Source organism: Elephas maximus, chromosome 8 (assembly GCF_024166365.1).
Source record: "Elephas maximus indicus isolate mEleMax1 chromosome 8, mEleMax1 primary haplotype, whole genome shotgun sequence".
In the NCBI taxonomy this organism is placed as follows: Eukaryota; Metazoa; Chordata; class Mammalia; order Proboscidea; family Elephantidae; genus Elephas; species Elephas maximus.
The window spans coordinates 32879986-33150333 of NC_064826.1; the positions used below are offsets into that span (position 1 = coordinate 32879986).

The window sequence follows — 270348 nt, forward strand, 5'->3', positions numbered from 1 at the left end:
CAACCAAGTATATTTTCTTTTCTAGTGCACATGGAACATTCTCTAGAATAGACCAGATATTACGTCATAAAGCGAGCATTAGCAGAATCCAAAACATTGAAATATTACAAAGCATCTTCTCTGACAATAAGGCCATAAAAGTGGAAATCAATAATAGGAAAAGCAAGGAAAAGAAATCAAACACTTGGGAACTGAGCAATACCCTGCTCAAAAAAGACTGGATTATAGAAGACATTAAGGATGGAATAAAGAAATTCAGAGATCCAATGAGCATGAAAACACTTCCTATCAGAACCTTTGGGACATAGCAAAAGCGGTGCTCAAAGGTCAATTTATATCAATAAATGCACACATCCAAAAAGAAGAAAGGGTCAAAATCAAAGAATTATCCCTACAACTTGAGCAAATAGAAAGAGAGCAACAAAAGACACCCACAGGCACCAGAAAAAAACAAATAATAAAAATTAGAGCAGAACTAAATGAAAGAGAAAACAGAAAAAGAATTGAAAGAATTAACAAGACCAAAAGGTGTTTTTTTTTTAAAACTCAACAAAATTGATAAACCACTGGCCAAACTGACAAAAGAAAAACAGGAGAGGAAGCAAATAACCCGAATAAGAAATGAGATGGGCGATATTACAACAGACCCAACTGAAATTAAAAGAATCATGTTACATTACTATGAAAAATTGTACTCTAACAAATTTGAAAACCTAGAAGAAATGGATGAATTCATAGAAACACACTACCTACCTAAACTAACACAAACAGAGGTAGAAAAACTGAATAGACCCATAACAAAAGAAGAGATTGAAAAGGTAATCAAAAAACTCCCAACAAAGAAAAGCCCTGGTCCTGAGGGCTTCACTGCAGGGTTCTACTAAACTGTCAGAGAAGAGTTAACACCACTACTACTAAAGGTATTTCAGAGCATAGAAAAGGACAGAATACTACCAAACTCATTTTATGAAGCCACCATATCCCTGATACCAAAACCAGGTAAAGACACCACAAGAAAAGAAAATTATAGACCTATATCCCTCATGAATGTAGGTGTAAAAATCCTCAACAAAGTTCTAGCCAATAGAATTCAACAGCATATCAAAAAAATAATTCACCATGACCAAGTGGGATTTATACCAGGTATGCAGGGATGGTTCAACATTAGAAAAACAATTAATGTAATCCACCACATAAATACAGACACACACACCACATAAATAAAACAAAAGACAAGAATCACATGATTTTATCAATTGATGCAGAAAAGGCATTTGACAAAGTTCAACACTCATTCATGATAAAAACTCACAGGAAAATAGGAATAGAAAGAAAATTCCTCAACATAATAAAGGGCATTTATATAAAGGCAACAGCCAACATCACCCTAAATGGAGAGAGCCTGAAAACATTCCCCTTGAGATCAGGAACCAGACAAGGATGCCCTTTATCACCACTCTTATTCAATATTGTGCTGGAGGTCCTAGCCAGAGCAGTTATGCTAGATAAAGAAATAAAGGGCATCCAGATTGGCAAGGAAGAAGTAAAAGTATCTCTATTTGCAGATGACATGATCTTATACACAGAAAACCCTAAGGAATCCTCTAGAAAACTACTGAAACTAAAAGAAGAGTTCAGCAGAGTATCGGGATACAAGATAAACATAAAAAATCAGTTGGATTCCTCTACACTAACAAAAAGAACATCGAGGAGGAAATCACCAAATCAATGCCATTTACAGTAGCGCCCAAGAAGATAAATCTTACCAGAGATGTAAAAGACTTATACAAAGAAAACTACAGTACACTTCTGCAAGAAACCAAAAGAGACTTACATAAGTGGAAGAACATACCTTGCTTTTGGATAGGAAGACTTATCATTACAAAAATATCTATTCTACCAAAAGCGATCTATACATTTAATGCAATTCCAATCCAAATCCCAACAACACTCTTTAATGAGATGGGGACACAAATCACCAACTTCATATGGAAGGGAAAGAGGCCCCAGATAAATAAGGCATTACCGAAAAAGAAGAACAAAGTGGGAGGCCTTACTTTACCTGATTTTAGAACCTATTATATCGCCACCGTAGTCAAAACAGCCTGGTACTGGTACAACAACAGATACATGGACCGATGAAACAGAATTGAGAATCTAGACATAAATCCATCCACATCTGAGCAGTTGATGTTTGACAAAGGCCCCAAAACCGTTAAATGGGGAAAAGACAGTCTTTTTAACAAATGGTGCTGGCATAACTGGATATCCATCTGCAAAAAAATGAAACAAGACCCATACCTCACTCCATGCACAAAAACTAACTCAAAATGGATCAAAGACCTAAATATAAAATCTAAAACGATAAAGATCATGGAAGAAAGAATAGAGACAACGTTCGGAGCCCTAAGACATGGCATAAACAGTATACAAAACACAAAGAATCTAGAAGAAAAACTAGATAACTGGGAACTCCTAAAAATCAAACACCTACGCTCATCCAAAGCCTTCACCAAAAGAGTAAAAAGACTACCTACAGACTGGGAAAAAGTTTTTAGCTATGACATTTCTCATCAGCGCCTGATCTCTAAAATCTACATGATACTGCAAAAAGTCAACTGCAAAAAGACAAATAACCCAATTAAAAAATGGGCAAAAGATATGAATAGACACTTCACTAAAGAAGACATTCAGATAGCTAACAGATATATCAGGAAATGTTCATGATCATTAGCCATTAGAGAAATGCAGATCAAAACTATAATGAGATTTCACCTCACTCCAGCAAGGCTGGCATTAATCCAAAAAACACAAAATAATAAATGTTGGAGAGGCTGTGGAGAGACTGGAACACTTACATAGTGCTGATGGAAATGTAAAATGGTACAACCACTTTGGAAATCGATTTGGCGCTTCCTTAAAAAGCTAGAAATAGAACTACCATACGATCCAGCAATCCCACTCCTCGGAATATATCCTAGAGAAATAAGAGCCTTTACACAACAGATATATGCACAGCCATGTTTATTGCAGCTCTGTTTACAATAGCAAAAAGATGGAAGCAACCAAGGTGCCCATCGACGGATGAATGGATAAATAAATTATGGTATATTCACACATTGGAATACTACGCATCGATAAAGAACAGTGAGGAATCTGTGAAACATTTCATAACATGGAGGAACCTGGAAGGCATTATGCTGAGTAAAATTAGTCAGTTGCAAAAGGACAAATATTGTATAAGACCACTATTATAAGAACTTGAGAAATAGTTTAAACTGAGAAGAAAACATTCTTTTGTGGTTACGAGAGCGGGAGGGGAGGGAGGGTGGGAGAGGGTATTTACTAATTAGATAGTAGATAAGAACTACTTTAGGTGAAGGGGAAGACAGCACACAATACAGTGGAGGTCAGGACAATTGGACTAAACCAAAAGCAAAGAAGTTTCCTGAATAAACTGAATGCTTCAAAGGCCAGGGTAGCAGGGGCAGGGGTCTGGGGACCATGGTTTCAGGGGACATCTAAGTCAATTGGCATAATAAAATCTATTAACAAAACATTCTGCATCCCACTTTGAAGAGTGGCGTCTGGGGTCCTAAACGCTAGCAAGCAGCCATCTAGGATGCATCAATGAGTCTCAACCCACCTAGATCAAAGGAGAATGAAGAACACCAAGGACACAAGGCGTCAGAAAGGGCCACATGAACTAGAGACTACATCATCCTGAGACCAGAAAAACTGGATGTTGCCCGGCTACAACCGATGATTGCCCTGACAGGGAACACAACAGAGAACCCCTGAGGAAGCAGGAGAGCAGTGGGATGCAGACCCTAAATTCTCATAAGACCAGACTTAATTGTCTGACTGAGACTGGAAGGACCCCAGTAGTCATGGCCCCTAGACATTCTGTTGGCCCAGGACAGGAACAATTCCCGAAGCCAACTCTTCAGACATGGATTGGCCTGGACAGTGGGTTGGAGAGGGATGCTGGTGAGGAGTGAGCTTCTTGGATCAGGTGGACACTTGAGCCTATGTTGGCATCTCCTGCCTGGAGGGGAGATGAGAGGGTGGAGGGGGTTAGAAGCTGGCGAAATGGAAACAAAAAGAGAGAGTGGAGGGAGATTGTAATTGGGAGTGTGTAGCAAGGTGTATATGGGTTTTTGTGTGAGAGATTGACTTGATTTGTAAACTTTCACTTAAAGCACAATAAAAATTATTTAAAAAAAATGTGAAGAATGGGGAAGTATGCACTCATATATTGTTAGCGGAGCCCTGGTTGCACAGTGGGTAAGAACTCAGCTGCTAACGAAAAGGTCGGCAGTTCGAATCCACCAGCCACTCCTTGGAAACCCTATGAGTTAGTTCTACTCTGTCCTCTAGTGTTGCTATGAATTAGAATCAACACAACAGCAACGGGTGTGGGTTTAGTTTCATTTTTTTATATATTGTTAGGAGTGGGAAAAGTTGCACTCAGTAGAAAACAATTTGCCTATAACGTAAAATGCACAGTTATGTTTGATTTAGTAATCCCACTCTTGTGAGTCCATCCTAGAGAAATAGAAGCACCAGATTATAAAATTATATTTAGAAGCTATTTATTGCAGCATTGTTTTTAAATGGTAAACAAAACAAAGGAAAAAAAACAAAACAAAACTGGAAGCAACCTACATGTTCATGAATAGGGGATTAAATTTTGAAATGCCCATTCTGTAAAATATTAGGCAACAATCAAAAAGATTGATTTAGAAACTGGAGGAAAACCCATGACATACTGCTAAGTGAAAAAAATCCTGTTGCAGATTATGTATACAGCATGATCCTATTTTTATTTAAAAAAAAAAAAAAACCTGAAATCAGCCGCTTACCTTCCTATAAGGCATGTAAATATGGAGGTGGGAGATCTGCTGGAACAGCGGTGGTTCTGGAGGGACTTGTTAGTGTCTGCAAGAATGCTGGTTTTTAAAAATGAAACGTTGATGATTACAGATTTTACATATAGAAAGCAGGTATTGCTTATGTAATAAAAGCCTAATAAGAAAAATTAAACTTTTTTTTTTGTTCTTTTAGAAGTGGCCAGTGTACACATTCACTCCCCTGAAGTGCCTTGGTCTTGAGGAAATCTTGGTAAGATGGCTTGAGGCACCCAAGAGTGAAGTGGTCTATCCCGTTTAGGAATCAAACCTCTGACCTTGGTCTCATTAGCTCAAAACTCCAACTGAACGCATATCCCTTCCTTGCATATAGTCATAGTGGGCTCAGACTTGGCTTGCAAATTATATTTCTTTGTCTAGATCATGGATACAGAATCATGTATCTCCTTAATTAACTATGATTAAATTATATTAGCCTATTCATAAAATTATGATACTCGAATTTCAACATACTGTAAAGCTAAAAATATAAAACCTCAGCTTTAGATAATAAACGTCATTGCTCCTTCCCACTGATTTGCCAGTGCTCTTTAAAATGCGCATTTGATGCCGTTTAAGCTGTATCTGCTATTGTCACAATTGCCTATAGGTTTCAGATTAGTAAAGTCTTTGAAATAGGACTCTCCCTTAGCAGAAAGGAATCCGCAGCACTTGGCATAAAGATTCTAATCTTTGGCCTTCCTGTGGCAAGATTTACAGCTGTGACCTTAGGCTCGATTTCTTTTGGAGCAGAGTCACTTTAAGTTACCAGTGATGAGTGCTTTGAGTTACTAGGTCAGCATGAATTGGCTCATATAATGTCAGATCCGTGCTTCCCAAGGGCTGGGCAGTATTAGGGACAAGAAACAAAGTGAATTTTAATGTCTGCCGAAGGCAGGGCTCTGATATATGAGCCACCCCAGTAACAATGAATTTCCACGGTGGGAGATTTTAACACTAGCTCCTAACCTTTTCCATGCTATCCATCCTTTAATTCATGAAATAGTTGAGCTCATTTTTAATTAGGTGAAATAGTCTGGAACTACCTGGAAAAAGAGATGAAAAGAAAGGGTTGCCAGCTAGTTTGACTTTAGGGCAAACTTTTCCTAGAATTGATAAGAAGAAGGAATCGTATGAAGGGTGATGCAAAGCCCTTTAAAGTGACGCCTTCCAATTCTGTTAACTCACTGCTACCGAACAGTTGAGCGGAAGTCTTCCTTCCGCTGCAGCTCAAGAATAAATATCTTGCTTGTTTAAAATTCATAACTATACCCAATGGCAAGAAATAAAGGCAGTTTTAGACCTTGGTTTTTGCTATTTAGACATCGCCTAATTTAACAGGAGGGACTTGCGTACAGCCTGTGAAACGCACTTAAATATGTTGTCAACACTAGATGGCACTCTCGGGTTGTCTTGCTAATACATTTCTCTAGTTCAAAGTCCCTTCAACATTAATTACCTCCTGGAAAGAGCAAACAGGCTATTTAAACAAAGGGTCCCTGTAGTTGCGCTGTAGCCTTGTTTTTATATTTATAGTCATGTAATCAATATGTTGGAAGAGCAATTAATTTTTAACCTCAATCCATGGGGAGATCAAACGTTAGTAGAGTTAATGGATGGAACAGGCTTCATTATTCTAAAGTAACACTAATGATAAGTCAGGGAAAAAAGTCAAGGGTTGTAAACAATTGTGCCGTCAAACACCGTCATTGCTAATCATAAAGTAACTGTGCAACGTGATCACGGGGTGCTGACCTCTTGCCACTCTCCTCATAACAGCTGTAGTTTCTGTTTTGGTCATTTAGACCCTGCATGATCGGAGTAGCCTCCTAAATGATCTTTTAAATGTTTTCCTCTTCCAATCAATGCTATTGGAGTTTTATTCCAAATAATAGTTCTGATTTTGTTGCTGTTTTGAAAGCCTTTGGTTCTTCCCGTTTCCTAGCACTTTGTTGTCAGTTGTCATCGAATTCATTCTGACTCCAGAATGAAACAATGCCCCATCCTGAGCCATCTCCATGAGTGTGAGTCCATTGTTGAGGCTATTGTGTAGTGCCTTCTAACCTAGGGGACTCACCTTCCAACACTATATTAAACAATATTCTATTGTGATCCATAGGATTTTCATTGGCTACTTTATAGAAGTAGATCACCAGACCTTTTTTCATAGTCTTAGCCTGGAATCCCAACTGAAACCTATCTACCATGGGCAACCCTGCTGGTATTTGAAATATTGGTGGCATAGCGTCCAGTATCATAGTAACGTGCAAGCCACTATAGGACAACAAACTGACAGATGAGTGGTGGTCTAGCACCTTGGGTGATATTAAAGCCCCTTATGATGTGGGCCCTCTCTATACTCCTGGACCATTCACCCTAGCTCTTCATCCACAACACTTTTTCTGTGCTGACTACATGCCAGATTGAGTGCTATGTTCTTCCAAGACAGATAATGAACCAGAGCAGCTTCAGTATTGTATCATATGTAGGGGCACAGAGGGCTCTAGATGGACTCATTCCCAGGACAGGGGTGGGGTGGTGTCCCAGAACTAAGTGGATGGAAGCCAAAAAGGGCAAAGGTTTCACTCTCTTTATCCCAACTATATCCTCCCATCACCCAACCCATCCCAGCATGGCCAAACCCACTTCCCCAGATCATGAGAAAGTAGGACAGATAATGTTTTATAGGCGCGGACACTCATAGTAGATAGCACACCAAGGCTCATTACCATTAGAGACATATTACTGTTTTTCCCCAAATACTATTATATTCAAATTGACCTTTCTTGTTCCTTTAACAATTCTTGTACTTTTCTGACTTCTTTGCCGATGTGATTCTCTCCGTGTAGAATGTTCTGTTCTTGCCTATTCATCTAGGTCCAACTCAGAAGCATCTTCCTTCACGAAACCTTCTTCAACCCCTTCGACCATCATGCTTTTCTTTATCTGCTGAGTTCCCAAATTTCTCAATTGACATGTCTGTTAAAATAACCTGTTACAATTAGAGTTTCTGTCCTTATTTTTCTATTCTAATAAAGTGTAAATGATATGAGGATTTTTGTGAATCTGCATATCCCTCCATTGCCTAACAACATGCTTCATGCAACACAGATGGAACTGTAAATGTTGAATTTACTGGATAGGATAAGACAAGATCAAATAACCCGGGATGGATGACAGGAAGAAGCCTGGCACCCAATGTCAGGGACAGCTCTTTTTTTTTTTTTTTTTGGACCATTCATTACAGAGGGAGATTCTTAAATGGCTTGTTTCATAGAAAACACCGCTTGATATTGGTCTGGCATACAACTGTGAAAGAGACTATTAGTTGCCTATCTCAACATCCTTTCTCCTTTAACAGAACTCTGATTTTTAGCTGGGCATATTTGGCCAAGAATAAAGCACTACATTTCCTAGTCACCTTTGCATCTAGGTGTGATTCTTAAGACTACATTCTGGTCAAATAGATTAGTGAAAGAGTTTTGCAGGTCTTTTAGGAAGCCCCTTAAAGGATGCTGACTCAATTTTTCCTCCACCTTCCTGCAACTCAGGAAGCCATTCTAGACCCTAAGGTGACTTTGAGGATAGAAGCCATGCTCTAGTATGGTGATCAAAAAGATGGGAGCCTGGATCCCTGAGACACCTTGCAGCCTCCTCATCAGCCCTGACTGCCCATCTCCCAACTTTTTTTGCATAAGAGAAAGAAACCCCTATCTCACTCAAGACACAGTTGTTTTGGAGGTATTGTGAACCTAATCCCTGATACATATACTCTAGATTGATTGTGGGCCGTGACTTTTTTTCTCTTCAAGGACTTTCTGCAAATATGATAACAATCATAAAGCTCTCATCTAAGGGTGAGCAGGAGTTAGGATATTCAAAGCTAACAGGTAAACGAGGACGAGTAAGTTCCTATTTTACAGTGAAAGAAGACAAGCTTCGATATCATTTTTGTTAATTTAGTGATGTGAATGCTAGAACAATTTGAATAAAGTGGAATTCTTTAGAAGGATAGAGACCAGTTTTTTGGAATTATTAGATGTGATGGATAAATATTTCTTAGTGGATGGTTTTTGTTTACCCATTGCATTCTATTTGGGTGTAGATAGATTGAGTTAAAATAAATGTTCATTTTTTTTTTTTTATTCCTGAGTGTATGCAATGGCTTAGTTCTTTTTTTTTTTTAGAACCACAGATCAATTATATTTGGGTGTGTGAGGTAGGAGGTTACAAAAATGAAAAAAGGGAACTAACATTTTTCAAGTGTCTTTAATAGGTTAGTAGGAGCAAAACACACACTATCTTATTTAATCCTTCCGGATGATAACCTTGCAGGTTATGATGAGGTCAATAACTCCTTGTCAACCTCGCCTCCCTGACCTCTGAACATGGTAATGTCTTAGGCTTCCATCCTAAGAGGGTGTCATCTTGTTCCATGGCTTTATACCATCAAAGCTGATAGTTCTGCTCCCCTACAAGCAGATTTCCGTATTCAAATGCTTGCTTGGCATCTCCACTTCTTTGTCTAAAAGGCCTCTCAAACTTGACCTGTTCAAAGTAGAACCCTTCATTTGGCCTGTGACTTTTCCAGCTTTCCCTCTCAGCAAGTGGTGACACCATCCATCCAATTGCTTAAGCCAAAAATCTAGGCTTCATCTTTGAACCTTCCCGTTTCCTCCTCACCCACATACAATTCATCAGCATGTTCCATTTATTTTACCTCCAAAATGCATCTCAAATCTGTCCATTTATCTTCTCTGTCTCCATCCTATTTCAAGCCCACCATGATCTTATGTCATGAGTTATTTAATAGCCTCCCTGCTTCTCTTGCATGACTGTAATCTATTTTTACTCAGCAGCCAGACTGGTCTTTTTTAAAAAATAAATCATGCCCTCTCTTGTTTAACACCTTTCAGTAGCTTCCTGTGGCTGTTAGAATAGAGATCTAATTGGTTCTTGCTTATGTTTCCAGCTTTGTCTCATACTGCTCTCCCCTCAGCTCAATATACTACTACCACGTGTGCCTTCAATGGCAAAGCCATTTCCTACCTCAGAATCAGTCTTTGCACTTGGCGCTCTCTGTTCTGGTTTGCTCCATACCCAGCTCTTCAGACTGCTGGCTCATTCTCAGCTTTCAGTTCTCAAGTCACATTTTGCTGTCTTAGAGGATCGTTTCCTGATCGCCAGATGCCAAGTGGCCATTTTAATCTTTACTGTATTGTTCTATTTATTTCTTTCATAGCACTTATCACAATCTGAAAATACCTTTTTTCTATTTATACATTTTATAAGGAGCCCTGGTGATACAGTGGTTAAGTGCTCAGCCGCTAACTGAAAGGTTGGTGGCTCGAACCCACCAGCTGCTCCAAGGGAGATAGACGTGACAGTCTACTTCCATAAAGATTTCTAGAGTTGATAGGAGTCAGAGTCAACTCGACGGCAGTGGGTGTGGATTTTGGTTTGATTTTTTTTTACTCTCTATATCCATCCATCCATTTAGCTATCTGTATATCTACATATCATCTACCTTTCCTTCATCTATCTATTGATCTGTCTGTCTATCTATCCATCCATCTCTATGTTTCTCCTGCTTTGGAATAAGTACTCCTTGAGGGCAACAGTCTTGTCTATTTGATTCCCTATTGAATCTTCCTTGTTTAGAACAGTACCTGTCATGTAGAAGACTTTCAATAATGTTTCCTAATTGAATAAATGAAAAACCAAATTTTCCATAGGCAAATGGTGAGTAGGTGGCAGAGCTAAGATAGGACCCTGGCCCTGTTTTGCTGTAAACCCTGGTTCTTTCTTTACAAGTCCTCCCTACCAGTCAACCAGGACTCAGAGTTCTTCTCTGGCATTAAAACAAGGACTATTTTAGCTAAATAAAGAATTAAACTAATTTTTTGGGTAGTTTGTGTTCACCCTAAATGGTTTTACCTGAGCGCTACAAATGCTTTCGTTAACCACGTATTTTTAAATTTGAATTATTTAAATAATTGCCTCAAGTCTCACTTTTCTTTGCTGTTATTTATTATTCTTTCTATGTATGAAGAACCATTTCCTTTTAAAAATAATGTTGTTCATACCCTTATGAACTAGTTAATTTCTTTCCAACATTTTCTTTTGGGCTGTGTAGATATGACCTAATAGTAACCGCAATAATACTGTTGTTTCAAAGGGTAGGGAACTTTTTGCTTACTGAAAAATTGAATGTTAAAAAAAAAAAAAAAACCCCAGCCCTCTACCTCATACAGTGTGAGAATGCCTGTTTTTCTTGGTAATAATTCATTTCCTTAGCAAGACTATTTTCTTCTGCTTTCCATTGTCAGCAGACAAAAAAGATACAATTAAATCAAGGAAACCTGGCAGGGCTGATTTTGGAAAATAAAGTGAATTCAGTTTCTGCATTGAACAAAGGGCAATGGATTATGTTGGAAAAACACTGCCCTGATGAGGTTTAAGCTTACCATGTCTCAGCACAGGACACCACCTCGGACCTGTGTTGTGTTTGCCTTTGAGAAGGGGCAGTGATTCCAGCCCCAAATGTTGAATTCCAAAGAGGACGTGGGGTTGTTTAAGGGTCACCTAGCAGTGTGCACCCAGAATCCTGGAGCGGAGGTCTGTGGTCAGACTCACAGCCTTCTCCAGCCCAGAGCTCTTTGATTCTAAGGGCAGATTTGTGTAAACAACTCTAGCAATTATGTTGGCACAAATCAAGTGATGAGATTGGTCAGAGGGACATTTATGAATAAGTTTTAAGAAGACTTTTGAAGTAAAAAGTAAAGCACTCGGCTGCTAACTGAAAGCTTGAAGGTTTGAGTCCACCCACAGGGGCCTCAGAAGAGAGGCTTGGTGGTCTACTTTTGAAAAGCCAGCCCTTGAAAACTCTATGGAGCACAGTCCTACTCTGACACAAATGGACTGTCCATGAGTCAAAATCAACTCAATGGCAACTGGTTTATTTGTTTCACTGAATAGTCATAACAACAGGTTATATTGTGTAAAACCTCACTATAACACTGAATATTTACAGCAAGCACTGCGGGGTATGATTATCTTTATTTTTTATAGACAAGGAAAGTACAGCTTAAAAGATGAAGTCACATTTAAGGTTCATATGGATAACAAAATCAGACTAGACTAGGACCCTATTCCTCAGATCAGGTGGTATCTACTAAAGGGGATGAAGAAAACTAATGTCTGTTTTCCTGATTTATCTTCACATTTTTCTGGATTGTGCCAAACTTTGGACCTGCTTTTAGGTAATTTTATTCAAGAGTCTTCCACACTGAATCTTTTTTTTGGAACAAGACAGATTATAAATAATAATTACAAAAAAGTAATAATCTAGGTCTCCATAAATACTGCCACTTATTGGGAGCCTTGCAAACATTGTTTCAATCAATCCTTGCACTATCTTATGAAGAAGGCACTATTAGCATTTCCATTTTACAGATGTGAAAACTCAGGCTTAGAAAGGCCTAGCAACTGGTCCAAAATCACACAGCCGATAAGCGGTAGAAATGATTCAAACCTAGATTTCAAAGTGTGTCCACCTAACCTCTATGCTATATCACTTTTATCCAGAGTGAGAGTAAGGGGGGCCTGCCAGGAAGGTCGCTGGGCACTGAGTTATGACTGGATTAAGTCAGTAATATGATGTTAGGAGATTCAGGTTTCCACACGTAGCTCTTATGTAACTGACAAAATTAGATTTGGTGTGCTCCTGCCAAAAAGGCAGTTGGAGTGAAGTAAAGGAACTTGTAACACTAAGCAACCCATCTATGTTGAGCATGTTTGCCACACTTAATGTACCGTTGTAGTCAGCTAAGAGTCATTAGCTGAAATTCTGAAATACTGCCTCACGGAATACTGCTGCTTATCAGGAATAGGTGATATATTTTTATTACCCAAGTTAAAAAAAACCTTTTATAACTTCCAAGTTATAGTTGAGAATATTACAAAAGAGAAAAGGAATTTTAGAACATTGACTAAAATTTTGCTTTTTTTTTTTTTAGTATTTTGAACTTGCTTTGGCAACTTTTTTTTTTTTTGGCAAATGGAAATAAAGTTATTTAATTTTCTTTATTAAGGGAAAGTCAATTTAAGTCTGTTCTGCATTTAAATAAAAGCTGAGCAAATACTTAAAGAATGTCAGTTTGAAGAGACACCAAATTAAAGCCTGCAAGAGGGTCTGCATAGCTTGGTCTAGCCTTGTTTTCATAGCTCATGTTCCAAAGTGGTTGTTTTTGGTGGGAGTTCACAGTCACAGAGGTAGAGATACACCATCCTGATGGGTGGGCCATGCTGGGAGCCCTGGTGGCACAATGGTTAAGCAGTGGCTGCTAACCAAAAAGTTCATGGTTCAAATCTACTTAGTGGCTCTACGGGAGAAAGACCCGGCGATCTGCTTCCATAAAGATTAAAAACTTGCTGCTGACAGGTTGATTCCGACTCATAGCAACCCTATAGGACAGAATAGAACTGCCCCAGAAGGTTTCCATGGAACGCTTGGTGGATTCGAACTGCTGACTTAGTAGCCGTAGCTCTCCCTATCTCTTACCCACTGCGCCACCAGCCAAGAAAGCCCTGTAGGGTAGTTCTCTGTCACCTAGGATTGCTATGAGTCAGCATCAATTGGATGGCACACAACAAAAGGTCATGCTGGGTAACAGTTTGGCCGTAAGATGCGGGCTTTTGAAGAACACACTGAAGTGTCTGGTTTAGTTTAGATCTGATGCAGAGTGGGACATTTATGGGAGAATATACAAGAAAGCATTACCAGGGGTTACTCCCAGGGAGTGAGGATGGAAGGTGAGGGAGGGGGGTTAGAGGATATTTACTGTCTACTTTATATCCTTTTGTTCAGTTAAAATTTTTTTTCTGTGAGGGTTTATTTTATAATAAAGCAAAACATAAGAAAACATAACAATGCAAAGAATGGATGCCGGGAGCACCTAGGAATGGACATAGATTTTCAAGCAGGAAAGTGATGTAATTAGATCTATAATGTTGGCAGCTGTTTTGAGCTTGTAAGGAAGAGGCAATATGCAGAGAGCAGAATCAGGGAGGTCAGCTGTTAGGCTAATCCTGGAATAAGATGTGGAATAATGACTTCTAAGCCAACTCTAATTTGGAGACAATATTCTAAAGCCTGCATGTAGGATCCACGTTTTCTTCAGATCAGAGTATTTAAAATAAAATAATTCAAGGCAATCGTAATTTTGGGAAATTCCATATGCCCACACTAGAGAAAGATTTTTATCAATAAGTTCATTCTCTGTCCATTAAACAGATTTTGAAACATATCCTCAGAGTAAACATAGGAGCTAGATGTATGAAAGAAAACAATTATAAAGGATATATATATTTTCTGAATCACAAATGAATTAAAAAAAAAAAGTGACACATGACACATTTTTTGCCTAAGCCTTGTTATCCTGTGACTCGGCCAGGCTTGATGGTGTCAGCCCCGATTTTGTACTTTTTGGCATTTTAAACATTCATTTTTACTAAACTAACAGCATTGCATTAAGTCAGACTGAGGGCATTACCTTAGACCATTAGCTTCTAGCGCATCATTAATTCCCCATGACATATCCTGGAATGAGATCATCATTATTATTATCAATTAAGTTTATTAAAAAACAGGTGTTTTTTTTTCTTTTAATTTATGTAGTTTTAACACTGGATATTTTCTTTCTGAAACATGTTTTTTAGTATCTTGGCGATGATGATTTGCTCCTTCTTTGCCCAAGTATTTCATAGACCCTTTGGCCACCACTGAAGCTAATTTAAACTCTGTTATTTAAGAATTCAGGTTTAACAAAAACTTAGAAGCAGCTTTGCAACAGTATCACAATAGGATATTTGGGTTTCTGTAATTTTTCTTCATTGGTACTTCCGAACTGGTCTCTGAAGATCACGTGACTGACTTCAGCCTAGCGGTTTCTAGGGGCAGGGTTTCACAAAGGCTCTGAATTCGGCATTTCTTGTTTACAAGAATTGTTGCCACTGTCGAATATGGGGTTATTTAGTCACAGTTCTACAGCTTGACTCTAGTGGAAAGAGCAGATGTCACTGGGACATAGAAGCAAGTGTAAAAGCGAGGGCCTCGGCTGGCCGAGACTGTGCATCATGACTTTCCAACACTCTCAGAGGTGGAAAGAAAACTCATAAAACAACTGTGGAAATCTTAAACGACCAAGAAAGGTAAATGAAATTACAGTGCTTTAAAAATTCCAGGCTGCCCAATAAAAACAGGAAGCGATATGACAGATCCCATGGACAGTAATGAGGAGCACAAATGGTTTGGGAGCTCGTGAAAAACAGTTCTGACGTGTTTGGATGCCAAAGATTTCTAAAGTTGATCTCTTTTGGCCTGGTAAGATTTTATGCATTTTTGTCATTCCAGCTGAGAGGTCTGAGGATTAGTGGATGTTTCTGCAGCCTGGACTCATGTGGTAAAAAGAATGTATTTGTGACAGTGAGAAAGTAAAATGCATCAAAACGAAAAGCTTTTTTTCAAGAAAAGGATAAAAATTAATTATCATTGCAGTCTGGGTCCAGTGCTTCAAAGTGATGTTAAATTAGTGGTTTACTTCAATGAAACACTTGTTTACTGTACTTTTAGCTAATAATGAGGATGTTAATACGTTTTTGCCAACCGCACATACACCACCACCCCCCCCCGCGTTATTTTTGTAGGCGTGCTATGCGGTGCATTGTTTGCGAAAAAATACAGTATGCATCCTAAATGTGGCCATTTTTACCTCAGGATTGCTCCTTGAATGCTACCTTGTCTCCTGAATGCACTAGGTGGGGTTTGAACTCTCCAGGAGAATAGGACTTGAGGCTAAACCAAAACCGCTTGTCACGCTATGTGTGCCAGAGCAGAGCTGTGCTCTGTAGGGTTTTCAGTGGCTGATTTTTCAGCAGTAAATGACCAGGGCTTTTATCCAAAGTGTCTCTGGGTAGACCTGAACCTCCAGCCTTTCTGTTAGCAGCCGAGCAAGTCAACCGTTTGCACTACCCTGGGACCCCTGAGCCTCATTCTAAATTGTTTTATCTGGGGACCTAACTCTTTATTAAAAAAAATAATTAGGGATTAGGAGCTGTTTGGATGTTCGGATGCTAATTTTATACTGGACTAATAGCTAACTTACTCATCTTTTTTTAACCTGTGGTTTTAACTGATAAAAGAGGAAAACATTCATCAGAATAGCTCAGATGCATCCAATGGAGAAAAGGTAGAAGACAGACCTTCCTACTGTTTCTAGTATTTGTTAAGTATTTGCCTTGGAGCCAGTACAGCACTAGTCTGATGACAGGATAGTAAGTCGTATTAATGATAGGCTTTTCATTACGGTAGATATGCTTTTGCAATTTTCCTAGATTTCTGCTCCAGGGTCACATGGTAAGTCAATAGTAGTTATAAACCTCTCAACGTTGGGATCAATACCTTTGGCTGACGTAATCTAGACCTCTGGTGTAATTTACAACAAAAGACAGTATGGGCAAGCCTCTGTTTTATGACCTTCAATTCACCAAGTGAAACGTTTCACTGGTTTATGACTGAAGTTATTTTGAATTTTTTGATAGATAGGGTATTGAGATAGTCCTGAAGGAAAAACATCAAGTATGAAAAAAAAAAAAGTATGGAATTAAAAGCAATAAACATTTCTTTCTTTGGGGCATAATGTCTGCATACCTAACAATCTCCTCAAAGTACCTAAATGGCCACAAGAGAAAATTGTGTCTGTGTAGTTACCTGTTGAGTTTGTTCATCCGGATGGACTAGGATATGAATGATGTGTATTTCTTACCTTTCAAACACACACCATATAACTAAACAATACTGTACTTAGTCTACATTTTCCTGAATCTGAATAATCATTAACCATCTCTCTGGGCAATACAGGAACTGTACTCATCGATAGACAGGAATACAGAGAATTGTCTCCTATCCTTTTTCCTTCATGTAACTTTCCTGTGATTTAGATGTTGGTTTGTTTTCTAGATCTGAACACTAATAAAGAAATAAAGCTAATAAAGAAACAAGGGAACTAGTCATCGGAGAGGTGATTAAAAGGAATTGTTGGGCGTTTAGGGAGAGAAAAAGGGGCTGGGGTACTTCTCCAGTGTCCTGCATTCAGGGGAATGGTGGTACTTCCTGGTCACTCTTCTCATCCCCCACCTTCACTGCCACATCAAAGCTCCATGAAGAAGTGGAATCACAGCTCTCATTTTCCACTGGCTGAAGGGTGGAAACCCTGGTGGCATAGTGGTTAAGTGCCACGGCTGCTAACCAAAAAGGTCGGCAGTTTGCAGTTTGAATCCATTCGGCAGTTTGAATCCACCAGGTGCTCTTTGGAAACTGTATGGGGCAGTTCTACTCTGTCCTATAGGGTCGCTATGTGTTGTAATTGACTTGATGGCAATGGGTTTTCGTTTTTTTTAAAGGAGAGATGAGGTAGGAGGTGGGGTGTGCAGTTGGATTTAAACATTTTTAAGGTCCCTTTTAGCTTAATTGCCCTATTAGCCAACCACATGACTACCTTTACAGGGCTTTTATTGTCCACGACTGAAGATAATAACAATATTGTAATTATTGAGCAACCATGGTATGCCATCTGCCGTTACATACTACTCTTCATTCTCAAGAACTTTGTTAGGTAAGCAGGATTAACCTATTTTACAGATGAGGAAACCAAGGTTTAGAAAGGATCAGTATTTTGCCGAACGACACGTGGGGTTGCCGGGAGTTGGAATTGACTTGACAGAACTAGCAACAACAAGGTGAATCAGGACTTGGTCTATTTGCCTAAGAGCCTGGACTTTTTGTATTAAACTGAGCTGCCTCTTCAAGACAGTTCACAGATCTAAGAAATGCATAATAGTTCTACCATTCACTAGTTGTGCAACTTTGATGTCTTTCCCATTAAATTCCTTGAAGAGAGAGGGCTGCTCATTTTATATCCTCATTACCTAGTACAGTGCCTGGCACACCTAAGTGTTTAATAAATATTTGTTGAGTTAAATAAAATACAAATCAAGTTGTTTTATAAAATGCTAACTTGTCTCCTGAACTGAGTTGGTGGATTAACTGTGAGAGACATGAGCCTTCAAACATTTGACATAGTTTACCAAAAAAAAAAAGAAAAAAACAAACCGGTTGCCACAGAGTTGATTCCTACTCATAGCGACCCTATGGGATGGAATAGAACTGCTCCATATAGTCTCCAAGGAGCGGCTGGTGGATTCAAACTGCCTACCTTTTGGTTAGCAGCCAAGCTCTTAACCACTGCACCACCAGGCCTCCAATGTATTTTCACAAGTTTTTATATCTCTTCCCCATATTTCCTTAAGAAGGAATCTGCTGTGTGGGGGAGAGCAAGAATACAATCGATGCCTATAGTGCGAAGTGAAAAATCCTGTATTAGTAATGGAGACCATTGAGCCAAACTTTGTGAAGGACTCTTTATCCCTCCCACTCTAGAAAGTACCCCCCTCCATGTCAGTGTTAGGTGTTCACCAAACATCATGGGAGCCACATAGGCAATAACTGTGCCCGCAGTTGTTTTAAGATGATTGAGGATAAGAAAATGCTGTTTTGGTTCAGCGATTATTTGAGAGTTTACTAAGTTCCAGACACTATGACCCTAAATATAACAAGTTCTTACCCTACTTTACTATGAAAATGCATCTCTTGGCTGAGGGTAATTTGGCTGTGTACAGGGTTGCATTCTCCTTCAGCAAAGAATTAGCCCCTACTGTAGGGTTGCTATGAATCGGAATTGACTTGATGGCAATAGATTTGGTTTTCTGAGTATATTGTAGAAATAGCCCTGGTGGCACAGTGATTAAAGCACTCAGCTGCTATCCAAGGGGTCAGCAGTTCGAATCCACCAGCTACTCGGAGGGAGAAAGATGTGGCAGCCTGCTTCCATAAAGATTTACAGCCTTGGAAACCCTATGGGGAAATTTTACGCCGTCCTACAGGGTCACTAGATATTCCTTGTCCACTGGGGTGTTGCAGCTCTGGATAAGAACATCATCCTAAAGTAGATGGTCAGAGAAATCCGGCAATTTGGCAACTCAGGACAAACCACTCTTACAGACTTCTGGAGAGTCAGGGCTTGCAAGTTCTTTTAGCTACTGCTCATGCATTAACTTGACCAAGGCTCTCATATATGGATTACCTCGATGCAGCCAGTTGAAATCAGTGGTAGGCTTCCTCTGTCATTATGTAAATGTAGGTGATGAAGCATGACTAATGACAACTGACTCTTAGTATACAAGATGTTACATCACTTTATTTCAATTGTATGATTTATCAGAACAAGAACTATTAACATACAAAGTACCATTCAGCTCAACTGCAGGTATAGGCAGTGACAAGTAGCTAATTCTTAGAAGAATCACTGACTCCCACAGTCTGTCCAGACACATTAACCTAAGGAAAAGTTTATAAACAGCAAACACGGCTTTCACATTGCTGCTTTCTCAAGCACGGATATACAGGTGTGTAGTCCTGTTGATGGGTTGTTTCCACAAGCTCTTTCTGTCCTGGATGCGTGCATCCTCTTGACATCAGTTGAGACCAGTTATTTCTTTCTGGAGAGCAGGTTTTTTTTTTTTTTTTTATTTAAATCATTCATAATTTACACTACTTTCTGAGTTAGTATTACTCTTTTTTTTTGTTAAATTTTATTTATTTTGTTGTTGTTGAGAATATACACAACGAAACATACACCAATTCAACAGTTTCTACACGTAAATTTACTGACATTGATTACATTCTTGGAGTTGTACAACCATTCGCACCCTTTTCTAAGCTGTTCCTCCCTCATTAGCAAAAACTCATTGCCCCTAAGGCTCCTATCTAATCTTTTGAGTTGCTGTTGTCAGTTTGATCCCATATGGATAGTTCTTAAAAGAGCATAATGCTCAAAACCCAAACCAAACCTGTTGCTGTTGAGTTGATTCCGACTTACAGAGACCCCATAGGACAGAGTAGAACTGCCCCATAGGGTTTCCAAGGAGCAGCTGGTAGATTCAAACTGCCAACCATTTGGTTAACAAACGTAGCTCTTAACGACTATACCACCAGGGCTCCATAATATTAAAGGCAGACCTTTTTCACTAGTAAAGCTAAACTGTTGTTTGATTTTAAGAAGATTTTAGGGTGTATTTTTAGTTTAAGGTTTAAAGATTATCTCAGGGCCATAGTTTCAGGGGTTCATCCACCCTCTATGGCTCCAGAGAGTCTAGAGTCCTTCAGAATTTGAAATTCCATTTTGCATTTTCCCCCTTCTAATCAGGATTCTTCTATGGAATTTTTGATCAAAGAATTACTCTTTACACTTATGAAATAGTAACACTTAAACTGAAATGCTTCTGCAGTACAATTCCTGTGTCTTCTGGTAAGCCCCTCTGTTGTCAAAGAGCTTTTGGTCATAATCATGCTTTTCCAACAACAGGCAAACTCGCCTACTTGGATTCACTGTAACACACCCTCTTTCTAGCTTGCTGTGTTACCCCTGGGCTTCAAGTCATGGTGGTGTAATGAGGGTGGAGTGTACTGGCAATCAGCACGTTTCCTTATCACAATGTACAACCACTTAAAATCACTCCATTATTAATCCAACTCTGACATACCTTTTTGAAATGTTCACAGTGCTGTATTTTTGTGGCCTAACAAAACTTTGTTCATATCATTAAAAATAAACATTTTTATAAAAATATAATACTTTAAATGTTTACATTGACAAAACCAGGTAGAGTATCCCATGCCACATGCACTATACAGTAGTAAGCACAAAATTCCACAGAACTAAATGTCACAAAAGTCCTGCCTAGAGTAACTCTGTATCCAAGTGAAATGGCCAGAACATTGTATTGCCATTTTTTGGTTTGTTTCTCAAATATGTTTTGCTTAATACAAAACATGTCCCAAATGTACAACTGAACTCACTCAAAGTTTTATTGTTTGTTTGTATGGTGGGAAGATACGACCTAAGACGCTAGTATTTCTAGTCCATCAGTCCTTCCTTTGCTCTACATATGGGCCTGATTGGAATCAACAGGCCTTTCAGTCAGATGTATTCTGCTGTAAAATCATGCTGAGTCACCTTTAAAAATATTTATCACAAATTACTTGTTCTATTTTCAGAATCATCATTTAAAGAAAAAAAAAAAAAAAAGGCAGACAAAATAAATGTCCATAGTCGCTAGATCAGAACAACAGTATCATTTCTCAAACAGGTGATTAAGTGACAACTAAATATTTCATTGTGACTAAGCTATTTTATGAACATCTTCTTAATGTCTTCTATGAACAATATATACGTAAATACTCCTAATTTATAAAAACACATTTCGTGTCATGCTGTTTTGAAAATCTGCACATTGTCTATGGGTATTCCACCAATAGAAGGAATGTATATATGAAAATTTAAAAGGGAATGTTTGCCTAATGGGCAAATGACAATATTAACAATGAAAAATGTTAGTGACCACACAATATGCACAAGGTCTTTGAAACACTGGAATTCTAAGCAAGTGGCCTGGTCCATGGGCTGCCAGGTCCATCCTGGGCATCGTCACCTCTTCTGAATTTTTGTTGACGAAGAAGCCCTCACAATTCATTGCCTCAGTTGCTGACAGAAAATCAGGTGGGGTCCTGATTTTTTTTTTGATTTTCCAGTTATACACATTTCAACGTGGAATCCACGTTTTGGCCTCCCATGCAATGGGAGCATCATCACAGCAGCAGTGTTGGTGTTGAGCGCTGGCCAGTGGGACCCAGCCTCCAGTTCCATTAGCCGATTCAGATGCTTTGTCAGAGTAGAAATTCCAGTCATTTTAAATAACAATAGAAAATCCTATCATAGTGCAATTTTGGCAAAAGCAAAAAATATCTGATGGCCTTAAAAAAAAGCCAGGCAGTGAAAAAAATATTGGACAAAGTGTGGACTGTTGTTTGAACTATTACTATGATGTTCTTCAGAAGGGGTGGTGTCTCCATCATGTGTCCCCCTCGTCATCCACGCTATCTTGTGACGACAAGAGAGAAGGATATGGAGCGACACATTTCACATTCACGTAAGTAGTGTTCACGTGGACATAGTGCTCCCCGATGAAAGTAGAGAATATCGCTGATATCCGCGACACCAGTTCAGAAAAGGATGGACGCATTTCAGCTTTAGGATGCCAGCATTTTAGCATCACTTCATACCTGTTTCAGAAAAAAGAGAAATGCTGTGAGAGACACCTTAAAGGCAAGCATTTCTGTAAAAGTAAAGACTATAAGAGATACAGAAGATTCGGTCAGAACTGCTACTTACAAGGGATCGGGGCAGTATTCAGGTTGTAAAAGCCTCCTTCCTTGCAATAAGTAAACTGTTATATCAAAGGTGTTTACATCAGGATAAGGTGGAGCTCCCCTTGTCATCAGTTCCCAGAGAAGCACACCAAAGGACCACTAGTAAAACAAGGTAATGAAGAAGCCAGGTGAGGAAGTATGACCACACAAATAGAAATGTCATCTTATTCAGTAGGTCTCGGTAATTAAAGTTGGTTTAAGAAACCAGCTGCTGTTGAGTTGGCCCTGACTCATGGTGACCCCCTATGTGTCACAGAAGAACTCTGCACCAAGGGGTTTTCAATGGCTGATTTTTTTGGATGTAGATAGCCAGGCCTTTCTTTTGAGGATCCTCTGGGTGGACTTGAACCTCTAACTTTTTGATTAGCAGCCGAGAGCATCAACCATTTGCACTACCCAGGGACTCCAAACTTGGCTTACCGTATGCAACATTATTGCTGTTTTGGGCTAAGCTATGAATTTTATGACCTATTTAAACTAAATTGGACAAAGTTTAGATTACAAATGAAAATATCTTTAAAAAAAAAAAGTCTCCGCAAACATGATGATTAAAATGCCTCTGTAATCTGTAGAGTGCATTTTCCAAGTTCCCTTTGGTAGGGTCAAAGCACTAATGTGTTTCTCTCCTTCTCTCTACCAAGGGCTTCATGTTTAGACTATTTAGTAAAAGAAGAAGATAAAGGAAGTCTTTAAAAATTTATAGTTGTGGGACTTCAAAATGAATGTAAATACTGTTTAAGAAATGTAACTGTATCTAAATGCTAATTTTAAAAGGGAAGATCTAAGCCAGTGTAAATGAAAAATCCATATTAAAAATCAGAAATAATAAAACTGCTAGGCACCAAGGTTCTCTGTTGAAAAATAATGTCAATAAAATAACTTTAATTTGAAAATGTGAACATACCTAAGTAATATAAAATAGCTGTATCAGTACTTCATAGAGAGGAGCACAGTGACACAGAGAGCTTAAATGACTTGCTAAAAACACCCCAATAAATCTGGACTCACACTGGGATAAACATTTAAGAGTTCTTAACTCTTGGCTCTTGCTTGGTCTACTGAATTCCACTAAATATGCGATTTTTTGGTTTAAAGCACTCTAATGAGAATAGGAGAGGAGCCCTGGTGGTGCAGTGATTAAGTGCTTGGCTGCTAACCAAAAGGTCAGTGGTTCGAACCCACCATCCGCTCCACGGGAAAAAGACGCGGTAGTCTGCTTCTGTAAAGATTACAGTCTTGGAAACACTATGAGGCAGTTCTACTTTGTCCTACAGGGCTGCTATGTGTTGGGACAGACTTGATGGCAATGGGCTTTTGGGTTTTGCTCAGACTGCATCAGGTCATAGGTATTCTCTCCCCTGGATGTGTGCCAAGGTGACAATGATACAAGAGAGGGCACCATTTGCAGGTTGCCCCTGTGCAGAGGACCCAGGAGGTCAGTTCTTGCTTAACATTTCTCAGTCACTCACAGACTGGGAAGCATGTGTGTGTGTGGGGGGGGGGGGGGGGTGGTGAAATGAGGCCCTGATTAAAAATAGCTTGGAGAGAAAGGAGGATGCAAAACAAACAGGTGGAGTAAACCAAAACCTTGTTGCTGTCGAGTCGACTCTGACTCATAGCGACCCTGTAGGGCAGAGCAGAACTGCCCCATAGGTTTCCAAGGCTGTAAATCTTTACAGAAGCAGACTGATACATCTTTCTCCCATGGAGTGGGTGATAAGATTTGAACTGCTGGCCTTCTGGTTAGCAGCTAAGCACTTTAACCACTGAGCCACCAGGGCTCCTCACAGGTAGAGTAAAAAAACCCAAAACCAAACCCAGTGCTGTCAAGTCGATTCTGACTCATAGCGACCCTATAGGACAGAGTAGAACTGCCCCATAGAGTTTCCAAGGAGCGCCTGGCGGATTTCGCACTGCAGATCCTTTGGTTAGCAGCCGTAGCACTTAACCACTATGCCACCAGGGTTTCCTCAAGTAGAGCAGGAAAACATAAAATCAATCAATAAGCAAGTATAGCTTCTAGTACTCAGTGACAAGGAGGATAAAGCATGTCTTTGACGCTGCCACTGGAAGAAACTAGGAAGATACTGTAGTGGCTGATACAAATTTCCATTAACGGCTCTTTCCCTTTGCCCAGGAGTCCCTGGGTGGTGCAAATGGTCCATGCTCTTGGCTCCTAACTGAAAGGTTGGAGTCCACCCAGAGGTACCTCAAAAAGAAAGGACTGGCGATCTCCTTCTAAAAAATCAGCCATTGAAAACCCCAGGGAGCACAGTTCTACTCTGACACTTGGGGTTGCCATGAGTTGGAACTGACTGTTTGCCTTGATCTAAACAGAACTCCCCCTTCCTGTCCCCGCCGGCTGGGAACCAGATAACTTTGCTGTCCTCTTCAGCCTTTCAAGATCAAAGTTTTCAATGTCTGAAAATCTTACTGGTTACTCTCAACAACTTTGTGTCAACCTTTATACTCTAGAATTTACATTAAAATTTGCATTAAAATTAAATCAACTGAACAAGTATCTATTGACCTTTGGTAATATATAAGTAGTTTACTGTCCGACTTACTGGATAGGTTAGGAGGCTGGATTACAGAGTTAAGAGTATTATGTAAATAACTAACTTAAAATAATAAGATAATAAATTTTTTTTTTTTTAAATAAAGCAATAATATAAAAGAGGTATAAAGTGTTGTGAAAATCAAAGAGATAGCTTTGGGGTACGGGAGAAAGCTTCATGGAGAAAGTGACTGTAAAGGGAGACATATAGGACAGGGATAATTTGTTTTACAGGTGCATGTAATTAATTGAGGGCAAAAAGGGTGCTCCGGATGGATGGAGTAGGCCCAGAGATGAGAGTACATGAGTGTTTTTTTGAGCTACAGGTACAACAGGTTGCATTGCCTGATATGTGAAGTACATGAAGGGATAAGGTTGCCCTGGGGCTGTGCTGTCAGGTTTTTTAAATGTTGAGTGGGTTAAACTGAAATCGATGGGCACAGGAAGTCACTCAGTAGTTTTAATGAGAGGAGACATGCCTGGATTTTGCTCCAGGAGACTGCATCTGTAAATGCTCTACTTAAGAAGGAGAAGGAGCCATGGACACCAGTTTGGAGGTTTCTGAATGAGAAGGTGAGGGGTGGTCCTGCATGCTGGCAACACGGAAACCTATGAGATATAACTCCTGAGTTAGGGAGGTGGGAGGGTATGTTTGTCAATATAGTGAGCTGAAAGTTTGGTGGTTTGAACCCACCCAGCTGCACTGAGGGAGAAAGACCTGACAATCTGCTCCAGAGATGACTACAGCCTAGATTACTGCAGTTCTGCTGTGTCCCATGGGGTCCCTATGAGTTGAAATTGACTTGACAGCACCCAACAACAACATAATGAGCCAGGAATGGATGGCATGCCCTCCCTTTTTTTTTTGAACAAACAAACAAAAACAAAACTATCTTATTTAATCCTTTTTACAGTCCTATCATATAACTGGTTTTGTAAGATGTTTTAGACACGAGGAAACCAAGGTTCTGAGAGGCTGATTATGTGTCTAGATCAGGCCTCCCTAACCTGTAGCCCAGGCTTAAGTCTGTCTGGAATCAAATTCACAAAAGAGGGAGCAGAGTTGGGTAAATTTCAGAGGATTTATACGACTTGGGTAATAACTGGGTATAAAGGGGAGTCAGAGGGCTTATGGGACAGCAGAGGTGACAGGAATAAGTTGCTGCCTGCATCCCAAACTCCCCTTAGCAGCTCCGGGCTGACAGGACGTGGAGGGAGAGGCGGCGAAGAATGATGCCGACCAAAAAGAGAGGCTGGAGTGTGTGTGTGTGTGTTTGGGAGAGGGAGAGTGCACAATGTGTGTGCATTAGGCATGATGAGAAGTCAGTTTTAGTTTTAAGACATGGCTCTGCCATTCACGCTGACTGTGTGACAGGGTCAAGCCATTTTCAACACCTGAGCACCACACCGGTGAGCTCATCTGTGGAATCTCTGTCTGCCTACGTTTACAAAAGCTGAAGATCTAACCAGTTGTTCAGTGTGAGAGATCATTAAAGCTATAAAAATGATAAGAAGGGCTGCTGTTGCTGCTGAGGTGAGCAAGGAGTGGCGCCAGCCAGATATGAGCATTCAAGAGTTGGTAAACTGAGATAGGCCACCAAGACTAGGATCAAAAAGAAAACCCAAAATCAGACATCGAAAGAAAAAAAATTGATAAACTGATAACATTTTTAACAAAATTAAAAAAAAAGCTCTCTCGAACACACTGTTAAAAAAAGAAAAGGCAAGCCACAGACTAGAAAATATTTGCAAAAACACGTATCTGATAACACAGACCTGTATCTACAATATATAAAGAACTCTAAAAAATCCCACTAAGAAAAACAACCCAATTTAAAAGAAAGAAAAACACCACCAACAAAAACAAATTCTAAAACTTAAAAAAAATGAGCACAAGATTTGAATAGATTTGGTTAGCAGTCGAGCTCTTAACCACTGTGCCACCAGGGTGCCAAAGGAAATATAAGGATGGCAAATAAACACGTGAAAAGATGCTCATCATCATTAGTCACTAGGGAAATGCAAATTATAAAGAAAATCAGATATGACTACAAATTATTACAGTGACTAAAAACCAAAAACCAAACCCACTGCCCTCGGGTTGATTCCGACTCATAGCGACCCTACAGGACAGAGTAGAACTGCTCCATAGAGTTCCCAAGGAGCGCCTGGTGGATTCGAACTGCTGACCCTTTGGTCAGTAGCTGTAGCACCTAACCACTACGCAAGAATACCAGGTGCTGGAAAGGATGTTGAATAACTGGAACTCGTATATAGTACTGGTGGGAATACAAAATGATACAGCCACTTGGGGAAACAATTTGGCAGTTTCTCATAAACTTACTTTATGACCTAGTAATCCTACTCCTAGGTATTTACCCAAGAGAAATAAAAACTTATATTCGTGTAAAAACCTTTAAGCAACTGTTATAGCAGTTTTATTGGTAATTGCCTAAGACTGAAAAGATCCCAACTAGCATCTTCAACTGGTGAGTGGATAACAAAATGTGGTACATTGTACGATGAAATGCCACTCAGCGATAAAAAGGAATGACTACTGATACATTCAACAACATAGATGACTCTCAAATGTATTACGCTAAGTGAAAAAAGCTAGAATCAAAATGCTACTTACTATATGACTTCATTTATATGGCACTCTAGTAAGGGTAAAACTTTAGGGACAGAAAACAGATCAGTGGATGCCAGGGGTGGTGGATAGGGTAGGGGCGACTCCATAAGGACAGAAGGGCATTTTCTGGGGTGATGAAACTGTTCTGTATCCTGATTGTGGTGATGGTTGCACAACGGTTTGCATCTGTCAGAATTTGCAGGAACGTACACTAAGGGTAAAAAAAAAAAAAACAAACCCGTTGCCGTCGAGTTGATTCTGATTCATAGCGGCCTTATAGGATAGAGTAGAACTGCCTCACAGAGTTTCCAAGGAGCGCCTGGGGGATTCAAACTGCTGACCTTTTGGTTAGCAGCCGTAGCACTTAACCACTACGGCACCAGGGTTTCCAAAAAAGGGTGAAGTGTAGGTAAATTGCATAACGGTGATGCCATTAATAGAAATAAAGAAGTGAGAAATTGCTGGTTTCGCCGGAAGGAATTTGACTTTGGACATGGTAAATTTATGATGATGATGAAGACATCCAGGTAGAGAGATTCAAAGGTGACTGCTGATAAGAATGGTTGCAATTACTGAGGGAGGTGGAAACTTGAAGACAGAAATCCTGGGGGGGCAGCTACATGTAGAATGGGAGTGAAGGAAGAGAACCCAGTCAAGGGTAGAGAAAACACAACAAGGAGGAAAACCAGATGGTGCCGTGTCGCAGAAGCCAAAAGAGGATGAAATTTCAAGAAGGAAGGTATGGTCAACAGTGTTAAATGCTGCAGAATGATGAAGCAGATTAAGGATAGCAAAGTCAGCTGGATTGAGCAACTGAGAAATCAACACTGATTTTAACGAAAGCACCTGTACTCAGTGTGAAACCTTGTACAACACAGGGTATGAGTAATTTCAAATGTAGTGACACTGTAATTGTGTTTGAATGGGATTAAAGAGTATTTAGACTTTGCTGAAGTCCATCTGGGCATTTGCAATTAAGTAGACCTATATACAGACAGGCAAGTTTTTACTTGTAGGTCTTAACATATGTACAGCTTATTACATGCTTCTGAAAATGCTCCAGGTCAGCATTCAAAAGATTGGGCTGTCATGGAAATAAAACCTGATGCAAATTTATCCATGCAATAAATAGCCATTTGGCAAAAGCAGCACTGTGTATGGATCACTCAGGTTCCCCCTTCACAGAGTGCAATATGATGTCCTGTAAGGAGCAGGAAAGAGAAACGGCACTGTCATAGCTGCAGAAGCTCAGGGATTTCCAGTCCAGTATTTGAGTGACTGCTGCTAGGTGAGAAGCCCTGGTCTTGGAACGGTGGTGTGTGTGTGAGGAGGTGGGGGTAGGGTGTGCATGTGTGGGGTATGTGTCAAAAAGCTCAGAATCCCATGTTTTGCCTTGAACATCTGAATTTTTATCAGGCTGTCTCTCTTTTTTAACAGTTTGGCCGAGGTATAATTTATACCATAAAATCCACGGATGCTAAGTGTACAGTGGATTATTTTTAGTATATTTATGCAGTTGTGCGGCTATCGTCACAATCCGATTTTAGATCACTTCCAACACCTCCGAAAGTTCTCTTGTGCCCTTTTGTAGTCAGTCCCACCCTCCAGCCCCAGACAACCACTGATCTGTTTTCTGTCTCTATAGTTTTGCCTCTTTCTATAAATGGAATCATTCAACATGTGATCTTTTGAGGTCGCTGCCTTTCACTTAACATAAAGTTTCTGAGGTTTACTCATGCTGTGGCAAGCATCAGTAGTGCCTTTATATCGCTGAATGGTATTATTCCATTGTATGGATATACCACATTTTGCTTGGCCATTCAACAGCCGACGGATGTTTGCAACGCTCCTAGTTTTTGGCTATTATGAATAATACTGCTGTGAACATTCAAGTACAAAGTCTTGGTGTAGACATATGTTTTCATTTCTTTAATGACTAATGATGTTGAACATCTTTTCCTGTGCTTATTAACTAGCTATTGTACATCTCTTTGGTAAAATGTCTATGCAAACCTTTTGCCTATTTTTTTTTAATTGGATTGTTTGTCTTATTATTGAGTTCTAAGGGTTGGCTCTGGTTCTTAACAGTAGACAAGCAATCAAGTCTGAAGGAACAGAATGTCCTTTGAGGATGGGTTAATTCTTTTTTTTTTAATGGCCTCACCTGTCCCCATCACTAAGTTCCCAGCCTACCTCTCCAGCACCCACTTCTTTCATCACTTTCTCTTATCAGTCTTATCCACACCACCCTCAAGCCCCATTCCTCCACCATCTCCTGTAACTCACTTATTTGCTCAAAACAAACTCCCAGTCACCCTCAACTTATTCTGTTGTTTCCTCCACCTCTTCCCTTGAAGGCAATTTCTTTGAAACTCTTACCAATAGAGGCCACCCTTCCCCCTTCTTTCTCTCTGGCTCATGAGGAGGGTGAGACTCAGATCCTTGTCTTCCTGTCTTTTCTTTATAGCTGCCAACCTTTTTTCTTTCAAAGTCCATGCCATCCATTAACACTGTTTTCTGCCCACCTTGTTTGCTCTTTTCCCTATTCCTGTGTTATCCTCAAGGCTAGAAATACCAATGTTTCCTCTGCCTCCAGACATTATAGTCCTCTTACTACACGTGAACAGAATGAGTGGTGTACCCTGCATTCCACTCAGCACCCAGCATCCTCCGGACCCCTGAATCACTCAAGTTACCCAGCTTCCAAGACCCTTCTTATGCACTTAGTAGCAGTGGACGCTGCTGACCATCCCATTTCTTCCTGAAACTTTCTCTTCCTCTAGCTTTCGTGATAGTCTCTTTTCCTTCTCTGCTTACTCCTCTGTCTTTTCAAATTCTCTTCCTTCGCTTCATATATGTAGGTTCTTCCAAATAATTGCTTTTGGACTCTCAGCTGTATATTTCCAGTCCTGATCTCTTTTATAAGCTACAGATCCACATTCCAAATTGCCTCCTGGACCTCTCTGCCTGGACGTCCCACTCTCAAGTCAAACTAAGTATGTTCAAGGCTCAACTTATTTTTTTCTCCTAAACCTGCTTTTGCCCCTGTGCTTCATCCAAAACCAAACCGAACCCAGTGCCGTTGAGTCGATTCTGACTCATAATGACCCTATAGGACAGAGTAGAACTGCCCCATAGAATTTCCAAGGAGGGCCTGGCAGATTCGAACTGCCAATCCTTTGGTTCACAGCTGTAGCACTTAACCACTACGCCACCAGGGTTTCCCTGTGCTTCATACATCTGTTATTACACTGCCATATAACTTTGCTCACCTTTGACCTCTGTCAATCCATTGCTAAATACTGATGATTCTACCTCTGAGATCCTTCCCTCTCTTCCTCTCCAGTCTCACAGTTTCTATATTAATTCAAGCTCTTCTACCTCTCACTTCATCTCCCAACTGATCTTCCTGCTTCCACTCTTCTCAAATCATCTTACAGAACAAGAAAAGACCATAATCTAATCTAATTATGCTTCAGTGTTTCCACACGCCAGAGAATAAATTCCAGACTCCTTATTGCGGTTTTCAAGGACCTGTATGATAGAATATGTATATATTTTTTCTCAGCTTATTTCTTATAACTTCACTCTACAGCTTTCGCTACTTATCATTTCTGTAGAATGCCAAAGATATTTTATGCCTTCTTGACCCTTTCTCTCACCTGTATTGGTATTCCTTATTTCATGCCCCTTCCCATCCTTGCAGCTACCCAATCCCAAATCTGCTATCCTTTAAGGCCTATGTAAACATTGCCTCCTCCACAAGGTTTAAGGGTGAGCTGGTGGATCTGGCTGCCTCTTCCTTCCTCAGTGTTCCAGCACGTCTTCTGAAGCCTGGGGTATGAGAGGAGGCTGGCCTTTACAGATAAAAAAGGGTACTTTTCTAGCAAGGTGCAAGGATAATTGCCCTTAGTGCCGCCTTCCTGACTTCTCCAGCTGGAATTCCTCCTGCCCTTGGTCTACGAGGGGCACAGCTAATCCTGGTCTACTTTGTGTATAGTTATTGATGGACATGTCTTCTCTTCCAGTGAAGCCTAAGCTCTTGGAGGATAAGGTTCATGCCTGTTTCTGCTCTGGACTTCTTAAGTACCCAGCATGTTGCCCCTCTTATTTATTTTTGAGTAAATAAATGTATTTATGAAAACATACTATGGATGCTTGTCAGACAATCAAGTTCATTTTCATATGCAAAGAAAACCAATATTAGTGGTGTTGACTTTAAAAAAAATTAATTGAAGTTGGGTATGAAAGAGACGGGGAGGCAGTTCTGGTTCAGTGATAGGATCCTCACCTTCCATTTGGGAGACTTGGGCTTGATTCCCAGGCAATGCGCCTCAAGTGCAGCCACCACCTATCTGTCGGTGGAGGCTTCTGTGTTGCTATGATGCTCACCGGTTTTAATGGAGCTTCCAGACTAAGATGGACTAGGAAGAAAGACTTGGCAATCTATTTCTGAAAGTCAGCCAGTGGAAACCCTATGAATCACAATGGTCTGATCCTCAACTGATCACGGGGATGGCACAGGGTCCGGCAGTTTTTCGTTCCACTGTGTATGAGGTCGCCATGAGTTGGGGGCTGACTCAATGACAGCTGACAACAATGAAAGAGAGTAAAAGAGAAGGTCAGGGATGATCAATACGTTACCACATCTGACTTGGTGGTGAACTTCTGAGTCTGCAGGCTCTCCAAAGCCATCCACTTCACTGGCAGCTTTGCACCGGTTTTGTTGTGTACGCTGTAGTATTCTTTGTCATACACATCCCGGGCAAGACCAAAATCAGCAACCTTGACCGTGAATTTTTCATCCAGCCTACAGAAGTGACAAAAATGATTACTGGTGGTTGAAATAGAATAATTTACAGCAATTCTAAATATCTATGGGTTTTAACAAGTGACTTCAGTATTTGAAATCCATAACTTCTGAAAGGAAGGTTTTATCTGGCCTCTATTATTGACTAACAGTAAATTACAATAGAGTTCTTGAAAAAAAGCACTTGACGTTTATATTACAAATTCAACAGGCCCAGGAAAGGGATCATGAATGACACGGAGTAAGAAAGTCCTTTTGGCTTTAATGTAGATCTGGGGAAATTGTAAAACTTGCTCTCTTCCTAGTGTTCCCTTGTTTGCTGAATCGAGTATGCCAACTGACTACACAAAGCAATCACCAATCTTCCCTAGTCACTTTATTAGTAGTAATCAGTTTTGTGGGAAGAGACATGGTAGGGAGCTGTTATCTTACTTTTTTAATTCTCTGTTTGGCTAGGCTATTGTTGTGTGTTGTTGAGTAGATTTCAACTCATAAAGACCCTATAGGACAGAGCAGAAGTGCCCCATAGCGTTTCCTAGGCTATAATCTTTCCTGGAGCAGATCACCAGATCTTGACTCCAGTAGAGCAGCTGGTGGGTTTGAACGGCTGACCATTCAGTTAGCAGCCAAGTGCTTAACTGTTGTACCACCAGGGCTCCTCACTGGCTAAGCTAGGGCATAACATTTATATTTTTCATCACTGAGGTAATGGAGAAACAGGATATGTAGTAAAACATCTAAGAAAAACAGCAAGGATCAAAAAAAATCAATTTCCTCTATCTAGTGCTTGCCTCCTTTGTTTAAGCAGGCTTCCATGTTGTTCCATTTGCCCAAAACCAAGGTAGGAAATTAAAAGCACAGCACTTTCATTCACACATACCATAAGTCATGAATCAGCGCCATGCAAGGGAAAAGCACTGAATCAATTACAAACTGTTGACTGTTGTATTATACAGCCCAGGCAGCCAGACACAAATAAAGCTCTTTGTATATTCATTCCCAAATACCATTTTTGGTAGGGCTTAGGCAGGCTGACTTCAGATCCACTGTTACAATATATTGGTATTTGTGTTACCAGCCCTCTTTTTTTTCACTGTAAAATGCTGAAGATCGAATTTTCCCTCCCAAACACTAATGCAGTGTGAAACCACAACATTGGGGCTGCTGGTGGGAAGGACCCAGAAAAGCAAAAGTACACAGCAGCTGGCTAAGACCCCCTGTGGAGAACCCCTTTTAAAATCTCTGTTTGAGGAAGCCTGAAAGCCCCGCCTACATTCACAGCTCACACATCCATTTAAAACTGTTAATGGAAATAAAGGACTTTTGCATAAGAGGCATCCTTACTAGCATGGAACGGTGGGAAAAGGTTCCTTCTTGTCACTTAACTTGGACTGTAGGCACAGAGTAGTATACTTACATGCAGTTTCTTGCTGCCAAGTCTCTGTGGACAAACTTTTTGCTTGCAAGGTATTTCATGCCCTTGGCTACTTGAAGACCAAAGCCAATAAGATCTTTCACGGTTGGGTTCTGTAATCACAGGGAGTTGGATAAGCATAAACTAAGCATTTACTGTGCTAATGCTGATATCAGAATTCAGAAATGTTTAAAAGAATCATTTTGTCTAAATAATAACTTGTGCCCCCTTTGATAACATCATTTATTAAACTCCTATTGTACCCAGAGGTGACCTACTTCTGAAAATAAGCCACGGAAAACCCTGTGGAGCACGTTCTACTGGGATCGCCATGAGTGGAATCAACTCAACGGTAACTGGTTGGGTATGGGCATGCAAAAGAGTCCCTGCGTGGTGCAAAGAGTGGTTGGAGTCTGCCCAGAGATGCTTTGGAAGAGAGGCCTGGCAATCTACTGAAATACCAGCCATTGAAAACCCTATGCAGCACAGTTCTACTCTGACACACATGGAGTTGGAGTTAACTCAATGGCAGCTGGTTGGTCATTGTATGCAAAGCCCAAGGCTAGATATTTTTATATATTATGGCTAATCTTTATCTACTCCTGTAAGGCAGGTATTACTGGCTCCCTTTTCCAGATGGAAATAAATCGCCTCAAAACACACAGATGGTATGTAGTGAAGGCAAGATTTTAATTCAAGTCTGTGAAGTGCCAAAGCCCACACTGTAGTGACGACAATCACACTGACTGGCAAGATACGGAAATCCACAATAGTTCTTCTACAGGTGCTGAAGTATCAGTGCACAACTCCTGGGGCTTGGACCCACTCAGAGAACAGGAAAGCTTATTCTCCACAAACCCCAGCCACAAAATTGGATGGACAGAGGGATGCCTTTAACAACGGTAAGGACAATATCTGACACTGCATAGATGTCACTGTGGCATCAGGAACCTGGTGTTTCTTCTTCAGCAGTTACTGTTGAGTCTGTGAGCCCAAGAAGCAGAGACACAGACTGTGGGGCCCTGCAAGAAGGGCTGCAGCCCTCCTAATGCACCCAGCACGTAGAGAGGACAGTTCCTTGTGTTTCAAGCTTCCCTTTCAGACACATCTGTGTTAGTGCTGAGGGGTAGTTCAGTGCTAGAATTCTTGACTCCTATGTGGGAATTCGATTCCTGGCCAATCCACCTCATGCACAGCCACCACCATGGAGGCTCAGGTGTTGCTATGATGCTGAGCAGGTTTCAGTGAAGTTTACAGACGAAGACGGTCTAGGAAGAAAGGCCGGGCTATCTACTTCCAAAAATCAGCCAATGAAAACCCTACGGATTACAGCAGTGCGATCCACAGCCAATTGTGGGGATGGCGCAGGACCTGGCAGCGTTTTGTTCCATCGTACATGGCGTCTGCATGAGTCAGGGGTGACTTGATGGCCACAAACAACACGTTACTGCTGGCTATCAGTTACCAACTCCTTGGGTTATGAAAGGCATGGTACAGAATACTACCATGCTTTAACCCTGGGGGGATAATACCCGCTTCCAAAAGCAGAGAACGAGCATATCCAACCAAATTAACTTATCTGATAACGGCAAGAGTCAAAGTGGGAGAGTGGGGTTTGTCAGGGCCGTTCTGTGCTTTGGAAAATTGACCTTACTTGCAAAAATCTACTGCCAGGAGCACAAGATATTTCTTTACATTTCTACAGCTTATTTTCTCTGAGGAATTTAAAAGTTGTTTCTCATCAAGAGTAAAGTTACTTAAGCCCTACAGAGATCTGGCCAGCAGGGGCCAAGAAAGAGCCTGAGGCTCCTCTCTTCGCCCTCCCTGGCTCTGCCAATGCTTGCTCGCCCTTTAGGTCCTGGTATAAATGGCACCTAAGAAAACTACTCGCAAGAGCCTGAGAACCTCTTGTGTAACACTGAGCTCATGCATTCAGCAAATATTTACTGAGGGCCTAGACACTGAACACTGTTTTAGCTACTGGAGCTACAGAAGTGAGCAAAACGCAGAAAAATCCCCACTCTCCTAAGCTTGCATTCTAACGGGATGTGTGTGTGTGTGTGTGTGTGTATACACATAGACACATATACCTACACACGTATATAGTTATTATTTGTTTATTGCCTACTGCAGCACTGTCCAATAGGAATATAATGCAAGCCACATATGTAACTCAAATTTTCTAGCAGCCACATACAGAATAAAAAGAAACATGTGAAATTAATTTTCATAATATGTATTTCAACTCAACATACCCAAAATATTCTCATTTCAACAAGTTAGCAATATAAACGATTACTGATGATATAGTTTACTGTCTTCCTTTTCTAACACTAAATATTCAAAACCTGGGATGCACTCTACACTTCCAGCACATCTCACTTTGGACTTGTCACACTTCACATGCGGCCTGTGGCCACAGTACTGTAGTGTGCAGGCCTAGTGTATCAGATGAGAGTAAGTGTGGCGGGGGAAAATAAAGCAGGGAAGAGATACCCTGAAGGCCTGGGAGTGGGGTGGGTCAGTTGCAATTTTAAGCAGGTCAGGAAGGCCTCACTGTGACGTTGACATTAGGGCAAAAAGCTGAAGGAGATGAGGTAGGTGGATGTTTGGGGGAAGAGTGTTCTAGGCAGAGGGAATAGCACGTGCAAAGGTCCTGTGGTAGGAGAGTGCATGGCAAGTTCAAGGAATAGTAAGCGGCTCGTTTGTAATTAATGGCTCAGGGTCTTCCATTGTAGAGTAAAACTCCATGTAAGCTGAGGCTGGCTCTGCCTCTGTTTTTCCTGTGCTGTGCTCAATTTCTGGCACATAGCAGGCACTCAAGGATGACTAAATGTACCTATAGGTAGAGCAAGGCTGCTTGCAGGACAGGTAAGAATCATTGCTGCCATCCAAGGATCCTTATTTTCCCACCAGGCCAGAGGATTCTGAAGTAAAGTGGACTGAATCAGCCTCTGTACATTTCAACAATGTCAACTTTTACATGCGTGTTTTTGGCTAAGAGCTTTTGCGACGGTTCAAGGGACACATATTTTGAAAGGCAGGCTGGTAAATATACAGCTAGTTCACCAGTTAGTAATCTTGGTAATATACTCACGTGAGTCTCATTTCTAATGAAATTTCGAAGATCTCCATGTTTCATGTATGGTAGGACCACCAGGGGAGACCCCTCACTTCGAAGGCAGATTCCCAAGAGCGAGAGAACGTTGGGATGGCTAAAATCTTTCATGATGATTCCCTCAGTCAGAAACTGGGAAACTTCTCCTATGTCAGTGATTCCTGAGAAATCCAGAGGTGACGATATTAGCTTTATTATGAAACTAAACCACAGGGCTAAATATTACCCTGAGACCTCATCTTTGGAGTGTCTTTTTACAGTACATCTGAGTGAATGAAGTCACCCTGCGCTATGCCTTTCAGGTCAACATCTACACCCATCGCCATCAAGACAGAGTCTAGCAATCAGTTTGTCTTATGCAGAACCACACTTTGTCTAATACAGAAAGGTGACAGGGAAGCAGGCCAGTCCATTTCTGCAGCGATTGTCTAGGGAAAACCTTTTTTTTTTTCCTGGAAAAAGCCAGATAGTCAATATGTTTAGCTTTGCAGGCCATATGAGCTTTGTTGTAACTACTCAACTCTGCCATTGTAGTACAAAAGCAACCTTGGACAATGCATGGTTGTGTCCAGGAAACTTCATTTGTGAACAGGCAGTGGGCAATTGTTTGTCAACCCTGGATCAGGAGAATTTGGAGACTCATCACCATATGGTACCTAAATAGATTCTGTTGTTGTTGTTACAATTGTTTCTAGCTAGCGATACCTGGGGGCTGATACAGTCAGCACTGATGAAGAGTCAACCAATTATGATTTATTAATCTGACCAGTATCTCTCTGGCAATATTACTAGTGTTGGTATTTCTTTCTTTTTTTTTTTTTTTTTTTTTTTTACAAATGCAAGGTATTCTGCACCTGGAAAAGCCACCAGAGGTCCACACGGACCAAGTAGATATCAATGCAGACCAGGGACAGAGAAAGATTTCTCAGTGTTAGGGTCGTCCTGGATATAATTGGCAGAGTGTTGTTCTTTCTTGGGGCAAATTTATTGACAATCATACTTAATTCATCACAGTGTGTAGTTAGATTTCATACAGATTGTCCCTTTAATTACCTTGTGGTCAGATTTCCAACAAAATCAATCATATAACAACAGTGCTCGGCATGGAAATTTATATAAAGAAAGGCTGAAATAGTTCTGGTGATAATGTATCCTGCAAGAAAATCTTCCACTAATGTATTTAAAGCTTAATAATTCTAAGTTACACAAACTTGTAACATAATTGATTAGCATTTTTAGGCTGCTGTACGTTTCTGGGCACATTATAAGCAGAAATTTAGAAATGGTGGAAAAAGCAAGCACACTGACTTGACATGGGAGACCAGTTAGCATAGGTGGAGACAGGAAAATGTCAGTAAATGGAGTCCACTGGGTTGTACAATATAGTAATTTATGGCCATAATTACAGCTCTGGGTCATCAGTAAAGACTTAGTTTATGCTTAGAAGCATTCCCTCTTTCTTAGACAGAGTATGCAACTTTTTAAAAATGTTTTAACATTAAAAGGGGTAAGCTTTAGTTATTTAGGAAATTCACTTACGTGGAATACCTCATTCCCCCAAAAATGCGGATAAATGAGGTGCTGCCACGCTGTTTTTCAATTTTATGCCCACGTATTTTTCTCCTGTTTGTCTTATTTCATTTTTTATCTTTTTAATGGGGATTGTGGTTAAAAAATAATTATAGTAATGCCTCTGGGTAAAATGAGTCATTACTACTGTTATGTGCCAACATGCTTCCAATAGTTTCCAGAAATGTCATTTGCAAAACAAATATTATAAGCCAAACACAATTAAATGATACTCAGCTCATCCAAAAACCTCATTTTTCCTACACCCTGACTTGTGAGGACTCTGAGGGATAACTTCAGAGAAAACATTTCAATAACAATTTAGATCACATGAGGTTTCAGGGTGAGACCTGTAATTCCAGCAGTAGCTGAGTATTCCTCAAGGGAAAGTGTAAATCAACATTTTATTATAAACTATTTATTAGTTTGCAAACCACAGAAGTGTACTCCACTGCTAAACAAAATGGAACTTACTATTTAAGGATTTCACAGCACAGTGAATTTTCTTGTCACCATTGTCCAACAAAGTTCCATGATAAACACACCCAAAATGCCCTATGTGAAAGAGGGAACTTGGTTAGTGTTGCATTACTTGTTTTTATTTTCTTTTTAAAATTTTTTTTTTTTTTTTTTTAAATATTGTGGTAAAATATATATAACGGAGCATTTACCATTTCAACCATTTTAAAGGGTACGATTCAGTGACAGGAATTACATTCACCGTGTTGCGCAACCGTCACCACTATCCATTTCCAAATGTTTTCCATCCCTCTGAAGAGAAACTCAGTACCCCTTAAGCAATAACTCCCTGCTTGCCCCCTCCTCAGCCCCTGGTAACCACTGATAAACTTTTGACTCTATGAATTTGCCTCTTCTGGATATTTCATATCAGTGGGATCCTATGAGATTTGCCCTTCTGTGTCTGCCTTATTTCACTCAGCATAATGTTTTTAAGATTCATCCATGTTGTATCAAAACTTCACTTCTCTAATGGTTGAATAATATTCCATTGTATAGATATCTCTTGCATTACTTTTAATTGTTGTTGTTATTTTACCATGGAGTCTATTCTGACTCGTGGTGGTCCCACGTCTGCAGAGTAGAACTGCACTCCATACAGTTTTCCAGGCTATGATCTTTTGGAACCAGGTCTCCAGACCTGCCTTCTGAAGTGCCTCTGCGTGTGTTCGAACTGCCAACCTTTTGACTAGTAGTTACTGCTTAACCATTTAATTATGCAATGATTATTAAGCCCTTTATGATCTTCGTTTTCTTTAATTTTCTATATGATAAAAAAGTACATTATTTTTCATACTTTCTGATTAAGAATTCAACTGTGTGTGTGTGTGTTTGTGAAAGTATGTAAATGATTACATACCTACCACCCCAAAATATAAGCAATATGATTCTTTAATACATGGTAAAAACTATAAGTGATATGACTGCTATTAAAGGCTAATACACCTACTTCTTACTTACTATCTTGTTATCTGACATTTTGCATTTATGACAATAGTAAAACATTTACTATCCCACTATTTTGCACATTAACGACATACATCTGGTGGTAACAAACACCGAGGTGCGAGTCGAAAGTAATGCTGGCTGTGATAGTTAGGGTGATGTGTCAGCTTGCCTGGGCCATGATTCTCAGTGATTTGGCAGTTGTGTATTGACATAATTTAGCAGCTAGCTATGTAATGATGTAGTCATCCTTCATTTTGTGATCTGATGTGGTCATCCTCCATTTTTGCATAACACCAATTTTTGCATAATGACCTGGTCTTTGGAACCTAACCACGTCGATAAGTGAGGAGTGGGTGTACGATAAAATATCCAACCGCAGTGGGAACCCTAAAAATAGGACTAACAACAGTCTCATAAAAGAAATTTATTATTTTTAAGGATCAATTAATACCTTTTAAAAATGAAAGTAAAGTTTTACTCAGATGAAGAAATATAAGAAACTAACCTCCCTATTATTCCAATAAACTGAGATGAAATAATAAATGTTACTATTAGAAATAAGACTAACATTATAGAATAAGGATTGCCCCCACTAGTCACTGGTTAATATGTAATTCGGACGGGTAGAAATGGGAAGGAAGTTGCCCACACGAAGCAAATTCACTCTGACTTATTTCATACAGTTCTCTCTGGCCTTAGCCTCATCACTTTCCCAATGGCAGCCTTCTACCCAGTGGCAATAATTTTCCCCAGAGGTGCCAAATGTCTGATGGCTGTGTAAGTCATTCATTCATTAATCCAGCCAACCAGCCAGCCAGCCAGCCAAGACTCCCCAAGTGCCTGGGGTATGTGTGTCAAGCACTAGGCTACCCTTTTGTAATGCAATATGAATAAAATGAGACCTCTGCTCTTGAGTGCTCACATTCTACTGGGGAAACACACATAATAATAGTTAATATTTCTAAGAAGAGAATCATTAAGAAATAACTGTCATCGTTGCACCTTTCATGGTCAAAACCAAAAAACTCTAATTTTACAATGTGTAGAATTAGAATGTAATTAGTGAGGTCATGCACCCTAAAACTGGTGCAATTACTAGGATTTATAGGCTGGTAATGGATCCATGTATTACTCTGATGTCAGACATGGAAAACTGTTTGTTAACAGTGACCCCGTATTAGTGAAGGAGAAGCATGTGAAAGGTTGAGATCTGGAGAGAGTGGTGGAGGAACGCGTGGCTGCGACCACAGGAAAACAAAAAGGCTTCGTGTTCACAGAAGGCGAATCATCCCAACGCCTTTTTGGGCATCACGATGGCAGATGCTATGCCGCCCCTGGCAGCCAGCACAGAATAAAATGGATCAGGGGCTATTCAGTAATAAGGGTAAAAGCTTTTTAGAAGAAAAAGGGAAGACTGGAGTTCATTTCCTAGCTACAGCTTTCCCTTCTGGTTGGTTTTCTTTTCCTGCTAAATATTTTCTCAAATACTGTTTATGCTAGCTGTTATTGCTGATCTAGAGGGCTTATTACAAATATTCATTTCTCCCCGTGTGAAGAAATGAGAGTGCTTTGTAGGATGATATATGCTGCTTCAGATCATGGCAATGCTATAAATTCCCCGTCTTCTGATGCTGTCCAGCAGTGCACAAGCTGCTATAAGCCAGGACTGCACAGCGTCAGCCGCTGTTCTCAGGGTAAAGCAAGACTGGAGGGAGATATGAGGGAAAATGCTGGAATTTAAAAGAACGATTTTTAAAAGGGAACACATGGCACTTTCCAAGGAACTAGAGTTGCCACTGTGAAAAAGGTGGGGAAGGAATGTCATTTATTCCTAACATGTTAGGGAGATTATCAAATTGCCCAACTGCACAGGGGCAAGTCCCTATAAGTAGGATTTGCAGGGCTGCATTTCTTTTCTTTTTTTTGAATAATATTTTATTGTGTTTTAGGCGAACGTTTACACAGCAAATTCGGTTCCCCTTTAACAATTTTTATACAAATTGTTCTCTGCCATTGGTTATGATTTTTACAAAGTGTCAGCCTTCTCATTATTTCCATTCTGTTTGTTCTGTTTCCACTGGTCTAGTTTCCCTTTCCCTCATTGCCCTCTCATCTTTGCTTTGGGTAACTGTTGACCATTTGGTCTCATATAGTTCACGGTCTAAGGAAGCACATTACTCACAGGTGATACTGTTTATTTTATAAGCCAATTTATTATTTGGCTGAAAGGTGACCTACAGAAGTAGCTTCAATTCCAAGTTCAAAGGGTATCTTAGGGCGATAGTCTGGGGGGAAAAAACAGCAAACTAGGCTGCAGGGCTGCATTTCTGCAGAACAGAAACCCAGCGCACTTGTTATCACTGCTGTCAGTGGCTTTTGCCATTGTCTAAATTCCTAATCTGCAAAGGCAGAAGATAAAATGCTCACTGGGAAACCTTTATTTAACAAAAGGCTGAGTGGAAATACTTACCTCTTCCTATGACTTCATTGAAATGCACAATCAGGCTGCTCGGCCCGATTACAACATGCTGGACTGCTTGGACCAGCTCTGGATTTAGAGCACTGAGGTCAATGTGGACGTTATTTTGCAGTAATGGAATGGAGCTATCAGAGTCCCCATTAGTTAGAATGGGGGACATGTCCGTCAGAGGGTACTGCACTTGTCGGCATGATCCATTCTGAGATGAGTTAGGAAACTGGTCTGTGAGATAAAGCAAAATTATTAGAAAACCGTACTGAGACTTTACTTAGTGGGGACTGCCACAAGGGCAGCAATTTGAATTAATAATGAAGCCTAAATTTTAAAATTAAGGAACTGGCCGTTATGTCACTGAACAAGGCTAGCAAGAGCCTTCACAAGGGAACTGGTTTAATGAAAAAAGACAGTAAGTTGGGAAAAACAGACTGGCTTATATGTACAAGTGTTTTAAAAAAAGTATTTGTAAAATTTCTTTTTAGAAGACTAAGCATTGGAAACCCTGGTGCCATAGTGGTTAAGTGCTACAGCTGCTAACCAGTTCAAACCCACCAGGCACTCCTTGAAAACTTTGTGGGGCAGTTCTACTCTGTCATATGGGGTCGCTATGAGTCAGAATCGATCGACTCGACGGCACTGGGTTAAGCATTAATTTTGAAAGTCATTGTACTCTGTACAGTTCCTTAGAATTTTTACTTTCTATAAACAAGAAATAGCCAGGGTTGAGGTTTATCTGCATATAGTATATTCTTAAGATAAGCAGCAGCAAGGTGGTCAAACAACTGCCTTATCTCACAAAAATACAGCTCAATATAAGGAAATGAAAATGAGGCCCCTTGAGAGACTAGTGTTTATTAATAGAATTTATTAGTATTGCTCAAAACCTATATGGATTCTTGGTCAAAGAAAAAATATATAGTGAAATATATATATACGTTGCTAGCTAGACAGGGTTAGAAATATATAATGGCTGACTTCTAGAACTGAAAACCTTTCACATAGTGATAAATTCTCCATCATGTGGTAATGGTACCAGATAGTGTTACTGCTGTTTAGAGAACGCAGGTTAGAATTGGGCTAGTGTGACGTCCCCATAGCTTCATGAAGGGCAGTTGGAAAGTGATGGGCATTCCTTATAGGTTGATCTTTACAACCTAAGCTCTGTAAGAGTTGCAGGAAAGGTTTTCCTTTGCCAAGGAGTAGTCTTTCCATTTCTTTGAAGATTTGGTATCTCCACTGTGGGCAAGGAATTGTGGTGGTGACAGCGAATTGATACCAAATAGGGCAGAGAGGCCACCAGCTGCTTTGCCCTTTCCACCAGGAATCCACGGCTGTCAAGGAAAGGACTTCACAGCAGTGACCGGCTAGAAGCAAGCCTAGGCAGGGTGTTAATATGTACTGTGAGGAAGTGGAGGGGATCGTGGGAGAGGCCCCTACTGGCACCAATAGATAATACTGTTTGTTTGCAAATGAGCAGGGAAATCAGAACTCGAGAGGGGCATAAAGAGATAGTTCATGGTACCTTAACTATCTCTAGCCCCACTTAATCATTTTAGTATTTTCCGCAGCTGGCGTTTCAGTTAATAACAAATCAGCTTGGCCAGGGCAGTAAATACCAATGGCAGTTCCACAAAAGCATCTGGGACCCCCTACTGTCAGAAGAGTCACTAGCTGGAAATACATGAGCGGTAACCTTAAATGAAGGCTAGAGAATGTCAGGTAAGAACATAAAACGTAAGGTGGATGAGGGATCCTAGCTGGGTGCCTGTTCCTTCAATCCCAAGGATTCATGTTTCCCAAACCTTTCCCAGGGGAATGAAAATGCAAATAAGTTATGCCAAGCACAATTCCTTCATTGTCACTTCTAGTCCCTTGCACCTGGAGATCAGGGTTCTAAATTCTTAATGGTGCAGAGATGGAGGACATCCTTGGGGAGACTCAGAAAAGTCTTCCAGCATGGGAAGTCCTGCTTGACCCTTCAGCTGAGTTAAAACATGCACACAAACCCATCTAACCCATCAGTGTGTGGCCTTGGTGTAATACTGTGGAGAATTCTAGGTCTACATTAAAAGACTGATAAGAAGGCTGTCCCCACCAGGTAAAGAAACAAGCTCTGTAGTTGCCTCTTCATTAGGTGCTGGCTGTGTTTTCCTCATTCTTCTCTCTGCATAGCCCTCTTTTGCCTGTTTTACCTTTCCATGTCTCCAGAGAGCAGGGTCAGTTTAGAAAAGAGATGAAACTCAAGCATCTTAGCAATGACGACAGAAGTTTGATGAACCAGAAGGTTAAAAGATTAGGTAAGATTTTAAAAAAACATACATGAATTTTAGTTGTCTCAGCTTAGAGCTATTATATGGGTATATAATGTAATAACTAGAATCTAAATTTCAGAATGATAAACTGGATTTGATCTGTCCATGTTTTGAAGGGCACAGCTTTTTAAAGGTAAATGGAGTCATGTGGACAAAGAACATTTACAACATGTATCCCTGTAGAACTAACATGAGCTTCCAAAAGTAAGAGGCAGTGAGTGCTGAAAAAGTTAAAATGTGAAGTGCCTCTTTGCTCTTGTACTTGTTTTGATGCGCAACTTCTAACTTTTCCAGTATCCTCAACTGTCTGTGACTCATTTTATTTGTCCAATGGTAAATATTCAACTAGGGAAATGCTTGTACTTGACTCACGTCCTGTAACTTCTAAAGATAATGGACCTGATACAATAGAGACATTTTGCTTTTACCGGGAGACTTGAAACGAAACAATGAGAAATGCTCCAGTTAACCTGATGATTATTTGGCCAAGTGTTTTGCAAAGCAGACGACATTGGCCAACCCCCCCTGCTTTTTTTTAATAGCATAATTGAAGGTTTTTCTTGGATAAGGCTCAAAATGTATTCAAGTCTTGGAATGTTGTGGGTAAAAGGCTGTGTACTAATAGTTCATTGAGAATGCTTCGAAGGAGCACTAAAAGCACAACGTAAAGTTTGGGGTTCAACGGGTAAAAAATGTAGCAGTGCCAATTTATATTTAGATAAGCCTAAGTTTTGTATCTTAACTCTTCCTGGGTTGTTAAAGAATTTCACAATTTCTTAATATTTGCACTCAGATGATAAACACATTATATTCACTCAAATGAGTTTAAAATTAACCTTTTTGTGAGAAGAGAGCTTAAAGTCTCTAAAAATATAAGATACATGGGCCCATTTTAAAATGAGGCATGTAATTCTGTGCCAATTTAAATACTTCTTTGGCCAGAGGTAAATACTTCTTTCATGTTTTTATAAAAATATAAAGGCAAAAAAACCAAAAAAGACACCAATGCTATAACCCACTGAGGAATATGTATAGGTATTTCTCAGAACAACAAACTGAAATATACCTTCTGGAAAAGTAGCTCGGTAGTCTACCGATTCATTTGAAACCATTTCTGTAGTTGGGCTTACACTTCGGGCACTTACAAGCCTATCCAAATGAGGAGTGTGTACTCTTGCATCATAGCGAACTAATTCACTGCCCAGATCTTAAAACAGAGAGAAAGAAAGAGCTTGTTAAAGACGTGGCTATCATGGGTCCCAGGAGACCCTGACCCAGTGTCAAGAACTCATGGTTTTATGGATCACATATAAGACAGCATACACATATCTCTGACAATTTTACACTATAATGACCATATTCTTAAGGTAACTTCTTAAAATAAGAAATAGTAAAATAAAAATGCACCTTTAATTTGCTTTCTCTTTTTCAGCCACAGGAAAAGCCCGAGTAATAATAGGAGCATTATTGATATCGAGACAACACCAACAATCAATCCTGTGAAATTCTGATCTGGTTGAACTATTACTTTTCCAAGGACAGTTGAGGAAACTGCTTGCTTCCACTAAAAATGACAAATAATGACAAGTCGGAATTTAGCCACGGTAGATAGTGGAAAAAAAAAAATTTTTTTTTTTTAGATAGTTACAGAATATAGCACATGGGATTAATCACTTTCTCCTGGTGCCAAAAATACCACCCAGTTATTACCCTTCAAGCAGTGGCAAAACTGCTTGCAGGATAATAAGACATTCCTCAATTCTGCCTCAGCGTTCCAGTAATTAAAAAAAACCAAATCAAACCTGTTGCCGTTGAGTCAATTCCGACTCACAGTGACCTTATAGGGCAGAGGAGAACTACCCCGTAGGGTTTCCAAGGAGTGGCTGGTGGATTGGAACTGCCAGTAATTAGTGGGTACTAAATCCCAAAGTATTTTGGTTTAGTCTATGGCATAATATAATACTTAGTCATTTGGATTAACAATTAGGTATTAGGGGTAAGGAGTCCCTGGGTGGTGCAAATAGTTAACCTGCTCGGCTGCTACCTGGAAAGCTGGAGGTTCAAGTCCACCCAAAGGTGCCTTGAAAGAAAGGCCTGGCAATCCACTTCTGAAAAATAAGCCATTGAAAACCCTATGGAGCACAGTTCTACTCTGACACACAGGGGGTCACCATGAGTCGGAATCGACTTGACAGCAACTGGTTATTAGGGGTAAAAAGACAAGTAACCATCTTTACTCTTCCAGATCTGGGGTATAAAGGGGAGAAACAGATGCATGAATAAATGGTTATAATACAATGTGATATGTGCCACAGAAGTATGAACAAATGGCAAGAAACAGAGCCAACGGGACATTAATTTTATCCTGGGGGGAGAGGAGGCAGAGAGAAGTGCAGAGACTTCCCATGGGTGATAAATAATCATATTATTACGGGGTAATATGGTTTCAGAATATTTTTATTTCCATTTTGACACCTAGAAGAAGTCTTTGGGGTCCCTTCCAGCTGCAACATTTTATGATTTTTGGTTCTTCTGAATTCCAAACTCTGATCTCATGAGGCAGTCTTAGATTTTCCAATTTTTTTGTACTTTTCCACTTCATAATTTTTAGAAGACTTCAGGAACCTTTTAAAAAACACCATTGCCACTGAGTCAATTCTGACTCATGGAAGCCCCATGTGTTACAAAGTAGAGCTGTTCCACAGAGTTTTCTCGGCAATAATTTTACTGAAGCAGTTTGCCAGGTCTTTCTTTGGTGGAACCACACCGTAGGTTCCAACTGCCAACCTTTTGGTTAGCAGTTGGTTGGACACCACTTGTGCCACCCAGGCGCCATTAAACTCATTCTAGTTCTAGGTTATCTGATTGAAGAGTTTATGTCAAAGAAGCTACTGTATAATAGTTTAATTCTTATTTAATTTGTTCAATGCATACATGCTCTTTTACTTATGGGGTTCCATGCATTTGTGATCACCGTGGAGGACAGAAGTACGTTGGTTCTGGCTCCTGGGGGGAGGGGACACTCTTAGATGTGTGCTTATCTCTCCTGAGACTTATAGCAAATTTTAGCAGGAGTAAAGCATGACCGAAAGGAGGTATGGGTAGGAGCGATTTTTGAGATCTCCCTTCTGATGCTTGGGAAGGAGATAAAACCAGTTGTCATCAAATCGATTCTGACTCACGGTGACCCTGTAAGTGTCAGAGTGAAACTGTGCTCTGTGGGTTTCCAGTGGCTGACTTTCAGAAGTAGATCACCAGGCCTTTCTTTTGAGGGGCCTCTGGGTGGACTGGAACCACCCACCTTTTGGTTAGCAGCTGAGTGCGTTAACTGTTTGCACCACTGAGGGACTCTGGGGAAGGAGCTAGTATGATAAAAACTTATTACTTCTAAAATTACAACTCCAAGTTGAGGCTGAGTTGATGAGCCAAAGCCAATACACAAATGAGCTTTAATGACTTATTTTGAGCCTGTGAGTGACATAATTACACTGGCATCCTTATTTATATCATGAGAGAAATACAGGAATCCCACCTCTATATTTAGCTCACTGTTCAATTTCAGCAAGTCATTGGGGACTGTACATAAAACAGCTTCAGACTGTAAGTGTATATTCTCACAGCTCTTATTTCCAACTTTCAACACTTCACCTTTAACTGCTTCAGGGTCAATATAATCTCCCTGGAAGAAGAAGAAAAAAAAAGTTGTTAACACTTCACAGTTTCCCAGGAATGCTAACAATTGTGAAGGAATATAAATACACAGTAAACGTTGTTGTTGTTGTTAGGTGGCATTGAGTCGGTTCTGACTCATATGTACAGTAGAACGAAACACTGCCCTGTCCTGCGCCATCCTCACAAACCTTGCTATGTTTGAGCCCATTGTTGCAGCTACTGTGTCAATCCATTTCTTTGAGGGCCTTACTCTTTTTTGCTGACCCTCTACTTTACCAAGCATGATGTCCTTCTCCAGGGACTGGTCTCTCCTGATAACATATCCAAAATACATGAGACAAGTCTCGCCATCCTTGCTTCTAAGGAACATTCTGGCTGTACTTGTTCAAGACAGATTTGTTTCTTCTTTTGACAGTCCCTGGTATAGTCAATATTTTTCGCCAACACCATAATTTAAAGGCATCAATTCTTCAGTCTTCCTTATTCATTGCCCAGCTTTCACATGCGTATGAGGCAAATGAAAACACCATGTCTTGGGTCAGGTGCACCTTAGTCCTTAATAGTGGCATCTTTGCTTTTCAACACTTTAAAGAGGTCTTTTGCAGCAGATTTACCCAATGTAATATGTCTTTTGATTTTTTGATTACTGCTTCCATGGGTGTTGATTGTAGATCCAAGTAAAATGAAATCCTTGACAACTTCAATCTTCTGTCTGTTTATCATTCTGTTGCTTACTGGCCCAGTTTTGAGGATTTTTGTTTTCTTTAGGTTAAGGTGTAATCCATACTAAAGGCTGTGGTCTTTTTATTTGCCAAGGCACATGATTTTTTGATACTAATTTTCATGGGAATTTGGATGGCTGAAGGGGAGCATGATCCTTTCAAGGCACTAATTAGAAATCACAGCCTATAACTTTTCTATCAAATTGGATTAAACAAACAAACAAACCAAACCCACTGCCGTCGAGTCGATTCTGACTCATAGCACACAGTAGAACTGCCCGATAGAGTTTCCAAGGAGCACCTGGCAGATTCGAACTGCCGACCTCTTGGTTAGTAGCTGTAGCACTTAACTGCTACGCCACCAGGGTTTCCAACTGGACATCAGAGAACAGGAAAGAGATTCTTTTTTTTCACAACCTTATATTTGAATGACATCTCACCCAATTTCCACGTGGCTGAAACATAAATCACCTTATTATTATATTCAGGTGGTAATGACGGCTGCCAAAACTAAGCAATGTAGAGATTCTGCCCTTGTGCTGCCTAAGGCTTGCTGTTAGCTGCCTTAGAGTTGACCCCTGACTCATGGGGACCCCATGTACTTTGGAATAAAATGCTAATCAGTCCTAAGCCATCTCCATAATTGGCTGCAAATCAGCCTTTGTAATCCATAGGGTTTTCATTGGCTGATTTTCAGAAGCAGATTGCCAGACCTTTCTTCCTAGTCTGTTTTAGTCTGGAAGCTCCGCTGAAACCTGTTCAGCATCATAGCCACATGCGAGACCAATGATAGAGGGGTAGTGGCTGCTCTGAGATGCATTGGCTGGGAAATGACCCTGGGTCTCCCATGTGGAAGGCTAGAATTCTACCTCGGAACCACCAATGCCCCACACTGCCTAACGCTAACATCTGTTAAAAGCAGTGATTCTCAACCCCTTGGCTTTACTTAAAAAAAATAAAAGTACTGATGCCTGGGTTCCACCTCCAAAGATTCTGATTTAATTGGTCTAGAGATGATATTACATAGTCAAGATGAGAACCACTGCAGGGAGTAGATCTGAGCCTCTGTGCTAACATTTCCCTTTTCTGTTTGAGTCAGGCAGTTTCTTTTCATTAATCCTTTACACTTGAATCCTATACAGAAATGAATTCACTTTTGAAGAAATTCCTAGAAGATACCATATGATCTTCATTACTGACTTGAAAGCATGAGTATAGTCTCTGGGTCAGATATATAAGTACATGAGGATTTTTGAAAAATTATTCAATTTGACATATTTAGTTAACTGAAGTTCCCATTAGGCTATTTTAAAAACATCAATGTTTCATTGACAAACCAATGATTAGCTTTGGGAAAGAAGTATAAACACAGGTACAATTTCTCATATCAGCCCTAATGAGCACAGTCATTCATTAAACAGGCCATTACATTGAAAAGAGACAGATCAAAATATATTACTATTTTTCTTATTGATAAAGCACAGCCAGCAGTAACTACAGTGATGCCACTTCACTTTGTATGTGCAAACTGCTTTCATATACATGGTCTTCGATGAATGCCAATAGATTGGTAGGTCAGATATTATTCTGGGCAAAGAAGTAGGAAGAAAATGCTTCTTTATAACATGAAACTGGAGCTTAAGAAAAAGTGCATATGGACAAACCTTCTCCTTATGATATTTCTAGAGGCAGAATGTGCCGTCATGGAACCAGGTCAGCCACACAGGGCAATTCAACACAGAAGCACATAAATCTAATAGGTCACTTTGGGGCTTCAGATGACAACTTGTTGGTTGGGTCTGAGGCAGGTCTGAATTCACTCACATATTGGAGGGAATTCAGGGAATGACAACGAAAGAGATTAAAGAGCTGGAGGGCTTGATTTATGAGGGAGGGACTAAAATGTGTCTTGCTTGCTTAGATAATAACTAAGGTTGGGGGAAGGGACGAACATGCTGTATTCAGGCTTCCGATACTCATTCTTTCCGGCTCAGAATCTCTTTGGATGTTGCACAAGGGTTTCTCGGGAGCAAAAACAGATCACACAACCTGAAAAATGAAACCCCTTTTCTTAAGTGCCTACCAAGGAACACGTAAGTAGTGATTTATACAGCTAAACCTGTGAAAGCTGGAACCTGTGTAAGGCGGAAACCTGTGCGAGAAGGAAAACTCAAATATTTTCCACAAGTAGAATGTGACAGAAAAGGGGTAAGACTGTACCCTGTCAAAGGTGGAAAACTTGTGAGACACAGAAAAACAAGGCAGTCCCATTGAGTTCCGGTTTTCACAGTTTTCACTGTATAAGAAATTACTGTCTGATTTGTGTGTGTAATTGTCTTGAAGGCCTAAAATGAAGAAGAAGTGGAAAAATCTAAGCTATCATAAAAGTGGGAAACCCTAGTGGCGTAGTGGTTAAGTGCTTCTGCTGCTAACCAAAAGGTTGGCAGTTCGAATTCACCAGGTACTCCTTGGAAACTCTATGGGGCAGTTCTGCTTTGTCCTGTAGGGTTGCTAAGAGTCAGAATCTACTTGATGGCAACGGGTATCATAAAAGTGGTACTGGCAGTTCACTACTATTACAACAGAGAGGCCCAAGTCAAGAAAAATAAAAATAGGTACAGGCTACTGTGTTCTCATTTGAAATAAATATACCTTTACTGAACTGTGCAAAACTTCTATTAATTATTATTAAATAGAAGAAAATATTTATAAAATTTGCTCAGTTCTGCAGACATTAAGCTGGTAATATCTGGATTTTTAAATAAAGCAACAGAGGGAACGTTCCCATCTTTAATTCCTTAGGTACATACAGCAATTTAGAGTTATAATCATCTCATCTTTATCGTGCAGTCACCCCCCTGAGGCAGGTATTATTGTTATTCCTGCTATACACATGGAGAACTAAGGTTCACACAGGTGACAGACTTGCTCAAGGTCACAGAGAAAATCAAATTCCATTAGATACTCCATCTATTTAGCATCTACTGTTTGTTCGAGCTGGGAGCCCTGGTGTCACAGTGGTTAAGCGCTTGGCTGCTAATGGGAAGGTTGGAGGTGCAAACCCACCAGCCGCTCTGTGGGAGAAAGATGTAACAGTCTGCTTCCCTAAAGATTTACAGCCTTGGAAATGCTGTGGGGCAGTTCTACCCTGTCCTTTATGGTTGCTATGAGCTGGAAGTGACTCGATAACAGTGGGTTTGGTTTTCTGGTTTTGGTTTGTTAAACACAGTTCTAGTTACTGGGAATACAACGATCAATAGCAGTTTGTTCTTGTCACTGTAATGTTAAAATGAATACATTTCTAAAGTGAAAACTACTCCCAATGTCACACCAGGATGTTCCTCACCCCTTTCCTCTCAGCTCTGGCCAAGTGTGACATAATGTTTCCACCTGGGATTCAGGCCTGGGGCCTCGTGTCTTTGATGGTTATAGAGCAGTGCAAGTGGGGGTAGGATCTGAAAAATAGCATTATAATAGGAAGGGTCCTGAGAGTTCTCATACATCCAAGTGGCCACAAGGCTGAGCCTGGGAAAGTCAGCTAAAGCAGTGAGGGGAAGGTTGGTAGGTGGGCCCAGTCATGCAAGGGTCTGAAGCCCAGAGATGCAGAGCAGCAGAAAAGCAGAGAGTCAGTGGTGGTAGTGGTGGGATTTACTCCTATCCAGAGGATATGAATTCTTCAGATCAGGAACCAGGCCAAAGAACCTTCACAGAAGGTTCCACAACTGAGTTCCATAGGACATTAATAGGCATTTGAGGAAAAAGTTCCCTGGGCATTTGAGAAAGTTGGTGAACAAAAACTAAATTGGCTACTTGAGGCCTTTACTATTGTTGTTAGTTGCCACTGCGTTGGCTTCAACTCATGGCAACCTTATGTATAACAAAACAAAAGGTTGCCCAGTCCCGCATCATCTTTATAATCGTAGGAATGCTTGAGTCCATTGCTGTGGCTATTATGTCAATCCATCTCATTGAATGTTTCTCTTATTTTTCTTGGCCCTCTACTTTACCAAAAATGATGTCATGTCTTTTTCTAGCGATTGGTCTTTCCCGATGGTGTGGCCAAAGTAAGCAAGTTGAAGTCTTGCCATGTCACTTCCAAGGAGCATTCTGGTTGTATTTCTTTTAAGATTAATTTGTTTGTTCTTTTGGCAGTCCATGGCATATTCAATATTCTTCAGTACTACAGTTCAAATTCATCATTTCTTCTGTCTTTCTTTTTAATTGTCCAGCTTTCACATGCACATGAAGTGCAACTGAAAAGAGCACGGGTTAGATCAGGCAAATCTTAGTCATCGAAGTGACATCTTCACTTTAAAGAGGACTTTTGCAGCAGATTTCACCAATGCAATATGTAGGTTGATTTCTCGATGTTGATTCTTGATCAAGTAGAATGAAATCACTGACAACTTTTAGGCACTATGAGACCACAGGTGCTGTCTGTATGTCCTAGAATATGTTTTTCACAGAATGTCTATTAACGTGTGCAGCCCAGTTTGGGAAATACTACTTTGAGACTAAGATATGAGCGCCATTAACAAGAAGAGGTTTTGACACTGGGCCAGTAGGTCTTTTCTCAAACGGCCTCTGAGAAAAGAACCTTTCACTTCCATCCTGTCTGGAGTTAGAAATAGCCTCATGGTGGCTGGGGTTGGAACTGAGCCTATGGTTGCAGGTGAATTAGTCAGAGAGAGGAGAAAGACAACCTCTGGCTGGCTCCTGGGCAGTAGGTGGACTGGGTTGGCTCAGGGGCTCCTGGGTCAGAACAAAGCTACCTTCTAGATCCTTCTGATCCCCAGACACTGCCACCTGGCCTCTACCTGAGTTCCCAAACCTTTGTTCTTATGTTTGCAGTGTCAGAGCTTGAGTCCCTATTCTCTGCATTAGCTGGTCTTCCTGTCTTAGATGACTTCTCTAGACAGGACTTTTGAAGCATCTCTACTACTGTGTATTACAAAATGCTCCAGGTAAGATCAACTCCCAGTCCAGTGTCTCTGACCAGTCTTATTCCAGCCAGAGTTCCAGCATCATACAGTGTATTTCTCTACTCTCCATAAAATATACTCATGTACCAAAAGTCAGATAATAAAATAATCAGGAAAAAAATAGAGTTTCTTTAGAAAGAATTAACTTTCAGATTATTTGTAAAGAGTTTAAAGACCTTTCACTTAAAAATTGTGTGTGTGTCTGTACAGCTACATACCCTACGCTAGAAAAATTTCTCTATTATGAAAGGTATTTTGGTGCACGTTAAATGAAAGTTAATATGAGAAGCACTATGATTTAGTGGAAAGAAGAACAAATTTGGAATCAAGGAACTTGAGTGTGAGCACTGGCTCTGCTCTTTGCTCCCTGGGTGACCCGAGAGAAATTAAACTCTCTAAACTTCCATTTACTTATTTATAAATGGGGATAATCACCACTGACCTCCCAACTTTATAGGTCCATGTGAGACTCAAATAAAATAATACATGTCAAAGTACTGTGTCACATATAAAATTCCATACAAATGTGAGCTGTTGTTGATATGCTCATTGTACCCTAACCTATACTCCCAAAGAGATGTCTCCTTCTGTTGAGCACTGTCCACCAACTGGCGCTGGCTGTCTTGAAGGCTTGGCCATAAACTACATCAATGGGGCTTCTGATTCATTGTGAGGAGTGACTGACCACCCCTGGTCCTTATTATGTTCTCTTGACCCAAAGTTGGCTGACCCTTTTGGCCACGGTGTAGTCATGGGGCCAACTGCTGACTGAGGCTGGGGCTGGAAATGATTGCAATCTCTTTATAGCCAAAGAATTCTTACATGCATGGCTGCTTGAGGAGCATGAACTTTTCCTGGCAATGAGGAGTAAATCTCACTCCAAACACACGATTCTATCCATAGCACTTTCATTGATGGGACACAAACATGCTTCACATGATGTTTTGAATGGTAATTGAACAAGCATAGCATGAAGTAAAATGCTAGCCTTTCTTTGGATAAAAACAGTCCAAAATAATAAAAAAAAAAAGCTTGTCCGGATTAGGATTTATCTTTTTATTTCTCATGCTTTGCTTTCTTTTGTTTCTGCCTAAGAGAGGCAGAGGTTTTAATTTGATCAAATCTGGACACTGATAAAGGGTTAAATTGCTGCCACAATAAATATTCCCCTGCCCCTTAGATTTCTTCTTATACGTAAGGAAAAATGGAGTATGGGAAAACTCGGGATCATGATATCAAAATAATCCCCTTAAACTGCCTCCAATTCCACCAGATTCCTACTCTGGGACATGACAGGTGCTATATACACTTGTCAGAGAGAAGGGTTAGTGTGTATGTGGCAAGAGAAGAAAGTGTTTTGTGTCTGTCTCTAGACACCCCTTGGGCCATGTTGGGAAAAGCATTGACAGACTGAGAATGATGTTAAATCATGTTTTTCTTGGTCCAACAATTTTGTAGGACGTTGAATAATGGGTATTTAATTTATAGAAAAAGAATTTTTCTCTTGTATGTAAGACTGTGCTTGGAAGGGCAGATAAAGAGCCATTTAACACTAATCCCTCCATCACAGATACAGAAACAGAGCTTTTCTGGGCATAAAAATATTTGCACATAGACCTTTGTTTTTATTAAGAAAAACCAAATGGAATCTTTTAAACGTCAAACACAGTAATTGTTGAAAGCAAAAGGTCACACTAGATTAGTTTTATTGAAAAAAAAAAAAGACTTGATAAAAGCTCTTTCCCTTTCTAAAACTAATTAAAGAAGCAGATGAAAGAACTCTGCTGTGGTAAACATGTTGTTCATTGAAGCAAGCTTCCATTTAATTTCATGCTGGGCTTGCTTAACTATTGTACGAAACGCAAATGTGAAGTTAGTACACTTGTGAATGTGAATGTGCGTATGGGTTGGGCTGTAGATTATATCTTGTTGAAAAAGCAGAAACATTTTAGTAGAAATAAATCATTGCTTAGATGAAGATAACCTATGGGAACCAATATTACATCTAAATAAGGACTATTTTATTGCTTTGTGTGTGTTCATATCGTGTTTGTTCTGAGTGTCTGAAACAATTGTGTTTGTTAAGCTGTGAGTGTTGGGTTGTAAGTGTTGAGAGATTTTTTTGCTGTTTCAAGTGGATGGATAATCAAAATCTTGGTGGTTTTGCCTGTTTTATTACTAGTTGAGGTAAAAATGACTGAAGCAACATTACAGTCTCGATTCTGCCACTATTTCACTGCTTATTAAACCACTTAACATCTTTAGTTAAGTTAACCACTTAATAGCTGTAGTGTTCATCACTGGCAACAGGCAGGGGTTAGAAAAGATGATCTATTATTCTCTGATTAAACTATATTTAGAGATTAATATATTCCTCAGGTGGTAGAAATCCAGTTCCATTTATGAACCAGCTTAGAGATGACCAACCTAGATACAAAATTCCAAGTATTACAAGGATGTACCGAACTACAGTTGATGCATTTATTTTCATGAGTCTTACTTTTTACTTTGTAGTGAGTACATTAAGTGTTCAGGGAAATGTATACATCTGCAGGATAATACCTTCTCTGTTCAGTGGATTTGTGTTCTACATTTGCTACTGTTTAATAGATATAGAAGAAAGGGTTTTTTTAAATGCTTCATTAAAAAGCAATCCATGATTATACTTATCTTTTAGTCTTATGCCAAAAAAGATTTGTTTCTTGGAGCTTAGATATTTGCTGATGGAGCTTAAGATACAATGACAAAACAATTCTATTCGCATAGCTGTAAATCAATTAAGTTTAAGCTGATCATTTAAGAGAACACTTAAGCATTTCTTACCTTAATTTCCAGTACATTTTCATTGCCCATTGAGATCATCACAGGCTTTTTAAAAGGTTTAAACACAGGATTATGTACATAAATGAGATCAAAGTAATTGGAATGGATCCCATCTAACATGAAGAAAGCTTTGGTTTTCAGGGGGAGTTGCAGGTTCAGCTGTTGCAGTGAAGGAGTTGTACAGCAGATTATCTCTGAATTAGAGCGATGCTGACATGCCTGCAGCAAGACACAATTAATACACTATAAACAGAATAGTTTGACATCAGTAGCAACTTTTACAGTTCACAATTTCAGACAGTCAATTGAAAATATATAATTTTTGAAAAAAAAATTGCATTTAACTTTCCTAATTTCTGGCAACATGATAGATGTTAAATTATCCAAACAACCCAGTCTTCAAAGGAACACAGAGCTTCACTCGCCCTGAATAAGCCATGCTGATGTCTCCGAAGCTGGCCTTCCCTAAATCATTTCATTTTCCCTAAGAAGACCTTGGTTCACATACTATCTTTAAACCAAATTATGGAAACTGGGGCAAAGCCTGTACTTAGGAACTTGGTTTCCTCATTTAGAAAGTAAGATTATAATACTGTATGTAATATGGGATATTTCGTGGTAAAGTGCTTCGTAAACTGCCAAGCTCCATACAGTTAACATTATAATTAACTTTGTAGTTAGGTAATCTTATTAGTATGTTTTAAGCTATTGATTACTGACTGAGCCAGGTTCTGTGCAAAATGCTTTACCAGGTTGGTCTCATTGAATTCTCAGAATTGTCCTATGAGGTAGGTACTATGATTACTCACATTTTACAGAGAGACTGAGCTCCTAAGCTTATGTAATTACACCAGGTCACGGAGTTGGGCAGAACTGAGCACAAAAAACCTAGGCCATATGACCCCAAAACTCACTGTCTTCATTCTCAGACTATATTGCTTTTTGTTCTCTACACCTTATTGTATATTAGTAAACCCTTTTCTGTGTTCTCTATTTTATAAAGTGTGTGCTATTATTATTTCATGTTCTTTCACCTCCCAGTTCAAATATTCTCCTCTGGAATTCTGATTTATGGAATTTTGGAAAATGTGATTTCCTTTTGATTGCGCTTGGACTAACCCAGCAACACAAAGTGGGACATGTGAGGTTAAATGGCTGAGTTTTCCCCCCAAGGAAAAGACAAACAAGCAACAGCATCCCTTTGATTTCCTTTGCTTTGACCAGTATAGCTGGATATGAAACAATTACTTATGCCCACAATAGCAAAAGGACTCAGGATATACATAAAAAGCACAAACATGAAATTTGGTATTTGATAATTAAAAAAAAAATTAAAAGACTATCCTACATTAAAAAATAAATGTAAACAGATAAAGAAAACCAATCCTTAGATTTGATATGAATAAAATATTATTTAGTTTTACAGTAAGTTAATATAATCCTAAAAGTTATTTATTCCTATCACACCTTGAAGAATGGAAATGTACTAACATCACAATAATTCTCCGCAAAACAACAAGAAATTTGAAAACTACATAACAAATGGCTGACTTCTGGAATATGATGGACATTAACAGATTAACATACTTTTTTTAAGAAGGTGATTACTAGTTTTATTTTAAATGATTAGCATTTACTAGACTTAGAATGATTGTGGCTAGATGTATATCTCTAAACCAGAATCAGACCTGATCAAGAGTTTTTGTTAAATAGTGAATGGGTTCGATTCATCCTGGTCAGTCTCAAATTCTCTAAGCAGCAGGGAACATGGAAGGAACACATATCTCTTTATGACATAGTTTTCACAAACAATGGTAAAATAGACCCACTGAATTTTTCACTCCTGTCCAATTCTAATGCATAGTTCTATTGTACTAACACCTTTGTGGCTAAAATAATAGAAGTTTACATATCTAGAGATGCACGCAGATAAGATTTTTATCTTTTCCCATTGTTTAAATTCTCTTTGGGATATGCAACTCTAAACCTGACACCTAGGAGGTTTTTACTAAATATCTGATAACGAAAGAATAAAGCCAAGAGGAACTCTATCCAAGACGAAGGAAGGGAATTTAGTCATGATTTTAATAATGTAGGTTTGGTGCTATTAGATAAACTAATACTTTCTCAGATTTTTGTTTTCAAAGTCACATGCCATCACCAAGGAGCATTACTGTTATTTTTATTTGGTTAATGAAAACTGTTATGCTTGGTTGTCGGGTATTGATGTCCTTTAAATTAATAGCAGTGGTATTCTAACTTTGTTTGTGGCTGTGTGTGTGGGTTGGTTTCAAAGCCCTTTACCTCATATGATGACTCCCTAGAGTAGAATCTCTCAGGAATATGATAAAAATCTAATAAGACTCTTTAGAGGTGATGCAATATGGCTGATTGAGAAGGTCAAGAAAAATCTCATTTGGGATGCCCTTATTGTTTGGTGATTTGGCTTGACATTTTTAGCACAAAATTGGTTTTTGTAATTAAAGAACACTGTGGCTTTAGTCTTCAAGAAATATTGGATGAGAATCTAAGAGAAAGTGCTGTAATTCAATCTATCACCTGCCCAACGAAGACCTTTCTTGAGAGGGAGCACTTAGAACTTTTCATTCCAAGTTGAGTGCACTAGTTCGGGTTGAATATGGTATTTTATATTAGAGATAAACCTAAAGTTTGGAATCTTTGTAAATAACTCCAATCTTTCTAAAGTCTTAACTGAAATGACCATTACAATGTGACCTATATAGACTGTTTAGCATAAAACAGGTCGGTCACTTTTAACGGTAAAGTAGAGGGTCAGTAAAACAAGAGGAAGGCCCTCAACGAGATGGACTGACACAGTGGCTGTAACAATGGGCTCAAGCATAACGATTGTGAGGATGGCATGGTACCGGGCAATGTTTTGTTCTGTTGTAGACAGGGTTGCTATGAGTCAGAACTAACTCAACGGCAACGACTCAATGGCACTGACTCGATGGCACTCAATAACAACAACACCGCTTTTATGGAGGCATTCAAGTTTAATTTTGATTGACCTTACAAATAAGAAAAGGCAAAGAAACATAAAATAACACACAGACTCTAGGACACAAAATAAATATTCTAATGTTCTTGTTGCCTGATAACAGAACAAGAGGAATGGTAAGAAGAGGGGCTGTAAGCAAGCATTGTGTGCCTTCCACTTAGAAAGACAAGGATGCTGCTGCAAGACTAGAGGCTTTAGCTGAGGGTTTTACCAGAGCAAAGGCTGATGTTCTATGATGCATTAAGAATGGGGAGAGGAGAATGATGTGATTTCCATTTGTACTGTCTTTAAAAACACTGACTCAAGTGGGTCATCATCATCGATGTCTAAATATTTTATGCAATATTTGTATTAATACACACACACATATACAATATAGACATATATATATGAAGTCCCTCGGTGGTGCAAAACAGTTAAGCACTTGGCTACTGGTCGAAAGGTTGGTAGGGTGAATTCTCTCAGAGATGGCTTCAGAGAAAGGAATGGCAATCTACGTCTGAAAGATCACAAAAAAAACCAAACCAAACCTGTTGCCATTGAGTCGATTCTGACTCAGCACAGCCATCGAAAACCCTATGGAGTGCAGTTCTACTCTGAAACACACGGGGTTGTCATGAGTCAAAACTGACCCAACAGCAACTGGTTTGGTACACGTGTGTATGTATGTATGTATGTGTGTGTGCATATGTGTGTGTGTATATATATATACACACACATACACATACATATTTTAACAATGTTAGTCCAAGGCTCTAGATAATTTCTGTTGTTGAATTAAAAATGCTATTTGACTTAAGTACAAGGACGGTAACTAGAAAACATTAGAGGCAAAACTAAAATGTCCTATGTGCCCTGAAAGCCAGGTGGAAGAGGCAGAGATGCAGAGCTTTGAGTACACCCACCACTCAAAGGACTTACCACTGTAAAGTTCCTTCCTGCTTCCTGGACATTTATTACCATCCTTGGGACACTAACTGAATTCAGGTTTTTTCCAATACCTGTTATTGTGCTTCCACCACTGGCAAAATAAAATAGAAAAATGGCAATATTGAGACGTTCTTTCCCTACTAAGTATTTTAAAAGAGAAGTTCAATTTAATCACACGCAGTGATTACAAGTTAGAGGCATGGCCAAAGTCAAATGAAGTTCAGTGATAAGTCTTCTTTGGAAATAATTTATATTAACTTGAAAATATTAACAGAAAAACTTATAGTTGATAAGCTAGAGAAATGCATTTTATTTTGTTATTCACCAAAAATACAAAAGAAATATATATATATTTTTCTCTCTGAAGGAATACAAAGGAAAATGAACTTGACTATTGTTTGTTCCATTTATAGAATTAAAGGAAACGAGGCAGACTGAACAGGGTCCAATGAGATACTGACTGAAAGGGAGTCTGGTGCAGGGAAAATCTGTGTGTGAAGCAGGCAGGGAAAATACGCTGACAGGTGGAGAAAAGAAGACGATTCCACTTCTGGGCGCTGAGTTTAGCTTAGCATTGACATGTATATAATAAAATGCAAAAACACTATGTTGCCACATTAAACTGTTTTACTGGAATCCATTTAAAACACAATAGAATAGGATGAAATGCTTCTTGGCATGAACTAGCATTGATAAAGTCAAAGTATGCTAAGAAACTGAACGAGGTTTTCACTTCTGAATTGGAAAGGCAGCCTTCAAAAGAAATGCAACAGCGTGAAAGCCAGACATAAAGCTACAATTCCTCTCGACTATTCTAGAGTGAAATCATCCTTATGTTCTTCATTTTCTTACACCCATCGGAAACTTTTACATACCTAATAAAAGATTTGTTTGGATGGATTTCATAGACAGTAGGGTCTTCCTGGTAACTGAAGCTGTAGGCCTCTCTGTTGGCTAAGTCAATTTTCAGTTTGACAGGAAAGTCAGTTGAAATGCTTTGGGCTGGGGTATAACATTCGAGAACACTATCTGACACACTGAATGAAAAAATTAAGAAAATGGACCTTAGTTATTAGAGATAAACATACTTCAGAATTATACCCACAAATCAAAAGGATATCATTCAATGACTCGTAAATGGAAATTTTCTGACCTGCCAGTCTAGAAAAGCCTGTTTTAGATCCCAAACTTAGGCTTATTATAGACAAGCCATCCTTGACTTCAAAACATTTGTAACTTTAAAAAAGTATTCTTTTGGTACGTGATTAACCAAGCTTCTTCAATTCTAAGAAGCAGATATGTAACTCCCCTGTAAACCCATTTTCCTCCCTGCTTTTTCCTGCCCCAAAATGATTTAGTAATTGTAAATCTTGATGAGAATGCTCATTTTAAGTAACTGTCAATTACCAGAATCTCAAAGCTCACAGTATAGCTAGGATACTAAAGTGCAAAATTTAAGAAGGTGGATAGGAAGACAAAATTGAAAATGTATTAATAAACAATAAAACAAGTTACAAAAAATGAGTAAAAGGGAGTACAGGTGGACTTGGGAAGGAGGAAATTTTGTCATCAGAAGAGTAAATAATAAACATCCTAATTTTTCTCCACAAAAAAAGAACAATCTTTGCTCGATTTGGTAGGTACAGACACTAATCCAACTTGACCCATTCAATAGAAAATACATGTACAGCACCTTTTTAAAGTACACGTTTTTCCACCAATTGAAATGTGTCTAGAGTTCCCACTGTTTAGGTACTTTCCAGTTAAAGTAACCAAAGTGCCTCCAGCCTTAGGACCATAACTTGGAGAAATACTCGTAATTACAGGTTCCTGCATGAGAGAGAGAAAAAATAACAAAACAAAGCAGCTTGTTAATTTGTAACTTACTTAAATAAACTAAATAACAATCACATATCCTGGTTCATAAGGAAAGTAATTGACCTACCACATAGGAAAATGTCCTATATCGTGCTGTCCCTCGACCATTTGAAATAATGATGGACAGATTGAAATGCTTATTCATTGCAGGACCTACTATGCATTTCAACCTGTAAAAAGCAAAGTTGAATATGTTACAATTCCGAAGGCATTTATTTTCTGGCTTGGCTGATAATATGATCAGACATTAAATTGTGAGCTAACTACTACGAACAGCAAGCATGGTTTCTTGGTAAGCATTAAGGTTGAAAATTTTATAATCCTATTTCTGTACTATTATGCCAAACTCTATACTGACTGTATTTAAAATGTTTATACAAACAAAACAGGAAATGTTAAACCTGATTGATGCAGACCTCACCAATTGAAAAGTTTATAATAATTATAAATCTAAGTCAACAGAATTGTCAGAGGTAACGTTTGGCACATTTAAGATAAGGAAATGGTATTTTGGCAGCATCTGGAACAACGGGATAATAATAAATGATCTAAATCTCTTTATTAAAGTATGACAACAGGTACCTTTCTGTAGTTACATCTGTCACATGTTTATTTAAATTACTTAAATAATGAAATTATGATGAATTTTCCATAGAATTATTTTTGAATTAGTAAGATTATAGTTTTGAAAAAGTATTGTTTCATTAAAAAAAATTTTTTTGAGAGTGAATTATGCTTTACTATTGTCAATTCTTAATGAAATGATTAAGAATTTTAGAGAACTTGCAAGGGAGATTTCTAGAATAAATAAATATATATATTGCCAGTTAGCTAAACAAATATAAAATTGCTATTTTGGTTTGAGCAAAATGAATAGGTTTAGGACTAGGATCAGCTCTACTAGATATAAAATGACCGTGTCAACCATGAAGATTCAACTATAAAGCTTTAAGTATATGATTGTTGTTACTACAGGATAACTAATAATTTCTGGACCCACTGTTCACCAAAGGATTCAGAAAATTAGAAGGTACATGTAGAATGTATCAAAAGCTCACAGGTCTTGGATTAGGAGAGCTGAGTCCGAAGCCCTGCTCAGCTCTTACTCTCGGGATTACCTCTGCTACGCCACTCTCCACCTTTGAGGGTAGCCCCTTTGCAAAATAGGAATAGTATCACTGCTTGAGATTCTAAATGAGATGCATGGTATAAATGGTGTCAATAAATATTAACTGAATACAAATTTAAACTCACCTAAAAAACAAGTCTCGAAAATGTGATTCAGTTGCTTCACTACATTTTCAAGGTTTAGAAGGTGAACTCAGAGAAGAAGAGGGTCCATATTGAGTGGTTATTGATTTTTATAAAAAAAGCCTTTGGAGACTCTCCATATTCAGAATCTAAAGATAGCGTGACCCCAACTAGTGCCACTCTTTCAGATCTACCCAGACCCCTTCTGAACAGTTGTTATATTGTTGGTTAAAAAACTCTTGAGATGCTGGATTCTTCCTCCTCTTTCTTGCTTTCACGTAGGCAATGTCACCCTTTCCCATCCTTAATCCTGGTGAGTAAATAAGGATTAAAAGCCAAACTAAATAAGCTCCACAAGGGATCTGACAGGCCAAGATCCTTTTTATTCAAGAGTTGGACTTTTTTGAGTGACTTTTACAATAAAAACAAAACACTGCCATCGAGTCTCTCATTAGACTTTTACAATATTCATTAAAAAAAAAAAAAACAACAAAAAACCTGGTTTCCGAGCACACACCCAGCAAAGCATTCTAAGATTCTTACGTATTTGTTGTGCTCTCGCTCAAGGTCAAGGTGCAGCTATCATTTCCAATGAGAACTCTGGTTTTCTTTAAATCAAATTTATTATTCCTCCTGAATCCAAAGTCCCAGCCACATACTGTCAGCGTTGTCCCTCCTTCAACGGGTGCACTAGTTGGGAAAACCTACAAGGACAACATAGAACTTTTACTTAAAACACCTACTATATTATTATCTTTCATATAAACAAACAAAATACACACCCTTAAATAGCTGAAATAATTCCGTTCTCCCATTACCAAGTAAAATTGTATTTCCATTAAGGGAAAAAGAGTAACAAATTTCAGAGTCCCTGGAACAAACATTAAAGCTACCCAACCTGCAGATGAAACAAGTTGTTTACAGGCAACCTAGAGAAGGGACAAAGAAAGGATTTAGCCTGGCAGGGAGAGAAAGGCCTTCCTGGGCCACTCTGAAGTGAATTATGTCTCCCAGGGTTCTTTTGGGCTGGGTAGGCACACTTTGGGTCCCAGACTTTTACATGCTTATAACTCAAATGGGTTATAAGTCTTTCATGGCCCTCCAGATCAAACTCCCATCAAAACTGCTTCATGGGCCCCTAGAAGCCAAGGGCCAGCATACCTCTGTGCACTAGCTGGAGTCTGCCAGATCCTTGTTGCTACGGTATACCCAATCCAGAGGACAAAGCCATAGTTAAAAATACCTCTTTCTGCATCTATTCATTCATTATAAAACCATTCATTCATGCATTCTTTATAAAACACCTATTTTTTTTTTTTTATGTGCCAGGGGTGTCCCTGGGTAGTGCAAATGGTTAATGTGCTCAGCTGCTAACTGAAAGGTTGGCAGTTTGGGCTCACCTAGAGGTGCCATGAAAGATGAGCCACTGAAAATCCTATGGAGTATAGTTTTAGTGGGGTCGCCATGAGTTGGAATTGACCCCACAGTAACTGGTGGTATGTGCCAGGCATCGATAAATAAATAAGTCAATCTATTTTTCATACCCATGAATTCATGTTTATTACTCATTTAAGATTTATCTTTTTTCCTGTTCTTATTTGATACATACTAGCTGTTTTTCTTTAGTAGCCCTGGTGGCACAGTGGTTAAAAGCTTGGCTGCTGACAAAAAAAAAAGTCTGGGAGTTTGAATCCACCATCCACTCCTTGTAAACCCTATAGGGCAGTTCTACTCAGTCCTGTAGGGTCACTAGGAATTGGAATCGACTTGACGGCAACGGGTTTGGTTTTTTTTTTTTGGTAGCTGGTCAGTGTGTCCCTGAGTGGCACAAATGGTTTGTGCCTGACTACTAACCTAAAGGATGGCAGTTGGAACACACCCAGCAGCACTGCGGAAGAAAGGCCTAGTGATCTGCTTTCATAAGGAATAGACTTGATGCCAACTGGTTTGGTATTTTTGGTTTAGCTGGTAGTTGACTCAGTCTTTAAAAAATTATGTAATATTTAATACACACAATATATTATTTCTATTAGAAACAGACAAAAACTAAACTGGAGAGAACCAAACCTGTTGCCGTCAAGTTGATTCCAACTCATAGAGACCCTACAGGACAGAGTAGAACTGCCCTATAGGGTTTACAAGGATATGGGATATGCACTGTAGCAGTTTTTCTAATTATATCCCTTGGCATTATTTTACATCTTGTTTCTAAGATTGATATTTTTCCCCATGTTCAATGTTAAATAATAGACCCATTTTCTTACTACAGGCTCACTTTTGGTGTGGTAAGAGTAAAATTTGCATTTATTAATAAAACTTCGGCAACTCTGTTAGGAAGTTTGTAAGACAACAACTATTAAAGCTATTAAAAACAAAACAAATTTCCAAGTTAAAAATAAGCTTCTCCTCAGCAACTTTTGGACAATTGAGAAAGGAAATGCTCTTTTGGGGGGACATATTGTAAATTGTGCTGTAAAGTACAATGGTGGGAAAACAGCACACCACTCTAGACTCAACCCAAAACTCAGTAAAGGTGTTTGCTAAAGCCCAGTTAGTCAAAGTCTCAAAGTGCTTAGAAGGGCTTTTAGCAAGAGTCAAATTTGCAAACATTCCCTTCCCTGCTGAGTAAATTATCACAAACCAAAGTCTTTACTTACCCTTGTTACCAAACCCCCTAACGGTCTTAGCTTAATGCTTTTATGATAGCCATTTTACCCATAAAATCCATTACACAGTTGTGCCTTTCATGAAAATTTACCTCATCCATATCTAACCAAATGAGAACTGCTAAAAAAAAAAAAAAAAATCTGTTTATTATGATGTTAGAAATCCAGTAGGAGAGAACAAGACATCCAACCCTCCCGGTACTCTGTTCGGCCTGAGGCAGTCACACAGCTGCTGCTTCCTCTTCTAAAGTGGAGGCATCCCCATTGGAAACAGCTGCCCAAGGCTGAGGTCGGCCTGGTCCCATTGTCTGGATCTGTGTTTCTCTATAAAAGTCGAAGTCTGTTACCCTACACACATCACCAATTTCTATGTAAGGCAAAGGGGTTAAGTGATGCTTTGGAGAGAAGACATTGAGCATTGTTCATCTGGGGCACTGACAATAGAAATGGATACCAGGGTTTTCAAGGAGGTGCAGGTAGGTTCAAACTGCCAACCTCTTGGTTAGTCAAACCAAAAGCCACTGCCATCGAGTTGATTCCGACTCATAACGACCCTATAGGACAGAACAGCACTGCCCCACAGAGTTTCCAAGGAGTGCCCGGTAGATCTGAACTGCCAACCTTTTGGTTAGCAGCTGTAGCTCTTAACCACTGAGCTTTTAACCACTGCGCCTCTGGGGATCCTCAATCCCACACGGCAGAACAATTTTATCCCAGTAAATTCAGAATACACTGGGAAGTGCTCTTCCTTTTCAGAAGCATTTCTCATTGCTCTTTAAGTATGAGATCAGATAACATGCTTGACACAAACAAACAAAAATGCCCTTGCAATCTTGAAATCGCTCGTATGTGGAACTGCAAAGAATTTCAGGGGTTGAACATTATGTACCTTGTAAAGCAGGTTAACTTTCAACTTTCATTTATTGGAAAGTGAAACTGTACCTTAACTGGATTTTGTGTCTGTAGAGTTTAAGACAGATAAGAAAAACATGAGTAATCTGTTTTATTTTTATTTTTTGCAGCGAGAATGCTAAATGTCACGGTCCAGTGCAGCATGAAATCTTCCTAACAACTATGAACCAAAAGGGATTTATGGACTCAGCTGTACCACTTTCCTTCCAACTGTATAGGCCCAGCCTCCCAGACTTGTGCATGGTACAATGCAACCTTTCAAAATCATCAACCATAGAGTGCTGGAGTTATGAACAGTGAGAGGGGAGGGAGATAAAAGCGAGTTATGAGAGTCTCTGGTTCCAGAAAAATCTGAAAATATTTACTCTGTTTCTAACCACTTTAATATTGCTTACAAAAGGAAGCACATTTGTGAAAATTAAACGTTTCATTTGTATAGGTCATCAACTTGCTTCCTTTATTTAAAATACCATCGTGGCTATTTTTGAAATAAAATTGTTGTGATTTAATTGAACACACACACACACACATTCACACACTTCCCGTATCTCTTTCATAGAATAGCTGAGTTCGGATTTCCAGGGTCTCAAATTGCCAAGACTGTGTGTTTATAAAAAATATAAAATTGCATGTTTTTTTTTAAATACTCTATAAATACTACAGACACAGTAAAACAAACAAAAAAAAAAGGTCCATAAATATTACAGTACAGATTTGTTTGTTTTACTCTTTTTTAGCTTATTCTCTGGATGGTCAAGCTCAGTCTTCATAACTGTGTCACACCTAGCAGAAAATGATTTAGTTAAAGCCCACTGAACCCAGTAGAAACCGTAACTAAATGAAACCAGCCACGCGCTCGGGGCAGTTCTTGCTCTCACTCACACACTTTGTTTACTTGGGCTTGAACCAGGCCACGGGGACATTTAACTTGAATCTTTCACAACAACCATTTACTAAAATCCAACTGTTTGAAATGCAGGCAGAGAAAATACATACTGGTCTTCACCAGGGAAGTAAGCAAAATGCATTTGGACTAAGAAATTGTAAAAACTTGCCCTGGAGATTTTCATAGCACCAAATACACGCGTAAGCAAATTTGGCAACAGGGAGTTTGAGAGCATGGCCTCAATGTTGTAGCGGAAGTCACTGCTAGAACCCAAGCTCTCTAACAGCAGGAGGTACATCTGTCTTGTTGGTGGCAGTATCTCCCTAGTCTTAGAAGAATGCTTGCCACATGGTATACACTCAATAAAGTATTTTTGAATGAATTAAAGAATGAAATGGTTCACAGAAGTATACGTGTTAACGCGGTCACTGGTGGAGCCTTTACTTCAAGGAACATTGTAAAACGGCTCAGATACTCATGGGTGTCGACCACCTACTTGACTCCCACATCCCTCTGGGAAGTAACCTCTCCAAGGCCACCAACTATGCCTCTGACAGGAAGAAACCTCCTGTCCTGTCTGCCTCAGCATGCCTGGGATCACTGGCTTGCAGGGTTCAGCATAGGGTTCCCAGTTGTGTCATTGTGTGGGGAAGGCTAAAGTCCAGGCACCTGGTAGATAAAGTAGGTGCTGAGGAATTAGAGGACAGGTGACTCTGGAATCAGCAGGCCCCTGTGTGAGGAAGTGGGGACCAATGCTGCCCATCTGGCACACTCTTTCATTCACACAGCACTGCAGGGTGAGTAGCTGCCAACGGAGTCTAATCAGTGAGTGTGACGCAAACACTTCAGGTGCAGAAGGAGGGGTAGGTGCCAAACAGCAGCCAAGAGGTAGAACCAGGACGGAGGCAGTGTGTTGGCTGATGAGTAAACTTTGAGTTTTGGATTTTTTTCATTAATGGGATCTGTGTTTACTAAAACGCACATAAACCAACTGACAGATTTCTCACCTCATAAATCGTCGGCAGACAGATCTCTTGAGTCCACATCCCGTTGGGGCATTCCTCTGCTCGCGCACACTTATTGTGGCACCAGCCACACTGCACAAAGGAAGGGGCGGAGAGACACTGACTGCAGGACTGGAAATGGTCGCAGCCCAAGCCATCCAACGGGATCTTGGTGATCTGTGAAGAAAGGTGAGAGAAAGAGCTTCTGGAGGGGTTTTTTGGTTTGTTTGTTAAGGAAAAACTGAAAAGACAAAAGGTTCATGTAAATACTCTTTTATGGAGTCTACTGTAGACAGGATCTATGGGTGCAAATCATGTAGTAATGATTAAATGACTGAAATAAAAAAAAATAAAATTCTTTCCATTGTTGGCACGTGTAATAAAAGTGAACATCACTGTCCAGCCAACACAGCACTATCTTTGCAATATTAGAGGTTCTAATGATATTCACCAGAGGTTTAGTAGTGACATTCTGTCCTGTCTGAGCTGCATTTAAAATAACAAAAGAGTATAATTTCAGCTGCTGGAAAACACACTTGAACCCCCAGGAAATCCTAAGTAAGTTTACATATCATTCTGGCATCAAGATGTACCTCCTTCTCTCAGAGAAAAGGGATTAGCGGCTGGAGTCAGATTCCAATGTACATTTCCAGGATTTATCTGCCTGCACTAGAGTTCTACCACTAGGTCTGTCATTCTCATTCCATGTGTGTTTTTCTCATTGAGAAATATAGGACAAAGTGCCTGTTGTGAAGAAAATCTCCCTTAGGTCCAAGGAGGTCCCTTATTCCTTGAATAAAAATTTAATTTGATATCAAAGGTCTCTGAAATACTTAAGAAAGAAGTTAACCAAGGAAAGGTGGATCCAAGATGAAGAGAGAAGTTATAAAGGGCCAAATGACACTGTGGGACACTCCCTGTGGGAACGGGGCTTACCTTCTTCCCAGTGATAACCAGCGTGTAGCCATTTTGGTTTAACGGGTGTTCCAAAATAACCTCAGGGGACACAGCATGGGAATCCAGGCGAAAGTTCACATGCGGTGTCGTCAATCCCGATCGAGAAACCACAACCTGAAAAAGAAAAAAGAAAACACTCTTATTCCAACAAGCTCAATTTAAATGAAAGTGGAAAACTTGGAGAATAATGGTGATAACAGATTAGGAGAGCTCACGGGTGTCTGAATTAAAGATCTAACTGTTCATCTCCTTGTAAATCATACAGTATTTTCTAATCTCCTGCCCTGAAGACAATTTATCTGAGCCCTCAAGACAGACTTTTGCCTATGATCTTCTACCGCTTCCTAGGGAAGAAGATCCTTCAAGCCATCAGCCAACACGTGCAGACAAATGCTCACAACTGTACTGGGAACTGGGGGAACCAAAACTCTTCCCAGAACAGAAGACGCCATTTATGCTTATAAGGATTCTGGATTCTTTTTAATCTGTTTCCCTGACTCTCCCCATCGGCCAGTTTCCCTTGACGTAATGGAAAGGGTAGTGAACGGGGGACTGGAGACGAGGGTCTAATTCTCGCTCTGCATATTTATAGATCTTCTGAGATCAAAATAGGCCCCCAGCTATTTGACATGATGTACTGTATTTTTTATAAACCATTGTTCCATGATCAGTTATTACTTCTATTATAAAGTTCTGCTTCCTGGCCTGGGTTTATGATAAAGCTTCATGGTTTTAACAATGTCTTGGAAGCAAAGTTTGATGCCTTGTATCATTTCTGCTTTCAGGTATTTCTCATTTGGATGTTTCCCAGCTGTATAATTTCTGTTTGCTCTGTTCCTAACACCCAGGAAAAATGAGATGCACTACTTTTATTGTTCAGAAATTGTGATCAGTGAACACCAAGAGTTGCCACTGAGTTGATTCCAACTCCTGGAGACCCCATATGGGTCAGAATAGAAGGGTTCTCCATAGGGTTTTCAACGGCTATGATCTTTTGGAAGTAGACTGCCAAGACCTTGTACCATTTAGTTATTAGGTGAGTGCTTAATTGTTTGCACCACCCAGGGACTCCTGTGACCAGCGACAACTAGAGTAAATTCAAGATGACCAGGAGCCAGCAATGGCTCAAACATAACAATGATTGTGAGGCTGGCGCAGGACCGGGCAGTGTTTAGTTCTGTTGTACATAGGGTCACTATGAGTTGGAACCGACTCCACGGCACCTAACAACAAACAACAGGAGCCAGCAGAGGGGCTCTCAATTTACATAGGCCATCAGGCTGCATCTACAGGAGGGAACAGGAGGCTAAGCACAGCTCTGGGCCTGAAATCAACTTTGTGAAATTGCCCAACATCCCTAATAACCTTTTGCCTTGAAAACTGCCTTTACTTGCCGTGGGTATGAAACCACTGGACAAGAACGGGCATTTGTGAGATTAAGGATTGGTTAATCCTTTCCTGTCTGGCCGTACATATAGTGACCATGAAGTTTTTCAGCCTCTGGGGTTTATTGGGAAGGTGCTGTACTACAGACAGTGCATAGTGCTGCAAGGCAGGGGCCTTTATGACTGTTTGAAACTGAAGAAATGGGGGTGTGCGGCAAATTACTCTTATTACAGGATATTGCAGGAGGTGTCTGAATTTGTGGCAGGAAAAATATAAACTTTGAAAATTTTTATTGGTTACACATATGTACCAATAGACCCTGGTGGGGACATTGGTGTATAATTAGTGGTACTTCATATGTACCACTAAACACCTAGGGTAGGCTTGTGGGAGGGGGCAAGAAAAAAAAAATCCATACTGCTTACCAAAAATTCAGAGAAAATCAGTGATTCAGCATGGTTCCATTAATGAGAACACATGGTATCAAGAAAAAAAATCAAAGCAGAATATAACTGGGTCACCAAAGGGTTAAATAACCACTTCCTCTACCTCAGCTTTCTCTCATCTGTAAAAATGAGAATGAAAATTACCCACAGTAGTAACTGACTGCTAAGTACGTTAACAAACTCACATCAACACGTAAATGTTCTGGGGAACCAGCAGTAGTTTCTTCAGGACAGTAAAGGCGCCCTGTAGCCTGAAACAATTTGGGAAGCTTCCCAAAGTACCTAATTTACTCCCAGAGAGTAGACTGTTGATAGGGAAACTGGGCGAGCTCACACAGAGTCATAAAGGTTAAACATTGTGACTTCTGCTCTCACATTTGTTCTACTCCAAACACTCAACACTTTCCAAACATCTCCATTAAGCTGGCTGGCTATATTTACACAGAAGTTAAATGATAGGTCAAAGGTCACTTGGTCAGGATGGGAAAGGATGGAAACTATTGTTATTCCTAAATTTAGGGCCAAGTAAGTGTTTGTGACCTTTGCCAGCAAAGTGAAAAAAAAAAAAAATTTTTTTTTTTTTTTTAGAGAAGTTCATTACCAGTCCTACCTCCCTCTAAAAGAAGCCCTGGTGGTGCAGTGGTTAAGCACTCGGGTCTCACCAAAAGGTTGGTTTGCGGGAGAAAGATGTAGCAGTCTGCTTCTGTAAAGATTACAGCCTTAAAAACCCTATGGGGCAGTTCTATTCTGTCTCATAGGGTCGCTAGGAGTCTGAATCGACGTGACGACAACAGGTAGCCTCCCTCTGAGTGCTGGGTACAAGCAGAATATCGGGGCACCAGACTTCCAAGCCCCTATTCCAAATTACCTCAATTTCAGTTATCCGATTCTGCAATCTCAACTTACTCCTAAGTGCTCACCATCTCATGCTTTTTCTACCCCCCCTTATTATTATTTTTTTATTTCCCTGATTGTTGCCAATCACTTTAAAGGTGAAAAACAAAACAAACAATTAAACAAAAACTCCTTCTCTTATGCACAAATCAAAAACAAAACAAAAACAACCTCTGACGGTTTTCTGCCTCATCCGATGCCTTCCACTTCACTGCAGATTACTCATCACTATGAACCTTTCTACGGTTCTCTCCTGGGTCTTCCATTTTATCTGGACCTGCTATATAACAATCACCTCCTAGTGCCCTTTTTCTCCAAACTGCTTGCTCTCTTTAAGATCACTTCCTGTATCTATAATAAGCAACCCCTTCTTAATTTTTTTTTTTTTTTTCTTACTAAGGAACCCTGGGGGCACAGTAGTTAAGCACTCGGGTGCTAACCGAAAGTCCAGTGGTTCAAACCCACCAGCCGCTGCACAGAATAAAGATGTGGCAGTCTGCTTTCGTAAAGATTTATCACCCACGTTTCCTGGAGTCACTATGAGTCAGAATCGACTCGATGGCAACGGGAGGCTTCTCTTAATTACTAGTTCATTGAGCCCTGGTGGCACAGTGGTTAAGAGTTCTGCTGCTAACCAAAAGGTCAGCAGTTTGAATCCACCAGCTGCTCCTTGGAAGCCCTCTGGGGCAGTTCCACTCTGTCCTATAGGGTCAGTATGAGCTGGAATTGACTAGATGGCAAAGGGTTTATCTTTGATTTGATCAAGTATCGATCGGAAGCTCATCCAAATAATCATTTCTCAGCAAGGATTAACTTTTCCTTCTCTTTTTATAAGGAAGCTCTTTGCACCTCTGGAACTTCACGTTTGATCGACTGACTGGATACATCCCTTCTTAAGATTTTTTGACTGGAGAATATATATATCAGCCAGTTGCCACAGAGTCGATTTCAACTCACAGAGACTCCATGTGTGTCAGAGTAGAACTGGGCTCCATAGGGTTTTCAGAGGCTGATTTTTCAGAAGTAGATTACCCGGCCTTTCTTCCAAGGCACCTCTGAGTGGACTTGAACCTCCAACCTTTTGGTTAGCAGTGAAGAGCATTACTATCTGCACCACCCAGGGTATCCATCACACATATGGCACCCTGGCCATGCAGTGGTTAAGAGCTCAGCTGCTAACGAAAAAGTCGGCAGTTTGAATCCACCAGCCACTCCTTGGAAACCCTATGGGGCAGTTCTACTCTGTCTCACAGGGTCACTATGATTCGATGGCACTGAGTATTTTTTTTTTTGGTGTGTGTGTATATACACACACACATACACACACACACATAGTACTTTCATAATAATAGGTAATTGAGCCAGATATTGTACTAAATGCTTTAAATACATATTTGATTTGCACCTCACAATAATCCTATGAGGTAGGACTACTATTTTCCTCAAAGAAAATTTGACAGAGAATTTTAGCTAGAAGGTACAAGAGTCAGGTTTCCAAGGAGCTTTATCTAATGCCAGAACTTGTGGCTTGACCTCTAGGAAAACACTGCCTTTCCCTAAACACTCAAGAGTAAATACCAATAAAAAACTTCAGCTCTGAGCTCCCAAGAGCCACTCATGACTCAAAGCATTAAAATAAATTTCACAATACATTTGCCTTGCCAAATACTCCTTCTTTCAGTAATCGTGGCTGAGCAGGTTAAGTGTGCCTAAGGAGAAAGCTCCAGCGTCTCAGTTTTTGATGACAGAGGGAAAATGTGACCAGCACAGCTAACGAAGCTCTAAAGCTAACCAAGCTCTACTTTTGATAATTAGCCAGGATAAGTGTTGCTTGGTACAGAATATGGGACAAACCAGAGAAGACAGGGAGGCTGACTGGAAAAGTGAGATGACGGTTTGGAATTCTGAGCAGAGGTCATACCACAGACCCAAATACCTTTTTAGTTGAAGATCATTAGCCCTTTCTCTGCAGGTACACCTACGGCTATAAAATGCCAAGAAGGCTTCTCTGTTGTTAATGCCTCACTTTTTCTTATGGCTGGAATTCTAAATAATTGAGTAACCACTTTAACCCTCAAAATACCTCTGAAGCTATGTTTGCAAGAGCTTAGGAGTTTCTTTTGGCTGTCAGAACTGAATTTAGCATCTACATTTAATTATTGGGATAAATCACCCGGCAATCTTAGAACAATGAATATGAAGTGGAAGACTGGCAATTATCTTTTGAGTTTCTACTGTGTCTGTGACTGACCTTTGGTATTCAGATCTCAAAATCTTTTTCCTTAATGCTCCTGAAAATACAAGACCAGTGCTTTTTATTTTTGGAGGAGAGGAAAGGGGAGATTCTGAATGTACTTGACTGTTGTGGTTATGATCTCAAATTATCTGTGAGAGGACAGAGAAGAAGTAGACGCGCAAAAGTCTTGCAACGAGGGCCCAAACTCATAAACCTGAAAAAAGCAATTCTTTATGAAATATCTGAAATATGTAAAGGCCAGATCTCCCCAACCTACATACAGGCTTTTTATTTTTAATTATAAACTGTTTTAGAATTAATTTTTCTTTAAGAATGGGGAATAAAACTTAACATAAGATATTGGTAGTGACTTTCTGTCTTCACTCCTCCCAATTTTTTTTTTAAACTGAACAATTCAGTAGTTTTTAGCATATTTACAAAGTTGTGCAACCATCACCAAAATCAGTTCTAGAACATTTTCATCACCCCCAAAAAGAAACTCTGTACCCACTGGCACTCATTGCTTAGTTCCTCCCAGCTATCACCATCCCTAGCCCTAGGCAACCACTAATCTACTTTCTGTCTGTATAGATTTTCCTATTCTGGATATTTCATATACATGGAATCATACAATACGTGCTTTTTTGCGACTGGCTTCTTTCACTTAGCGTAATGGTCTCAAGGTTCATCCACGCTGTAGGGTGTATCAGTACCTCATTTCTCTTTGTTGCTGAAGAATATCCCACTGTATGGCTATACCATATTTTATTTATCCATTCGCCTGCTGACAGACATGTGGGCTGTTTCTGCTTTTTGGCTATGGTGAATAGTGCTGCTATGAACATTTGTGTACAAGTTTTTGCTTGAGTATCTGTTTTAATTTCTCTTGGGTGTATACCTAGGAGTGGAATTGCTGATCATATGATAACACTATGTTTAACCTTTTGAGGAGTTGCCAAACCGTTTTCCACAGCGGTTGTACCATATTACATTCCCACCAGCAGTGTAGGAAGGTTCTGATTTCTCCACATCCTTGCCAACACCTGTTGTTTACTGTTTTTTATTATTATTATTGTAACCAACCTAGTAGGTGTGAAGTAGTACCTCACTGTGGTTTTGTGTTTGCATTTCCCTACCAAATGTTTTCTTAAGTAAAAGGAAGGTTTATGTCTGGAGATTCACAGCCTTCTTCCAGGGCTGGAGGCAGCCAACACTGAGTACTCTATATCACCTGCTCAGCCACTCAACCAGCTTTTGGAAGACTGTTCCTGATCAGACTGGCTTTTTGTAAAACAGAGTCCAAGAGAGGCTGGAGGAAGGCGGAAAGATAGGAAGAACAAAGAGAAGCAGTCAGAGTGGAAGATGAAGCACACTCCTCAGAGGCCTGCACTCAGTAGAGGAAGCAAAGGTTGGCAGCAAAGGTGATGGAGGCGATGGAAGGGCAGCCTGGCTGAGTGGAGCAGTGTGTAAGGGTGGACATCTCAAAGGAGAAGTCACTGGAAGTTACAGGGTGCTAGAGAGGATGGCAGGAAGGGGGTTTAATCAGAATTGCTGTGGACTAAGAATGTTTTATATTCTTTAATATTCTTTGAGAGACACGAGTAACCACTGGAATTCCTGTTTGCTTTGTCCTCTTTGAATGAGGCATTGCTGTGGGTCTCAACTCTATGGATAAGAGTTTGGTATGTACTGTTTTCAGCTGTCCTTCAGTGCATTTAAACCAGATGGCAGGCTTTTGGAAGATATTTAATGCAGTTCTTCTTCATGTGGTTATCCTGGGATCAAATAACACAGTAAACCTTGCTGTGAATGCCTCAGTCATATAGAAAAGTAGATTAAGTATAAACAAGGGCCAACATAAAATCTATTATTTTTGAAGAAGATCAAAGTAAAACTTCCTCTTATAAGAACAGAAAATATATAGTTCTATTTTTGGGCAAATATAACAGAAAGGGAGCTTTGATATCATCTAGATTGGTTCCAAATTTAAAACGTAAGAAAAATAGAGAAGTTTTGTTAAGAATAATGAATGCTTCATTCTTAATGAAAGATGACAGAAATTTATTTGAATTTGAGGCTCCAACTGAAAAACATGAGTGAAGAGGATGGAACTATTAATAAATGGACTGGGCTATCCCTATGGAGCTAGGGAGTGTGTCTGTGGTCCCCATAGTTCCTGGTACAGAGTCTGACACACAGTAGATCTAAAGGTATATCTATTGCATAAATACATCAATGGGCCGTGAAATAAGAAGCTCACTTAAGCCTTGATGTAGGTATTTAGATAACCTTTAAGAATTTAATCTGCATTTTCAAGAAATGCCTTCTGATGACTCTTGCTTCTTGCCTACTTTCGGTTTACCACCTTCTTTAGTATGAAAGAGAGAGACTGGTCTTTGTTTAGACAGAAATCAGAATAAGAACGGTAGAGTTATTGGTTTCAATCAAGGTAAAGATCTAGTTTTCTGAAACAGAAAAAAAAAGAAATATGAGAAGTACAAATTGCTGACTTGTAATGAAAAGCTCAGAATTAAAAGTCAGAAGACAAAGTAGCAGGTGGCAAAAGTTGAGTTAAAAGAAGCTCTACTGTGTTCTTTTCTTCACTTTTTTTGATAGATGTGTGTGAGTACTTCTATACTGACTTGACACTGCAAGGCCATGTGACTCCATAAAGCAAAACAATTTTCCTTACTACTACAATACTAAGATTTGTGGGTGTTTCAGATTTTTGACATGAGTCAAAACGAAGTCAAAATGAGTCAGAAATGAGAAGCCTTAAAATTTATTACCAGATTGGGTTCTTTGTTTAAAGAAAATAAAGTCAAACATAAAACCCAAATAAGCTAGTAAATTTGTGAAAATTTAAAAATAATCTATACTTTCAAATCAATATTCCAAATACAATGACTCTAGGATTAGCTAATCTATACATATAGTATATCTGTTTATGAATTTTCAAAGTGATAAAAGTACCAAATACTACTGATATTCTTTCATTTCTTAAAATGTTCCCCTACTGACTAAAAGCAAAGAGGTTTCCGGGATAAAATGAAAGCTTCAAAGGTCAGCGGAGCAGGGGCTGGGGTCTGGGGAACTTGGTTTGAGGGGACTTCTAAGTCAATGGGCAAAATAATTCTATTATGAAAACATTCTGCATCCCACTTTGAATTGTGGCGTCTGGGGTCCTAAATGCCAACAAGCGGCCATCTAAGATACATCAATTGGTCTCAACCCACCTGGAGCAAAGGCAAAGGAAGAACACCAAGGTCACACGACAACTAAGAACCCAAGAGACAGAAAGGGCCACATGAACCAGAGACCTACATTATCCTGAGACCAGAAGAACTAGTTGGTGCCCGGCCACAATCGATGTCTGCCCTGTCAGGGAGCACAACAGACAACTCCTGAGGGAGCAGGAGACCAATGGGATACAGATCCCAAATTCTCATAAAAAGACCATACCTAATAGTATGACTGCGACTAGAGGAATCCCAGAGACAATGCTCCCCAGAACTTCTGATGGCACAGGACAGGAACCATCCCCGAAGACAAATCATCAGGCATGAAAAGGACTGGTCAGTGCAGGGGAGAGAGATGCTGATGAAGAGTGAGCTAATTAAATCAGGTGGACACTGGAGAGTGTGTTGGCAACTCTTGACTGGAGGGAGGATGGGAAGATAGAGAGAGAGGGAAGATGGCAAAATTGGCATGAAACGAGAGACTGAAAGGGCTGACTCAATAGGGGAAGAGCAAGTGGGAGAAGGGAGTAAGATGTACGTAAACCTACATGTGACAGACTGATTGGAATGGTAAATGTTCAAATGTTCCTCTACTGAAGAACACATTCTTTTGGGGTTATGAGAGGGGGGAGGGAGGGGGAGGAGGAGAGGGGTATTTACTAATTAGATAGTAGATAAAAACTACTTTAGGTGAAGGGAAAGACAACACTCAATACAGGGGAAGTCAACACAACTGGACTAAACCAAAAGCAAAGAAGTTTCCTGAATAAACTGAATGCTTCGAAGGCCAGCGTAGCAGGAGCAGGGGTTTGGGGACCATGGTTTCAGGGGATATCTAAGTCAATTGGCATAATAAAAAATATTAAGAAAACGTTCTGCATCCCACTTTGAAGAGTGACGTCTGGGGTCTTAAACATTAGCAAGTGGGCATCTAAGATGCATCAATGAGTCTCAACCCACCTGGATCAAAGGAGAATGAAGGACACCAAGGACACAAGGCAATTATGAGCCCAAGAGATAGAAAGGGCCACATGAACCAGAGACTACATCATCCTGAGACTAGAAGAACTAGATGGTGCCTGGCCACAACCGATGACTGCCCCGACAAGGAACACAACAGAGAACCCCTAAGGGCACAGGAGAACAGTGGGATGCTGACCCCAAACTCTCATAAAAAGACCAGACTTAATGGTCTGACTGAGACTGGAAGGACCCCAGTGGTCATGGCCCCCAGACCTTCTGTTGGCCCAGGACAGGAACCATACCTGAAGCCAACTTGTCAGACACGGATTGAACTGGACAATGGGTTGGACAGGGATGCTGGTGAGCCATGAGCTACTTGGATCAGGTGGACACTTGAGACAATGTTGGCATCTCCTGCCTGGAGGGAAGATGAGAAGATTGAGGGGGTTGAAGCTGGCAAAAGGACACGAAAAGAGAGAGTGGAGGGAGGGAGCAGGTTGCCTCATAAGGGGGAGAGTAATTGGGAGTATGTAGCAAGGTGTATATAAGTTTTTATGTGAGAGACTGACTTGATTTGTATACTTTCACTTAAAGCACAATTAAAAAAAAAAAGAGTTACTCTATTACCAGACTTGGTGGCCTGGACGAAACTGGAGAAACCCTGAAAGTATGGCCCCAGACATGCTTTCAGCTCCATAATGAGGTCACTCCTGAGGTTCACCCTTCAGCCAAAGACTGAATAGGCCTATAAAACAGAACAAGACCAAAGGGGCGCACCAGCCCTGGAGCACGGACTGGAAGGCAGGAGGGAACAGCAGAGCTGGTAATAGGGAACCCAGGGTGAGAAGGGAGAGTGTTGACGTGTCATGGGGTTGTTAACCAATGTCATAGAACAATGTGTGGTACTAACTGTTTGATGAGAAAGTAGTTTGTTCTTTAAGCCTTCATTTAAAGTACCAAAAAAAAAAAAGTTCCTCTACTCTTCCTAAAAAGTACCCACCAAAAACAAAGCAAAACAAAAGCTTATAGTTGCAAAAACAAGATGTTTAAAATTTCTACACATGTAACAGTTCAAAGTGTGTAAAATATATGTCGTTCAAAAGCATGCATTAATTAATTTTCAGAGACTATACGTGAACTGGGGTCAATTTTTAGTCATGGACATACTCTGAAATTATTATTTATAATAGGTTCTTATTAAACAAAAGATATTTCAGTACTTATGAGCATATTTTTTTCTAAAGAAATGTACCAAGGCTACCTTTCTTCAGAGATTTAACTCAAATCAATCATGTAAACATTAAAAAAACAAGGGGAGGGCAGATGATATTTTTATCTGAGCATTTTATAAAGGAGACAGAGAAGTCAGCAATCTCTAAAGAGAAATGTTGTTTAAGTTCAAGCTTCACTCGGCTGTGTGTCTGACACTCATAGCATCAATGAATTGATGACCTGTGTCTACATATGCTGAAGTAGCTGTAAGCCCAAATGCCAGGTATGCTACAGGCTTCTAGCCCAGGCATTGACATGTCATGATGGTGGCATAGGAACCCAGGTAATACGAAGATAGGAGGTAGATGGATGAACTGATTCTTCTTATTGGAAATGAGTAATTATTCTCAAGTTCACTGATTACTAACATAAGCTTTTAAGTAATGGTCATAAGTAATGGTCAAGAGCAAAGCATGCCTTTGTAGATGATCTCCACCTACTTAAGTTTCTTGCTTAAGACCCAACTTAAGCAAGGAGCCCTGGTAAGGAAGAAGCCCTGGTGGCACAATGATTAAACACTCAGCTGCTAACTGAAAGGTTAGCAGTTCGAACGCACCCAGCCGCTCCATGGGAGAAAGACCTGGTGATCTGTTCCAGTAAAGATTACAGCCAAGAAAACCCTACGAGGCAGATCTATTCTGTCACACGGAGTTGCTATGCTTGAGAACTGACTTGATGGCACCAGATAACACCACCAGTCCAGTTGAGAGGCAGAAGAGGAAAGACGAGTGATGAGTAGTAACAGCAGCAAGGAATTAGGGGGAAGGGAAAAAGGAGGTGGGGGAAGAGCAGAGATGACCTAACAGCCTAGTGGCCACTGTCAGCAGGCACAGTGAGATGCACAGAGTAGCTACCCAGTGACTCTTGCAAGGGCCTCCCCACCCGCATCGCCAACCTTGATCCACTCCCTTTCCCTAGCCTGACAGTCATGCACAAATATTTTAATAGCAATGCTTTGCATTTAGAGATTAAAGGCCTTACACAAGTGCTGTAAAAAAAAAAAAAAATCAACCAAGCATTGTTTTTGGATGTAGATGAGACGAGGAGCTGAGAAGCGGAGATGTGGGCAATCCCTGTGATTAGTCCTGTGATCTTCATGAGGCTCTTTCTCCCTCTCCCACGTAGCTGTGCACACTGTGCTAATGCTCCCTCCCGAGTCTTGGTGTTGCCTACATCCACTTCTCCCCAAATTTGTAGGAAGACTCGTTCTCACTCTTTACTTCCAATTAATGCTATCTGGAACTCTGCTTTTCATACTGTTTTCCTTCAAAATAGCCCAAGAGAACGATCATACCAAAAAAAAAGTGTTTTAGAAATATGTATCTATATTGACATGGGTACATAGAGAATTAAACAGATGTGCACATCAGAATAATTAGACATAGCTGCACCTGTATAAGTTACATATGTTTAAATGTTAGAAACATGTAAAAAATGTCTTCTCTTCCATACACTTAATATTGTTAGCTAAACAATATAATTCTTCCTAATCAAATAACCACTGTGAAATACCTGATCCATTTTGTGCCCAACAGCTGGGGTTGTCGCTTGTGTTCCCAGCCAAAGCTGAACACAAACACAATAGGAGAGGCAGAAACAGCTGCAAACTCTTGGGAGAAAAAAACCTGCAAAGCAACTCTGGCTTTAGGCCTCAGAGTAGGAAGGAAGTAAAATCATTTTTCTGTTCCTTTTCATGTATGGCAGCTGTCTTTGGGAGGAAAAAAAAAAAAAAAAGTCCATTCTATTTTGTAACAGAAACGCCATAGTATTTACTAGAACATGAACTGAAGCCTGGCCAAAGATTTAGCACGTTAGCGCAGTCAAAACATTCACAGAGCTTGGTAGGTAGTAACTGCTCTGACTGATGGAAGCTGGAAGGTCCCACATCTTCACTCCACTCCTGACTCTTCCCCCACCATTATTTGCTGTAAACAAACTGGATTTCAGCGATGTGGATTCTGTCTGATCCTTCAAATGCTTTAGGTTTGTTTATATAAAGTGGAACTGAATGGAATTCTCTGAGGCAAGTGTCAGATAAATAGATCCTCTGTGGGTTCCAACAGCCCTGTGTGTATCTCATGGATTATTATTGTCAGCACATGTTTTCTTTCCTCTACTAAAATTTTAGTGCCTTTAAGGCAGATTCTGTGTCACTTTTTCCTTTGCTCTCTTCATTTACCTAGTAAAGCAAAGTTGGTAGGATTCTAATACAGGTTTGTCAAATGAAGAGCCACTTATTTTCACTTTTAAGGTTCTGGATGCACAAACCAAACACCAAAAACAAAAAACAAACCCATCGTTATCGAGTTGATTCCGACTCACAGTGACCCCATAGGACAGAGTAGAACTGCCCCAGAGAGTTTCCAAGGAGTGCCTTGGAGATTCGAACTGCCAACCTTTTGGTTAGCAGCCGTAGCTCTTAACCACTACGCCACCAGGGTTTCTTTAGAAGCACAGGTAATGGCATAATATAGTTCTGTTATAAAAATGCTGGGAGACAAGAATAAAACAGTTGCTGCCGCATTTCTATTCTAGTGAGACTAATGCATGATATATCACTTAAGTGGTGAAATTTGTCATAAAGGAGAAGTTACTCAGTTATTAGAGCAACCTGTTTTGAAACAGGGTTTTATTGTAACTTTAGAGTCTGGAACGAGGCCAGGAATCTTCTGATGTAAAAATGTGTCAGACCTAAAGTGACTGTAGAAAGCTTATTCACATGAAAGTGGACTGGCGAGGTAACAGACAATTTGGAAAAAGAGAAAAGCAGAAGTAAAGATAAAGGGAAGGAAAGCAACATAATGAGCACATGACATTAGGAATCAATAGTTGCTAGCTTCGCTCATCTTCCTTCAATTTCTTTTGCATTCTATAGAATACCATCAATGTAAATTAAAAACACAGAGAACCACAAAAATAATACTGTACATTTTACAAGGATACTTAGATACTCATGACCATATTTCAAACACATTTGAGTGCATGTTTATGTGGTGAGGGGACTGAGCATCCCTTCTTGGGATTTTGAGAATTTCAGGACAGAATTAAAGGGTCAAGATGGATAAGGTGCCCATATAACGGATGCTGGGATGGAGAGAGTGAGGAAGGGAGAAAAAGTAGTTAACTGTGAAGCAACGGGAGTATAGGTGACTGGTGGAAAAATATTCAGGTAATGGGATTTATATGATTAGTTTTAAGCTAAAGAACAAAACAAAACAAAACCCAAGCCCATTGCTGTCAAGTTGATTCTCACTCATAGCAAGCCCACAGGACAGAATAGAACTGCCCCATAGGATTTCCAAGGCTGTAAATCTTTATGGAAGCAGACTGCCACATCTTTTTCCCACGAGTGGCTGGGGAGTTTGAACTGCTTACCTTTCGATTAGCAGCCAAGTGCTTAATCGCTGTGCTGCCAATGCTCCTGACTTTTGAGCTAGGAAGGTTTTATTTACATGTCTCATGACTTTGAAAGTATCCCACCATGCCCACCAATACAAGAAAAAACGTAATTTACAGATTTTAAAATATGGCAACGGGCAATGCAGACTTGAAGATCAAAACCCATTGCTGTCGAGTCAATTCCAACTCACAGTGACACTCTAGGGCAGAATAGAACTGTCCCATAGGGTTTCCAAGGAGTAGCTGGTGGATTTGAACTGCCAACCTTCTGGTTAGCAGCCAAGCCCTTTAACTACTGTGCCACCAGGGCTCCATTAGATGATTAAAAAAAAAAAAAAAAAAACTCGCCCTCAAGTTGATTCCCACTCATAGCGACCCTACAGGACAGAGTAGAACTGCCCCATAGGGTTTCCAAGGAGCATCTGGTGGATTCAAACTACCGACCTTTTAGTTAGCAGCTGTAACTCTTAACCAGTATGCTACAGCATTTCCGCCATTATAGAAAGACAGTGATAATTAAGAAAATATGTTTTGTAAAAGCATACAGATACAGGATATACAAATAGACAAGTTGTAGGGAATCATCACCATCACGGTTTACCGGAAGTCACTGAGTAGAATGTTAATTCTACCAGAAGATTATGAAATCAGCATCCATCTTTAGAAGAATTTTTCAAGATTTGTAGAAATTCAACATTTCCATAGATGCCATTGTTCAAGCACTACCCAATAACTATTAAAGCAGTAAAACAGACCCAGCACAAGAGCACTTTAATTTCTGCAAAGTGCTGGCTTCTTGTATCTAGGAAATACAGTAACTTCAATCAAGTCTGAAATGTGAGCTCGTTTAGAATTTTTTTTTTAAGTATTTGAACTTGTTTGTGTCTGACCCCATCATTTTGCACAACTCAGAAGTGCTAGAGTTACAATGGGATTTTGATGATAATGCCCCTTCCTAACTCCTGCCAGTACTTCTCAACGATGTGAATGACTCGTCTCATGGAGACGCAAGGTTCACATAATAGCTCTCCTTTGATCCGTAGCTTCCCTTGAAATAGGAAAACATCGCCTGGAAGTGCTTTAATTGTTTCATTTTATTTTCCAATCATGTGATAGAAATTATAAATGGAAAAAAAAAAAAGGCAAAAAAATCCCAAACCATTCCGGATGTGAAAATTAAAGCAACCACATTCAAACTGAAAGCTTCAAGAACTTAACAAGAATAGGGCATGCACTTCATAAAAAGAAGACCAGGCTTCACTGTTTTGCTTTCAGTCTGTATCTCTAGTTTCTATTGTGATTTTCACTTTGCAGTATTTGCAAATACCTTACTGCAAAAACAAAAACAAATTAATTAGATAAAACAGCCACAGTCATTCTCAGGAAGCATTTACCTGCATGAAACGACCCTCTGAGGTCCCAAGGTTAGCAATCGTGAGGTTTCCTTTAATGAAGGTGGATATGGATGTTAAGAGGACCTGGTTGAACTGGCCCGTGAATAAGTCAACGCGTTGCAAAGCTGTGGTAAACTCTGTTCGATATTCATCCCTGCGCACTTCACAGCCCGATGAATTTCTCAACAGCGTCTGGAAGAAAATATGGTCATAGAATTAATGTGAGTCCAGATACAAATAAGCTGGCAAGAAACTTTTCAGTGTGTCTTCTCTAGCTTGGAAGGGAATGGCAAGAATAACTGTGCAAACAGACAAACAGCTCCAGATAGACAAGAAATATTTATAGTGACCGAAATGACTCCAAGTTTCACTTGGTGCTGCTGTGTAAGTAGAATCTAAAACTGGGGGCAAAACTTATCACAGTTTACACAGTGGTTCAATATGTGTTCACATAAATATAGAACGTAGCTAGTGTTACGAAAAGAAAAAGAAAATTTTAAATGTCTCAGTCCTTGACATGAAGGCAGTGACACGAAGGAGACAAAGGTCAATCAGGTGAATTTCAACGGGAATAATAAGTGTTAGAGTCATACCAAAACATGCATTTTAAAATGTGTGTCTTTGTGCTTTTGCATGCAGAAAGGTGATGGGGAGGGGTGTTTGATAGATAATTCATGAGGAGGAAGCAGAGTAGAGGCCCCTGGCCGAAGCGCTTGTATCAGATCCTGGTCCCTAGTGCTTACTGATGGTGGCACCAGTGGCTCAGTGGAATTCTCACCTTCTGTGTGGGAGACCTAGATTTGATTCCTGAAAAATGCTCCTCACGTACAGTTACCACCTGTCAGTGGAGGCTTGCGTGTTGCTCTGATGCTGAATGGGTTTCAGTGGAGCTTCCACACTAAGATGTACTAGGAAGAAAGGCCTGGTGACCTGCTTTCAAAAATCAGCCAATGAAAACCCTATGGGTCACAACAGTTTGATCTGTAACTAAACAAGGGGATGGCACAGGACCAGGCAGCATTTCGTTCTGTTGTACACGGGGTTATCATGAGTTGGGAGCTGACTTGACCGCCATTTAACAATACGAATTAGGTACCAAAAAAAAAAAAAAAAAAAACCAGTGCTGTCGAGTTGATTCCGAGAATTAGGTACAGCAAGGGCCAAACCAAACCCATAGCTGTCGATTCCAACTCATAGCAACCCCTACAGGACAGAGTAGAACTGCCCCACAGTTTCCAGGAAGTGCCTGGCGGATTCAAACTGCTGACCTTTTGGTTAGCAGCCGTAGCACTTAACCACTATGCCACCAGGGTTTCCAGAGCAAGGACAGAATCTCTAAATTACTTCATTTGGCCAACCGCTGATATCATCTGAAGGATTTTATTCCTTAAGGTCAAACTTCTGTCACACGAAGTACAAAGTTCCTACTCAAATTTAGTGCCTTTTATGGTTAAAAATCACCTAAAATATTCTATATATTAACTACTTCTTCATTTTAAATGGTGATAAATTAGGAGACTGACTTCTGTAATTAATGCAATGTTTTAGTTCTAGACATTTATTTTGATATATTAATGAATTCTATTTTGCTATTTAATTAAAAGCTTTTCTTCACTAAACTATTATAGATTACTCTGAGGAGGAGCAGATAACTGAGATGTACCAGCAATTCAATAGTAACCGATTAATGGGTAATTCGGTTTCCACTGGTGATCAATCATCCATTTTGCAGACAGAACGAAGGGAAGCTGTTTAAGGAGCCAAAGACCCATTTCAAATCGAAGGCCATCTGAAGGATCCCACTGTACAGGTGGCTGCTCTTCAGGGCTAGGCTTCGGTGTTGGTTCGGTTCCCTCTCTGGCTCTTTCTTACTCTTATTCTCTAGTTCTAGGTGGCATCCGGGAACTTTAAAGCCTCAAATTTGAACTGGAATTTGGCACTGGTGGAGATATGATGAACTCACTGGGATCTAAAAATAACTTGATGCGTGTGGAGTTTAGTGTTTGATTGTCAATTATTTAAAAACAAAACAAAACAAAATCCAAACCAGTAGTGGAGTCAATTCTGACTCTTGGCAACCTCAAATGTTATCAGAGTAGAACATGCTCCAAAGGGTTTTCACTGGCTGATTTTTTAGAAGTAAATCGCCAGGTCTTTCGTCAGAGGAGACTCTGGGTGACCTCAATCGCCAACCTTTCTGTTAGCAACCGAATGTGTTAACCGTGTGTGCCACCCAGGGACTGCTGTAAATTATTGGTGGTCTTCTACCCACAGAGGACAGGGATTGTATTCCTCTTTTACCCCTGGTGCCCTGTATCATGCCCAGCAGCATATAGAAGGCATTTAAAAACAGCTTGCTGAATAAATGAATGGATCTGCAAAGTGACCAGAGATAACGCCCTTCCAGCCAGCTTGCTTTGTGGTCTGCCCTGCCAAAAGGCATGATGAGCAGAGGAGCGGGGGTGAGAGCGACCTACAAGCGTCTCCTCAGAAGTGGCCGTACACCTGCAGGAGAGGGAGCAACGTGACCAGAACTTTAGCCTCTGTGTCTATTTCCTCACATGATAGGCACTGTATCAGTGATGGCGCTAAACAGAACCAATAAGATATATATTTATTTTAAGAAATTTTAAGAAGATTTAAGGGATTAGCCCACATGATTGTGGGGTTGTCAAGTCCAAAAATCTGTAGAGTAGGCCGGCAGGATGGAAACTCAGGTAGTATTTCTATGTTACCGTCTCGAGGGAAATCTCTTCTTCTCCCAGAAACCAGTTTTTTCTTTTAAGGCATTCAGCTGATTAGGTGAGGCCCACCCATGTCACTGAGAATAATCTCCTTTGAGTCAACTGATTCCAGACGTTAACTGCATGTACGAAATACCTTCGCGGCAACACCTAGGTTAATGTTGGATTAAATAACTGGGTGCTTTTTTAGAGGTTGCCATGAGTTGGAATAGATGACAGTAACTTTTTTTTTTTTTTAAATAGCCTAGCCAAATTGACACATATTCCTAACCAACTCAGGAACAGATGTAGAACTCTGCATCAGGGTTAATATATTGAGCATTTTGAGGCTTATCCTTCAGGAAATAATAAGATCTCTATCTGGTGCCTCCTCAAGGACCGGTAGGATTAAGTTATGTATCTGTTGCCCCCCAAAACAAACTCCTAAGAATGGAAACACCGCACAATGTTGGAATTGGATCTAGAGAGCTTCTTGAGCTTGAAAAATTGTGCAATTCCAGGGCAGAAAACAAAGATCATGTCAAGTTCAAGTGGCATGGCATTCAAATTTCATAAACCAGGGGACTCCAGCTTTTTTCATTTTCACCATAGCTGGGGAAAGATCAACGGGGTAGGTCGCTAGCTTCCAGGAAAAAGTAACATGCCAGCACCCACTGCAGGAGACGGGATTATTCCTTGTCTTCTCTTGCTGAGAATCCTGATAGACTCAACCACTGGGGCCAGGGTGGCAGGAACTGAGTCTCAAGTTTTAACAGCAGAATTTCACTTTTAGGGAGCTTTAGTTTAAGCTCTGAGCATTGCAGAGGTAAAGCATTGTGCGAATATGACTCTATCTCCGTCTCACTGTCCCTTAAAGATAATGAGAGAATGTGTTTGATGATTGCTGCCCATTTGTGCAGGGAAGATGGCACTGCTTCTACTCACCACTTTACACACAGTTCTTGAGTGATCATTTGGGATGGGAGACTAACTATAGACCTGCTCTTAGGGGTCTCCTTGCTACTTGCGCTTCCTTCAAAGCTGAGGTCTTGCGTCTTTAGGTAAAACTGAGTGCTGTTGTCAGGTGCTGCCGAGTCATTTTTCATTCATAGTGACCGCATGTAAGAGAGTAGAATTGCCCCATAGGGTTTTCTTGACTGTTTAATTTTTTTTTAATTGTGCTTTAAGTGAAAATCTACGATTCAAGTCAGTTTCTCATACAAAAACATACACACATTGTTATGTAACCCTAGTCGCTCTCCCTACAATGTGACAGCATATTCCTCCTCTCCACCCTGTATCTCCTGTGTCCATTCAACCAGCTCCTGTCCCCTTCTGCCTTCTCATCTTGCCTCTGGACAGAAGCTCCCCATTTAGCCTCATGTATTTACTTGAGCTAAGAACCACACTCTTCACCAGTATCATTTTATGTCTTATAGTCCAGTCTAATGTTTGTCTGAAGAGTTGGCTTCGGGAACGGTTTTAGTTCTGGGCTAACAGACAATCCATCAGCCTGAGTCTCTGGTTTACGTGGCCCTTTCTGTCTCTTGGGCTCATATTTTCCTTATGTCTTTGGTGTTCTTCATTCTCCCTTTGCTCCAGATGGGTTTGGACCAATTGATGCATCTTAGATGGCTGCTTGCGAGCTTTTATGACCCCAGATGCCACTCACTAAAGTGGGATGAAGAACATTTTCTTAATAAACTTTGTTATGCCAATTGACCTAGATGTCCCCTAAAACCATGGTCCCCAGAACCCTGTCCCTGCTACTCTACCCCTCAAAGTAGTTAGTTGTTTTCAGGAAACTTCTTAGCTTCTGGTTTATTGACTGTAATTTTTACGGGAGGAGGTCACCAGATCTTTCTCCCATGGAGCCGCTGGTGGGTTTGAACTGCTAACCTTTCTGTCAGCAGCCAAGTGTGTAACTACTGCATATCTTGATTGTTTCACTTAAAAATGTATCTTAGAAGTATTCTTATTAATACACAAAAAGCTTCTTCATTTTTTGTGCACTTACTTTTTTCACCCACTTGCACCAGATGGGCTCCTTAAATGGAGCAGAGTTGGAGGAAAGCAGCTCTCTGGCACTGTGGCTGATTTGGGAACCACGAAGGGTCTATAGAGAAGGTTCCACCCACCAGGAGGGAAGCCAACCTAGCTCTCTCCTATTGGTAACAAAGGGAGGAAGAAGGAAGGAAGGAAGGGAGGGAGGAAATCAGTCTTTACGCTGCACCTACCATGTGCCAGGCTCCAAGCTGGGTATTTCCACATACAAGACTCACAGCAGCCCCGTGAGTTTTATCACACTCAGTTTTAAGGATGAGGAGACTCAGGGCAGCCAAGGACTCGGCCACAGCTGCCCAAGTCACATGGGAACAGGCTTCAGTATCCAGTTCTCTCAGATTCTCCTGGTTTTCTTTTCTATGACTTACTATTCTGGACAATGTTCAGAGAATCGCACAAATACAAAAATGGAAAGGGCCTTCCACAGGATCTTACTTCAGCCCCTCGTTTTACATATGAGAAACTGAGATTCAGAATCATTAAACAAAGGTTATCATTTAACATATAAACAATCTGCAACTTTTCAAAGCAGGAATGTACATTCACGCACCCCTGGTTTCTTTCCTGAGAGAAAGGCTGAGGTTACACATTATTTTCTGGAGAACTGCTACAGAGATAACAACCAGCATTTGGGGCTGTACTAATCAACTTGACTCTTAAACCTAGTTCTCCTTGTTTGCTGGCCCGGCTAACAAACATTACCATGTTTCCAACCACGTAACTTTGAAATTTCAGTCACGGCCAACTCCTCCTTCTCTTGATTCCCCCCACATCTTGGCGCTGTCAGCTAGATCTCTCCTGCGCAGCCCTCCCAGCTACACCCACATCCCTGCCCCAGGCTGGGTGTTTCCTCACTGGCCTTCCCAGTCTCCAGTCTCTTCTGCCTTGAAGTGGTCATGCGCACAGCCCCCCCTTCTTCAAAACCTAGTTGCTTCCCAAAGGGGCCCAGATCCAGTCTGCTAATAGATTCTAGATGCATATGCCTATTCTATAAAAATTTCTGAAAAGCATTTAGCATAGTTTATCTTCTAAATTAATAATATGGCATCAATTCTGAGAACCAATGGCAAACACCTTTTTTAACTTTTTGCCAACTTGCTTCCTTAACCTAAAGTCTTATGTGCTGTCACAGAGTTAAATAATAGGAATTACTCTGCAATTTGTAAGCCTTGATGCAACACTTTAATTTAGCCTTCCTTTACCTTTTTACGAGTACTTGTCAGATTTTTACCTGACTCAGACATACAGCCTTTTTTTAATATAAAAAGAAAACTGAAGTGCTATAGACCTCAGTATATTTGATTCAGAATGTTTCCCCTAATTAACATTACGATGCATGCTGTGAATATGCAATTACGTTTAATTCAGTGTAATTAAGGATATGGTATATTTAAAATAGTGATTCTTCTAATTGACCTGAAGGACGGATTTAGCTCATCTATAGATAATTTAAATCAGCCTAGCATAAATTTTTTTTTTTTTGCAGGTAGATTTTTAAAAATGTACTATCTTGCAAAACATTTTGCCAGTTTAGTTACACCAACTTTCTTCCCTCTTTGCTCATAACTAAATTAACAGAAGCATTTTAATACAAACTTTATTCATAAGCACACTTTGTACCTTTTCTAGATATAATAATGGTTTTTGGAGAGTGCACAGATAGGTGCAGTTCATCCGTGTCATGGCAACTCATGTACAATGGAATGAAACGTTGCTCAGTCCTGCATCGTCCTCATGATCACTGTCATGTTCGAGTTCATTGTCGCAGCTACTAGGCCAATCCATCTCAGTGAGGGTCTCTCTTACCCTACTTGGCCCTCTACTTCCCTACACATGATGTCTTCCTCTAGTAATTGATCCTTCCTGATGACACATCCAAAGTAAGTGAGTCAGACAATGTTCTGTTATGATCCATAGGGTTTTCATGGGCTAATTTTCAGAAGCAAATCACCAGGCCTTTCTTCCTAGTCTGTCTCAGGCTGGAAGCTTCATTGAAACCTGTCCACTATGAGTGACCCTGCTAGTATTTGAAACAATGGTGGCATAGCTTCTAGCATCACAGTAATACACAAACCACCACATAAGACAGACAGATGGGTGGTTGTTTTTGGAGGGTATACATTTCAAAACAGAAAGCCCCCTTTGCTTAGACCTTTCACAGTTGGTTAAAAATTCAGCTGCTTTAATTTCAGGGATCCACTTAGCTTATTTTCCTAAATTTCCTTCACATGCTCTCTTCTCTTTATTACATAGGATTGTCAGGGGATTGTTGTGAAACTCGTAGTAGGTGGCTGCATACAGCTTTGAACCTCAGAACCTTATTGTGTAGGAGCCCTGGTGGTACAGTGGTTAAAGCATGTGGTTGTTAACTGGAAGGTCAGTGGTTTGAGCCCACCAGGTGCTCCATGGGAAAAATATGTGGCAGCCTGCTTCCCTAAAGACTGACAGCCTTGGAAGCCCTATGGGGTGGTTCTACCCTGTACTATAGGGTTGTTATCAGTTGGAATCCATGCAAAGGTGGTGGGTTTTGGTTGGGCCTATGTTTGCTTCACACACACGGGCAGATTATTCAATAGGCACAGTAAGCGTCGTGCTTACCTTGCTTACCAGATCATCTGTAGCGAACGATTTCATATTTTTTCACCACATCAAAGATTCTGCTTCTAGGTATGACTGGCATCTGTCTCCCAATCCATGGCACCTTCCTCCAGAATCAAAGCCTCTTTTCAAACTGACAATCCCTGACAGGGGCCGATGGCCAAGTAAGGAAGGAAAACACGAGCTTACTTGTGCTAACTTATTAATCTGTAGTGAACAATTGCACATGGGTTCATGTTCTTGATGTGGTGAAACCCATGTGCAATTGTTCACTACAGATGATCTGGTAAGCAAGGTAAGCACCATGCTTACCTTTCCTATTGGATAATCCACCCCATACGTGTATTTAAACTTCTTTCAATCTGTACTCAAATTGTCTCAGATGTCAACACTGAACCCTGAATTATCTGAAGAATGCAGAATAGTCAGCTCTCTTGACAAAGCAGGTCCTTCTCTTTGGGGGCCTTTAACACAAGGCCACACTGTTAAGAAGGAGTCTTGGTTTCCAAAGAGGAACCCTGCTAACATAGTGGTTAAGAGCTCAGCACTAGCCTAAAAGGTCGGCATTTCAAATCCACCAGTTGCTGCTTGGAAACCCTATGGGGCAGTTCTACTCTGCCCTATAGGGTCACTATGAGTTGGAACCAACTTTTTTTTTTTTTTTTTTTAACAGCTATAACAGAAATACCACAAGTGGGTGGCTTTAACAAACAGAAATTTATTTTCTCACAGTTTAGGAGGCTGGAAGTCTGAGTTTAGGGGTATGGCTCTAGGGGAAGACTCTCTGTGCTCACTCTGAGGGAAAATCCTTTTCTCAGCTTCTCTAGCGTTCCTCGGAGATCTCCCTTTGGAACTATCTTTCCCCCATTCATGCTTGCTTTCTTCTGTGCCTAGCCTACTCTTTTATATCTTAAATGTAATTGGCTTAAAACATACCCTACACTGTTATGGCCTCATTAACTTAACAAAGAAAGCCCTATTACCAAATGGGATTATATCCACAGGTATAAATCCAAATCAAACCCGCTACTGTGGCGCTGATTCCTACTCACAGTGACCCTATAGGACAGAGTAGAACTACCCCATATGGTTTCAAATGAGTGCCTGGTGGATTTGAACTGCTGACCTTTCTGGTTAGCATCCGTAGCTCGCTGTAGCTCTTAACCACCACACCACCAGGGCTGCTCCACAGGTACAGGTGTTAGGATTTACATTTTTTTAGGGACACAATTCAATCCATCACAGATGGTGTGGTCAAACCCTAACAGTCTGCCTATGTGTTGATCTGCGCTACAAAGAGGATGCAGTCTGATGCTGTGTTCAGTGCCATTTAAAAGATGCTTCCTCAATACTTCTGCTACCACAGACTCCCCTCAATGAAGTAATCCTGCCTATGGCATCAGTAACCATAGCTTCATGACACCTGAGACCTCAATAGGAGATCTAGAGGGGAGAAAACTTAAAGAAGGGGTGCTTCTTCTCTAGGAAGGCAGGTCAGCTGGCATCCTCCCTGGCTGTGTGTATAGCCTGCGGCGGCTGTGAACATAGTAGACTCAGGCACCTGGCCAGCCCACTGCCAGCTCAGCTGTGGTGATTCACAAGGTGCAGATGCTGCAGTCACTGCCCTCACAGCCTCGTGGTGGTGATCTGACAGTACACACCCAGTGGCATACTCTCTTCTGAGGACCAGCCCCGTCTCTGCAACTACCTTCAGGCCATCTTTGAACATGCCATTGATGACACTCAAACTCATCACTTTTCCTTCCAAACTGGTTCCCTCTCCCAGCTTCCTATTTCAATACAGCATCAAGAGCCACCCTCTCCCCAGTTGGAGGTCTCAGCTACCTTTGACTCTTCCTTTTCCTTTATTGTTCATATCCAGTCACCCATTCTTATGAATTTTTCTACTGAATTAAAGGAAATCACATACTTGGGCTCCTACAATCTGATTTCCTTGATTCTAGAATCTCCCTCCTCAAGCCCACTTCTACAACTTTTTAGCTTAAAGTTCCTCAGTGCCTCTTCAGTTGCTCCAGTGTTAATCACTCTCATTTAGCGGATGGAAGCATGGTCTCCAGGGTGGTCCTGCTCTTACTAGCCGTGTGGACTTAAGACAGCACACTTAGCTCTCTAAGCCTCAGTTCTTCATCTATAAAATGGAAAAAGTCATACCTATCTAATACAACTGTTTTGAAGTTTAAATTGGATAAACCCAGTGCCTGGAACATATTAAATGGTCACTACTTTCATTATTTATTCATTCCAAAATATTTATTGAATATGACAGACACTATTCTAGGAGCTGAAGAGATACAGAAGAAAACATAAATCTTTGTCCTTGTGCAACTTAAAGAATTGTTATCCATCATCCTGGGACTAGAGGAGCTGGATGGTGCCTGGCTACCACCAATGACCACCCTAACACGGAATACAACAGAGTCCCTGACAAAGCGGGAGAAAAGTGGGGTACAGAATTCAAATTCTAGTAAAAAGACCAGACCTGATGGTCTGACTGAGACTGGAGGGATCCTAGAAGATGTGGCCCCCGGACTCTCTGTTAGCCCAGAACTAAAACCATTCCTGAAGCCAACTCTTCAGACAAACATTAGGCTGGACTATAAGACATAAAATGATACCGGAGAAGAGTATGGTTCTTAGCTCAAGTAGATATATGAGACTAAATGGGCAGCTCCTGCCTGAAGGTGAGATGAGAAGGCAGAAGGGGACAGGAGCTGGTTGAATGGACTTGGGGAATACAGAGTGGAGAGGAGGAGTGTGCTGTCACATTGTAGGGAGAGCAACTAGGGTCACATAACAATGTGTGTATAAGCTTTTGTATGAGAAACTGACTTGAATTGTAAACTTTCACTTAAAGCACAATTAAAAGAAAATGAGTTGTTATCATTACTATTATTACTGTTGTTGATCTAGTGACTCCCCATAATATCTATAAAGACAAAGCCCAAAATTCTAATGAGGTCTTCTCTGGCCCTCCAAAATTTGTGGCCTTATTATCAGTCCACTATCACTTTTCATTTTTCCCTACACTATTTCTGTAAAGGTCCAGATAGTAAAACCCTTGGATTTGAAGGTCATAGCTTATTTTTGCTTGTTTTCTTTCATATATGTTGCAACAATTCCTAACGTGCTGGGTACACAAACAAACAGGCCAGAGTTTGCCAAGTCCTACTCGAAAGCAAATGCTTCTATCTGTGGTCCAGTCTCTTCCCAGTGTCCCTCAAAGGCATCATGTACACAGGAAGACAAAAGACATACGCTCAAAATGGATAATAATACAAAGGACAAAGAGCTCAGTTGATAGCTCCGTTCTGAAAAGAATGGTACAGGCAGTAAAAGCAGTATGGGCTTAAACAGGTGGAGAAGGTTCATGGTAGAGGTTGAACTTGAGCCAAACCAAAAAACACATTGCTGTCAAGTGGATTCCAACTCATGGTGACATGTGTTACACAGCAGAATTGCTCCATAGGGTTTTCATGGTTGTAATCTTTACAGAAGCAGATCGCCAGAGCTTCTTTCCTCAGTGCCACTAGGTGGGTTCAAACTAGCAACCTTTAGGTTAGGAGTTGTTGTTGTTAGGTGCCATTGAGTTGGTTCCGACTCACAGCGACCATATGCACAACAGAATGAAACACTGCCTGGTCCTGAGCCATCCTCACAATCGTTGCTATGCTTGAGCACGTTGTTGCAGCCACTGTCAATCCACCTCGAGGGTCTTCCTCTTTCCGCTGATCCTGTACTTTGCCAAGCATGATGTCCTTCTCCAGGGACTGATCCCTCCTGACAACATGTCCAAAGTATGTAAGACACAGTCTCGCCATCCTTGCTTCTAAGGAGCGTTCTGGTTGTGCTTCTTCTAAGACAGATTTGTTTGTTCTTTTGGCAGTCCATGGTATATTCAGTATTCTTCGCCAGCACCACAATCCAAAGGCGTCAATTCTTCTTTGGTCTCCCTTATTCATAGTCCAGCTTTCACAAGCTTATGATGCAATTGAAAATACCACGGCTTGGGTCAGGTGCACCTTAGTCTTCAAGGTGACATCTTTGCAGCAGATTTACCCAATGGAATGCGTCTCTTGATTTCTTGACTGCTGCTTCCATGGCTGTTGATTGTGGATCCAAGTAAAACAAAATCGTTGACAACTTCAATCTTTTCTCCATTTATCATGAAGTTGCTCATTGGTCCAGTTGTGAAAAAAAAAAAATTTTTTTTTTTTTTAATGTTGAGGTTCAATCCATACTGAAGGCTGTGGTCTTTGATCTTTATTATAAGTGCTTCAGGTCCTTTTCACGTTCAGCAAGCAAGGCTGTGTCATCTGCATAACGCAGGCTGTTAATGAATCTTCCTCCAATCCTGATGCCCCGTTCTTCTTCACATAGTCCAGCTTCTCATATCATTTGCTCAGCATACAGATTGAATAGGTATGGTGAAAGAATACAACCCTGACGTGCACCTTTCCTGACTTTAAACCAATCAGTATCCCCTTGTTCTGTCCAAACAACTGCCTCTTGATCTATGCAAAGGTTCCTCATGAGCACAATTAAGTGCTCTGGAGTTCCCATTCTTCACAATGTTATCCATAATTTGTTATGATCCACACAGTTGAATGCCTTTGCATAGTCAATAAAACACAGGTAAACATCCTTCTGGTATTCTCTGCTTTCAGCCAGGATGCATCTGACATCAGCAATGATATCCCTGGTTCCATTTCCGCTTCTGAAGCCGGCCTGAATTTCTGGCAGTTCCCTGTCGATATACTGCTACAGCCATTTTTGAATGATCTTCAGCAAAATTTTACTTGCGTGTGATATTAATGATATTGTTCTATAATTTCCACATTCGGTTGGATCACCTTTCTTGGGAATAGGCATAAATATGGATCTCTTCCAGTCAGTTGGCCAGGAAGCTGTCTTCCATATTTCTTGGCATAGATGAGTGAGCACCTCCAGCGCTGCATCTGTTTGTTGAAACATCTCAATTGATACTCCATCAATTCCTGAAGCCTCATTTTTGCCAATGCCTTCAGAGCAGCTTGGACTTCTTCCTTCAGTACCATCGGTTCCTGATCATATGCTACCTCTTGAAATGGTTGAACATTGACTAATTCTTTTTGGTATAATGACTCTGTGTATGCCTTCCATCTTCTTTTGATGCTTCCAGTGTCGTTTATTTTTCCCATAGAATCCTTCATTATTGCAACTCGAGGCTTGAATTTTTTCTTCAGTTCTTTCGGCTTGAGAAACACCGAGTGTGTTCTTGCCTTTTGGTTTTCCATCTCCAGCTCTTTGCACATGTCATTAGAATACTTTACTTTGTCTTCACAAGCCACCCTTTGAAATCTTCTGTTCTTTTACTTTATCAATTCTTCCTTTTGCTTTAGCTGCTCGACGTCCAAGAGCAAGTTTCAGAGTCTCCTCTGACATCCATCTTGGTCTTTTCTTTCTTTCCTGTCTTTTCAACGACCTCTTGCTTTTTTTATGTATGATGTCCTTGATGTCATTCCACAACTCCTCTGGTTTTCAGTCACTAGTGTTCAATGGGTCAAATCTATTCTCCAGATGGTCTCTAAATTCAGGTGGGATATACTCAAGGTCATATTTTGGCTCTCATGGACTTGCTCTGATTTTCTTCAATTTCAGCTTGAACTTGCATATGAGCAACTGATGGTCTGTTCCACAGTCGGCCCCTGGCCTTGTTCTGACTGATGATATTGAGCTTTTCCATCGTCTCTTTCCACAGATGTAGTCAATTTGATTTCTCTCTGTTCCATCTGGTGAGGTCCGTGTGTACAGTCGCCATTTATGTTGGTGAAAGAGGGTATTTGCAATGAAGAAGTCGTTGGTCTTGCAAAATTCTATCATTCGATCTCTGGCATTGTTTCTGTCACCAAGGCTGTATTTTCCAACTACTGATCCTTCTTCTTTGTTTCCAACTTTCGCATTCCAATCGCCTATAATTATCAATGCATTTTGATTGCATGTTTGATCAATTTCAGACTGCAGCAGCTGATAAAAATCTTCTATTTCTTCATCTTTGGCCTTAGTGGTTGGTGCATAAATTTGAATACCCTGCTGGTATCTGAATACCAGTGGCATAGCTTCCAGCATCACAGCAACACACAAGCCCCCACAGTACGACAAACTGACAGACACGTGGGGGTTTTAGGTTAGTAGCCAAGTGGAAACCATTTGTACCACCCACAGCAGATCTTTCAAAAACTTGGAGCAGTAAAGATGGAAGAGAGAAATACTTGGAGCAGAGTATATTTTATGTATACATGTGTATGGATTTATACTTACTGTGTACAAATACGCTTACATATAAATGAAGTAAATATAGATCACTCTGAAATTATCAGGAGGATTCAAAAGACTCAGAATTCTACAATGATTTGGACTTTGGAATTCTAAGTGTTAAAACTTTTCATCTTTTCTCATCGTTTCCTAAGGTGAATCAGATCTAAAACAGACTGCGTCCGTGTGGTTTCGGTCAGCAGTATTCACACTGCATTTCCATCACAGCCAAGAGTGACAGTGATTCATAAAGAAAAGTTTTCCAAGTGAGGCAGATTTTCAAGCTCCGTGTATAGAGGCTTTTAACTTTTCTATACTTAGTTAAATGAAAACAAATTTTAATGTACTTACTCACAGAAGCATAAGAGATATCCAGAAGACAACACTGACTACCTGCTCTAACCAGTCAAGAAGTTGTTCTTCCTGTGGATGGTAAGAGCTATGGTCTGTTTATGTGCCTAACAGTGTCATGCTCAATGGAAACAGGGTGACGGCTGCTGAGAGGAGGCTAGGAAAGAAGAGGTGAGAGAAGGATGAAATGAGAATCCTTCAATTGTGCCTCAATACCTTGTTTATTCCCATGACTACATTCCAGCCTGCCATCACTGTCATCCCCTCTTATCCTTCCTTTTCTTCTCACCCTTGCAGAATGATCTTTATCTTCTTCCACTGTTCCTGACCAGAACTGCTCATCAGAAACCTCGGTCTGAGGGCAACCTTCTCACTGACCAAGGTCCCTGAAGACCTTACCAAGCCATTTTCCTGCATCATTGTATCCACGTCAAGGTCAAGCTCAGGAAAATTGCTCTTGGAGCAAAGCACGCACTTGGTGATGCCACTGAGGAATACAATCCTGTGGCCACAGTAGGGGTGGTATTGAAAAGGCCTTTCTTTTACCTTCTTTTTCCTTAACCCATGCACTATTTTCAGTTGGCGATCATGTATTGTGAAAGTGGAAATCTGAGAATTCCAAACGGAAACGTTACAGGAGGGTGTCTTTACTGCCACCGCTGCTTGATCACGTCACAGAAGGTGTTGCCTAAATTACCTCATACAGACGGTATCACCCACTCAAAGGTGAAACCCTTAAGAAGCAGAGAAGTTGGTCCCTCTTTTCCTTTTTCAGGGCTTTAATTCTATTTTCCCAATTTTAAGCACAAAGCTCTGGGATTCCTATCTATTCATCCTTACTATTTTGATATTTTCTTCTCCTTTGACTTGCATACCCCTTTGTTCTTCTGCTTCATCTTCATCCCAAGCTCATGGATGGGGGTGGTGGTGGTTGTGTTTCTAAGTGTGTGTGTAAGGAAGGCATAGGTGACGGTGAGTGGAACTTTACAGCTTCTCTTCAATGCTAATTTAATTCCTGGAAACTCCCCAATTCCAGAAATTAGTTTTTAGAGATTTTGGGGAGAGCATGGAAGACTGTTTTGTCTGAAAAATTATTTGTAATAGTCAGCATTCTATTATACTACTTGAACTATGGGGCTTTGTCATATTATTTATTCATTTGATAAATATATATCTTGTTCAAGCTGTTGTGTTAAGAAAGGGGCATGTGGAGATAAAAATCCCCCAGTCCAGGGATGGATTACCCGATAAGCAAGGTATGCATAGGCTTATTTGTGCTTACCTACTAATCTGTAGTGCACAATTTCACATGGGTTTCACCCAATAAACCCACGTGAAATTGTGCACTACAGATTAGTAAGTAAACACAATTAAGCCCATGCATACCTTGCTTACTGGTTAATCTACCCCTGCCCCAGTCCGTATTTTTAAGGGGCTGTCTTGGTCATGGAAACCCTGGTGGCGTAGCGGTTAAGTACTACAGCTACTAACCAAGAGGTCGGCAGTTCGAATCCCCCAAGCGCTCACTGGAAACTCTATGGGGCAGTTCTTCTCTGTCCTATAGGGTCGCTATGAGTCAGAATTGACTCGATGGCAGTGGGTTGTTGGGTTGGTCTTAGTCATCTCGTGCTGCTATAACACAAATACTACAAGTAGATGGCTTTAACAAAAATAAATTTATTCTCTTGCACTCTAGTAGGCTACAAGTACAAATTCAGGACGTAGCTCCAGGGGAAGGCGTTCTCTCTCTACTGGCTCGGGAAGAAGGTCCTTGTCATCAATCTTCCTCTAAACTAGGCGATTCTCAGTGCAGGGACCCCGGGTCCAAAGGATGTACTATTCTCCTGGCTCTTGTTTCTTGGTGGTATGAGGTTCCCTTATCTCTCTGCTTGAGTCTCTCTTTTGTATCTCAAAAGAGATTGGTTTAAGACACAACCTAATCTTGTAGATTGGGTCCTGCCTCATTAATATAACTGCCCCTAATCCCACCTCATTAACATCATAGAGGTAGGATTTACAACACATAGGAAAATCACATCAGATGACAAAATGGTAGACAACCACACAATACCGGGAATCATGGACTAGGCAAGTTGACACACATTTTGGGGGACACAATTCAATACATAACAGGAGCCAATGAGGGAAACCAGTGAGCAGATTACAACCGAGTGTGGTAAATGATATGGCAGAAATGAGCAAAAGATGCTACTGAGTACTCAGGAAAGGAAGTTAACCTAGAATGGGGGATGAGGGGAAATCCAGAGAAGGTTTCCCGGGGAAAAAAATGGCTGAGTGGAGTTTTAAGGATAGGAAAGAACAAAACTTGACAAAATGAGCATGAAACGAAATTTGAGGCAGTTGAAGGAAAAGGTGTTAAGGTAGAGTCAAGACGAAGGCTGATGAATTCTGGAAACTTTAGGAATGACAGGCGGAGATTGGAGAAGGGTGGCAGTGGCGTGCTGGAGCTAGATCATACCAGCTTGCAAGAGCTGATTGTGAACGTCTTGTTCCAGTCCTGCTCAGTGACCTCCCCTTGATAATTTGAAATTGGCATCATGGAAGTATTTACACTGCAGAAATTGGTAAACACTACAGATCAGGGTTTCTACCCTCCCTCCTCCTCGAGCTAAACATTTACCCACTGCCATCGAGTTGATTCATTTACCAGCAAGCATATCACTGGTTATAAGAGAGGACCAGGAGACACCCAGAGCCAAGATAAGAAAGTTCTTGAATATCATACCAAAGAGTGGATTTTACTTTGAAACCACTGAGGAAGCCTCAAATTATTTTAAGGGAGGCAGTTACACGAATGGGTTTACTTTTGAGAAAGATTACTCACTCTGGCAGCAGTATGGAGACAACTAGATTGGCTGGGGACGAGGACTGAGCTAGGGACATCTAGTTTTACTGGCATCATTTTCAATAGCTAATAAAGCAAAACCTGTCTGGAATAATAACATCCAACTTTGTGTTTCTGCTTTGTGTATACTGTATACAGGAGCAGTAAAGACTTTAAAAAAAAAAAAACTTCATACATACCATAAATAAAACGGGGTTTATGTTGAATAAGGAAGAGAGAGAGACTGAGCTAGAGTGTGCTAAGAAGAAGGCTTGGATATAGGCTGAAGAATTCCTTGGCAATATTAAATTTCTTGATTAAATAGGTGTTGTTAATTGCATCCAAACCAGCAGCTGAGTAAGGTGCTTAAGAAAGTCTTAAATAAGACTGGTGCAAAGAACATCAACATTGGTTAATGAGTGAGAGAGGTTGTGTAAACTATTACTTAATCTCAATTGAGGGTTTTCTGAGCCACTGGGGAACTGGGTTGAGGCTGACAGGCAAGAATAAGGTTAGAAGGAAACAGAATATTAAACAAACAATGGTTCAGTTTAATTTGTGATCTACCCATAGCTCTGAGTGTAGAATGAAAGCCTATTGACAAAAAAGGTAAAATGAGGCTATGACAATGTTGTTATTAAAGTAATTGTCCACCCATTCACTGGAACAGAGATTTTATTATACATGGGTAGAAAAAACAGGAAATCTGTTTCTTGACTATTTTATGACCCCCAGCATATAGTATTAAATAAGGGCTGGGAGTTATAACAGCAGGGTCTATGGATGCAGCAAGTGAAGGGAAAGCCAACATCTTCAGGTTTTAATATCTAAAGCTCACACAAATACTAAATTAATATTTACTTGTGAAAATTTGGGTATTTACTTTCCAAACATTTCATAATCCTTTCGCATGAGTTCATCTGCATTCAATTGAATTCTTATCGCTACGGTCATAAGACACCCAATATCATATAGTTACACCACCGTTACCCTAGATCCCAGAATAATTTGGTGCTTTCTCTTTCTTTCTTTTTTTTAGTAGAGAACTTTTTCTCCTGTCAGATGTAGTCAAGTGTTGGTCTGTATTTTTCTGTGACCTATAACTGTGCCACAAATAGGGAACTTCAGACTTTGGATGCCGAGGTGAACATGTTGTCCTGTACAGAATCTACTAAAAACAAATGGAGACAGGAGAAGAGGCATGTGGCAATTAGCACACCATCATGCCAAATGCCCAGCCTAAAAACCTGAAATTGTTACTCATGTGTTCATAAGTATTTGATTCTAAAAAATCTAGACAGAAAATATCAGAATTACGATCACAGTTCACCATAATATGACATTACTTTTTTTAGCAAGCATATATTTCAATCCTCTTTGTATATGTCAAAGCCTTTCAACCTTATGAAAGTTTTACTTACTACTGGTAACCATTACTTACATATTGCTCATCATTTTGCAAATATTCATTAACATCCTTAATATTCGGCCACTAAGAAATTGATCTTGGGTTTGTCCAACTCTGCTTGGAATCAATACCTTTCCTATGACTATTCTGAATATGACAGCGAGTTTAGTTGAGAGTGAGGAAAACTGCTCATTTTTTTCTCACATTGGCTCTAGATAAACCCAATGCCACAGACGCTTTTCAAATTAGAAACACTTCTCCATTACTCTTACTAATACAGTTACCGATTCTTGTTTGCCACGATGTTGGGGCCACAAATAAGCTTACGTTATTGAATCATCAGCTACATTATATGCTATTATAGACTCCTCCTCTTTATCCATTTAATCCAGTTCCTTAAGTACCAGAATCACCTGCCTGGACCGCATATTCTCCCCTATTATTGTATTTTAGGACATTTCCAGAGTCCTGGGCCCTCTCATATTATCGAATATATGAAGAAAAACAATCTTACCTCCCGGGTTATCTTTGTTTTATATAACCACTGCATACACTGTACTCCTATAAACAACCTCTTGCACTCCAGCTTCTGGTCACCTTACTGGAAAATAAATAGTCTTCTGCCTGTAATTACAGCCTCAGGAAGGGGCAAGCCAGTGACCTCGCTGACTTGTAGGCACATGAATAGTAAGCCCTGAAGATTAAATGCCTCCTCTTCCCTGACCTTGTCTTTTTCCTTGGCAAACGCCACCTCTTTCTTGGCCAAAGGAAAGTGAACAAAGAGAAGGTGGCTATTTCTTTCGGTTCCCAGAGAAGTCCTCATACATATTGTTACACCTGGATTTCAAGTCTTCACAATTTGTGGAGATGGCAAAAACGTTGTTTTTTAAGACCCAGTCAGAGAAATGCATCCGTAGTTTTATCAAGAACTTTTATCTAAACACTTCAGCAACTGAGATGTTCTCCGTTTACTGTGTAAATACATAGCTTTCTTTTGGAAGACAAAATTTTTTATCAAATGAAAATCAGCATCTGCAAAGCATATGCTTAAGTACAAAGAAGCATGACAAAGTACTTGCCCTCTAAGAACTTAAGCTTATTTAGACATTTGCGTGATTTTTCATGCACACATACCCACACAACCAAAACCAGCTGCAATGGAGTCAACTCTGACTTATGGCAACTCTATGAGTGTCAAAGTTCAGCTGTGCTCCATAGGGCTTTCAACAGCTGATTTTTCAGAAGGCTGCCAGGCCTTTCTTCTTAGGTGCCTCTGGGTGGACCCGGGCTTCCAACTCTTCTGTTGGAGCCTAGCGCGTTAACCATCTGCACCACCCAGAGGCCCTGTGTGTATGTGTATATAAACACGATTAAAATTAAAGAGAAAGGCAAAATATGCCTGCAGCTAGAGGGAAGAAACTTGCCTATAAATTAGCACAATATAAAGATGGCACTAGCTAGTCAGCACACACTTGTACACTCAGTAGATGCCCATGACAATCTTGTGAGTCCCCAGGAGCACTTCTCATTTGGCCCTTATGCCACATGACTCTCATGAGAAGGAAATGGTCTAAAAATGGACACAACTGTGCAGAGTAGAGTCAACAGATACAGAGAGACAATGTGATTTGGGGCCACCTCAGCATCACCTTCCCTTGGATTCTACTAACTTCTAGAATTTTGATAGTTTCAAAACAGCTCTATTCTGTGTGTTCTTGGATTTATATTATTCTTTTTACGTTTGATTCTAAAAGGTATCTAGATAGAAAATACCAGAATTATGATCACAATTCACTATGACATCATTTTTTTTAGCACACATATATTTCAGTCCTCTGTACATGTCAAAAACCTTTCAATCTTACAGTTTTACATATTATTAGTAACCACTACTCGTCGTTTTGCAAATATTGATTAATACCTTTTATTATATTATTCTATTTGCCATATAACTTATTGTTAGCAGGACAATACCCTCCACACCCAAGGGGGAAAAAAAATGATTTCCCGACCAACAGGGACCTAGCTGTTGGCCACAGAAAAAGGGAGAAGGGGACAATAAAGAAACAACGTGGACTGATAGGAGAAATACCTCTTTTCAGAGGAGGTGATTAAGGTGACAAGCTATGGGAGGCAGTGAGGGGAAGTGCTACCTAAATTAGGTCCTTGGCAGCTACCTCACAATGTACACACTACCTTCTTCATAATAAGAACCACATCATGGAAAGTAACTTAATTCCTTTAGAAATCAAAAAATAAACCAGGGAAGTTTAAACATATTGACCATTATTTGTTTTTTTAAACAGGAACTGTTAAAAAAAAAAAAGCCCAAGTGCTATCTCTTGTAAAATGTTTTTGAAAGTGTAAAATAATACACAATCATGGCTAGAAAACACTTTCAAATGCTGCTTAAACCCAGCACCATGCAGTTAAGACAGAAAGCTTTTGAAATTGGTAACATTTCTTAGCTTAATAAATATTGGCTGTATGCTTGCCCGTATACTAAAGACATATTGCTTTTCTGAAATTTCAAACTTTATGTCAAAAGTTAACTTTCAGCTTTGTGTAAAATTTTAAATCTCACCTCTCAGGGCTGCCTTTTCTAACCATACTGCTGAATTTAGATGTTTTTGCTCATTCGTATTCACAGATATTTATTTCCGTCACAACATATTTCATAAGTTATCATGTATTTGTCACTGTAATTGTTTATTGTCATCTCCTCCATCTTCTGTATGTTTCACGAAGACAAGAACCATGCCTATCTCGTTCACCATTATAATACCAGCAGGGTTAGGCTCTTAATAAATATCTGTTGAATTTCTTGTTGAATCTTGGTTGTCTAAATAAAGCCTTTCCTTCTGACTCTTGCTGAACAATGATTACACATTTCTGGTCATTTTATGCACTAAATAAAATGGTCAGGCTTCTAGCACTTGACTTAAACTAATAAGAAGAAAGAATAAGCACGTAATGTAATTAGCTTAAAATAAATGGAAAATCTTGCACATTTTATTGTCAAGATAATTTTTAGAGATATTCGTTTTTGCTATTGACTGCCACTGCATTAGTGCTTGTAATCTGCTTAGTGCATTAGCGCTAAATATTATTGATTCACTCAGAGCTAACGTACCAATTTAATCTTTGCATTTTTCCCATTTCCTGGGCACCACTGCACATAAAGTTTAGTTAGTGGACCGGTGGCTAAATGCAAGTGTTAATCTGATTTTAAATTTAAAATGCCATTAGAAAATTTAATATCATACAGATTACACTTTTTGGGTACACAAATACAAATTCTAACAAATCATGAAGAACCCACGTATTTTGAGTTGACAACTCTGTAAACTTAATTTCCATAAAATCATCTCTAAAAAGAATGCTTTACAAATCAAAACTGACCTTAATTTACCCTTTTTACCTAGGGCACTGTTTGAAATATCACCTACCATCTTAATGTCCTTTGATGGATGAATATTTTGGTGATTTACTCAAAAGAGACAACTGAAGTCAGACTTCAGTCCAAATTCATAACATAGTTATGTCATCCATAAACCATTTTCTCCCATTTGTGAATGAACATCAAGAGTGATTAAAACAAACACTTATCCTACATTAGCGTGCGTTTGTAAGACATGTTTCTGTCCTCTTGCTGAAAGACTAAGGAATGCTTTTGAAGTATACACGGTAGACACACTTCATCTGCTCCAATGTTCGCCTAGGCCTGGGATGAAATGCAGTAAAGCTCTTCCCCAGGGCTTTTAGGATAGGAAGGCAACACTGCTCAGCAAGTAATTCATATGCAAATAAACCTACTTGGAACATTTTAGTTAGAAAAAATTAGCAGACTGGACTGTAGCCAGGATCCTAGAACCACTTACTACTTTCACTTTTATAGAAAAAAGAAATCAAGGGAGTTTTAATGACTTCAAGAGTAGCTGAGCCCTGATAAACGGGTCCTTTTTCAGCCCTCACTGGCTGCTGGAGATGTGACTTGCAGCACATATCTAGGCACTGAGTCATCTCAGGCTCCGTGTGCCCACTGAATGAATGTCTCTGCCAACCCATGAATAAGCAACGGCAGAAATTCCTAGTGGGTCTTCTATCCAAATTTTGACAGGTCCTCATTCTTCTTCTTAGAGTGAGGGGATAAGAATTTAGGGTGGGATGGCTACTGATAAGATATGAATGTAACACCCCAAATGTGAAATATTATTATGAGTAAAAAATCCATTCTTATTCAAGGAGATTAATATCCTTATCAAAATGCAAGATCCACGTGGTTCCAGAGTCTCTAATCATGTAGTATGGTAATGAAAATATGTATCAGACCAGTTGCTTTAAGTTTTTATTAACATTTTGGCTTTTCCATAACCAACTTTAAGTTTTTATTTTTTTTTGCATGAACTCTGTATTTCCTACAACACTTTTACCAAACAAATCCCTGTCTAGTAATCAACTACTTAAATAAAACACAGGTCATACCACCTGCTTAAAAGACATTCAGATGAATGAAGAATTAATTTAAAATGCAAGTGACACAGAGTTAACTCGCAATTACTCACACAAGCGGGAGGTACTATCAGTCATATCATGAATCAATATAACCCACAGGTAAAGCCTAACCACATTTTTGGTGACAGTTTCAGTCTCTCTACTGGGGGCGGGGTATGAATAAGTAACTTTATTCATGCCTTTCCTTTTCCATCCTTTTCCTGGGGTGGGTCTGTGACTAAGCATGAAATGGTTTACGATGGGGTTAGCAGGAGGAAGGGAAAAAGGCAAAAGGCATTAATGGTTCATTCCGTAACATGTTTTCCAATACTCCAGGGTGTGCCCAATGATCTCAGAGAGTGTTAAAAAATTCTGGAAAGAAAGCAACTTTAAATTATTTTAAGAAAATAATGCAATCTGCCACTTTTCATGGGAAAGGGGTAGCATGGAGTATTTAAACAAATGAATGAGGGTGCACTGACTCCTCATGCCTGGGACAGAATAAGGAAGAGTCTGTAGAAGGAAAAGGAATCAAATGTAAAATTACCAATGAATTTCTATTTAGATTGGGGGGAAAAAAAAAGTATTATATTGAATCATTATACCTCGAGGATTTTCTTCCTTAAAAGATTTTGCTTCAGAAGCTATTACATTTGGAATATGGCCAAGATACCTAATTTTTAGGACTGGAGGGCTGTCTAATATCAAATGTAAAGAATCCTCAATAGCATTTTTCATACAGGTTAATATTTTCTCATTTCTGGGCAGGGGGACTTAAAATAAAATCCCTGAAATCTGACTTCACATTTTTCATCCCTAATAACCAATATATTCTCTTGAGAGTGCTAGATTATTTAAATAAGACATGCCAAAACAGTATAATTACATGGATGTTATTTGCAACATTGCCTCCACATTCACAGTTCAAATGGTGTGGGAGATTATAGATACATGGCCTATAAAGAGTTATAAATCTTTGTTTATTTTATTAAATATTGCGAGACATGCCCTGAGGATGAGAGATCAATAATGATCCTTGTGGTTTCCTGATGGAAGACTGCAATTATTTTCTTCCATTACAACTTCAATGCAACCCAATTTTACTCATCTATCATCTTTATAATAGTAATAAAGAAACATCACTGTATGTTTATTTTTCTGTCTATTCTTATTATTTCTTGTTTGCATCTTGTTTGGATTTTAGTTCTTATTTAAAACTGTTCTAATCACTTTTCTCTCCTCCTTTGATGGCTCTGCTATGGTGACCTTTTAACTTTGGCGCTGTTTGAAACAAAGATGGAAAATTACTACTTAGTTTCCTTTATTTTGGGAAACAGTTGGCTAGTCTTTGAATTTGAGTATAAATGATATTTTAAAAGAAGGAAGTTTGATACAAACAACTTATGAGGTGAACTTTTTCTAAAGCTGCGTTATCAACAAATTCTTAAATGAATGCAAAATATGACTTAAGTACATAAACATAGTATCTTTTAGTGCCATAGGTAGTCAGAATAGAAAATTGGGGAAAAGAGCACATCTTATACATTTTATTTTGATTCAACTGCCCTCACTCTACCCCAACACTCCCCCCCCACCCCTTTTTCTGAAGTCTTACATCTTAAGAAGGTCTTACACATATTAAGCATTACGGAGGCGGGTAACTCATAACAAGTAGGGATGGAAGTGAAAGACCCTCACAAGCAACAGAACCAGAATGTGCCTCTTCCAGAAAACCACCTAATAATTGGAGTTTGCCTTTCTTTACACAAGTATTCCTTACAGAAATTGTTGCTATTTATTACGTACCAAGGACTAACATTATTCCAGTTGTCCACAATAGTCCTGCAAGAAGGAAAATGAGCCAGGAGAGTTAAATAATGCTCTCATGCTCCTACAGGTAGAAATGGCCACACAGTTAGGAAATGGTAGAGCCCAGATTTAAACCCAGATCTCTTTGACTTCTCATTCTGGTAGGCCATGATGCCTCCGTAACAGCTTTATTTATGGTGCTCTTATTGTGCCAGGTATTTTAAATACATTATTCCAAACTTTCACAAAACCTTGTGAAGTAGGTATTATGATCTGCATGTTTAAAATGAGGAGACTGAGGCTTTAAGAAGTTGAGGAATGTGGAAGGAACTACACAGTTTCTATACAGTAAGCCAGGGCTTGAACCCAGCTCTGTCTAAGCCCAAATTGCATGCTTACCCCCTTCACTGATCAATGGTTGGTCATTAAAACCTATCTGTGAAAATATCTGCTACAAGTGTACTTTTATTCTTTTCAGATGCTCACGCACAGAGCAAAACCTTGATAACAGGATTGCAAGAAGAATGGGCTAATGTGATAATCATATCTTCTGGGTAAAAGATATTTCAAGAGTCCTTTTTATTTCCACTTTGATTAAAAATCTTTCTAAAATGTATTATCCTACTTCCCTTAGTAAGTATACCATAATTTATGGAGCAGGATCTTTGTTGATTTGAAGATTTCAAAAAAAAAAAACTCCCCTATTCAATATTGATTTTCATTCGCAGGAAATTGGGCCAATGTGTACTGATTGTATTTTTTTCCCTAGAATAATTGTCATGTTAATAAATCCCTTGATATGAAACTCCAGTTGAAAATTCCAGTTAATTTGTTTAAAATTAACTGTATTTTTAATACTATGTAAACCCAAATATAAACCCACTGCTGTCGAGTTGATTCTGACTCATTGTGACCCTATAGGAGAGGGCAGAACTGCCCTACAGGGTTTCCAAGGAGCAGCTGGTGGATTCAAACTGCCAACCTTTTGGTTAGCAGCTGATCTCTTTACTGGTGTACCACCAGGGCTCCAAATATAAGGTGAGATTTTTTTTCCCCCCAAATCTGGGGCTGTATAAAATCTCCACATTATGGGACATTTTCTAAATTACTTTATTCTGAACAACATGCTGATTTGGAAATATGCATTAGCTTGAAACAACTTCAACCAATACTGATGTAGGATGCTTATAGAGGTTGCCTGATGAATGGTTAAAGAAGGAGGTAAAGAAATTTAAGGCAGATTTAGTAATTACTCCTGCGTGTATAATCTCATAGTCCTAAGTGCTGGAAGTTACTGTAAGCAAACCTTTCAAGAATCACTTTTAGAAGCAATGCAGTAAATAGCTACATCATGAAGATCAAGAACATACACACGTACAGAACAACTGGTATAATCTGCTATACTAATCTGACATGAAGGAGTGCCAGTGGCTTGCCATAGTTTCCAGAGATGGCATCATATGTGGAGTCAGAGCTGTGAAACTCAAATGACTTATAAGTGAATACGATGTGTTCTGCACAACTATCAGATGACTCAAGGGCTTCTTTAATGCTGGCGACAACATGAGAAGATGAATGTGTGAAAAGTTTGCACAGAACTGTTTCATGAAACGTTTAAGTGGGAAAAGTGACATAATCTGTCATCTTAAATAAGAAGGATATAAGCGTTTGGCTGTTAACCAAAAGGTTGGCAGTTCGCATCTACCAGCTGCTCCTTGGAAACCCTATGGGGCAGTTCTACTCTGTCCTGTGGGGTTCTTTTTTTTTTTTTAAGCTGACATTTGACTATTTCCTCTATATCCCAAAATTATTCAAAAAAAATTTTTTTTATAGATCTCAGCAAGCAAATAAGGGATAGCTTTATTATATATACGGTTGTGTTAAATTCACGGATACACAGTTATTCAAAATCTTTAAAAAATCTTTGTTTTCCCATTTTCAGAGTAAAAAGAAATTTCCCCACGTCCACTGAGGGAGACGGGCTGCAGAAGGCTGACTAGGTCACCTGGGGCTAGGACTAAGATGAGGAGCTGGCTCACTCACCACAGCTCCGGGAGCAAACATGGGCTTGGTGGTGGATGCTTGGCCCTCGGTGTCTGTGTGCGCACAAAGGAACAAGGGCATCATCAGCTGCTGGGCCAATGGCTGATGCAGCTGACCCCTTTCTGCCTGGGGTGTTAAGCAGCCTGGGAAGGATCACAGCATTAGTTTCTCCAGCAGCTCCAGCAGCCTTTACAATTAAGGCAAAGAGAGCAAAGTCAGAACTGATACACCTGGTCGACCCCCATAATTTAAAAGGTGCTTTCCAGGTACTCTCACTGTCTGTTCCTGTGACACAAATAGGTTTTCTGCACATGGCGGGGAGCTCACGGAGGGTCAGAAAACCCCTTCTGTGGCTGTGCTCACACACTGGACTTGGCAGAAGCACAAACGGAAAGTTACTGCTGTGGCTTTCTCAATCTTGTCTACAGAGCACACTGCAGTCCCTCAAGACATATTTGACCGATTAGATGTCAATAACAAAACTACGACAAAGTTTGGTCTGTTCACCAAACTTCATGCCAAAATAAAGACTCAGTTCCAAGAAATTTCTAGAAGGGTCGCCTGATGTCTTGCCAAATAAACTTGCCAAGACAAAATGGAGTTGTCTCATTGCTTAGTCTTTCCAAACTGGTTTGATTGTGTAAATCACTCCGTTTTTGTGTGACTTGGAAACACTGGTGGCGTAGTGGCTAAGCACTATGGCTGCTAACCAAAAGGTCAGCAGTTCGAATCTACCAGGCGCTCCTTGGAAATCCTATGGGGCAGTTCTGCTCTGTCCTATACGGTTGCTACGAGTCAGAATCGACTTGAGGGCAATGGGTTTGATTTTTTGCTTTATGGCTCTAGGTGCCTTCATTTTAAGAGGAAGCTGGGAAATAATTATATGCTGATTATTGGAACAATCTGATGTCTTTCTGTGGACGGGGCATATGAAAACAGAGAATGTGCGTAGTCTCAGTCTCAGAAGAATTTTGATCTTTAGTAACCAGAGAAGATAAACAGGCAAATAGAGGAGATTTAAAGGTATCTGCCTCTGGGGAATTGGGCCAGTGCAAAAGTTGGCTTCTCCTGTAAGAAGACTATGTTGGCAATTTCCATCTTGTTTCCCACAAGAATTTTTGCGATGGGAGTGATAATGGTTTCAGGTGTGGCTAGTTCATTTTGGGTATTTTTTTCTGGATGAAAAAACTGACCTGAATTTCACCGGGAAATCTTGCCTCATTATTCCCCTTGGAACAGTGAAGTCAAAAGGGCAGGATAAAGTTCAAGCATGTTTTGAAATTTCTAGAATTGATAAGTATTTTTACATCTGGTGGCTGAAATGTACAAAATAAAACACTGAGATAAGATATCAATATACCCTCATAAGCAAAGTGTCTTTTAATTTTTAACAGAACAAGATTTAAATAGCTAAGCCATGTGCTCTAGAGCCCCAGGGAAATTCCTAAAAGACACCTTTTAAACTTGTGTTTCTGAAGCAACTTATTGGATGCAGGGAAAGTATTTTCTGTGTAATGTTATTAATACTACACCTCCATTTCCTAATTCCAGGTTTCTGAAAGTCCTAGTTTTCCTTTCATTCTTTAGTATTTTCTAGTGAAGAAAAAGGTCAGCCTCATGAGAATTCCATTACAGAGTTTGTGACATACATTAAACTCACGCAGGGAGAAATAAGTCTTAGTTGGGGTATCTGTGTATTTATATTATGTACATTCACAGACCTTGGGGGAAGGAAGGGATTATTTCTTTAATTCACTAGAAGATGAATTTACTTTCTCTGAAATATTTTTCTAGCTTCACAAAACAGTTTCCTAAAATTTCCATCCACGGGAAGTATCCCAGACATTTAAACTCAGCAAAAGTGAATCACACGTTTCTAAATTCATATGCCCTTGGCACCCCTCTGCAAATTATATATACTTTCTGTTATCAAGAACACGTTTAATGTTCTTCCTGTTTGCAGTTACAAGCTTTATTACTTAGATTGAAAAGTGCTATAGTGAGTGAGACATACCTTTCCAAAGTCAAATGGTCTTTAGAAAAGCTAGGCTAGTTGTTCATCCTGGTATGATCGCCAGAGGCCATGAAGTTAGGAGGTACAACCAGGTCCATATCCTCAAATCTGGGTCCAAGCTAAGGAAGCCCATGGCTACAATAACTCTGAATTTGGTGCTCTCCCTCTGATACCAAGTGATCTGATAACTAGCAGTATAAACTCTCTGGGTATAGCCAGCAGACAATCAGTCTAAGGCTTTTAGTATATCTAAATAAAAGCAACCAAGAATTTTCCTAACACTTCCTGTGAAAATGCCATTTTACATAAGAACAAATAATCATCAATCAAGTATATTTACATTTATAAATATCAAATACCAACTAGGTAAAGAGTACCAAACTAGAGCTTGGTAGATACATGGCTATTCAAGAAGGAAGCCCATGATTAAATTCAAGATCCAAAGGAAGGATTTGGGAGCAAAAATCTCCTTCCTACTTTTCTAGGTTATTTAGAGAAGTATATTGTTGTTGTTGTTAGCTGTCATAGAGTTGGCCCCTGACTCATGGTGGCTCCATGTACAACAGGATTGGATTGCTGTGATACACAGGGTATTCACTGGCTGATTTTTTGGAAGTAGATCTCCAGGCCTTTCTTCCCAGTCTGTTTTAGTCTGGAAGCTCCACTGAAGCCCGTTTAGCCTCACAGCAACACGCAAGCCTCCACTGACAGATGGGTGGTGGCTGTGCTGGGGTACACTGGCCAGGAATCAAACCTGGGTCTCCTGCATAATATATATATACATAAATAGAAGGTGAGAATTCTACCACTGAATCACTACTGTCCCTGAGAAGTATATTAGCTAATTTAAAAATATTTAATTTACCAACATTTCAGAAGAGATTATTTTCAGTTACGTCTCTTTCAGTAATGCCCAGATTATAAATCAGTCACTGTATATCAGTGAACAAATGAGGTCTCATAAAGAAAAAGCCGTCAAAACCCACAATTAACTTGAGTATCTCCTTCTAAATGTTGCAAAGATTGCATTAGGATCTCAAAAACTGTGTCTTATAGGATTTACTGTTGTGTTAAAATTTGTGTTAATCTGACCAGAACTACTAATGCTTATATGAGAAATAACTTTAAAAATCTGAAGTGTTGCAAACTTGCAAATCCAAACTGTAAGAAATATTTCATTTTTCTTTTAGTGATCACATTAACTTTTATCAAGCTGTGATTTACTTTTTAATGAAGATTCAATTTCTAAAATTTTTTGGAATGAATTTATAAACATTTTAGATGAAGATCTTTTATCAGGCATGAAAAAGTCCTTGATAATCTTCTAGACTGATACTTATTCTGATCTGTATTCCATAATTTGTAAGTGGGGAATCTGTGTGACTTACCCTATTAAAGCAGTGTTCATGGTTGGGTCCATAAAAATGCTGGAGACATCTCACATTGTTTTTGTTGACAATCTTGTTGAAGAAGTCATTGACATATTTGATTGGGAATGCACAGACGGCAGATCGATTCATTGGTTCCGCCGAATCTAGCTTGCTTTGTGCGAACACCCCATAGAGAATGTCATCATCTGGGAGGGCACCTATTTGCTTAGCGAGATAGGCCCCAGGCTTACTGACGTAGGCAGCCTGAAGGATATTAAACACCTCCTCCCTGGCTGACCTCTTCCTTCTCTTCTCAGTGAGAATACACTCCAGAGGCATTTCCATGTAGGAATGCAATCCAGAGTCTACAGAACAGAACCTGATGATTCTTGTGTGAAAGGTCTGAGATTCTAGAGTTTCCCGTTGGACAGTCAAAAAGTAAATAAACTGGTTGTGTTTGAAGGCATGGACATACTTAATGGGGTACGAATCTCGGAACTCAGGTAGAACATCAATATAGGACTGGTCCGTCAAAAACTTAAATCCATCTTGCGTTTCCTTTAGCCTTCTCACCGATATCGAATGCAATGAATGATCTGGAAGGTAGGAAGAATTGACAGTATTACCTACAAAGAAGTTGATGAACCTGTCCTTCTCGGTAAGTAGGACTTTGGTTCCCAGAGCGCTCACCACGCAGTCAGGACACTTGCTGGGCTCCTCGTCTGCCTGTGGGGAGTACATGCAATGCACCTTCGAGTGTATGTCAGCAGGATTATCAGGTGGTAGGACGTGCCGCTGGCAGGTCCCCCTGTTGACGCTGCCACAGGTAATGAGTTGGTCATCATAGTATGTGTCAACAAGCAGGGCCATGTTGATGTTATCTTTCCAAACACTACCTGATAAATTGGCTTTGCTACTGCAGTCCTGACACGGCAAACAATCTGGGTGCTCCAACACGGGCCCGGTCTTGTATTCAGCAACCTTCTGGAGGTCTTTGTCATTTAGAACATAAATGTTGTTAATGGCACCAAGGAAAATGTGATGCTCATGCAAAACGACGTTCTGGATGGGTGTGTCTGCAGTGAAGTTGGGAAGCTGATACTTCATGTTCACATTCATCTTGGACTTGGCAAGTGCCTCTTCACACTCCCCATGGCTCTTCTGCACCAAGGTAAACAGGAGCACAAGGATACCAGGTGCAAGCACAGCAGGGACCTTCATTGTGACAAGGTTATCTGCCAAAATACATTCAAGGTGAGTGCAGTTTAGTTGTCAGTAGAAACAAAGAGGTAAAAACTGTAGAACTATACCAGTTAAGCTATTAGGAATAAAGCTTCCTAACTGGATTTTTTTTTTACTTAGGGTGAAAACAAAAAACTCTAGCTGGGTTCACATAAAGATGCATTGTACACTTGGACATGACTCCACATAGTTTAAATTTAGAACTCAAGCCATGAACGAGTAATTTTAGAGAACCATTATGTGATGCAAACAATGTTCTGTATTAAGACCATACAGCAACTAAGTGAGACTCATGCAGCCATCAGATAAGTAACATAACACGTTTCTTTCTTAACCACTTGCCAGTTGTTGAATGTGGTATAGTATCTGTGGTTAATGACTATGTTGATATTTAAACTTTCTCAGTCAAGTAAAGGAATTGCGGTTCAGATTAATTTATTCTAGATATCACAGCAGGCATTGTTTCCTTGGGAGCATGTAGAATTACTAGGCTAAATTTAGCTTCCTTTTGGAAGAAAACAATCATAAATTCTAGAAGCAATACGATCACATACTGTTTATGGGATTTAGTGTGGCGGAGGAAAGGTATGGTTGTGATTTGGCAATAGTCAAGCTATTATTTCAGATAGACAAATATTTAATGTAAGATCCCTGGGAGCCTAAAATTAAACAAGATGAAAACATGTAAAATAAAATAGAAACTCCAGGACTAAAGTCGTAGAACTATTTCTTAGGGAAAAACAACACATTGTTCATTATCAAGTCAAAAAAAATTTAGTAAAAGGAAAATATTTCTACTAAGAAACATGAGTGGATTTGTTGTTCAATTTTTTAAAACTTAAAATGCACAAATATAAACATTATGAATTCTATTTATAACAGACACAGGTAAAACAGTAATTTGGGAAGAAAAGGCCTTAGAACAAATAGAAACTAAATAACTATTGCTTCCCCCCAGCCCTCTCCCTTTTTTTAAAGGATCATGCAGCTGTTAGGACAAAGGGTTTATCTTGAAAACATACTAGGCGTCACCACTATGCTACAGATTAGCACAGAGTCTACAAAACCACAACAGAATTCACTGAGTAAGTATTATGGGCATGGCTCTGTGCTTGCACTAAGGGAAATGGAACATGGCCCCTTCCCTTCAATGAGTCTACAATATGGTTGAGAGATGACACACGTGCAGATATATACACTTCCCTGCATCATAACACCCTACATAACACAAACCAAAAGCTATAAGCATCAAGGGAGTAAGATAAGACCCATCTGCGTTTAGGGTTACTAGGATTATTAGAAATAGGGACCATTACATTGTGAGGTTCAAGCGGTAAGAACAATGTCTGTTTGGCTCACCACTATTCCAAGCACCTGGCACAGAGCCTAGGACATACTATGTGTTATATATATATACACGATAAATGATTAAATGAAAATTAAGCCTTAGTTCAAAGTCCCACAGCTGGTAAGTAGAATAGCCAGAATTTGAATCCAAATCTTTCTGACTCCAAATCAAAAGATCATTTGCTGTACTAAACTGCTAAGACTTGGGGGCTTTAATTATATTAAGAGGTAACAGAAAGTCATTGAGGGGTTCTGAGCTGAAAAGTCACATATCAACCCAAGGGAATACTCTAGGAAGACAGATCTGGAGGCAAGGTGGCCTATAGCAGGGAAAGCCTGGTGATGGGATGACCAGTTGACAGGCTATGATTATAGACCACGAGGAAGTCATAAGGGCCAGAATCAGAATGGTGGCCCCAAGAATAGAAAGGGAGGGATGAATAAGAGACATATATGAAGAAATAAGATTTGATGCCTAAATGGGTGGAGTACATAGGAGAGGGTAAAGATGATAAGCAATCTGTGACAAGTTTCCAAAGTAGGGTAGTCAGCAGGAGGAAGTTAAGCTGAAGACAGGCGCAGATAATAAGTTGGTTTTAAACATGTGGAGTTTGATGCGTCACTGGAAAATGAGTGAAAATGTTCTACCACAGGGATGACTAGTAGATGTCACATGGTTCATCAATTCTGATGGACTGGAAGTAAGTACCTAGAATGAGTGAAGAATGAAAACTTCCAGACAGAGCATTTGTGCCAGGGTTCTGAGAAGGATTCTGAGCAGGAGCTTGTTGCTACTGGGAGAGTGGCAGGATTGATGCATAATGTCTGTCTCGGGTGAGACAGTGGAGGCACGAATGCAAGATATTTGCCATCTTGGAAGTAGGAGGAATGAGAATTTAGAACTCAATCATGGTGGAGTAACTGGGACTCTAGTTGGAGTAGAGATAAACTTTGAATGTTACACGCATAGAAGTGATGGTTAAAACCAAGTGTGAGCATGGGCATGGAGGGACAAGGTGAAGAAACTGGAGGCAAATGAACCACATCTTGAGTAATGCCCACACAAGACACAAGGAAGGTAAGGTCAGTGAGGCATCAAGACAGCTGATTCTGCACTGCATCACAGAAGCCAGGCAAGGGTCTGAAAAGGAAGATGTGGTTCACACGGAAGATGTGGTTCACACGGAAGAGAGCAGTGTCAAGAGAGTAGTTTCAACTGATTCAATAGTGGTTGTTAGTTGCAATTGAGTTGCCTCCACCTCACAGCAACCTCATAGCGACCTTATGTAGGTTGTTAGTTGCAATCGAGTTGCCTCCACCTCATAGCGACCTTATGTATAACAGAAAAAAACGTTGCCCTGTCCTACGCCATCTTCAAAGTTGTTGGTATGGTTGAGTCTACTGTTGTTGACTATTATGTAGTGCCTTCCAACCTAGGGGCTCATCTTATAGCACTATATTGAAAAATATTCTGTTGTGATCTATAGAATTTTCCCTGGCTAATTTTTTTTTTTTTTTTAATTTTTGGAAGCAGACTGCCAGGCCTTTCTTTCCAATCTGTCTTAGTCCGGAAGTTTCACTGGAAACTGCCCACCATGGATGACCCTGCTGGTATTTGAAATACCAGTGACATTGTTCCAACCATCACAGCAATACAAGCCACCATAGCAGGATGGATGACCCAGTAAGCAAGGTAAGCACAGGCTTGTGTTTACTTACTAATCTGTAGTGCTTACCTTGCTTACTAAGTCACCTGTCCCTGTCAGGGATTGTGAATTTGAAAAGAGGCTTTGATTCTGTAGGAAGGTACTGTGGGGTTGGGAAAGAGACAGATGCCAGCCGTCCCTAGAAGTGGAATCTTTGATGTGGTGAAAAAATGTGTAACTGTTCACTACAGATGATTTGGTTAAGCAAGGTAAGCATCATGCTTACCTTGCCCATTGATAATCTGTCCCTACATTACAGTATGACAAACTGACAGACAGATGGTGGTCAATAGCGGTATCAGACCTTAACTTACAAGGGAATGTGTGATGAAGAAGTAGAATGTTGGTGAAAGGAAGGACAAGCAAAAGGCAACAGCAGAGTCAAAAGGAGTTTATTCGTTAAATTATAGGAAAGACATGGCTTATTAGTAGGACTTCTTTCTTTCTATTAATATTTACTGGGTGACTACTAAGGACCAGGCACTGTAGTAGGCACTGGAAATATTAAGACATGGTGCCTTTCCTTGGAAAGGTCACAGCCACTTTATGGAAGCAAATGGTTTCACAAACAGTCATGGGAACACACAGGAAGGGTGACCCACCACACTGGAAATAACACTAGAGTAGAGTCTTGAAGGAGCTGAGTCTTGAAGGAGCAGAGTCTTGAAGGAGGGTGAGGAATGAAAATTCCTAGCATGTACAGGAATTTGTGCAAAGATACAGAGGCAGGAGAGAGCACATGGCATGGTCAGGAGAGCTGGCAGTTCAGCCTGGAGAAAGAAGAAACCAAAGAGGCAAATGAGACAGGTAAAACACTATTAGAGCAATATTCTAAGGGAACAAGGAGAAGCGTTTCCAAGGGCCCTGAAACATAAAAGTGGTTGCTTTTTCTGAGACGGTAGGAGAGGCTAAGACAACAGATGAAGGGACAGGGGCGTTGAAGGAGTTTGGGGCATATGACCTCAATATTTTTAAAGTAAACTGGATGACATGACCCATCTGCTGAAAGTGATGGATACAAACAATGGACTGGGAGGGACTTCAGGTTGAAAGAGGTTTAGTAGTTATAGCAGGGCATGCAAACTGAGGTCAGTAAGAAATGAATACAAGGGTTGCTTAGAAGCTCTGAGGGCTCCTATAAGATACAATGTTTTGTGACTTCCTCTTCACATTCCTGAGAGGTGGAGAAGCCTGGGCAGAAGGACAAAGGCACGGTGATTTTTCAGGGCCCAAATGGAGGTGTCAGATTGGGGATACAGAAAGGCTACAAAAATGCAGTTGGGCAGGAGGCAAAGAAGCTTCAGTCAGGTAAAGGACTGGAAGAGGTACAAGCCATAATGACAATAATAACCCCACCAGCAGCAGCATGTACTCAGTCTGTACAATGTGCCAGGAATTCTGCTAAGTCCTCTGATCTCTTCAGAAACAGCCTGTGAAGCAGGTAATATTACTATCTTCCTCTTTTAGATGAGAAAACTCGCTAAATGTCACACAGCCAGAACCAGGATTCAATCCCATGTGTGGCTGACAAGAACCCACCCGTGCTCTTAAGTGCCTCCTGAGCTACGGGGAACATGCACTCCAGCAGAAGTCAGAAAACTGAACTCCGATTCTGGCCCTTGCCCTTGGGCTGTGTGACTTCAGGCAACTGATCCACCTCTGAGTCTCAGGGTCTAATACCCTCACGTGACTGTTAGAAGTATTACACAGATCTCATCTTTGAAAGCACTTTAACAGGTTTATAGAACTCACAGGTAAGTTAGTGGGTGGCACTAACAGTTAAGCGCTCAACTACCAGCTGAAAAGTTGGCGGTTCAAACCCACCCAGAGGCACCTCAGAACAGGGGCCTGGCGATCTGCTTCTGAAACGTCACAGCCTTGGAAATCCTATGGAGTAGTTCTACTCTGCACACGTGGGGTCGCCAGGAGTTGGAAATGACTTGATGACGACTAAGAACAAGATCATACTCACTGTTTCCGTATACGATTCTCATTGTTTTGAAATGTATTGAAAAATTTTTGGTGTTGGCGGGGATGACAAGGAGCAGTGAATGAGGAGGATTTGGGACAAATGTAAATTGCCAACAAACTGCAAATACAAGTCTACACCTTCTCGTGCACATCATGCAAGAAATTAAATGTGCTTCTCAATGTGGTATCTATGTACTGGCCAAAATTGGGGGCATTGGCCTACTAAATAATTTATTAACATAGTCCCTCTAAGAAAAATAATAAAGGAAGGAAATAACTGAGCCATTACTGCTAAAAGAAAAAAAAAAGGCATTACAACTAATTTGCATTGCAGTCGACGTCCATTAATGCAGTGCGGATGGTGAATGGCTTTTTTCTCTTCTGGGCTTTTTGAAGAAGCATCCATTATAGGTCTTTTTAAAAAATATGCGGTATTACATTAAATTATGTTTTTAAAATAAGGTTCATATTGTACAGTTAGTACACAAGTCACTTAAACTGTACTAAACCTTAATTAACTAGAATCCAAGAGAATGTAAAAATGTACAAATGGGCTTTTTTGTCATCTTGCTTGATGAAATGGCAAGTGATAAAATCAGTAGGGAAGGAGGATACTTTTTCTATTGAAAGAAAAGATCTTGTAAAATACATCCTAGAGTTAGTAGCCCAGTCTCCTACATTTTCTTTCTATTCTCTGATAGAGAATTGTGATGCTGTTTTTCAGATTGAGAAATCAAACAAAGACTGAAATTTTTTTTTTTTTAATTAAAGCAATAAAATGGGGCAAGGGTGCACTGTCAACAAAGATTTTTAATTAAAATAAGGGTTGCTGTTTAACTTTCAGACAATGAGAAAACTTAATTGCCTAAAACACCCCATCTCCCTGATCATTCCAATTAATCTAGTCCCTTCCCTGTTAACAAAGGGGTGTATATGTTGGTCAGATGAGTTCTTCTCCAGGAAGTGTTTTGTGTTGTTCATAAGGAATGGAGGGAGACCTCTTAGAAGTACCTGTTGCTGAGTGATGTATCCTGATGACAGTGTCAGCTGAGTGACAGCTGAGTGGTCCAGAGTGCAGGCTCTGGAGGCAGATGGCTGGGTTTGAATCCAATCACTGAGTGTGTGCCCTTGGGCAAATAGCTTCCTTGAGCCTCTATTTTCTCATCTAAAATATGGGAGTGATTACAGAATCTACTTCCTTTGTTATGAGGGTTATTGTGAGGATGCAGTGAGTTAATGCATATAAACCATTCAGAACAGTGCTTGGCACACAGTAGGTCAATGAATGTTCTCTACTGTTTTCTATTTAGTCCCTCAATACTTCTTGAGCATCTAGTATGTGCTTGACAGGGTGCACAGTGAAGACAGATAAATAAAACACATTCCAACTGTCAGTGAAATCTCAGACCAGTAGGGGAGATAGACAAACAAACGAAGGTTTAAATTCAATATGGAATGGTCTATAAGAACCTCTAAGGGGTGATGCATCTAGATGGAGGAGTCAGGTGGGCTTACCACAGGAATTGATACAATCACTTATGGTCCTTTCTTCACAGTACATTCACAAATCCTGAGGCACAGCAAGGGGAAGAACATGAGTTTCTATTGCGGCAGGGCAGCTAATTAGTCGTATGACCCAAAGCAAGTCACCCAGCTCCTTAGGACTCAGCTGTTTTCTTATTTGTAAAATATGCTGTTGAGCCAGTCATGTGCTGGAGCCCTCTGGCAGTGGCTCATGAGAGCCTATTGTGTACATCTCTTTCCAACTGAGTTCAGTGACCTCAATTTGGCAGCCTGAAATCAGCCATACAGTTGCCATGGAGTGGACTCCAATTCACGGTGACCCTGACCATATGTGTCAAGAGTAGATCTGTGCTCCATAAGGTTTTCAATGGCTGTTTTTTCAGAAGTAGATCGCCAAGCCTTTATTCTGAGGTGCCTCTGGGTGGATTTGGACCTCTAACCTTCCAGTTAATATCTGAGTGCTTAACTGTTTGTACCACGCACTGATACCTCAAATCTACCGTAGTGGGAGTATTTATACCATAGAAATTGGCAAACTACAAATCAGGGCTTCCTCCCCGCCCCCCAAGCATGATTATGAAACATTGACCAGCATGCCCCTGGACTGAACTAATAATGGACTCCAAAGTATTTTACAACTCTAACAATTTTCAACTCAACATTGTTTTTCTACAATTACATTTTACCCCAGTGCCACTGACTTGTATATATTGCTTTCACTTCTCCATCTATATCATCTCCCAGATCTGGCTATGTGAGCAACTTAAATATTTATATTGGTAGTGACTCCACAAATACTTTCAATTTTCATATTTCTGTCTTGATACATTTATTCCTGTGACGTGCTTGGATCAGGCTTTTAATATAGAATGTCTTTCTACCATTTCTTTCTTTTTTTTTCTCCCTGAAAGAGTGTTAGCCATTTAACCAACTTTGAGTTCCTTACTAAAAGGAACATATAAAGATGATTCAAACTGACTAATTCATTCTCTTAAAATGTTGTACACATATCAGGTGGAACTGAATCACTCATAAAACATTTCATTTCTTTCCAGTTTGTAGTTAAGATAATCTCACTGGGAAAACATTTCCTGGGAGTGATCAGCTCAATGGCACCTTAGCCATTAAACCATTTGTATTTAGCAGAAGTATTTCCTTTAAAGAGGATTGCTCTGTTAGTTCAGAATATCAGCTCAGCCTAACCTTAAGACTAGCTATTTGATTGTCTGCCATCTACCTCCAGTTTTCTCATTAAACTAACTATACTTTGGTCTTTTTACCCCTCTGCCCAATAAACTAGCAGTACACTGTCCTTATTATTGTCATCGTCATAAAAAAAAGTATCACAAAGCATATGTGTGTTGTAGTCAAGTAATGATTCACTAGGAAAAACCGCAACACATGTAAGAGAATACATTTTTTAAGAGAGAAACTGTCTAAACTTTGACATGGGAAACTGCTTTCCTTTGGAACTGATTTTCATAGAAGTCATAATAATTTATAACTATATAAAACCTAACCAAACCTGTTGCCACTGAGTAGATTTCAACTCATAGTGACCTTACAGGACAGAGTAGAGCTGTCCCATACAGTTTCCATGGATGGGCTGGTGGATTCGAACTGTGGACCTTTTGGTTAGCAGCCGTAGCTTGCCACAGTTCTTAACCACTGGGCCACCAGGGCTCCTTATAACTATACAGATAGCAGTTTATAGTTTGCAAGATCCCATCGGTTATATCAGAGCACCTCTGGGTGGTGTAAATGATTAATGCACTTGTCTGCTAACTGAAGGGCTGGCGGTTTGCGTCTACCCAGAGGTGCCTTGGAAGAAAGGCCTGGCAATTTACTTCCAAAAAATAAGCCACTGAAAACCCTGTGGAGCACAGTTCTACTCTGACACATATGCAGGTACCCTGAGTTGGATCAAATCCATGGCAACTGTTTTTAATTAGTTATATTGTCTCTCCTAATCTGCATCTTATAAGGTCAGCATTATCCCTGTGTTTTGAGATGACAAAACTGAGGTTCAAAGGGAATAAGAGATTATGCAAACTGTACTAAACCTGCAATCCAGTTCTTCTGAGTACATTTCTAATGGGTGTGTGTGTTTAAATGTAGGATGCTTGTTTGAATTATTTGCATTTCCTAGAGAAGGTTTTCGTTCAAAAGGCACAGTATTTTAGTAAAGACCTGCTTTACCTGCCCAGCTTCCACTGTCTCCTCTATTGGTAACTGTTCTGAAAGCTCTCCCTCCCTGACCTGATGGGGCTGTTGGTCAGTCACATGGCCTTCCTCCCTCAGCACCAGTGAGCATACAAACCAGGCTGGCCTTTTGATGAACTCTACCCGCTGGACAAAGTGCTTGGTCAGAGTGACCACCATTTCATATACCTCCAGCAGGGCAGGCAGAGTCCTTTTTGGGATTTAATATGGATGCTGGGAGAGTACCTCTTTTCTCCAGAGATCATGAGCCCTGAAGATGATGTTAACCTGGTCAGTCTGATGACCATCTTTGCTGCTATGTGGAGATAATCTGCCTGAGCAAGAAACTGACCCAAGGCAGGAGAGAGACAGGATTCTGATGTTATTGTTTGAGCATATACACCATGTCTTAAGCCTAATGGAAGCCAGTAAAATTTTCTTTCTTTTCTTTTTTCCTTTTCATCAGCAGTTTGTCATTTCTTTCCTTTGCTTTTGAAAAACTCCGCATCAAACCTGTTCAGACATAAAGTGCACAAAGGCATCTTTATGTAAAATATTCAAGTAACTGGGATGAAGACAGGTTTTTTTTTTAATTTACTTAAATATGTAGCTGTTGTTGGGTGCCATCTAGTCAATTCCAATAGAATATTCAATATTGTATACTTTATTATTTAAAATATTTTACTTTGCATTTGAAAACATTTTAGTTAAGATTTTTGAGGTGATATACTAGTTTTTTTCTGCTATATAAATCCAAAATTGACTGTAATATTTACATAGCATAATCTCATGATGGAACTAATGTACCTAAGTGAAGAGTCAAGATACAAAAACTGGAAAACAATTCTGCTTTTAAGTGTATGAGGGATTTATGATGATGGAAAATGGCTGAGGTCCCATTTTTAGGAAATTATAGCCATAAAAACATAGTCATGGCAAAATCTCCAGGAAGACTTGCCAGAATGAAATCTGAGGGAAAACTCTTAGCCTTCGGTACATTTATATCATTTCCATTAGTTTTGAAAATAGGTTTACAAAAACAAAGAAAAGCAGATTCCAATATGACAGCTAAAATACTGTATTTGAAAACTCACTGCTCATGAAGAGTCATATTCTGTCACATTATATCACATATATTAACCAAATATTTGGGAGCACCACTGCATGTCATGCACTTGTTCAGACACTGAGGGTTCCTGGCTGCAAAAAGTGTACACTCTGTGGACTTGAAGATGTGAGGATAAACTCTAAGATCCGAAAGAACACCTAAATGGATCCACTGGGCTGTGGAGAAAGCAAAACTTAAAACATGCCCTTGTTAGATTTTGATTCCTTACATTTAAAGATTTAACACTTAGTATTATAATTTATTAAGGAGCTCTGGTGCACAGTGGTTTCGCGCTTGACTGCGTAACAGAAAGGTTAGTGGTCCAAACCTACTAGTCGCTCTGTGGGAGAAAAGACCTGACAATCTGCTCCTGTAAAGATTACAGCCTTGGAAACCTTACAGGGCAGTTCTACTCTGCCTTATACCATCACCATGAGTTAGAATTGGCTCAACGGCAATGGTTTTTTTAAATTATTATTATAATTATCGATGGAGTCTAAACAGGCTTTAAAAAGATAAAACAACACAATGAGTCAAAAAGCACTGCCAGACACGAACTTGGCAGCAATTTCTAAAAGTGGAAAAGAAAGAAGAAATCTTCAGGGTTTTTCAGCCCATTCAAATGCTATTTTGTAAGACTGTATTTAAATGATCCCAAATACCCATGAGGCAACCCTATTTTTAATATTTATGGACCGGTTTTGCTGGACAACACATTTTATAAAATTCTTCCCAATGGCTCACAAAAGCTTCTGGAGAAGAGGTGGGGTGTAGAGAGTATGGGCTTTGGTGTCCAAGAGACTTAGATGTGATGTGAACCTGGACTTTTCCATTTATATACCTTTTCCCTCTGAGTGTCAGTTTCTTCATCCAAAACGTGGGGATAATGGTATGTATCACATAGGCTGGCTATTTTTTGTTATGTGTGTTACAGATGAATTATGAGAAACGTACCACACCCACTGGCATTGAATAAGTCTAGCTACTATGCTTATTCTCCTAAATGTTGCTTTAGCTAGTTTATGCTTGTCTTCATCAAAAATGAGGAACTTGGCACTGTCCCACCAGCTGAGAGCACTCCACAAGTCACTTGGTGAGTGTTCCATCACACACACCTTAGCTCTCTCCTACAGTTTAAATAGTACTATTTCCCATTTTTCCAACCTTTTGCCATCTTGTGGTTTTCCTCTTAACCATTCCAAGCTCTTCAAGTCCCTCTTAAGTTGTACTCCAAGATAAGGGCCTCCCATGCTAAGGAAGAACAACAAACAAGGAAACATTACTTTATCTCTTAGCAAAGAGTAAGTCTGTATCCCCACTGAGCTTTGGCAAATAAAGATACAGGACACCTGGTTAAATCTGAATTTCGGATAAACTATGAATCATTCTTTTAGCGTAAGTATGTCCCATGTATACATTTATGTGGCAATCCTAGTTGAAAGCATACAGAACAAAATAAGGAGAACAATCACCATTTCTTACCAATAGAACTCAGATTGAAAAGATCTGAGTAAAACTTATTCAGCTGTTGAGGTCAAACAGTTTTTTAATGCTTCTGCAGCCCTGGTAGTGAAGTGGTAAGGGCTTGGCTGCTAACCAAAAGGTCAGCAGTTCAAATCCACCAGCCACTCCTTAGAAACTCTATGGGGCAGTTCTACTCTGTCCTACAGGGTTGCTATGAGTTGGAATTGATTTGATGGCAATGGATTTGTTTGTTTGTTTGTTTTGTAGCACATATAGGAACCCCGATGGTGTAGTAGTTAAAGTGCTCAGCTGCTAACTGAAAGGTCAGTGGTTTGAACCTACCAGCTGCTCTGTGGGAGAAAGATGTGGCAGTTTGCTTCCGTAAAGATTACAGCCTTGGAAACCCCATGGGGCAGTTCTACTCTGTGTTATAGGGTGAAGTAGGAGTCCACCTGATGGCAGTGGGTATGGTTTTTGGGTAGCACATACAGTTTACAAAAATGCACACAATATTGGGGATTTGCTGCTGCATATCTAAAACATGCAGCTGAACTAACAGTTTTCAAAGTGATCAGTAGGATTACTAGGCCGTCCTAAATACGTGGAGGTATAACTATGAGAAAGGGAGCAGAGCTTGTTTTTTTTTTTTTAAAAAAAGGGCTATTTGTGTGCTAGTGGAGAAAAGTTGTATTGTATATGGCAGCCTGTTACTGACAGGAAGTTTCTGGAACAAAGGATTCCTAGATTGATTTGCATATCTAATTTTATAATACACAAGCCTATCAAAAATTCAAACATAGATGGCTATAGGAGAAAACAAGTTAAATTTGGTACAAGAATAATTGGTATGTGTTGTAATTCATATCTGTAGGTCTCTGGGGCTGCTCTAAACACGATTTTCCTGATTATTACACAAATGTTTCTTTCGAAGAGAGATAAACACTGCTTTCATTCAGATTCTTATCCAATACTGCATCCGTTCTGCTTTCAATAATCATTTTAAAAGTTGAAAATGGCTGAATCGTGGTGTAAGAAAAAGCCAACTGTGCATTTTCTAGTTGTAACGTATGATTGAGATCACTGCCCAACTCTGAAACAGCGAGAGCAGAGATAAAGAGAATAGAATGCCACTACAATCTATAGATTATTCTTCATAAATTCATTATCTGTTAGCAAACATCTTTGTTCTTTTAAGAATGGTTGGAAATATTCAATTTCTAGGCAAGAGGAATAAATGGACATTTGTTTTATTACTGTGCATATCATAAAAATTCCTGTTCAGAAAACACATGGAACTGTCAAGAGTTCTGACTGATGGACAGGCTTTTGTCCCACTAATAAGTTGCAGATCAGACAAGAACATTTCATCACCTTTGAAAGTGTAGAGGTTGAATTTCCCCAATGTTAAGAAAGTGCTAAAATGTCTGAAATCCTATAAAAGTATTTTTTCCTGTTTCAGCCTAATGGATACATAAATGTAATTTTACAGTTCAGATTGTAGAGAAGTGCTAACAGATTTTGTTCAATTAATCCAGGAACAGTAAATAGCATAAATCCACAAATCAAATTTGAGAAACACATCTTCTAAGTATGTAAATTAAAATAAGCCTAGCAACATTTTCTGGGGAGTCTCTGGGTGGTGCAAACCATTAAGCACTCAACTGCTGGCCAAAAGATGGAAGGTTCAAACTGACCCAGAAGCAACTAATAAGCAGACCTAGGGATCTGCTTCCGAAAGGTCACAGCCTTCAAAACCCTAAGGAGCAGTTCTACTCTGTAACACACGGGGTTACCATGAGTCGGAATTCACTCAATGGCAATTAACAACAGCAGCAACCTCTTCCAGCTGCATTCAAATACTGGGTTTCAAGAGGATACACCAGACTGAACAGTCAGAATGTGAACCACAGAAAGGAGACAAGTGGGAGAGGAAGCTGGTACATGACTCACTAACGAATCAGAAGTTTCCCCCCTTCGGTGCTTGAAAACATCCTGGGCATTAGGTATGGCACAATTCCAAAAGGGGGGGGCCACACCTGCTGTCCTCTGATTTTGGTGATGGCCACTGTGACAACCTCGGGTCAGGTCTCTAGCATCACCTAATGCAGAGGAATGCACGTGATGAGTGGACCCCATTCTTGTCATGGTGGATGTCATAAAAACAGAGGAGATCAGCATCCAGGGAATGGGAGGCAAAGGGGAGAGGCACGAGGTTGCCAAAGGCAGGCTTTGGCCCCAAAACATGGAGTGATCAAATGAGGTGGGCATTATCCTGTAAACCTATTTTCACTTACATATTTTCTTAGGGTAAGTCTGAATTTTATTTTGCTCACAACCTGAGACCATGTCTTTGAACTCAAGGACAGCAAAGTAGACTCTCTGGCACTGAAGTGAACCAGGCTCTCTTTTTTCAAAGCAGGTATTGTCAGTATATGATATATTTTCTTTTTCAGGCAAAGTAGAAAAGAACCTTTCAAGGTCATGTAAATACTGTGAATGCAAGGAGTAGCCAAACCCGGACAGATTTTGTATAGATGTGGATTCCTGGGATGAATGTAATGCAAGTCTAACATTATCGGGAAGAAAATTAAAAGTATATAAATAATGCAATTCTAACAGTGTTGGGAGAAAAATTAAAAGCATACAAATATCGTTACTTTGAGATCAATACGCAATCAGAAAAAAAGAACCAACGAAACTTTCTATAAAAATCTTAAATATTTTTAAATGTACATGGAATGTCAAGCAAAGCTATCCTAGTAAAACTAGGATACAAAAAACCCAAATGCACTACTGTTGAATCGATTCTGAATCATAGCGACCCTATAGGAGAAGAGGAGAACTTTCCCATAGGGTTTCCAAGGCCGTACTCTTTGCGGAAGCAAACTGCCACATCTTTCTCCTGCGGGGCGGCCAGTGGGTTCAAACCACCCACCTTTCAATTTAACCACTGTGTCCCCAGGGCTAAAAATAGGATACAAAACAACAACCAAAAAACCAAACCCACTGCTGTCGACTTAGAAACCCCATAGGGTTTTCGAGGGCTGTAAATCACTACACAAGGAGACTGCCACATCTTTCTCCCATGGAGCCACTGGTGGTTCTGAACCACCGACCTTTCAGTTAGCAGTTGATTGCTTTAACCACTGTGCCACCAGGGCTCCTTAAAAATAGGATAGTAGAGAAAAATAAGTACAGATTCCAATTTCTAATACCCAGTAAACATGCTGGATCCTTGAAAAATCAATAAACCCAAAGGTTAGGACAACTTAAAAACAACTGTGCTCAGGATTGGGTTTACATAACTGATCGATGGAAGGAAAAAATAATTCAGGGCCACGTGAGCGTGTGTGTGTGTGGGTGTCTGGGGGTATGTGTGTTTGGGAGAGAGGAAGATAGGGAGAGGATGAGAAAAAAAGGGGGAGGAAAAGGGAAAAGCAGAGAGAGAAAAGAGGGCAAGAGACTTAAAAATTACTTTTTCAACCATACAGACCTTGCCCATTGTCTGAGTCTCCGTCCCCGACCCCAGCAGACTGGGAGGCAGAGATGTGCACACACTGTGTAGGAGCGCAGAGGGGAGAACAGGTTACCAGGGCAGCAGACAGGCGGTGGAGGACTGTTTCAGGGAGGTATAACTTCAGCTGGGTTTTGTGGGATTGGCTGGAGTTTCTCAAGTACAGCTGAGGCAGGGAACAGATAGTTTGGCCAGAAAGGACACACACACAGGCCCCTTGGGGAGAATGTGCAGGGATGTTCAGAGTGCTGAATCTAGCACAGAGACAGTGTGGGCTGGGATGGGAGTGGATGAAGCTAGAAGGTTAGGATGGGACCACATCCTGAAGGCCTTATCCATTCTATTGAGAAGTCTGGAAGGTTTTAAGCAGGAGGTGGAAATCCGCATACTTACATACATAGCAGAGGAGTCCCTAGGTGGTACAAGTGGTTAATGTGCTCAGCAGCTAACTAAAAGGTTGGAGGTTTGAGTTCACCCAGTGGCACCTCATAAGAAAGGCCTGGCAACATAGGTCCGGAAAGTCAGCCATTGAAAACTATGTGGAGCACAGTTCTACTCTGACACGAGGTTGCCATGAGTCAGAATCGACTCAGTTTTACACACAGAAGACAACTTTGGCAACAATGTGATGAGTGGATTGGGAGTGGAAGGACACAGAGGCCAGAAGACTCAAGAGAAGATCATTGCATCTATCCAGGCAACAGAGGTGGAGGATTAATGAGTGGTTGAACACCCCCCAGATCTGTATCTTCATCTTTATATCTCCAGAAAGTCCAGAAATCTATCTCTCAAACATCAGTTTTGTGTATCTAACAGCTATTTAAAACTAAATTCAACAAATATTTTTTGAGAGGCCACTATCTGCCAGGTATTTGGGATACATCAATAAATAAAACAAATATTCCTGCTCTTGTGAAAACTTTCTGGCAGGGGCATCCATCCACAAATAATACATATAACAAGTAAGTCCATCATATAGTGTATTAGAAGTTGGTAAGTATTATAGGGGAAAAAAGAGCAGGGTTGTGGGATCAAAGAATGCCTAGGGGGAAGATGATGAATATTCTGGCAGTAGGGATAAAGGAAGGACTAATTAGAAATATGTTAGAGAGAGAAAATTTATGTGACAATGATTCGACATGGATTTCAATCACAGAGGAGATTGAGAAGTCAAGGACACCTAAAAACTGTTATCTATAAACTGAGGTAAGGACAGTAGGAAGAGAAGAGTTTTTCAGCAAAAGTAGTTAGCACAGTTAACAACGCTGAGGTATCTGTTATTCATTCAACTGTATTAAGTGCCTATAAGGTAGCTGACAACAACAGGTTGGTGTGAGAAAAAGAGAAAGCACTTTGTGAACCATAGGTCCATAGGTGGATTTGGAGTCATGGGGGAAAGTGAGATCACATTCAGGAAGTAGAAAGGAGGGATTCTCATGGAACCCTAAAGAAGACCAGAATCTAAACTTTCTAAAGGGTAAACAGAAGAACTGTAAGCAAAGAAAACGTGGATAGGCAAGAGAAGCAGTTCAAGAGTGGTATTTCAGAAGCTAAAAGAGAAATTTCAAGAAGGAAGGAGTCAAGTGTATAGCGTCAAACGCCAGAGAGAGGTGAAGAGGGATAAAAACAAATGACCATTGGACTTGGTTTTGAGGAGGTTTAAAACCAAAACCAAACCCATTGCCGTCAAGTCAATTCTGACTCATAGCGATCCTATAGGACAGAGTAGAAATGCCCCATAGGGTTTCCAAGGAGCACCTGGTAGATTTGAACTGCCAACCTTTTGGTTAGCAGCCACAGCACTTAACCATTATGCCACCAGGGTTTCTGGAAGAGGTTATTGGTGAGTAAAGACACTTTCTTGGGAGTGCAGAACAGGCTGCTGGAGTTGTATGAGGTAAGTAGTGAGTAGGAATAGAGAAAGTAGAGAAAATGAGTTTAGAAATTTATTTTAAAAAATTCTTTAAATTTTTTAAAAGGACAAGACAGAAACAGGAGTGACTACTTAAGACAATCACGTACTAGCAATCCTATCAGGATGCCAGACATGTGTTTTATTCCATTCTTTTCTAGCAGTGAGGGAGAGTGTAAAGATGGAAGAGTTGGTGGGGAGAGCAGGAGAGATGGAGCATGGTGCCCAAAAGGTGGGGAAGAATGGGATCAAGACCACTGGAAGACAGTTTCATCTTTTGAGACAGAAAGCAAGCAAGTAATAATGGGGGACATGGAAACCAGTTGGGCATCTGTTTAGTCTCTAAAACATAGGATAAGATCTTATTTAAGGGAGCCAAAGATTCAAGATCTTGAGAGAACGGTAAGAGTTTGGAATCGTAGTGGGATGAGGAGAAACAGGACTAGAGATAAGCAAACAGATTTACTGTTAAGAGAAACAGGTGCTTTGTATTAGCCAAAATGGAAAGTGACCAAAATAAGAATAAAAATCCACTTGAGGTAATTAATATTCACCCTAATATCCAACACCCATTCCCACTGAGTGTCTACATAGTCAGCAAGGGAGCCTTGGAAATTAAATGGTTACATAATCACGACCTCTGTAGTCAATTCCTTGTAATGTTTATATAATTCATCAGACTGATGGGCCTTTATTAAGAGGAAATGCCAGCATTTGGTTATTTTTATTTCAAAACCAGTTTTATTGAAATCTGTAGGGAATAACTTCAGGGAAAAAAGAAAACATATTGAAACAGATACTCTACTCTCCTTTCAACAAAACCAAGAGTCTAAAGATGTTAAAGAAATGAATCAAATGTAATAATCATCTAACTCTGAAAATTAAAACCCATTTAGGAATTGTGAGAGAGCCTTCATCCTGAATACCAGTCTAGCTATTCATTTAGAATCTTTAATAACATTTGGAAAGTAATTAATCAACTTATGACATAGATTCAAATGCTATCACCTTTCATTGTCATTAATGAAACTGCATTTTATCTGCACTTAAAGAACAAGGTTCTTTTTTTTTTTTGGTAAGCCCTTTGAAGACCAGAAGAATGTTTAAAATCATCGAATCTTCACAATTTCAGTGAATAATCCAGGTATATGTTAGTGAGTCTGAAATAAAATTTCAAGTATCTTAATTTTGACCTGACAGAAAGTAAATTTTTTAAAAGTGAAAAATGTTTATATAATCCAGTAGGACTTAGAATGTTAGTAAAATCAGCTCAGCCTAAGTAGTATTTTAGGCCCAAAGGTTCACCTATGTCTGTATGTCTGCTGTCTTTGTCTTAACCAGATAGTGGTCAGACCACTGGCTCACTGTGGACAGTGCAGCCATCGGCAGCAGCTAGAGGGATTCTGCCCAAATGTGAGGCCAGGGTCAGATGGCAGCTGCTACCTCAGAGGAGCTAAAAGATAGGAAGTGAAGGCAGGCCTCCACATGAGCTTTCCTCAAATCTTCAGACTCCTGTCTAGAACATGACAATTCCTACGCGCACTCTAGCACAAACTCAGTACAGTCAAGGTCTAAAGAGATGGCCTCCAGATAATATTCTCAAGGAAAGCTAATATATATTCACAATGGATAATATCCTAATGGAAAATAATTACACATATACTTTTTAGAGCCATAAGCTTTGATCCAAACAGTAATTCATGTATCATAATGAGCTGAAATGCTAGAAAATGGTGCAAAATTTTTAAAACTTTGTTTGGTTTTTCTTTTAATACTCTGATTCCCTCTAAGAATATGGAATTTCATTTGGAGTGTTAGAGAGTAGTTAATAAAATGCTTAGGACATGACACTGATACTCAGATTAAAATTTCATTTGCTTCTGCTTCATATTCCCGCTATTCTTACTGGTAGCTGAGGGTATATAAACTCAGAGGCCAGATTCAGGATTGGACAGATAGTCTATCACCTCCCAGAATAAAACCACATGTAACAAAATTTGGAAGCAGTTGAGGTTTGGCTTACCAAGCGTCCTATCATTTTCCTGTGAGCTTTCGTTTTGACCAGCCTCTTTCCTCTTTAGAAGGCAGGCAGCCTGATTCCTAATGGGACACTTTCTTTGTGACTTAACAATTCACTCAAGTCCACGGCTCTCCACATGTTCCCCCACCTCTGCCCTCCATTTACCTCACTGATCCGATGCCCCGTCAAACCCTGAGTCTTCTCCATCATTTATTTCCCACAGCTGTGGCATGAGAGTTATCGCAAAAGAATTTCTTAAATTGAACTACATTTTTCCACATGTACAAATACAGAGGAATCTGACGTTCATTTTTCAAACTGTGAGACCTTTTCATTCTATTTCTTAAAATTATTTAAAAGTATTTGGAAGTCTTAAAAGTATTTAAATATTAATGTGTACGAACGCATTGATACATGACTATTACTGACAGTTTGGTCAAGCATTAAAATAAAAATCAGGCATGCCTAAACTATATACATAACTTATACCACCTATTGCAGTGATTCTATAGGGCAGAACTGCCCCATAGGGTTTCCAAGTAATGGCTGATGGATTCCAACTGGTGACCTTTTGGTTAGCAGCCTAATGCTCAACCACTGTGCCACCAGGGCTCCACTCCTTATACAGCGTTATCTATAATTAAATACCAAAGCAAGCTTTAACAGTGATGTGTGTATTCAGCACACCTTCAGATTCACTTAAGAGAACCTCTATTTGAAGACCACAGTGACACAATTTTCCGTTTTCTCCCCCAAGAGATGAGAGATCACCAAATTCTGTCACCCCACGTGCCACACTGAAACAACACACTGTTGATCATGTAAAAGGACACGTGATTCTGATCACGTGAGGACAGAATGTAAGGAGCATTTAGAAATCCACAACATGGTATCTAGAAAGCTCGCAACCCACATTTCACTTTTTCTTCTAAATATTACTTATTTTTCTAAGAGAGAAGGTGTTGCTGTCTCCAAAGCAGTCAGTACTCTAATCACGTGCACTTCAACTCCACTTAAGGCTAGGCAACTTGTGCCGGGTCCATATGGGAAGTCTAGTTACCAGAAAATACACACTCCCAAACAGGAAATCTAACTGGAGTAAGAAGGTGTTTTTCTCCACACAATAGAGTTCAGAGATGTGTCATCCATGTAATCGAGAGCAAAACCCAACATCGCTCCTCTTATTGAGCACACATACTAACTCCTCTCTGTCCCCTTCCTAGATCGTGACAACTTATGATCATAGCGTTGCATTTGCTAAGCCTGTGTGAGCTTGCTGCTGATATAGATACAAGCGACCACAACCTGCCCTTTCCTGTGCATAGCTTTCAATCAGTAAGCACGTCAAGGTGGGAGGAAGGACGACAGGAACTGTAAAAAGGAAAAAATCAATTTTCAGAAAGCAGATGGTAACAACTGAATATTTAATCAAATTAGCCTAGAAATTCCTTACTATTTTCAGCACTCTTTGCCAGGCAGTTACTTCACGGTACAGGATAAATTTCAATAAATGTCATATATTTAGTTAGATGCCTTATTTTTAAAATTTATCAAACCAGGTCACTGACTCAGAATAGATCTCATTCCAAGACATGACAGATGGATACTGATATTCAACAGGAAGACTGACATTAGAAAGAAGGTTCTGGGCAGAAGAAAAAAGCATTCATTTAACATTCAACAAATATTTATTGAGCACCTACTATGTGTCAGGATAAAATGATAGATATTTGGACTTTATGTTGCAATAGAAAGAGGAGTTGTGCCAAAATAATTTCCTTGAGATTAGTAAGGATTACAACTGGATGCCACTGGTAAGCAAGGTCTTTAAAAGTACTTATATTTTTCATATTGCCTCAGAAAAATGCATTAATATTCATTCAAAATCCACTCTGTCATGGCTGCAGGATTTTAGACCTAACTCAGATTTTTGATGATGTTATTTACTGATTCTTAACAAAACCAACTTATTATTTTTCAGAAACAAAAAGAGCCTTGCATGGTTTCAAAGATTTCTTGGACATCAAAGTGCTTAGAGAGACATACAGTTTATGGGTAATGAGTCAAGATTTGGTGAATCAAAAATTTAAATTAAATTTCCCTTAAAAGGCCCCTAAGTTTAAAATTTAAGAGCTAAAATGCTGATCCAAACACTTGTTAAACCATTGCCGTCGAGTCAATGCTGACTCATAGTAACCCTATAGGACAGAGTAGAACTGCCCCAAAGGGTTTCCAAGGAGCGTCTGGTGGATTTGGACTGTCAAGCTTTTGGTTAGCAGCCATAGCTCTTAACCACTACGCCACCAGGGTTTCCAAACACACGTTAGTACTACACATAAGCCAAACTTGCTTTAAAAGATAGTTTGAGTTGTCTAATGGACCCAAAGCTTGGTTGGGTATTCCTTTCCCACATGATTTAGGCTCCAAAGAAGGTAATTCAACTCCTAGTAAATAAATTTACTCCCCTTTCCTCCTTCTCTGACTTGTGAAGCCTACTTTATCTCAAAGGTCTCCAGCTTTGAAGGCTCTTACTTGTATTTTCAATAAAATATTAAAAACGAGAAAACTTCCATGGTCTTACTGAGCAATTGGGGTACTTTTTTTATTCCTCCAAGTTACTCTTTTTTTCACATACAGCTTAAAAATTGGACCCAAGACCCTGGGTGCTGTCTCAGATTTCCAACTATCAGGGAGGCCAAGATCATTTCAAAACAGGAAAAGGCCATTGGTCTTAATATGTGCACTGTTTCATGATATATTATTATATTTGCATTTAAAATAGTAGGAAGAAATATAGTACATAACCTTCCTTTCTAACACAATGGCCTTCCGGAAGGCCACTAGCCTGGGCATTTCACAGAGTTTTTAGGATTAAAGGAAACAAGTTAGCGCACAACCTGTGAGTTTTTCTTTCTTTAGAGAAATAGATTGCAACAATGATCTGATTGCTTTTAAAGGGTACTAGAAACCAGCAAGGCACTGCAGGTTTTGGATTTCAGTGGGAGGGGAACAGCAACATGGATGAAGTTGAGGAAGATAAAAAAAAAAAAAAGAGCCAATATTCTAAAGAGAGAGTTTATCCTGAATGAGAGATCTTTGGAAATAAAATCTAGGTATAAAGTTATGGATTCAGGTTTCAGACAACGACTGCTTCTGTTTAAGACAAATAATTAGACTACCCTTTAGTTTAGGAATACACATAGCTTGATATGAAATACGTGGGCTGATGAGTTTAGAAAAATAAGCATGTGCCTATAGGTAATGAATTATAATTTTTTTTTTTAAACTGGCTAAGCCGCTTTTCCAGAGGGGGAAAATGCCAAAATTCCAGAAAATAAAATACCTTACAGAAGGAGTTCTGAGGCTCTTTGGCCACACGCGCTGCTGAATTAGACAGTGCCTGAAAATATGACAGGGGACCACGGGGCAGAACCAAGGGCTGCAGATAGGACTAAAGAAAAAACCAATTGCTGTCAAATCCATTCTGACCCACAGTGTCCCCATAGGACAGAGTAGAACTGCCCCATAGGGTTTCCAAGGCTATAGATCTTTATGGAAGGAGACCACCATATCTTTGTTCTGCAGGGCGGCTTATGGGTTTGAATGGCTGATCTTTTGGTTAGCAGCTGAGCACTTAACCACTGCTCCACCAGGGCCCATTCATATGGGACTACCAGCAGCAAAATCTGGCTCCCAGACTTTTTGCTTCTCTAGCTGCACAGGGTTCTAAAGACAGTGAGTCAACATCTTAAACTGCGAGATTTCCAGCTTCTTGTGAAACTCTGAAAGATATCATGACATAGGCTCATACCACATACTGGGCCTCAAAGCAACTCTGTTGGTACCAAGTGGTGGCCGCCCCCACTTAGGTGAGCATTTTCTTCGCACACTATCAGTTCTACTGGAATGGTTCATTTTACTCATTGAGGTTACCTGTCTGGCCCCTGTGGCTATCTGAGTTTGCAAGTACTGATGTAGGGTATCAACAGGGAACAGAAAGAAGAAAAAAACAAAAATCCCAAACCTGTTGTAGTCGATTTTGACTCATAGCGACCCTAAGAAAAGTGCAAGAAAATCAAATACAGCGGAACAAGTAACACTGGAGATAAAAGAAGAAGGTGAGAGAGAGAAAAGGAAAGAAAAAAGAAAGAAGTGCTTACAGCAGACAGAGGCTGCACACCATCAGCAACTGTCTCCTTTGCTGTTTACACTGTGGAATGGATCAGCGATGAAGGCAGTGGGTATTACTGTCAACAAATCTCATTTGGCCAGGCTCACAGTATGGGAAGTTCGGAGAAGGAAAGTTGTCAGAATGGAGCAATATCTCTAATTGGGGATAGGGTGATGATGGGCTTAAGAAGGGGACCAGATGAAGGCAGGCAAATACCATGGGTCCTCTTTTCTCCATACCCTATAAACCAAGGGGCGTGGGCTACTCCCGCATCTTCTTTGAGACTGTGGTGAGCTCTGGCAAGCAGTGTCCAGGTACCTCCTATAACAAGCCAGGGCCTCTGTATACTGGTGGGCAGGCTGTGCACTGTACAAATCCTCTTAAGTCCTGCTTCAAGATATCGACACGGCTCACTCCCTCATCTCCTTCAGGCTCTAGCTCAAAGGCCACCTTCAAAGTCAGGCATTCTCTGACTCCACTACTGAATTTTTCAACCACCATCCTATCCCCTCTTGACAGTCCTTATTTCCCTTCACCACTTTATTCTTTCTTGCAGCTCCTACCACCACCTGACACACAACACACTTCATTTATGTATTTCTGTATTCTTTGCATCTTTCAATAGAACAGGGCATCCTGATGGGAACACAACAGAAAACCCCTCAGGGAGCAGGAGAGCAGTGGGATGCAGACCCCAAATTCTCATAAAAAGACCAGACTTAATGGTCTGACTGAGACTAAAAGGACCCGAGTCATGTTCTTCCAACCTTCTGTTAGCACAAGGCAGGAACCATTCCCAAAGCCAACTCTTCAGACAGGGATTGGACTGGACTATGGGATAGAAAATGATACTGGTGTGGAATGAGCTTCTTGGATCAAGGAAACACATGAGACTATGTTGGCATCTCCTGTCTGAAGGGGAGATGAGAGGGTAGAAGGGGTCAGAAGTTGGCCAAATAGACACAAAAAGAGAGAGTGGAGGGAAGGAGTGTGCTGTCTTATTAGGGGGAGAGCAATTAGGAGTATACAGCAAGATGGTTATAAATTTTTATATTAAAGCCCGATTTGATTTGTAAACTTTCACTTAAAGCACACACACACACACACAAAATAGAGCAGGGCATCAAGAACAGAGACTTTTGTCTGTTTTGTTCTCTATTGCATAGCCACAGTGTAGAACTCTCCTTGGTAGATGCTCAACAAACTATTTTGAAAGAATGACTAAAATCTCAATCCCATTCACAGAATATAGGAACTGACCTTCCCTAGAACCTGTGATTCTCTGGCCACATTTCATACTTGCTATATGGAAACCCTGGTGGCATAGTGGTTAAGTGCCACAGCTGCTAACCAAAGGGTTGGCAGTTCAAATCTGCCAGGCGCTCCTTGGAAACTCTACGGGGCAGTTCTACTCTGTCCTATAGGGTCGCTTATGAGTCGGAATCGACTTGACGGCACTGGTGTTTTATCCTTTGTTATATTAGGAGAAGTATATTTAAAAATTTTTTGGGACATAATATAATTTATATGGCCCAAGGAAACCAAAAAGCCAAACCCATTGCCGTCAAGTCGATTCTAACTCATAGAGACCCTAGAGGACACAGCAGAACTGCCCCACAGGGTTTTCAAGGAGTGGCTGGTGGATCTGAAGTGCTGACCTTTTGGTTAGCAGACACAGCTCTTAACCACTACGCCACTAAAGCTGCACCACCTAAAGGCCCTTATATTTCTGTGGGCCTTACGGCTAGATCATCTTTTACAGTAATAAAGAACAACAGAAGTAACCTGCATAAACATGTATGTACAAATTTACACAATCACAGAAGAAATACGAGTACCTGGGTACGTGATTACCAAGTTAACTCTTATTTCACTGTGCTTACACCTCCGGCTACAAATGCCAGATGTGTGCTTCTTCTCCCAATTACATTTTACAGCTTATAAAAACACTTCCTTCATTTTGTCCCTTGAAAAGCAAAGTCGTCAGATTTTACTGTATGTTTTTATTGAAACAAATCCCATGGGGGAGTATACTAAACTGTTTAACACAGCTGAAGAGATATCTGAGCACAGGCTTTCTAATAGAACGATAGATTATGAAATTACTCACAGCTCCTAATCTGATACGCTTTACTACGAAAAGAGAAGGGAAGAACTCATGATTGAGAAGGTGAGAAAAACTCCAGGGGTGAGAAATGTCATATTCATCATCTATTACTACTTAAGGATCCCAACCTGTGCCTCAGTGGAAATGCTACAAGTAGTTCACCTTCACCGACGGCTGGGGAGGGGTGAGGAGGTGCTGCTGAGAGAGGTTGGGGGCTAGGTTCCAGGGCACAGTTCCCTTGCCTGTATCATGGCAATGTTAACATATTAATATCAGCCTTGCCTATGTTGTTGTAGCATCAGAAAGATGACATACTCAGAAGCAGCTTGAAAATTTTAAGTGGTCTTTATATTCAGGCCTTTTGGTGTTTAAAAAAATTCTATTTAGTAGCAAATGGGCTGTTTTCTGTCTTTCTCGTGTGCTGTCCCCTTAAAAATTATACATTTTTTCCATTTATTTGTGTGATATTTGTCTGTATGTCTGGATTGTAAATGCTTCGAGGGTAGAGATTTCATTTCTTCATATTTTTTCCCCCATTACTCAGCGGCTATGATGCTCAACATAGAGTTCACAGCTATTTTTGGTGAGGCAAATGTGGGTCTGGCAGCAACTCAGTGTCTGTTAACACAGAGTTAGAGAGGCCCTGAATTGATATTAGTCAGTGTACCTATCAGTTATTACTGAGAGGTGACTGTTTATTCTGCACTGAGCAAAGCTCATGAAGAAACTCTGCCCTCAGGGCTCTGTGTCAAAGATACTGGTTTCAACATACACCAGCCAGGAAAAGGAGGTTAACTTCCCGGTACCTGAGTTTCTGCTTACAGTTTCTGCCCTTAAGGGATACATTTCGGAAATAAGGTCTCCCAAGAACAAACAAAGCAGACCAAGGAAAATCTTAGGGCAATGGGGAAAAGAAAGGAAGATGGTTCTGGAGAGAATCATAAAGCCTGATGACAGTGAAGAACAAGCCATGACAATGGAGTGGAGAAATGGGCACATAGAAAGACTTGGAAGAAACTCTGGCAAAGCAAAGGAGAAGAGAGGAGGATAAAGGGGGAAGACAGATGGAGGTGCTCTAAATGGTTTGTCACCACGTGCTTTGGTGCAGCCACAAAGACGGAGTGTGTGCCCTGAAAGGTGTGAGCCCTTCTGAGCTATTCACCGTATGCTGAGATGAACACATGGGAGCAAAAGTTTGAGGCTATTATGTACATTTGCAAAAAAAAAAAAAGACTATTTTAAACTATTTTTTTTTGCCAACAACTAAGGAAATTGAGATTCAAGTGCGACATGTACTTATATAATCCTAAAAGGAATTTATCAAATATGGGTATTTCTGGTATTTTTCCTGTTTAGAAAAGTATCATTTTTCTCTTATTGTAGGGATAAGTAGTGAAAATATAAGTTGTGAGCTTTCACACTGAGTGACTGTGCCTCATTTTGTACATTTTTAGCATTCAGATAATAAACCTCATCCACTAATACTGAAGGCATGTTGTGTGCATCTAAGGAGAACACCTAGTGCAATGTATCAAGAACAAAGCAATCTTTGAAAAATGCAGGTCATCTTCTATATGCCACAAATTCCATCATGTTAACAGTAAAATGTACTCAAGTCAATAATTACAGACTTACATACTGCTAAGTTGGAAAACTGAACAGAATTTGAAAAACACCAGTACCTTTTATAGACTGACAGTTACAGGTACTTAAGAAATTTCCAATGAATGATGCAAATTTTACCTGTGTTATTCAGCAGTTCAAAAAGAATGAATATTGAACATACCACAGACTTGCAACATGTAAATGGCAGTCTTTCTTCTGTTCTATCATGGAAATTTACACGTTCAGAATAAAGCGCAATAAGCTTAGAGCTAGAAAGGAAAGCCATATACCTGTAAATAATCCAAGTGCCACTTACAGTGTTTACATAAAAGCACAATTTATGTCCCAGCAGCACAGAGAAACACGAGGTACATCATATTCAGATCATCTTCATGCAGAAAAAAATCATTAGTCAGCTATTGCAGTTCAGCTATAAAGAAAATTATGTTTTCTTGAATCCATTTGCATGGCAATGTGCATGTGTCTGGCTGATGGAAACGACAGAATAAACCTTCACACAACACTACGAAATATGAACAGTCTTCTTAAAATTCAGGAGAGGGTCCAGATAGACTATATGCTCTCTAATGTCGGTTTTTACAATCTCTCATATTGATCGACCGTCATAGCTTGGCAATTAAAGTATCCTGATTATTTTGTCTAAGAGAGCTGACAATATTTCATTCTGCCAGAGGGCTCCTTGAACATAAAACTATGATAAGGTAAAATACTGGTGGCGTAGTGGTTAAGTGCTACGGCTGCTAACCAAAGGGTCAGCAGTTCGAATCTGCCAGGCGCTCCTTGGAAACTCTATGGGGCAGTTCTACCCTGTCCTATAGGGTTGCTATGAGTCGGAATCGACTCGACGGCACTAGGTTTGGTTTGGATCCACTGGAACCCTCTCTAGCTGCCAAATTAGCAAATGGCTCTTTTAAAACATAAAAGGTATGAAATGAGAAACCACACTTTACCGCAAATTCTGCATTGGTGGTAGTCAGTGCAAGTACTTTCATTGCTGGTTTAATTATTGGGTCAGTACCAATACTGGCCAGACTGCCCGACCTCTGGCTACAATCTATTTCACCTATTAAGATAGTTGTTCTCCACAGAGCCCCAGCAAAGAGACAAGGTACGATTGGAAATGACAGATCACAAGCCCTGCGTGTTCGGCAAAATTAAGAATTCAGACCTTCACAGAACCACCTGCCCCTTGGGAAGACCCCCACATATTACAGATAAAGCAGCTGGGAACAAGGAAATAGCCTGGCTCAAATGTTGCCGGCTGCATCACCCTGGAACAGGGTGACCAGATCCCTTTTATAAGGGCTGAGTCAGATCACAGCCTTGAAACTTGCCGGTTCATAACAGCCATACATCACCCTTCACCGGAGCACCCCTCTCCCTCCTGAGTCATACAGGTGGCCGTCGGAAGCAAGACCCTAACACAAAAAGCCCAATTCTAGTTTCCACCTCGCCTCCTAGCCACATCTCTCCAGTTGCAGAAGATCTTAAACTCTCGCCCACCTCCCTGGTCTTGCCCTCTGGAACAGCAGACAGGTCTCTTAGGGGAACAAAGAAAGCAGACGTGCTAGGGCGAGGGCTGGGGTGTGGGATCTGAAGGCGGGGGGTTCTAGTTTTACCTTGCGGTGCTCAGGAACCCGCAGCGGCGAAGTCAGCGGGGCAGGGACCACCCGCGCGCTCCGCGCCTTCTCGCCAGCAAGTCAGCTGTCGCCGTGCATCTGCCTCGCGCCCTCCGCCGGGCTCCGCATCTGGGCACAAAGCGCTCCGGGCGCTGCGGACGGCGAGAGCCTCCGGTCACCTGCGGCCCGACGGCGCCGAGCGCCCCGCCCGCCAGCCCGCCGCGCTCCCTCCGCCCCTCAGCAGCCGCGCGCCGCCCGGCCGGTGACTCAGCCGGGCATCTGCGCGCGCGGCCTGGCGCGTCCAGGCGGGAGGCACGGCGAGGCAGCTGGCTCCAGGCTCTCGCCGCCGGCCCCAGCACGTGTCTGTCTCTCTCACACGCTGTCCGCCCGCCCCGTTCGCCTGTCCGAGGACCGCCGAGGTGAGGACTGGCACTACCAGAGAGGGAAATCGGCCCCCACCCTTCCTGCCGCCCCGCGCCACGCCTGGCCCCGCGGGGGTCGCGTTTCCTCCTGCCCCTCCCCCGCTCGCAATAAGGTGAAACTTTCTAGGTGGAGAAGTTTCTTGCCCGGGCTGCGCACTCTCTCCTCCCCCAGTTCTGGCAGGCTGGAGCGAGCGCGGCGGGAGAAGAGCGGAGCCGAGTCTCCCCCTCCTGGTGCTCGGGCGCCGAGGGCTGCCCGGCGCGCTGGGCGCACGGCGCGCACACACCGCGCCTCCTCTGCGCCCGGCCGCGCGCAGCCCGCGGGAAAGCGGGCGAATCCGGCTTCGAGCCTCCCACCTCTCTGTTAGCCACTGGCCACCGACCCGGGTAGAGACAGATTTTGGCACCACAGAAACAAGGAATTCATTGTGAGAGACGGAGGTAGGAGTGGACGGACGAATTGCCCCGATGATTTCATTATGAAACGATTATCCCCTACTGTAATAACTCGGATTTCTGGAAGGAAGAATAACACAGAGTTTAACCCTGAGGAGACTTCAGTCTCTGTAACTTTTTTTAGTAAGAGGAAACAGGCCGATTAAATAGCTAGGAAAATAGTAATGAACAAGTATAAGAGAACAAAAGCTTAGTTCTTGTTTGTTGGGGGAAAAAAATTTAAAAAGGTTTTGGGGGCTTGACGAATTGTATCAGGACTAATTGTATTGGGTATCTTATATTTCATGATGGCCGGGTATGAACATTAACATTGACCTTCAGGAGTAAATAAACACTCCAGGGTAACAGGATCTAAGGATCAGCATTGTGTGTTCTCCTTTCCAACTACTCTAAGGGCTTGCTCAGATAACAATATATGCGACATGAATCTGTTCATTATTGACAGTCATGGGACAAAATGAATTTCCTGTGCCATTTCAGGAATTATTTACTACGGAATAAAAATAGAAGAATATAGTAGTAACGATTACCAGTTTCTGAGAACTTACAGTGTTTTTTACCAGAGACGATAAAGAGTTATTTCAGTCGTCAAAAGTGGTTATCTCATGATTCTCTAATTCTATGGAAAAGCAAAGTTCCTGTTAATATTATACTCGAGTCCTGCACTGAACCAGTTTGCAGATAAGGAAACTGAGTCCTTCTGAGTTCCTAAAAGGGCCACACAGCTTGTTAGTAAAAGAGAAAAGGTTAGAACCCAGCTCTAAAATCCCAGTCAGGTGTTCTTTATATCATGCCAAGAGGCCTCAACACAGCAAGGCTAAATAAACAAAGCAGCCCCACTGAAAGTTTCCTGATATCGCAGGGCATAATTTAACAATGACTAGGGTCGCTGTGAATCAGAATCGACTCAATGGCAACAGGTTTTTTTTTTTTGGTTTGGTGGTTCATACTAAAGCCCTAGTGGCACAGCGGCTAAGCGTTTGGTTGCTAACCAAAAGGTCAACAGTTGCAGTTTGAATCCACCAGCCACTTCTTGGAAACCCTGTGGGGCAATTCTACTCTGTCCTCTGGGGTTACCATGAGTCAGAATTCACTGGATGGCAATGAATTTGGAGTTTTTGAATGGTTCATATTAAAATGCTAATGTACTGGTTGAAGGGCACTGGGCCTATTTATGGATAGATCAATTACGGATTTGGAATTCAGTATCAGCTTTCAATAAAAGGTGAATAAAGCACTAAATTGAAATGCACACACACACAATTAGCCATAGTCGTCTAAAGGAATGATTAGAGCGCTGTTGCTATTTCCTGGTTTCCATAGCAATGTGTTAACAGGATTTTTAGATTGCATTATGTAGTTGCCTTAACAGGTTTTCTGAGTGTGTATGCCATGATAAAAATATAAAAGAAAAAAATTACAATTAAAGTTGTAGAAAGACTCAGAAGAATCAAAGCAAACTAGAAGATAAAATAGATTATAAATGTAAACAACCTACTACATATTTTCAGCACTGAAATTTCCTAGTTTCCAGTTACTGACAATTTTCGATTAAATTTTGAAACTGTGTTGGAAATTGTCACTTTGATTTATTAACCATTAATAAGGAAATAACACTTTGGAAAAATATCATAACTAAGAATAGTATAACTAAAAGTATTTGAGTGTGAAAATCAAATGATTAGTTTTTATCCGCTACCTAAATAAGTTTGAACATGAAAAGGGTTAGAGGTAATTTCACATTTTTGGAAATGAATAGAAGCAGATAGTTTCCGGAAGCAATAAAAAATCTACAATTCAATTCTGGTTTTGTAGCAGACTTTAGTTGTTGTTTTTTAGCTTTCCTCAGGTCCGTGGCATGGGTGACGCATTGTATGATGAAGCTGTGTTGGTATTTTCCTAACCAAACTCCTCGCGGCAGACAATGTTGGCTAGCGTGACCCAGCACCTGTTCCCAACCAGATTTTTACTTGCCTGTCTCCACTCTTGGGTTTGGTCTCCACTCTTGGGGCTGGGAAAACAAAATTGTTTGCTTTCCCAGACTCCCTTGCAGCAGACATGGCCATGTGATGACATTCTGGCAATGATATGTAAACTAAGTCCGATGGGGCCTTCTGAGAAAGGGTTTATTGTTGTTAGCCGCTCTCAGGTCAGCTCCCAGCCCGTGTTCACTGGGATTGGACTGTTGCGATCCTTAGGGTTTTCACTGGCTGATTTTTCGGAAGTAGATTACCAGGCCTTTCTTCCAATCTGTCTCAGTCCGTAAGCTCCGTTGAAACCTGTTCAACACCACAGCAACATGCAAGCCTCCACTGACAGATGGGTGGTGGCTGCACTGAAGTGCATTGGCTGGGAATTGAACCTGGGTCTCCATCATGGAAGGTAAGAATTCTACTGAATCACCACTGCCCTGACTAAAGGAACCTAGGAAGCTGGTGCCACCTCTCCTGCCTTCTTGCTCTCTTTCTTTTATATACAATGGCCACTGGAGAGAGAGGCTTCTTATGACCATGAAGGAAAGAATTTGGCTCTGACATTGCTGAACTGTAGCACCCATGCCAGTAATCACCTGCTTCTGAATTTCTTATTTTATGGGAGGAAAAAAAAAAAAAATTAGTTCCATACATAGTTAGCTGGGTTGGCCAGAAGCATTAGAAATTGATATACCCCTCAGATGGACAGCAAAACATCACCAAAACTGAGTTTAGTGTAGTAGTTAAGAGTGTGGGCTTTAGAACCAGACAACTTGGATTTCAATCCCAGCTCTGAAGCTTGCTAACTATGTAACTATAGGCCACTTGGTTAAACTTTCTGTGCCTACCTCATCTTTAAAATGGGGATGTTGTTGATAGGTGCCATCGAGTTGATTTCAATTCATACTGACTCCGTATGACAGAGTAGAACTGCCCCACAGCGTTTTTTTGGCTGTAATCTTTTTGGGAGCAGATCACCAGAGCTGCTGGGTGGGTTCAAGCAGCCAACCTTTCGGTTAGCTGTTGAACGTTTAACCATTGCACCACCAGGGGTCCAAAATGGGGATAATAATAGGGTTATTATGGGAATTGTAAGGATGGCACAGGACTGGGCAGTGTTTCATTCTGTGGTACATAGGGCCACTATGAGTCGGAGCCGACTCGGCGGCACCTAACAACAACAATAACAAATGAGGACTAAAAGAGGAGCTATAAGTGAAGCACATGAAACAGTGCCTGGTAAAATATAAGTGCTGAAAAGTCATGAGCTATCCTTAGCCACATATTTGTGGATGACACATGGTACTAAACTGTAAACAAGGTCCCATCCATTAACCCTGAGATGGGCCTCCTGGTGGCCATGGTCAGGAAAGAGAGGAGCTGCAGCCTCCTTCTCTAAATATGCCACATCCCTTTTGCTCTCCCTTCAAAACATTACATTTTGGAAAAATTTGAAGTTAGTCTTTAAGTTCATTTACATGGTGCCGTTTTTGAAATAAAAATGAAAGCAGTCTCCTTATAACAGGGACTTCACAGTGGTGTCCTATGGTAACAGGGACTTCACACTGGTGTCCTATGGTAACAGGGACTTCACACTGGTGTCCTATGGTGACAGGGCCCACAGACAGACGTAGGCCCCCAGGATTTTTTTTTTTAAATAAATTTGCATCACAATTAGACAGAACATGAGTCTTCCAATTTGCCACGGTCCTACCACGCTCTCTTATATCGCATCCAACCCACCTCTGATCTCCGTGTCATTCTCGCCTATAGGCATTAGGATTTGTGCAAACTCTGGTGGTGTAGTGGTTGAGAGCTACGGCTGCTAATCAAAAGATCGGCGGTTCGAATCCATTAGGTGCTCCTTGGAAGCTCTATGGGGCAGTTCCACTCCATCCTATAGGATTGCTGTGAGTCGGAATTGACTCTACAGCAGTGGGTTTGGTTTTTGGTTTTCTTAGCATATTTATTCTTGGATTCTTTCTTGTGTGTTCTCTCCCTTCCCCCTGTCCCATTGCCCCTATTATGGTGCCTATGGAAAGTATCTTCACAGAAACAAATTTTAATTTGAGTGATGGTTCCTCAAACTATTTCTGTGGGCAAATAAATTTGGAAATAGAAGACTCCTGTTACCATTTATGGATACATCATGCACATCAGAATATTGAAGATTCTGAGAATTCATGGAAAAACAAAAATAAAGGCCTTTCTTAACTTTGCTTATCATACCGTCTCCTAAACTTGGTCCACCTTGGAATCTTTTTTTTTTTTTTTTCTCTTACCGTTTTCAGTATCAATTTTTGGTAAAATTAGTTTTACCAGTAACATACTTTGCTTGTTTTCAAGAATGGAAGTGCCAAATTCAGAGGGTTAGAACTGGGCACTTTAAATATTAACTGCTTTTATGTTGATTTGTATTGGTCATTTTCTTGGGGCTGGACTTTCTGAAAACATGAAATGTTAAGTTATCTAAAAATATGACTAAGCATATTCAATATTGAGGACAAGTACAAGATTGCTAGGCTCTTGATGCTCTAAGTATCACAATTTTAATCAGAAGGCTTAGGAAAGTGGGCAGAAAAATTAAAAATAAATTACCATCTCCAACAAGGTGCTACAATTATATTAGTGATTTAGCTCATTTTCCCATCAAGCTTATTACCTCTCTCACTTAAAATTAAGCAGATGTATAATGCTTTCGCTGTCATTTATTAAATGTCTACCACATGTGTGGTACTTTAGCATAGCCTCATAACACAACTTCAGGGTAGGTATCATCATTCTCAGTTTAAACCAGTTGCCGTCAAGTCAACCCCGTGTGTGTCAAAGTAGAACTCTTTTCCAGTGGGTTTTCAATGGCTGATTATTCAGACGTAGATCTCTAAACCTTTCTTCTGAGTCACCGTTGGGTGGACATGAACCTCCAACCTTTTGGATAGTTAACAGCTGAGTGCTTTAACCATTTGCACCACCCAGGGACTCCATTCTCAGTTTACATGAAAAGAAAGGAGGTTCAGAGAGGTCAGATAACTTATCCAAGGTTACACAACTGACCTAAGTCTGTCTCTTTCCAGAACTTACATACTTCTCATTGCAGTGGTTATACACTATGTCTGGTCCTTTGGTGTATGATACATGTAACTTGGAGAAACAGAACTTAAGGCTTCCTCTGATTTTTCTTTGTTCTCTGTGCACGCAATCAGCCTCAACTTAAGGCATGGCCACTCTGTTGCTTGCTTCACCTTCAGGGAATGGGTACTGTGGTGCACAATAAGGGTGCTGACACTACGTACGTTGGCTATCTGTAAAATATGGCACAGGTGGTGGCAAATCCTGGACAGTAAGGGTAGCCTAGGTGGAGAGTGTAGGGAAATAGGAGCAAGGCCTCCGGAGAATGAAAAGGAACCAGAACGTCCTTTCACCCACTCCTCTGCTTTGTGTGCCTGGGGAAGGTGAGAGAGAAATGGAAAGCACCAGACAGAAGATAGTCAAGAGTCCTAAGAAAGGGTTTTCTGGAGAGTCTCTGTCCTCTCAGAAGATGAGGAATATAGGTAAACTTGCAAAAAGTTCTAGAAGGCTGCTCCCATGATTCTTTGTCCTACCAACACCCCGTCCCTAAAGCCACATTCTCCTTTTTTTTGAAACTGTCTTTGGAGTCCCTGGATGGCACAGATGGTTAAGTGCTGGGTTATTAGCCAAATGGTTCGAACCCACCCAGAGATGTCCCGGAAAACAGGCTTGGCTATCTGCTTCCAAAAGTTCACAGCCTTGAAAAACCCTCTGGTTTCTACCCTGCACACATGGGGTCGCCATGAGTTGAAATGGAGTGGACAGTAGCTAACAAAGAAGTGTCTTTTACCTTGTAGATGGGAAAGCATGTATTCTGAGAAAGAAAACGGGGGAAATCTTTGATTTTTGTACAGTATAGAATAGCATTATTCACATGGCGAGCTTATCCATTCCAGTTAGGAATGTTTGGCACTAATACAAGAGGATTTGCCTAACAAAGATGGTGTGCTTTCTTCATTGATCAGCGTTTCTTCACGAATGACCCTTAAAAGGTGTGTGTGTGTGTGTGCGCGCATGTATGTGTGTGTGTCTTTGTGAGAGAGAGAGAGAACTGCCATTTTGGGCTTTACCTCTAACTTGAGTAACTTGGCATTTAACCTCTCAGGGATCAGTTTCTTTGCCATGAAAGCAGTTCCAAAGTCTGATGAAAATGATTAGAAAATATAAACTACCAACCAGAGTTTTACTGAAACCAGTCCATTTTGGAACAAATATTCCAGGCAATTTCCTAACTGCATTGTGTTTTAGGAAACATTCTCTTAGAAAGAATGTATTCCAGTACATGGTTCTTATTAACTACTGCCTTGTCCAAATATCATTACAAATTTTTCTATCCCAGGAAGGATGATTTAATAATCAACTGAGGGGTGATATAATGGTGAGTCCAAAAATAAATTAAGCAATTTAAAATTAGTTTTACTGATAATATACTTTCCTTAAAGAATGGAAATGCCAGCATCAGAGCGTTCCAACTGGGCATTTTAAATATAACGGTTTTTATGTTGATTTATATTGGTCATTAACTTGGGGCTAGACTTCCTAAATATAAAGCATGAAGTGTTAAGTTAGCTAACAAGATCGAACAGTTAAGAGGGGATATATAGATTCTAGTGGTATTGAAAAATGATAGAATGTTTGAAAAGCTTTATTTGAGTTCCTGTGCTTATTGTTGGGAGCCATGGAGCTCCCACTCATAGCGACCCCATATGACAGCATAGACCACCACAGGGTGTTCTTGTCTGTAATCTTTATGGGAGCAGATCACCAGGTCTTTCTCCCATGGAGCTGCGGGGTGGGTTCAAACCACTGACTTTTTGGTTAGCAGCCCAGTGCTTAACCATTGTGCCACCAGGGCTCCCGCTGTACTTATTATATGTGATTAATATATTCTGAAGGAGCCCTGGTGGCAAAATAGTTGAACATTTGGCTGCTCACCAAAAGATCGGTGGTTCGAACCCACCAGCGGCTCCGCAGGAGAAAAGACCTGGCAATCTGCTCGGGTAAAGATTACAGCCTAGGAAATCCTATGGGGCAGTTCTGCTGTATCCTGTGGAGTCACTATGAGTCGGAATCAAATCGACAACACAATACCAACAATGACAATATGTTCTGAAATATGATAAAGATGGTTATGCATTTCAACACTTTTGAATTGGTCACATCTCGAAATTTTATTGATGTTGTGTTTAGACCTTAGAGTCTAAACATAATTGCTATTACCCTATCTTCAAAGCATGTAGAAGAAATGGCAATAATTCTGAATTAGCCTTGGTTTGCTGATGAGGAATGAAAATAATGACAGCAAAGACAGACTGTGACCAGCCAAAGGTCACGCTCAGAAGGTTAGTGGTGATGCAGACTGCTTAGGACTCCCTACCCAGTGCCTGTTATAAACATTCCTGCCTTTACTTTGAAAAACAAAATCCAAACCAAACTATCCTCTAGAGGCAATTGCATATGAACCTCTAGACAGAACTGTAAGATCTAATAAAATCATCTGTAAACTTTGTGCTTATGTTGAAGGGAAGTTCCAGGAGCGTAACCTGAATTAGAGAAGACATCTTTTTAAAGCTTTCCCTGGAGTGTGTGGTCCATCTGTTTTGGCCCGAGCTCCCCATGTTAGAGCTGTTACCGAGTCCTGTTGGTTCTGCCATTGCTACTGTTAACAAATGGATTTGTCACCCACAAGGTAAGGAAAACCAGATGTTTCCTTTGTTGTTCTGTATTTGGAGGGCGGATCAAGAGCATGTTTAAACAGCACCAAGTGAAGTTGAGATTTAGAAATAATCTTATTAATCTGATCAGTGAGGTCATAGGATTTAGGACCACTTCAAGATTTAAACTGAGTTTTGGATTTGACCATCTACATTTATCAGATTACCCCCAAATTAATCAATTTTTTGTAAAACCTATTATGGGCATCATCATTTGTATGTAAGCAGCTATAAATCCAGAGTAAAATATTTAAACATGTCATATGTTGTTATCCATCAATTAATTTCTTAATCAAATGTTTATTGAGCCCTTACCATGTGCCAGGAGAGTGTTAGTGTCTGGGACTAAGAAGATAAATGAGATGTGGTCCCTGCCATTGAGGAGCTCAGGTGTAGTGTGGAAGACCAACATGTAAGTAAGCAGACCAGGTACAATGTGGCAAATGCTGAGCACTGTTATGGGATTGGGAGGAGGTGACGAGACAAAGAAGACACTGCAAGGGAGCCTACAGTTGAACCACATCTTAAAGGAAGAGCAGGAGTTTGCCAGGCAACTGTATTTGCAGGGAGATAGAGGTGAGGAAATGAATTCTTAGCAGAGGAAGTAGGCACAGAGGAATTAAACGATAATATATTTAGGGTTCTGCAAGTCACTCAGAATAGCCGGGGTGCACAATGCTTGGGATTAGAACATGGAGGGAGGAGACTTGTAATACCCCAGCGAAAAAGAAAATATATATATATGGTAAGTGATAAGGAGTCACTAAAATATTTTTAAGTGGAATAACCAAAATGTTGCATTTTAGAAAGATCTCACTGGTTCAATGGAAGGTGGCTTGGAGCAGGATGAGATTGGAGGCAGCATGACATGAGAGAAGGGTATTCCTTTAATGCTGGGGAGCAATGGTGAGAGCTGGATATAAGGCAGTGACTGTTGGGATGGAGGGCTGGGAGGAAAGTTTGATACGTACGTAGGACGTAGAATACACAGGACCACTTAGAGTAGGAATTGAGTGATGGATACTCCGAAATATCTATTTTAGTTGATGAGGTGAATTGCAAAGACATTTACCGAAACAGGACACAGATTTTTTTTTTGGTTTGTTTTGTTTAATGGAAACCCAGGATACAATGATGAGCTCATTCTGGAACTATTGAGTTTGAGATAGAATATTTACATATATGGACCTACACAATAAGCAGTTGGAGGTCTGGAAGGTCCCTAGGTGATGCAAATGACTTAGGTTAGCAAACCTAAAGGTTGGCAGTTGGAACCACCCAGGAGCACCGTGTTAGAAAGGGCCTGGCAATCTGCCTCCATTAAAATCACAGCCAAGAAAAGCCTGTGGAGTTCTACTCTTCAACACACGGGGTCGCTATGAGTTGGAATTGACTCGACGTCAGCCACCACCACCACCACCACCAACGCACAATAGGCAGTTGGAGGTCTGGAAGTTAAGTCAAAATGCCAATGTGCCAGATTGTTCTGTTGACTATTGGGTTATGTCGGTAACTACATTTTCCAGAATCCTCTTTCCCATACAGTTCCAGACTGGAGTTGGCCAAAAAGGAAGCTGTGTGAGTTCTGGGAGGCAGAAGTTAAATGATCTGGAGTAAGTTATGCTCTGAAGGTTACCACCTAGAGGTGGTAAGAGACAGACACAGAGGTGCTGGCAGATTCCAGTTTGTCCTCTCTGTTCCCTCCTTACTGATGCTGTCGTTACTTACCAATGGTAACCCCGTGTCCTCCACTGGCTACTTTGCTGAGAACTCAGAGGTGGTAGCCAGGAAGAACCAACAATCTTCCATTGACTTTGTGGTCCACTCCAGCAGCTGGACAGGCTGGCTTCTAGAGCTCCCTGCGAGTTCTGAGTCATTGGTGACTTTTCTTTGGTCCTTCAACTCCATCTGTCAGATCTTTGCCTTCCCTGCTCTTGCCACAATTGTGTAAACTTTAATTTCTATAATAAATTACTTTTATCACTTACTCTGTTCTGTCACTGAATCATGACAGACACAACTGAAGTGGATTTTTGAATAGAATCTCTTAAGAATAATGTATTTTACGCTAAAAAACTTTTATCTTGAAACGGTTTTCATTTTGAGAGTCTGGTTCTTTCTTGACTTCCTGATAGTGATCGCTGCTGTAGAATGATGATCTTAGTGTGTCCAAATAGGAGACATTTTCAGAATGGCTAAGAGGAATTTCAAGAAAATTCAATTTTGGGTTCTTATGCTGTTGAACAGAATCATCCTCTATTTTGTGTGTGTGTGAGTATTTCCATGTAATCTAGTGCATCAGAACTATCCAGGCCATAGAGAAGTCAAGCATGAAAGATCTCAGGTGCCTTCAAGACAGGAAGGGAGGACAAGAGTGGATTGTGGCAGGGAGTGAGATTTCCCTCCTGCTTGAAGGTGGAGTTATTCTTGAGGTCATTCTTGGGTGAAGTGTGGGCCTTTTGTTGAAAGTGCAGCTGTAGAACAGAGGTCCTGATGCTACTGGCTTGATGAGGATCCCCTAATGAGCAGGTCAAGGACAGATGTGAGAGGGGATACTATACAGAACTCTAAAATAAGCAATTGGGTTGCTCTTCTCAGTCTGCTCCTGCTTGGGGGAGAGGGTGGAGTTTAAGTCCAAGGTTGGTAACACTGACTTGATTCTCAGTACTGAGAAATGAGATTTGACCTAGAGAAGTGTGTGCCCTGGGGAGTTCTTTGTTGTTTTCGTTTTGCTTTTTGCCTTTCCTCCAATGCCAGCAGAGGAGGTTCTCTCCCATGCAGAGAAGAGAGGCAGTGTTGGCCACCTTGCGGGAAAAGGCAATGGCCTTGCGTTGCGTATTTCATCCGATGGGGATGGCCTTCCTTCTTGTATGTGCACAACAAACTCTAACCCGTCCTTTAAGATTTCCATGACTGGTCTTCTCCCAGCTCATCCTGTCCTACATCCTGAGCAGGCTGACAAGTTACTTCATCTGTTTTCCTGTGGCACTTCATATCTCTCATTTAGCATATCTCACACCTTATTACAATTAGCTTTTTTGTGTTAGAAAAAACTCAATGATGCGTAATTTTTTTTTTTTTCTGTCTTCTACTTTGTGAATCAGAAAGCATGAAGGCAAAGAAAAGGAGAAAAGCTGCCACGGGATGAGGGTGAGGGGGTGGGCAGGGAAAGGAAGGAGATCTTACATCTGTTTTAGGGTGTTGTATATTCAGAAGGGGCTACCTTGCTGCAAATACAGGATGACCCAGCTCTCCATTTGCTTGGTTAGGCAAGACACCAGCAATACCACCCTTTCGATCAGTTTGCCTGAAAACTTTTGATATCTGTGTACTTGAAAGTTTTAAAAATTCATAAGCAAGTCTGGGAATTGGGCAGTGTCCTCTACAAACTGCTCTGCAGGTACATCAGGAGCTGGGGATCGTGTTCTGGGGCAGAACTTGAATCAGGGGCAGAGCTTTCAGGGCCAGTAGCTCTGCTTCAGCTTCCGATTGGCTAGTGTCCTGAGGTAGTCTTCGTTGAACTCACTTTATGGACCTGATAACCCCTGACCCTTACTGTGTAATCAATAATCTGGCCTTACTCATGGGAAACAAATAGGATTAACAAACTGTGACAATGTCTATTATTAAGTCACACAGAGATCTCTGTCTTTTCCCTAAAGAATGTGTTCTACGTATTACACAAAGGAAGAGACCATGTAATATGTACACAATTCTTGCGAACAGATTTTCCTTGTCCAGACAGCATGTTTGCTAGCTGTTTCCTATTAAATAATCAAAAGATACCCACTGCTTAGTCCTCAAATAAAGCAAGAAAGTTGGGATTGGATGTATCCATGAAACCTGTCACACACAAATGAGGTACAATGTGTGACTCGAGAGTACCAGTTGGTCTAATTCTCATGTACCTGAGGAAGGAGGGTTGTGCCAGGGTTCATAGTTCACCTCTCCCCTTGGAAGCACTTGGTGACCATGCCTATGACCTTGACTCTAGGCTGGGGAGCATCTCACTGCCACCCTAAGCTCAAGTGAGCCATGCCAGCTAGAGTTCTGGGACTGCTCTGGCAGATCAGACTACACATCAGTCAGCCTGAGTTTGTTTCTTGGACTCCTGGAACTGCTTTGTCATTATAATTAAAGGAAGTGAAATGAAACCTGACCTAGGAAAGATCCCTAATTTTAGTAGTATTCTAAACCACATAGCAAGGCCTCGGTTTTAGAAGGACAGCGTAATTCCTCTGGAGGAGTGCTAATGCATGATTGCTGCAAAGTCTTCTATGGTTGTATGAGTTCCATGTGAGGCCAAGTCCCATGGATCTTGTCTGGGGCTGGATCACTGAGCCAAAGTAACCCCAACAGAGGCCAACCCACAAGGGCTTGGGTGAACATCAAATCTTAACCACTAGGACAGTGCAAATGAAAGGTTTATCATTTACTCATGATAGCATGGTAGCATAGCCAGAGTATCGGAATTAGGGTGATAGGGGAAGTAAAAGGTCAAAGTCAAGAATCAGCACTCTGTGTCAGAGCTGAGGGATGAGGCACAGCCACAGTATGAAGCTAGGATGATTGACGTTTCTGTCACCTCTCACCTGTTTCCCAGATCCTCTGTGGTCTCCTTTCTTGGTTTACTCCTTTCTTTTTGGTGGAATTCCACCTCCCGTAGCTTCCTGAAGAATAGTGCATGTGATGGAAATGTTTCGAGACTTTGTAAGCCTGAAAGTGTTTTTATTTTACCCTTATTACTTGATTAATAGTTTGGGTGGACATAGAATTCTGTTATCTTCTAGCCTCACTCTTGTTCTTGCATAATTGACAACTACCAATGAGTGTGTATTTGCTTTTTATGAGTATGTTTGAATTTCACAAGTCTTGATTACAAATCATTCATTCATTCATGTAATTGTTTTAGGTCTTGAAGACACTGCAGTGAACGAAAGGGTCAAATTCCATGCCCTCATGATACTTAGTATGTAAGTTCATATATGAGTGTTGTTTTAAGCCCTTAAATAAATCTTGAACAGGTTGTAGCCACAAATAGGTTTTGAATCATAAATTTAGGTCTTCACAGTAATTAGTGGAGTGAAGATGAGGTCATACTGAGTAGCGTGGGTCCTAAGCCAGTATGACTGGTGTCCTTAGAAGAAGAAGAGACAGAGAGACTATGGCAAGAGAAGATGGGGGCAGAGATTGGAGTTGTGGTACCACAAGCTAGGGAACGCCTAGGGCTACCAGAAAGTTGGAAGAGATAAGGAATATTTTTCCTCTAGAGACTTTGGAGGGAACATAGCCCTGGAAACAAACACAAACAAAAAAAGCCTGTTGCTGTTGAGTCGATTCTGACTCATTGCAACACTATAGGACAGAGTAGAACTGCCCCATATGGTTTCCAAGGAGTGCATGGTGGACTTGAACTGCCAATCTTTTGGTTAGCAGCCATAGCTCTTAACCACTGTGCCACCAAGGTTTCCCATAGTCCTAGAGACACCCCGAATCCAGTCTTCTAGCCTCCAGAACTGTGAGAAAATACATTTCTGTTATTTAAACCACCCACTTTATGGTACACTGTTAACGGCAGCTCTTGGAGATATACCTCCCTAATGGTTTGCAAAGGAACCCAGGTGGTGCAGCAGTTAAATGCTTGGCTGCCTACCAAAAGGTCAGCAGTTTGAACCTACCAGCCAGCCGCTCCACAGATGAAAGCAGTCTGCTTCTGTAAAGATTACAACTTTAGAAACCCTATAGGGCAATTTTACTGTGGCTTATAGGGCTGCTATGAGTTGGAATGGACTCTATGGCAACAGGTTTTTTTTAACAGCTTGCACTGGACTACTAACCTAAAGGAGCCCTGGCTGCAATTCAGACCCACCTAGTGGCACCATGGAAGAAAGACATGGCGATCTGGTTCCGTAAAGATTACACACAAGAAAGCCTTATGGAACAGTTATCCTCTGTAACAAAAGGGGTCACCATGAGTCAGAATCGACTTAACGGCAACAGATCTGTTTTTTTTAATCTTCCTTTTACATTGTAAGCTTCTTGAGGGCAGGGATCATGTCCCATTCCTCCGTATACCTCTTACTATACTTAGTAGAAGACTCAACAACTGTCGTTGAAATGGATTTCATATAACAACATTAAAAAAATAGGTTGCCATTGAGTCGATGCATGTACGTGTTCTTAATAAGAGTTGTATCCCTGGATAAAGTTGTTTCCCATTCGACCATAAATGACTATTATCTTTTTATTCCACCTTCATTAGTAGCCAGGAGACTTCCCATGTTTAGCATGTTTGATGACCAGAATTCTCTTTATTGGGTAAGTAAAGTTAAATTTGACATCTCTTTGGAACCCTCCTTGACTTCCACCCCAACCCAATAACAACAGAAACCCCTGAGGTTAGATTATTAGCTTCGTATTGGCTTCGATAAGTTTTAAGATGCTTTGTAACGTTCTGAGTGCATCAGTCCACCAAAAAGGGTGAGCCAGGTAGAAAGGAAGCAGATTTCCCTTCTTTGTTAACCTAGCCAGGATAAATGTCTTAGGAGAATGTTTTCCAAAGATGTATTTTATAAGTGTCTTATAATTTGAAAATGCAGCAACTTCAAAAGGTCTTTCAGGATATTGTCCTGTGTTGAAACTTTAGATCACCCCTACGTGAAGGTTTAAAAAAATGTACTTAAGGAGCTTTTTGAAAAAAATCTGATGAAAGTTTGAGCTAAAAGTCATTGGTTCGTATTTCATTAGTCCCCGTGCTGTTTGTTATTCATAAACTTTGCCCTGGACACTTGTCCGTTTCTGTGAATATGACACTCTAGCCTTTAATTATTCCTGTGTTTTAGCTTCCATTAAGCTGAAGCTTGACCTCATTGTTTCTTCAGACACAGATCAGATTACTGAAAGAAGTAGAATATTAGAACTCTTATTTAGCAACTGAAATAAGTTTATGTGTCTCTGTAAGGGCCTATAGTTATATCCCCTTGTATATATGAAAAATTCCTTAGAACATATGAAACATATATAATGGATTTCTGTGATGAATAACAACAATATTAAAAAAAACCTTGGGATTTAAAATATTATGAAGATAAGTTTCATGCTGTATGAAAGAAGTTAGCTCTTTTGACAGAGCATTCATAGTGATCATATATTCTGCCATTGCTTTTATTATTCATCACAGCAGCCCTAAGATGGTTCAGAAAATACACATCATATACATTCACATGTAATTTGATTATTTTATTCAAAGAAATCTGATATGTGTTATCCTTTCCTGACACATGAATTGAATGACTTTTTTAGCAGCTGCATTTTCAAATTTAATCTAGAAACATTGCATCAAGCTTGGTGTTGAAAGTCTATCTGATGAAAATGATTCCAATTTTATTATTATCTTTAGATTTATAGATAGAAGATTGCACAGCCGTCACTTTTAAATTGAAGTAGCATTTCGAAATAAAGGCTTTCTTTTCATGTTTGTTTGAGTAATATGACTTTGCTGGCATTGAACATGGGATAATAATCAGTAACCAATCTAGAAGTAGCGAAATACCTAATTTTCAGATTAACATTGACTTTTCTGTGCTGCCTATTTGATGTACTTACATGGCTGAAACCAAGTAAACTCCATATTGCTGAATTGTAATATTCGTCTGGCTCCCTGCCATGTAAAATGAATGTATTAATACTTTGTTCTCGAGAGAGTTGTGAAGTTCAGTTAATTAATGTTTATAAAAGCTTCTTGAGATTGTCTGCTGAAAGATACTACATGAATTAAAATTGTATAAAAAGCAAACGTGTAGAGCACTCTAGAAATTGTTGCTTGGAAGAGATGAAAGTGTCCTGGCTATCTATTAGCTGTGCCTGAATGAATGACTTCTGGTTTCTTTAATTCATTGTAGTATTTTCTGGCTGGTGCATAATGATGACTTAAAGATACATCATCTCTCTGTAGTGCAGAATTCTTTATGAAATTTTGGCCAAAGGGCCTTAGGTAAAGCATTTGTCTGGTGCTCATGAGGGCAGAACGTTCGAATCAAGGATCTCATTCAAAGTAAAACGTTAGTCTGATGATTCATTATTGCTCCTGAGTGAGTGCATCTTGTGATAGGTGCTCCAGCTGTTCCTCCACATCTAATCTCCATTTCTCTTCATAGCAATAGTATACCTACTTTTTTCTGGGCACCTGGCCATCCCAAATGAAAACTACGTTTTCTTCTTTTCTTGCAGCTAGATGTGGCCCTGTGGTAACTTAAGTTCTGGCCAGTGATATGTAAGAGGAATTGACTGGTGAACCTTATAGATTGCATCCTTAAAGGGAGAAGTGAGCCCTTCTTTCCCCCCTTTTTTCCCATTTTGCTGCCTGAAATACAGGTGTGGTAACAAGCCATCTTGCATATGTGGGTGAAGGAAGCAACCTAAAGATGGAAGAGCAACAAGACAAAAGGATCCTAGGTCCCTAAGGAACTCAAGGGCAGAGCTGCCATACCAGTCGTGTACTGCCTACCTATGAGTATATTTAAACCACTGTTATTTTGAGTCTTGGTTATAAGCCACTGACTATATCCTAAGATTGTTATCTCTACAGAAAGCAAGAAGAAGAGATGATTCCTTTTTCAGATCTTATACCAAATTGCCTGCTTATGGACCAGGTCTCATTAAAAATCAACTGTAAATTTTCTTTGTGTGCTGGGTACATTAAAATATTTTAACTTTGGGTTGTGACTCCATCTTAAAATGGATAAAGAAAAATTTCTTTAGTTGTACCTCCTAACAGATTGGGGACCTCTACTTGGGAACCACTTAATCCTCTTGAAAGCCATAAACATTCTGAAAGTAGAAAAACTGAAAAGAATATGTTATAACTAAAATAATTAAATTTGCATATTCTAGCTAGATAAACCATCTGATTGACCAATGCACTGTGCCCTACCCTAATTCGTTCTTGTGCTTATTAGCTGAGAGGCTTAATGGCAGGAAATGAATTTCTCTAAATGGAGCCCTCGTGGCTTAGTGGTTACGAGCTTGCCCGCTAACCAAAAAGGTCAGCAGTTGAAATCCACCAGCCACTCCTTGGAAACCCTGTCCTATAGGGCCACTACGAGTTGGAATCGACTGGACGGCAGCAGGTTTTTTTTTTTTTTTGGTGTTTTGTTTAAAAAAAAGACAAGGGAGATCTCTCTACTCTAAATTCCTGCAGGGTCCACAATTTATTCAGAGCTCAGGGAGTTGGTACCACTATATGAGGTGCTTTTCAAGTATAGTTTTCATTTACTTCTTAAAATACTTTTTGTTTTCATGGAAACAGAGGACACACCCTCCCCAATTTTGGATCAAATATTTAGGTTAATGGTTCTGTGTATACACCCGATAAATTGCAAATGCAAGTATTAATAATAAGTATATCACTGACTTATTGTACTAAATAAAGACAAGTGGTATGTTCATGATATTTATATTCAGTTTTTGATCACTAGAAATTCAGCTATATTTACATTTAATTAAGGCATTATTAATTTCTTTCACTGAAAGTAATCATTTTGGCTATCTATTTCTGTGCAACAAGTGTCAGAAAACTTAATGACTTAAAACCATAACAGCCATTTATTTTGCTCACATATCTGAAATTTGGGCAGTGCTCAGAGGGGACAACTCATTTCTGCTTCATGAAGCATCAGCTGGGCAAGCCCTACTGGGGCTGGGAGATCCACTGCTAAATGACTCACTAATGTGGCCGTTGAGTTAGTGCAATCTCTGAGCCGGGAGATCAGCCAAGACTATAAGCTAAGGGTCTATGTTCTTTTTCCTGTTGGCCTCTCCATGATGCTGCTTGAGCTTCCTCCCAACATGGTGACTATTTTCCAAGAATAAGTATTCAAAGACGCAGGAAGAGGAAGCTGTTAGTCTCTTATGATCTGGACATGGAAACTGGCACAGCATCCACCATGTTGTTCTGGTCAAGCAGTCACAGAGCCCACCCAGATTCAAGAAGAGGGGACAAAAATCCCACCTCCTAATGAGAGGAATGTCAAAAAATGTATGACCATCTTTAATCTTCTCCAGTATGAAACACTGTCCAACTAATAATGAAGCCACAGTGATAGAAAGAAAAACAAAGAGTTAAGATAATGAGCAACAGGAGTTATCCTTCCTATGAAAAAGTGACAGAAATCCCTGAAAAGAACGAGGTAATAGAGTGAATTTATGAGTGTTTCAGAAATGTTTGGAACCTTCTATTCTAGTGGCTTTAGTCTTTTAGGACTCATGATATCCAGTCGAGTAGTAGAACTTTTAGTGACAATATGTGGCAGACACTGAAGGTTGCCTCCCAAGTATCCACTCTCTCCTTATTCCTTACTAAGAGATTACTGAATTTGTTTATGTCAGCAACGTACCCCATTAAACGTTCTCACTTCACTAGCCTCTCCTGCAGTTAAGAATTGCCATGGGACACAGTTCTGGCCAATTCAGTGTAAAAAAAAGAAGTAATTAGGTAGGAATTCTAGGAAAATGCTTTAAAAGGCCGTGTTCAGGTTTTTCTTTGTTCTTCATTCTTCTCCCATCTGCTTGTCTGGATTGTGGATGTGATGTCTAGAGGTGCAACAGCCAACTTAAGATCACAGGAAGGAAGTCTAAATGTTAAGGATCAATGAGAGGAAAGGTGGAAGTCTGGGTCCTTGATGACCTTTTGGAATCGCCATAGAAACCTTATACTATCTACTCTAGAATTCTTGAAACATGAGATAAATGCTCCTCTATGTGGATAAACCATAGTAATTTGAGTTTTTGCCACATAAAGTCCAGTCCACTTTTTAACTGAATTACTGCTTTGCAAAAGTCAGTAGTAATTATAACACAATCACTACTAGATACTAACAATGGATCACAGGATCTGTAGAAGCATCCACAGATTCTCCTTTGTTCATTGTGTCGATGTAAGAGTAGAGCTGTTTCTGCCCTGACCATCCTGTCTCCTATACACGTGAGACAAAGGTTTGGCATGTCCAATAAGTGTGGGCTCTTTGTGTTTGCATGACATTATAACATGCCTCTTACCTCTTGCTTGCAGCTTATTGAACCCTGCTCTGTAATGGGCAGCAGGTCCACTTAGCTCAGTATTCCATCTGACAGACAGTATTGCACTCGGTTATAGCAAAAATAAATTTTCCTCAAAATGGGACAGCTCACCCATGAAATGCTTACAGAGTATCAGTGAGTGAGGGAACAACTGTTATAATCCATGAGGTGTATTTTTGGCTAAATTTGGGAGAAATTTGTATACTACACATTTTTAAGGGCTATACCCAAAGAGCGGTTTCAATTGTTGTTAGTTGCCATCGAGTTGACTCTGACTCATGGTAACCTTATGTATAACAGAACAAAATGTTGCCCAGTCCTGTGATATCTTCATAATCATTGGTATGAGTCCATTGTTATAGCTATTAGTCCATCTCATTGAGCATTTCCCTTCATTTTGGTGACCATCCACTTTACCAAACATGATGTCCTTCTGTAGGAACTGGCCTTTCCGAATAACATGCTCACAGTAAGTGAGTCAGAGTCTCGCCAGCTTCACTTCTAAGGAGCTTTCTGGTTGTATTTCATCTAAGATTGATTTGTTTGTTCCTTTGGCAGTCCATGATATATTTAGTATTCTTTGCCAGTACCAGAGTTCAATATCACAGTATCAATAGATGGTATCAATATATCTGAAGTAAAAAATATTAGTTCGGTTTCTTTAGTAGAGACCAGACAACAATGACTTAAACATAATAGAAAGTTTCTTTTTCTCTCCTGTAGAAGTCTGAGTTGATAGTCTAGAGATGAGGGTGAGAGGAGATAGGTAGCTCTATTCAACTAGGAAATCTAGGTATATTCTGTCATTGCTAGGCTGTCTCCTAGACTAGAGTGTTGTCCTCATCCACATGGTCAAAGCTGGCTCACTACCACTGTGTCCACATTCTAGGTTGCAGGAATGGGGAAATAAGAAGCAAAGGGCAAATAGGCCATAAGAGTGTAATCCAGAAATTGCCCACATTTTACATCCCAGTGGCCACTTGTTAATAAGTTACAGCCAGGTGAACGGTCTATTAGGAAATGCTCAGTTGGAATCCAATGTGCCCAATTCAAAATGGTGAGATTCTATTACTAAAATTAAGGGGGAAATGGATGTGGGATGACAGTCGGCTGCCTCTTACATAATGGGTATCTCATCTACAGTCAGAGTAGGGATGGTCTATAATGTTGTTGCTGTTAGGCTTCTTGGCTTTTATAAAGGGCTATCAAACTGAAAAATTGTTCATTTGGTCTTGAAAGCATGTAGACCTGTCCTCAATAAGTACTGTTTTTTTTTGCTGTCCAGTTCTAATCAATACCAGATTGATTACAATCTCCTGACTTCCTCTGCTTCTTGGCTTCTGGATTCTTCATATTTGATCAACGTCTTACCATCTTGACCTAAACTCAGAATTTCTTTGATTTGGTATATGTTTTTATTAGGTGCCGTTGCCTTGATTTTGACTCACAGCGACCCCATGTGACAACCTAGAACTGCCCAAAGGGTTTTCTAGGCAATCTTTATGGGGCCAGATCACCAGGTCTTTCTCCTGCAGAGCCAATGTGTGGGTTTGAACTGCCAGCTTTTCAGTTAGCAGCCAAGCATGTAACCATTGTACCACCAGAGCTCCATAGATATATATACCAAAGAAGGAACATGAGTTCAAAGCAAGCATCGTTCAGCAAACTTAACTGAAGACTGGGGGGATGGTGGTTTGTTATGAGAGATCACTTGTTCACAAAGTCATCTACTTTCTCAGTAGCTTTTACTCTCCCTTGTTTTTCCATTCCTGCTTAACTCTTTAACCACTCATTCCCAAATTGTCCCATGGGCCTCCAAATTCCTTTTCCTCTGTTATGCAGATCTGTTTGCCTGTTCTTCTCAAGACTTCACACCCAAATCAGACCCTTAGTGGGTTCCCCTTCTGCCCAAAGTGTTATTCCCAGAAAAAGTTATTTTCTCCCTAAAAAGAATTCTAGTGCCAGCTGTCGATATAATAGTTTCCCATACCTCATTATAAAATGAAATCAGCTTCTGCATTTGTTGTAAAATGTTGTTGAGGACATTGCCCATTACATCACCCATTTTCCTCTCTATGAAGCCCCACATCAGAAATTTCTTTTAGATTTCATTGCCAGAAAAAACTTTGCTTCTCCTAAAACGTGCTTCCTACTTTCTGATAACAAGAGCTGTGCAACTTATCATGTTTTCTGAACCATATAACTCAAGCCAAATTCACAGCTCTATCAGTACAATTATGGTTAACTTTTTTGTATTTTCCACTTTTCCTTGGGCCCAGTTTTATGTCTATCATATTGGTCTGCTTTTTGGTATAAGCCATTTCAAATACTTTTAAGAAGAGTCAAGGCAAAAATAAGTTAGGTAAATAAGCTTTTCATGGGTTGTCTTAGGCTGGGCTCTCTAGAGAAGGAAAACCAATGAAATATATACATATATGTGTGTATATATATATATATATATATATTTCAAGGAAATGGCTTACGTGGTTGTAGAGGCTGGCAAGTCCCAAGTCTGTGGGTCAAGCATCAGGCTGGAAGCTTCTCCTGACTCACATAGCTGCAGGGGCTGACAAACCAAGATTAGCAGGTCAGACAGAAGGCTCCTGGCTCACAGGCTGAGGAGGCTGGTGAATCCCAAGATCAGCATGTAAGCTGCTAGTTCAAGTCCCAAGAACTGGAGATCAGATGATGATGAATCAGATACAGGATCCAGAGCAAGAGCCTTGGTGGAACATCCATTTATAGACTGGAGGCAGGCCACACCCCCAAGGAAACTCCCTTTCAACTGATCTCATCACAGAGCTGATTACATCATTAGATAACTGCCAAATTACATCATTGCATAACTGTCACTGAGACAGCCCAGCCAAGTTGACACACAACCTTAACCATCACGGGAGTCATCTGAGACAATAGAGTGCAATGTTTTGACCACCATCTCCAACTACTTAGTTAAGGCAAAAGGCTCTGTGGTCCACCTACCCTACTCATTCCTACTTTGTGAGGAGAGAAAAATAACTCAGTGATCAGACTATTTTTAGATTAAGAATGAAAATTAAGAAAAAATTGGACTCTTACCACCTTATTTTCTGGAAGTGTTAGACACTTCTGTACCATTTTTAGATCCTTTTGACGTCATTTGTCTCTAAGGGTTTTTGGTCACTTGTTCCACTCCGGCTGCCACTACACTGACCAGCTCAGTGAAGGCTTCAACTGACTTTAAGAGAGTACAACTCAACAGCATCTCTCCTCATGCCTGCACCATGCACCACTCACCCTCTACCCTGGAGCTTCCCTGTTGGTGAGGGTGAGGAAGGAGACAGTATGGGAAGTGCCAGCTGCCCACGTATGTGCAACCTAGAAGTGAGAAGAAGCTAACACCCTATGGGGTTATCCTTTGACCAATGGAAGATGGAAGCCAGCAAATAAAATATCCGCTTCTCCCCTGAATCACTCTCTTACTGTCTTGAGATACAATCATTCATATCAATTTTTGGAAGATGGTCTTACAGGATTGAGTAACCAGTTGTACCTGATACCAAGTGGTGGTTAGCTTGGGAACATGCCCTTGTATTAGTTGGTCCCTGTTTTCTTTAACTTCTATGTCCCTGGGATTTACTCCCTAGTAAAGTAGCAGCATACAGCAAAAGCTCAGAGTCTACCTCCCGAAGAACCGGGGCTAAGATGGTGTCAGAAGAACCCCAGGATGAAATTTTGGGGTTGAATTATCCTATCTGAAAAAAATAGGGACCCTATTTTTGGTGGTAAGTGGGATGGTGATAACCTCTGACATACAGTGGCATCACAGTTACTAAAATATTTACCTGTGGCTTATTGGGATGAGGTCCAGGTTGAAAATGAGGTATTGGGGTATAAGAGGGCTATGGCTTAAACAGTATAGGGATAATAATAATTATGAGGATGTGGAATGGGTTAGCTTTGGCTAAGATCATTGGAAGCATTGCAAAAATAAGTCTCAGCATAGCCAACTTAAGACATGCTGTGAAAGCCAGAGACCTTCTGTGTGGCTGATGAAGGGCAGCAATTCCCTAAACCTGGCAAACTGTGAGAATTTTAAAGAAAAAAAAACTTCCTCATCTCCTGGAAAAATCTCAGTGAGATAGATGGATTCCTATCAAAGAGATGGCAGTGTAGAACCAAAGCAGACCAGGGTTCTCTTAAAGCTTTCTTTCTTCTTTGGGTTCTTATTTCCATCGTGTTCTTTGAGGTGCGGACACCTTTCGGGGGGCACAACATGGATCTAAGGGCTTGGCCAGCACTTGGTTAACTGACATGGATTAATTTAAGATAAGGCTGAAAAAGGTCTGCTTTCTCTTCGGTTTATGTTATAAACTGTCTCCATCTGCTCCTGATGACTCCTGTTGCTAGAAGTAGCTTGCCAAAATAAAATGCTACTGCTTTAGAAGACATACTGGTCATATATGATATGCCAATTATTATTTCTTGTCAGAAGCAAAAAAATACGGTCATCCTTAGATTCTAAGAGAGAAAATAACTAATGACAGCCTTACCTTTCTTGTCCCCTTTAATTATAAGAGCTAATAATTATTGTCCCCAATTGATAGATGAGGGAAATGAGTCTGAGAGAGTCAAGCAACTTATAAGTATGGATTTGAAGTCAAGTTTTTCTGGCTCCAAGCCTGAGTTGTTTTTCTATGTCAAATGCCCTCTGATTATTTTTACAGAGTGACCACTCATGAATGACAAGAGAACCTTCATGGAGTTATCTTTCTGAGAAACCTACCCTTGATCACTCTAAAATTAACGTGTACTTGATTTGGAAGTTCAGAAAACACTTAAAAAGCAAAATGATATCAGTGAAATTGTTTAAAATTATTTGGTACTATCTGTTGGAACATTGATTGTATTTAGAGAATAAAAAAGGGCAAAACTTCCTTAAAAAGTATTTTGTTTTTGACAGAACGTCATATTGTAAAATGCAAAGTCCAGCTACAGAAATGTCTTTTTATGTAATGTGAACATCCACTAGAATATGAAAATGAATGAGGGAACTCTGAGTTCAATTTAAGGGGAGAATCCTGATGTCTTGACTTCCAGAGGTCTGAATAGTCTGAGGGGCAGCACTATTGCTGCAAGCAACTTAAACTCTTGGAATCGAATTTAATGAATCACAAATAAATGCTAACATTAATGGAAACTTCTACAATAAACTGCCCCAGAAGGAAACACCTGACCAATCTCTGTTGTTAGGTACCTGTCATGGATTGAATTGTATCCCTGCCAAATATCTGTCAATTTGTCTAGTCCATGATTCCCAATATTGTGTGCTTGTCCACCATTTTGTCATCTGATGCGATTTTCCTATGTGTTGTAAATCCTATCTCTATGATGTTAATGAGATGGGATTAGCAGTAGTTACGTTGAAGAGGCAGGACTCAATCTACAAGATTAGGTTGTGTTTTAAGCCAGTCTCTTTTGAGGCATAAAAGAGAGGAGCAGAGAGACGTGGGGAACATCATACCACCAAGAAAACAGTGTCGGGAGCAGAGCTCATCCTTTGGTCCTGAGGTTCCTGCACTAAGATGCTCCTAGGCCAGGGAAAGATTGGTGACAAGGACATTCCTCCGGAGCCAACAGAGAGAGAAAGCCTTGCCCTGGAGGTGGTGCCCTGAATTTGTACTTGTAGCCTACTAGACTGTGAGAGAATAACTTCTGTTTGTTAAAGCCATCCACTTGTGGTATTTCTGATATAGCAGCACTAGATAACTAAGATAGTACCATTAAGTCGGTTCCAACTCATAGCGACCTTACGTACAAATGAATGAACTGTTGCCCAGTCCTGTGCCATCCTTACAATCATTGCTATGTTTGAGCCCATTGTTGCAACCACTGTGTCAATCCAAATCAACCTCTAGATTTTCCTAAACAAATCCCGTCCTATTTTAGCATTAGAAATGTTGCCGTTAAAAGCAAAGCATATCTAGGTATGCTTTACAGTCTTTTTTTTTTTTTTGGTTCATTAATATTCATGATCTGCAAACATAGTTTATTCTATAATAAGAATGAGTTATATTAGATGTTTTCCAATCTAGAAAGACTAGAAATTAGGATAGTTAGGTAGCTGAATTTTAATTAATTTAGGCATATTATAGCAGGTGCCTCATTAATTACTGTACCTATATTAAGATGATATTCTCCTTCCCATTTCTTTGAGAGTAATGTTGTTTCCTGCCATCAAGTCAATTCCAACTCATGGCGACCCCCTGTGTACACAGTAGAACTGCTCCTTAGGGTTTTCAAGGGTGTGACCTTTCAGAAGCAAATCACCAGACCTGTCTCTGGGTGGGTTGAACCATCAACTTTTTGACTACCAGTTGAGCACTTTAACATTCGTGCCACCCAGGGATATTCTTCACATATCTTTCAGAATAACATAGATCTCTATTTAAAAGTTTTTTTTAACACTTCATGGTTTAGTTATATCATGTATCAAATCATGTTTTTAGCCACCTTAAGCTGCAGACAGAAATATTTAACATTAGACAAATCATCTATAAGACATAAAAAAAATACAGAGGGATTTATTTATTTTTGTTTTTAATACTGAAAATCTTTTAGTTCTAATTATGGAAAATTTTCCCTAGAAAATCTCACAGAATAACTTTATGAAAATTGTCAAATAGAAAACATAGCATGTAACACCTAAGGGGCTTCTTTATTATAAAGTTACTTTGGGAGTTTTAATAAAAATTTCACACAAAATTCCCAGAAGAGATATAGCTGAAATGACTAGTGATACAAAAGCAAGCAAAAGTTTCTAATGCAGTCTAGGAGAAAAAGCTAAAGAATAGGTTATTCGTGTGTGTTAATTATTATTAGGCAGGTAAGCTTTCGTTTTTCAAAAACTGTTACATGCAAGAAGAATGTTATTAGGATTTACTTATAGTCTTCTTTTTTATAATTCCCAAAGATTTTTCAATAGTACCTATCCGGATGTAGGTCACAATATTCTTAAAGAGTCAACTTCAAAATTGCATTATTGATTTTTTTTTACCATGTCCAAAGACAATATTTACTGCAAGTTTTCACAAGGTGAATTAAATCTATAATCTAATTTAAAGATATCTATAGGAAACTGAAAATTTTCATTAAATAATGACATTTTGATAGATATAGCATACAGAAATACCTCAATTAATGGAAACATTTTGATAACATGCTGTTTTGTTTAATCGCTTTCTTCTGTTTAACTGAAGATTGAATGTTTCATTTTCAATTCTTACTGAAAATCTTTTAAAAGTGTATTTATAGTCTCTTCTGTCATGATAAATACAAAAAGTGCATCAATCTTTCTTTTGGCCACTGAGAATTTCCAGTGTATGGGATTGATCTTTCTGAATGCCAACAATCACTGTACAGTAAGGGATTAGAATGAATGAGCATGACTTTAGCACATAGCTAGAGTATTTATTATTTGAGTAAATCCTTGGTATAAACTTACTTACTCAAAATGTGCCTCTGTTTCCTTTCCCTCAAAATAGAGTTCTAGCAGTGGTTTGGGAATGGAAATGATTGATTGAGGGCTCTATTTAGTTAGATGTTTGTTAGAATAGGTTTTTACTGTATTGGTGACTGGACTTCAGTGAGGATGGGAGGTGGTCTGCTGAGGCCTGTTCCACTAGCTGGCAATGATTGACTCACCAGAGTGTAGGTCACAATTGGGGAATGGATAGGAGGAAGTAACCTGGATGTAGAGATGGGCCTTGATTGAGGGTAGTCTGTTTAGTGTCCAAACACTGTTACAATCTCTGGCTTGATTTTGGAACTAGGAGTTCAAATGTGGTGGGGCTGCTACAACCAGGAACTCTAACTGAGTGGTTAGTGGTTGGATGCCTTTGGAAGATGTTTGCATAGTGGTGCTTGTGAGTAGAGTATTCAACCTGGGAAAGGAAGTCTAGAAGGAGGCATTAGGGTCTATAGGTATTAGCTGGATTTAGAAGAGTTTCCTAGTCTTAAAGGGGGACTGGGAAACGGAATAGGATCACAAGATGTAGATGAGACAGAAGAAGCTTCTGTAAACATGGTCAAAGTAGATGATGAAGGAAGCAGTTTCTTCCTGCAGCTAGTTATAGAAATACTGGAAAATATGCCTATTTTTAATAATACATAGCAAAACTTGAAAGAAAAAAAGTAAATATTCCTGATACCAGAAATGAAGACAGATTATAAAGCCAGATCTGCAAGCAGAAGGTAAAGCCATGGAGGCTCACAGCCGTTTCTAAACCAGACTGGGATTTGAGGGCTGGGACCAACAGTCCAGTTCAGAGACAGGCGATGAGGCCTCAACTGTGTGAGGCAGAGGTGGGACAGAGTCTCCTGCGTAAACAAGAGCCTTGAAGGGCTGCCCCTACCAATTTAGAGTTCTATAGCCAGTTAAACTGTATTCAATAGGTACAAATTGTGGTTGATTGCATTTTTAGCCCCCAATTCTCCAACCCCTTTGCTGGAGAACTGCAAAGTCACATGCTGTAACTCCCACAAAAGGGCTGGGATATATTTTCCCACCTCTTGACTCTGGGTTCAGCCATGTGACTTGCTTTAGCCAACAGAATGAGGTAGAAACTACAACGTGCCATTTTCAAACCTATGCCTCAGTTGCTTGCTCTCCTGTGCTTATGCCATTGCCTAGGAATATACCAGGCTACTTCATGCTGGGACATGAAAAGAGGTCTCCTGAATTGAGTGTGGGGTAGATCAGCTGACCTACGTTTACATGAGAATAAGCCATTGTTCTTTAAGTCACTGAGTTTTAGGGTGGATTATTGTATTAGTTTCCTATTGGTGCTGTAACAAATTACCACAAATTTAATGGCTTAAAACAACGGACATTTATTCTTACAGTTTGGGAGGTCAAAATCTGAAATGAGTTTATGGGGCTAAAGTCATAGCATTGGCAGAGCTGGTTCTTTCTGGAGGCTCTAGGAGAGAAGCTATCTCCTTGCCTTTCTCAGCTTCTAGAGGCTGCCTGCATTCTTGTTTCATAACCCTTTCCTTGCATCATTCCAACTTCTTGTTTTCCATTGTCATATGTACTTTTCTAGTTAAATCTCTCTCTATGTCTTGCTTATAAGGACACTTGTTGGCATGGATTGAATTGTGTCCCCCCAAAATGTTTGTCAACTTGGCTAGCCCATGATTCCCAGTATTGTGTGATTGTCTACCATTTTTCAATTTGATGTGATTTTCCTATATGTTGTAAATTCTTCTTCTACGATGTTAATGAGATGGAATTATCGGCAGTTATGTTAATAAGGCAGGACTTAATCTACAAGATTAGGTTGTGTTTTAAGTCAATCTCTTTTGAGATGTAAAAGAGAAAAGGAAGCAGAGAGACAGGGACCTGAGACCATCAAGAAACAAGATCCAGGAGAATAAATAGCATGTCCTTTGGACCAGGGTCCCTGCCCTGAGAAGCTCCTCAACCCGGGAAGATTTGATTGACAAGGACCTTCCCCCAGAGCTGACAGAGAAAGCCTTCCCCTTGAGCTGGCACCTTGAATTCAGACTTCTAGGCTTCTAGACTGTGAGAGAATAAATTTATTTGTTAAAGCCATCCGCTTGTGGTATTTCTGTTATAGCAGCACTGGATAACAAAGACAACTGTGATTATATTTAGAGCCCACCCAGGTAATCCAGGATAAGCTCTCTATCTCAAGATCCTTACCTTCATCATATCTGCCAAGTTCCTTTTACTGTGTAAGGTAAAATTCACAAGTTCTGAGGATTAGGACATGGGCATCTTGGGGGAGCTCATTACTCAGCCTGCCACAATTATTATGTAGGGTTTTATTTTTATTAGCAAGAACTGTTTTTAGAGACTCAAAATCCAACAGACTTCCTAGAAGAACTACTAAAGGTTGTAGTTAGTGCATAGCATTCACATAGTGACTGATGTAAGCACATGGATTTTTTTAGCCTGACTGCCTTGGTTCACTATCTGTGCGACCTTGGGCAAGCTACTTACCTCTCTATGGCTGTTTCCTCATCTGTAAAATGATAATAACTAAGATTGTACTGACCTCATGGGATTCTCATGAGGATAAAATGAATTAATATTTGTGAAGTGCTTAGGGCATTTACGGATCACATAGAAAGTGCTATATAAATGTTCTTAAAATAATAAAATCAAAAAGGAAACAATCCAGAAGGAAGGAGTGGGAGAGATGGATCATTTCACTCCCAACCGATTTGCAAACTGTAAAATTTCTGACAACAAGAAGTGGGGAAGATATTGCTAGGAAATGGGAATTCTCATATAGTGGGAGCAGTTATGTAACTCGACACAGCTACTTTCTAAAGGAACTTGGCAACACCTAATTGAATTGAAGATGATAAGTCTGTTCAACCAGGCAGCAATTTACGTACACTAGCAACCTCCTAGTTCCCTGGAGGTGCAGTGGTTAAGAGCTCGGCTGCTAACCAAAAGGTTGGCAGTTGGAATCCACCAGCTACTCCTTGAAGACCCTATGGGGCAGTTCTCCTTTGTCCTATAGGGTCACTTTGAGTTGGAATCGAATGAACAGCAACAGATTTGGTTTTGGTTTTTTTAGCAACCCCTTGGTAAATTTGTACATGGAGACGGGCAAAGATGGGCATAGCATGGTTTATAATAGTGACCCTGTCTTAGGTCGGGTTCCTTGGGAGCAGAGCCTGTGACAGAGATGAGGATGTACACCATTTATTGAGGGTGTGCTCTTCAGGGGAACCTGTAAGGAAGGCTAGGGATGCAGAGGTGCCAAGCGAGTGGTCTCAGGTAAAGAATTCTAGTTTTGGCTTGATCCATGAGGATGCCTGGTACAGAAATCAATGGGTTGGGTTGCCCCCTTGAGGTAAGGGCGTGTTTTATACCACATATCAGTCAGTTACTCACAACTCACAGCTGTGTGTGTGGGGTGAGGAGGTATCACTTTCAGGGCAAGGCAACTTCTGTTAGACAAGGGAAACCCCTTGATAAAAGAGCAACTGTGAGCCGCCAGCAGCCAACACTCAGAATCACTGTAAGTGGATCCACTGCCGTGATAAAAGGAATTTGAGTGAGGCATTATGATTACTGTAGAAAGGGCAATGCAACAAAACCAAAACCAAACCCATTGCCGTCAAGTCGATTCAGACTCCTAGCGACCCTATAGGACAGAGTAGAACTGCCCCATAAGGTTTCCAAGGAGTGACTGGTGGATTCGAACTGCTGACCTCTTGGTTAGCAAGTGAGTGCTTAACCACTGGGCCACTGAGGGTCCACAACAAAAGCTAGTACTCATCAGTAGAAGAAAGTGTAAAAATGCGTGGCATGTGCATACAGTGGAATTGTACATAAAGTTAAAATGAATGACCTCGATCTACGTATATTATAGGGATAAATCTTAAAAACTTAACAATGAAAAATGCAAGCTGAAGAGTGGTGTGTATAATATGGTATCATTTGTGCATATTAACACACAAAACAATATTTATGTGTTGCTTTTTTTATGGTTGCATAATATATAGTTGTCTTAGTTATCTAATGCTGCATAACAGAAATACTACAAGTGGTTGGCTTTAACAAACAAATTTATTCACTCACAGTCTACGAGGCTAGAAGTCCAAATTCAGGGCACCAGCTCCTGGGCAAGGCTTTCTCTCTCTGTCACTTCTGGGGAAAGTCCTTGCATCAATCTTCTCCTGGCCTAGGAGCTTCTCAGGGCAGGGACCCTGGGTCCAAAGGACGTGCACTGCTCCAGGTTCTTGCTTAGTGGTATGAGGTCCCTATACCTCTGCTTGCTTCTCTCTCCTTTCATCTAAGATAAAAGGTGGTACAGGCTACACCCCAGGGAAACTCACCTTACTTCACATTAGGGCTGTGACCTGAGTAAGGATGTTGCATCCCACCCTAATCCTCTTTAACATAACTTAATCTTGCCTCATTAATCACAGGCAGAGATTATAAGGATTTATAACACACAGGAAAATTGTATCAGATCACAAAAGGAGGACAACCACACAATACTGGGAATCATGGCCCAGCCAAGTTGACACACATTTTTTGGAGATACAATTCAATCCACAACAGTGGTAAAGGTATTAAAACGTGGATTCATGCCGACTTTGTTGGGATAGTGGTTACCTTTTAGAATGGAGGAATAAGAACAGGATCATGAGGGATACTAATGGGGCTTCAGGTATATCTGTTTTTTTTTTTTTTCAGTATGGCACGATGTTAACATTCTGTTAAGCCATGTATTGGGTACAGCTTAAGAAAATATCATTCTCTTAATTTTTCTGTATATTTTAAACATTTTATATAAAAGAAAAAAAGATTTCAAGGAAGAAGACCATATGTCTGGGTTGTACCAACAGAGAAGGAGACTGGGAAGACACTACTGAGGTTCTTATACGTATACACTTCTGGCTTCTGGCACATAGATCTGGTGGTCTATCAAGGAGATTGTGGGTATCTGGAAGCTTTGGAGGGCCCCTATTCAGATCCTGGCTCTGGGAACATGTGAATCAAGGACCAGGAAGGCTGAGACCTATAGCAAATCAGTGGATCTAACTTCAGAGAGCTGAGTGGGAAAAAAAAGGGGAAAGGATAATGAGACAAGAGCTTAATAGCAACATCTTGAATAGAGACGTTCAACAAATACTCATTGAGTCCTTAATATGCATGAAGCAATGGGCTAGGTTGGGGAGTCAATAATAAATGATGCTGTCCCTACCTTCAAGGAGCTGAGAGTAAAGTGGAAATCTTGAGAGAGGAGAACATAAAGGACTGGGAAGCATCTTTCCATCGTTGTTGTTAGGTGCTGTGGAGTTGATTTCAACTCATAGCAACCCCATGTGACAGAGTAGAACTGCCCCATAGGGTTTTCTACGCTGTAATCTTTGTGGGAGAACGCTGGTGGTGCAGTGGTTAAGTGTTTGGCTGTTAACCAAAAGGTTGGCAGTTTGAATCCACCAGCCACCCCTTGGGAACCCTATGGGGTAGTTCTACTCTGTCGTGTAGGGTCATTATGAGTCATAATCGAATTGACTCAGCTTGATGGCAATGAGTTTGGGTTTTTTTGTTTAACCTTTATGGGAGCAGATCACCAGGTCTGTCTCCTATGAAGCCACTGGGTAGGTTTGAACCACTCACCTTTTGGTTAGCAGCCTAGTGCTTAACCAGTGCACCCCCAGGGCTCCTTGTCTTTCCATTAGAGAACAACAAATATCCTTGTGTAAGAGTCCCTTGTTTCTGAATCAAAAAATTTCAAAATTATTTCTGTGAAACTCAAGTTCCCCAAGATATTTTGTAAAATGGGTTTTATAGTAAAATATGTTAGGAAGTACTGTCTGCCATATCCTCTTCTTGTAGAGTCATAATGCAATGAGCATGTAAAAGTTACCAAGGTGAGTTACAGAAAAGAAAATCTATGTGAAGAAACTTTGCATCTCACCAAATAATTTGATTGCAAAATAATTTTTTTTTGGTAACAGTCTTTTAGTGTTTTGTGGGATACATTTTGTTCTTATGTATTGTATTTATATTATTTTCTTAAATCCTTTGAAATATTCCTAAAAGGTGTTTTTTATATCTTCATCGCAGTGCTTCTGTTTAAGAGTTTAAACTCCAATATTGTGCTTAAAATGTTAATCAAAGGTTTGTTTTAGTACAGTTTGGCTTTGCAGGGAGAATGATACTGTCAAGTCTTCTGCCAGTTATTTTAGCTCTTCAGAATAAACAGTAAGGCTGAGCATTTATGATAGACATATAGACCATTGTACTTTTTGCAAACTGATTTTCTGGTAACCCCTCCCCCCACTTTTCACATCGAGCAAAACGCTCAGTCTTCAGGCCTTTGAACAAACATGTCAATAGCTTTAAATCAAACTACCATGCTAAAATATACTACTGGGTCACAGCCTTTAGCAGCTATGCATTTAATTGCACCCTATAAAACGAACCAGGAGGTATAACTTTACAAACACAACATCTGAGGTGGTGGGATTAGCACGTGTAGTTTTAATTCTCAATATAAAACCATGAAGGGCTGTAATTTTAATATACTACTGACAAGGGACACCTGAGCATTAATGTGCATTCCTAATACATGTTTTCAGTATCCTAAGACATAATATAGCTTCAGTTTTAAATATAATGCTCACACTTTTTTTTTGCATCTTTGGCGAAGCATTAAGAAATTCAGCTAATATTATTGTCTCAGTTTAAGGAAATCGTGTAAATATTTCACTCCTTAGGATAATTCTGACACAAAATGGTTGTTCCATGACTGTTTATTTTATTATATGGTTGAAGTTTCTTTTTTCTTTTGATTACTCTCTGCTTTTCCTCCCAGCAGTTCCAATGGGGTTAATTTTAAATATGGGATGTGAAACCAGTTGCCAATGAATGAAATATATTGCTGCTTATCTTTCTGGTTGCATAATTATCTGTATTCATGGGTCTCTCGTGTTAGTGAAAATTTCTCTTGTACGTGTGTGAACTTGGATCTGCCACTCCTGAGCTGTGTCTGCCACTTAGGAGCTACAGAAGATATTTAACCTTTTTCTGTCTCTTTTCTTATCTGCAAAATAGGGGCATTAATGGTTAAGAGGAAACCTGGTGGCATAGCAGTTAAAAGCTATGGCTGCTAACCAGAAGGTCAGTAGTTCAAATCCACCAGGCACTTCTCGGAAACTCTATGGGACAGTTCTACTCTGTCCTATAGGTCACTATGAACTGGAATCGACTCGATGGCAACAGGTTTGGATTTTTTTTTTAATGGTTAAGAGCTTGGCTGCTAACCAAAAGGTTGGCAGTTCGAATCCACCAGCTGCTCCTTGGAAACCTTATGGGGCAATTCTACTCTGTCGATAGGATGGCTGTGAGTCAGAATCGATTTGATGGGAATGAGTTTGTTTTTTTTTTTGTTTGTTTTTGTGCCTATTAAGTTGATTTAATGTATGTATTTAGAATACATGAAAATGCATGGCACGTAGAACTACACTTAAGTGTTAGCTGTTATTATTAGGTATATACTAGGAAAAAAATATACTAGAGAGACTGTAAATTATTAGCAATACACAATTTCTTCCATCAAAATCTACAGCTGCAGCCAAGCCTGGGTAGATCTATAAGCCTAACTCATAAAGACAGGTAGTCCAGTTAGATCTTATTCCTGGCTACTTATCTGGAAAGTTTATATAAAAAATTGAGTGTTTTAAGTTTGGTGGGTATTATGGGTTCAATTGTATCCCCCCAAAATGTGTATCAACTTGGCTAGGCTATGATTCCCAGTATTGTGTGATTGTCCACCATTTTGTCATCTGATGTGATTTTCTTATATGTTGTAAATCCTACCTCTATGATATGAATGGGGTAGAATTAGAGGCAGTTATGTTACTGAGGCAGGACTCAATCTACAAGATTAGATTGTATCTTGAGTCCATCTCTTTTGAGATATAAAAGAGAGAAGCAAGCAGAGAGACGGGGGGACCTCATACCACCAAGAAATCAGCACCTGGAGCAGAGGACATCCTTTGGACCGGGGGTCCCTGTGCTGAGAATCTCCTTGACTGGGGAAGATTGATGGTAAGGACCTTCCCCCAGAGCCTGAATTCAGGCTTCTAGCCTACTAGACTGTGAGAGGATGAATTTCTTTTTGTTAAAGCCATCCACTTGTGGTATTTCTGTTATAGCAGCACTAGATGACTAAGACAGTAGGGAAGGGGAGGCCATTGTTGGGGAAGGACTAGCAGAGGCTGGAAAGTGCTCTTCTTTGGTTTTCCTTCCTTACTGCTGTACACTACTTTTTAGTTAAGTATCATATCAACTCAAGCACTCACATGCTTTCCACCCAAACCTCACTCTTCTAGCTCCTTTTCTATTTTACCCCCTTTTCCGTGTCTGTTGTTGTTGTTGTTAGGTGCCATCGAGTCGGTTCTGACTCATAGCGACCCTATGCACAGCAGAACAAAACACTGCCTGGTCCTGCGCCATCCTTACAATCCTTGTTATGCTTGAGCTCGTTGCAGCCACTGTGTCAGTCCACCTTGTTGAGTGTCTTCCTCTTTTCCACTGGCCCTGTACTTTGCCAAACATGATGTCCCTCTCCAGGGACTGATCCCTCCGGACAACATGTTCAAAGTATGTAAGATGCAGCCTTGCCATCCTTGCTTCCAAGGAGCATGTCTGCTTAGCAGCAATTCCCTGATTCTCCCTTACCCCCACAGTGGCAGGCAGAAGTGGCAAGTGTTGGGAGGTAGGTGAGAGCTATCTGAGTGGTATGTATGGCTGAGAGTAGAGCTCCCCCCCCCCCGTTTAAAACTCTGAACTTATCAAAATGTTTCTTCATGTATTTTCATTATAGTCATCCTATGTATATATAAATTTGCTTGTATTTTCAAAGCCACACTTAGAAGAAAAGGTGGAGAAATTATACAAAAACTTTGGTCACTAAACTTTAAAGGAAATTAACAAAGTTGGACTATGGCTCCAAAAAGGAGAGAAACAGTGATGGCATTTTTTTGTTTTTTAAAGCTTAGATAAACTGAATTAGGAAATGAGTTGCAATGTGCAAAAATATAAAAAAGAGCCATAAAATAATTTCTTACATATATTAAGGGACACATTAATTAACTGGGGAAAGATGAGAAGAATTACAAGTAGATTCCCACAATAATATGTATTTGGATATACTGTATATCAAAGTGTGTCTCTGTAGTCCTAAATATGTACTAAAATATACTGATATATTAATTTTATGTCACTGTTCAGGACACAATAAGAGTGTAGGGCAAGGCTTTCAATGATAGCAAAAAGGGGTGAAAAGATAAAATGTTCTAACGTTTATACTTTCTTTCCAATCTTTACTGTGAACCTATAGAGGAAATAAGAATAGGGCAGGAAGTATGCATGTTAGAAGATGAGAAGTCAAGCTAAGATTTAGAGGACTTGGTCCTAAACTATTAAATAAAATAAAATGAATTAAGATATTTAGGCTCTTTAGCATTTTAATCCATGAACTAAGTAATTGTAATGATGTAAGTTGCCAGTTTTGAGGACAGGATGGAGTGGCTATTGACTATTAGAGACCTGTTTTGCAGATAAGGGGGAAAGTATCTATCAGTAAGACTATATTGATTGTGGAGAAATACATATGACAGGAATTTAAAAAGTGTTGTGATAGCACAAGCAATACTGTCCCAGATTCTTATTTTATTCTTTATAACCATGTAGCTGACATGAGCATAAAGTCCCATTCAAGGTCACTGGAAACTTTGAACTTGGATTGACTCCAGGAGAACATAGGATAACATAATAATTGTCTCCCTGAGTGCCAGAAGTTTAGTAAGATTCAAAAGTAATAAATATTTTTTTATAGAAACTCAAATTTACTGTTTCCTACCATTGGGTTATTCTAAAGTTCACTCTTTGTAAATTGAAAACAGTGACTTTACAAAAATGACATGGTACGAAGAGGCCTAAGTATAAATGGGCTCTTTAAAACCCTGGAGACACTAATTTCCATGCTGAAGATAATGTTTCAAAGAGATTTCTTTTCAACGTGTTTTCTTAGGAGGGCAAGATTTCAAAGAGGTAAATTAGCAAAGCAAGGTAACCGCGATACTGCCATCTGGAGTTTTCAATTAGCATTTCTGACTAAGACTTTGGCAAAATTATTCACAAATATTTTCAGAGTTGAGGAATAATCTTGTGGCACTTTCTGTTCTTTTTTAAGGACACCAGGCATGTAAAGTAATAACAGAGAACTTTGCAGACTGCAGCTGAGTAGGGTTGGAGCATCCTGCTTTTAAGTTATGCTCAGTTGATCCATGTTGCTTGAAATGTAAAACAATGTATTTTGAAATGGTGAGGGAAATGATTGGCCTCAAAGTCTTGTAATTGAATGAATAAAGGGTGATTGACATATACAATTGTGTAAAAATAGATACATTACATCAAGAGTTGATTTAATACATATTGTTGGATATTTAAAAAAAATTAAACCTGTTGATGTGAGCACAATGAACACGCTTAGGGTCATAGCTTGTGGAACTGAAAAGAGCCTTAGAGACCATCATTTCCAATCTTTTCATTTGCTGAGGGAGAAATTTGAGGATCAGGGAAACAAAGTGACTTTTGTGGGGTCACATGGAAAGCCAATGGCAGAGCTGTGATGGCACTCAGGCTTCCTAACCACCCAACCCTGCTCATTCAATGAGAATGCTTCAAACAGTGTTTACAATTTTGAATCGGAGTGTATGTTTTGGTTACTTCAACATTTATTCCTATTTGTGTGGGTGCAAAAATAGCCCAGAGTGGTGTGCTTTGCCACAGGTCAAACAGGTATTAAGGAACAAGACAAAGCTTTTTACTACTCATACTTCACATGTGTAGTTGTTATGTGTGTGTGCATGTGTGTACACGTGAGTGTGTGTGCACAGTCCCTCAACTATTATTCCCATATCCAAAAAGCTCTGAGAACTGAAAGGCTTTTTTTTTTTTTTTTTGAAAATTTGTGACAAACTCCGTTGGCAGAAAAATCTGGTCTGAACTGATGATGAGAGGCTATTTTCAGACTTCATGTATTCTGACAAGTATAACTCTGCGTGTATTTCACTTTAGTAATGGTGATATGTTTGATTACCGGGTGCTGCCCCAGACTCAGTTGGGGATGTTACAAAGCCCATGCTGTGTATAATTTATTACATTTTCAAACCCTGAAAAATTCTGAACTCTGGTCCCAAGGGTTTTGAATAAGGGATTGTAACCCTGTTATTTGTCCATTATGTAATTTCATTACATTAAATTAGACAGTGTTGGCTTAAAACCATGCAACTCAGAGGCCCTTTACATATATAATTCCTTTTGGTTCGAAATATGTGAACCAAAAGGAATTAAATAAGATAAGCAAATTGCTGTTTATGGAAGAGTAAATATATAAAAGTAAAACATTTAGTTTAGCCAATAGTATTTGTAGCTAGGAAGTCCAGAGTAGTGTTCAGTTATGGCAAGCATCTCATATGAAGTGTTTGATAAAATCATCAGTCTCCTTTTCTTCCCCTCACCAACTTTGGTGACATTTATTTTATAGCCTTCTTTTATACTTTATATATGTTTCTCTATTCTGTTGTTGTTAGCTGCAGCCAAGTTGCACCTAATGTATGATGACCCCACACGTAGTGGAGCATTGCCTGGTCCTGCACTACCCCTGTGATGGATTTTGGATTGGAGCATCGTGATCCATAGGGTGTCCATTGGGTGATTTTCAAAAGTAAATCTCCAGGATTTCCTTCCTAGTCTGTCTTAGTCCGGAAGCCCTGCTGAGACCTGTTCAGCCTCATAGCAACACGCAGGCCTCCACTGACAGATGAGTGGTGGCTCCGTATGAAGTGCACTGACTAGGAATTGAACCTGGGCTTCCCACTTGAAAGGGGAGCATTCTGCCCCTGAACCGTCTTTGCGCCTATTTCTACCCTGCATCAAATTGTTTTAGGGGAATGAATTAAAGATTTTCCACTCCAGGTCTCACAGTAACTCTGTGTTCTATTATTTACTCAGTGTTGAAAATGAGCAATCATTAGTCAGCTAATGTTCACAGTTTAGAATATATATGCTGAGTAGGTTAGAGCTGAATTAGATTTGACCAGACCTGACATGATATAGCCTTCCTCTTTATTACAACTCTTGTGTTTAAGCACTCAGCTGCTAACTGAAAGGTCAGCAGTTGGAACCCACCAGCAGCTCCGTGGAGGAAGATGTGGCAGTCTGCTTCCATAAAGATTACAGCCTTGGAAACCTTTTGGGGCCGTTCTACCCTGTCCTATGGGGTTGTTATGAACCAGAGTCAACTTGAGGGAAATGAGTTTTGGTTTGTATATTATGTTTAGATAAGTGCTATGTCCCGATAGTTTGTTTTAGGCCTAAGCAACATCAACTTTAGGGCCCCATGTTACTGGATTTAGTTCCAGCTGGAGAGAAAGGAGCAGTCAGTCATTAAGGCAGACTCACAACAGGGCCAGCCATTTCCTTGTTCACAGGAAACTTCACCAATTGACAATTTTGACCTGTCATACATTGTCAGGATAAACACCTTCCACACCCCCCAGGTGAGTGAGAGTTGAACATATTGGAATTTTTCTTGACTTTCTTCAGGATCCAAAAAGTAAGTTTTATAGATAAGAGTCATGCTTTTCGGTGTGTATTATTCCCGTCATAATTTTGGATATGTTTCTAGTTACATAACCCAATTTTTAGACAAGTTAAATGCTGCAGGACTGAGTCACTATGAGTTGGAACTGACTCAATGGCACCTAACAACAGCAATGACAAGTTAAATGTAAAACATTTGCTTATTGTAATATTCATCCATCTCATGGAGGGAGGGTGTTCCCTCCTTTTGTCAACAATGCCTACAATATGACAATTACTTGGACTGTATTATTTAAAGTGGCCTGCCTGCGTGACCTAATCCAACACTCTCTTTTCACTCCTGGGTCAAACAGGAAGAAAATAGTAGGACCTAGTGGAAGGATAGGGGCCCTGGTGGCACAGTGGTTAAGTGTTTGGCTGCTAACCAAAGGTTGGCAGTTTGAATCCACCAGTCACTCCTTGGAAACCCAATTGGGCAGTTCTACTCTGTCCTGTAAGGTCACTAGGAGTTGGAATCGACTCCATGGCAATGGCTTTGGATTTTTTTTTTTTTTAATGGAAAGAGGACCTCAGACAAGCCATCAGCCTCTTTAAGCACTTTTCGGGGGCAGTGGTAGTTCAGTGGTAGAATTCTTGTCTTCCATATGGGAGACCTGGGTTAGATTCCTGACCACTGGAAGCCTGCATGTTGCTATGATGCTGAACCGGTTTCAGCAGAGCTTCCTAATTAAGGCTAGGAAGAAAGGCCTGGCAATCTACTTCTGCAAATCAGCCAGTGAAAACCCTATGGAACACAATGGTCTGATCTGCAACTGATCATGAAGATGGTACAAGACCTGGCAGTGTTTTGTTCCATTGTGGCCAGGAGTGCAGCGGGGAGGGAACTTGACAGCAGCTCACAACAGCAAAGCCTTTTTTCAGCTCTAAAATGCTAAAATATTACGATTCGGAGAGGTGACATTCATAGGCTCAAAATTTGTTTGGATCTTCACTGGGAGGAGACCCGTGAGGTAGCAAATTCATCCCAGGACAGGACAACTTTTCTTTGCCTGAGGAGAAACTTGTAAGCACGGGACTCTGATATGGCTGGAGGGGAAGGAAGAGGTTTGTGGATGAACCCAGTTCAGGGGGCTTCTCCTTTCCGTAAGTGGGCACATTGTAGGCTTGTGACTCGTGAGTCACCGGAAGGAAGGGGCATGTCCAGCAGGCCGAGGCTGTGACCCTCACTTGGCTGACATACTCGCTGGCTGAACTGGCCCCTGCACCTTCAATGAACCCGTGAAAGCAGCGATGCTGAACCAAGGGCTGCAGGGGGCTGCAGAGGGCCAGGTGGAGTGGCACCACCTCCTTTGTGGCAGAGCAAGTTCAGGTCAGAGAGAGGCAGGCATGGGGAGGCGGAAACTGTGAAAGAGTACCCTATGAATGAACAGGGTGGTAAACGTTGTATAAGCGATGGGTGGAAAAATTGACTCCAAACAATTATAAAAGAGTAAGTCCCTTTAAGGAAGAACGCATTTTGTAGATTACAACAAATGTAATGGCCATCCATTAGGCAGTGGATAGAGACGGGCTGTTTGATTTACTTATAATAATAGCACTTCATGTTTACTGAGTACTATTGTCAGACAGGAAACCGTGGTGGCGTAGTGGTTAAGAGCTATGGCCGCTAACCAAAAAGGTTGACAGTTCTAATCCACCAGGTGCTCCTTGGAAACCCGATGGGGCAGTTCTACTCTGTCCTGTAGGGTCACTATGAGTCGGAATCGACTCAATTGCAATTTTTTTTTTTTTTTTTTTTTTATTGCCAGACACTTTAGAAAATGTTTTCTATATCCATTAGGTCTTTTAATCACCATTATACCCATATAAAGTAGGGACTGTTATTCCAATTTTACAGATGAAGAGGTTTAAGGGACATGAATAATGCCCAGCATTGCACAGCAAATAAATGTGGGGATTGGATGTTTGTACTTCTGCTATATTGCCTTCCTCTCTCTGCTTTGTTTTCAGGGTATTTGAAGCAAGGTGTAGAGTCTATTTCTTTCTCCTCTTGTCTTCTTCATTCATTCATATTTATTCTTTCTCCTCCCCTCTCCCTTCCTCCCTCCTAGTCCCCTAACAGCATCGTCATGGAGAGGGTTGAATGTGTTGTTGCAGGGTCCCAACTTCTTGCATTCATTGGAGAAGGTAATTACAGGAAGTCTTTCCTGGACATTCCTTTTTTTTTAAGTGAAAGTTTACAAATCAAGTTAGTCTCTTGTACAAAAACGTATATACACCTTGCTATATACTCCTAATTGTTCTCCCCCCCAATGAGACAGCACACTCCTTCTCTCCACTCTCTGTTTTCTTGTCTATTTGGCCAGCTTCTGACCTCCCCCCTGCCCTCTCATCTCTTCTCTAGACAAGAGCTGTCCATATAGTCTCATGTGTCTACTTGATCCAAGAAGCTCATTCTTCACCAGTATCATTTTCTATCCCATAGTCCAGTCCAATCCCTGACTGAAGAGTTGGCTTTGGGAATGGTTCCTGTCTTGGGCTAACAGAAGGTCTGGGGACCATGACCTCTGGGGTCTTTCTAGTCTCAGTCAGACCATTAAGTCTGGTCTTTTTACGAGAATTTAAGGTCTGCATCCTACTGCTCTTCTGCTTCCTCAGTGGTTCTTTGTTGTATTCCCTGTCAGGGCAGTCATCGGTTATAGCCAGGCATCATCCAGTTCTTCTGGTCTCAGGCTGATGTAGTCCCTGATTTATGTGGCCCTTTCTGTCTCCTGGGCTCATAATTACCTTGTGTCTTTGGTGTTCTTCATTCTCCTTTGGTCCTTTCCTGGACATTTTTTTTTTTTTTTCCACAGTAAACTATTTTTATTCCCCATTGCTTTAAACACCTAATTATGGGCTGTCCAAAGGCAATTATTTCAGTACTCCTCAGATTCCTGAAATTTTATATGATCCAAGTAACTTCTCTGAAGATCAAAAACTCAAAATCACCACAAAGGTCATCCTTAAGTCATTTTTGTGCAAATGGTATTAGCAGCAGCCGTTTTCAAACATCCATTTTCCTCCTGAATTCCACGATAACTCATTCACTGTCGGTTAAGTTCCGCACCTATGGTAGGAAGCCGTAATGATCTAAACCCTAAATGGCACATTTTACTTCTACAGTAACTGATTTCACACTGGAGTAAGGCCCTTCTCATTCACGAAAACATCCCTGCTTATATTAAAAACTCCCTGGCATGCAGTCGATGATCGGTTAACTTAAAGCACAGGAAACGAACGTCCCCATTTTCCTGGTAAGGAAACGCAGTCTGGAGGCCGGCCCCGGGCCTCCAGAGATCATATGGAGAACGCGGCCGAGAAAACCCAGGGCGCTGTCCTCGTGTTCTGGGCCGGGCCGCCTCACCAGGCTCAGGGCGGCCGCGCGCTCCTGTCCCGAGCCGCGCCATTCGGGAGCCTCCGGCACCAGGTACCACGCCCGGTGCGCGGGAGGCAGGAAAAGATTCCTGGACATTCTTAATGAATATTTCCAGTTATTCCTCTGGAAAATGTAAAATTGAGATGTGAAAAGGTTGCTTGAGTCAATTAATAGTTTATCCTCCATTAACTACCCCCCATAGTGCCCAAATAAAGTTATTCTTCATCATTATTATGCAAAAGAATTAAAGAGCTACAGACAAAGGTTGGCTGTAACTGGAGCAATTAAAATATTGTTAAGTCACGTTCGCCTGAGATGAAATTGAAATTTATGCTGTCGTTTATATAAAGGGTTATGATGAGTAATTTTCTTGTCTCCATCAGGGGATGAAGATAAAGTCCTTTTTCCTTTCCTCTGATTGCACAGGCCCCCTCTCTTGGTTGGGTTTCAAGATAAGGTGGTTCTGCCTCAAGCTCCCCTGTTACTTAGGGAAGGATCCTGCTCCTGGGATAGATCCTAAAAGTCCCCTGGCTTCCTAACTGTTTCTGGGTCAGCTCCAAGGGTTCCACCTGTGATAAAGGATGCAACGGCTCCCTCTGGAAACAGGCTGTTAAAGCAGGAGTGGTTGGACTGCCAGGCCAGACACCTGAGAACACAGCTGAGCTCAGAATACGAGACAAGATCCGCAGCCCGACGTCTCATGCGAGGTGGTATAAGTGTGGCTGCACGTCTTGCTAGGCCTCACTGCCGCTGGTGCTGGTTCACATCTCTCTAGGGTGCTGTGGTTCTTCCAGGTGCTGGGGGAAAGTTCCCCTTTTCCCCTGCTTTCTTCGCTCCGTCCTCCCAGCCTCTTAGATTCATTTACAGAGCCGCTTCTTTGGGGCACAAGTCTACTCTCAGGAGGGCAGAACTGGGCCGTCTGGCTTCAGTCCCATCACAAATCCAGAATCGTCCCTTTGTTTGACTCCCTGATGCAGCACTGGGCCAGCATACTGGGCTGGACTTTTCTCTACCTCCAATGCAACTTTATTTCAGGGATCTTGTTGCCTTTTCCTGTCTCTGAGACTTGGTTTAAGGTATGGTTGTCTGTTACAGCCTATTTCAATAATTTTGAATCTTAGGAAAGGGGATTGAGCATTAAACACTTCCTCCCAGAATGTCCCCATCTCAGGCCTTTCTCCAGTGGCCTTCTTAGTATCCCGGCCACCGCTTTTCTTCCCTTCCTGTGCTATGGATTTTGGAAAACTAAATACTCAGTCTTCGTAGTCGCAGTAGCCATGTGTCACAGGAGTGGCCATGTGTCACAATTCTGGCCAACCCTCCACGGAGAGGGAAGTAGCTTTTGGATCCCAAAACATGCACAGGCAGGAACCAGGACCCGAACCTCAGGTAAGTATATCTCTGTGCACCTTCATCCACTGGCACTTCTAAGCTAGGTTGGATGTGACTTTAGGCCAACGCAGGGTCTCTTCTCCAGACTTGTAGCTTTCCCCAGACTGCACCTGGGAAGTGGCCCACTCACCACAGTGTTCCCATGTTCTCCCATTCCTGTGAAGATATTTTTACAGAAAATTCCTTTGCACCAAGATTTTAGCATAGAGAAGTTACGGCAAGGAGTGTAGATTAATTCCCCCAGCATCCAGGGCCAACCACCACTGGCCATGCCTTCCTAGCCACCAGGTCAGGGTGGCCATATGTCAGAGTTCTGGCCAAAAAGATGAGGCAGAAGATGGAAAGGATTTCTTTTTTTTTTTTTTTTTGAACAAAAGGACAAAGCCATAAGAGTGGAGGGTTTTTTTTAGTTCTTTACCCTTAATCCTCTCTGGAACATGGACATGCTGTAGCTACAGGCTGAGCACGGAGAGCAGAAAGATAAAAGGAGTCTGGATATTTGATGACTAAGGGCTGCTACATCAGCTCTCGGATCCTAACTCAAGGCTTGCTGTTATGTGAGAAATTATTTAAATCACTGTAGCAGGACCTTCTCTTACTTGTGGTCAAATGCTTTCCTGACTGATACAATGGGATGTCAGGACACGTGGGCTTGCCTGATTGTTTCCACTCGCTTTCTCTTTTGTCTGCTTTTCCATACTTCCTAGGATTGGAAACAAAGGGATTTTTATTCTTCCTGTGGTAATAGTTTGGATTATCGGGCAGCAAATTTCACTTCCCTCTGTCTTCATTGGGGCACAGTGTACTTCCCTTCCCCATTGATATAGGGCTTAGCCATGTAACTTTCTTTGGCCATGGAGTATTAGTGGACATCACATGACAGAAGCTTTAAATATGCTATATGGCTGGTGTCTTAGGCATCTAGTGCTGCCATAACAGAAATACCACAAGTGGATGGCTTTAACAAAGAGAAATTTATTTCATCACGGTCTAGTAGGTTACAAATCCAAATTCAGGGTGTTGGCGCCAGAGGAAGGCTTTCTGTCTCTGTTGGCTATGGAGGAAGGTCCTTGTCCTCAATCTTCCCCTGGTCGAGGAGCTTCTCAGGTGCAGGACCCCATGTCCAAAGGACGTGCTCTGCTCCTGGTGCTACTTTCTTCGTGGTATGAGGTCCCCTGTCTCTCTGCTTGCTTCTGTCTATCTTAAGAGATTGCCCCAAGACACAATCTAAGCCTGTAGGTTGAGTCCTGCCTCCCTAACACAACTGCCACCCATCCTCCCTCATTAACATCACAGAGGCAGGATTTATAACATATAGGAAAATCACACAATACCAGGAATCATGGCCCAGCCCAATTAATACACATATATTTTGGGGGACATAATTCAGTCTATGACAGCTGGCCTCTTGCACTCTGGTGATCTGCCATGAGAAGAGCACACCACTCAGAGATGCTGCCCCATTAGCCTGGACCCCAGAATGAGCAGACATGAGCAAACCTGAATGAACCTGCAGCTTGGAGCACAGCCCACCTGGACTGACCTTAGCTTGAAGCCTAGCCACCTAGCTGAGCCAAGGCTAGGCCAGCCAAACCCACAGCTGATCTGCAGATCCTGAGAGGATGAAAGTAAATTCTTACTCTTGTAAACCACTGAAAGTTGAGGTTGTTTGTTATTCGGTGTTAATGTGGCAATAGCTGACTAATACACCTCGTAGTAGGGCCTTTCCTTAAAACATATCTTGAACACTGTACCCATGGCTTAATAAAACTGAAGGTACCAGTCAATCAAACCTAGCTCTTAATATATAAATAGAAGTTTAAGTAATTAAAAAAAACTCAACCCACTCAGCTGTGCCTGTCTTCAATACTCCAATTTACTAGGAACTTAAAATTTTTATTTTGGTAGTCAATAGCTAGACATTGATTCTTTTTCTCTCTTTTCATTTTTTTGCTAAATAATTCATATCTACCCACAGGCAAACAGATGCCTTTAGCCAATCAAGGAGAAGGTCAAGTAAAATGAAATGCAAAAGAAAGAAGCACATAAATATAATTCAGAAAAACTACGGGTTACAATTTCAATTTTTGGTGTCTTTGTTTTCTTCATGGCTCCAGTAAGAGCCCTTCCAAGGCAGGGGCCAGCAAACTATGGCCTGTAGGCCAAATCTGGCCATCTGTTTTTTATGGTATGTGACCTAAAAATGGTTTTTTACAGATGAATATTGACAATCAGTTTGATGATAGAAAACACTAACTTTGAATCCCAATTAAGTATACTGTTATCTCCCCAAAAGAATTCCATTCTTCTTATTAGTACTGTATTATAAAAGTTTTATGGTGTTGGTGAAGAATATTGAATATACCATGGACTGCCAGAAGAATGAACAAATCTGCTTAGAAGCAGTACAGCCAGAATGCTCATTAGAAGCAAGGATGACAAGACTTCATCTCACATACTTTGGGCGTGTTGTCAGGAGGGACTAGTCCCTAGAGAAGGACATCATGTTTGATAAAGTAAAAGGTCAGCAAAAAAGAGGAAGACCCTCAATGAGATGGAGTGACACAGTGGCTACAGCAGTAGGCTCAGGCATGGTGGCGATTGTGAGGATGATGCAGGACAGGGCAGTGTTTCGTTCTCTTGTACATACAGTTGCTATAATCAGAGCTGACTAGATAGCACCTAATGGCAACAGCATTGTAAAAATTGTACTTAATCATTGATATCGTTATATTTTGAATTATAACAATAATACTTTGTGGAAATATGTTTTCTCTTGTTAGTACGAATCCAAGTTTTCTCTTGTTAGTACGAATCATAGCGACCCTATGTGCAACAGAATGAAACACTGCCTGGTCCTGCGCCATCCTCACAATCATTGTTTTGCTTCAGCCCATCGTTGCAGCCACTGCATCAATCCATCTCATTGAGGGTCTTCCTCTTTTTCACTGACCATCTACTTTATCAAACATGATGTGCTTCTCCAGGGACTGATACCACCTGACAACGAACCGACATACTATCCTCTGTTTTGCCCTTTGGCCTACAGAGCCTAAAGAATTAACTATCTGGCCCTTTGCAGAAAAAGCCTGCCAACCCTTGTCCTAAGGTTTGAGGCCCCTTCTTAGTGTCGTAAGAGCTATCTCTGTTCTGCATGATCTGAAAAGGTGAACTTCGGAAGGAGAGCAGAGGACGCTTCGGTCTTCTTTCTGCCATTAGTTCCCAGAAAACTTTTAGAGAAAAATTAAAGCCAAATGACTTTCATAAATCTGTTTTTTACTATTCTTATAACAGCTTCTGGAAAACCTAAACAGGACTGTATAGACTGATGCTCACACTGTTGTGCTAAGGTGGTTAATACATGCCCCAGCAAAATCTTAGAAATAAACTTGGAGAGCCTAGTGAGGTGTGATTCATATGGCTTAAGTAGGAATAGTTTAAAGGCATAGTTTAAAGAACACTTGAACTAGTTTACAATTGGGATTAAACTCTTTCGTATTTTTCGTATTTCTCACCATTTCAACATCTAACTTCAAGTAGTCTCTTGGTGGCTGTGATTTATTCTAATCTTCATTGTAAAAAAAAAATTTTTTTTTCATTGTTATGGATTTAATCGTGTCCCCCCAAAATGTGTGTCAACCTGGCTAGACTATGATTCCCAGTATTTTGTGGTTGTCCACCATTCTGTGATCTGATGTGTTTTAAATCCTAACCTCTATGATGTTAATGAGGTGGGTTTAGAGGCAGTTATGATAATGAGGCAGGACACAATCTACAGGATTAAGTTGTATCTTGAGCCAGTCTCTTTTGAGATATAAAAGAGAAGTGAGCAGAGAGGAGAGGGACCTCGAAACACCAAGAAAGAAGAGCCAGGAGAAGAGCAAGTCTTTTGGACTTGGGATCCTTGCCCTGAGAAACTCCTAGACCCAAGGGAAGCTTGATAACAAGGACCTTCCCCTGGAGCTGAATTTGGACTTCTAGCCTCCTAGACCGTAAGAGAATAAATTTGTTTGTTAAAGCTATCCACTTGCAGTATTTCTGTTATAGTAGCATTAAGTATCTAAGACAACTGTCAATATTTTTCACTTCACTTAGCTGTGACAATTACTAGGTGTGCTTTACTTTAATTTTTTCTTAATTACTCATATTTCCTTTTAGTACTTCAAACAGTGGGGTGTGTTTCACTTTCACTTTTTATATCATACATTTGAATCACTTAAAATGTCCATTGGTCTTTATGTGATGAAAATAAATTTTTGTTTATCCCTTTTAGATATCATTATAGTTATTTTTTTTTATTTTTATTGTGCTTTAAGTGGAAATTTACAAATCAAGTCAGACTGTCATACAAAAATTTATACACACCTTGCTATATACTCCTAATTGCTCTCCCCTTAATGAAACACCACACTCTTTCCCTCGACTCTATTTTCATGTCCATTCGGCCAGCTTCTGACCCCCTCTGCTCTCTCATCTCCACTCCAGACAGGAGATGCCAACATAGTCTCATGTGTCTACTTGATCCAAGAAGCTCATTCTTCACCAGTATCATTTTCTATCCCATAGTCCAGTCCAATCCCTGTCTGAAGAGTTGGCATTGGGAATGGCTTCTTTCTTGGGCTACCAGAAGGTCTAGCGACCAAAACCTCTGGGGTCCTTCTAGACTCAGTCAGGCCATTAAGTCTAGTCTCTTTATGATAATTTGCGGTCTGCATCCCACTGTTCTCCTGCTCCCTCAGGGGCTCTCCGTTGCACTCTCTGTTGGGCAGTCATTGGTTGTAGCTGTGCGCCATCTAGCTCTTCTGGTCTGAGGCTGATGCAGTCTCTGGTTTATGTGGTCCTGTCTGTCTCTTGGGCTCACAAGTACCTTGTGTCTTTCATGTTCTTCATTCTCCTTTGCTCCAGGTGGGTTGAGACCTATTAATGTATCTTAGATGGCCACTTGCTAGCATTTAAGACCTCAGAAGCCACTCTCCAAAGTGGGATGCAGAATGTTCTCTTAATAGATTTTATTATGCCAATTGACTTAGATGTCCCCTGAAACCATGGTCCACAAACCCCTGCCCCTGCTATACTGGCCTTCGAAGCATTCGGTTTATTCAGGAAACTTCTTTGCTTTTGGTTTAGTCCAGCCGTGCTGATGTCGCCTGTATCGTGTGTTGTCCTTTCCTTCACACAGAATAATTCCTATCCACTATCTAACCAGTAAAAATCCCTTTCCCTCCCTCCCTCCCCGATCTTGTAACCATCAAAGAATATTTTCTTCTCTGTTTAAACTATTTCTCCAGTTATTTTAATAGTGGTCTTATACAATATTTGTCCTGTTGCAACTGACTAATTTCACTCAGCATAATGCCTTCCACATTCCTCCATGTTATGAAATGATTCACGGATTCATCATTGTTTTTTATCGATGCATAGTATGCCATTGTGTCAATATACCACAATTTATTTATACATTCATTCTTTAATGGGCACCTTGGTTGCTTCCATCTTTTTGCTATTGTGAATAGTGCAGCAGTGAACATGGGTGGGTATATATCTGTTTGTGTAAAGGCTCTTAATTCTCTAGGATATATTCCAAGGAGTGAGATTGCTGAATCTTATCGTAATTCTATTTCTAGTTTTTTTAAGGAAGTGCCAAATGGATTTCCAAAGTGGTTGTACCATTTTACATTCCCACCAGCAGTGTGTAAGTGTTCAAGTCACTCCACAACCTCTCCAACATTTATTATTTTGTGTTTTTTGGATTAATGCCAGCCTTTTTGGAGTGAGATGGAATCTCATTGTAGTTTTGATTTGGATTTCTCTAAAGGTTAATTATCCTGAGGAATTCCTCATATATCTGTTAGCTACCTGAATGTCATCTTTTGTGAACTGCCTGTTCATATCCTTTGCCCATTTTTTAATTGTGTTATTTGTCTTTTTGTAGTTGAGTTTTTGCAGTATCATGTAGATTTTGGAGATCGGACGCTGATCTCCCCACCAGACAGGAGACGCTATTGCTAAAAACTTTTTCCCAGTCTGTAGGTCATCTTTTTACTCTTTTGGTGAAGTCTTTGGATGAGCATAGGTGTTTTACTTTTAGGAGCTCCCAGTTATTTAATTTCTCTTCTGCATTGTTAGTAATGTTTTGTATACTGTTTATGTTATATATTAGGGCTGCTAGCATTGTCCCTATTTTTTCTTCCATGATCTTTATCGTTTTAGATTTTATATTTAAGTCTTTGATCCATTTTGAGTTTGTTTTTGTGCATGGCATGAGGTATGGGTCTTGTTTCATTTTTTTGCAGATGGATATCCAGTTATGCCAGCAGCATTTGTTAAAGAGACTATCTTTTCCCTATTTAACTGACTTTGGGCCTTTGTCAAATATCAGCTGCTTATATGTGGACGGATTTATGTCTGGATTCTTAATTCTGTTCCATTGGTCTATGTATCTGTTGTTTTACCAGTAGCAGGCTGTTTTGACTACTGTGGTGGTATAATAGGTTCTAAAATCAGGTAGTGTGAGGCCTCCCACTTTGTTCTTCTTTTTCAGTAATACTTTACTTTTGCGGGGCCTCTTTCCCTTCCATGTGAACTTGGTTATTTGTTTCTCCGTCTCATTAAAAAATGTCATTAGAATTTGAATTGGAATTGTATTGTATCTATAGATGGCTTTTGGTAGAATAGACATTTTTACAATATTGAATCTTCCTATCCATGAGCAATGCATGTTTTTCCACTTATGTGGGTCTCTTTTGGTTTCTTGCAGTAGTGTCTTGTTTTCTTTGTACAGGTCTTTTACATCTCTGGTAAGATCTATTCCTAAGTATTTTATCTTCTTGGGGGCTACTGTAAATGGTATTGATTGGTGATTACCTACACAATGTTCTTTTTGTTGGTGTAGAGGAATCCAACTGATTTTTGTATGTTTATCTTCTATCCTGATAATGTGCTGAACTCTTCTATTAGTTTCAGTTGTTTTCTTGAGGATTCTTTAGGGTTTTCTGTGTATAAGAGGAAACCCTGGTGGCATAGTGGTTAAGTGCTACAGCTGCTAACCAAGAGGTTGGCAGTTGAAATCCACCAAGCGCTCCTTGGAAACTCTATGGGACAGTTCTACCCTGTCCTATAGGGTTGCTATGAGTCAGAATTGACTCAACGGCAGTGGGTTTTTTTTTTTTTTTTTTTTTTTTTGGTTTTTGGTGTGTATAAGATCACGTTATCTGCAAATAGAGATACTTTTACTTCTTCCTTACCAATCTGTATGCCGTTTATTTCTTTATCTAGCCTAATTGCTCTGGTTAGGAGCTCCAGCACAATGTTGAATGAGAGTGGTGATAAAGGGCATCCTTGTCTAGTTCCTGATCTCAAGGGGAATGCTTTCAGACTCTCTCTATTTAGGATGATGTTGGCTGTTGGCTGTTGACTTTGTATAAACGCCCTTTCTTATGTTGAGGAATTTTCCTTCTGTTCCTATTTTGCTGAGAGTTTTTATCATGAATTGGTGTTGAACTTTGTCAAATGCCTTTTCTGCATCAATTGATAAAATCATGTGGTTCTTGTCTTTTGTTTTATTTATGTGGTGGATTACATTAATTGTTTTTCTAGTGTTGAACCACCCCTGCATACCTGGTATGAATCCCACTTGGTCGTGGTGAATTATTTTTTTGATATGTTGTTGAATTCTATTGGCTAGAGTTTTGTTGAGGATTTTTGCATCTAAGTTCATGAGGGATATAGGTGTGTGATTTTCTTTTTTTGTATTGTCATTACCTGGCTTTGGCATCAGGGATAGGGTGGCTTCATAGAATGAGTTTGGCAGTATTCCGTCCTTTTCTATGATCTGAAATACCTTTAGTAGTAGTAGTGTTAACTCTTCCCTGAAAATGTGGTAGAACTCTGCAGTGAAGCCATCTGGGCCAGGGCTTCTTTTTGTTGGGACTTTTTTCAATCTCTTCTTTTGTTATGGGTCTGTTTGGTTGTTCTCTCTCTGTTTGTGTTAGTTTAGGTAGGTAGTGTGTTTCTAGGAATTCATCCATTTCTTCTAGGTTTTCAAATTTGTTAGAGTACAATTTTTCATAGTAATCTGATATGATTCTTTTAATTTCAGTTGGGTCTGTTGTAATATCACCCATCTCATTTCTTATTTGGGTTATTTGCTTCCTCTCCTGTTTTTCTTTTTTCAGTTTGGCCAATGGTTTATCAATTTTGTTAATTTTTTTTTAAAGAACTAGCTTTTGGTCTTGTTAACTCTTTCAATTGTTTTTCTGTTTTCTATTTCATTTAATTGTGCTCCAATTTTTATTATTTCCTTTCTTCTGGTGCCTGTGGGTTTCTTTTGTTGCTCTCTATTTGTTCACGTTGTAGGGATAATTCTTTGATTTTGGCCCTTTCTTCTTTTTGTATGTGTGCATTTATTGATATAAATTGACCTCTGAGCACTGCTTTCACTGTGTCCCAAAGGTTCTGATAGGAAGTGTTTTCATTCTCATTGGATTCTGTGAATTTCTTTATTACATCCTTAATGTCCTCTATGACCCAGTTGCTTTTGAGCAGGGTATTGTTCAGTTTCCAAGTGTTTGATTTCTTTTCCCTGCTTTTTCTGTTATTGATTTCCACTTTTATGGCCTTATGGTCAGAGAAGATGCTTTGTAATATTTCAGTGTTCTGGATTCCGCTAAGGCTTGCTTTATGACCTAACATGTGGTCTATTCTGGAGAATGTCCCAAGTGCACTAGAAAAGAAAGTATACTTGACTGCTGTTGGGTGAAGTGTTCTGTATATGTCTATAAGGTCAAGTTGGTTGATTGTGGCATGTAGATCTTCCGTGTCTTTATTGAGCATCTTTCTGGATGTCCTGCCCTTCACCGAAAGTGGTGTGTTGAAGTCTCCTAGTATAATTGTGGAGCTATCTATCTCACTTTTCAATGCTGTTAGAGTTTGTTTTATGTATCTTGCAGCCCTGTCATTGGGTGCATAAACATTTAATATGGTTATATCCTCCTGTCATATTGTCCCTTTAATCAGTATATAGTGTCCCTCCTTGTCCTTTGTGGTAGATTTAACTTTAAAGTCTATTTTGTCAGAAATTAATATTGCCACTCCTGTTCTTTTTTGATTGTTGTTTGCTTGACATATTTTTTTTCCCTCCTTTGAGTTTTAGTTTGTTTGTGTCTCTAAGTCTCAGGTGTGTCTCTTGTAGGTAACATATAGCTGGATTGTGTTTTTTAACCCATTCTGCCACTCTCTGTCTCTTTATTGGTGCATTTAGTCCATTTACATTCAGCGTAATTATAGATAGGTTTTTATGAGTGTAGTGCTGTCATTTTGATGTCTTTTTTTGTGTGTTGTTGACAGTTTCTTCTTCCCAGTTAATTTTTTGTGCTAAGTAGTTTATCTTTATATATTGTCTTTTTCTCTTATTCATTGTTGTTGATTTTGTATCTGCTGAGTCTCTGATTTTTTCTTGTATTTTATTTTGATAAGTAGGATAGTTAATCTCCTTTGTGGTTACCTTAATATTTACCCATATTTTTCTAAGTTTAAACCTAACTTTTATTTCTTTATATCGCCTGGTCTTCCTCTCCATATGAAAGATCTATGACTACATTTCTTAGTCCCTCTTTATTGCTTTAATGTTTCTTCTTTTACATACTAACATCGCTCTTTCCATGTTTTGAGTGTTTTTTTAATCTTGATTTATTTTTGTGATTTCCCTGTCTGGGCTGACCTTTGATTTCTCTGTCCAGTGTGCTAGTCTTGGGGTGATACCTTATATTATTGGTTTCCTAACCAAAGAACTCCCTTTAGTATTTGTAGTTTTGGTTTGGCTTTTATGCATTCCTTAAACTTCTGTTTGTCTGGAAATGTCCTGATTTCACCTTTGTATGTGATTCTTGGCTGGCAATTTTTTTCCTTCAGTGCTTTATATACATCATCCCATTGCTTTCTTGCCTGCATGGTTTCTGTAGAGCAGTCCAAGCTTATTCTTATTGACTGTCCTTTGTAGGTGACTTTTTGTTTATCCCTAGCTGCTCTTAAAATTCTCTCTATCTTTGGTTTGGCAAGTTTGATTATCATATGTGTTGGTGACTTTCTTTTAAAATCTACCTTATGTGGAGTTTGATGAGCATCTTTCACAATATCAGGGAAGTTTTCTGCCAACAAATCTTCAACAGTTCTCTCTGTACCTTTTGTTGACCCTCCCTGTGCTGGTACTCCAATCACTCGTAGGTTCTTTCTCTTGATAGCGTCCCACATGTTCTTAAGGTTTCTTCATTAAAAAAAATTTTTTTTTTATCTGAGTTTTCTTCAGGTATTTTGGTGCCAGCTGCTTTATCTTAAGGCTCACCAGTTCTGCCTTCTACTTGCTCTCTTCTACTCCTCTGACTTTCTATCGAGTTGTCTAATTGTATAATTTTATTGTTAATCTTCTGCATTTCTGATTGTTCTCTATGGATTCGTGCAGCTTCTAAAATTTTGCATTATGTTCTTGAATAACATTTTTAATTCCTTCAACTACCTTATCTTCGTGTTCCTTGGCTTGTTCTGCATATTGCCTGATCTCCTTCCTAATCTCGTTCCTGATGCCTTGAGGAGTTCTGTATATTAATCTTTTGAATTCTGCATCCAGTAATTTCAGGATGGCACCTTCACGTAGAAGATCCATTGATAGTTTGTTTTGAGAGCTTGGTGAGGCGATCATAGTCTGTTTCTTTGTGTGACTTTGTATTGACTCTTGTCCCCAAGCCATCTATAAATTATTGTATTAGTTTATTTTATGTTTGCTTACTGTATCCTAGCTTATTGCTTTGTTTTATTTTGATATGCCCAAATGGGTTGCTTGAGTGAGGTAGCTTGATTGTTTTCACCTTTGAAGCTCTGACATCCTGTCACCAGATGGCTAGAGCTGTTATCAGGTCTATCAGTCTAGGAGCCCATTCACTTTTCTTGCATGAGTTTAGCTCAGGTGTCCAGGTAGCTGATTATCAAGTGTATTGTACAGGCTCTGTCCTACAGTCTTAAGAGGGACAGGGGTGATTGGTGTAGGTACCGGTATCCGGTTGCAGCACGGTGTCACTCTGAACAATGCAGGGGGCTGAGAACCATCCCCCAAGTGTGTGTGAGAAAAGTGTGTCCCTGTTCTGTAAAGCGTACAGGTGGGCGGGTTTTGCAGACGGACCATGGGCACCCAATGCTTTTGGTTGTAAGGACTGGGAGGTACCAGTTATTCTTGGACGCCTGTCGCGGGTGACTGAGTGGCCTGAGTGGAGCCACCAGTCCTTAGGCCCCTGATGTGGGTAGGTGAGGACCCTGTTTAATAGGCAAAGCGATGTCAAATATCAAACACCCATCTCTTTACCACACAGCTGGAAAGGTTGCAGTCTGCCAAATAGGGCCTATTGTCCTCAAATAGGCCCGCACAGGTCCATGCAGGGGCACATGTATTCCAAGTCCATGGACTGTTTACGCCGCCTTTGTCCTGAGCTCCCTGGGTTACTGATGCTGGCAAATTATCTTTTCCCCCAGTTGTGAATTTATTCCAACTCCAAGGCCAGGATGATGGCTCTGGTTGCTCAACATGGCCTGTCTCAGGCCCAGGGAAATCAACAACCTCTGAAGCTGGCTTGGGGGCGGGAGGCACAGTAAATTATACGCAAGTACTTAGCTTTTGCCGAGAGAGAGTGCCATTCTTCTCTGGTTCCAGAGGTGTGAGTAGGCTATGTGGCTGGCTGCTTTTCCTTGAGGAAACTGCAGCTGAATGCTACTACCAGCCTGCCACAGCCGCTCCCAGGATGGTGCCAGAGGGTTCCCAGCGATTCAGATCCAGTAACTTCTCTCCACTTCTGAACCATCTCTCCCTTTCCCTGCCACTCAGTCTGTTTTCTAACTTTGCCTTTGTTGTTCAGGGTCTTAGCTTGTCATAAATATAATTGTTTCACTTGTTTTTTCAGGTCTTTATTGTAAGAGGGATCACAGGAAGCGTCTGGCTCTTCCACCATCTTGGACCTGCCTCATTATAGTTATTTTAAAGGATCCCAGGTGGTACAATGGTTAAGGGGTCAGCTGCTAACCAAAAGGTCAGTGGTTGGAATCTACCAGCATCTCTGGAGGAGAAAAAACCTGGCCATCTGCTCCTGTAAGGATTACAACCTAGAAAACCCTGTGCAAAGGTTCTACTCTGTCACATGGAGTTGCTATGAGTTGTAATTGGTTCGACGGCACACAACAACAACATAGTTACTTCATGGTTTATATTATACAGTTGGGTTGTACTTGTCTGATGCATGAATAATTATGGAATTACCTTCACGTTCAGGTTTTTAAGTTTTTAACAAATATTTTTTAATGTTGTATTTATTTTTCTGCTGGGATCTTTAAAAATCACTTACGGCTTACATTTCATTTTTGCTTTTTATTATGTTACTTTCTTAACATCTGTTGCATAATAATGATTCTTAGTGCAATAACTTTTCAGTCACGCCAGATTTGCCTAGTGAAGTAAAGCAGGTTGGTAGCTCTACCAACAATGCAGAGAAATTTCTGTTAGAGAAGAAAGTCTGTGATAAAGTCATTAAACCTGCCTTGACATTTCCCAGGAGCTCCTGAAGGGTTCTTTGCCCTCAGCCTACGGAGACTGCAGTTTTGATCCCAGGGGAAAAATTGCTTTAACTCCTACATTTACATTTTTATGATTATGTCTTTAAAGCTTATTGCCTTAATAATACTTCCCATATGCCCACTGTGTTTCAGAGCCAGCACTCAATGCTTGTACTTTGTAATCGCATTTTCTCTGTTAGATGTCTGCCATTTTTCATGGGCTTCTGAAGCTTTCTATATTAGGAAAGATTATGCATGTAAAGAGCTCAGCATAGCGCTCGCCACATAATAAGTTCTCAATAACTGGGAGCTGTTGTTATGATTTGATTTGATTTTGCTTAAAATCCCTCTGCACTTTTACAAAAATTCACTGAAACTGGTTTTACACTGAAATACAAGACTAGTTATAAGCCTCAAGATCTGTGACTGGTCACATGCCACATTTTTTAAAATATTCTAATTGGACAGCTAATATCACTCGAAGCGTGAAAGAGAAAGTTGTTCTGATTGCTGTTTTATAAGCTGTTTGTAGAGATATTCTTGCCCTGGCCTGTTCTTTGATAAAAATAGGCTAACTCTCAGTTGTTTCAAAAATCTTGATTAGAATGCCTCTTTCAAGGTCCCAGCGATTAGCTGAAGTGATACTGTGTATTTATGCTGCATGTGTAAATATTAATTTTAGGGAATCTCTGGGGTGGTCCTGAAGGCTGCATAGACAGGGCCGGAAGGAGGCTCATGCTGTTTCCGCCTGAGGGAAACTTTCCCCAAATATTTGTCTACTGTTGTGGAGTCAGCAGTGGAATTCCAGGAGCCCTGAGTCTTAGTTTACTTCTATAACCGTGAGTCCACATGACTTTTAATCGATGTCCTGGACTGGAATTACAATTTTAAAAAGGTATCCTGATTAATGAAGCTATTCCATTAATGAAGTTACAATGTTAAATAATATATTAGTTCAAAAGGGTATAAATTTTTGGCTATATCCTTATTATTATTTTTCTTTTTTTCCTTTGTGGTACCAAAATGCCTGAGCAGATGAAATCCAAAGAATACTTGCTAAACGGATCTATTTTGGCAAATGGTTGCCTCTCCTACTTGTCTTACAAATGAGATATGTCCAGGAATACACAGTGTGCAGCCAGGGCAGCCCTCAGCAAGGACATTTTCAACAGGCTTAGTCTTGTCTAAGTCCACAAGAAAGCTATTTCTTTACCAACTGAAACAATTTAAGTGAAGATTAAAAAAATATCAAATGACCATAAACACCCTCAGAGAAGCTTTACTGGAAACCCCCCTTTGAGATAAAGTTTTTACTAGCTGTGCTCCTCTGGTCGCTTTTGGCCACTAATGATTAACTGTTGCAAGGACAGCTAATACATGGGTGACTTTACACCCATCTCTTCTGAATACAAGTCCTTTAGATTTCATGAATTTCTCTGATTGTGTTGCCTCTGAGAGGCCATTTACTTAATTGAGACAGTCTTATTTAACAAATATATACTTAAAATTTACTGACTGTCAGGTACTGTGAGAGATATTAGGAACACAGCAGTAAATAAGTCAGACAAAAATCAATGCCCTGGTAGAGCTTGGAAACCCTGGCGGTAGAGTGGTTAAAGCTACAGCTGCTAACCAAAAGGTTAGCAGTTCGAATCCACCAGGTGCTCCTTGGAAACTGTATGGGGCAGTTCTGCTCTGTCCTGTAGGAGTTGCTATGAGTTGGAATCGACTCAACAGCAGTGGGCTTGGTTTTGGTTGTTTTTTTTGTGGAGCTTACAGTATAGTTGGGGAGGGAGTCACCAGTGTGATAAGTGCTATCATTGAGGAGGTACAGATATCATATGACCATATGGAATGTCACCTATCCCTGTGTGTGTTGTGTTTGTGAGTGTGTGGTATATAAGTGTGTATAAGTGCGCAGGGTGTCAGGGAAGGCTACTCAGAGGAAATAACATGATGAGTACAGTTGAGAGAGAGGGAAGAATGTTCCCCAGAAGGAGAGAGAGCATTATCAGTTCAAGGAATTGACAGATGTTTCATATGGCTGGAGCATACACTCTGAGGTTGGGGAGAGAGGCATGTTGAGAGGTAGGTCTGAAGAGGAAAACCGGACCAATCATGAAGGTCTTGGAGTTTGGGCTTTAACCTAAGGGCCACGGAAAGCCATTAAAGAGTTTAAGCAGAGACTGATGAGATAACATGGGCAATTTAGAAAGACAACTCTTCCTACTATTTGAACATGGTTAATGGAAGGCAGGGATGGGTAGGGAGCTAGTTAGCAGATTCTGGTGATGCTTCCTATTGGGGATGATAATATTACACTAGAGACGGTGGGGATCAAGAAGAGGATAGATCTGAAAGATATTTTTAGGGCTAGAATCAACAAATGTTGATGGATTGTCATTGGGGGAAGGAGAAGGTTGGATGAGGGATCAAGGCTGGTGTTTCCTTTTCTAGTTTAGGCATCTGGGTGTATGATGGAACCAGGGAACACAGGAGGATGACCAGGTTTGGGGGTGAGGGTGGAAGGAAGTGTATGGGTGGGACATCAATGTGGAAATATCCAATAATCATTTGGATAGGCCAACCTAGAATTTGGAAAAAGACATTTGAGCTAATTATAAGAGATTTTGTTGTTACTATTGGTGGCATAGTGGTTAAGAGCTATGGCTGCTAACCAAAAGGCCAGCAGTTCAGATCCATCAGGTGCTCCTTGGAAACCCTATGGGGCAGTTCTACTCTGTCCTATAGGGTCTCTATAAGCCAGAATCGACTCGATGGCAATGGGGTTTTTTATAGAGGATATTTTAAGTCATGAAGATGGGATAAGTATTCCCAAAGGAGGAGAAGTGGATCTTGAAGAGGAAGAGAAATGTCATTTAAAGGTAGAAGAGGAAGAGACTGAGAAGGATTAGCAAAGGAGAAAGGAGGTGATGCTGGAAGAGTGTTTCAGGAAGGAAGGAGTTATTGACCTGTTCAAATGGTTCTAAGAGATCAAATAATGGAAAGAGGGAAGTGTCAATGGGACAAGAGATAGGGAAGCCACTGTGAATGTGTGAGTGTGTACTGTATATACTCGTGATTTTGAGGTGTTGGCGGGAAAGCAGTGAAGATGAGTGCAGAAACCAGGCTAGAGGGATTTGTGGAGGCATATGGAGGTACGAAAATTGACATATGAATGATAGATCCTTCAAGAAGTTCATAAAAGGGAGGAGAGACATAGGCTGGTAGAAGCAGAAGGTTGAGTGAGGCTTTTGTTTTTGTTTCAAAGATGGGGAAGATTTGAGTATGTTCAGATGCTAAAATAAATGACTGAGGAGAGAGAAAGTGGAACCTTGAATGGACAGGGGCCCAACATAGGACAGGAGGACTTCGTGGTTCAGGTGGAGAGGTTACTCTTACATGGGGAGAAAGTCAAGAGTAATTAACCTGGGAGTGGTTGGAGAGGCAAGTCTCAAGTTTATTACAGGAAGTTGAAATGGTTCTTCCACTGTGGCTACCCTCTTTGTGAATTAAGGAGGTAGATAAAGAGGCAGAGTTGTCTTCTGAGAGTAACATGGAAGAAGAGCGTATCAGAAAAGGATAGAGAAGTTTTGGAAGAACCATGATACAAGATGAGAAAAAAAGCTACAGGGGAGACAAAGAAAGACTACTGACTAGAGTGGCATCCATCTGTGGGGCTGTGCTCTTCAAGTAGTGCTCAGCAGCTTCAGAGAAAAACAGAGAAAGAGACATTTGGATAGATTTGGAGTTATGGTGTTGCCAGGCTGATGACATGGAAAGACCATGAGACAAGAGAGATAAGGATATTGGTAAGAGATTAGTTGAAATAAAGTAGATGGAATCTAAATGGAGGAGAAAGGATGTAAAGATGGAGAGGACAGAGAGACGGCAAAACTGGAGAAGCCAAGAGCTGGATGGAGATCTTAGGAAGGTAGAGAGTTGCCAAATGAGGGAACCAGAAAAATAGGAGCCTAAAGTAAAAAAAAAAAAATCTGCAGTTTAGAAAATTATAAGGGTTGGGTGGCTGAAATAGTGGCCATCTGGCTCCTATGGGCTTTGAATTTTCCTGGATTATGATTTGGAGTGTGGATGGAAACAGGGTGCCAGGGCTTTGGTGAAAAATGAGAAGTGACTGAGACATTGGTAGATGATACTAGGAGAGGTAGCAAAATGCCATGAACCTCCAAGGAGTGGAGAGGTTCCAATGACACTGACCCCACCTCCAAACCCAGCATGAAAGGGTGTGGAAAAAGCACTGTTCTCCTTGGTGGGCCAGGAGGTGGAAGGAATGGTCAGTGAGGAGGTTGGTGAAATTTGTTAACCATTGAGAGGAGTCACCCCAGCCATCAGAGGTGGGAACTATTGTTATTTCCATTTTACAGATGAGAAAACTGAGGCACAGAATGGTTGAGTAATTTGCTGAGTTCCACAGCTAGAAAGTGGCAGAGCAAAGTTTCAAACCAGGCAGAATGGCTCCTTAGTAAAAGTGTGAAAGCAGTTTACATAATAACAAAAGAAAATTTGGCTGAATACAAAATAAAATGCACTTGGATAATCTTACTTTTGAATAACCAAGCATCGAACAGATTACATTGAGTTCCCCCCCCCATATTTTTGCTACATGCTGAATTAACTTAATAGTTATTAGTGTTTTGTTTGTTTTTTTGAAGTAACTTGCATTTTCCACACTAACATTTTATGAATTGTGAGCTGTCTTTTGGCTCTTAAGAATACACCTCATTTTGTTAATCCAGATGGCGTTTCTAAGAGACTGCCAAAACATGTACACAGTATAGCAATATGAGCATCTTATTTTTCAGGGCAACGCATCTCTTTCTTTTGAAAACTCAATAATTTGAGTTCTGGGAGCCTAAAAATGCAGACCATCAGCAGGTTTCGCTCCCTGGCCATCAGTAGACGTGCTCCCTTTTGAGAATCATATTTCAGAACACAAACTTGATATCCAAAAACGTGGAGGAGAGGTTCCATGCTTTTCCACATTTAGGCAATTCCGAAGAGTACATTACAGCGTTTGTTAGAAGTAGCATTTAAAAGATGAAGTAATTAAATGGCACTCTTTATAGCTGAAATTAAAAATGAGTTTAGTACGGTCTTAGAAAGATGAAAGAATGCCTGGCAACTCAGTTCTGGTCCCTCAGGCAACTGCATCTTTCAGAACACTTCAGCCGTCAGATTTATTTGTAGCAACTTAAATGAGTTCGTTGTTAGGTGCTGTCAAGTCGGTTCTGACTCATAGTGACCTCAGAGGACAGAGTAGAACTGCCCCATAGGGTTTCCAAGGAGTGGATGTTGGATTTGAACTGCCAACCTTTTGGTTAACAGACAAGCTCTTATCCACTATACCACCAGAGCTCCTAAAGGAATTAGTAAAATGATTTCAGCAATCATGCAAACATTCCAGAAAAATTTATTCTTAGTTCTGGGATACGGAGATGAGAGACGCTTGTCCCTGACTCTCAGCTAATTTGTAATATAGAGGGGAAGATAGAAAAGAAAAATAAACATAAATGCCAAATTATAATAAACCAATCCAGGGTAGAAGCACAGTGAAGGAGTGGCTGACTTGAGGGGCAGGGGTGTGCCTAGAGCTTTCCTGGAGGAGTCGTCACTTGAACTGAGTTTTAAAAGGCAAATCTAGGGTTTTCCAAGAGGGAACACTTAGTACAAGGGAAGAGAGAGGCAGGTGCAGCCAGGAAACCGCAAGCACTCAGGTGTGCCTTGAGCAGAGCCTGTGGAGGGAGGAAGGCTGGAGAAGCCAACAGGGGCCACACTGGGAAGGACCTTGCCTGGATGCAGAAAGATGGAATTTTGGCTTAGATACAAGTGAGAAATAAGAAACGGTGATAAACAGGGGAGGGGCAAGTTTAATTTGCATTTGTGAAAGCATTGTTTATTTTGGGATATTACCTCCATGTTTTATTTTCTGTCTTATCGTGGATTGAATAAGTGTCTCCCAAAATTCATGTCTACCTGGAACCTCAGAATATGGCCTTATTTGGACATAGGATCATTAGTAATTACTTTTTAATATGAGGTTATTTTGGATTAAGATGGGCCCTAAATCCAATGACTGGTGTCTTTTGAGACAAGGAGAGGACACAGAAATACACAGAAGGTGGCTGTGTGAGATGAGGCAGAGGCTGGACAGACGCGGCAGCTGCAACCTCATGTTCAACTGAATGAAACATTGCCAGGTCCTGCACTATCCTCATGACCACTGGTATGCTGGAGTCCACTGTTGTGGTCACTGTGTATTCTGAGTGCCTTCTGACCGAGGGGGCTCATCTTCCGGCACTGTATCAAACAATATTCTGTTGTGACCCATAGGGTTTCCACTGGCTAATTTATAGAAGTATATCACCAGGCCTTTCTTCCTAGTCTTTCTTAGTCTGAAAGCTCCACTGAAACCTGTCCACCATGTGTGATCCTGCTGGTATTTGAAATATTGGTGTCATAACTTGCAGCATAATAGCAACAAGCAAGCCACCACAGTATGACAAACTGACAGATGGGTGTTGGAGCTACAGACTTCTGAGTCCTTAATATATATGCTAGCCACTGTGTGAGAGCTTTAACAATGGACTCTCATCTCATTCTCAGGACAACTTCTGATATTTTTCTGTTTTACATGTAGGGGAGTGGAGACTTCGAAGAGCCATTGTGTGATAGATGTCCTATAGCTAATAAGTGGCAGAGCCATGTTTCAAGGCCAGGATTCCATGTCTCCAGGCCTAAGCTCTTAACTATGACTTAAGAGTGTGCCTGTGCATTTGCCCTAACCCCTCAGTCAACGGACTTGTACTTCCTGGTGGCTAGGAGCCACATCTTACACTGCTTTGTAAGTCTCAAATTGCTAAGGACAGGACTTGCTCAATTTAGGTATTCGTTTAGTATCTGTTGAATGAATGAAAGCTGAAGTCCACTTGATGGTCCCTAAGAGGCTTGAAGAAGTTTAAACTCCCATATTTACCAAATAAATGTGTATTCAGACTTAAGAAAATACAGCTGGTTAACTCAGTTGATTTGGGCACAATACTAATGAGGCCAAGGTCATAGGTTTAATTCCCTCGTGGACCAGTTCACTTTGCACTGTTTTCATGCTCTCAATCTTAAGCAGACTTTCTGGCAAATGCAAATACATACATGTGGTCCCAAGGGAACTGGAGAAAGAAAAGAGAAAGAACGAAGCAGTGCAAATCCATCACCACTGTTGGAAAACCACCTTGAATAATATTACCCACTTACCGTAGGTCACTGGTGTCAGATGTGTTTACATATGAAGAATTGTGCATAATGATTATGGGCCCGGCTTGAATTTGTTTTATTGAAGTCCAAATTAAGGCATGTACCTTAAACATAAGAGGATCTAATAACTTAAACAAAACATTAAAATTATTTGGAAAATAATTTATAGCAGGAGAAACCATTCTTGGTTTGTTTAAAAATAGGAGCACCTTTATTAAGTTAAATGATGTATTGCTGAAAAATTCTCTGTTTATTGTGATATAAGAAATGTGCTTAAGGAAAAAAAAAAAAGAAAAGGGGGAAAGATAACTATAGAGTGTATGGTGTACTACATGGAAAGGTCAAGATGGCTTTCCAGGGCAAATATTCCTGGGCGTGAATCCCAAATATAGAAATTACTGTTGTTGTTAGGTGCCCTCAAGTTGGTTGCAACTCATAGCGACCTTATAGGACAGAGTAGAACTGCCCCATAAGGTTTCCAGGGAGTGACTGGTGGATTTGAACTGCCGACTTTTCCGGTTAGCCCCCGTAGCTGGCCCTAGCTCTTAAGCATAGCGTTACCAGGGCTCCATAGAACTTATTAGCTGTGTGCTTTGTGACAACGTAGTCTCTCTAAGTCCTAGTTTTTTACCTGTCAGGTGTGGATAATCCTGTGTACCCCATGGGTTGTTCTGGGAAATGGCACATGTAAAGCTAGCCCCTCACCCACAAATCAAAACCCCTTTGGTGTCCAGTTGATTCTGACTCATAGCAACTCTATAGGACAAAGTAGACTGCCCCACAGGGTTTCCAAGGAACGGCTGGTGGATTCCAACTAGCAACCTTTTGGCTAGCAGCCAAGCTCTTAACCACTGTGCCACCAGGGCTCCTCCTTACCTATAGGAGGTCTTTTTAAAAAATGGTAACTTTCCCTGTAATTATTTCTCAAAAAAAAAAACAAAACTCTAAGTTTATTCCTCTGAATTGAAGGGGTGTGGATAATTAGAGCAATTGTTGTGACTAAAACTGTAGCCTTAAAAAAAAAAGTTATCATATTAGCATCAAATAATCTTAACACCTCTTAGGCGGTTGATTTAATTTTTCCAAGAAATCTATGTTTTAGTTGGTTCATGCTCTCTGTGGACAATATTTGTTTTGGATATAAGAAAATACAACTTCCTGTAATGATTTTGCCTTTCCTTTTGTTAAAGGTGAGATTTATTTTTTTCTGGTAAGTGTAAATGGAATTTCAGTAAAAATGGTAGACCCTTAGAGGAACAAAAGGGACTTTGGAGAATAGAGGTTTTCATGGCATTAGTTGCTGTATCGTTTTTGTGAGTCACCCTATAGTGCAGAGTCTAGCTTATTCCCTGTCTTTAAGGAACAGACTGTAAGGTCAGGAATTCTGTGTTTGCAACGGTCAACTACTCTCTTTCATTCTCCTCAACAAATAGGTGTCTTTGTAAAATTATATTAGGTACGAACTCCAAAGAAAAACATATTAACTAATATAAAGTGCATGGCTTCGCAGATAAGCTACTTGGAAATGTTCATAGAAAGGAAACAATCGGCCCACACCTACGTTTGGGTACCCGTCCCTCTAGGTTTCCAATATGCTTCCATTCTTGTGCACAGAACATCCATTGTACTGAGCCCATGGGCTCTAAGTGGTTTCTATTAATCTCCGTTACTCATATTCTCATTTTTTTTCTGACTGATATTGCTCATGTCTAAGGAAATTTAGCAGAAGAAAGAATAAAAATGTAGTCTGTCGGGGGAGGGATGGGGACAAATGTATGAAATAGATGGAAGAATCGGGGAAAAAAATCAAAGTGGAAGCATTAAGATGAAGAATTTATGTAGTAGAATTTGTCATGGGTTGTATTGACCAATAAAGAAAATGAGAAGTTTGTAGATTAATATTTTAAACTCATACCCTGAATTAGAATCTAGCAAATCAATGCCAGGAACCAGCAAATGTACTTAGCAATTAGCAGGAGGAAAAAAAAAAAAAATGTAGCTAGTTAATCAGCTTTAGAACCTACCATGGTTCAATTCTGCATTCTGATGAAACTGTTTCAAACTAGTTGTCATTTACTTTTAAAGTGCTGGTACAAGGAGTTTGCTGTAAATAGCAATACTAATTGCATAGACTTGAGCCAAGCACACATACTGCATGCTGTGTATACGTGTCATTTGCTGTGTAGCTCTGCCAACGAACCTGTGCCTGCTGTTCCTACCCTTTCCTTTCTTGGGCACAGTGCACCTATTTACTAAGCTCTCTGGTGTGTACATAGGTGTGAGTGTGTGCATATGAGTGTGTATGTGCATGTGTGTGTTTGGTGGTGGTGGTGTTAGGTGGCATTGAGTGGGTTTCAACTCATAGTGACCCTATAGGTACAACAGAACGAAACACTGCGCAGTCCTGCACCATCCTCACAATCATTGTTACGTTTGAGCCCATTATTGCAGTCACTGTGTCAATCCATCTCATCAAGGGTCTTCCTCTTTTTCGCTGACCCTCCACTTTACATAGCATGATGTCCCTCTCCAAGGACTGGTTGCTCTGATAACATGTCCAAAGTATGTGAGGTGAAGTCTCGACATCCTTGCTTCTAAGGAGCACTCTGGCTATACTTCTTCCAAGACAAATTTATTCTTCTGGCAGTCCATGGTATATTCACTATTCTTCATCAACACCATAATTAAAAGGCATCAATTCTTCTTCAGCCTTCCTTGTTCATTGTCCAGGTTTCGCGTGCATATGAGGTGATTGAAAATACCATGGCTTGAGTTAGGCACACCTTAGCCTTGAAAGTGACATCTTTGGTTTTAAACACTTGAAAAAGGTTTTTGCAGCAGATTTTCCCACGGCAAATTGATTTCTTTCTTTTTTTAATAATACTTGTTTATTGAAAAAAGTAAAAAGTGCAGGAAAGAGTAAATATGAAATAAAAAATCATGAAACTTCTATCAGTAATTACTACTGTTAACACTTAGCACAATTTTCTTTTAGCTCTCTTGCCTGCCTCCCTCCATGTATAAATGTCACATTTTATTTTATTGTGTTTTAGGTGAAAGTTTACAGCACAGGTTAGTTTCTCATTTAAAAATGCACAAATAGTTTTGTGACATTGGTCGCAGTTCCCACAATGTGTCAGCATTCTCCCCCTTTCCTTTTCCACCCTGGGTTCTCTATGTCCCTTCCTCCAGTTTTCCTGTCCCTTCCTGTCTTCGCTTTTGAGCAGATATTGCCCGTTTGGCCACATATACTTGATTGAAGTAAGAAGCATGTTCTCCATGTGCATTATTGTTTATTTTATGGGTCTGTCTAATCTTTGGCCAAAAGGTTGACTTTGATAGTTGCTTCAGTTTTGAGTTAGCAGGGTGTCCAGGGGCCATAGTCTCAGGGGTTCCTCCAGTCTCTGTCAGACCAGTAAGTCTGGTCTTTTTTTGTGTGTGGATTTGAATTTTGTTCTACATTTTTCTCACACTCTGTCTGGAACCCGCTGTTGTGACTTCTGTCAGAGCAGTTGGTGGTGGTAGCCGGGCACCATCTAGTTCTGGACTCAGGGTGGTGGAGGTGGTTCATGTTGTCAGTTAGTCCTTTAGACTGATATCTTCCTTGTGACTTTGGTTCATTCTCCTTTGCTCTGAACTTGATGGGGCCAATCTATGTATCTTAGATGGCCTTTCCAAGCTTTTAAGACCCCAGGTGCTACTCAGCAAAGTAGGATGTAGAACATTTCCCTTATGAATTATGTTACGTCAGTTGACTTAGATGTCCCCCGAGATTGTGGTCCTCAGCCCTCAGCCCCAGTAACTCCGTCCCTCAAGGTGTTTGGATGTGTCCAGAAAGCTTCTCTGGCTTTGCCTTGGTCAAGTTGTGCTGACTTCCCCTACATTGTGTGTTGTCTTTTCCCTTCAACAAAATTAACACCTACTATCTAGTTTTTTTTTTTAATCTAGTTAGTGATTTCCCCTTTCCATCCCTGCCCTCCCTTGTAACCATGAAAGATTTTTTTTTTCTGTGGATAAACCTTTTTTTGGGTTCTCATAATAGTAGTCTTAAATACAATACTTATCCTTTTGTGATTGACTTATTTCACTCAGCATAATGCCCTCCAAATTCACCTATGTCATGAGATGTTTTGTGGATGCTTCATTGTTCTTTATCATTTTGTAATATTCCATTGTGTATATGTACCATCTCCCATGCATCTGTCAGTTTGTTGTACTGTGGGGGCTTGTGTGTGGCTGTGATTCTGGGAGCTATGCCACCAGTATTCAGATACCAGCAGGGTCACCCATGGTGGACAGCTTTCAGCTGAGTTTCCAGACTAAGACAGACTAGGAAGAAGGACCCAGTGGTCTACTCCTGAAAACAATTAGCCAGTGTAAACCTTATAAATAGCAGCGGAACGTTGTCTGATACAGTGCCAGAAGATGAGCCCCTCGGGTTGGAAGGCACTGAAAATACGACTGGGGAAGAGCTGCCTCCACAGAGTAGGGTCAGCCTTAATGATGTGGATGGGTACAAGCTTTTAGGACCTTCATTTGCTGATGTGGCATGACTGAAAATGAGAAGAAACACTGCAAACATCCATTAATAATTGGAACGTGGAATGTATGAAGTATGAATCTAGGAAAATTGAAAGTTATCAAAAATGAAATGGAATGCATAAATGTTGGTATCCTAGGCATTGGTGAGCTGAAAGGGACTAGTATTGGCCGTTTTGAATCCGACGATCACATGGTCTACTATGCTGGGAAAAACAACTTGAAGAGGAATGGCGTTGCATTCATTGTAAAAAAAAAAAAAAAATTTCAAGATCTATTCTGAAGTACACGCCTGTCAGTCATAGAATAATATCCATATGCCTACAAGGAAGACCAGTTAATACGACTATTATTCAAATTTATGTACCAACCATTAAGGCCAAAGAAGAAGTTGAAGATTTTTACCAACTTCTGCAGTCTGAAATTGATCAAACATGTAATCAGGATGCATTGATAATTACTGGTGATTGGAATGTGAAAGTTGGAGACAAAGAAGAAGGATCAGTAGTTGGAAAATATGGCCTTGGTGATAGAAATGATGCCGGAGGTCGCATGATAGAATTTTGCAAGACTAATGACTTCTTCATTGCAAATACATTTTTCAACAACATAAATGGTAACTATACACATGGACCTCACCAGATAGAATACACAGGAATCAAATCGACTACATCTGTGGACAGAGACGATGGAAAAGCTCAATATCATTAGTCAGAACAAGGCCAGGGGCCGACCGTGGAACAGACCATCAATTGCTCATATGCAAGTTCAAGTTGAAACTGAAGAAAGTCAGAGCATGTCCACAAGAGCCAAAGTATGACCTAGAGTGTATCCCACCTGAATTTAGAGACCATCTCAAGAATAGATTTGATGCATTGAACACTAATGACCTAAGACCAGACGAATTGTGGAATGACATCAAGGACATAATACATGAAGAAAGCAAGAGGTCATTAAAAAGACAGAATAGAAAGAAAAGACCAAAATCATGTCAGAAAAGACCAAAATCATGTCAGAAGAGACTCTGAAACTTGCTCTTGAAAATACAGTAGCTAAAGCAAAAGGAAGAAATGATGAAGTAAAAGAACTGAACAGAAGATTTCTAAGGGCAGCTTGAGAAGACAAAGTATTATAATGACATGTGTAAAGACCTGGAGTTAGAAAACCAAAAGGGAAGAACACGCTTAGCATTTCTCAAGCTGAAAGAACTGAGGGAAAAATTCAAGCCTCAAGTTGCAATATTGAAGAATTCTATGGCGAAAATATTAAACGATGCAGGAAGCATAAAAGAAGATGGAAGGAATACACAAAGTCACTGTACCAAAAAGAACTGGTCGATGTTCAACCATTTCGGGAGGTAGCATATCATCAGGAACCAGTGGTACTAAAGGAAAAAGTCCAGGATGCACTGAAGGCACTGTCGAAAACAAGGCTCCGGGAATTGACAGTATACCAATTGAGATGTTTCAACTAAGGGATGCAGTACTGGAAGCGCTCACTAGTCTAAATCAAGAAATTTGGAAGACAGCTACCTGGCCAACCGACTGAAAGAGATTCATATTTATGCCTATTTCCAAGAAAGGTGATCCAACATAATGCAGAAATTATCGCACAATTTCATTAGTATCACACGCAAGTAAAATTTTGCTGAAGATCATTCAAAAGTGGCTGCAGCAGTATATCAACAGAGAACTGCCAGAAATTCAAAGTTGGATTCAGAAAAGGACGTGGAACCAGGGATATTATTGCTAATGCCAGATGGATCCTGAAAGCAGAGAATACCAGAAAGATGTTTTCCCTGTGTTTTGTGCAAAATGATTCAACTGTGTGGATCATAACAAATTATGGATAACATTGCGAAAAATGGAAACTTCAGAACACTTAATCGTACTCACGAGGAACCTGTACATGGATCAAGAGGCAGGCGTTCAAACAGAACAAGGGATTACTACATGGCTTAAAGTCAGGAAGGGTGTACGTCAGGGTTGTATCCTTTCACCATACCTACTCAATCTGTGTGCTGAGCAAATAATCCAAGAAGCTGGACTATATGAAAAAGAACAGGGCTTCAGGATTTGAGGAAGACTCATTAACAACCTGTGTTATGCAGATGACACAACCTTGGTTGTTAAAAGTGAAGAGGACTTGAAACACTGATGAAGATCAAAGACCACAGCCTTCCAAATGGATTGCACCTGAACATAAAGGAAACAAAAATCCTCGCAACTGAACCAATAAGCAACATCATGATAAATGGGGAAAAGATTGAAGTTGTCAAGGATTTCATTTTACTTGGCTCCACAATCAACACTCTTGAAAGAAGCAGCAAAGAAGTCAAAAGATGTATTGCGTTGGGCAAATCTGCTACAAAAGACCTCTGTAAAGTGTTGAAAAGCAAAGATGTCACCTTGAAAACTAAGATGCCCAGACCTAAGCCGTGGTGTTTTCAGTCACCTCATAAGCATGGGAAAGCTGGACGATGAATAATGAAGACCGAAGAAGAATTGATGCCTTTGAATTGTGGTGTTGACGAATAATAGTGACTATACCATGGACTGCCAAAAGAATGAACAAATCTGTCTTGGAAGAAGTACAGCCAGAATGTTCCTTAGAGGCAAGGATGGCGAGACTACGTCTGACATACTTTGGACATGTTATCGAGAGGGATCAGTCCCTGGAGAAGGATATCATGCTTGGTAAAGTAGAGGGTCTGTGAAAAAGAGGAAGCCCCTCAACAAGATCGATTGACATGGTGGCTGCAACAATGAGTTCATGCAAAACAACAACTGTGAGTATGGCGCAGGACTGGGCAGTGTTTCATTCTGTTGTTCATAGGGTTGCAGTGAGTCGGGACAACAACAACAACATATATACCATAATCTGTTTATACATTCATCTGTTGATGGGCACTTAGGTTGTTTCCATCATTTTGCTTTTGTGAATAACGCTGCAGCGAACATGGGTATGCATATATCTATTTGTGTGATGGCTCTTATTTCTCTAGGATATATTCCTTAGTGTGGGATTGCTGGATCATATAGTATTTCTATTTCTACCTTTTTAAGGAGGCACCATATCATTTTCCATAGTGGTTGTTCCATTTTACATTCCCACCAACAGTGTGTAAGAATTCCATTCTCCCAGCAACCTTTCCAACATTTGTTATTTTCTGTTTTTTTGATTAGTGCCAATAATGTCAGGGCAAATTGGTTTCTTGACTGCTGCTTCCATGGGTGTTGATTGTGCATCGAGGTAAAACAAAATCATTGACAACTTCAATATTTTCTCCGTTTATCTTTATGTTAATTACTGGTCTAGTTGTGAGGATTTGTGTTTTCTTTATGTTGAAGTGTAATCCGTACTGAAGGCTGTAGTGTTTGATCTTCATCAATAAGTGCTTCAAGTCCTCTTCACTTTCAGCAAGCAAGGTTGTGTCATCTGTATATCACAAGTTGTTAATTAGTCTACCTTCAATCCTGGTACCACATTCTTCTTCATATAGTCAAGCTTCTCAGATTATTTGCTCAGCATATAGATTAAATAAGAATGGTGAAAGAATACAACCTTGACACACACCTTTCCTGATTTTAAACCAAGCGGCATTCCCTTGTTCTGTTTGAACAACTGCCTCTTCATCTATGTGCGGGTTCCTCATGAGCACAATTAAGTGTTCCTGGAATTCCCATTCTTCACCGTGTTATCCATAATTTGTTATGATCCAAAGAATTGAATGCCTTTGCATAGCCAATAAAATACAGGTAAACATCTTTCTGTTATTCTCTGGTTTCAGCCAGGATCCATCTGACAACAGCAATGATATCCTTTGTTCCACGTTCTTTTCTGAATCTGGCTTGAACTTCTGGCAGTTTCCTGTTGACGTACTGTTGCAACTGTTTTTGAATTACCTTCAGCAAAATTTTACCTTCTGAAGATTAATGATATTGTTTGATAATTTCTGCATTCTGTGGCTGCTGTGAGTCGGAATCGACTCGATGGCACTGGGTTTGGTTTGGTTTTTTTTTTTGGTTGAATCAACTTTCTTTGGAATGGGCACAAATAGAGATCTTTTCCATTTGGTTGGCCAGGTAGCTCTCTTCCAAATTTCTTGGCATAGACGACTGAGCACGTCCAGTGCTGCACCTCTTTGTTGAAACATCTCAGCTGGTATTCCGTTAGTTCCCGGAGCCTTGTTTTTCGACAGTGCCTTCAGTGCAGCTTGGACTTCTTCCTTCAGCACCATCAGTTCCTGATCATATGCTACCTCCTGAAATGGTTGAATGTCAACCAACCCTTTTTGTACAGTGACTCTGTGTATTCCTCTCATCTGCTTTTGATGCTTCCTGTGCCCATAGAATCCCTCACTATTGCAACTCGAAACTTGAATTTTTTCTTCAGTTCTTTCAGCTTGAGAAATACTGAGCGTTTTCTTCCCTTTTGGTTTTCTAACTCCAGGTCTTTGCACATTTCATTATAATCCTTTGCTTTGTCTTCTTGAGCTGCCCTTTGAAAGCTTCTGTTCAGTTATTTTACTTCATCACTTCTTCCATTTGCTTTAGCTACTCTAGGTTAAAGAGCAAGTTTCTGAGTGTCTTCTGATGTCCATTTTGGTGTGTGGTGTAGATTGTTATAAATGAATATTATCATGAGAATTGAAAACAATCCCTTTTCGTTTGTGACTGATATTCCAAATTCCATTTTTCCTACTGAGCTGGCCTAATGAGCCACTTCCATTCTACCATAATTTTCATTCTTTGTAGATGTCTCTCATTTCTGTTCAGTTTCATTTTCCATAAAAGTATAAAGGAATTAGCCCTTGCATTGCCGCACATTCTCCTCCTCTCTCAAGCTGCTGCTTGTCACTGAGTCACTGAGCTAGAACTGAGAGAGCCCTTTATGCTAACTTGATGGAATTGTTGATTATCCGGGGTGGGTATGTCAGGTCTCAGGTTGGGGCAAGACTGAGCCTAATGCTGTAACTGAGAAAGGCATAATCATCTCAACCTAACAGCATATATACTAACAGGAAACTCTTGGAATGTAAATTTGGTAGTTTATGAAAAGCACTGTAAGGAAATAATTTTTACACATCTGATAGCATTTGGCTAGAGATGATGTAGCATTCTTTTTTTATCCCCAGCTTACTAAAAGTATTTTCACAATATGAGCTAATTGTAGCCCATCAAGCATAAGCAAGCACATAGGTGAATGAACACCAAGCCTTGTTTTGACTATTAACAGGGAAGGCATCCCACTGCAATCCCCCAACAGGGGAAAGGTTAAACCTAAAAAGCCAGTGCTGTAATTACTATTTATTTCAAAAGTGCTTCATTTTATTATGACATGCAGCATTTGTCACCTAGACAACTAGTGTCTTTGGACGGCCAGGCCAATAAAAGAAAGTCAAGAGAAAGCTCAGAAGTCAATATTGAGACTACAGCTTTCAAAATAAAATTAGAGAAACACTACTGAGTTTGCCAACCGCTTGGCTTGTTTATTGTGTAAGTCTCAGACATCAGAGAACATGACATCACAGAAATTTCTTTTTGATATACACTGAGTCCCCTTTAAATGAACTATCTGTATATTTACTCTGTCCAGAATTAAGTTCTTCCTAAATTGTTAATACCACCACCTGTTGGTCAATTTGTCATACTGTGGTGGTTTGCATGTTACTGTGATGCTGGAAGCTATGTCATGGGTATTTCAAATAACAGCAAAGTCACCCATGGCGAACAGGTTTCAGCAGGGTTTCCAGACTAAGATAGACTGGGAAGAAAGGCCTGACGATCTACTTCCAAAAATTAGTCAATGAAAACCTTATGGATCACAACAGAACATTGTCTGACTCACTCGCTTTAGACATCATCAGGAAGGATCAGTCACTGGAGAAGGAGATTGTGTTTGGTGAAGCAGAGGACCAACGAGGGTTAGGGAGACCTTTGGTGAGATGGATTGGTACAGTAGCAGCAGTGGTGAATTCAAACTTGCTGGTGATTGTGAGGATTATGCAGGACCAGGCAGCATTTTGTTCTTTTGTAAAATAAGGTCCTCATGAGTCAGAGTTGACTCGATAGCAGCTATCTATGAGTTGTTAATAAGCTCACTTCTCTGCCACCACCTTCATCATTTAAACTCTTTTTTCCTTGATTTGTTCTGGGAACGTAGAGGAGACTCCTAACATGACTCTTATCTGGGCTCATGTGGGATACTCCCTTGCCAGTCTATTCCATGGTTGCCATCGAGCAGCCTGGATACTTAATAACCTCTGTATAGGGGAAAAGGAGCATAGCCCTGCCCACTTTATTTGTTACTACCAGGCACCTAAGGCTTTTGCTAGCACAGGTTAGGCATCAAAGCCTGGGCAATGGGAGAGTCTTCAGGTAAATGAAATATACCAAAAAAAAAAAAAAAAAAAAAAAAACCAAGCCCAGTGCTGTCGAGTGGATTCCGACTCATAGCAACCCTATAGGACAGAGTAGAACTGCCCCATAGAGTTTCCAAGGAGCACCTGGTGGATTCGAACTGCCAGCCCTTTGGTTAGCAGCTGTAGCACTTAACTACTACACCACCAGGGTTTCCAGATGAAATATAACCTTACTCAATTCTCTTGTTTAATTGGGACTATTTAGGTAGTCTTTTTTCATATTCTTGTCTCTACGATAAATAAGGATTAAATGAGAAAATTGGAAGTACACCAGGAAGGGAAATCAGGGCTGAAAACTTAACCCTCCTATCCAAACCTCGCATATAATTTTAACATGAGAAGGGACGGTATTTGCCCCATCAGCCATGTCACCACTTATTAAGAGGCTTCTCCTTATGCTTTTAGGTGCACATGAGAGCACAAGCATTTTGAAAAGTTTGAAGCCACAGAGGAGAAGGGAAAGTTTTTTGTTTTGTTTTGTGACTCTAAAGTCAGTGGTTAATTTTAAAAGAAAACCTGTTTCTTCCCCTAAACATTCACATTTGTGATGCATGCAGGCGGTGTTGTCAGGAATACCCTCAGTCTTAAAATGAATGGTTTGTATCAAGGCAAACATTTAGGAGATCGTCTCAGTTTCTCTTCATTTAGTAGAACTGACTGCATGTAGACACACTTAACTGTGCAAGCCCAGACTGTGTGTAATTGAAAGAATAACCCATTCTCTTAAAAAAATCAAAGCACTTAATTTTACTTCTTTTTCTTCTTTCTTCCAAAGATTATAAATAATATTTTTTAAATTGCCTACTACATTGAAATAATCCACAAATTAATATCCTCATTCTGAAGCCACTCTTCCATTGCTATCCATTAGTTTTTTATGTGTAATATATCCTTTAGTCATCACAATGTACTTACATATAGAAAATGATTAAAGTCTTTCCTCCTTGCTTACTCCCCCACCTCAGTACGTTTGCCACAATGGACACTCGCCCTCTGCCCATTTTCCTATTACATTTTCCCTCCTTTGACCATGCACACTCTTGGTTCTTTCCTTATTCTTCTTTTGTAAAATAATTTTGATCATCTACTGCACTTCATTGCCTAACACAGAAGTCTGGAGGGCAGGTGGGCCGTGGGGTGGAAGGTTCCTGATGGCCATGATGCCAGTCTGACCAAGAGACCTTACCACAGTGAATCGACCAGAGCCTAATGGAATCAGAAATCTGATAATACCAGCTTCCAATTTTGGAAGAACCGAGAGGGCTGGACACTGCCGTCTTCTGGTCAGTGCATTATCTCTTTGAGGCAAAGACCACGTAGTGAGCTTTCGGCAGAAAATTGAGGACTAGATTATGTAGTTTACCTTCACAACAGAGAGATGTATATTCTTGGTCTGGATTTGGAAAAGGTGAGTCCTTGGGCCAGCGTTTCTTCTCCCATGGACTAGTGTTTGAAGCTTGCATGTGTGGTCCAGCTCTTTGTCTCTATGACCCTCCTTCATCTCTGCTTCCTTAGATGCCTTCCATGGTACCATATCCCACTCTATGCGCTCTCACACCTCACAATACCCCCCAACCCACTGCCATTGAGTCAATTCTGATTCATGGCGGACTCTTTAGGGCTTCCAAGGCTGTAAATCTCTACAGAAGCAGACTACCACCTCTTTCTATAATATCCCTATACCCTCATTAATCTTTACTAGTGGTCTTTCTGGAAACCCTGGTGGCGTAGTGGTTAAGTGCTACAGCTGCTAACCAAGAGGTCGGCAGTTCAAATCCACCAGGTGCTCCTTGGAAACTCTATGGGGCAGTTCTACTCTGTCCTATGGGGTTGCTATGAGTCGGAATCAACTCGACGGCAGTGGGGTTTTTTAGTGGTCTTTCCCTAGGGTATGGTCTTATCTGAACAGATATGGAGACCCTTCTGTCATCTGAGTTATTAGAATCAGATTGTGTAAAGGATGATCAATTTAATTTATTTAAATCTCAATTTGCATCTCATTTGCATTATTGCCAAAGGAAATAATGCTTGTGATAGGTTTCCTCTTCCTTTCTCTCTTTGTGCTGTCCCTCTTGTGACATTGTCCTGTGGTCTAGGAGCAAAAAGAGAAGAGACACAGACACACAGGGAGATGACCATGCGATGATGGAAGCAGAGATTGGAGTGATGCATCTACAAGTCAAGGAACACCAAGGAGTGCTGGCCACCACCAGAAACTAGGAAGAGGCAAGGAAGGGTTCTACCGAAACTCTCAGAGATAACATGGCCCTGCTGACACCTTGATTTCAAACTTCTGGCCTCCGGTACTGTGAGACAATAAATATCTGTTGTTTTAAGCTACCTGGTTTGTGGTACTTTATTACAGCAGCCCTAGGACACTAATACAGGTATTGATTATATTATTAGTAAATATAAATAAAAGAGGGCCGTGAATAGACCCACGATGACAGTGTGTCATGACGTAAGTATTATGCTTAATCCAATGCTGTGCTCCTGAAGTCCATTGAAAAAAAAAGAAAGAAAAGTTATGAAGTTGGATGGGGATGAGGAGACTGATAGAACATAGCTCAAGGCAGTTACTGGAAAAAATTAAGCTGTTGTATGTTTATTCCCAACAAGTTGAGACTCCTCAATGAAATACTTTGAAATGCATGAAACCATTATTCTCCCATTTCCCAGGTTTGAAACAGTCATCTTCTTTATTACCTTTATTCAACCCAGTGCTTTTTAAACCACAGGTTGTGACCCAGTAGATCATGAAATCAGTTTAGTGCTTTGCCCTAGCTTTTATTTATTTATTTATTTTGTTGTGCTTTAAGTGAAGGTTTACAGCTCAAGTTAGTTTTTAGTACAAAAATTTGTATACACATTGTTATGTGACTCTAGTTGTACTCCCTATAATGTGACAGCACGCTCCTCCTTTCCACCCTGGATTTCCCGTGTCCATTCAGCCAGCTCCTGTCCCTTTCTGCCTTCTCATCTCACCTCCAGACAGGACCTGCCTTTTTAGCCTCATGTATCTACTTGAACTAAGAAGTACACGCTTCACAAGCATCATTTTATGTCTTATAGTCCAGTCCAGTCTTTCTCTGAAGAGTTGGCTTCAGGAATGGTTTTAGTTCTCGGTTAGCACAGAGTCTAGGGGCCATGTCTTCCAGGTTCCTCCAGTCTCAGTCAAACCACTAAGTCTGGTCTTTTTAGTAGAACTTGAGTTCTGCACCCCTCTTTTCTCCTGTTCTGTCGGGGACTGTCTGTTGTGTTCCCTGTCAGGGCAGACATTGGTGGTAGCCATTGCCCCAGCTTTTAAATAAAAAAGAAAGAGAACAGAAAAGCATAGAAAATATTAGTGTGTGTCACACATAGTAATGGATACATTTTCGTGAAATTTTGTTTCCATTATTTATGCATGTGTGTATGTGTGTATTGAATTATAATGTAACTAAACGCCAAACCAAACCAAACCTAGTGCCGTCGAGTCGATTCCACTCATAGCCACCCTATAGAACAGAGTAGAACTGTCCCATAGAGTTTCCAAGGAGAGCCTGGTGGATTCGAACTGCCAGCCCTTTGGTTAGCAGCCATAGCACTTAACCACTACGCCACCAGGGTTTCCATAATGTAACTAGGGGGAAAAAAAAAAAAAACTACTAAACCCATTGCATTCAAGTCGAGTCCGACTCATAGCAACCCTACAGGACAGAGTAGAACTGCCCCATAGAGTTTCTAAGGAGCACCTGGTTGATTTGAACTGCAGACTTTTTAGTTAGCAGACAGCACTTAACTGCTATGCTACCAGGGTTTCCTGTAGCTAGAGGTTGCATTAAACAGGTAAAAAATATAATCAGAGAGTGCATTGAAAAAAGTAATTGGCAGCCAACTTCTGTAGGTCCACCGGTAAGGAATCTGTTTCCTCCATTCTTGTCACAGCCCCCACTGTTGGGCAGGTTCTGCACTACTCCTCACCTGGGTATAAAAGGTATAATGACATCTATATATAATGGCATCTATAACTGGCATCTCAGTCTCATCTCAACTGGCTGTCTTCTCCAGAATCTACCAAAACTTCTGGAAAAATCTGGCTAAAACACACTTCTGACACCACTGCACTGCTCAAAATTCTTCAGCAATTTCCTCTTCATTACCTATTGAAGTCGATAGAGACCCCTCTCCCTACTGTAAAAAACCTTCTGCAATGTAGGTTCAAAGTCCGAATCTACTTTTCTAGACTTATCTACTGATACTCTTTCTTCCTGAAACCTATCCAGATAAGCTCAATTTCACATCCTTCTCATAGCACTTCCACTTTTTACAGGACTAATTTACATGTATGATTTGTTCTATTGGATTTCAAACACCTCAGCATCAGTGCCAAGATTAGCATTTTGCACCTAGTCGCTGTCCAATAAATATTTGCTTTTGTGGGGAATGAAACTTGCAATATGGTCTTGGAGTTCTTAATGGTCCAAAAGTTGGGTTTTTTAATTATTGGAAGCAGTGACTTGAATGCAAATTCATCTGATTTTCCCAATTATTTAAAACTTGCAGTACACATAGAAAAAATCACTAAAAAGGAGAAGAACCCTTTAAAATTTATAGAATGAAAGTTGTATTTACACACGCATGACCAAGTACAGAGCTAAGACAAGATTACAGAAAAACACAAACACTAGAATCTTATTTTTTTAATTCTTTTTTTATTTTTTATTGTGCTTTAAGTGAAAGTTTACAAGTCAGTCTCTTATACAAAAATTTATATACACCTTGCTATGTACTCCTAGTTGCTCTCCCCCTAATGAGACAGCGCACTCCTTGTCTCCACCTTGTATTCCCTGTGTTCATGCAGCCAGCTTCTGTCCTCCTCTGCCTTCTCATCTCCCCTCCAGACAGGAGCCACCCACATAGTCTCATGTGTCTCCTTGAGCCAAGAAGCTCACTCCTTACCAGTATCATTTTCCATCTTATAGTCCAGTCCAATCCCTGTCTGAAGAGTTGGCTTTTGGAATAAATCCACTCTTGGGCTAACAGAAGGTCTGGGGACCATGACCTCCACGGTCCTTGTAGTCTCAGTCAGACCATTAAGTCTGGTCTTTTTACGAGAATTGGAGGCCTGCATCCCACTGTTTTTCTGCTCCATCAGGGATTCTCTGTTGTGTTCCCTGTCAGGGCAGTCATCAGTTATAGCTGGACACCATTTAGTTCTTCTGGTCTCAGGCTGATGTAGTCTCTGATTTATGTGGCCCTTTCTGTCTAATTACCTTGTATCTTTGGTGTTCTTCATTCTCCTTTGCTCCAAGTGGGTTGAGACCAATTGATGCATCTTAGATGGCTGCTTGCTAGCTTTTAAGACCCCAGACGCCCCTCATCAAAGTGGGATGCAGAATGTTTTCTTAATAGATTTTATTATGCTAATTGACCTAGATGCCCCCTGAAACCATGGTCCCCAGACCCCTGCTATTCTGGTCTTTGAAGAGTTCTGTTTATTCAGGAAACTTCTTTGCTTTTGGTTTAGTCCAGTTGTGCTGACCTCTCCTGTATTGTGTGTTGTCTTTCCCTCCACCTAAAATAGTTCTTGTCTGCTATCTAATTAGTGAATACCCCTCTCCCTCCCTCCCTCCCCACCCTCATAACCATCAAAGAATATTTTCTTCGGTGTTTATACTATTTCTTGAGTTCTTATAATAGTGGTCTCATTCAATATTTGTCCTGTTGCAACTGACTAATTTCACTCAGCATAATGCCTTCCAGATTCCTCCATGTTATGAAATGTTTCATGGATTCATCATTGTTCTTTATGGATGTGTAGTATTCCATTGTGTGAATATACCATAATTTATTTATCCATTCATCCATTGATGGGTACCCTGGTTGCTTCCATCTTTTTGCTATTGTGAAGAGTGCTGCAGTGAACATAGGTGTGCATATATCTGTTCCTGTAAAGGCTCTTATTTCTCTAGGGCATATTCCAAGGAGTGAGACTGCTGGATCTTATGGCAGTTCTATTTCTAGCTTTTTAAGGATGCGCCAAATGAATTTCCAAAGTGGTGGTACCATTTTACATTCCCACCAGCAGTGTATAAGTGTTCCAGTCTCTCCACAACCTCTCCAACATTTATTATTTTGTGTTTTTTGGATTAATGCCAGTCTTGTTGGGGTGAGATGGAATCTTGTAGTTATGATTTGCATTTCTCTAATGGCTAATGATCGTGAGCATTTCATCATATATGTTAGGTGCCTGAATGTCTTCTTTGTATACTAGAATATTTTAGATGAAATAGCTTTTGCACTGATAAAATTTATTTCTTTTTAATTTATCCTGGTTGACTATCTGTTTAAGTTATTTGAAAATTACTTTCATTTTGCCTGAGTAGAAAAATATCTAAGATTTTCCATTGCAAAGATATTCCAAATAACTCTTTTTTTTTTTTTTTTCTTAGCAAATGGGAACAGAAGAACAGTGAAATCATGTAAAATAAAGATGAAGGATGTGGAAACCCACGGTAGTCCAGGTTTTCAAAGCAAGTAACTAGTTAAGTAATTAAATAAAGACTAAATAGAATAATTTGAGTTAGGGCTGCTGTTGAACTACTTACCCAAACTCAGTGGTTAAGACTAAAAGCAGTAAAACTGCCAAAATGAAGCCAAAGAAAGAAGATTCTAGGAAAACAGGGTCCTGGAAAAATCTATGATTTGTATTATCAATGGTTAAATCCCCAGAAATTGACTGTATTTAAATCCTGTCAATGGGTTTAAAAAGAATTAACCGAGTTGTCTACCTGTTTTTCTAAATCACTCTCAGTTATGTCAAGTAAGATTTTGTAGTTTATGTGGTAGGCCTTCAAAGGATTTTTATTTCGGTGTAAGTGAAAATTTTCTAAATGTTGTTTGTGCATCAGGTGTTTTAATTAGATACAAAATTATTTAGCCACCCAATCTCCCTTTTGTCTTTTGAAGAAAAATAAACTTTATTGAACGGCAGGTATTTTTTTTACAGACATTAAAATTTTTTTTCCAATTCTGTATTATAGGCCAGCTATAAGTCAAGCTATTTCATCTAATGAAATTTGCTTTGATCAGAGAAGGCAATCATCCTTCAAAGCATTGTTGTGTTTTGAAATGCAAGCAAGTGCTTAATAAATTGAGGGGGCTGCAGCAGCCACAGATCAAAATATAGGTTGATGTTTCATTAGATCACATTAATACCTGACAGACAGAATGGCTACAGATCAGTGGGGAAACGCCGTTGCTTTGTGGGGCATTGTAGGAAGAACATGGAGTTTCTTCTTTTGCTCTCTCCCTCCCTCCCTCTTTCTTTCCATTTCTTCCCACTTCATCTATTTCCCACTTTCAGACTACAGAATTTGTGACTACAGAATGTGTGGCCAAGTGTTCTTAATTTTTACTAGGAATTTACAGAACTAAATACTCAGTAGGTTATAGGACAATAGGATAATAATTGAACACTTTAAATAGAAAATATTATAATAGAATTTTATGTTTACATAGAACCTTTTGTAGCCCCTCCCTAATAGATACGTCATTTTTTTCTCTTGGGGAAAGAATCTTCAAATAATTTTTTTCTGAAGGATAGAGATTTTCTATGTAAAATTTCAAATATAATTCTTACTATATCTTCTCATTCAAAGTAGGGTCAGATGGTCTTGGCAAACAAGATTTGAGAAATTCCTATATTAGGTCATAAGTAAGAATTTTTTATTTAAGAAGCCACAGGACAAATTATTCCATTTCTTTTTAGAGAGATGAAGTGATGCGTAAGGCCCCGTGGCCTGTACACACCTAAAACTTGGGTAAGAACTCTATTTTCCAGGTGAGATTTGGAAGTGGAACTTATAGGAGTGGAATTTGATTTGGGCCATGTTCGAAGCAGCCAGAGAAACCCACCTATTAGGTACCACATGCAGAGAGCTGCGTAATAAATACTTCTTGATGATGGTCCTGATGGGTTTTACGGCTGCTTGTGGCTGTGAGATACACTGAAGCCACATAATCACCGTGTTTGGAGCTTTGTAGCACAACAAGAATTTTCCTGCATTGTCTATTAGAGTCTCTGAGTAAAAGCCAGTAACTTGGGCTGCAATGAAAATGAGCCGGTGATGATAGTATTTTAATGGAAAAGTTACACTGCAAGCCAAGTTCCGTTTCAGCTGCCTTAATTTTACCTTTATTATCTCATTGCTTTTTGTATCTGAGAGTGGCAGTTAATGGTGTCTGTAATAAATTCAGTAAGAAGAGCGTTTAAAACAACGGGGCCTGAATTTTCCTTTTTGTGTCTGCTTAAGACCATTGTGCCATTATTACTTAGGTGCTGCCCTAACAATTTTCACCAACTTGAACCTTTTATCTTTCTGGTGATATAATTGATAATTAATCAATTAAAATTTGGACTGGGTGCTGATAAAAGAAAAAAAAAATTTTTTTTTTTTAGCAGATAGTAATTCCAACTTAGAAATTTGAGTTGAAATCCCTCAGCTCTGTTCTTGTTCTGTCGTTGTTACAACTCCTTACAAGTTCAAAGACTTCAGAAAACACAAATCTAAGTAAACAAGAGACCCATATCTGCAACCTCTTGTTTTGTTATCATTAAACTTAGCTTTGACCTTATGGCAAGTATTGAAAAATGGAAGCTGCCTTGGAAACATTTTGCGGGATTAGGCATGCTTTAAAACTACTACCCTGTTCACTCTACCCCACTGCCATTGAGTTGATCCTGACTCACAGGGACCCTATACGACAGAGTAGAACTGCATCATAGAGTTTCCAAGGAGCGAGCGCCTGGTAGATTCGAACTGCCAACCTTTCATTAGCAGCCATAACCCTTAACCACTAGGCCACCAGGGTTTCCCTGTTCACTCTGGCGTTGAAGAAGAGGTTTTTATTATTAATGTGCTAAGTGTCACGTGGTAGCTGTGTTCAGCGTGAAAACCTTCACCACTTGATCTTTGCCTGGTTTCTTGTATGCACAGTAATCCGTGCAGATGGGGAGAGAAAGATGATGCTCTCAGTCTGCTTCTGGCTGCTTTGATTCTGTCTCTCTCCTAACCTCTGAACAATATAAATGGCTTCAAAAGCCCCCGCTCACTTTCTTTACTGGAATCTCTACCCACATATGTGGCAAGGATATGTGGGTAGAGATTCTAGTTTCCTTTTTATCTTCACCTCAAATATTGACAAAACTCACAGACTAGCATCAGAAAAACACAATTTATTGAAAATAAAGACCTTAGATTACCTTTAACAGATTCTGTCCCTAGAAAAACCCCTGCAATCTCTGGCCTTTATTGGACTTCTATTTGTAAATAATTGCAAGAAAATGATCTTGCATGCATGAAATAATGTGTTCAAAAATGTTTAGGTTTCACTGGAAGAAACATGTATTATAAGTCGAATTAATAGCTACTACCAGCAACATTGTTTTCAACCTGAAAGTTGCGCCAACTGCTGGAGGTGGCGTTACATCTGAAGTGTAATGCCAAGAGAGTTACTGAGCAGCAGCCATCAAGTGCAGGGCCCTGAAAGAGTTGCTGTGGGTGGCATGAGGGAGGGTAAAGCATAATCTCTGTTCTCAGGACCTAGCTGGAGAGACACAGGAAAACTTTAATCATAACACATAAATCAAACAAGAATTAATGCAAGGATGCCAAAACAAAATGTTCTGAGTAGGTATGTGATTTACTAAAGGGAGGAGAAGACAGGGAATAACTTCAGGAAGGAAAAGCAAAATCTATTTAAGGGGTGGAGAGAACACCAGTTTCAAAAGCTTCACTTTTCTTCTATCAGTCATGGTGAATGGTCGCAGGCAACTCTGGCCACCATGAACAGAAGGAAGGTTATTGGACTAATGTATGGGTTCAGAGGGTGGGTGGACATGTCAACTTGCAGAGTTACACAGGAGTAGAGGGCCAGGCTTGGAAGAGGAAAAATATGAGTGTTTGAGGGGCCAGGTTGAAAGAATATGGCAAGATCCTCTTTTCAGGCATGGTCTGGTTAGCCTGCCCCACCATTGAGACCTGCAAGGAATCTGTCAATCAAGATTCAAAGTCCTGATTAGCCATATCTTGGTTGTATGCCTGCCTCCCAGCCTCAGCCGGGTGAGGAGAGGGAGGCTCTTGCTCCTTGGCTTCCATTGCAGGAGGCTGGCAGTGCACCTGTCAAGGAGTTTCCATTAGGGGGAGACCGGGCTGTTCAGGAAAGGGTGGTGGTATTCTGGACAGCCTGAGATGATAAGGGGCTTGTCTCTTTTAACCACTATTATTATCTCTAGTGCCTAGAATCATGCCTGGCATGTAGTAGGTAGTCAATATACATTGTCTTAGTAAATTGATTCATAATAAATATCTGACTATGGACAGTAGACAACTTGTAAACAAATGTACAGATTGTATGCTCTGGCAGATTTTAATTTCTACCATGATAGCAAAAAAATGGTGAAGATTGGGGTATCAAAAATTTCATCTTTAGGTTTTAGCTGTACAGAACCAAGAAATTTAACAGAAGTTCATTGTTTCATAGCCGTAAAGATACATGCACACACGCACACATACACATATAAAACATATATATACAATATGTTCATATGTGACACACACATATGTTAAGCAAACATGAATGGTCTGGGTTTGTTTTTCAAATTTGAGTCCCCATAATATGAAGGCCGATCCCACATTTATGATTCTCTGACTTACACTTTATCTGATCTTTTCCACTATTTATACGCTGTCTCATCATCGTATGTGCAACTGTTATCTGCATAATGGGGACTATTTATTAAAAGTCCTAAACGCAAGCTAGACCTAGGAGACAACTTTTTGCCTCATAAGAAAATTCAAAGCACCAGTAAGATACCAATAAAGACTTTTCCAGGAAATCTGTGTTTTTCTATAAAGAATGTTTTTTCTATTTTCCATGGTAGGGAACTCCAGATCCAAGTATTCCCCTGTTGACGATAAAGGCTTTCCCGTCACAGCATGAATGATACTCAGTTAACAGTAACCTACCTTTTTTTTTTTTTTACTCATGTGTATATCAAGTCCCTCGACCAAAACTTACAACGTGAGAGACTCTGGTACTTGGATGACTTATGGGACAGAATGAACTTTCAAGCATTCTGATGCTATTCTCATTGCTGTTTGCCTTTAGATCCTGCTTTTTAGAGTCTTTCATCTCTAGGCCCTTCAGATGAATTTCCCCACCTTGTTTATTACTGCATAACAAATCACAGCCAACTTAGTGGGGATAAAACAGCAAACATTTGATTATGCTTACTGATACTGTGGGTCTGGAATTCAGACAGGGCACAAGGAAGGATGGCTTCTCTGCTTGTTGGTTGTCTGCGACCTCAACTGGCAAGACTCAAACCCTTGAGGGTGGCTGAAATGGCTGAAAACTGGAATCGTGTGGCACCAGGGCTGGGATGACTCAGAGGCTGGGCTGAGCTGGGACTGTGGACTAGGTTGCCTCCGAGTGGTCTCTCTCTGTATCCTGGGCTTCTGGATTGAGAGGGGCAGCATCCAAGAGGAAGTGTTCCACATTTTGAATCTCAGAGAATTGTTTTCCTTGAGGCACGTAGTATGGTGAAATCAGACAAGTGTTTGCCTCTGTGCTATGTCACTAGTTAGTTGAAAGAGTTTGGGTGTGTTTTCTTCTTCTCCTCCTTCCCTTTGTTAAAAACCTCTCTGAACTTCATGTTCTTTATTTGTGTAGGGAGAGTCTGGCAAAATGGAAGTTAAAATAATAATAATTATTATTTTTTGAGATGAACTCTGAGCTATTTGGGAATAAAACCCATTGCTGTCAAGTTGATTTCAACAGGCAATTTTGCATAAGGATTCCAGAAGTCTTCGTTGGTGGGGGTGGGGGAGTGGAGAGATCAAGACTCCTCACTGCCCCCTCCAATTCCAATGTCCCCATGACTCAAATTAGAAAACCTATCTGAGTGGGCCAGAGTTGCCTTGAGCAAGGCCCAGGGACAGGTATAGATGATGATGAGACTCCAAAATGAGATAATGGTAAGTGTAGAAAGAGAGGACCAGTGGGCTGGTCTCAACCACTGGCTGGGGGAAGCTAAGGGGAACATGCTTTTGCCTTGGTGAGGTTTCTTTCTGAAACACTGGACAGGGCTGCAAGGTGGAGCCTGGCCTGCTTTGGTCTGGACTCCCTTTGGCTGAACTTTGCACGAGAAGTGAGGAGAGCAGATATCTGCTGCTCTTCCTGGACAGAGCCTGGGGATGTGGAACATGATGGTGGCAGAGATACAATCATGGACAAAACAGGATTGATATCTTCCAGCAGTGAAGGAGAAACTCTTCCAGCTGCCCACTGTGGCTTTTCCGTGGCCTCCCGCTTCAGAGGCAACAGCAGGGGGTGCTGGTTTACTCTAGCGCACTGAGCTTCTGGTGTCATTTAGAGAGCACTTCTGAGTTGTAGCCTCACAGAAATAAATAGGTCTGGCCTCTGAGTATTTTAGATGGTAGCAGAAAACCTTGGGCAAATCAGGGAAGGAAATTGGGGGAGGCAGGGTCGAAAGTAACAGGTGGGGGGTAGAGTAATATGTTGTAGGACCCTCAGATTTACACAAGAAACTACAGTTACAGATACAAAGCGGAATAGAAATACCCACCTTATCTGTTGTTGTAAGGACTAAATTATAAAAATAAATATGTCTGTGAAGTGCCTTTATTAGGAACTCAATCAGTATTTAGTTTCCTTACCATCCTTCTCCCTTTCTCACCTCTGTCTTCTGCCTTACTGGGGAAGGCATTGATTAGGGTCAGACAGACTGGATTTTTTGAACTCTGGCTACTTTATTTGCTAGTTGTGACCTGGGACTAGTCTCTTCTTTGAGACTTAGTTTTGTCATTAGTAAAATGGCCTTAAAATAATTATTTCACCAGTTTAGTAAAATTAAAATTAAGCTATGAACACTGAATACAATGGTCCTTCTACTCCCTTTCTAAATATTTCCCTTATCTCCCCTTTCCTACACACTCAACAAAAATTCATGGCCATTTTGTAGCTCCAGTTTCCAGGGGAATTTCAAGTGCATTCCTCTCTACCTTTCCTGATTGGCAATGGCCTTGACAAGCACTTCTCTAGGACTACCCATGTTTCCTAGACTGAATTCCCCAAATCTCCCTGACCAAACACCAGAGGGGCCATACCCGCTTCCTTCCTTTATCCAAGAACAAGGACACCTCCTGCAAATTTTGGAATGTGTCCACTTGAGGCCTACTCTGTCTTTATTTCTGTCATTCAATTTCTGCCTTCGAGAAACTACATAGGCCACAGGGCTAAACTTAGATTCTTTTTCACCTTGATGACAAAGGCATAGTACCTTCAGGACACTAAAACCATTAGGTATCCCACAAGGAGCACCCAAGTTCTCAGTTAATGTTTATTGGGTGACCAGGAGCCGAAAGTCCTCCCTATGATCAAAGCACTTGAGCCTAAGGGCTCAGATCTGCTCAGAGTTTACCTGGCCCCAACCCCTATCCTATATTCAAGAGTTGCCTTGAACTGAGAGCAGCTCTACTTCAGGGTCAGTGCCCCATCGTGGTAGAAAATCTACTCAGACTTCTGAATTCTCTATCTGATACCTCTGGTAGTTTTAGGGCTTTCCATTACTTCCCTACCATTTGGATCAGATTCCTTATGGCATGTAATTGATTCTCTCTCTATAGTTGCCATCGAGTGGATTCCAACTCACGGTGACACCATGTGTGTCAGAGTAGAGCTGTGCACCATAGGGTTTTCAAGGGTTGGTTTTTCAGAAGTAGATCACCATGCCTTTTTTCTGAGGCACCTCTAGGTGGACTTGAACCTCCAGCCTTTCAGTTAGCCACTGAATATGTATGAGTATGTTGCACCACCCAGAGACTCTGTAATTGATACTAATGGGAATTTAACCTGTTGCCTTTGTTTTAGCCCCTGTCCAAATGCGGCTCCCCTGAGATAGTGCAGGTTACTACCGACTTATCCTAGCAGTCACCCTGTTTTCTATTTTGATGTTGACCTCAAAGAACAGTCTTCTAAGTATTTCAATGAAAAGTTCTCTGGCGTGCAAGGTGTTAGTTAGGATGACATTGGCATGGCAGGTGCTGGGTTTGATTTGTGAAGAGATTATTTCATTATATGGGGCTATTATCTAGATTCCTGATATAAGTACAGAGCTGGAGTAGTCTCTACATACAGACTTAAAGACTGGGCAGAGTAGCAGGAAACCTTCCTACTCTCGCCAGTCCATTCTTACTCTGACACTATAAACTAAAAGAGTGCCCTGCTGCTGCTGGAGGCACATGCTTTGAGGTCAGTCCCCTTTGCGGGCTTTTCTGGCGCTCTCACGTGTTAGTAATAATGATCAGCTAAAGTTTATTTTTAAAAAAAGGAAAGCAGTTGCTGAGTAGATTCCAACTCATGGTGACCCCATGTGTGTCAGCGCAGAACTGTGCTCTGTAGGGTTTTCAATGGCAGATTTTTCAGAAATAGATCACCAGGCCTTTCTTCTGAGGCAGCAGCGTTAGAGTATCCAACAGGCAAGGTAAGCACAGTGCTTATCTTGCTTACCAGATCACCTGTAGTGAACATTTTCACATTTTTTGACCACATCAAAGATTCTGCTCCTAGGTATGGCTGGCATCTGTCTCTCTCTAAACCCCATAGCATCACTTACAGAATCAAAGCCCCTTTTCAAATTTACAATTCCTAACAGGAGTAGATGACCCAGTAAGCAAGGTTAGCATGGGCTTACCTTGCCTGTTGGGTAATCTGCTCCTGCGAGATGCCTCTGGGTGAACTTGAACCTCCAACCTTTCAGTTAGCTTCTGAGCCCGTTAACCGTTTGCCCCACCCAGGGGCTCCAAAGGTCATTTAGGAATCCACAAAGAAGACTGACTGAATCTGTAATTTTTAACTCTCCAAAGAGAAAATGGTACAGTGATACCCATATAGCGTCAATTAATAGATCGATATGTCCTGGAAGAGAAGTTTCAGGTGGTGCCATGAGATTTTGCCCTTTGCCTGGTTGTCAGTGAAATAGAGATACTTTAGGTAAGAGAGCCAGGAACCAAAAAGGTACTGACAGACAGAAGTAATGAGCCAAACCTTACAAGGTTAGAGGAGTTGGTAATGAATGAAAAATCTGTACTTGAGTTTTTAAGCACCCCATTCTGAGGAGGTTGGATTGGGCAGACATGTTTCAGCAATTGTTGTTAGGCACCATCAAGTGGATTCTGACTCATAGCCACCCTATAGGACGGAGTAGAACTGCCCCATAGGGTTTCCAGGGAGTGGCTGGTGGATTTGAACTGCCAAACTTTTGGTTAGCAGCCGAGGTCTTAACCACTATACCACCAGGGCTCGTTTTAGGAATAGCATGAGTGAAAAAGTCTTTTGTGTCAAAAGAGTGATAATGTGGCAGCCAGATAGAAAGTAAATAAACAGAAGGGGTTGGGCGTGATTACTCTGAATTGATCACATGGTACCTGTGATATTTGTGATACTCATCATAAACTGGAGAAGCATAGAGACAAGCAAGTTGAAGCAAGTTCAGAGAGGGTGAATAGTTTGATGACAGGGCTTGACATCATGCCATGAAAACAGTCAAAGAAATGAAGGGTGCTTGGGCTGGAAAGAGAAGACTCACGGACATGTTAGTGTTCAAGCTTTTAGAGGCTATTAATGGGAAGTTTAATTTGACTTGCTCTGCTTGGCTCCATGTATTTGCTGATGAAAAATGGGTAGCGCTTCAAAGTGATAGGTATTTGGTTTACTTTAAGGAAGGGTGTTTCATAATCAAAGATGTAATGAGTCATCTGAGAGGCAATACATTTCCCATGATAGTGGGTATTTACCCATAAACTGAAAAACCAATTGTAGTAGGGATTTGGCCATAAGGAAGCATGGTTGGACTAATAATTTTGAAACTCCCCATCAAACCTGGTAATCCTGAATATGTGATTTTAACATATACATTTCTAATTCAGCATTTGTTTGTTACTTGTGAAACATTTGAATCATCATGATGAGGAAGGCCCAAGCTAGTTCTTACACATGAGAGTTAAACAGTGATCTGGGTAATTTAGCTCAAGATTGTTGGCAGTTCGCAATGTGCAATGGGATTGTATTTTACTGAGGTACTTCTAAATTCCAGTTTGGTCCATCCATCAATGAGCTGAACAGAGGTGTGCTGGAGTCGGCACACATCAGCTTGTGAGAGCTGACCGCATATTTCTTCCCGACTTCCACTTGGCTTTGACCTCACATTGGCAGCTTGAGGTTGGCCATAGTGAGTGTATTTACACTATGGAAAATGGCAAACCCTAGACATCAGGGCTTTCTGTACCTCCTGGAGAGCTGGTTGTTGAGCATTTACCAGTGTACTATTGGAACTGTGTGTGTGACCTTGGGCAAATCACTTTTTTTTTTTTTGTTGGGTGTCATTTATTTCACTCATAAAAAAGGTTGGACTAGATGAGTGGCTTTTATTTCCTTTTATAAAGCAGAACCATTTTTTAAAAATGCACTTTTATATGAACTCCAACACAGATAAAATTTTTTGTCCAACACAGATAAAATTTCCGAAACGTAAGAATGGAGCTGGTTGAGTGGGTGGGGATAGGGAAATGGTTCACTGCTTGTCCTTCTGCCCTAAAGGCCCTAGGGCACCTCTGTCCAAGCCTTCAGAGCAATGGAATTAACCAACCTCCTCTGGAAAAGCAATCCTTTCAACTCACACTATGACTGTATTCTTTTAACCATTTATTTCCCTTTTCCTAGATCTAGGAGTATAGGCGTAAGACAGCAAGGTTTCCCTCAGTTTTATGAGATTGTTTTTAAATGAAATGCCAGAGGGATCAGTTTGACAGCGTTGGAAGTCTGACTCCTGTAAGTACAAGAAGAAATGCACATAGAAACAATGCTTTTTTTTCACTTTGTAAAGGTTTCTAATGTAACAGTGAGTTTTCCCTTGCGATATAGGGCAGCCATATATGTAGTCTAAAGTTTACAAGTTGTAAAGGCACCCCAAACCTTTCCATTTGCAGATGAACAAGCTCCCTCACCCCCACAAAAACAAAGTCACCATCAAGTCAGTTTCAGAGTAGAACTGTCCCATAGGGTTTCCAAGGAGCAGCGGACGGGTTCCAACTGCCGACCTTTTGGTTAGCAACTGTAGCTTACTGTAGCTCTTTACTACTGTGCCACCAGGGCTCCATTTGCAGAGTAGCTTTTCTTGTTGTTGCTGTTGCTGTTGTTGTTGTTAGACCAGAAACTTGATATCCCGAGCCGTAAGATTTGGTGGAATGTTGTAATGAGTGGGGGGTACGGAGCTGTGGAAAGGAAGGTTTACATAATCAACAGTCCCTTGGATGGGCTCCTGAAAAGGGGGAGGGGCATTAAAAGGTAGCTCTCCAAAGAGAAACTTTGTCCACGTGGTGTTTGTACCAGGTGGCCTGCTCCCTGAAGTATCTGATAGTGGCCCTGCAAGCACCGCCTGAGCTAGCAGGCATCTGGAACACAAGCCCAGCATCCTGTGTGAAACCCACGAGGTGCCCCTGACATGTCCATGGTGTCAGCCCATCAGAGCATGATCCTGTTGGCGCATGAGCGGCATGACCTGCTGCAAAACTAATCAGATCCCATGGACTTCTGTCACTGACTGTAGCATTCCTTTTCTTCTCAAAACTTAAAGTGATTTCAGATGCACATATTTTGCGTTGGATATTTCCATCCGAATATTTCCCTTGTGTTCTGAACACTGCTTTCCTTAATCTTACCCTTCTCATTTTACCCAGAATTACAATGGGTCCGTTTTCCCTCAAGGTCTTCTAATTCTATCGTCTCTTTCCTTGACTTTGTCCCCTGATTTCCCTGATGTAAAGTTTTCATCTTCAGAAGGTGTGGCAGAGTCATGGCTGGCTAGATTGTGGCCCTTATCTCTTCCCACACTCCTTCCTGTTCTCTTCTTGTGCCAAGCTTCCCTCTTCACTCTGCCCTTCAGGCCCTGAGCTTGCATGGACTCAGACTTTTCTGCCATGTGCCCCTCGGGTCAGAACACATCTCATAATCAGCACTGCCACTTTCCTCTGCCCAAATCCTTCCCCTGGTCTGTCTGGCATTCAACCTGCTACATGGGGTCACCACGAGTCAGGGGCTGACTTGACGGCAGCTAACAACAACAACAACACATTGTCTTCGATGAGCTGGGGTTAAGTCTCTACTTCTTGCCTTACTTTTTCCTTAAACTCTCTGAAGGAAGGATGTTATACTTGCTCCTTAACAAATATTAAACACACATCATACGATGAAATATAATGCTGCTCTAAGTCTTTCACACTTCGGAAGCACTGAACATTTTGCTTGGTCACAAATGCAGAGAACAATTAAAAATATCCCCAAATAAATAACATATTAATTTAGACTTATTAAAAGTAAATATTATTCTCTTCTTAGAACACATATCAGAGGTAGGGACTTAACTGGATTATATTTTTCTAGTCCACAGGGACGAATGAATCCATCAAAGCTACTTTACCATGTAATATAATTTTGTACTGAATTTGGGGAAAAAAGATTATTTCTGATCAAACACATAAAAACTCTGGGCACATAGGTTTAACTTTTCCAATCTAATGATCTGACATCTAGTGTTAATTTTGAGTACTGCTAAACATTTCACATGAAAAGTTCATTAAGACAGTGTCCACTTTTTATCCCAACTACTTCATTTTTACAAATTGTGAGATTAATTCAAGTTACAATGTAGCCTCAGGATAGACATAACTTACTTTTGATATTCAAATTGCACCATGGGGCTTGAGGTCAGGAGGCTGGGTTCTAGCCCTGGGGCTGACTAGCTCGGATGAGTTTGTGCATATAATTTTCCTCTTGGAGTTGGGGTGCTGTCATTGGTTAAATGAGAGTGATGGAATGTATTACTTATCTTTAGAGTGTTCCCAACTGTAGCACCCTAGGAGTTCTCTTTTTAAAGCAATAGATACATAGAATGAGAAACAATGCCAACTCTATTTTTAAACTTAGAAAACGTTTGCCCAATAAGTCAACAAATAACAATTATAAATGTGTATGGCTAGCTCCGCTGCTAACCAAGAGGTCGGCAGTTTGAATCCATGAGACAGTCCTTGGAAACCGTATGGGGCAGTTCTACTCTGTCTTACAGGGTCGCTATGAGTTGGAATCAGTGAGTTTGGTTTTTTGGTTTTATTAAGGTGTATGGCTGTTTTTTCCCTAAAAAACAAAACAAAATCAGAGAAATTCTAATGAAGAACTGAAATAGGATTTCAATGGTTTATAGTAACACTGTCTAATAGAACTACTGTGATGATAGAAGTGTTCTCCATCTGCACTACTATGGTAGGCTAATCGAGCACTTGAATTGTGTCTAGTGAGACTGAGGAACTAAACTTGAATTTAATTCAAATCAATTTAAATGCAATTTAAATAGCCACATGTTGCTAGTGGCTCCTATCTTGGACACTACAGGGTTATAGAGTATGGAGAAATAGGGATTTCTCCATGAATTTGGAGTTGTATTCACCAATAATCTTTCATTTACTTTCTATACTGATTGGCTGTATATTAATCTTGAATTCCACACTCACCAGTTTCTTTTTTGTGGGAATGAACCATACAGGCAGTTTAGGACTTATTTATTCTGCAGTTGTGTTTTCTCTCATGGTTTCAGCTATATAAACCAAAAAAAAAAAAAAAAAATCGTTGCCATTGAGTCATGTCCGACTCATAGCGACCCTGTAGGACAGTAGAGCTGCCCCATAGGGTTTTCGAAGAGTGGCCGGTGGATTTGAACTGCTGGCCTTTTTGGTTAGCAGCCGAATTCATAACCACTAAGGACTCGATGGCACTGGGTTTTTTAAAGACTGTTTATTCTGGTTCATGGACAAGGATTAAAACATGGAAAAATATTGAGAACACATTGTAATGCTTAATAAGAGTAGATTTGAAAACCTAATCACTATGGGTATTTTTTCTAAGCTAATTCTCTTCATTTGAGAATTCAGGTTAAAAAAGATCTAGGAGTCTCATGAAATAAAGAAATGCGTTGTTTTCTATTTATTATGATGTCTAAGGAGAGATAAAATACTTAGTTTCTTTGTATTTTCACTTATATTTAGCTGAAATCTGTTATTGTTGTTAGGTGCCATCAAGTCGGCTCCGAATCATAGTGACCTTATAACAAAACACTGCCCGGTCCTGCGCCGTCCTTACAATCATTGTTATGCTTGAGCCCATTGTTGCAGCCACTGTGTCAATCCACCTCGTTGAGGGTCCTCCTCTTTTCCGCTGACCCTGTACTTTGCCAAGCATGATGTCCTGTTCCAGGGACTGATCCCTCCTGACAACATATCCAAAGTCTGTAAGACGCAGTCTCACCATCCTTGCTTCTAAGGGGCATTCTGGTTGTACTTCTTCCAAGACAGATTTGTTTGTTCTTCTGGCAGTCCATGGTGTATTCAATAGTCTTCTTCAACATCACAATTCAAAGGTGTCAATTCTTTTTCAGTCTTCCTTATTCTTTGTCTAGCTTTCACATGCATATGAGGCAACTGGAAACTTCATGGCTTGGGTCAGGCACACCTTAGTCTTCAAGGTGACATCTTTGCTTTTCAACACTTTCAAGAGGTCCTTTGCAGCAGATTTACCCAATGCAATGCATCGTTTGATTTCTTGACTGTTGCTTCCGTGGAAGTTGACTGTGGATCCAAGTAAAATGAAATCTAGACTTACTTAACATCTACCCTGGAAAAACTCAGAGATTTTGAGTAGAAACCCCATTCCATTTTATTTGCCCCAAATTATTTATCATTGAATAGATATTGGAACCCTGGTGGCACAGTGGCTAAGTGCAATGGCTGCTAATCAAAAGGTTGGCAGTTCAAATACACCACCCTCCTTGGAAACCCTGTGGGGCATTCTACTCTGTCCTATTGGATTGCTATGAATCAGAATCGACTCGCCAGCAATGGGTTTTATATTTTACTGTGCTCTTGCAGTTAAAATTGAACTCACTCGTGATTCTTTCAGGTATTAACAAGTAATTGCTCTTGGTTTCCTTTATTGACTTCATTGAACAGACTTTATTTCTACCCTCACTACCAGAAAAACAGCACCTTCCACAGCATGCCCATGTACACACTCACACACATGCACATACATACACACAGACATACACACACATTTCTGTTGTTAGTTACTGTGGATTCTGGCTCACAGTGATCCCAGGAGTGTCAGTAGAATTGTGCTTCACAGGGTTTTCAAGACTGTGACCTTTCAGAAGCAGATCACTGGGCCTGTCTTCTGAGGTGCTTCTGGGTGAGTTTGAACCATCAACCTTTAGGTTAGTAGTCAAACTCTTAGCCATTTGCGCCACTCATGCATACACATAGACATATATACATCACACACATACACAGACATATATACATTGCACAATATACTCACACATATATACATACACATACATATTCACACACCCTTCTAAGATTTTAAGGTGACTAGGAGGGATTATATCGTTGAAAGCACCTCTCTCCTAGCATCCTCTGTTGTACATAGGGTGCATATGTATGGGAGGATCTGGACCAATGTAAGTACAAAAATGGTATGTGATTTATAAAGGTTGGTTGTAATGTCTAATGAATTTTATCTTTTCTACACCTAAGCCTGCCCTACCCCCAAATTCTGCCTTATTATAAAATTATGAAAAAAATTATTCCCGTATGTATGCCAAAATATTCAGAACTAATTACTTTGTGTCTTTTTTAAATGCAAAGCACATGTGCGTTTCCACCATCTCATCAGTGCCATTACTAGGGTTGGTGTCACCCAGTGTGGTAACTCATGGTGCCCACCACAACCCCCCCTCCCCGTGGGTGGAGTGGTCTGGCCCCACCTGGCTCCAGCACAGGGCTGAACACCAAGCTATGTGGTCCCTCCCCTCCTGGCCCCGCCCCCCATGAATCCCCGCAGCTCCTTCCCACTCCTATTGGCCAAGGCTGAGATCCTTCTCTCTGCTCAACTGGCTGGTGACAGGATAGGGAGGGGGTGGGGACAGGGTCAGGAGTATGGGGTGGGGATGGGTGGTGATGAGTTACCGCACTGGGTGACCTGTGACACCACCTCTGGTGATGCCGCTGCCTTGGTGGCCCCTCTCCCATCGGTGCCCGCTCACCCACCACCACCACCTCGGCCAACACAGACCCTGGGGTCATTTTGGTGTCACCCACTCTGACAGTGCCAGGGGGTACAAACCACATGCCTTCGCCTGCCGAATGATTCCACTGCACCTCATCAGTCAGTACTTCGCTATAGAGTCGCTATGAGTTGGAAATGAACCCACGGCAATGGGTTGGGTTTTTTTTTTTCTTTTCATCCTGACTTTAACACCTGGTTTAAAATCAGGAAAAGTGCACATCGGTGTTGTATCCTTTGACCATACTTATCCAATCTGTATGCTGAAAAAATAATCTGAGAAGCTGGACCATATGAAGAAGAACAGGGCATCAGCATTGGAGGAAGACTCATTAATAACCTGCATTATGCAGATGACCCAACCTTACTTGCTGAAAGCAAAGAGGACTTGAAGCACTTACTCATGAAGATCAAAGACCACAGCCTTCGATATGGATTACACCTCAACATAAAGAAAATAAAAATCCTCACAACTGGACCAATAAGCAACATCATGATAAATGGGGAAAAGATTGAAGTTGTCAAGGGTTTCATTTTACCTGGGGATCCACAATCAACACCCATGGAAGCAGCAGTCAAGAAATCATTGGGCATTGCATTGGGCAAATCTGCTGCAAAAAACCTCTTTCAAATGTTAAAAAGCAGAGATGTCGCTTTGAGGAGTAAAGTTCACCTGACCCAAGCCATGATATTTTTCAGAGACCTCTTAGGTATGTGGAAGCTGGCCAGTGAAAACGGAAGACCAAAGAATTGACACTTTTGAATTATGGTGCTAGAGATGAGTGTTGACTATACCATGGGCTGCCAGAAGAACAAACAAATCTGTCTCAGAAAAAGTACAGTCAGAATACTCCTTAGTAGTGACAATGGCGAGACTTTGTATTACCCACCTCGGACATGTTATCAGGAGCGGCCGCTCTCTGGAGAGGGACATCATGTTTGGCAAAGTAGAGGATCAGTGAAAAAGAGGAAGATCCTCAACGAGATAGATTGACACAGTGGCTGCAATAGTGAGCTCAAACACAGCAATGATTGTGAGGGTGGTGCAGGACCAGGCAGTGTTTCCTTCTGTTGTAAATAGATAGTGTCTCTTTTTTTTTTTTTTACTATGAGTCGGAACAAACTAGACAGCACCTAACAACAACAACAGCATCCAGACTTAACAACAGGTCAGAAGCTCAACTAAATAGATTCTTTAGGAAATTGTACAAAATAATGAATGTTCTTAATAACGACCACAAGCCATTACAAAATCCCAAACTGCTTTCTGAAAACTGAATTTTATGTGAAAGGCTCAGCTTTATGAATGCCAATGAGTTCAATTCCTTAAAAATTGGCAAGCCTCTGTAACTGTACATAATTGCACACAGACTTATAATGTAGTTTTTCAGAATACGTGATTAGACAGAATGCCCTATTGTACAATTATTTGGGGACAAAAGGAAGCTCCACATATCTGCTTTTCCCCGACCACATGAACGGTGGGTGATATGAGTTATCTGTGTTCCTTGGCTGCAGCAAGGAACCACAATCGAAGTCATTTTATTAGTGTGAATGCAGTGATTCTGTATTTACCACAGTAGCTAACAAATATTATTCTGCATATGGAAATGAAAACTCCCTAGTAAACAGGATTTCCAAATAGAATATTATTGTGCCTGCATATTTTACTTATTTACTCTTCTATTTATTCCATGCAGTTATTCAGATACTGATCTTTCTTATAAAAATTAATAACGTGTACCTGTACTTTTCTTTTACAGAGTCAGCTTCAGTGATTAAATGCAACTGGTCCTAGAGCTGTTTAAAACCAAACCTGTTGCTATTGAGTCAATTCCAACCCCTAGTGATCCTAGAGGACAGAGCAGAACTGCCCGATAAGTTTCCAAGAAGTGGCTGGTGGATTTGAACTGCTAACCTTTGGTTAGCACCCATATCACTTAACCACTGCCCCACCAGGCCTCCATAGGGTTTCCAAGGATTGGCTGGTGGATTCCAACTACTGACTTTTTTGGTTAGCAGCGAGCTCTAGTTTTATGTCATAAATGTCCAGTAGATGGCAGACTATGCACTAAAATTCACAGGCCATCGGCTTAAACCTCAATGGTAAATATTTTTTTTGTCTGCATTTTAGAAAACTTAGATAAAGTTTTACACAATGAGATTGGAAGTAGACTTTAAGCCACCTCCTCCTTCATTTTTAGCCTTACAGAAACAATACAAATGGAATATATTTCTGTGGCTTTGTTTAATTTTGCTAGAAAAAGATTTTGGCACAAGAAGACAAAGGACATCATTAAAACATCTGCAAACACTGGAATAATAAAGCCAATAAGGCAGTTTTCGGTACATTTTTATGATGGGTTAGAGTGGAGCAGATGAGAGTGTGACTCACAACCAAGATAGTGCCCTTTCAATGTGACCAACAACATGGCAGACGAGGCTGTCTTCCTGGAATGTTTCCTCTTCCATTGAAGACATAACATATGTGTGGTGTAGGAGGAGTTACTGACTTTAAATCCTGAAAAGAGGCTGTTTCACAGGCTGCCAATCTGATTTGTCAAAGGGGAAATTTTGAAGAGAAAAAAAAAAAGGGAGATAGTGTGAGAAAATGATAAAGGAATGTTTTCCCCTCAGGTAAAGGAGTTTCCCAGGAAATGTCTGCGTTGATCTTGTCTGGTTTGAAAGATTTGGACAAGATGAATAACCTATCCCAGCTCACTGGAGAACAGAGAGACGAAGAACCATTGCTTTCAAGAGCCAATCCAAGCCCCATTAGAGTTTTCATGACTGAAAGAGTTAAGTATGAGCCTGTTGCTGCTGTTGAGGCTGGTGCCTCTGTGATGAGGCTATTACCATTGGTGATGAGGCTATTACCATTGGTGGGGAGGCTATTACCGTTGGTGATGAGGCTATCACCATTGGTGATGAGGCTATCACCATTGGTGATGAGGCTATTACCATTGGTGGGGAAGCTTTACCGTTGGTGGGGAGGCTGTTACCATTGGTGATGAGGCTATTGCTGTTGGTGGGGAGGCTGTTACCGTTGGTGATGAGGCTATTACCATTGATGGGGAGGCTATTACCATTGGTGGGGAGTCTATTACCATTGGTGGGGAGGCTATTACCATTGGTGACGAGGCTATTACCATTGGTGGGGAGGCTATTGCCATTGGTGATGAGGCTATTACCATTGGTGGGGAGGCTATTACCGTTGGTGATGAGGCTATTACCATTGGCGGGAAGGCTATTACCGTTGGTGGGGAGGCTATTGCCATTGGTGGGGAGGCTATTGCCATTGGTGGGGAGGCTATTACCATTGGTGGGGAAGCTATTACCATTGGTGGGGAGGCTATTACCGTTGGTGGGGAGGCTGTTACCATTGGTGATGAGGCTATTACTATTGGTGGGGAGGCTATTACCATTGGTGAGGAGGCTGTTACCATTGGTGGGGAGGCTATTACCATTGGGGGGGAGGCTGTTGCTGCTGTTGAGGCTGTTACTGCTGGTGGCGAACCTCCCTAGGTCAGAGATGCTTGGACCAAGAATGTACTAGGTGAGGTCACTGACTCTTTTGAAGCTAAGGGATGTGCGACCTGGTGCAGGAGAGCATCCAGCACAAAAATGGGGTGTGAAAGCAGAGAGCCAAGCATCAGTGTTCACACATGCCATTTGCTTGACTGCTAATGCTCTCAATCCCCCAGCTTTTCACTGGGCTGTTGTAATGGATCGTGTCCCCAAAAAATATGTGTCGACTTGGTTAGGTCATGTGTGATTGTCCTCTATTTTGTGATTTTCCTATGTGATATAAATCATAAACTCTGCCTCTGGTTAAAGAGAATTAGGGTGGGATGTGACACCCTTCCTTGCTCAGACCATATCCCTGATCTAATGTAAAGGGAGTTTCCCTGGGGTGTGGCCTGCACCACCTTTTATCTTTCAAGACATAAAAGGAAAGGGAAGCAAGCAGAGAGTTGAGGACGTCATAGCACCAAGAAAGCAGCACTAGGAGCAGAGCACATCCTTTGGACTTGGGGTCCCTGCACCTGAGAAGCTTCTCGACCAGGGGAAGATTGATGACAAGGAATCTTCCTCCAGAGGCAATAGGGAGAGAAAGCCGTCTCCTGGAGCTGACACCTGGATTTGGACTTGTTACCCACTAGACTGTGAGAGAATAAATTTCTCTTTGTTAAAGCTTGTGGTATTTCTGTTATAGCAGCACTAGATGACTAAGACAGTCATTATCTCAGTCTGCAGGTCTCAGCTCTATAGTTCGTATTTCTTCAGTAAATAAATGAGTAGATGATATTGTGAAGAACACTTATATTTCAAGCCCAAGGGTTTGAAAGTACTAAAGAGGCAGCAACTTGACCTATGGTAGCCGCAGCAGGGAGAGGCTCTTCTGTGGGTATGATCTCTTGCCCTTCTAGAAAGACTGTGGAGTCTCTGTGGTCCACCGTAAGATGGCGTGGGAGTCAGGACAAACAGTAAGAGGACAAGAACAGATCATGGAAGGCAGAGTTCTTCGGCTAGCATCTACATCTTCTTTTTCCTTGGAGCTGAATTCTCCACCTATAATTCCGGTAACCAGTTGCCATCGAATTGACCCTAACTCATGGTGACCCCATGTATGTCAAAGTATAACTATCCCAGAAGGTTTTCAGTGGCTGATTTTTTTCAGAAGTAGATCAGTAGGCCTTTCTTGCCAGGTACTTCTGGGTGGACTTGAACTTCCAGTCTTTCAGTTAGCAGCCAAGCTCATTAACCAGGCATATTAACCGTTTGCACCACCCAGAGACCCCACCTGGAGTCCAGCCTCATTTAAACCTAAGGATTTAAGTAATTTTAGCACAACACTCATGCTCTAGTGGGGCCTTGACTTTATAATATTCCCATCTTATATCAGTTCTGTTTACTGGATTCTTGCATTGCTTAAAAGACTCTGGTATCAGACTTAATGGTCTGACTGAGACTGGAGGGACCCCAGAGGTTTATGGTCCTCAGACTCTCTTGTTAGCCCAAAGCTAAAACCATTGCCAAAGACAACTCTTCAGACAAAAGATTAGACTGGACTATAAGACATAAGGAAACCCTGGTGGCATAGTGGTTAAGAGCTACAGTTGCTAACCAAAATGTCAGCAGTTCAAATCCACCAGGTGCTCCTTGGAAACCATATGGAGGAGTTCTACCCTGTTCTATAGGGTCACTATGAGTCGGAATTGACTCGATGGCAATGGGTTTGTTTGTTTTTATAAGACATAAAATGATACTGGTGAGGAGTGTGCTTCTTAGCTGAAGTAGACACATGAGACTACATGGACAGCTCCTGTTTGGAGGCAAGATGAGAAGGCAGAGGGGGACAGGAGCTGGTTGAATGGACACAGGAAATACAGGGTAGAGAGAAAGACTATGCTGTCACATTATAGGGAAAGCAACTAGGGTCACATAACAATATGTGTATAAGTTTTTGTAAGAGAAACTGACTTGAACTGTAAACTTTCACTTTGTTGTTGTTGTTAGGTGCCGTTGAGTTGGTTCCGACTCATAGCAACCCTATGCACAACAGAACGAAACACTGCCCGGTCCTGCACCATCCTTATAATAGCTGTTATGCTTCAGCTTATTGCAGCCACTGTGTCAATCCGTCTCGTTGAGGGTCTTCCTCTTTTCCGCTAACCCTGTACTCTGCCAAGCATGATGTCCTCCAGGGACTGATCCCTCCTGACAACATGTCCAAAGTATGTAAGATGCAGTTTCACCATCCTTGCCTCTAAGGAGCATTCTGGCCGCACTTCTTCCAAGACAGATTTGTTCGATCTTTTGGCAGTCCATGGTATATTCAATATTCTTCGCCAACACCACAATTCAAAAGCATCAACTCTTCTTCTGTTTTCCTTATTTATTGTCCAGCTTTCACATGCATACGATGTGATTGAAAATACCATGGCTTGGGTCAGGCACACCTTAGTCTTCAGGGTGACATCTTTGCTCTTCAACACTTTGAAGAGGTCCTTTGCAGCAGATTTGCCCAGTGCAACGCATCTTTTGATTTCTTGACTGCTGCTTCCATGGCTGTTGATTGTGGATCCAAGTAAAATGAAATCCTTGACAACTTCAATCTTTTCTGTGTTTATCATGATGTTGCTCATTGGTCCAGTTGTGAGAATTTTTGTTTTCTTTATGTTGAGGTGTAATCCATACTGAAGGCTGTGGTCTTTGATCTTCATTAGTAAGTGCTTCAGGCCCTCTTCACTATCAGCAAGCAACGTTGTGTCATCTGCGTAATGCAGGTTGTTAATGAGTCTTCCTCCCATCCCGATGCCCCGTTCTTCTTCATATAGTCCAGCTTCTCGTACTATTTGTTCAGCATACAGATTAAATAGGCATGGTGAAAGAATGCAACCCCGATGCACGTCTTTCCTGACTTTAAACCAATCAGTATGCCCTTGTTCTGTCCGAACAATTGCCTCTTGATCTGTGTAAAGGTTCCTCGTGAGCACAATTAAGTGTTCTGGAATTCCCATTCTTCGCAGTGTTATCCACAGTTTGTTATGATCCACACAGTCGAATGCCTTTGCATAGTCAATAAAACACAGGTAAACATCCTTCTGGTATTCTCTGCTTTCAGCCAGGATCCATCTGACATCAGCAAAGATATCTGACTTTCACTTAGAGCACAATAAAAGAAAAAGAACCAAAAAAAAAAAAAAAAAAAAAAACTCTGGTCTCTAGGGCTGGCCCCCCACCTTGTCCTGCAGTCCCTCTGCTTCTCTCACCTCCTTCTCATCCAGGAATGGAGCCTAATCTCAAGACCCTGACCTAAGGCTAATTGACTTCTCTAAATATAGTTCCTGCCTGCCCTGATTTCCTTGACTATCTCTTCCAACTAGGGTGACCAGCCATCCCAGATTGCCCAGGACTGTCCCAGTTTTAGTATTTCAAGTCTGATGTCCTGGGAAACTTCTCAGTCCCAGGCAAAATGGCACAGTTGGTCACCCTGTGTAACCGTCCTTGCCTATTAGTACATTCCTCAGGGTTGGATTCTCCAGTATCTGTCCAGTAGTGGTTGGCAGAGGAAGGATGACCATGGCCAGGGCACTAAGCCTGGAATTTGAAGCAGTGTCCAGAGCCCTACCTAATGCAACTTGATACAGGAGGACACAGAGGATGCTAGACAAGCTAAGCATTTGGAAGGCAGTGCAGTTCAACACTGGGAAACCGAGAAGAGAAGCTTGGTAATAACCACTAAAATTTAAGAACTATGTTGAGATTTTTATGCAAGTCATCTCATTTAATTCTTACAACCTTATGAATTAGACAATGTGGTTATCACCATTTTACAGATGAGGAAACTGAGACTTAGAGGGAATAGGTAATTGGTTACGTTGGACTTTAACCTCAGGTCGCCGATATTAAAAAAGACTGGTGAACCTTGAAAACATTATCCTGAGTGAAATAAAGTCAGACATAAAAGGACAAATTCCGTATGACCCCGTTTCTGTGAAACGCTAGAACAGACGAATGCGTACAGACAAAAGTTCATTAGTGTTTACTGGGTCCTGGGGGAGGGAGAAATGGGAAGTTATTACTTAAGAGGTACGGAGTTTCTGGTTAAGGGGATGAAAAACATTTGAAAACGCACAGCAGTGGTTACACAACTTGGTGAATATAACTGATGTCACTGAATTATACATTCGAGGATGGTTAAAATTCCAAATGTTATGTGTATTTTACCACCATAATAATAATAATAAAAAGACACTGATACCTAGCCCCACACTCAGAGACTCTAAGTTAATTGATTTGGGTAAGGCCTAGGCATTGGGATTTTTAAAAACTCCTCAACTGACTTTAATATGCCCTAAGGCTGGTTAATTATGCTCATGAGGAACCTCAACATAGACCAAGAGACAGCCTTTCAAACAGAACAAGGGAATGTTACGTGGTTTAAAGTCAAGAAATGTGTGCTTCGCGGTTGTATTCTTTCACCATACTTATTCAATCTATATGCTGAGCAAATAATCTGAGAAGCTAGACTATATGAAAAAGAACAGAGCATCAGGATTGGAGGGAGACTCATTAACAACCTGTGACATGCAGATGACACAACCTTGCTTGCTGAAAGTGAAGAGGTCTTGAAGCACTTATTGATAAAAATCGAGGACTCCAGCCTTCAATGTGTATTACACCTCAACATAAAGAAAACAAAAATCCTCACAACTGGACCAATAAGCAACATCATGATAAATGGGGAAAAGATTGAAGTTGTCAAGGGTTTCATTTTACTTGGATCCACAATCAACACCCGTGGAAGGAGCAGTCAAGAAATCAAAAGACGCATTGCATTGGGCAAATCTGCTGCAAACAATCCCTTTAAAGTATTAAAAACTGAATATGTCACTTTAAGGACTAAGGTGTGCCTGAATGAAGCCATGGTGTTTTCAGTCATCTCATAGGCGTGAGAAAGCTGGACAATGAATAAGGAAGACCTAAGAATTGACTGACACCTTCGAATTATAGTGTGGGTCGAGAATATTGACTACACCATGGACTACCAGAAGAATGAACAAATCTGTCTTGGAAGAAGTACAGCCAGAATACTCCTTAGAAATGAGGATGGTGAGACTTTGTATCACGTACTTTGGACACGTTATCAGAAGCGACCAATCCCTGGAGAAGAATATCATGCTTGGTAAAGTTGAGGATTAGCAATAAACAGGAAGGCCCTCAACTAGATGGAGTGACACAGTGGCTGCAACAATGAACTCAAGCATAGCAATGATTGTGAGGATAGCTTAGAATTGGGCAGTTTTTCATTCTGTTGTACACAGGGCCGCTATGAGTTGAAACCCACTCAATGGCACCTAAACAACAACAAGGCCTGGTTTTCTAATAGCTACTCAATACCATCTGCACGAAGGCAGAGGTTCAGAAGACAGGCTAAGCTGGGGAAATTAGGGACTGAGAGCAAGGATGGGAGTGATGGAAAAATGTTCTCAGATGAGTGCCATGAACACAGCCAGGCACCTGCTCTTGCTTCTTTTTATTGGCTACTGACGTATGGCGCACAGATGAATCAGACAAGTAGAAGCATACGTTGTTAGGACTAATGCCACTGGCCTGTTTATTGCCTCTTGACATTTCCCCAGATGCCATTCCTAGTTTTCACAAGGCTGGGTATGTCCTTGCCCTTCACAAAAGGGCTAGATCAAAATTTGACCCTACTTTTTCTAGAACTCCCATCTTATAAAAGTTATTTTGCCTTAAAAAAAAAAAGACCCTCTTCCTTCCTCATCCAACTTCATGCATTTTACCCTGTGAAAAGAGCCAGAACCAGACTTAGCTTTTGAGATTTTACCTGTAGGCCTTTGGAATTTTAAGAGTTTATTATTTCCTTGGAAAGAATGAGTTAGTTATATATGACTAAATGAGCTATTTGTAAGCCTGTGTACCATTGTTTTCTGTTGTGTAGCATTGGGTTAATTCCAACTCATAACGACCCTATAGGACAAAGTACAACTGCTCCGTAGGGTTTCCTAGGCTGTAATCTTTATGGGTGCAGATTGCCAGGTCTTTTCTCCTACAGAGCCACTGGTGGGTTTGAACCGCTGATCTTTCAGTTAACAGCTGAGTGCTTAACCACTGTGCCCACTGGGCTCCTTTGTGTACCATTACCCGTACCCATTGCCATCTAGTTGATTCTGACTCACAGTGACCCGTGTACCATTAGCCTGTAGATAACTCTTCTTGTTATTTTTTCAAAGGACCTCAACCAGTTATTATGAAAGCAGAAACTTCCATACTTTGGGTGGGCCACTGAAACCGTCCGTTAATATTGGTGATTAGGCAAGAATCGATTTAGTCTACTAGTCCCCCGGCTCCACAAATTGCTCACACAGCCCTAGGCTTGAGTACTTTCTGGAAGTTAGATCTTGCATAATTGCCCCAGAACATGGACTATCTATAATGGAAAAAGCCAGATCTTACAAAGACTCAACCTCAGATAAATTGAGTAAGAGTCTGGTTCTCACTGATGAATGCAGGAGTTTCTAGAAACTTCATTCTCACTTCAGGCTAAAAATTAAGAGAACATGAAATTATTTTCAGATTTTCTGCAAAGTTAGAGTTTGAGTTGATAATCCTGGGGTGGTTGATAGTAAAGTAGGGATAGCTTCACCCTCTCTTGTTTGGTCTTCCTTGGTTAGAAAAGGGATTTTTGAAATAGTCTTCTGGGGTGGGGGTTGAGGGAGATCTGGCCATAGAACAGAATGAAGCCACCACTGAAGATCTTGGGTGGGTTTTGTGAGCTTGGCCTCATCAACACTGGCTCTAACCCACTAAGTCAAGGGTCAGCAAACTATGGCCATCGGCCAAATGGGACCCCCCCCCACTTGTTTTTATAAATAGAGTCTTATTGGAACACAGCCATGTCCATTCACTCACCTATTGTTTATGGTTGATTTATCACTGAAATGGCAAAGTTGAGCAGCTGTGACAAGGACCTTATGTCCTGCAAATCCTAAAAATATTTACTGTCTGTCCCAGGAGAAGTTTGCCAATCCCTGTTGTAAGTTATCCAGAGACTTAGAAGAGAATTGGTTGATAAATATTCAATATGTCACTACCCTCTTTTGGGGGTCAAGACCCATACCCAAACAGGCCACCACTTGGCTTGAATGTGGTACCTTTGCAATTGAAATTAGTCCCTCAAAGGCTGATTTGTAGTCAGCACTAACAGTTTTTCATCTTGCAAACACACATGATAAAAACAGGTATATTTTTCTCAGAACTCATTAAAAAAACAGTTTTTCATCTTGCAAACACACATGATAAAAACAGGTATATTTTTCTCAGAACTCATTAGAAATTGTAAATTAGCATTTTGGTGCGGTTCGGTTTTCTGCCCTAGCAAGAAAGATCTTATTGGAGACCTCTGGGAAAAATTTTCCAGAACTGTCGTTTTTTATTCAGCCTGCAGGAATGTTCAACTGTTCCTTTTTAATTTTGTTGGAACTCTCTTGTCCCCTTGGGTCTTATTGTTCTCATATTTTTTTTAAAACTGGTGAGTCAGAGCCCTGCTACAATGAGAAAAACGTTCAGTCTCACAGGCCCTTGCTATCGTGAGAGATGGCGCTGAGGCACAAAGATGTCACTGGAGGAACTAAATATAGGCCCAGAGATGCACTCCCAGGCCCAGGGTCCTTGTAGGCGCAGCCCTGCCACATTCCAGGACTCTCCTCCCCTTTCTTAGCCTTGTGTCTTTGGCGCTGCTCTGAGGAATCTTTCCCCTTAGAGTAGGGCTGGTGAAGCTTTCCTAAATTCCCTCACAAAATGTGAGAGCTGCATGAACACTTTTCTGGAAGCAAGTAGGCTGGTCGTGGTAACCTGGCACCAAGGGTAGGGAGCCTCAAGACACCCTGTTAGAACGTGTTTCCTTTCCTAGTTCTTCAACTATTCACTACGCATTCTGGTGTCAACACTTAGCTGCTAAGTGTGGTAATAGCACAGGGTGGAACTTCTCAGTGAGTTCTCTGTACAGTGAGTTGAGCAATGTAGTTTATAGGTTAAACAATCTGAGTGTGCATTTCTAGGGACATGAAAATACTCATGGGATAAAATCATGTGGGAGAGGGAATGAACAGTACTATATTTAAACCAAAAGGGGATTGTCCAGCTGATTTTAAATTCCTCCACTTGTCTGAGCCCTGGTGGGCTTAAAGTCTTCTCAGTGATCTATGTCGGAAGGCAGGATCCTGATTTCATGGTCTTTCTTGTTATTTCTCTTCCATGTCCCTAATCGTGGAGCTTAGACCCCCATTTTGCAGAAGGAGAAAGCACTACCAGAGGAAGAATAAAACTCCTTGCTTTGCCTCTGACTCACTGTGTGACCATGGAAAATTCTGATTATAAAACATGGAAAAGTCAGAGCTTTTCCCTTGAGAAATATCTCCCGATAGCACCTCCCACCCATGTACACACCCTAACACCCTATGTCTAAAAGTGTCTCCTTGGTCAGTTAGGAAAGCTGGAACCCAATGGCTGTGAGGGAGAGGGAGCAAGCTGCAGACATCCGGGGTAACTAACTTGGCTGTGAGCCTAGCCTTTGTCATAGGTGACTGGGTTGGTTAAAAGTCCAGCTGCTATAACAGATAAACTCTGAAAATGTAGTAGCTCAGCACAATGGAAATTTCTTTCTCACAAAAAAGCCTGTTAGTGCTGGAGAGTGAGGTGGGATGGGGTGGAGCATGATTCTTCCTTTTACAGTCTTTTGAGGACCCTAGCTGAGGAATGCTCTGTTATTTCAATTCATGGTTTTTGTGGGTGCCCTTGGTCTAGATATCCAGCTAACAAATAGAGGAAGAGTAGAGGATGATGTAGAAGGTTTTTTAGGTCACAGGCCCCAGAGCACATAATTTTTGCCCAAATCCCAATGACCAGATCTCAGTCACATGGCCACTGTAATAAAGGCTGGGGAACTAGTCTAGTTGTGTGCCTAAGAGGAAAGAGGTGTACAGACTAGCCAGACTCTGCCACAGTGGTCAAAATCCACCTTCTAGCTTGGCTAGTGTTAATGCCAAGGGCCCAAGGGTGGTGGCTCTGGGTCAGGTGCTTGCCTGAAAGCAATGCAGCCTTAAAATCAGATGATGAGTTATACCTGCTTCCAAGAGAGTCTGCTTAGTTTGAAGAGGGCAGCAGCATGAAGAACAGTGTTTGACCCCTTGGGGATGGGCAGAAAGGGCTTGAAAGAGCCAGGCAGGGTTGCAGGGTAGGAGGGCCACAGCCATATAATCTGGACCCAAACAGGCTCCAGTCCTGGGGAGAAGCCAGAGTGATCTCAGAAAATCCAAGGAGGAATTTGGTCATGACACCCGGACCAATGTGATGTAAATTAGGAGGAAAGCTGTAGCATGGGTTCTGGGTAGGTGCTCAGGGTCTGGGTCAAGGGTTCTGGACATGATGTAGAAAGTCAAATTCCAAGTCATATCACATAGTGGGGACGGGTCTCTGCTGCTCTTCCAGGCATGGAGGACCAACCTTGAATCTGAGTAGGGAAAAAGGTCTTGAGTTTGTTCAACTGGTTGGAGTTGAGGAATGCAGACTTACATAGCACCACTTTTCTCTTTCCTTGAATCTAGTAGACATTGTGACTGAGTACCCAAAGTCTATTCTATCACAGATCTAAACATGTCTTGGTAATTCCGTCCTATTTGCCTAGCCAGACTCCTTTGCAACTTGTGAGCCATAAGTCCTCATGTGAATCTGCAATTGCCTGATTGATGAGAAAGTGTGAAATTACCAATCCCCTTGGTATCCCTCTGGGATTGCTCTGCACTTGTAACATTTCATTCAGGTGGGGCATTTTCTGGCATGGGGTGTAGAGATGGCTTGAATTTGTTCATCTCAGCTCAGTGAACTCAAGTAACCATAGATCTTTAGCAAACCATCCCAAGTTATCAAAATTGGACAATGGAAAGATCCTGAAGGCTTGCCTGGAACAGAATTACTTGGTTTGCACTTGCTTTTAAGAATGGTTCATGAGTATTTTGGCTGCCTGAAAACTGGAAGTAGGTTGTGTCCCAACTGCATGCTCACTATGACTTCACACATGTGAAACTATCATGTAGCCAGCTTTGTGGGTTCACTAGAGTCTTATTTGTATGGGAGACTTAGAGGAAAAACAATGAAGGGAAACACTGAACTCCAAGATTAAGCCCTGTCACTGCCAAGAAGCAAGAGCTCAAACCTTTCAGCTATTTAGGGGGAGAACTCTTCTGAAGGGAGAGTGTTGTTGTTAGGAGCTGTCAGTTCATTTCTGCCTCACAGTACAACAGGATGAAACACTGCCTGATCCTATGCCATCCTCACAATCATTGCTATGTTTGAGCTCATCATTGTAGTCATTGTGTCAATCCATGTCATTGAGGGTCTTCCTCTTTTTGTTGACCTTCTACTTTACCAGGCATAATATCTTTCACCAGGGACTGATCCCTCCTGATAACGTGTCCAAAGTATGTGAGATGAAGTCTCACCGTCCTCACTTCTAAGGAGTATTCTGGATGTACTTCTCCCAAGACATAATTGTTCATTCTTCTAGCAGTCCATGGTATATTCAGTATTCCTCGCCAACACCATAATTCAAAGGCTTCAATTCTTTTTCAGTTTTCCTTATTCATTGTCCAGATTTCCCATGCTTAAGAGGTGACTGAAAATACCACAGCTTGGGTCAAGTGTGCCTTAGTCCTCAAAATGACATCTTGGCTTTTTAACACTTGAAAGAGATCTTTTGCAACAGATTTGCACAATGCAATATGTCCTTTGATTTCTTGACTGTGGCTTCCATGGATGTTGATTGTGGATCAAAGCAAAATGAAATCCTTCACAACATCAGTCTTTTATCTGTTTATCATGATGTTGCTTACTGGCCAGTTATGAGGATTTTTTGTTTTCTTTATGTTGAGGTGTAATCCATGCTAAAGGTTGTAGTCTTTGATCTCCATCAGCAAGTGCTTCAAGTCCTCTTTGCTTTAAGCAAGCAAGGTTGAGTTATCTGCATATCACAGCTTCCTCCAATCTTGATGCTGCATTCTTCTTCATATACTCCAGTTTCTCGGATTATTTGCACATCATACAGATTGAATAAGTGTGGTGAAAGGAAACAACCCTGACACACATATTTCCTGATTTTAAACCACACGGTATCCCCTTATTCTGTTTGAACAATTGCCTCTTGGTCTATATACAAGTTCCACATAAGTTCTGGAATTCCCATTCTTCCCAACGTTATCCATAATTTGTTAGGTTCCACACAGTCAATGGCACAGTAGGCACAGACAGACTATACCTTTACATCGTTAACAAAAAACACCCCAACATCTTTCTGGTATTTGCTGCGTTCAGCTAGGATCCATCTGCCATCAGCAGTGATATCCCTCATTCCGTGTCCTCTTCTGAATCTGGCTTGAATTTCTGGAAGTTCCCTGTTGATGTACTGCTGCAACTGTTTTTCATTTATCTCTAGCAAAATTTTACTTGCATGTAATATTAATGCTATTGTTTGATAATTTTCGCACTCCATTGCATCACCTTTCTTTCTAATGGGCACAAATATGAATCTCTTCCAGTCATTTGGCCAGGTCTTGTAGGTCCTCCTTCCTTGTGTGTCTTAGTCTGGAAACTCTGCTGAAACCTGTCCACCATTGGTGACCCTGCTGGTATTTGAAATACTGGTGGGATAGCTTTCAGCATCACAGTAAAATGCAAGCCACCACAGTATAAACTATATACTATTATATTCTCTCTGAATTAATTTATAATTATAATTCTTTAACACTGACAGAGGGATACGTATATGTGTGTAAATTTTAGAGTGCACCCTAAGGGTGGATAGTTAACTTCTGAAATGTTCCTCTAAGGAATTCACATTCCAGGGATACTCAGCTAGCATTGAATGACTCTAATCCACAGTCCTAATATGACTTTCTTTACCTCCAATAAGTGCCAGAAAGTTTGCTAGTTAGCTAAGTGGATTTTGTTGTTGTTAGTTGCCATTGAATCGACACCAACTCATGGCGACTCCACGTACAACAGAATGAAACGTTGCCCGGTCTTGCACCATCTTTGTAATCATTGGTATGCTCAGGTCCATGGTTGCAGCCACTAAGTATTTTGAGTGCCTTCCAACCTAGGGGGCTTATCTACCAGCACTCTATGGGATGATATTCTGTTGTGTTTTCATTGGCTAATTTTCAGAACTAGATTGCCAGACTTTCTTCCTAGCTTTTCTTAGTCCAGAAGCTCTGCTGAAACCTGTCCACTATGGTGACCCTACTGGGATTTGAAATACCAGTTGCAAAGCTTCCAGCATCACAGCAACATGGACGCCATCATAGTACAACAAAGTGATAGACAGGTGGTAAATATGTGTGGTAGCTAGAAATGTCATGCGATTACCTATGCCCTTGCATGAACAACATGGAGTAAAAATGTGGAGAGAGCTCAGCAGTCCACCCCGCTTCAGAGATAGCTTCTTGGGCCAAGGCTCCATTCAGGCTGCGTTCAACAGCTTAACAGTGGATCCAGTGGCCTGGCTTGACCAGAAGTTTTGCTGAATCCTTCACCAGGATACTGATGCATCTGCCTTGAGTGAACTCTATCATATGTGGAGCTGGTGTGCCTGGGACTTCGTTGTGCTTATAGTAGGTTACATCCCTTGTTCAGGGCCAGCCTGTAATGAGTATTTGAACATGTGACATCTTTGGCCTGAAACCTGCTTTCAGCATAACACATCAGCTGCTGATGAGATTGTGGTGGAGAAGGCTTATAACCTTCATCTATTCCTAATTATAGGGGGTGACTGATAACTGACAAATTCGCCTAAAACTTGTGAACAAGCAAACTTGCTTAAGTCACTTCGCTATGCACACTCTCTTGCTCTAAGACAAATGTTTGCAGGTTAGAGAGGTTTTGAATGCAGTCTAGTGAGTGTAACTGGACTTATCCCCAACTCAGCCCTCATGGTCTCATGAAGATGGGGACTGTATTAAAGGATGAGTCAAAAGAGCCATCTCACTCTGGTGTCTATAAAAAAAGGCAGCCCTGCTTTGAGGTCCAGTCATAAAGTGGGTGGCGGTGTGATTTTTCTCTTAAACACAGGATGTGAGTAATGTTACATTTCTTTGCTTTCTCTAAATGAATTTAATATGCTTCAAGTCACCATTCAGCCTAACTAGCAGTGAGGGCAAGTTCTGTCATGATGGTCTCCTTGCACTGTATGAAGGCCCTGAAGTCTCTTGTGTTTGGTCACCAAAGAGCACAGCTGATGTGCTCAGTGCTCAAAGCTGTAGTATTTCTTGAGGATGAAGGCTGTGCTGGGGCACTGCCAACTCGGGGCAGTGGATCATTGTCAAGGGTGGGAACTCAGTGTCCAGGATCCAGTCTTTTTAGGAATTCTAAATAACTATTCCCTTGTGGGGTCCTGTCACATCCTGTGGCATTGCAAGGGATCAAGGCATAGAGTCCCAGTGCACATGGAGCCCCCACACCTCTGCTGTCTTCCCAGTTTTGGAGGATGCTCCCTAAATTGCCTTCTGGTCTTGCTTCTTCCGTTCTTTCCATTCTGAGAGAATCCCCTATTGTCACTCTTCAGGGAGGAGAAACACAATGTGAAACCTCCTCCTTGAGAGGTAAATAAAAAAAAAAAAAAATTTTTTTTTTGAGGAAATAATATGCCAACAGTAGTTTCTTCATACAAACTCAGTTCTTATAATGTGAGCCAGTTATACAAACCACCATGTCTAACAATGCCAAAAGGTGAGTGAAAGGAATGTGGCACAGTTGTCACCTCAAGCTACCCAGCAAGCAGACGTGACTTTATGGCATTTGAAGTGGCAGAGAAGAAACTGGAAATCTTCTTAATGTAAAAAAATAGCTTTCCTCTTTTTCTTGGCACATGTTTGGCTTTACTGTGCAAGAAAATGTATATTCATTTATTTGCTAATAACACAAGCATCATTACTATGTTAATAGTTATTTGAAAATATTATTTAATTCAAAATGAGCGACATACTTTGATAATAATCTACATTTGCTCAACAGTGTGTATTTTCACACACGTGATCTCATTTACTTCTGACAACATCCTGGGATGGTGGCATGGTGGATAGAGTTTTCCCATTTTTCAGCTGAGAAAAATCAAGTGCTTTGCATGTAAATTGAGTTTCCAGGGTCGATCAGCCAGTTGTCAGCAGAGTGGGACTAGAACCCATGTACGTTATTTGTCTACTTGACCATTCTGCCCTAAGCTGTAAGACTTGAAGGAAAATGTGGTTTATAGATGCTGTATTCCTAAGTGAATCTGTTATTTTGAAGTACACCTTTCAAATTAGCCAAAAAAGGTTTTCCTCAGAATACCCAGTAAATGACCAAATTTTCTTTTTCTTTAGACCACATATTTAACCCCAACTGAGCCAAGTTAACCGAGTACATATTGAATGCCTCACATCACTCTGCAACTGAGAGCTGTTTGTAGGTATGTGCAGCCATTCGTTGTTCCAGAAACATTTAAATAGCAACCACTATATGACAAACATATGAGTTCCTGGGTGGTGCCAGCAGTGAATGTGTTCAGCTGCTAACCAAAAGGTTGATGTTTGGGTCTACCCAGAAGCACCTTGGAATAAAGGCCTCGTGATATGCTTCCAAAAAAGCAGCCATTGAAAACCCTATAAAGTGTATATCCTCAACAACAACAACAAAATTAAAAAAAAAAAAAGGAATAAAAAAGAAAACCCTATGGAGCACAATCCTACTCTGAAACACGTGGGGTGGCTGTAAGTTGGAACTGACTTGAAAGCAGCTGCGTTTTATGACTAGCATGGTCCTGGACTCTAGAGCCGTTCTGTCCAGTGTAGTAGCCACTAGCCACATCTGGTGATTTAAATTGAAATTAATTGAAACTAAATAAAATTTAAAATACAGCTTCTCAGTCACACTAGCCACATTTCAAGTGCTCAATGGTTGCATGTGGCTAGTGTCTACTATTGGACAGTGTAGGTATAGGACATTTTCATTATCACTGAAAGTTCTACTGGACAGCACTGTTCCAGAGTTATAGGCCAGACTTGGTCCTTCCACTTTAAGAACTTGTAAATATTGTATGCACATAGCAGAACTTAGATTCCACAACAGAACATTAGTTTGATTTAGCAGATATTTATTTTTCTAGTCACTGTGATGAATTCTTTTCACAAAATTATGCCTAAAAGTTGGTCTCTGCCCCCCAGTAGCTTACAGTTCAGTGGAGATATGAATAAAATAACTTCAAGGGCATGGGGACCAGAGCAACTTTTTCTGCCTGGGAAAGTTATGAAAGCAAAACAATTATGTCCATTTGCTTCTGTCTTTTCTATTCGTGTACACACCTTGTGTCTTGAACAACACAGAAAATATTTTAATAACTGCGTTATGTAATAAGCAATTATTATAATTTTGCACTGACATTCTCAAGGCACTGAGCTTCTTTTGCTCTGTTTTACCAAAGAGGCTGGGCCATAGGGTGGGAACTGTGACAACTCCCAAATTCACTTGGCAACGTTAATCATAAGGCCAAGAATTAGACCTCATGCCAATGGCGTTGCTCGCTCCACTCTGATGCTCAAAGCTGAGAACATTCCCCCTGCTCCACCATCATGGGTCAGGTGCAACAGCTATTCATTTTTCACAATGGTCCCCGCAGTTCTATGGGTGGCCAGCAGCTATCTTTTATTGAAAACTTCTGGCAGCAGCTGTGCCTCTCCTCTCTTTAGCATGTCTCATTTAAATTGCACAAATAAAGATGTTTTTTGTCCTTTACAGTAAGATAACTCCTCATTTAATTTGCAGATAATGGCTATTAACTGTGTTTTCTGAGATGTGTATGAAAGAGACATCTATTCATTGGCTGAATTATAGGAGTGGAGACGGGCAGAGCCCTCCATGCTATCTCGGGCTGGTGCCAAGGATTTAACCCTCAGGTCCCTTCCTGATGGGCATTAATACTACTGTACAGAGGGGAAGTTGCCCAGGAGTGAAAGTGTGTACTGTTCAGACAGAAATCTATTTCAAGCAGATTTATTCACTCACTTAATGGCCTTGGGTAGTTCCTTCTCCTCTTTGTATCTGTGTTATGCCTCTACAACAGATACCAAAAAAAAAAAAAAAAACAACAACAAACCCATTGCCATCAAGTCAATTCTGACTCATAGCTACCCTATAGGACAGTGTAGAACTACCACATATGGTTTCCAAGGAGTGGCTGGTAGATTCAAACTGCCAAACTTTTGGTTAGCAGCTGAACTCGTTAACTTTTTGTATTTGTTGTATGTCTTGAAATCTTTGCATTCTTAATTATTAAAGAGAGCAGGCAGCCTGAACTCTCAGACAATCTGGATTTATTTCTTCCTCTACCAGTGGCTCATTAAGTGACCCTGGGTAAGCCATTTGTCCTTGGTGATTTATTCTTCCCATCTCTAAAATGGAGTGTTATGAACTCAATTGTGTCCTCCAAAAAGATCCATTGAAGTCCTAGTCCCTTTGTACCTGAGTATATGATCTTGTTTGGAAAGAGAGTCTTTGAAGATTTTGTCTTACTGGAGTAGGTGGGTCCTAATCCTATAAGACTGGTGTCCTTATGAAAAAAAAGGGAAGAGCCAGACACAGGAGGCAAGGTGGCCATATGAAGATGCATCTGCAAGCCAAGGAATGCCAAGGAATGCATGAGGCTACCAGAAGCTAGAAGAGACAAGGGAGGATCTTCACCTAGAGTAGATAGAGAGAGCATAGCTCTGATGTTGCCCTAAATTCAGACTCCTAGCCTTCAGAACTGTGAGATAATAAATTTTTGTTTTTATAAGCTACTGGCTTCATGGTATTTGTTATGCCAGCCCTAGGAAACCAATACATGGGGTTTTGAGTATTCTTCCCCTTCCTACCTCATGGGAATACAAGAAGGCACATATGTGGAAGAGTTTGGAAGATTCAAGCCTTATGTATATTTACATTATAATGGCTAGGTTTGCCAGCTTGCCTGTCACACCCCTATTTCTTTTAGCTTTCTCTTACTTCCACAACTCCTTGAATGAGTGACATTTTCAGCCAAGTGATTGCTTCAGTAAACACCACTGTTTGGACCTACCAGACAACAAATCTAGGGGAAATCAATCTATAATGTGGTCTGAGCCAATGAGATGTCCCACCTAAGTCCCTGGATATAAAAACACAAGAATGGAAGTCTGAATATGATGGGTCCTTTTTTTTAAAGGAAGGTTTGTTCAATTTTGGGCATTTTGGACTCAGTCCATATTGAAGAGCACAAGAAGAAATCTGGTTTGTGGAGAGAGGCAAGAGAATGGTTTGGATGTGTTCAAAAAAGCAGGTAAGTGACCCAGGGTTATTAGAAAGAGTTAGATGGAGTAATGGAGTGAGGGTCTGCCTGACAATTTCTAGTTGCCTTGAGATTTGACTCTGTTTTATACATTTTTGCATTTTCATTTGCACCACAATCTAATGAGGTAGGAGACATTAAGGCTGGCGATCTGCCAGAAGTTGTGGAATCTATCCAAGGTCAATCAGCTGGTTCTGAGGTTGGTTGAGGATTTGATTACAGGTTCCTGCTTATCAGTTCAAAGTTTTTTCTGCTATGTGATGACTGGAAACCTTGGTGGCAAGCGATTAAGAGCTACAGCTGCTAACCAAAAGTTTGGCAGTTTGAATCTGCCAGGAAACCCTGTGGGGCAGTTCTACTCTGTCCTATGGGGTCATTATAAGTTGGAATCGACTCAACGGCAGTGGGTATGGGGTAGCGGGTATGTGATGACTTATTATTTGCTCTTATTATTGTTGAAGGTTGAAGGTAGAAAGTGAAATGAGAAGATCGAAAGAAAATATTCCTGTTCAGTGTAGGTACTGAATGCTAATGTTATTGCCTGAGCAACAGGTATTTGTCCTAATGCCAACAGCCTTACTGTTAAGTTTATTTCCTCCTCAGAAATATAAATGACACTGATGTTTTTTCCCTGCTGACCCCACTCAAATCATTACTTACGTCTCTTAGAACAGAGGTGTGAGAATTTGCAAGGCTATGATATATTTTAATTGGTATTTACTCCAGGCTTTGACAGATATTTTCTGTATTTGGTCATCTGCTCTGTGGAGCCTGTACCTTCAAGAAACATTATTAAAATATGTTTGAATGAATGATAATTGTAAAAGCACGGACTGGCATTTCATTTAAGATCTAAGTTGGTATAAAATATGTATATATTTCAATTCAATCAATGGTTTTCCTTTTTTTTTTTTTTTTTTAGTGTTAGAACCATTTAGTCCAACACAATATTTTTTGGAAAGTAATATGAAAAGAAATCAAACCAGAGCTTGACTGTTTGAGGAAAGGTGGTAAACGCTGTTCTTCTAACCCAGCCTACTGCTGTCATCCTAGGGGATATCATCAATACCTTTGGATTCTGCAGGGCAGTTTTAAAACTACTATATTAATGAAAAATTATTTTCCAGCAGAAAAATTACAAAATATTGATTCCATGTTGAGGTTGCCCTCACAGATGTTTCACTGAGTTCCCTTGTTACTCTACAGAGAGGAAGTTGGCTGGACTGAGTGCATGGCACTATGGAGACAAAAGTCTATTTCAAGCAGATTTATTCACTCAATGACCTTGGGTAGTTGAGAATTGTATCAACATGTGTTTGCTGTTATTCAAGAAAGGCTCTTTCTTACTCATCTCTGTCTTACTCAACTTTGTATTTTTTACGGTACCATTTGACTCCATGCATGCTGTTAAAGGAATAAAGTGAACAATGTTGATTAGGGAATGTATTAGTGAATGTCTTTTCACCATATACTGTTCTTTTTGTCCTGCTCGATCACACACAATGCTATTGTTGTATTGGCAAATGGTGCCACACTTTCACCATTTCCACCAAGTGCAGAGTAAGTTTCTCCGTAAAGAAGAGCTTTGGAGCAAATAGTCATGGGTGTTAAACTCACTGGGTAGCCTTGAATAAGTTTTTAAACCTCACCGAGCTTCTGTTTCCTGACCTTTAAAACAGAGAGAATGGTATACACTTGAGATAGATAACAGCACATAGGCCATAGGGCTGTTGTTAGCAGTAATATTTATGAGGTACTTGGCACATTACTTGGCATATGGTATGTGCTCGATAAATGGAAGCTCTTACTATTTTGAGGGCAATGTAAAAGGCACAAAGCAAAGAACAAAATCACTGTGAAAATACAAATTCAGTGTCAAGCCAAATTGTATCTGTCAATGTACACACTGTGCTGTGTATTTCACATAGTGCGTACTTTGGTATACAGTCAACAGAGCTTTCCATTTTAGAGTTGGCAGGTAATTAAATCTTACCTTTTCCAAGAGCTTGTGCAATGTGTTGGGGGATTCAACTAGTATTCTTTCACGAAGGATGTTGTTGACTAATGCCTGAAATAGTTGTATCTCATTAATAGTTGGCATTGTATTAACAAAAATGAAGGACAGGGATAGGTTTTTTTTTTTTTTTTTAAATGAATGTCTTCTTCCTATTGTCAAAACCCCACCCTTTATGCCAGTTTTCACATGTTTTTCAATTGTTCTGTTAAAGTACTAGGTAGCTGTGTAACTTATCCCCTTTGATAAACAAATCCCTCAACTTTCTATAGCATCAAATTCCTCATGCTGGTTGATTTTATTTATCTACCCCATGTCTGGAGCCCTGATGGCTCAGTGGTTAAGAGCTTGGCTACTAACCAAAAGGTCAGCCGTTCAAATCCACCAGTCACTCTTTGGAAACCCGATGGGGCAGTTCTACTCTGTCCTATAGGGTTGCTATGAGGTGGAACCAACTCGACAGCAATGGGTTAATGGGTTATCCCATGTCTAACTCTTGCTACTACTCTCTAATGACAAAAAAAAAAAAAAAAAAAATTCACTTACTTATTTGTAACCTTCTGGCTTTGTGGAAATTTGAGTGACTCATTACATAGTGGAATTGATGAAGTCAACAGCTTCTGGAAAAACATCTTTTTTCTTAATAACTCTATCAACATGTGTTTTCTATTATTCAAGTAAGAATAATATTTATATCAAGCATGCATGGTAGTCCTTGCTAAATTTTCATTGGGGAAACTCATGATTTGACATATTGAAATGTTCAAATGGATATGGTAGGGGAAGTCTTGATGGAGAGTGAAGTTATAGAGAAATAAAGTGAAGTGGAAGCAGAAAAAAATTGCAGGCATATTGTTGATAATGATGTAATTTATTTCTGGATGAGTTAGGTGACTTCCTTCATGAAAAAATCGCTGGAAAGCAGAAATTTGGCATCTCATGCCTTCATAGTGTCCAAGACAGTCTGACCATCCATTCATCTACCCATTCCAACAAATACTGAATGTCTTTTGTGGCAAGATGTCTGCCTCAGGAAGTTTACATTCTAAAGGAAGAGAAAGACTAAAAACTTATGCATAGGCAAATAAAACATCTGCTGTTAAGGAAAGAGGCAAAAGACTAAGATTAAGAAGGAAAGACTTACTTCAGCTAGGGAAGACAGACTTCTGGTTTCAGTCTGACATGTAAAGAGCTTGGAAGTCAACACCCCCATCCTCACAGAAAAAAGCTGAACAAACTGAAAATCAACAGATCTCTGTAGATCCGTCAGAGAACCGATATCAGCAGGGTAAACTGCTGCCCCAAAACTGTAGAGAGGCAGTCAGAGAATCACAGTTAACTGGGAGGAGAAGCCCGGGAACAGAAGCCAGTCACTGGAGCCAGTACCAGTAGAAATGCTTAAACTGTAATAGATGAATTTCTGGAGGCTTTTTATGATAGGACTAGCTTGAGAGTTGAAAATTCGGGGGAGCCCCCACACTGTCATGAGTTTTACTCCAGGAGACCCACAAAGTTCTCATGGTGAAGATTGGAGAAAAAGATCCTTTTATGCTTCTGGCAGGGGGAGGGGAAAAGTAACAAGTCTGAAATACACTTAGAGCATTCTGTTCTTCGTTCTATTCCCCGTCACAAAAGCCAACCCTCAAGGGAAATTATTTTACCAAAGCCTTGTCTGACCTGGGGGAAGGGCAGCTAGCCAACTCCAGCCCCCTCTAGCCTTCCTGTCTTACATAAGGGGAGGGAAAAAAAGTTAAACTCTTCTGAAGGTCACAGCCCAGGAATTGTACTCATAACCTGTTGGCATTGAGTCAATTCCAACTCACAGCGACCCCATGTGCTACATAGTAGAACTGAGTTCCAGAAAGTTTTCTTGGCTGTAATCTTTATGGAAGTAAATTGCCAGAGCTTTCTTCTGTGGTACCACTAGGTGGGTTCAAACCACCAACCTTTCAGTTAATAGAAGAAAGCAAAAGCCCACCAAAAAAAAAAAAAAAGATTTAATCATAAGATTAAAGAATGCTTTTCTTTCCCAATACCTTACTACTACATCAAAAGAGTTCCAGAATAATAGCAGTGGATTGCAACTGAAAGAGCTGCAAGACACACTCCAATTAAGAAGGAATTTCTAGGAAACACAGAGACAACAGAGGAAACAAAAACAAAGATACCGGACCAAAAAAAGAAAACACTGATACCTACAACTACAGCAGACATTAAACACAGCCTAGTTCCAAGCCATAAACACAAAACCTCACACTAAAGCCTGTTTACCTCTGTTTATATTGCCCAATACATCATGTCTGGCTTTCAATTAAAAATTACAAGTCACACTAAAAGGCAAGAGAAAACATTAAGCAAGCATCAGAACCAGATGCAGATGTGGCAGAGATTTTAGAATCATCAGACTGGGAATTTAAAATAACTATGATTAATATGCTAAGCGCTCTAATGGAAAAAGTGGACAAATGGAGGGAATGGCATTTGGTAGGAGTGGGGAATCTTCCTCCATTTTAAGAAAAGGGAAAGAGAAAATGGGAGCCAATATAAGTAGATTTGTCATGCATTGTGGGAAGAGGAGAGCATTGTATTGATGGCTCCAGGAAGTTGGATGATGAATAAAACCTAGAAAAATTCATTATTGCTCAAAGGACTGGCAAATTTGAGTTAATAAGGGAGTCAAGTAAATGAATGGAGATTCCTACAGGAAAAAAAGAAGTGTTTTGAATCTTAATTGTAAAGTGATTCTATCAGTTTCTCTACTCAATCTAACTCCACTGAGATTATTGATTTTTTTTGGGGGGGGGTCTGAATAAATATAAATATTATGGCTACTTTCAAAAAGTAATAGAGAGTTTTTTTTTCTATTATTTAAATCAGAATATTTGATAAGTGCCTTAGGCTGGGTTCTCTAGAGAAGTAAAACCAGTAAAGTGTATAAATATATAGAGAGAGATTTATGTCAAGGAAATGGCTCACACAGTTGTAGAGGCTGGAACGTCCCAAGTCTGTGGGTCAGGATAGAGGTGTCTCTTGATTCATGTAGCCACAGGGGCTGGCAAACCCAAGATTGGCGGGTCAGAGAGCAGGGCTCTTGCTCACAGGCTGCAAAGATAGATGAATCCCAAGATCGGCAGGCAAGACCACAGGTAAGCTTCTAGCTCAAGTCCCGAGAACCAGAGCCAGGTGTAGGATCCAAAGCCAGTGAAAGCCGACGAGCCTTGCCAGAATGTCCACTTATATTTGATGCAAGCCACAGGTCCAAAGAAACTCCCTTTCAACTGCTTGGCTACTCACAGCAAATTCCATCATGGAGATGATCACATTATATCAAATCTCATCATGGAAGTGATCACAACATCGTGACTGCCAAACCACTGGGAATCATGGCCTAGCCAAGTTTACATACAACCTTAACCATCAGAGTTAAGTCTGGGAAAATAGTTTTATATTTTAGATGTAAAAATGTTTTAATTTGTATTTTAACTGCCAACTGTATTGTTGACCATTACTGGTTCTCAGTAGAGGTACAACTTGCCTTCTGTTTTTTGACATTATCACTGTTTCTGTGGTTATGGTGCTATGGTTTAGCTCCAAGCCTTGGGAGCCAGACTCTTATGATCTCTGCAAGTCTCCTAGGTGAAAATGGAATTTCATTCCTTTGATTTTTCTTACTTCATTACTAACGAGTATAAGCGTTTTCATAGGATTGTTGGGTACTTCTTTTTGTGAATTATCTTTTCATATCTTTGCCCCTTTTTCTATTTGCATGTTCATCTTTTCTTCGTTGATTTATAAGAGCTCTTTATTTTAAATATACTATAATGCTATGTGTGTTGTATATATTGGAAAGGATTTATTTTACCACCTTATCATTTATTTTGCATTTGTTTCTACTGTTTTTGATATATAAAAGTTTAATATTTTCATGTATTCATAGCCATGAGCTTTTCTTTTATAGTTTTGTCGTTTGTGTTAATGCTTTTCTATACCTCTCCCCACTTCCAATTCTGCAAATACGAGTTATAATTTAAAACCCAGAACATTTAAATACCAGCTCCCACACCAGGGAAGGTATGAGTCAGCAATTCAACAGAGCGCCACTCCTCTGGGCTGGTGCGTATTGTTATGTAACTAACATTTACTTAAACGTGTGAAGTTTGAGCTGTTTATTCCCAATATGGAGTAGAAAGGTCGTCTGAAATCATGTAGTTACTTGTGCATTCAGAGATGGAGCTGCTTTGTGTGTGGCTGAGCCCAAGTATGAATAAGTAAAGCCCTGATTTTGTTAATATGCGTCCATTTGGAAACTCAATAAAACCGAAGGAAAGATCATCCTTGTTTAAAGTTACCTCACTGATTCTACTTGAACTTGGGGCTCATGTGAGATCTCTTGTGCTGCACTCATCAGAGGCATGAGTCCATGTCGTGTCCTAGAAATGGACTTGTTGAGTAAACACAAATCCCAGACCAAGTTACTGAGCAGCCTCAGAGGTTGCTTGAGAACCCAGCAACAAGAAGGATTCTATAAACTGCAGAAAAG

General features: G+C 40.5%; 1 protein-coding gene and 1 long non-coding RNA gene across 2 annotated transcripts; one reads left to right on the forward strand and one right to left on the reverse strand.

The window, feature by feature from the left end:
- Positions 1-19212: 19212 nt before the first annotated feature.
- Positions 19213-145461, reverse strand: MET (MET proto-oncogene, receptor tyrosine kinase). Its single transcript, XM_049894795.1, has 21 exons — positions 145150-145461; positions 115635-116851; positions 85586-85777; positions 70336-70470; positions 69403-69576; positions 64475-64635; positions 62748-62850; positions 62496-62632; positions 61678-61839; positions 60794-60893; positions 56851-57069; positions 48184-48330; positions 46059-46215; positions 45718-45858; positions 42334-42564; positions 38871-38951; positions 36807-36988; positions 33713-33822; positions 32130-32295; positions 22259-22395; positions 19213-22149 (listed from the first exon to the last, which is right to left on the reverse strand). The coding sequence occupies exons 2-21, from the start codon at positions 116835-116837 to the stop codon at positions 21939-21941; spliced, it is 4149 nt and encodes a 1382-aa protein (XP_049750752.1). The 5' UTR covers positions 116838-116851; positions 145150-145461; the 3' UTR covers positions 19213-21938.
- Positions 145442-222969, forward strand: LOC126082291 (uncharacterized). Its single transcript, XR_007518531.1, has 3 exons — positions 145442-145568; positions 153590-153755; positions 222735-222969. It is a non-coding gene; the product is annotated as an uncharacterized LOC126082291 (long non-coding RNA).
- Positions 222970-270348: the final 47379 nt, after the last annotated feature.

What these genes read in the sequence shown, in the direction of transcription:
- MET (XM_049894795.1), bottom strand. Translation starts at nt 116,837, where the DNA reads ATGAAGGTCCCTGCTGTGCTTGCACCTGGTATCCTTGTGCTCCTGTTT. An exon ending in AAAGAGAAAGCAAATTAAAG is followed by an intron (nt 45,859 to 46,058) that starts GTGCATTTTTAT and finishes CTCTGTTTTAAG; the next exon opens with ATCTGGGCAGTGAATTAGTT. An exon ending in TCATTAGAAATGAGACTCAC is followed by an intron (nt 33,823 to 36,806) that starts GTGAGTATATTA and finishes CTGTGATTACAG; the next exon opens with AACCCAACCGTGAAAGATCT.